General features: G+C 45.6%; 13 protein-coding genes and 6 non-coding genes across 39 annotated transcripts; 11 read left to right on the top strand and 8 right to left on the bottom strand.

Annotated features, from left to right (window-relative positions):
• The first annotated feature begins 9,515 nt into the window (after positions 1-9,515).
• On the top strand, positions 9,516-16,501 carry G6PC1 (glucose-6-phosphatase catalytic subunit 1). Its single transcript, XM_087826583.1, has 5 exons — positions 9,516-9,736; positions 11,830-11,939; positions 13,847-13,952; positions 14,498-14,613; positions 15,990-16,501. Exons 1-5 carry the CDS (start codon positions 9,519-9,521, stop codon positions 16,499-16,501), a joined length of 1,062 nt encoding a protein of 353 aa, XP_087682709.1. The 5' UTR covers positions 9,516-9,518.
• A 26,420-nt stretch (positions 16,502-42,921) lies between these two features.
• AARSD1 (alanyl-tRNA synthetase domain containing 1) lies at positions 42,922-51,908 on the bottom strand. The gene is made up of 12 exons (XM_016202150.2): positions 51,826-51,908; positions 51,574-51,705; positions 49,736-49,895; positions 48,214-48,271; positions 47,614-47,770; positions 47,401-47,517; positions 47,038-47,168; positions 46,774-46,840; positions 46,497-46,588; positions 45,967-46,021; positions 44,439-44,533; positions 42,922-43,241 (listed from the first exon to the last, which is right to left on the bottom strand). The coding sequence occupies exons 1-12, from the start codon at positions 51,862-51,864 to the stop codon at positions 43,106-43,108; spliced, it is 1,239 nt and encodes a 412-aa protein (XP_016057636.2). The 5' UTR covers positions 51,865-51,908; the 3' UTR covers positions 42,922-43,105.
• Positions 51,909-52,028: 120 nt separating this feature from the next.
• On the bottom strand, positions 52,029-58,584 carry PTGES3L (prostaglandin E synthase 3 like). The gene is made up of 8 exons (XM_016202151.2): positions 58,212-58,584; positions 57,733-57,846; positions 57,560-57,626; positions 57,359-57,457; positions 55,338-55,427; positions 54,612-54,665; positions 53,594-53,621; positions 52,029-53,408 (listed from the first exon to the last, which is right to left on the bottom strand). Exons 1-8 carry the CDS (start codon positions 58,217-58,219, stop codon positions 53,401-53,403), a joined length of 468 nt encoding a protein of 155 aa, XP_016057637.1. The 5' UTR covers positions 58,220-58,584; the 3' UTR covers positions 52,029-53,400.
• Positions 58,585-58,733: 149 nt separating this feature from the next.
• On the top strand, positions 58,734-67,779 carry RUNDC1 (RUN domain containing 1). The gene is made up of 5 exons (XM_016202147.2): positions 58,734-59,231; positions 63,043-63,201; positions 64,241-64,439; positions 65,117-65,236; positions 65,660-67,779. The coding sequence occupies exons 1-5, from the start codon at positions 58,734-58,736 to the stop codon at positions 66,523-66,525; spliced, it is 1,842 nt and encodes a 613-aa protein (XP_016057633.2). The 3' UTR covers positions 66,526-67,779.
• Positions 67,780-71,622: 3,843 nt separating this feature from the next.
• On the top strand, positions 71,623-74,297 carry RPL27 (ribosomal protein L27). The gene is made up of 5 exons (XM_016202148.2): positions 71,623-71,674; positions 71,915-71,997; positions 72,975-73,144; positions 73,996-74,106; positions 74,212-74,297. Exons 2-5 carry the CDS (start codon positions 71,917-71,919, stop codon positions 74,258-74,260), a joined length of 411 nt encoding a protein of 136 aa, XP_016057634.1. The 5' UTR covers positions 71,623-71,674; positions 71,915-71,916; the 3' UTR covers positions 74,261-74,297.
• A 1,508-nt stretch (positions 74,298-75,805) lies between these two features.
• On the top strand, positions 75,806-84,929 carry IFI35 (interferon induced protein 35). Its single transcript, XM_016202145.2, has 7 exons — positions 75,806-75,986; positions 83,058-83,174; positions 83,550-83,697; positions 83,770-83,876; positions 83,977-84,163; positions 84,259-84,365; positions 84,581-84,929. The coding sequence occupies exons 1-7, from the start codon at positions 75,966-75,968 to the stop codon at positions 84,770-84,772; spliced, it is 879 nt and encodes a 292-aa protein (XP_016057631.2). The 5' UTR covers positions 75,806-75,965; the 3' UTR covers positions 84,773-84,929.
• Positions 84,930-85,078: 149 nt separating this feature from the next.
• On the bottom strand, positions 85,079-91,891 carry VAT1 (vesicle amine transport 1). The gene is made up of 6 exons (XM_016202146.2): positions 91,422-91,891; positions 88,415-88,622; positions 87,846-88,016; positions 87,663-87,752; positions 86,814-87,055; positions 85,079-86,656 (listed from the first exon to the last, which is right to left on the bottom strand). The coding sequence occupies exons 1-6, from the start codon at positions 91,824-91,826 to the stop codon at positions 86,573-86,575; spliced, it is 1,200 nt and encodes a 399-aa protein (XP_016057632.2). The 5' UTR covers positions 91,827-91,891; the 3' UTR covers positions 85,079-86,572.
• A 1,747-nt stretch (positions 91,892-93,638) lies between these two features.
• Positions 93,639-98,121, top strand: RND2 (Rho family GTPase 2). The gene is made up of 5 exons (XM_016202035.2): positions 93,639-93,740; positions 94,233-94,320; positions 95,082-95,191; positions 95,875-96,009; positions 96,226-98,121. Exons 1-5 carry the CDS (start codon positions 93,639-93,641, stop codon positions 96,478-96,480), a joined length of 690 nt encoding a protein of 229 aa, XP_016057521.1. The 3' UTR covers positions 96,481-98,121.
• An 11,448-nt stretch (positions 98,122-109,569) lies between these two features.
• On the bottom strand, positions 109,570-158,456 carry BRCA1 (BRCA1 DNA repair associated). Of its 15 annotated transcripts, none has more exons than XM_016202130.2 (24): positions 158,100-158,456; positions 157,067-157,165; positions 152,405-152,458; positions 146,546-146,623; positions 144,837-144,925; positions 144,159-144,298; positions 142,821-142,923; positions 141,626-141,671; positions 139,671-139,706; positions 139,165-139,241; positions 135,198-138,575; positions 134,735-134,823; positions 131,416-131,587; positions 128,700-128,826; positions 126,882-127,072; positions 124,907-125,214; positions 122,082-122,169; positions 119,674-119,751; positions 119,131-119,171; positions 117,183-117,266; positions 113,566-113,620; positions 111,960-112,033; positions 111,513-111,573; positions 109,570-110,715 (listed from the first exon to the last, which is right to left on the bottom strand). In XM_016202130.2, exons 2-24 carry the CDS (start codon positions 157,144-157,146, stop codon positions 110,543-110,545), a joined length of 5,622 nt encoding a protein of 1,873 aa, XP_016057616.2. In that variant the 5' UTR covers positions 157,147-157,165; positions 158,100-158,456; the 3' UTR covers positions 109,570-110,542. The 15 variants fall into 15 exon arrangements, with proteins under 15 accessions (XP_016057616.2, XP_016057614.2, XP_016057615.2 ...); XM_016202128.2 differs by having other exon boundaries at positions 142,821-142,926; positions 158,100-158,451; XM_016202129.2 differs by having other exon boundaries at positions 142,821-142,926; positions 157,067-157,152; positions 158,100-158,451.
• Positions 158,457-158,534: 78 nt separating this feature from the next.
• On the top strand, positions 158,535-183,667 carry NBR1 (NBR1 autophagy cargo receptor). 6 transcript variants are annotated; one of them, XM_016202140.2, is made up of 21 exons: positions 158,535-158,913; positions 162,300-162,410; positions 164,434-164,496; positions 165,167-165,185; positions 166,179-166,201; positions 168,280-168,474; positions 168,815-168,889; positions 169,585-169,799; positions 170,305-170,472; positions 170,821-171,030; positions 171,852-172,011; positions 172,103-172,393; positions 173,034-173,183; positions 173,663-173,738; positions 174,248-174,358; positions 174,632-174,796; positions 176,398-176,821; positions 177,600-177,694; positions 178,580-178,637; positions 179,359-179,467; positions 181,766-183,667. In XM_016202140.2, the coding sequence occupies exons 2-21, from the start codon at positions 162,309-162,311 to the stop codon at positions 181,937-181,939; spliced, it is 2,883 nt and encodes a 960-aa protein (XP_016057626.2). In that variant the 5' UTR covers positions 158,535-158,913; positions 162,300-162,308; the 3' UTR covers positions 181,940-183,667. The 6 variants fall into 6 exon arrangements, with proteins under 6 accessions (XP_016057626.2, XP_016057625.2, XP_016057630.2 ...); XM_016202139.2 differs by lacking the exon at positions 158,535-158,913 and adding an exon at positions 159,195-159,287; XM_016202141.2 differs by lacking the exon at positions 158,535-158,913 and adding an exon at positions 159,460-159,556.
• Positions 183,668-184,762: 1,095 nt separating this feature from the next.
• Positions 184,763-189,207, top strand: TMEM106A (transmembrane protein 106A). 2 transcript variants are annotated; one of them, XM_016202034.2, is made up of 7 exons: positions 184,763-185,349; positions 185,866-185,929; positions 187,106-187,259; positions 187,730-187,870; positions 187,983-188,026; positions 188,547-188,600; positions 188,952-189,207. In XM_016202034.2, exons 1-7 carry the CDS (start codon positions 185,142-185,144, stop codon positions 189,070-189,072), a joined length of 786 nt encoding a protein of 261 aa, XP_016057520.2. In that variant the 5' UTR covers positions 184,763-185,141; the 3' UTR covers positions 189,073-189,207. The 2 variants fall into 2 exon arrangements, with proteins under 2 accessions (XP_016057520.2, XP_087682708.1); XM_087826582.1 differs by lacking the exon at positions 184,763-185,349 and having other exon boundaries at positions 185,509-185,929.
• Positions 189,208-192,828: 3,621 nt separating this feature from the next.
• Positions 192,829-194,982, bottom strand: CCDC200 (coiled-coil domain containing 200). The gene is made up of 3 exons (XM_087826495.1): positions 194,884-194,982; positions 193,074-193,275; positions 192,829-192,941 (listed from the first exon to the last, which is right to left on the bottom strand). The coding sequence occupies exons 1-3, from the start codon at positions 194,980-194,982 to the stop codon at positions 192,829-192,831; spliced, it is 414 nt and encodes a 137-aa protein (XP_087682621.1).
• Positions 194,983-201,014: 6,032 nt separating this feature from the next.
• LOC148091259 (U2 spliceosomal RNA) lies at positions 201,015-201,205 on the top strand. Its single transcript, XR_015715976.1, has one exon. It is a non-coding gene; the product is annotated as a U2 spliceosomal RNA (small nuclear RNA).
• A 3,037-nt stretch (positions 201,206-204,242) lies between these two features.
• On the top strand, positions 204,243-204,433 carry LOC148091258 (U2 spliceosomal RNA). Its single transcript, XR_015715974.1, has one exon. It is a non-coding gene; the product is annotated as a U2 spliceosomal RNA (small nuclear RNA).
• Positions 204,434-205,347: 914 nt separating this feature from the next.
• On the top strand, positions 205,348-205,538 carry LOC148091257 (U2 spliceosomal RNA). Its single transcript, XR_015715978.1, has one exon. It is a non-coding gene; the product is annotated as a U2 spliceosomal RNA (small nuclear RNA).
• A 3,674-nt stretch (positions 205,539-209,212) lies between these two features.
• On the bottom strand, positions 209,213-209,403 carry LOC148091256 (U2 spliceosomal RNA). Its single transcript, XR_015715979.1, has one exon. It is a non-coding gene; the product is annotated as a U2 spliceosomal RNA (small nuclear RNA).
• A 913-nt stretch (positions 209,404-210,316) lies between these two features.
• LOC148091255 (U2 spliceosomal RNA) lies at positions 210,317-210,507 on the bottom strand. Its single transcript, XR_015715973.1, has one exon. It is a non-coding gene; the product is annotated as a U2 spliceosomal RNA (small nuclear RNA).
• Positions 210,508-213,554: 3,047 nt separating this feature from the next.
• Positions 213,555-213,745, bottom strand: LOC148091254 (U2 spliceosomal RNA). The gene has a single exon (XR_015715975.1). It is a non-coding gene; the product is annotated as a U2 spliceosomal RNA (small nuclear RNA).
• Positions 213,746-224,074: 10,329 nt separating this feature from the next.
• Positions 224,075-225,139, top strand: ARL4D (ARF like GTPase 4D). The gene has a single exon (XM_016202033.2). It carries the CDS (start codon positions 224,157-224,159, stop codon positions 224,757-224,759), a length of 603 nt encoding a protein of 200 aa, XP_016057519.1. The 5' UTR covers positions 224,075-224,156; the 3' UTR covers positions 224,760-225,139.
• Positions 225,140-237,392: the final 12,253 nt, after the last annotated feature.

Below are 237,392 nucleotides of genomic sequence, written 5' to 3'. Positions count from 1 at the left end.
AAACCCTGGGAAAGCGGTTTAGTTTCAAATTGGCCAGAGGAGCCTAACCAGAGAGTATAAGACACATAAAGAATGTGCCTGTCAGAAGGCACAGAAAAGGAGCATTACAGAGCCTGCCCTGGCAGTGACAACCCGGCCATGTCTGGAGCAGAGGACCTGGCCCAAAGCCAGCACATAACTAGCCCTGGGGGCACATTGGCCTTGCAGATGGAGGCACCGGGACCTATCAAACCTATCTCATGACCAACTGCTGATTCTGATTCACAGCTCGATGGTCATGGGGAAAAAATGAGCCAGTCAGTTACATCTCTTGTGTAAATGTACTAGCTGGTATTCTGATAATAATTGCTTTTGCTTGACAGTTACTGTAAATGAGGATTGACCTTCAGTTGCTACTTTGGTAAATTTAGATCTTCCCTGAAAGACAATCTCCCCTGGCGAGCTGGTGAATCCGGTTTCTGACTTGGGCCTCTCCCTTGGACTGTGGTGAATGCGCCAAGAAACCTTTGTGGGGTGTCCTATAGACAGTCAGGCTCTCCTGACACAACCCACACCAGCCTCCCCGTGGACTTCACATCTACCTTCGAGAGCAGACTCATCGTGAGCGAATTCCCACCTCCATTCCCTCCCCCCAATTGTTTTTCCTTGGCCAGCTGCCCCTTATAAATCTTTAGAGCTTCCCACTCTGCAGGGCACAGTAGGTTGTTTACACCAGGTGTGCACGCCCTGCCATCCTGATCCCTGAGCTCCAGACTGTCATGACCCTGTGCCCTCCCTCAAACAGGCTGTCCCCAGCCACTCATGCCTCCGCCCATGCGCTTCCCTCCTTCTTTCCTCTGGTTCCTTCCTCTTTCCCCTTCCCCCCTCTTCCTCGGGTGATGCCTCATTCATCTTCTAAAACCCAACTCAGATGTCACCCCGCCCCCAGGTTCTCTGCTCATAGCTTTGCTCTCCCTGCTCCCTTAGTACTTTAGTACATGCGCTGCTGAAGTGCACACTCCCTGAGTACTTTTTTTTAAAAAATATATCTATTGGTTTCAGAGAGAGGAAAGGAAAGGGAGATAGAAACATCAATGATGAGAGTCATTGATCGGCTGCCTCCTGTACGCCCCCAACTGGGGATTGAACCCAAAACCCTGGCATTTGCCCTGACCAGGAATCGAACCCCGATCGCCTGGATCCTAGGTCGATGCTCAACCGCTGAGCCACGCCCGGCCAGGCCCTGAGTACTTTAAACAAAACTCTGCTGCGGAGGCTCCCACACTGAACTCTAGTCCATCATCTACACCTCAGTTCATTCCCCATCACAGAACCCGAGCTCCCTGGGACAAGAACTGTTGGCCTTGGCCTTAGAGGCCTGGTGCCCAGCATGGTGTCATGCCCGTTATGGGTGCTGAAATACATCTCCGTGGAAATCTGAAAAAACAGTAACAGTTATTATAGTCAAGTAAGTCTTAGCCTTGTAAAAACCATTTCATATACAGTCTCCCCTTTGACTACCTCAAAAAAGAAGATCGGCCCAGCCGGGCGTGGCTCAGCGGTTGAGCGTCGACCTAGGGTCCAGGCGATCAGGGTTCGATTCCCAGTGAGGGCACATGCCCGGGTTGTGGGCTGCAGCCGATTCATGACTCTCTCATCATTGATGTTTCTCTCTCTCTCTCTCCCTCTCCCTTCCTCTCTCTGAAATCAATAAAGATATGTTTAAAAAAAAAAAAAAAAAGATCAAAGAAAGTCCAAAGATCCTGAGTGAAAAATCACCCTGGCTGCACAGGGTAAGCCAGGACGCGGGGCCAAAGGGCAACACTGACAAGCTGAGCCCAGGCAGTTCCTCTCCAATGAAACCCGCGCGGCTGGAACCACCACCAGCCAAGGCTGTAGGATGAGGATGAGACAGACGGGTAATCAGGTCTGTAAATCAGTCCCCACGCTTGGCTTTCCCTGAGACAGGCAGGAGAGGCCCAGAGCCTGGGCAGACCCGAGAGGACAGGGTGTGGGAGGGCTACAAGCTCAGGCTGGGCATGGGACCCCAAAATGCTATAGAATTTGTCTTGTATATGGGGAAGGGTGTTTCAGAGGCAGAAAATCACTGAGTCAATGTTTTCCTCATTCTGCAACGTGGTATAGTGGTTTATAGTGTGGCTTCTGGAGCCAGATTCTGGGGTTTGGACCTGACAAGTGTGACTTTGGGCAACTTAATTTAACTTTTCTGGGTCTCACTTTCATCACCTATAAAATGGCGACAGTAATAAAAATCTGTATCAGAATTTTTATGAGGATTAGGTGAGTTAATCTGTGTAATTTTCCAAGGTTAGTTCTTGGAGTATAGTAGGTACTCAATGAATGCTAGGCTAGCTATTATTTAATATTCTGTTAACCAGCATCTACTGGGTGTTTCAATTACTACATAACAACCCCCCTGAAAACAGTGGCTTAAAACATCAAACCATTTTATTTGCTCATTTTTCTGTAGCTGGGCTCAGTTGGGCAGATCTTCTCCTGGAGCTGCCTAGAATCACTCTCTTGGCTGCAGATATCTGGCAGAGAGACGAGGGCTGGATGGTCTACGATGGACTCACTTGTCTGGCAGCTGGGGCTGGCTGTCAGACAGGCGACAGGCCATGTGCTACAGCAATGTGTCTGCAGCAGGCCGGCCTGGACCTCTCCTCTTTGTGGTCCAGGACCCCAGCGGTAGCCCAAAGAGGACAAGGCCTGCTGGACGAATGCTTTTCAAGCCTCTGCTTGTATCACGCCTGCTAATGTCCCATTTGCCAAGGCACAAGATCAGGCCCAGATTCAAAGGATGGAGATATAAGTTTCTCTTCTTGATGGGAAGAGAGGCAAAGTCACATTGCAAAGGGACCCTTGTCAGCAACGGGAGGAACCATCACAGCGTCCTAAACAATCTACCACACTGGCACAGAGCTCAGTTCTGGAAGCTGGAAGGGGTACTTTCTTGGCTCTCAGGGCTCAGGATAACACAACAAGGACTAAGTCAGATGCACGACAGCTGTACTGCGAGGTTTGAACTTGCTAAGTGCCCTAAGATAAGGATGATTAAGCGCTAGGGGAGCACAGAACAGAGTGATCCTTTTTCTTTTTCTTTTTTTTAGAATATATCTTTATTGATTTCAGAGAGAGGAAAGGAGAGGGAGAGAGAGAGATAGAAACATCAATGATGAGAGTCATTGATCGGCTGCAGCCCACAACCCGGGCATGTGCCCTGACCGGGAATCGAATCCTGATCGCCTGGATCCTAGGTCGATGCTCAACCGCTGAGCCACGCCCGGCCGGGCCAGAGTGATCCTTTATAGCTCACAGTGGGTAAGCCAGAGGTTGGGAAATCTTGATTAGCTTGGCTTTGTAGTATGTTTACAATCTGGACATGTGGAGATGGGGAAAATGACATTCCAGGTGGAAGAAAGAGCAAAGTTAGGCAAACCAAGACATGTTTGGGAAACCCACGCCCATTAGTATATCTGGAATGAGGGGCCCAGGAAGGGGAGGTGCAAGACATAAGGCTGGAATGATAACCTGGGGTTTGGCTGTGGGTAAGTTTGAGTTTGAACTTTATTCTGTACGCAATATCCACTGGATATTATTCAGGTGATACGTGAAAAAAACCTGTATTGTAAGCGGCTCCTTTGCCAATAGTCTGTAGGATGGCTTGTGTTGGGGAGTGAGAAGGGGAGTAGGAGATCATTAGGTAATGAAGGGACTAGCAGGTCAAGGCGTAGGGATTGACAAAGGGCAGTAAGAGCAGAAAATCAAACAAGAGTCCGAACCTGAGGAGGAGGCATCAAGGATGGCTCAGTGCCTGTGGGATGGCAGGGAAGGAGATGTGTTTACAAAGCAGAAGTCTGGAGGAAGTACAGGTCTGGAAGGAACTTGCAAACTTGGGCACTGTATGGACGCCTAGGTGGTATTCAAGTGCCATCTAACATCATGCTGACTGTGGGAGGGTGAAGAGAAGATGGAGAGTAGAGCTTGCTGGAGCAGAGCTGAACACAGAGAGCGCAAGTGTTTCAAGGCTGTTATCTGATAAATGTTGCAGATATGGCCAAAAGGTTAAGGAAAAAGAAGGATGAGAAAAGGTCAATCAGAAGTTTCGACAGTGAGATGGTCACAGTGACCTCCCAGGAGAGCAGAGGAGGCTGATGTTGCAGAGGGCTGAGGAGAGCAACAGGCGTCCTTCTCTCTGGAATTCAAGGTTGGAGAGATCCCCTGGACTTACCTGATTCCAGGCTGCCCTCTTCAAACCTACTAAAGGGAAGAAAATCTTTTAAATCTTAAGAATAAAGCAAACACTGACTCTCCTTTCTACCCCAAGGGAGGGAGGCATGCTAGACTCTCCTTGCCCGTCTCCCCTTCTCTCCTACTGGCTGGCTGGAGGTCAGGCACTGTCAGGACTCTCATCCTGGGAGACAAGCGTTGGCGGACAGACTGCTGTTTACTTCCTAGCAGAGCTCTGCTGTGTTTTCATAGCTCAGAATAGTTCCTTGGCCCTCTCCAGGCCTGCAGGGGGTGGGGGTGGGGTGGAGAAACCTCTGTTTGTTTTCATGACAATTCTGGGCCTCACCTCTTCCTCTTTCTCTGCATCATGGTCCTCATTTGGGAACTCTCAGAAGGGGTAAGTTGTGGGTTAAGAGGGTCCAAGGCTACTAATTTCCTAATTATGTCCCCCAACTGGGCTCCAGAAGAGGGAAGGACAATAACTGACTGTACAACATGGACATTTTGGTTGGGATAAAAATTCCACAGCTATTAAAGAAAGAGTTGATTAAAGGACTGCAGGGCAGGGCTGGGGGAGGGAAAAGGGGGGGAAGAGAGGGTGGAAAGGATGACCCTCTCCTCAGTCTGGATCTCAGCTGGATGCGAGGCTCTACATAGGGAGCTGACTTCTGACTGGGAATTGTGGGGGGCTACTCTGACTCTGGGTACACCTCAGGTCTCAGCTGGGTTCTGGCAGCACTAGTGTTTGGAAGGTGCCCAGAGGTGGGAGGGAGAACTAACTTCGCTGAATGCTCTTTTGAACCTTTTGAACTTTTTAAAACCATGTGAATACATTGCTTTTGAAAATATTTTAATTAAAAAAATATGAACACTGCCCGGCCGGGCGTGGCTCAGCGGTTGAGCATTGACCTGGGATCCAGGAGATTGCGGTTCGATTCCCAGTCAGGGCACGTGCCTGGGTTGCGGGCTCCATCCCCAGTCAGGGACATGCAGGAGGCAGCCGATCAATGACTCATCATTGATGTTTCTCTCTCTCTCTCTGAAATCAATAAAGATATATTTTTAAAATGTACATATATATATATATGAACATATCTTTTCCTTCTGGCAATAATGAATCATTTACTTCTGTTAGGTCACTAACAGTCAGGCACCACCTCATTGGAGCTACTTTCAGAGGAACACCCCAGAGTCAGAAAATGTTAGAACTGAAAGGAGGGTGAGAGTCACCAAGTCTCATTCTATGGTTGACAAAAGTAAAATCCAAAGAACTCTAGTGACTTGGCCAAGATCACACAGCTCTTTATCTTCCTATTTATTCTTTCTCTTTTTACCTTAAAATTTCTAGTGATGGCAGTGGGGGAGAAGTCTCATGGGCTGCCTGATGGAAGCTTGAGGATGTTTTCTGAGGGTCTTCTAAGGAAAAACATGCCCAGCTTTTACCCCCTCTCCCTCACCTCCAGTCCGCTCCTCGTTCCACACCCAACCAGGCTGATCTATGACTGAGCGATTGATGACATATTCCCACCCTTTTTTCTTTAGTTGGTCCCAATTCTTTCAAAGAATCTGTGAGATGAAGCAAGGGGGGACAGTGGGTTGGGGCTAGATTCTTAGCTCACACTTCCCATCCCTCCTCAGACAGCCCCTCTTTGTTTCTGGGGTACAGATCAAGGAGAAGCGGGAAGTCAGCTTTTTCCAAATAGTCTCAACCATCATTTCAGAGGCTGCTTCCTTTGACTTTGCCTCTGTTGTGCACCATCAACAAAGCTGAACTCCTGGCAGGAAGGGTTGAACTTGATGCAAGAAGGTTGCCTAGGTGCTGGGGTGGTTTGGCACCACCAAAGGATTGATTGCGAGTTGGAGAATTGTCATCATCTGGTCATGAGGGTACTGGTTGGCCATTTGGGGAAACAGGATATTCCTTGTGTTGGGGGGGCACAACAGCTTCTTTGTGGGGGGTGGAGGTGGCATTAAAGAAGATGGGGGAGGGGAAGAGGGTCAGTCTGTGTGTCCCATAAAGGTTCCAATGATTCACTTAGTTTTGGTAGAAAGCAGACACTGGGATGGCAGGGGAAAGTGAGCAGGGAGTTCTTAACTGTTTACAATGAAACAAATGTCCTCTGGTGTTTTTCTGTGGACAAAATGTGCAGCCCATCCTGAGACAGACAACATGCTCCCCCCACGTGGTCAGCAAGTGCACAGATCAAGGTTCTGAAGCTGAACTTTCTCACCACGCAAGAGATAAGTCAGCCATTTTCACTGCTGACAATGATTAACCCGTCTCTCCCTTCACCTGCTTTCCCCAACATAGTTTTGTAAAAAATGAACAGGGTCACTCACTCACTTAAAAAAGGTGACAGCAGTTGATCTAGCCAATTTCTCTTGTCTACCCCTAAATACCTCCCCCACTGATCAAATGTCGGGGGGGAGACACCAAAAAAGAAAATAAAAAACTGTACATCTTGCAGTTTGGGCTGTAACCCTTCGAAGAAATCTCCCCCACTGCTCAGATGAAGCCTTGGCTTGAAGCTGGGTTTTGCATCCTTGATGCAATGTGCAGACAAAACCCATTCTAATGATCGTAGCTGAGCAAAAAGGCAGCTCCTCTCTCAGTAGAACCCAGAGCCCCAGCCAGAATAGAGGATTTGGCTGCAGGGGAAGTCAGAATTTCTTTTTGGTAATAAAAGCAATTTTTGGATGAGGTGTGTGGTAAATTATGACTCCTTCCCCTCTTTGCTCCCCTGTTAGCAAATAAACTTGTCTGAGTGAATGAGTCAGCCTTGCTCTAGGAGGAGACGGTGCCAGGGCACAGGAACCAGCTGCACTTATTTAGCAGCAGACCAGACTGTACTTTCTGGCACCTTCCTTCATGTTCTTCCCAAACCAAGATCCCAAGCCTCTGGGTTTCTGTTTGTGGAGAAAATGCAGGAGGAGTGCCCAACTAGTGATTCTGTGGAGCCCATCTAACTTTCCATCTTCATTGCTTCCCAGACTCTGCTGGTCGTTTTCCCAGAGGCCGTCAGTAAGCCCTGAGTCATCTCCGCCTGGTACAAAATAATAGGGAGCTCACTGATATTTGTACATATGGGTTCAGTTTCCATCGAAGGATCCCCCGATTGACATAGTGAGTTGTGTGAATATCTAACCTCCCTGCCCCACTTGAGTGTCAAGGTCCCAGAGGACAACCAAGATTTAACTTTGAATTCCTCGTAGAGCCAGGCATGGGGCTTAGCTCAGGAAATGTTTGTTGAATTTAACTGGAGAACTTCTTGAAAGGGAAGATGACAGGAGTTAGAAGGAGATGATGGAATCCCTTCTATCGAAACCTCCAGCAATTCAAGTGCTTCATCCACATTATATCGAACATCTGCAAGTGCTTTGAGCATCTGAGGGCTCCACAGTTTCTCTCTTCATTCAGCTTTCTAGGAGGCTCAGGTCTTTTGGGGCCCCCTTTCTTTCTGCACATGATAAAAATTGTCTGGAGACAGCAGGAAGGGGCTAGGAGGTAGAAAGGTAGAGACTAGCAAATAGTCTCATGCTGATATCCAATTGCTCTGTCCAAGAGGGTCCCCCTGTCAGGCAGGCTGCCTGCCAGAGGGACTCCTCTGCCCTGTGCAGATATGAGCTCCACTGACTCCTTATCAACACAAGCATTCTCCCTGAGGCTCCTCCAGAAGATAGGGCTCTCCGCTGGGCCCCCATGTGCTGAGGGAACCCTGCCTGACTCAGAGATTCTGGCTCCTAGCAGCTCTGCGAAGAACCAGATAGTGGCCTTTGAATATTTTGTCAGAGGATCTGCCCTGTTTGCCCTCGACTCACCTCACCTCATAGAAACTTTAGTCCCCGGGGATCACAACAGTAGTTACTCAATACTTTCGAGGAAGGCTTATCTGGGTGGCGGGAAGAAACTATCTCTTCTAGGGGGGCCCACTAGCAATCATGTCAGTTCAGAGCACCCTTCCTCACAGCACTGCCAATACCTGCTTTATTTGCACCCACAGCCACCACCATTACCTCCCCGGGCTAGGCCTGGAGGGGTTGGGCTGCTTGGACCGGCAGCGACAATGTGGTCAAGGGCAGCTGGAGTCTGCTTGAGCTGGGCGGGAGCTCATGGGGTGGGGATGAGACGCCAGGCCATATTTCCTGGGTGATGCTTTAATCACTTTGCAGCATGGGATGCTGGGAAATTCAGGTGGATATTTTAAAGTTTTATTCCCACTAGCTCTTACCGTTGAAAAATACATCAGCTCACAGCCTGATTCGGCCTCTGCTTCCTTCAGAGCCCTTTGGTCTCTGCGCTGCCGCAGGTGATTTCTGCCTGTGTAGGTGAGGAGGCAGCCTTGCTTCTCATGCCTGGGCATTTGTTACTTTTATTTATTCCTTGGCTATATCCATGGCTATAATAAAAATGTATTGACTTCCTGATCAATATAAATATCTCCAAGTACAAATGAAAGACCAAACTTCAGAAGCCCTTTCCAGAGTCCCCAGGCACCAATTTGTTGGTATTTTTATTTAGAATTAGATAGTAATCATATTGTTTTTGCATGAACATACATTCATTTTATTGCTTAAACTTATGCGTTAAACTCTAAAGGTTCTAACTCTAAGGGCATTAAATTAATTAATTACTTAATCAGTGCATTCAAAGATGATTATTTTCTGGCCCTGAGCTACGGAGCCATATGGGAAGAGGGATCGAGCTCCCAAACCAGAGGCATTTCCCAGACCCTAATGCAGTTAAGAAAGGCCCAGCAAGGTGACAGTACCCAGTACAAGAGAATTTACTATCTTCTAAATTAATAACTTAAAACTTGAATCGCTAGGGCACCAAGACTTTTCTTTGTCCTCAAATACATGCAATTGCAGACTTAGGAAATCAGGCATCTTTGCAAGAACCGTGGCGATTTAGACTCTGTCCTGTGTCTGGCTGGGTTTCAGAGCCAGGAGGGCAGCCCCTGGCACTATCAAGCGGCATGCCAAAGTTAATAATTGGCCCTGCAGAGTCCATGGCCGATCAGGCTGTTTTTGTGTGCCTGGTTTTCTATTTTACGTAAATCACCCTGAACATGTTTGCATCAACCTACTGATGATGCACCTTTGATCAATAGATTTTAGACAAAAGTGGTTTCTGAGTCCAAAGATCAGGGCTGGGTTGACCTGCAGACTGGTTGCAGGGCGTATAAAACAGGCAAGACGCAAGCTGATAGCAGAGCTATCGCCACCAAGTCTGCAAGGGCTCGGCTGACGGCTCCCTGGGGGGCCAGGGAGGGGGCACAGAGGAAAGCATGGATGCCCTCCATGACTTCGGGATCCGGTCAACACGCTACCTCCAGGTGAATTACCAGGACGCCCAGGACTGGTTCCTCCTGGTCTCCGCGATCGCGGACCTCAGGAACGCCTACTATGTCCTGTTCCCCATCTGGTTCCACATTCGAGAAGCCGTGGGCATCCAGCTGCTCTGGGTAGCCGTGATTGGAGACTGGCTCAACCTCATCTTCAAGTGGTGAGTAAGAGCCAGACAGAGAGGAGACTGGCAAGGAAAGAGGCTGGCATTCTTCTGGAAATGTCTGTCCACTGGAAGTTGCCTTCTCCATGCTCTTCAGGAAGCCACTTGTTACTCCCCTCCTGACTTTCCATCAGCTACATAAAGAGAGAAGATGGAGAAAAACCTGGTCAGTGAGTGGAAGATACAGGAAAGGCTGTTTCGTATGGATGGAAGGCCAGCTGGATTTAGTGAAAATCTGGATGATAGGCTATAAGCCAAGAAACAGTTTTGCTACTTGGCAGCAGAATAGGGAACATAAAGGTAGATGTACGAAAGAAGAAAATGATGTATGAAAAAAGGAAACACATAAATAATTTTAAAACCTGTTGTGTGGGGTAGTGAGAAGGGATCCAGAGGACTGGGCTCCATCCAGGCTTTGTTCAGCCACCTACCAGCTGCATGTCCTTGGGCAAGTGATAGCAACTCTCTGAGTTTCTGTTTTATAATCTGTAAACTTAGGTTATCTCTGGGACCTTAATAATAATTCTAGTTAACAGTTATTGAACATTTAGTATGTCCCAGGCCATGTGCTAAGTGTTTTTCTGGAGGCAGTTACTGTATTACAGATGAAGAGACTGCATCTAGACCAGCGCGGGTAGTAAATGTCAGAGGCAGGATTTAAACTCAGGCAGGCTGGCTTCCCCTGCCTGGCTCTGAAGAACCATGTTATATCCAGTGCTGACAAACTGACTCTTGGGTGGGGTAGAGCGAGAACCCTGATTTTAACATTTGCCTATTTCTACTATTTACATATCCCCATTATGGCCACTTTCAAGCTACTGATGGGTTCAACTTGCAAAAATCCTGAATATTTTACAATTGTTAGCCAGTACCAGCTGACTTTAGCACATTACTGGTTTGACTTCAGTTTCCTAATCTGGAAAATGAAGAGTTGGACCAGCTGCCCTCTAAGAACTTTATCACCCCTAAAGCTATCTATGACTATTATCAGACGATTCTTACATCTTTTTCAGTTCTAATATCCTCTGACCATAAACAATAAAAGTCCTTTAGAACAGAAAAAAATTCTCGGACTCAGAAGCCCAAGACATATTGATGGGATTCTGAAATTCCTGTTGAAAAATCTACTAAGTTTTGTCTGTAACATCCCCTATTCAACAGCATGACCCTAAAAATGAAAAGATAAATGGTTATTCCAAACATCAGACCTCAATTAAAGAATGATGGCTTTTCTCTGAATTGATCAAGGTGAGAATTAGTGGCTGTCCCTGATTTTGGTGAATGATTAATCACTATTCCACCACCACAGTGAAAAGGAGGCATGCAGCCTGATCTCTGACACCTGTTTCCAGAATGAAAGACATATCTAGTCTTTTTAAAAGGGAAGTGGTTTGGCCCTGACTGGTGTAACTCAGGTGGTTGGAGTGTCATCCTGTGTACCAAAGGATCACCAGTTCGATCCCAGGTTGGGGTGCCTAAGTAAAGGAGGCAACCGATCGCTGTTTCTCTCTCTCTCAAATCTTTTGTTTTTTAAAGGGAGCATATCCTCAGGTAAGGATTAAGAAAAAAATAAACAAAATAAAAGGGAAGTAGTTTGTCCGAGATACCCTATTAAATGGTTTGTCTGAGATATCCTGTTTCACAGCAGAGAGGATACAGAGCAAGCACCTAAAGCTGTGTATGTCCTTATGGCAAGTTATTCTGAGGCCTAAAGAAAGAGAAGAGGGACCTGGTAGGATATGCAAATTCAAGTTGCAAACTGTAGCTCCACATGCATCTTTCCAGGGCAAATTCTTCTTGGGGTTTAAAAAAGTCACATAGCTGGCCATGAATTTGGATTTTTGGATCTTGGCTTTATTTATTTATGTTTGAATAAATAATACATTCAAGTAGTTCAAAATGCAAAAATTATATAAAGGATGTACCATAAAAGTCTCCTTCCCCCGCCTCTTCCCAGCCACCCAGTCCCCTTTCTTGGTGGTGGCCAATCTACTTGGATCTTCTGAAGCTACTCTCTCTTCTGAAAGGTGTGGGCTTCTGGCAAAAGGGTTCCTTCAGTAACTCCAGACCCCGGTCCCGCTTTTCCACAGGATTCTCTTTGGGCAGCGCCCATACTGGTGGGTCCTGGACACCGACTACTACAGCAATACCTCCGCGCCACTGATAAAGCAGTTCCCAGTCACCTGCGAGACTGGACCAGGTAAGAGTCCCACCCTCTGTAGAGACAGAAGCTGGGCGGACTGCTCGCTGTGGACGCCTATTAACATTCGTTGTGGGTGAAGCTGTCTTTGAGGGGACATGAAGAGAGCCATTCCTTCGCGCTCTTTCTCACGGTCTTCAATTTGATACAATTCTGTGTTAATTGACTTCAAGAAGGCCTCCCTGAATCTCATCTTGCTGCTACTTCATAAATCTGCCCAATGTCTCCAGAAATTTAATTGCTGATCCAGAGAGGCAAGCACCCTCACGGGCAAAGGGCTCATGAGAGTTTGTGTGCTATGGCCCTTTGTCCAGGGAAGGTTAAGCCCTAGAGGCCTGAGGCCCTCACTGTCCCCAGTGGCCTGGCCGTCCAAGCCCACACCCTGCCTGTATTTTGCTAGTTACAGCCATACTGGTATTGTTCAATCAAATGACAGGTTTTGTTTTTCAGTAGGTAATCGGAATATCCAACCCCTTCGCTCACCTTAGGTCTTGCTCACTCTTAGGAAGGGTGCTGGCATCCCTTCCTCAGGGACCCTATCCCTGACCCCCAAACTAGGGCATGGCTCATAGTTATTGGTTCTCACAACCCTTTGTTCACTTCAGACCACATTCATTCATTCAGGTGTTATTTACTGAGCACCTACTGTGTGCCAGACACTGTTCTAGGAACTTGGAATACCTTGGTGAGTAAAACAAAGACCTCTGCTCTCGTGGAGCTGATATTTTAATGGTGTGTGTGTGCGCATGCGCGCACATGCAATATACAAAATCCTAACGCACAAGTAAAATATGTAGAATATTAGAAGATGATCATTTAGAAGTGGAAGGGGGAGGAAGTGAAGGGTAGGAGGAGGAGAATAGACAAGGCTTTGCCTATGGGGTTTTGCTGGAAAGCACACTCAGAGGGAGATGAGCATGCAGGAGTTCAGCTACTGTCAGGAGCAACACTATGGAAGGAAGACAGAAGCCACCTGGGCAGAAGTGTAGTTGTGACTCAGCCTCAGCCAACTCCACAGGGAGCTCTGCAGCTGGGGATGGCCCTTCAGAGTTGCCTGAATTGGGTCAGGAGGACCAGGTCCTTATACTCCAATATAGACCAGTGATTGGGCACAGGCTACCCCCAGGGACAGGGTAACCCTGATCAAGATGGCTCTCTTCAGCCCAAGGCAATGCCCAGAGAAGGCTGAGAGCTAAGGCCCGTCTGTGACCACACTCTCAATAGCTGGACAAATAAGTCCCCTACCCAGAAGGGAATCTGGTTGGAGGTTGGCACATCTCAGGACCCTCTACGTCTTGGAGTAAAGGGATCAGGAATGGGAACCAGTTGCAGAATTAAGTAGTGTGGTCAGAGTAGGACTCAGAGAAGGTGAGATTTGAGCAAAAACTTGAAGGAGGCAAGGGAATTAGCCAATAAATTCTGGAGGAAGAGTTGTCTAACCAGAAAGACTAACAATGCCCAGTCCCTGAGGTGGGAGCATGTTTAAAGGAAAGCAATGAGGCTAACTTGAGTGGAGCAGACGGTGCAAGAAGAGAGTGAAAGAGAGGAAATGGAGAACAAATCAGTTTGTAATTATACATCCAGTGCTCTGATTCTTTGTGTAATCTCTAGACTGTATATAAGAGCTGGGTCTTCTCCGGTTTTGCTCACCACTGCACTCCCAGAGCCTAGCACAGTGCAGGGCATGTAATAGGAGCTCGATAGATACTTGTTAAATTGGTGACTAAATGGATAAGTGAGTGGATGGCAGGATGGGTGGATGAATGGAAGGATGGATGGATGGATGGATGGATGGATGGATGGATGGATGGACTGACAGACAGCTGGACAGATGGCACCCACTAGCATTATCCCAGATGGCGACTTCAACCTTTAGGTCATTCACTCATCTCTTCCCTGCCCTTTAGGGAGCCCCTCTGGCCATGCCATGGGTACAGCAGGTGTATACTATGTGATGGTCACGTCCGCCCTCTCTATCTTTCGGGGAAAGAAAAAGCCGACCTACAGCTTTCGGTAAGAACTCAGCGCTGGGGCGTGGGTAGCGGAGAGCAGGAGGTGGGTTTCTCTGTAGCTGACACGCCCCTTGCCCCCCTCGCATGCCCCGGCCCGTCCTACACTTTGGGTTCGCACTGATAAGCGTTGTGGCGTGTCTGCTGAGGGCGAAGATTAAAGTCACAGTGTTAGGGCTGGAAGAGACCCACAAGCGCACACCCTAGTTGTAGAGATAGGGAAACAAGCCCTAACATGGTAAAGGGGCTTCTCGGGATCACGTAGTTAGGTAGTGGCAAGATTTATATAAAGACCCATTTCTGTACCAACCGTAGAGTCATCCCATCCAGGTTAAAATAAACAGAGAAACATGACATTCCTACTACAGGGAATCCTAGGTATGCAGCTTCTGTGCAAATCAACTTCTCTGGGCATTGCCTTGGGCATTAATTTACAAACATTCCCTGGTGTCACCCAAGTTTGCCAGGCTTCAACCCTGCTGCTGAAGCAGCTCTCCCTGCTGAAGGACCTGTGTCTGGGCTCTGTTATGGCTGTCCCTTCTGTTGCAGGTGTCTGAACATCATTTTGTGGCTGGGATTCTGGGCTGTGCAGCTGAACGTCTGTTTGTCACGAATCTACCTTGCTGCCCATTTCCCCCATCAGGTTGTGGCTGGAGTCTTGTCAGGTATCAGCTGTTCTGGCTCCCTCCCTGCCTCCGTCCCCCGTGTGTCCCATTTCTCCCCATTTCTCCCTAATCAGGACACAATCCCGGCATGCCAGCCATGTTCTGTAGTTACCAATGCTGTTAGCATTTTAGTGGGTTGAAAGTCAAGCGTGGACAATTTGAAATGATTAATTTCTATGAGAGTGCCCAGATCTACACAATGAAGTGTGTTCCAGAAAAGTTGCATTACACCAAAGTACTTAACCAATAAATTAGCCTGAAATCTCTCAGCCTTTAACATTCTTTATTTCTTACTGATCTTCAATTGGGAGTGGCTTCTAGTTTAATTTTAAGGGAATCTACCAAATTTAACAAATTAACATAGTGTCCTAAGAAAGCTCTTTATTTAAATTCATTTGCAAACCTTAATAGATACCCACAGTTGGTCTTTTTTATAGGTTCAGAGTTTCGAATATTTGCATTTTCTTAGATCCAGTTAGTAAGGGGCAGAAAAGATTCAGGTTAAGTGTAGAAAGAACTTCTTGACTTTGTGGGAGGCAATAGAATATAAAATCTTAGGGAAATTGTGAATTTTCCCCCTGGAGATCTGTAAGAGCAGAAAACAGTGCTGAAACGAGAGAGAATGATTTCATGGCAGCTACAAAAGTGACACAGCACTCAGTACTGGGCTCCATGCTTGAGAAGGAGACTGGAAGCCATGTTACATGTAAGACTACCTTCAAATGTGTTAAAGAGGCTCTAGATTTACAACTTAACTCCTGCAGGAAGAACTGAGATCAACAGATGGCATTAGAGGGGGACAGACTTCATTTAGCTCAGCAAAAGAAAGGACGTTTTAATAATCTAACCCATTCATGCCCGGCTGGTGTGGCTCTGCAGTTGAGCATCGACTCTTGAACCAAGAGGTCACTGGTTCGATTCCTGGTCAGGGCACATGCCCGGGTTGCAGGCTTTGTCCCCAGCAGGGGGCGTGCAGGAGGCAGCCGATCCATGTTTCTATGTCTCTATTCTTCTCCATTCCTCTCTTTCTAAAATCAATTAAAAAAATTTTTTTTAAATAATCAAATCCATTCAAAGATGAAATGGGCTGCCCAAGTGGGAGTGAGCTCTCCACCTCTGAGGATATTCAACTAGAGACATGAGGACCCCCAACAGGAAACATGCAGGCGGTAGGAGGATGTATGTGACATGACTCTTGCATCTGAAAGAGTCTATGGCTGAGGAAAGGCTGGAATCACATACGGAAATAAACCAGGTGGCCCTCTAATCTAGCATCTGTGATTTAATGGGTGACAGATGACATGTCACCCAACCCACCTCTAGCTGAAGGCCTAGAGTCACTCCTGTTTCTCACCGTCATTCTTCCTTCCGCCCAGGCATTGCTGTTGCTGAAACTTTCCGCCACATCCAGGGCATCTACCACGCCAGTCTCAAGAAATATTTCTTCATTACTTTCTTCCTGTTCAGCTTTGCCATTGGATTCTACCTGCTGCTGAAGGCGCTAGGTGTAGACCTCTTGTGGACTCTGGAGAAAGCCAAGAGGTGGTGTGAGCGGCCAGAGTGGGTCCACATTGACACCACGCCCTTTGCCAGCCTCCTGAAGAACCTGGGGACCCTCTTCGGCCTGGGGCTGGCTCTCAACTCCAGCCTGTACAGGGAGGGCTGCAAGGGTCAGCTGAGCAAGCGGCTCCCGTTCCGCCTCAGCTGCATCGCGGCCTCCCTGGTCCTCCTGCACCTCTTTGACTCTTTGAAACCCCCCTCCCAGATCGAGCTGGCCTTCTACGCCCTGTCCTTCTGCAAGAGCGCGGCAGTGCCCCTGGCCTCTGTCAGTGTCATCCCTTACTGCCTCGCCCGGGGCCTGGGCCAGCAAGGCAAGAAGTCTTTGTAAGGAATGGGGAGCCTTCGGGATTTAAAGCCAATGACCGTGCCAAGGACTGAGGGCAACCGGCGTCTTCTGCCAGCCCGCTTTGAGGCCAGAAGTGCCAGAGTCAGCTTGGGTGACCCCTGTCCTCCTCTGCAGTTCCGACTGGATTGGGGGGTGTTTTCTGGAAAGCTAACACGGGTATTGGAGAAAGCCTTGTCTGTTAGAAGGTGGGTAGCTCTGGGTTTTGTCCTGAAGACTTACTTGTTCTGTCAGATGTACGAAAGGGAGACTTCGAGGTAGGGAACCCCACCTGAGAATGTTCTCCCCGTGCTCGTTCCTACCCAGAAGAGGAGATAGGGAAGTGGATTTGGCAGGGAAAGGAGGGTGGATTAAAAAGGATTTTTTAGTATCTTGACCATCACGCAAATTATGTCCAACAACACCTAACTGGCTTGGATTGTACTTACACCTTTAGGAAGGAGACTCTCAATAGCGGGGGGCCAGCCTAAGGTGTAATCAGCAGGTGGTTAGTGGGCCGATTCTGCATCTTGTGTTTTTCTATCATATATCCGTGGTCGTTGTATTTACTAGGATTTCTGCATGGCTGCAGCGACCTGGATTTGTACTAAGTCAGAGCATTCAGGCACAGTCAGCTTCTTCTCTGTCACCCTAGAGCTCCCTCCCTTATTAGCTCAGCTCTGCTTTCCCCAGAAATTTCCACTGGCTCCACACCGCCCTGCTGGATGCTCAGACGCTGAAAGGTGACTCTGTGCTGGTGCTTTTGTTATGTTTCAGTTAAGCTCTGGAATCTTGGGCAAAAAGAGGGCAAGGAGAGGCAAGGATTCCCCTCTCCAGAAGGTCACTCCAATGTTACTTTTGATTCCTGAGGGTGCATTAGCCAGTTGGGCTCAGTGGTTAGAGCGTTGGTCTTTGAACTGAAGGGTCTTGGGTTCGATTCCGGTCAAGGGTATGTACCTGGATTCCTGAGGGTAACCATGACTCCTTTCTCTATCCCAAGCCAACCAAGAGCACATTCTGGGAGGGAAAGCCTCTTTGCCTGTTCTCCAGTCTCAGCTGATTTGCAGAATATGTTCTAAAAAAAAAACATGCTGAAGCCTATTTATTTGAGAGACCTTGTTTTTGCTACTAATTATGTAGTTCACCATATATTATCATTCACACCAACCTTCCTGGTCATGACATCTTTGAAAAGAAAAGTATATATGTGCAGTATTTTATTAAAACAGCATTTTATTTAAGAATGAAGTCTTGTTGATTACTATATTTTAGATGCAATGAGATCTGAAGCTTCTAATTCTGGCTCAGCTAAATTTCTAGCTCTTTCTCTGTTTCCCTAAACAAATGCTTTAGTTTCTGTGTTTTCCCTTTGGAGAAAAAAGGTGCTTTATGTTGAGTTGATCAGGAGTCCCAGTTGAGTTGGGGAGACTTATAAAGTGTCCATGGGGCACAGGTAGAGTTGAGTGCAATATCTTTCGCCAAGATTGAACATTAGTTATCAGAACACAGGTCAGCCTGAGTTGCTCTAGGGGATCAAACTAACTTGGGGGCAGACAAGCAGGGTCATTACCAAACTAAACATTCAGGGAATGTAAGTTGTAGCAATAGAACGAGACTGGGCAGACTCTGGAATCCATAACCTGGCGTCAGCAAGATTTGGGGTTATAGTTAAAGAAAGTCTTCAGGACAGGTCATAGCTCCAAGGAGTGCTCAAGGGAGCTATTGCAAGTTTCCCTGCTGAATGATTTACTTCACCCTGGGTCCAAAGGCCTTGACTCACCAGCATAACCCTGGATCTACTGAGGGTGAGATCTTCTCACTGATCTCAGAACTTTGAAATGTATTTATTTAGGGAAAGTTGAGTCTCCCTACTGAATTTGTCTTTTTCAGGGGGAACCAGGCTTCAAGAGACTCTAATGGTCTCATCAAGGGAGAAGGGAAATGTCTTGTTCTATCTGAATTGAACCCTAGTGCTTAGGCAGGGACCCCCATCCTTAATGTTTATTTGCTCTCAGGGACCAAGTCCAGGCTCCTTGCAATGAGATTCTGGCACAAAGTAAATAGTGCCTCTGCCCCCGACAGTTGGTGAGATTGATAAGACCTCACAATAACAAATTAAATGTATTGAGTGCTTACTACATGCAGGCTCTGTTCTATGCATTTTATTTATTTATACAGTTAACTCACTTAATTCTCCTGACATCTCTGTGCGGTGGGTGCTATAGTTTACCCTCAGATTACATATGAACAGACTTAGAGGGGTTAGGTGCCTTGCCCAGAACTGTGAAGCCAGTTTAAAAACCAGTCACTCAGCCCTAGCCGGTTTGACTCAGTGGTTAGAGTGTCAGCCTGCAAACTAAAGGGTTCAATTCTGGCCAAGGGCACATGAGCTTCGGTTGCAGGCTCAATCCCTGGCCCTAGTTGGAGCTTGTGCAAGAGGCAGCCAAGAGATGTGTCTCTCTCACATCAATGTTTCTCTCTCTCTCTCTCTTTCTTTCTCTCTCTCTCTTTCACTCTCTCTCCCTTCCTCTCTCTCTGAAAAACAATGGAAAAAATACCCTCTGGTAAGAATTAAAAACAAAACAAAAAAAACAGATGGCCTGACTCCAGAGTCCACGCCCCACCATTTACCCTCCTCACCCCCAAACCCAGCATCTGTATCAAACTATCCTTCAGATACCAGATATGGTTCTTAATTCAAACCATGGAAATTTTGATTTCTTGTGGGCTAAGGACATTATAAAATTTAGAATAGTCCTCCCAGTGAGCCAGTACTCATTTCTAAGTATGAAGATACCATATTTCAAAGGTATTTCATAAAATAACCATTAGAACAGGCACAACCATGTTAAATAGCAGTGTCGAAAACAACTTTAGCTCTTTGTTTTCTTTCTTTCAAGAAAGAGATTAAAAGTCATGCTCAGACTATCTGGGTCAGACAGTAGGATAACTTACTTCTATTTCTAGAATCAAGATAAAGACAGAAGATAGAATTACCACAAAGAACTTTGGGTATAAATCCATACACAGACATAGAAAATAGAGACACTGTGGAAGCTTGTTTAGATCAGAGACCCCACAAATACACGATTGCTACCTTTTATTGGAATGGGCAAAGTCTAGAAATGGACAGCCCCAAAGGCTTAGAATTTGTAATGGGTAAAGCCTAGAAAGGGGGTGAGCCCACAATCAACTTGGAACATAGCCATTGTAATAGCACATTTTATCTGATGTCTCCCCAAGTTACAGAGGGGAAGTGACTGTGAATCCTCAGGAAGGAAATAAGTTTAAGTGGCCAATGACAGTTTTAAACCAAGGTCCATGGCATGTTATAATATAATTTACTAAATTGTTCTGGCAGCCGAGCAGTTTTGAGGAGGTGGGTTGGGGATCACACACACACACACACACACACACACACACACACACACTACAATTGTATTATTGCCCAGGGAAAACAGGCCCATTAAGAAAGTGCAACTTCTGCTCTCTGGGTTAATGCTGCTGCACCAAAGGCTTAAGGCTTTGGTTTTTGCTTTTGTACTTTAACAAAATATATATAGCTTTTAAAAAATTTATAACAACTTTTTTGAGATTTAATTTACATACCATACAATTTATCCATTTAAATTATACAATTCAATGGTTTTTAGCATATTCAGAGAATTGTATAACCATTAGCACAAGTCAATTTTAGAACATTTTTTGTCATTCCATAAAGAAACCCCATACCCATTAGAAGTCACCTCCACTTCACCCCAACCCATCCAGCCCTAGGCAACCACTAATCTACTTTTTGTCTCATAGATCTGCCAGTTCTAGACAGTTCATATGAATGGAATGGCTTTTTTCACTCAGCATGATGTTTTCAAGGATCATCCATGTTGTATGGCCAAACGATATTCCATTGTATGGATATACTAAATTTTGTTTATCTGTTCATCAGTTGATGGATATTTGGATTGTCTCCACTTTGGGGCTGTAATAAATAATACTGTTATGAACATTTGTGTACTAGTTTTTGCGAGGAACCATGATCTCATTTTCCTTGCGTATATATCCCTAGGAGTGGAATTGCTGAGTCATATGGTAACTCCGTTTAACCTTTTAAGGAGCTGTCAGCCTGTTTTCCCAAAGGCTTAGTAAGGAAGTTTTACAGTGGTTTTTGTTTTGCCATCTCTTTGGATTTCCTAGGATCATACGCTGTATAACTTAGTCTAATTCTTTGCCTTGGAAGAGTTTTAAAGCAAGATTGATCAGGTGATCAGATTTTTAAAAAAAAATATCTTTATTGATTTCAGAGAGAAGAAGGGAGAGGGAGAGAGAGGGATAGAAACATCAATGATGAGAAAGTCATTGATGGGGGGGTCTCCTGCACGCCCCAGACTGGAGATGGAGCCCACAACCCGGGCATGTGCCCTGACCGGGAATCGAACTGCCATCTCCTGGATCCTAGGGCGATGCTCAACCGCTGAGCCACACCCAGCCGGGCAGGTGATCAGATTTTAATGATGAAATGTCAATGGGCTCCTCCTACTTTTGTTGGCAATGGCTTTATTGTTCCAGTGTGCATCCCAAGAGCATTTCATTTGAAGACATGTCTGGATACCTGAAGTTCCAGCCCTAATCAATTGACTAGCTGTTTGTAACGTGTCAAAATTTGCTGACTTGTTTCCTTGAAAACCATTACTTTAGCTGCTGAATTATTAACACTTACTGATTTTGCTCTGTAGTAACTGCCAAACTAGGATACTTGCCTTTAAGGCCTGTATATGTAAATAAAACAGGAAAATATCATTTGTATCCAAGAGTTTTTCAAGAGCCTCTTGAGAATGGAAAACACTCTGGGCCAAATAGCCTTCTGATGATGTTGTTAAGGAAAGAATCAACTTGAAACAGTATAGAGAAACAGTCAACAAAAGCCACTTCCATTAGAGAACAAAAAAACCTAATGAATCTGGGAGAGAAACTAGAAATTGTCCAGTCCAGTGATGGGCAACCCAAAGCCCAAAATCTAATTTCAGAGTAAAATATTAAAGAGCTGCTGCTGTGTTGTTGCTTCTCAATAAAAAGAAAAAAGTCTATAAATAATTTTCTTTTTCCTGAATTGGCTCCTTTTTAAAAGTTGCTCACTATTAATTCTATTCAATTTATTTTTTCATTTCACAGATTCAGAAATTAAGGCCTAGAGAGATAAATTAGCTCCTCTAAGTCACATAAGTGATCTGTCCCCAGGTCTCCTGATTCTTAGCAGAGAGCAGTCTCCCCTTTGCCGTCTCCTGCACTGGCCTGGGCTGCTATGTCGACGCGAAGCTGTTGAAACAGAAGTGAAAGACATAAGTCAACAGTGAACTCGCTTATTTGAGCCAGATCCAGGGTTTGTTAACCAAATTAAAGCCACAGCTAGAATAACTGTATGCAAGGTGGCCTGTTCCTAATTATGTTATGTGCTCCTCTCTTCTTTTGCTTTCATAAATCTTTCCAGGGCAGAAATGTAACTACAACAAGAAACAACTTGGTGTTTTTATGGGGTTTTTTTTAGCATGAGGGTAGTTTTCCAGCCAGCAAATTTTCAATGCTTTCCTTTACGCCGCCTCTCTCCTTCTTCTTTGGTCCTCGTGTACCACAGTCCTTGCCTTCCACTCCTCACTCCAAGGTTTGAAGGCTGGAAGAACTCCATTCATTTTGCTCCATCCCAGAATCTGGGATCCAGTCCTTTATTAGGTGCATTACTTTCTATCCAGAGGAAAATGATGGAAATCTAATTCCTTTCTCCTCCACTGTGAATGGTTTGGGACCCCTTGGCCGAGGCCTGCCGTCACAATTTCATCTTTCAGTCGCCTTATTTCACTCTGGTCTCCTCCCTCAACACCAGCCCATTGGCCACATGCCGCTGATCCGTGCTTGATCACCCTAGTAATGAACTCAAGTGAGCCTTCTGAGAGATGTCATTAGGCTTAATTGATTTGATAAACCCAAGTGGCATAAATCAATTTCGTTTCGTCATGCCTTTAGGCTGCCAGTGTCCTCCTAACCAGCCCCCCCCATACAGTGACTGCAATGGGATGACAATGGCATCGTCTTTCCCTACAGGCTGTAATGAAACCACCACGGACACGCTGCACCAGAGTCTCCAAAAAGTTTCTTGGCTTTAGAAGACTTAGGGGAGGCCCTGGGTCCTGACAGGTATCAGGGTTGATTCAGGAAAAGCTGATTCAGCAGCCCCAGTCCCCAGTCTGATCCGGCTCTCCAAGCTTTGTCAGCAGGTTCCCTAGTTACAGTGGCTGCCAAACTTTTATCTCCAGACCTATGCCCTTCCTCGTTTTCTATCTACAGTGCTCTGCACAACTAAACAACATGCTTCTAAGAACTTCCAAAGGTCAAGTGACCCCAAACATAATGACTGGTGAGTTAATTCCTCAAGTTCGAAGGGTGGCTGAACTATTATGTCCACACAAAATACCTAATAATACAATGGTTCCCAACTGAAGGCAATTTTGCTTCTCAGGTGACATTTGGCAATATCTGGAGACATTTTTGGGTTGTCGTTACTGGAGGGGGTGCTACAGGTATCTCGAGGGGGAGACCATGCAGGCTGCTAAACATCCTGCAACGCACAGCTGCCCACAACATAGGATCATTCTGCCAGAAATATTAATAGTGCCAGGATTGAGAAACCCTGTAACAAACTAGAGGAGAATCATCACGATTTTCTTCCAGTGAATGTTTTTCAACTCAGCATCAGAGCACTGCTGTGCAAGTGGGTCATTCTGGTGTGCCAGAACCTTTCCCTCCAACGAGGTCAACTTGTTCACGTAACTGGAGTCCTTGCCTCTGGGCTCATGTGAGTAAAACCACCCTCACCTCTAGGCCTTTTGCAGAGATTCTGAAGCTGAATAAGTTACTAAGTATCCACAGATGTGGACCTCATTAAATCCAGGATAAAATGTGTAAACAATTGAGAATTTTAGGTGGAGTTAGGGTAAGAGGGGAGGGGTCTGGCAAAGAGCCACCTATTGTAAGAGTTTCATAGACAAACTGCCCTCCTCTCCCAAAAGGCTCTGGATATAGTTAATATTGTTGTTAAATCACCAGGGAGAGGGGTGAGTAAAACAAAACATATCCTTAGATGAATAAACAAAGAACGTAGTTAAGACACACTGCATAACACCAGTGCTGAATCCCACTGAGTTTGGACCTAAGAGATGAGTAACTTTCTTGATGTCTCCTTGCTACAAAACTCAGTCTTCAATTCAATTAAAACTCCTGTTTTAATTTCTGTTACTTGCCGAAGGGAAAAGCCTAATTTCATTGCGTCTTACTGCCCAAGTTAAGGTTGAGAAAGGAAAAAAACAAACAATCCCAGGCCAGATAGCCTTCTGATGATGATGATGTTAAGGTAAGAATTCACTAGAAAGCTGATTTTAAGTGCTGTGTAAACTTTAATAATAGTTTATTCCAGTGACTGTTTCCTTGCTTTCTAGTTGTTAAAGAGTAACCCATACCCAAGATACATTATTTTAAAAATATTCTATATATCCTGAACTTGCCACAAATATCCATCCATCTTTTTCCTGTTTCTCACATCGCCTTGATTTAATGTCCTCTTAGTTTCTGGATCTGGCCGTCCAGTTCCCTATTCTGAACTCTTTCCTTTCTAGTTTTTGTTGTTGTTTTAAAAGAAGTGAGTCAGGCTGTAGGTCTGACTCTGTAATAGTAACTGAAGAGCCGGTGTTACTTTTTTTGTAAATGTTTCTTTGGCATCTCTGATATATTCTGGCCTCTGAAATCTAATTATCTTCTCTTTGCCCATTTAAAAAGTAGGTCCCTGCCGCTGGGCTGGTTATTGGTAAGGCTTCAGCCGGGTCTGAGGATTGTCTGCCAGGGACAGTAGGCTGACCCCAAACAGGCTGTGATACGCAGCATGTCTTTTCTGCAGCTCTGGTCCTTTCTTGGTGTCTCTAGATTCTATAGCAAAAAGTTCTGATGCTAGAGCTCACACTTCCCCGTGCCTTGGCACGTAACTACGAAGACTTTTTGCTGCAAAACAAAACCTGCTGGTCTATTGTATAACCTCAAATAGCTGTTTTAAGCTCAAAATGGTCAGACCCTGGAGGGTATTGCAGCTCACAAGCAACTTTGCAGAAGGGGCATCGAACTCAACTCTAAACTATATTTTCCTTTCCTCAAAATTCATTTCCAATTTTTTTTGTGTGCAACACAAATTTTACATAGTTGTAAACTTCCCCTTCGGTGTATTTTGTCACTTAAAGAAATTTAATCTACACATTCCCAGCAGAGGCTCCATTCCTGTCATTGAAAATAGTTCACTGGTGTTTCCTTATGTCACTATAACATAATTTGCCGAGCCATTCCCTTATTTGGCATTTGGCTTATTTCCAATTCTTCCCTCCTATAAATAACAGCACATAAACATCTTTGCACAAATTACATTTTTTCCCTTTTGGGTTATTTCCTTAGGGTATATTCCCAAAACTGGCAGTAGTGGGTCAAAGGTTTGAAAAGTTTCATAGCTCTTGTTGCCCACTGCCAGAATATTCTGTAGGCAGGCTGTGGCATATTTGAGCATTTCAAATGTTTCACTGGGTTTCCCACGATATACAAGATTAACTTTCCTGCCCTAGCCAGTTTTGCTCAGTGGTTACAGCGTCAGCCCAAAGACTGAAGGATCCAGGGTTCGATTCCGGCCAAGGGCACGTACCTCGGCTGCAGGCTTGATCCCCACCCAGCCCTGGTTGGGACAAGTGCAGGAGGCAGCCAACCGATGTGTCTCTCTCACATCCATGTTCCTCTCTCTCTCCCCCCTCCACTCTCTCTGAAAGGCAATGGAATAAATATCCTCAGGTGAGGATTAAAAAAATACAAAAGATTAACTTTCCTCTTCTGCTCTTCTTGCATAATCATGCTACCCCACCAGGGCTGGGATGAAATATTCGTATTCCAGGCAGAATAGAAAATGACACCCAAGGTCTGTGAAGTTGTGCCAGCTGATGATATCTGAGACTGAGATGGTTTCAGGGACAATGCAAAGCTGGCAAGTGATGAATGATCGGGAAGATTCGGTAAAGGGGGTGGGAGAGAGGCAGAAAATGAAAAGAATGCGAACTCCGGTCATCACTGCCTTTGGGGTGATGGCACCAGCAGTGAGGGAAATAAACCGGTTCTGTGCCTTTGAGATTCAGATTACCCACCATCCCGAGGTGACTTCTAAGAACTTCCAACGCTTAAGGAACCTTAGTTTCTTGGTTTAAGAATCAAAACCAAACCAAACCAAACCAAAACAAAACAAAACAAAAATAACCCACTGAGTCATCCTTACCACCTAGTTCCTTGAGCTGATTATAGTGATGATGGTGACAGTGATGATGATGGTGATGGTGGTGATCACCATGTACTAAGTACTTACTGGGTGCCTGTCACTTTTTAAAAAATTGATTTGAGAGAGAAAGAGGAAGGGAGAGAGAGACATCAATTTGTCGTTCCATTCATTTATGCATCATTGGTTGCGTCTTGCATGGGCCCTGCCTGGGGATCGAACCCACCACCTTGGCGTATCAGGCTGGCACTCTAACCAACTGAGCTACCCGGCCAGGCTTCACACATATAACTCACTCATCCCCCAACAATCATTGTTATCCCCACTTTACAGACGAGGAAACAGAATCGGAAAGCCAAGAAACTTCCTCAAGGTCACAGAGCTAGTAAATGTTTGAGCCGGGTTCAAACCAAGTCAGTTGAGCACCAGACCTGTGCTCTGACCACTGCACACACATAGGGCCTCAGGTGCTACGATGGAAAATGGCTCACACATGGTTAAACGATGCTCTAGAATATCCAATTTTAGGTTCTTATAAAAACTTCTGAATGTTTAAAATTATTTGCTTTCTTTCTACTCATCTAAACTGGAAAAAATGGGTTATTCAAATGTGTCTTATTTAAGCTTAAACTATATACGTGTGTGTATAGCAAAAATGATTTTTAATTGCCTAAGAAAGAATGAAAGCCAATACACCAAAACGACACGGAATCATGGGTATTTTTTTTCTTTCCACATTTCTGTTTTTCTCAATTGTCACATAATAAGCATGTTACCATTTTTTTCCTACTCTTTATTTTGGAAAAAAATTTCAAGTTAAAAATAAAATGCAATGAACTTCTATATACCCTTCATCTAAAATATATCACCAGTGATTCACATTTTGCCATGTTTGCCTTAGCACTATCTCTCGCTGTATATATGTACATATTCTTTTTTTTTAAACACTTCTTTAAGAGTAATTAGCGAACATTATTACTCCTTTCCCCTTTTTTTTTTAAATCCTCACCCGAGGATATTTTTTTCCATTGCTTTTCAGGGAGAGTGAAAGGAAGAGAGAGAGAAACATCAATGTGAGAGAGACACACCGAATGGTTGCCCCCTGCTCGCACACGGACCAGGGCCCGGGATCAAGCCTGCAACCAAGGTATGTGCCCTTGGCCGTAATCGAACCCAGGACCCTTCAGTTCGCAGGCTGATGCTTTAACCACTGAGCCAAATTGCCTAAGGTTCTTTTACCTCCTACATACTTCATGTTATCTCCTAAGAACAAGGACATTCTCTTACGTAACCACAGTAGCGTGTTTCTTTTCTAATCCAAAAGAACCTCAGTTTTCCCGGCCAGGGTGGCTCAGCTGTTGAACATCAACCTAGGATCCAGGAGATTGAGGTTCGATTCCCGGTCAGGGCACATGCCCAGGTTGCGGGGTTGATCCCCAGTAGGGGGCGTGCAGGAGGCAGCCAATCAATGACTCTCTCATCATTGATGTTTCTGTCTCTCTCTCTCCCTCTCCTTTTCTCTCTCTGAAATCAATAAAAGAATATTAAAAAAAATAAACTAAAGCAAACATAATATTTTCTGTTTCAATACATTGCACTCTGGGCTAAATAACCTTTCCTTGCTCATTGAAGCTCACTTGCCCTGCCCAGTCTTTGTCCACATGCCTGGCTGTGGCCCCTCCCTCCTGGGGAACCTTCCAGAACACCCTTGATTCCTTGGCATCACTGCGCCTGTTTCCTGTTGTTAAGGGAAACCACAATGGGGTTTGGGGCTGCCTGTTGCTGTATCCAATTCAACTGGAGGCAGGGTGGACTGTATAAGGCGTTAATTGAGAGGGTTGGCCAACCAAGAAGACAGGGCACATACCAGCATCCAAAACCGGTCTTCAGGAGTGGCCTCAGGGATCAGGTCACATGGGGCAAACTGAGGCTGGGAACAGAACGCAGCTACGTGCAGGCCTGGAAGTCATTCTTTTGATCTTAGTCGCCTGGGGATGTCTGGATGATAAGGTGATATCTTAACCCATTGTTCACAGCTGTGTCACCTCCTGAATTGCTTCAGTCCCGGGTCAAGGTGAGTGCAGGGTGCAGAGGCCTAGGAGAAAGAAGCCTAAGAAAAAAAAAAATTAAATCCCTGCTCATATATGTCTTCTACAATTTTATAAGTAATATAATTATATTTCAGATTAATTCAGGTGCTCAATCTTTGGAAATTATAAGTGCCCTTTATCACTGTCAGTGTTCTGGGTGTCTGTGCCAATCTATGCTCCTTCCCTCTCTGAAAACCAACAAGCGGATTATTCAATAAGCATTTAGATTACTGTTGGTTCAAAGTCACTATCTTCTTTTTTCCCCCCCCGTATTGAAAAAATTTACAACCCTAAAAGTTTTTAATTCTTTTTCCTTTTTTTAAAAAAGAAAATCTCCTACAATTATTACTCAGGGGGCCATCTTTTAATTTAACTTAATAATTTCTTAGCTAGAATAATTTATTCATTTAACAAATATTTTATATATCAGACATTGCTGAAATGAAAATTGCTAGCACTTTTGAGCAATTACTATGTCCCAGGTACTTCACCTGGAATACCTGAGTTAATCCTCACAACTATTACCGTTTTAATATTCCAGAAAGGTAAATGGAGAAGTTAAGTCATTTGTCCAAGGTCCTGTGGCTAGCCAGAATTCAGGCCCAGCTGTCTGCCTCTGTCCCGAACCTGTGTCACAGGCACCAGGTAAACTGCTGGGGGTGCCTTAAGGGAGACTTATTTGAGGGGTCAGCCAGGGCACTATAATTTGTGAGATAGTGAGGATTCTTGCCTTAGATGGAATTGCTTGTGGTCAAGGGAGGGACCCAAAATGCAGTTGCATTTTCCCTGCTTCAGGGCTCTAGCAGATAAAAGTGATAAAAGCAAGAAAATTATGGGTCTGTGTGTGGGCCTGGAGCTGAAATACAACTGAGGTTTAGATGTTATCTCTAGAGAGGGAAGGTCAGGGGGTCTAAACTGCATGACCAGCAATATACTAGGGGAGGAAAGGTCACCCTGGGATTGAGGTCCCACCCTACAATTGTCCCTTGCTAGGCATCCTGGTGACCTTCTGTACCTGGCCCAGCGTCCTTGCACTGCTCATGTCTGTCTAACTGCCTACCACAGAAACAGATGGCATATTCCAACTGGATACTTCTAGAAGAGCTTAAGAAACATATTGTTTACGAGAGTACAGGTAAGGCTGAAGGGTGACTGGAAGCCAAAGAGAGCTGTGTGGAGAGGCGGGGCCCCACAGTAGCTGTGGACTTCTATAAGGGGCACCACCAAAGCTTAGTGACCCTTGTTAAAAACAAAACAAAACACAGGCCCCAAACAGCATCCCTCGTGCTAAAAGCCCGCGATACCAAAACTAAATTTAATACCCGATCAAACTGCAGTTGCAGCCTCTCCCAGAAACAAAATCTTAATCAATCAGTGTGGAATTTCCCGGTTAAGCAGCACTAAGGTAATGTTATGAGCCCTGCCCACTGAAGAAAGAAGAGGCCACCTGCATGATCAAAACCCTTCTTGTTCCCTTCCCCTAAAGAAAAGGTGTCTAGGCCCCAACTCTGGATATACTAAAAAGAAATGAATTGTATAGTTTACATGGATGAATTTTATGGTGTGTGAATTATATCTCCATTAAGCTCTTAACCCCACCCCCAGTATATTATTATAAGGCTTGATCTGGGCTCACCTGCCTTGCCTCCCCCACCTCGGTCCATGTGCCACACTTCAGCCTCCTCTGGGCTTCTGCACAGCCCTCCTCTCAGAACACTCTCCCCCCACTTCACACAGTAAATTCCTCCCCATTCAGTGTCACTTTCTGAGGGAAACCTCCTCGCCCACCCATCTTCAGTGTAGGCCAAGAGCCCTCGCTAGGCCTGCGCATAGCCCCCTTTACTCTTCCTCCAGCAAGTGTCAGTTGGTGGTTATTTGAGTGACGTCTGTCTTCCCCCCTGGGCTCTAAGCCCCGTGAGGGCAGCTCCAAGCCTGCTTTGATCACCACTGTACGTGATCTCAGGGCCTCATGAAAAAGGAGGCCTCCGTAAGTCTTTGTTTAATAATAAATGAAAAATATACAATTATTTGTGGCCAAGTTGGAAAACCAGCTAACAAATTATAGATTCAAGTAGTTTAGAATTCCACAAATGACTCGATAAAAAGACATCCTTAGGCACTCCCAATTCAAAATTACAAAGAGGCTGAAAACCCAAAGAACAGGGCAGGCTTTTATAGAAACATTGACCTTTTCCCAGGAGAAGTTTCTCCCTAGTACCCGGGAACAAACTGAGCAGCCAACTACTAGGAAGTCATGACTAAGATTTGTTGCCATTTTTCAAGATAGAGATGGTCTCTCAAAGGTTCTAGGGTAAGGGAGATAGTGTGAACCAAACCTTCAGCCCCATGGGTTTTCAGTGCAGGCCTTTTGCTTTTTGCTGGCAGTCACAGACCTATTGGTGGCTTAACAATAACCATATTGCCTCCGCCCCTGTGACACTCCAGCTCCTTGTCACCTTTCTGATGCTTCAAACATCATGTAAGCAGAGAAAACACAAAACACCCAGTGATAACAGAATTCATTATTACACACCTACACTTAGTTACGTAAGTATTAATACCATGGGTGTCAGTTTTCTTTTTTAATTTTTTGCTTTTCTTGATATTTAGAGAAAGAGAAAGGGAGAGAGAGAAAAACATCGATGTGAGAGGGAAACATCAATCAGCTGCATCCTACACACACCCCTACCAGGGATTGAGTCCAAAACCCTGGCATGTGCCCTGATGGAATCGAACTGACAACCTTTTGGTGCATGAGATGACACCCAACCAACTGAGCCACACCAGCCAGGGTGGGTGTCAGTTTTCATCATCATCTCTATACATTCTTCTTGCTTTCCTGGGTCATCTTTCCCAGGTTATTTGACACTCTCCTAGGTTCACAGAAATTTTTATTCCTATGTCTTTGTAAGCTACAGTAATATTCAGAAACTAGAGAAAAAAGAATAATAAATCTGACCTGCTAAGGTTCAGACTTTGCATTGTAAACCACTTGGCTGTGGACCAGGATATGGACCTGCTCATACTTTTCAACCCCAGTTCCCACTTTCTATTTAAACTTGACTTGATACATCAATAAGATTTTAAAAATTCATGCCTTGGAACCTGGTGTCTCTTACCAAAATAATGCATTCTACAGTCTTGCTCAGCCAAATCCCACTGCCTTATCATTGAGATATGCAGTATTGACTGAATCTGTTACAAGTATTAAAAATGTATGTGTGCCCTCTCATATCTCATTATGATTAATAGTGAGCTCTGAGGTTCCACCTTTCCTCTTTTAGAATATTTGGGTAAGCCCTGATTGGTGTGGCTCAGCGGTTAGAGCATCAGCCCGGGCACTGAAGGGACAGTACCAGAAAAACATGTTTCTGTTAAAAGACCTCATTTTACAATGATTTTTCCAATTCAATTTACATTTCCTTTTCTTTTTTACTTCTTGTATGCCTTGCCAACCACCATTATGCCGTCCCTTTGTTGACATGATGTCTATGGGGTTGGTCTCCTTGCTCCAGTTGACTTCGTTCATAAGCAGCAGGAAACACAACCCCCCAACACACACACACACACACACACACACACGCCCCAGAGCCAGCATTCTTCTGTGCATTGTTGGAGGCAGCCAGGCTCCTGACAGCCAGACATCCTTTTAAGACAATGACTCCTTCTGGAGTAAAATCATAACTCAAGAGTTTCAGGGCACTTTTGCTTCTGTTGTTTTATTGTTTTGCTGAGTTGACATTTGGGAAGCTGACATTTGTTCTCACAGGATATTTTCTTTTAATTTTTAAAAATTACAGTTCTTGCCTGGCCGGGCGTGGCTCAGCGGTTGAGCATCAACCTAGGATCCAGGTGATTGGGGTTCGATTCCCGGTCAGGGCACATGCCCGGGTTGCGGGCTCGATCAATGACTCTCTCATCATTGATGTTTCTATCTCTCTCTCCCTCTCCCTCTCCCTTCCTCTCTCTGAAATCAATAAAGATATATTTTTTAAAAATTATAGTTCTTGCTTTTTCTGATTAGAAAAGTATCACACAAAGAAATTATAAAGAAGACCATTTCCCTAAGAAGTGTTGGAAGCTACTGAAAAAGTATTAAGATGAAAATTGAAACAATTGAAAGGTGTTTTATTTTTAAAAATAAAAATCCTATCTTATCACCAAGAAATAACTTCTGCTAACCTTTTGAAGTAAAAAGTATTGAATGTCGCAAAAAAAGAAAAGAAATCAACATGAAGTTAAAAAGCTGCTGGTCAGACAAATATTTCATCAGACACATTAGAGATTTCTCTAAAAGGTAAAAAAAAAAAAAAAAAAGTAAAAAATATTAGGAGTCAGTTGGGCCACTGTGATTTTGTTTCTATATCCACCTTATACAATTGTAATGAAAGTCATCAAAATGGTATAGCTCTGATTTAAAAGTATGTATTTACAAGAAAACATGTCCTGAGTTAAAACATCCTTACAATCAAAATGGCAAAATAAAAACTGTGGTGACCAAAAGTGTCAGGCTTTCCCTAACTGTTTTCATTTTTGTTTACTATACTTTATTGTTGTCTTTGAATTAACTTGAGCAACATTTGTTTCTAGATGGCTAAACTTAGTCAATCCCATAAAGATCAGAAGACCTCTTTGATATGTAACTGGATAATCAAAAACCTATTTTTTAATTTAAAAAAAAAAGTTTAAGATCCAAGCCTACTTTCAAGTTAATTCTCCAAGAAAAAGGAATAGGGAAAAGCTGAGCTATAAGCACACTATCCAGGGCTGCTACCAGCCACTGAGCACCATTATAGACGCTGGCTGTGCAGAGCTCCCCAAGTGTCCCTGCTATACTGGCACCTCCCTTGGGGCCCTCACCCGCCATCACCTAGCAAGGGGCTCCCACGGCCTTGCTCCAGAGCCCCAGCCCTTCCTGACTGGCACCCTCCTTCGAGCCCAGGGGTCATCCTTTACTGCTCTCTCACACTCACTCCCACAACCAATCAGCCAGGAAGTCCCCGTGGCTCTACCTTCAAGTATACCCAGAACCCACCAGAACATGGATCTGAGCCACATGTTCAGCTCAATCACCTGGTTTACAGCGTTAGCCTGCAACAGACCCCCAAGTCCCCCCATGCCTCCTCCAGTCTTCTCTTGACAGAACAGCCACGCTGATTATTTTAAAATGAAAGTCAGGCATGGGAGGTCCTTGTACTTAAAATGCTTCAGTGGGTGGGATGACATTCAGAGTAAGAGCTACACTCCTGACAGGTCCACAAGACCCTTATCTCTCTGAGCTCCTCTCCTTCTAGTCCAGCCCAACCCCAGCCACTCTGGCTCCTTGCGGTCTGGGGAGCAGGCCAGGCGCATTCCAGCCTAAGGGCTTGGCACTCTGCCCCACGCTCTGCCCTCAGATACCCCCTCGCCTGGTGCCCTCCTCTCTGTCAAGCTGTCAAGTCTTTGCTGGATTCTCATCTTCTCAATGAGGCCTTCCTTGCCCAGCCGATTTCAAATTTCAACCCACTCAACGACTTTCCTCTCCCCCCTCCCAATTCTCCTTCCCTTCTACCTTTTTTGTTTTCCCGTATTGATCAGATTTATTGTTTACTGTGTGTCTCCATTACTAAAACATAAGCTCTACTGGGGCAGGAATTGTTCCGTTCACTGTTGGTATTCTAAGCACCTAGAATAGTGCCTGCCACATGGTAGGTGCTCAGTAAACACTTGTTGAAATTGGTCAGTGCTCATTTCATAGCAATTTAATAAATAATTTGAATACATCACCTAAAAATGTCCTATAAAACTATCCTATAAACAGCAGTCAATGGAAAAAGAAACAACTAAGTGCATCATGGGGAAACAATTGTGGTTAGCAACTATTAAAATCAAAATTATTGTACCCAAATTCAGAGTATCCGGCAGTCCCACCCCCACCCCAGATTACCTGACTAAAGGAGGCTTGGCCTTGTGGCTATAGAAAACAGTGCTCCTTCTGCTCCGTCAGTTCTCAAATTCATTTCAAAATTATGGCTTGCTTTATTTTCAGATGGTGACTTTCTTGACCAGTGTCTCTCTTTTTTTTTTAGAAGTTTCTAATTGTCTTTCCATTTTCTCTTTGGAAGATAAGACATATGCCTTCAGCTCCTCAAGGACTTTAACGCTCCTTGTTATATGACTCAGCTGCTCCATCGCGATTCCTTTACCTGCAGGCCTCAGTCAGTTTTGCTGTTGTTTAAATCCTGTTTTCCTCTTTCTTGAATACTTCTCTTGTTTTGCTGAAGTTCACCCAACAAATCAGAAAGGAAGCACAGGCGCTGATCTTTCCGAGTCTTTCTGCCGGGTATGCCCATTGCGTTCACGTCTAGAATCTTGTCAAGTTTCTATTCCAGGTGAGTGCTGATGCCGTCGGAGGCTGGTGTTGCGGCCACAGCTCTCTTCCTGCCCATGGTCCCTCTGCATGTCCCACTCACAGTGGCTCTGAAGCCACAGCAACAGCTAAAGGCAGCTCTCCAGGATAGATATGCTCTATGCTTGTAAGAAGCAGTGAACGAATTCTATGTGTGTCTATCAAGTAATATTATGTACTCATCAATGTGTCTTGCCATGAAGGCCTCCTGGGAAGGGTTTTATAAAAAGGAATTGCCCATTGATTTATCACTGGGGAACATCTACATTCTTATAAAGCACATTTGCTTAGAGCAAAGCATGCTGAAGGAGCCAGAAATATGGAACGTCATTGTTGCTTTCTATCAAACGCATCTAATTCTTTTAAAAGGGCTGTAGGAAGTCAGGAAGATGAAAAAAAAAAAAAAAAAAAATGAGTTAAAGATGCAGAATGTCAGGAAGGTAGAGAAAGACTGAGAGACAACCCGGAGGTAACAGTCAAGCCTCAGCTTTAAAAAAGATGAAAAAAAGAAAAAAAAAATGTTATCTTGTCATCCATGGATAGGATTAGAATTCAGAGGGAGCCTAGGAAAATGGGAATAATAAATGCTGTTTTCTGAAGTGAATTAGAACCCACCACTATTCAGAATCTCTGGTCTTGGTGGAGTTAAATGCGTAAAACATCAAGCATCAATTTAATCAGAGAAGGGTTAACATTCTCAAAAACGCAAATGACAAGATTACTTCCAGAAGGCCACACCTCAGCTCTTGATTCCCTGCTGGCATTTTGGGAAACGTCTGATTACTCCACAGCCCGCAGACAAGGTCTTCAAAAGCAGCCAGAGGACAAGACCATTAGGAGCCTTCTGGCGGGCTGGCCGGGCGTTCGCCGCGGCCCTTGCAGCTTTTCTCTTCCAGGCCGAGGCCTGGGCAACCACAGGCTCTCAGCACCCTCTGCTGTTACATTTCCAATGACGGCGCCCGGTGCTGGGGCTGAGACTGCTCAAGGATTCTGGTCTGGGGCAAGAGGCAAATTTTACAAGAGCTGAAGAAATTCAAAGTTTGTTTTCATGCAAACCTTCAGGATGAGTTAATGTTGCCGGTAACAGCAAAGACAAAGCAAAATAAAGAGGGCAGCTGAACTTGTCCAGCAAGGCGGCCTTTCAGCCTTTTCCAAGCAGAGTGGAAATCCCCCAGTCACCCACACCAAGGCTCCAGAACAGGAAAAAACACACTTTTTCTAGCACCATTTGTGAAACACATCTAATTCTGTCTCCATAGACATCGAGCCCAGAGAAACAGAAATGGGGAGGGAGATAGGATTCTAATTAAATGTAGGGAGTTAGGGGCTTCTCTTTTGGGCCCTAAAAGAATAAGCCCCTGGCTTTTTGGTTCCAGGATTACAATGTGTGTACCTGCCCTGCCAGAGGTAAAATTAGAGGCTGCATGGCAGCATTATAATGGAAGGTTTTCACCTTTATTTATAGCTTGCTTATTTGGTCATTTCCCCTCGCCAAAAGCACCAGAGGGCCTCAAGGTCCTTAAACGCCCTCGTCCTAAAATCACTTATTTCACCATGAGAGAGGCTAGTTTATAAAAGAAAAGATATTGGTCACAGATAGAATTTGTGTGCTCTTTTAAAGTATGTTAATGGGCATACCAAGAAGCCACGATCATCTGGCAGATGGACTTGAGAGCCAGGCTGCTGGTTCAAAGCCGTGCCCTGCCAGTTACTAGCTGAGTGACCTCAGGCAAGCTCCTGTGCCTCGGTGTACTCATCTGTAAAAGGGGATGAAACTGGATCCGTCTCCCGGGGTTTTAATGAAGATCAAATGAGTTGGTAATTATAAAGTACTTAGAACAGTGCCTGGTAGAACTGTGTAAGCGTTGGTTTAATACCAACTAATAATTAATACAATAAAAATTGTGCAGCGGACTAAAGTCTGCTTTTCATTCTTTGAAACTGCACCTGGCAGAGGCGTCTGTCAAGCATACCTTCCCTGTGCTCATGAGGTCTTTTTCGGACTGTTGTGTCTGTCACCTTCCTCCTCCGAGGTGTGACACAGGGTTTACCTCCTGCAAATGGGGAGGAAGGGGGGCCTCAGGGGTCAGAAGAGATGGCCTAGCGGAGGTGAGAGGGGCTCATCTGGGTGAAGAGCAGCACAGCTTCATGTTGGTTCTACTCTTTGCTTCCTTGTAATCGCCACATAAAAGGTCCCCAGGATACGTACAACCCACCGATGAATCCAGCAGCCTCCTCAAGATCCTGGTCACCTTCTGGGGCTGAAGACTATTCCCAGCTCCAGATTTTCTACAAAGAAGGGGCTTAGCAATGGCCATCCGCTTGTAAGAGAAACCATGAGGATTGTCTTAAAATAAACTGTTAGTTTTGTTTGCCTGTTAAGCACACGGCTTTATTTGAGATGGCCTGGATGCTGGAGATCAGGAGAGGACTAACCTCTCCCCGAGCCTCCCTTGTCACTGTCACCACCCTCCCCTGTTGCCCCCACCCCACTTTGCTTCACCCTGTTCTGTTCTTTGATTTAACAGATGTATAGTTTTACATCTATTCGCTTGGGTTTTTCCTGTCTTTTTTCTCCATGGCCATAAATGCCGAAAGAACAGTGACCACAACTGTATCGTTCATCGATGTGGCCAGGTCTTAAAACAGTGTCCGCGCACACGACTCTCAATAAGTATCTGTTGAATAAACGAACAGATGAATTCTGTGATTATTATATGCGCAGGAACAACAACAAACACGAGTAAGAGAATACAAAAGGAGAGGGACTGTCATTTACCCAGGAGAAACCGGTGACCACCCTTACTTCTGAAACACTTGGCCTTGAGATTGGTGCTTAGAGGTGAACAGGAGTATCTCCCAGCAAGCCTCTGCCGAAGGTTGCTTCTGCAGGGAGCTTATGAAAAGACTCAGCAAAAGAGAGAGCAGGGGGTCCCTAGGAGCGGCTCTTCTGCTCCGGACACAGGCCCAGGATGGTTAACTGAGACCCGCTCTTGTTCCTTAAAGTTGAGAGCCTGGCACGCTACCGGCAGTCGTCTGCACACAAGGTGCAGACCTGTCTGGAAAAAGAAAGAAACTTCTCCATCACTCTTTCCCAAGTAGCCCCGGTTGCCCTCCACCGAGGGCGCTTTAGTCATAGTTTGGACCCAACTCAGGAAAGGAATGGGAGACACAGAAGCTTTCTGCAAGAGAGTTTCTCAATAGGGTATGTTGAGCTGTCTGTGTTCCCAGAGGGGCCCTGGAGTTTATTTAAGTTCTTATTAAAGACCTGGCATTCGAGCACAGCTTGGCCGACTCGCTGGTTTCCACTCAGGACTGAAGGGTGGGGTGGGGTATAGGACATTTAGTCACAATAACTTCCTGAATTCACTCTGTCACTGCTCTTTGTCTGCTTCTCATACTAATATTTGACCTATTTGTGCACGTACAGTTACACAGGAAACCCTCGCTTTGGCACAAGCCACAGCGTCTATGTCTTTGGCGATTTATGGGAACTTAGGTCACAAGATTTCTTAGACAAAGTGACCCTTTTCACTATTTCTAAGCTGTAAAAGTGGGTTATAATAATGCTCCAGGATATATAATCTATTATATGTGTGTGTACATAAAACTCTATGACATTCTGTGCTAATAAAAAACCTATTATTCTGTCTGTGCTAATTTAATGTTACTCTAATAAAGGATTAAACTCGTTCTGCTTTGTTTCCTGGTGAACCTCATGAAAGACAATCCAGCTGTCCCCTGAATACAAACTGTTCCTCTCCCCCTGTCCCCTCTCCTTGGGGCATTGAAATAGGGCCCCTTTCACAGGCGCAAATGACATCACCAGTCCGAAAAACAGCTGCTTTATTTTCCCTTTCTTTATACAACTAATTACTGTTTTCACATAATTTGCTCAAGTGTTTATGTATTTTCCTAACTGAGTTATTTCAGAAAGTTCTTTCTTTCTTAGGATGCTGTCTTCACATCCCTTTATTGATTTATTTATTGATTTATTGATTTATTTAGAGAATAGTTTCTTGGTATTTTAGAGCAGGGGTGGGGAACATCCACCCGAGGGCCATATGCGGCCCCTCAAAATCATTTGGTCTGGCCCTGCCAAGGCAACCGCAGGCGGGACTCGAAATTCAATAAATCTAGAAGATTTTTTTCATAGCTGATTTTTAAGTTGATAATTTTATATTGCCCACAAATGATGTTATAAATATCCAAATGGCCCTTGGCAGAAAAAAGGCTCCCCAGTCCTGTTTTGGAGCGAGAGGGAGAAGACGGAAACATCGATGCGAGCAGGCTGCCTCCTGCGCGCCGCGGGGCTGAGCCTGCAGGCCGGCCGCGTGCCCTCCCAGGCCATCGGGGCGCGAACCGGCAACCTCTCGGTGCGCAGGACGGCCCCCAACCAGCTGAGCCACACGGGCCGGGGCTCACACCCCCACTGTTAGGTAAAGAGACTCAGGGGGAGTCTCCGTGGGGAGACCAGACACCTGGTGTGCCTGAGACCGTCCTGGTTTGTGACTGTGGGTCTGCTGTGATGCTGGAGCACCCCTTTCACTCTCAGATAATAACCAGAACCCACCTGAGTGACGGGCAGCAAGAGTGGCCTCCAGGCCACCGCTCTTTTTATTCTGCACTGATGAAGCAAAGACATAGAGGGACAGAGGGAGGTCACACGCACACACACGCGCACACACGCACGAGACAATGAATTCACGTGGGTCTCTGTTCAAGGGAATTCTGCCTGAGTCCTTCTGTAAGGAATCTTCTTTGAAGCAAATTACGCTTCCCCGTGTCCCAACAATGAGTCATTTCGCACTGCATGAATTTTATACTATGGCTCTGACTTAAAATATGGCACTCATTTAACTGAGAAAAGCAAAACCCAGAGGAGTGTACGGCATATACCAAAAGAGGGAAGATTTATGCACATCTATGAAAAAATACTCCCAGAGGATACTACTGAGAAAGCGATGACAGTTGCTGTCTCTGGCAAGGGAAATTGGGTGGCTCAGGGGCAGGGTTGGAGAAAGGCTTTAAAAAACTACATTTAAAAAAATCTCTTGATGATGCCTTTTGTACCCGTAGATATGCTTAAATTTTGCCTCAGAAACTCGAATTCCCCTTCCTTCTGGCCACCTCCCTGCAGCCCCAGGTCTCCCACTCGCTGCCTCCTGGCTCCAGATGAAATCCTCAGACTCCAGATCCCTGTCCCAGACAAGTAGGCTGCTTTGTGGCTTTCAATCTTACTGGACAAGGTGTTTCAGCTTCTTTCACTTTGGGAGAGGGCTCATTGGACCCTGTCATTCTCTCCTTAGGGGCTCTTGACACAAGAGGAAACATGATTGCCCGCCAGAGCTGTACCCACCCAGAGGCCCAGTCTATGCAACTTCAGTTCTCTCTCATTAAACCGTGTTTACAGCCAGACGCTCATTTAATGATGCTCCTCTCAGGGTTGGAAGAAGAATATGGAAACAGCTGCCCACAACCACAGCTTATCTCCCCTGGGTGTCAGTTTTCTTCTTATTTCTCGTCTGTTATTTCATCCTGGCTGTCTATGCCTTGACCATCTTTATGTGGCTAAAGTTATAGCTGGATCTGAGTGTCAGGCTGGTTTCAGTTTAAGATCCGAATTAGAAAGGTGAATAATTTTTGCCAACACCAATAGAGAGCTTTTCCCCCAAATGAGGGGCTAAATGTTTATCACTGTACATGGCAATGTCAGCTTTGGGCTCATCATGGATTCAGCTGTTTTAATTAGTCACATGTAATTGGAGTTGGTGCGTTATTTGTACGAGGTCACCTGGGCTATGAAACCTTGAGTTTTGAGGCAGTGCTCTGCAGTAGGAAGAGATGCCTCTGGGCAAGTCACTTAAGAGTTTATCTCCTTTAATGGTGAAAATGTTAAACTTTTGTTGTTTATTTTACCACATTAAAGAAGAAAAAAAAGAGTTTATTCCCTCATTTGCCAGATCAGATTGTCAATCTCTAAGGTTCCCTCCAAGTCTAGGATTCTGTTTTGATTCTGTGACCTTACTTAGGATAGTCCTGAAACCAATTTGGAAAATAGGGAATCAGTACTAGACAGCTTCTAAAATTGGCATTGTGTTTAAATAAGAGGTAACTTGGAAATAAATATCTCTTCCTTTTTATTTCAAAGACCGAAAGGATTATCAGTGGGATTTCCTAGTTTTGCAGGCTACATCCTTATGAATAGTACCCTGAACCTTCTACAGGCATGTCACGTGCACATGCAATCACACCACTTCACCAGGAGACTCAGGATTCAACTATAAGTTTGATTTGAAGGACCAGCACAACTCCAAACATCATAACTGACGTCCTGTGCGGAAAAAAACTCGGGCTGTTTGGGGGGATTTGTCTACGCTTTACATGGAATGGCATGCTGCCCTGGCCGGGTAGTTCAGTTGGATAGAGCATCATCCTGATACACCAAGGTTGTAGGTTCGATCCCCAGCCAGGGCACATACAAGAATCAACCAATGAATGCATAAATAAGTGGAATAATAAATCAATGTTTCTCTCTTCGCTCTCTCTGTCTCCCTTTCTCTCTCTCTAAAATCAATAAATAGCCCTGACCAATATGGCTCAGTTCGTTGTGTACCGAAAAGTTGCTGGTTCGATTCTCACTCAGGGCATATGCCCCAGGGTTGCTGGCTCCATCCCCAGTAGGGGGCATGCAGGAGGCAGCCCATCGATGTTTCGCTCTCGCATCAATGTTTCTCTCTCTCTTCCTCTCCCTTCCCCTCTCTCTAAAAATCAACAAAAATATTTAAAATAAATAAATATAAATTTTAAAATTTAAAAAGAATAAATGGAAGGGCACATTAAATATTACTTGTTAAATTTGAAGCTAATCTTTTCAAGTAACTACCTCAGGAGCTTATTGCACTATGGAACAATTACGTGTTCTTAGGTCAGCTTGGGGAATTGAGTGCTACATCTGAATGTTACCCCACGACACCCCAGACAACTAGGTACTTCCCTTACTGCCACGTTATCAGTGAGGAAACTGAAGGTTGAAAAGGCAAGATAACTTCCCAAGGCAAGTGAAAGAACCAGAGTGTTTTTCAGTGTATTCTTAAATTGTGAAATATAGCCTCATGGAATAAAGGATACATGTAAACGATAATGAATTTTATAAGCAAATACCTATGTAATTGCTACCCGAGTCAAACAATGGAATATTGTGGGCATCCCAGAAACCACCCTCACACTCCCATCTTGGGTCCCTTCTCCATCCTGCTTCACACTCCCTCCCCCAGAGGTAAATGCTGGCCTAACTTTTCAAAGTAATCACTTCCTTGTTTGTTTGTTTAACTAATTTTACCACCTAATGAATGCACAAAGCCAGGATTTCTACTCAGGTCTGTGAAACCCCAAAGTCTGTGCTCTTAACCTCAAGATAATACCTCCTCTTGTTCTATCAGTTGCTAAAAGATTAATTTAAATCTCCTATCAATTGTGGATTTGCTTCTCCTTTTAGATCTGCCAATGTCTGCATGATGTATTTTGAGGCTGTTGCTAGAGACATACCAATTTAGAACTATTTTATGTCCCTCTTGACTCTAACAATGATTCTTTTTAAAAAAAAAAATTTTTTTTTTTTTTAATTGATTTCAGAGAGAGGAAGGGAGAGATAGAAACACCAATGATGAGAGAATCATTGACTGGCTGCCTCCTGCATGTCACCTACTGGGGATCAGGCCGCCAATCCGGGCCTGTGCCATGACTGGGCATAGAACTTCGATCTCCTGGATCATAGATCGATGCTCAACCTCAGCCATGCCTGCCAGCCGGGCTCTTTTGTTTTTTGATTTTTAGAGAGAGGAAGGGAGAGGAAAAAGATACAATGAAACATCGATTTGTTGTTCCATTTATTCATGCACTCATTGGGGGTTTTTTTAAATGTTTTTATTGATTTTGAGAGAGAGAGGGAGAGGAACTGGGAGAGAAGCATCAATCCGCTGTCTCCTGCTCACCCCCTACTGGGGATTGAGCCCCAAACCCCAGCATGCGTTCTGACCAGGTATCGTGCCTGTGACCTTAGTGAATGGCGCAATGCTCAACCGAGTACACCAACCAGGACTAATTGGTTGCTTCTTGTATGTGCCCTGACCAAGGATCAAACCCACAACCTTGGCATATCGGGACAACGCTCTAACCAAGTGAGCTACCTGGCCAGGGCTCTAACAAGGATTCTTAAGGTCTTATAGTTTAGAGCCTTAAAGTCTCATTTGTCTGATTTTAATAATGCTACACCAGCTTCCTTTGGATTAGTGTTCATGGTATCTTTTTCCTTTTTTTTTCTGCCTCAATAAGACTTGGAGCATCTTTCTATATATTTTTGTGGCTTCTTGACCTATTTGCAAAGTCATCGGTACTTTCTAGTTCTGAAATACAAGACTAGAACAAGAAATAAGGAAAAAAGAAAACAAAAAGATGAGAATGAGTCTAAGCCTGAGGTCAAGCCCCCAGCCTGACTTGCACTGTCCTTTGGCAGCTATATTTCTATGTGAAGAAAGGTCGCAGCTGGGTTTCCATAAATTAGTGCACTTTGTCAACATAACACTCATTCACGTAGGTTATGTCTAGTGGGTCCAAATTAGTAAGCTGTTTATTCAGATACTTATTGCATAAGCACACTGGAGTATACTACATAAATTAGTTAAACGTGGTACCACAATCATTGCAAGTCAAAGAATTTTATTGTCCAAGAGACTCTTTCTGCTGACACAGGAGGCCTGTTCTCAAAGGCAGGAGCACCAGGAGGTGCCCAGTCCTCACTCCTCCGCACTCTGTGTGCTGATGTAGTCCTGGAGAAGCACCTGCGCCTCTGCCCGCCGGCTCATCTTGGTGGCCTTACCCTGAAAGCGGCCTTTCTTCCCCGCTCCTTTGCCTTCCAGCACCTCAGCCACCCTGGGAAGCAGAGATACAGTCAAGGGGGAAGGAAGTCTTCAAGAGAAAAGCCACAGAAAAACCCAGAGCAGCCCTGAGTCTTTCCCCGTGGGCTGGGGGTGAGGGAAAGGAAGAACAGATGGCTTCTAGAGATCCTTCTTAAAAACATTTGCACATGTGCACATAGGTAGTATAAGAGTGAATCACTGGAGACAACAGAAGTGACTAGAAATGGGCTAAATTATGGCATCTCCAGGGAGCAGGGTGAGTGTACACTAGGGGTAAGGAGCTACAGACATGCCTGTGGGGAGCAGCAGTGAGGCAAACTGGGGGTGGGCGAGAAAGGTGGGACTGTGGCAACCTGGACAAGCCTGTCGTGTCTGAAGAGGGCGGCCACTGCTCAGGTTCCTTGTAGCTACTACAGTGTGAGAATGTGAGCCTGGTGTTGCCTTTTCCCCCTCCTTTTTTGAGAAAAGCTAGAATGATGTATTTTTATGTAAAAATCTCCTGGTTTTAAAATGTAGCAACTAATTTTAAAAATATTAAATAGTATAAGGCCAAACCAGTTTACAGGCCAATTGTGGCTGCCTGTCAGGAACCTCTGCTCTAAAAGCTTGTGTTTTCCTACAATGCATTACAGCAAGGGCATATTCATTGAGGGTCACTCAGGACTTTGCAAACTCTGTTAGATAGGGGGCACTACACCACCATAACTAATTTAAAATAAAATATAAACAATAACATAAGGGGAAAGAAGCCCAACAAAGTTCTAATTGCTACTTAACAATTACATCAATGCCTTTTTAAATTTTGTTTCAAAATCCTAATTTTTCTCCCCAGAGTATGTGCCTCTAATTTGCTTGTGCCTTAAGCATCTGCCTCATTTGCCTACTGATAACCCGGCACCTGTATTCATGTATCACTTATGAATCTCAATTTCTAAAAGAAAAAACAAAGCACATGAGATTTGAAGCCAAAAGACCTGGGTTCAAGTCCCAGTTCTGCCACTTTGTGAGATCCCAGGCACCTGGTGTGCCATCCCTCACCTATAAAACTAGGAATGATAGTTGGTGATAATTATTTCAGCTCACCTTCCAGGCCTGTGATGTGAATCAAAATGAGACTGCAGATGTGGCAGCCTTTGTCATCAGTAAAGGGCTTTACTGGGTTGGGCTTACAGGCTCTCCCACCCATGCAAGGCAGTCCACGGAACATTACCTGGGTCCCAGGGTCTCTACCGCCTCATCTGGCCCTGCCAGTAAGAAGAGCCCAGCGCCTTTTTCATCGCCTACAGTTAAGAACAGGAGGGTCTCCTAGGAGGTAAGACAAGGAGATGAACCCTAATACTTAAGGATGTGGGCTCAACTCCCTAAATTGTGCACTCTCCTCTGCCTCCAGAACAGATTTATAAATCATATTGCAATTATAAATGTATCAAATCAACATGCTGTACACCTTAAATGACACAATGTCCTAATACAACTAAAAAAAAAAACAGGCTTTTTTCCCTAAACCACAAGTGATGTTCTGGATGAGTGATAATGCAGCCTCTCCATTCTGGCCCACAGAGCCAAGTAACTTTTTGAGAGTGATCACAAGAACTTAGGTTCAACACTAAGAAGATAAGCCCTGGCTGGTTTTTCTCAGTGGTTAGAGCACTGGCCTTGTAGACTAAAGGGTCCCGGGTTCAATTCCAGCCAAGGGCATGTACCTCGGTTGCAGGCTCAATCCCTGGCCCCAGTGCAGGCATGTGTGGGAGGCAACCAGTCAATGTGTCTCTCACTTCGATGTTTCTCTCCCTGCAGCCCCACCCCTTCCTCTCTCCATGAAAAGAAATGGAAAAAATATCCTCAGGTGAAGGTTAAAAATAAATGAAATATTTAAAAAAAACAAAACACCAAAAAAATAGAAGGCTGACAACCATGGCCAACATAAAACACCTTTCGTGATCTGACTCCCGCCAACCTTTACAGCCTGGCCACCACCAGTACCCCACATACCCTGTTTCCTAAACCTCCATGTGTCCCTCTGCCTGGCCACCTTTGCTCCATTGTCTATGACCACTAAGCAGTCTCCAAGACCTCCTCCCATCAAATAGGTAATGTGCTCCTCTGCCTCTAGTATTTACCATCCTAAATTATAAATGTCGACAGAGTTCTGAAAAGAGATATAAACACTGCTCGACCCACAATAGGTATTCCAAGTGATTTCTGGAATAAATGTTAAAGAGAGACCTGGAAGTTACTAAGCCCTGGACTGTCAGGATGGGGAAGGGCAGTGGAAGCCAGAGGAAAAGGGAAATGGAAGGGATGGCCTTCAAAGGGCCTAGCCGATCCTCCCATTTCTAAATAGGCCCAATCCTGGCCGGTGTGGCCCAGTAGTTAGAGCATCAGCCCACACACTGAAGGGTTATGGGTTCAATTCCCAGTAAGGGCACCTAGTTGGGTTGCAAGTTTGATCCCTGGCCCCAGTTGGGGTGCGTGGAAGAAGCAACCAATTGATGTCTCTCCCACATCAATGTTTCTCTCTCTCTCTCTCTCCCTCCTAACCTCCCTCCCACTCTCTCTAAAAAAACAAAAAATCAATGGAAAAAATATCGCGTGAGGATTAAAAAAAAAGAAAACAGTACCGAATAAATTTCCAGTCCTTGGTCTTCATGTGCTCATGTGGAGGGACTTCAGCTAAACTAACACCCCTCATTTAGGTCTCTACCCAGAATGCATAGAGAACCTCATGCGCCTCTTACCTCTGAGCCGATCTCATTGGCAATGATATTCATGAACTCAGAATCACCCTCCTTCCTACAACAAAAGGCACAGACATGAGATCCAAGCTGGAGAGGGAGCTAGGAAACCCCATGATGCCCAGCTCCTCGGGAGGTTGGCCTCCCTGCTGCCTGTTTGTGCGAAGTTGGGAGTCTGGCTTCCCTGACTGTTTGTGTGAGTCCCAGACTCCCTTAGCAAAGGGAAAAAGTGTGGGCTGGGGACCAGCAGGACATTCTTCTCAGCATCAGCAGTTCATAACAAGCTTTGCATTTATTTCTGTCTCCCTTTAATAGGATTCACCAAGGTAAGTGGAGATCTGTGAGATGGTGAAGGAGGTGAGGGAAGATGCTAATGAAAGAGAGATGTTTATATCAAACCCTAGAAATCTTGTAGGTAACACATTTCTTAGGGTCTCCCCAGCCTTGAGAATATCAGTGAGTGACCCACGACCCACTGCATACAGGGGAGAGGCTGAGCCCTAAAGCCTAACGGCCCCTGCCTTGTTTCTCACCTGTGTAATGTGACCACACCTCCCCAGTCTGGGCTGTTCCTGAGGCTGTGGGCAATGTGCACAGCTAGGTCTCTCAGCAGATTCAGGTTGTTCTGAAATGGATGTCAGATCTGAGTAGACAGGAAGAAAAGATAACAAGAGCACCACCTCCCTCCATTGCGTTCTCCCCTCACTCTCCCCTCTGACAAACTATACATCTGGTTAGGCGGAGGGGCCGAGTTCAGGGAGCCTATGCCAGGCAGAGCCCATGCCTCTCTACCCTCCATGGAATAACCACCTTCTGCAGGAGCTTGGTGGAGTTCTGCAGCTTCTTCACTGCCTCCACGTGATCCTCTGCTCCACACCTGCAAGTGAAAGGTCCGTGGAGATCTGCCCAGCTCCCCAATTGCTTTGGTGTTGGGCATACATCCACAGCACTTTATCACTTATGATCACATCTTAACCCCCCGATTTAGGTTATTCTGTCTGCCTTCCAGGCAAGAAAGCTGAGTCCCGGGGTGTCCAGGACCTGAGAAACAGGAAATAACAGAAGGAGATATACTTAAGCAGAGAGGTCAGTGCTTTTTCAGTTCCATAACTTCTTTCCATCCACTTCAGCACCCGGTTCCCAGCCAGAAATATCAGGTTGGTTTTGTTCTTTTTCCCCTTCTCAGTGCCCAGAAGTTTAATGACCTACATGAGGCAAGGGGGTAACACACACACACACACACACGCAGAAACCACAGTGGGTGCTGGACCCGAAGGTAGGAGACACCTAGATCTCCCCCTCAGCTGGGAAGCAATAAAGGAGTGATTTCGCTCAAGACTCCCCAATTGTCCCCCTCTATCATTCCCAACCCTGTCATGATCCCACACTCCCCTGGCACCTTCTCTCCTCACCATTCAAAAGCCCTTCCTCACCTACCTGAAGGTCACTGAGATTGCTCACATGGGTCCCACAGCACATGTTGGAATCAACACTCTTGATGGTAACAACTCGAATGGGCCCAGCATGGTCATCTGGCAAACCGCGGCCCCTCACCTAAAACACAGGGGAGGGAAAAGGGCTGTCTGAATTTTGATGAGGAGCCCTCAGAGGGCGATTCTACAGAAGCCACCCCACTGGCTCTCCCCTCACCTGTTCCACCTCAGGATCATCTAGGCTCAGTTCTCGCACACTCACGGGCAGCCGATCTCTGATTTTTTCATTGACCCTCTGCTCAATGGCAGCTACTTGCTCTGCAGTCACAGAGGGGCTGTCCAGCTCAATCACACTCCGGAGTCGCCCTAATTCCCTGTCAGAAGAAGTAGAGTAGCCACAGGATGCTGATGATGACAATAATAATAATATAAGAAAGTTTACAGTTTACAAAGACTGTCCACATAAATTACTTAACCCTCACAAAAATCCTGCAATGTAGGGATTGTCATTTCCATCTTACAGGTGAGGGGTAATATGAACATGATCAAGGTCACACAGCCAGGATTCACCCCACAGGTCTTTAGGCTCAAAATGCTATGTTCTTTCCTAAGCAAAAGCAGATATCTCTCCTCTCATCCTAGTGTTTCCCCCAAGAAACACAAAGTCATCCACCCCTGCCTTCAAGGGGATCAGGAGAACACAGCAGATTTTGAACACTGCTCCTTCTTTTAGCCTCCAACCCCCTGATCCATTACTGGGAAAAGAGCTGGTAGTCAGGGCCCATGCTCTACAGTTAGTCTTATGCCTCCTGCTCACCACGATGTTGTTTTCAGCCCAAACAGATGATCGGCAACCGCTGTGATGAGATGCTGCCCTGAGAAGAGAAAACAAGAGACAGAAGAGTGAGAAGCCCAGTCAGTCACATACTCCCACATCATCACAGAAATTTTCCTTGCTGAAGACCTGCCAGGCAATGGGTAATATTCTTGAGATACTTTATTGAATATCCTCATGAGAATTCTGCATGAGGCTTTATGATGCCATTTCACAAATGAGGAAACTGAGGTCTAGAGATGTCCAATAACTTGCCAAAGCAATGTAGTTTATCAGAGGCAGGATCTGAACTGAAGTTCTAATGTGCCACATTCATCCAACAAATATTTATCAAGTGCCTACCACATGCAGGGCTTGACATTAGAAATACAGCATTATCCTTGACTGATGACAGTGGGGAGGAGGAGGGGGAGGAGGAATTAACTGTGAAGGCAATGGGAATAATACAGCCAAAGGCCTTGAAGGAGGAAAGAAGCAAGATGTGTTCAAGGAATGGAGAAGAAGGTCAGTGTAGCCAGAATGCAATGCAGAGAGCAAGAGGGTAGGACGCCAGCTGAGGCTGGAGCTGCAGACAAATGCCAGCCCAGGCAGGGATTGGGGGCCATGGTAAGTTTAGCTTTATCATGAACAACAGGAAGCTCTTGAAAAGCTTTAAGCTGGAGAGTTCCATGATCAGATTTTAATTTTTAAAAGATTATTCTGGCTGCTTTGTGAAGAATGGACTGCAAGAAGCAAAATTGAATGTGGGAGACTAGCCAGGAGGCTATTACAAAGGTCTGGGGAAAGACAATGAGAGCTGGGGCCTAGATGATCACATTGACAGTGGGAGGAAATAGGGAAGTATTTAGAAAAACCGACAGGACTCAGTGATTGACTGGCTATCCCCAAAGAGGCATCTGGACTAACTTCCAGGATTTCAGCAACTGGGTGGATGCTGATGTCATGCACTAAACACAGAGAATGCTAATGGAAGACCAGGTCTGGGGGAATGGGTGACTTTTTTTTTAATATATTTTTATTGATTTTAGAGAGAGAAGAAAGCAGAGGGAGAGAGAGAGAAGTATCAATCGGTTGTCTCCTGCACACACCCTGACCAGTAATGGAGCCTGCAACCTGGGTGTGTACCCTGATCGGGAATCAAACCAGTGACCTTTCGGTGCAAGGAACAACACTCAACTGAGCCACACCAGCCAGGGCTGGAATGGGTGACTTTTAAATACCATTTTGGACATTTTGAGTTTAAGAAGTCTATGAGATATCCAGATAAAGATACCAAGTGGGAAGTTGGTAATACTCAAATCCAGCAGTTATTCTAATACTTTTAATTGCTATATTGTTTTTATAACATCTATCATAACCCGCCTCAGTTGGAGCTGATTCTGAATACGTCTGACTTTTCCAAAAGGCTAACTCCTAGAAAACCCAAACCATATCTCAATCATTGTGGTATCCCTAAACATAGCAGCTACTCCTCTGATAGATTCTCTTATCCTGCCCCACCCACCTGAGTGCTGCTGCATGTGGTCAAACCTCCGCTCCCAGTCCACCCGGACGTGAACCTCAGTCCCAGGGGTCAAGGGTGTCTGTGTGAAATGATCAGCCTCGGTCCCCCGGCGGGTCACTCTCAGCACAGAAATGTCATTGATTGTACCATGGTCATCAGGCTGGGGAAAAGAAGATAATCAGCAGTGGAAGGCAGGGCTCACCCTAACTCCTGGATACAAAGACCCTCTAGGGAAAGTGTGTGAGAAACACACTCAGAATTTGAGATTCCCTATGGAATGCCAAGTGAGGAGGTCCACTTTGTTCCATGAGGGAACTGTCTCTGTCCTCTTCACTCTGAACATTTATAAAACAAAGATTGCAACTACAGCAATGAAGATTTTAACAAAACCCAAAGAACCTTAATCCTTACTCTCATTCCCTTAGTTTAGATCCTTCTTTCAATAGCTTCTAAAATGATCTGACTTTTCTTCCCTCTCTCCAGTCCATCCTCTGCACTGCTACTAGAATTAGATTAAAAAATATTCACTCATTCATTTTTTGAAATATCAAGTGCCAACTGCTTATAAGACACTGTGCCAGCCTAAACACACAATGTAAACAAGATGTGATCCCTCGTGGAACTTTAGAGTCTGGAGAAAAATACAGACATGCAAACAAGTAATTGTAATATGATGTACATGTCATGAAAAACATGTCATGTGCAACATGAAAAAGTACACTGTTCTAGAGGAGCTCAAAGGAAAGAAACCTAACAGTCTTAGGGAATCAGGGAAGACTTCCTAAAGTAAGTGATGTATAAAATGAAACATCTGTGTTTGCCTGAGGTCAAAAATTTTCTTCAGTAGATCAGAAAACCTCCATGTTGGAAAAATCACTGTAATAATGACACTGATATGAAATTGGAACTATCTCACTATCAAGTTTACTGAACATGTCCTTTCACGTCATTTTTTTGCCTATGTACCTCCATGGCTTACCATAGATTCCTGAATGAAGTCCACACACCTTAACGCATCTTTGAAGGACCTCTGAAATGGCACCCACTTATCTTTCCAAAGTCACCTCCAGCCTGTCATCAACCAAGACACACCACAGACTCTGACTCTATCTGACTATTTGCAGTTGACTAGACTTGTTAGATTCTTTCAGGCTTCCCTGCCATTTTTTGCGCTACTATCTCTGCTGGAAAAGCCTCTCCCACAATGCCCACCTTTGGCATTATTATCCTCCTTTCCCATGTTCACACTGCACCTTGTTGCTACCCCATCACAGCACTGATAAGTCTGCCCTCTGTTGTGCTGGCTCAGAGGAATCATTTTTAGTTCCTGTCAAACACATAAGCGAATGCCTATCTCAGGGCCTATGCACTTGCTATTCCTGCTACCTGGAAAACTTCCCCCTCTCCCACCAGCACTAGACAATTGCAATGGCTTACCCCTCACTCCCCTTAGGTCTCTACTGAAATAACTTGCCCCCTACCTAGAACATCCCATTACTCTTTCCCTCAAGCTTTATTTATAGCACTTATCATACCTGGCATACTATTTACCAATTCCCAGTTTTGTCTGTCTTCTTCAATACATATTCCATGTATGTAGAGGAACTGTTTTGTTAACCCCTTACCCTTAAAGCCTGGAATTGTACCCAGAATGTGTTACGGCTATTTAAGTATCTGTTGATCAACATCTGTTGAATGGACAAATGAACTGAACTGAACTTCCATCTGATTTCACTACGGCAGGGACAGAGGAGGGGCAGGAGCACATTTTCCACCTGGGCAGAAAGGAGCTAGGGGCTTCGCGGGAGGGGGGAGGAGGGAAGGACGGCGCCGGGTACCTGTCCCCCGCCCTCCGGGAAAAGCAGCGTGTCTTCCAGCACCACTTGGAAGCCGCTCAGCACTTCCTTCTTGCCTTTGCTCCCTTCGGTCTGTAGCTCCGCCGGACGGCAGGAGACCACGGTGGTGGTGAACTGAACAGAGGAATGAAAGAATAAACTGAATCTCGCTCGGCTCCCCCTCCGCACGGCGCCCTCTTCCCGCCCCGCCCCGCCCGCTCCGCAGCATCAGGTCCCCCGCCGAGCCGCCCGCACCTCCCGGGCGTAGCTGTCCCGCTGACACCGGAACGCCATCGCCACGGTTCCCCGGGACGCGGGGATCCCAGCTCTGAGGCGCCTGGGGGCGGACGGAGGCCGGCGCGGGACAATCCTCCGTGCGGACGCGTCTCTGCGCAGAAGCGCGAGAACGAGGAACGGGGTGTGGTTGGGACAAATTTGTTGAAAACGCGACTTGCAGACGTTCCGGGCTGTTTAGCAACAGTTTTATGACTTGTAAAGGACCAGAGAACAAAACAAAACTGTGCCCTGAACTTGCCAAGGCACTTTTTAGCCCGTTGGGCTCCGGGGATGTGTGGTAGGTAGAGGTGGGGATGGTACCGGTTTGGATACTCGACAGCGTGCGCAACAGAAATAATGCAAGCCACGTTTGTCAATAACACATTTTACTTAAATCAGTATATCCAGAATTTTTCATCATGTAATAGGCACATAAAAATAAACTTTTTCCAGTATAAAATTTTCGAAACCTGGTCTATTTTACACTCACATCTCATTACAGATTAGCCACAATTCAAGCGCCACATGTGACGAGTGCTACCGAATTGGGACAGTGTAGACAGAGGTTAAGAGAAGTTAACAAACTGCAGTCAATGCCTTAAAACTTTGAACCGTTTCAAAGTTAAAGTTAATTTACTTTCTGCTCTTTCAAATTAACTAATAAATAGCCTGAAGACTCCAGATGTTTCAGAATTTAGGATTTTTCAGATTTTAGGAAGTAATGGAGAGCATACTCCATGTGTTACTTAACACACTCCATTTGGAACTCAGGAGCAATATCATGTAATCAAAATCATTAATATTTATGAGAAATAAATACACTAAATGGAATAAACAGACTATAAATAGCCTCACATCATTTTAGGTCATGTTTTGCTGTCAAATGAGTTTTGGTGTCAATTTTTGTTGTTGTTGGTTTTCAGGAATTTTCATATTTCAGAATTGTGGATAAGGGGACATGCTATACAAATTCAAGTTCCAACTTTGCCACTTATTGTAACCTGTTTGATTACCTATGAAGAAAAGACTAATCATTTTATAGGGTCCATAGGACATTCAAAAAATTTTAAAGAGAAAACAGTAAATTGTAAAACATAATACAAATATAACTTTGTATTAGCAGTATTTTTCTTAAAGAACTAATGCCACCTTTAAAAGTATAAAGAGATTCTGGAGTGTGCGGGAAGCTGAGGTGGGTTTCTGGCTGGTTCTAGGGGTGGCAGTATTAGCCACATAGGGAAAGGCTGGTTTCTCGAGCAATAAGGGCCAGGATCTCTGACATCTACTCCTGCCCCCTCCCTTAAAGAGAAACTATAGAGGGAGAAGAGGCTTGCCTCCAGGAGGAAGAAATACAAGCAGGAAAGAGACAGACCAGTTCCTAGAGATTTATTATAATCTATATGCTGCTTCTTTGGCTTTTGCTCTACCTCATACACACACATGCTCAAATACTCAAGGGAGCCCAAACACGGAGATGATAGCTAATTGGTAGGAAGTCAGCAGTCCCACCGGTCTACTTCTCTGCTATTTTGCCATTTGATGCTGCAGCCATAGTCAAGTACCTAGGGGGGAAAAATAAAGCATGAAGGAGGACCCTTAATTAAGAGCTTCAAGGAAAGATCTGAGATCCCAGAGGACCATGGTACACAGCCAAAGAGCTGGACAAAAGCCCAGGCTCTGGCTTGTCAGAATGACTGGAAGATAGCCACAGCTTCCTCCCCAGCTCTGCTTCGCAGAAGTTAATTACTTGTTGCATCGGCACTGTCAGAATCATCCTAGAAAAAAAAAGATGAAAGTACTTGTAGAGTATGGAAAGAGTGAACATTTCTGCTTTCCAAGTTTTCTTTTGTGATTTTCTGAGTCACACAACTTCTTGTGAGGCTACTATGGAAGGATTTAAACTTTGGAAAATAAAATAAACCACTAGTGTTCACTAAACAGCACTGTGTCATTTATCATTTAGTTTCAGGATATCAATTAATGCTGCTGCTCCTTACAACTGTAAAGATAGTCAACAGGGCCAGATCTGCTCTAGGATGGAGAAGCAGAGGGAGAGATGAAAATGAGGAGGGTCTTGCTAGGGTTTTCTTTTTCTTTCTTTTTTTTTATATGCAAAAGTTTATGTAGAAAGTAAGAGAGGTAGACGTGAGCCATAGAAGAAATGGGTTCAGGCCTGGCCAGTGTAGCTCAGTGGTTGAGCATCAACCCATGAAACTGGAGGTCACTGATTGCCGGTCAGGGCACATGGCAGGGGTTGCAGGCTATATCTCCAGCAGGGGGCATGCAGGAGGCAGTTGATCAAGTATTCTCTCTCATTATTGATATTTCCATCATCTCTCTCTCTCCCTTCCTCTCTCTGAAATCAATAAAAACATTTAAAAAATTAAATTAAAATAAAAAATAAAATAAAATAAAATAAATGGATTCAGGAAACAAGTTACAGAGGCAAAAGAAGGGCCCTTGGAGCTTAGGAGAAAGAGAGAAAGGTAAAAGTAGCATGCCTGAGGGGAAGAAGAGAGGAAAGTAAAGGCTCCGGTGTGCTCTCAAGAGGGAGAGCACTTGCTGGGGTGGTTTTTCCAAAGCCTGGAGAAGAACATTCTCCCTCCTGTATCAAATTCAAATTTGGCTAAAAGAAAAAATCAAATTTGGCCAACATGTACTGAGAACTGCTGTGTGCTAGGGACTGAGACAGGAGTTTTCTAGTATCTTATTTTTAAGAGCAAAAAGGAAACTGAATGAAGGGTTGAGGGGCAGGCCTTACTTACATCCAGATCGTCCATGGCAGGGGGAGGTCTCTTGGTGCTGACTTTCTGCAAAAGCTAAAGGGAAAAGCAGTCACAAGGGAGAAGAGCAACCCACATACTGATGGACCATAGGAGAACGGTCCCAGCCAGACAACTGCCCTCTCTTTAAAGGCCCTAACAGATCAGTGGAATGAGTTAGAGAAAAGTAAATGGATCCCTTTTTTAAAAATTTAAACACACACAGACCACCCTCCTTACTAATCCAGGTCAGGATCTGCTAGTGTTTTTGCAACTTGAATAACTAGTACTAAAATTCTGAAACCAAGTAATTTATTGGGAAATAGTAATCCTTTAATGTGAATTTTGTACTGCTTAGTTTGAGCTTCCCATGAAATTGTCTGGCTCAATACAAACACACACGTGGGAGCATGTACACACATGCACACACACACAAGAAAGAACAAAAACTACAGAAAAATAGGAAAAGGTTTTGCCAAACTTTTTTCAGAACACAGGCTCTACTCTATGAATAGTGAGTGAATCTATGTATACAATTTCACTAATAGAATATTCATTTTTCCCAACCCTGCTCCATAAACATTGCACAAAATATGTTAAGAATATCAGCACCAATGAGCAGTCAGTCTAAGGAGCTCATATATCTCTGCCCAGCCCTGATGACAATCCTGCAGAGAAATATGTGCAGGGATACACAGTATGATCAAGATGGGCAGGAAGTGGCATTACCTCTGCATAATGTTCCACCTGAGCCAGCTCCACCTCTTCATCCCCTTCCCAGTCTCTCCAGTTATCAAAGTCCACAGACAACCACACTGGCTGCAAGAGAAAGCACAAAGAGTGACAGGCCAGGAGGGTAGCAGAAGTGTGGTTCTGTGCACAGGAGCATGCTTGGGGAAGGTCAGTGGGAGTGGTCTTCCCAACAGCACCACTTTGAGTAACCCCACCTCCAGGCTGCCATGTCATCATCATCATCCATAAAGACTTACCAAGAGCCTACTAAACAAAATGCCAGGATTTGTAGGAGATGGAAAAGCATAGAAATTCTGCCCTCCAAGAGCAGATTGGCTAGGAAGATAACACATCCAGAAATATAACTGTGTCATAAAGTATCATAGAGTCAACAAAGCAAGACAGGGCCAAGCTTTCAAGATCCATGTTCCAAGTTCCCACACTTAGACAGAGAAAGAAGTTATTCACTAATTCATTTAAAAGATATTTATTGAACAGATACTATGGGTTAGACTCTGAGATTGGCACAGGGATTATAAAAATGTTTAATACATAGTCCCAGCCATCAAGAAGCAAATGGGGAAGGGAAATGTAAATAAACCATTATAATACAGTGTGAAAAGGATGGTAGGAGGTTATGTAGGGGATATCTTGGGAACCCAGGTTTCCTGGAGTCCTGGCCTTGAAGGATGAGCAGGGGTTAGGTAGGAGAAGGTGGTGGTGATGATCAAGGCTTCCAGGAAGAAGGCACAGCTTGAGTAAAGGTACAAAACTGAGAAACAGCCTGATGTGTGCAAAAGAGCTGCAAGCTGTTTGCTGTGGCTGGAATGTGAAGTTTGAGGGAGAGAGTAACGGGATATAAGGCTGCAGAGGGAGGAATAGCCAGGTCATCATCTTATATATCACGGTATGGTGCTTGGATTTCAACCTAAAGGGCAGAAGTTATGAGTTCAAATGCCTGAAAGAGTCATGAAGATAATGAAAAGGAGTAAACTGAGGTGGACCACATGTCCCATTTAAAGTTCCAACTCTAGGCAATTGGGAATTTTAGACCAGTGTGGCCAAAATCTCCATTTCTGGGGAGAAGCTAATAATCCGTATTTGTAGGTGAAATCTCCACATTTTTATATGTCAGCAACTAATCAAAACTTCAAAATAATTTTTATTTTAATCCTCACCCAAGGATATTTTTCCCATTGCTTTTCAGAGTGTATGGAAGGAAAGACAGAGAGAGAGAGAGAAAGACATCAATGTGAGAGAGACACATCTATTAGTTACCCTCGAGCACCCGCCACAACCTGGGCCAGGGATGGAGCCTGCAGCCAAGGTACATGCCCTTGGCTGGAATCGAACCTGGGACCCTTCAGTCTGTGGGCTGATGCTCTAATCACTGAGCAAAACCAGCTAGGGACCAATCAAAATAATCTTTAACACTGTGAAAACTGCGAAAATAAACTTGAGAGCCAGATCCACCCAGCAGATGGCCAACTTACAATCTCTAGGAGAAAAGAAGCCACTAGAGTGTCTTAAGTAGGGGAGTGACAGGGTCAAATGTGTGTTTTATTTTTTTTAATGTTTTTATTGATTTGAGAGAGAGAGGAAGGGAGAGGGGAAGAGAAACATCAACTGGTTTGCTTCCTTGCATGCCCCCTACTGGGGATGGAGTCTGCAACCTGGGCATGTGCCCTGACCTGGATCTAACCTGCAACCTTTTGGTGCATGGGACAATGCTCACACCCGCCAGGGCTTAAATGTGTGTTTTAGACAGATAATGGGAGTGATGCATTAGACAGATTGGGGGGTGGGGCTGAAAATATGCAACAAACCCAATGATGGATGAGGCCTGAATTAGGAAGAAATGAAGTAACAGATTCAATACTATCCAGGTAGTCAAACAGGCAGGACCTGGTGAATGATCAATGTTGGCAGAAAAGGAGGCAAGGGTGATTCCCAGACCTCACTTGGGTACCTGCGGACATGGATACAGAGAACAGGAGAAAGACCAGGTCACTCCTTACCTTGATATCCTCCTTGGTGAGCCGGGGCCAGGCCACTTTTTCCTTCCATTTCCTCACAAAGCAAGTAATGGAGCGGCCAGAGCGCTTATCCTGGGAGTCCTGCCACAGAGAGAGCCTCATTCTTAGAGTCTGTTTAAAAGAAATCTCCCATTTCCCATGCAGCCTTCCCATCCAAACCTTACTGTCCCACCCCATCCTTACTTTGGAGTTCACCTTGGCATAGAACTCAATCTCATTGTACAACTCCACTCCATCCGCATTCTTGCAGCTGAGGAGATAATGCAGCTGAGGAGATGTGGGAGGCTCAGTGCCGGGATATTAGGAGAAGGGAAAGGTTCCCAGGAAGCCAGGCTCTACAAAGGGGAAGCCATTACCTGAACACAATGCGGTGGTCTTCTAGGAGCACGTGGACATCGGTGCTGTCCTCAACACAAAACTCCATGAACACATACTTGGGCCTGTCATACCACAGGGTCCGGGCATGCTGCCTGAAGAGGAGTTGATGTGGGGCTTCACAGAGGTGGGAGAGGGAAGACTGAGAGCATTTGGGAAAGATGGAAGGAGGGGAAAATATAGGGATATTTTATGCTACAGCCCTGTCAAAATGAGACAGAAGGAGGTGGAATGGGAGTTATGGTAATGGGGGGGTGTGGTGAGGGTGAATCTGGAAAGAGTAAGTGTGAGAATGGAGAGGTAGGGAGTTATGGAGACCACTGAGTCACACTGCCCCTCACCACCCCAAAGTTACAGAGACCTGGGGTCTGGGGCTCCCATGGGACCTCACCGAACCTAGAGCGCCCAGAAAATGTGGGGCAAGGAATCTAAAGGGAAAAGGGCGGCCGGGACCACTCACCGTGCCATGGCGGCTCCCGCAGCCCGGTGCCGTTAGGAGTCCGAGGCGGGGGCCGCTATCTTTAGATCCTGGTGACGCCCCCAGCAGCTGCCTTTCCTTATATGGTTGGCGGAAGGTTTTAGAGGCAGGAGAAACTTGGCCCTACACCCGAGGGAGCCACGCTCCGGAGAGACTGTGGGAAAACAATCCCTGCAGCCCTTCACATCTCCGGTGCCCAGAAACGTACAGCTTTGGGAAGAGACGACCCGCCCTCTGGGACCAGGGCAAGGTACACACGGAATGACTTGTCCCCGGCTTCATACACCTGTTTCTCCAACGCTTAGTACATTCAGTGCCTGATTCACAATAGGCGCTCAATAAAAAAATTGTTGGCCCGAATTAAATCCCTGGGGAAGCCCGCCCTCCGTGACGAACTCGGTGACGTCTGAGCCCCGCCCACCCGCTCCTCGAGTTTCCCAGCCTGCCCGCCGTTGCCATGGCAGCAAGGGGGCGCAGCTGACGTGCGACGGCGTTTCCGGGAAGATGGCGGCTGTTGAAGTAGCTTCGGAGCCGGTAACGGTGGTGGCTGCCGTTGGACTGAAGGCGAAGGACGAAGAGGAGGAAGAAGAGGAGTCACTGTCACCGTGCGAGACAGTGCGCTGGGCCCCGGTGGGGGCGGTGGCGGAGGCCGGGCCTGGGGCGACTGCATTCTCGGAAGAGGTGGCTGCCGAGGAGCCCGGTGCGGCCCCGTGCTCCCCGCCAGACTCGCCTGGCCGGACGCTGCGGCGGCTGCGGGCCGAGCGGCGGCAGCTGGACTCAGCGCTGCTCGCGCTGTCCTCACACTTTGCGCAGGTGCAGTTCCGCTTGCGCCAGGTGGTGCGCGGGGCGCCGGCGGAGCAGCAGCGCCTCCTGCGCGAGCTCGAGGACTTCGCCTTCCGCGGCTGCCCTCACGTCCTGGGTTATGGGGAGCCCGAGGACCCCGCGAGCGACGAGAGCGACGGGCTTCCGGGGCACCGGCCACAGTTGCGGGGCGAGGACCAGGTAAGCAGCTGGGGCCAGGGCCCGAGGGATGTGGGAATAGGAGGGGCTGGGTGGGTGGCGATGCTGACGAGGATGGAGGTAGCAGTGGTGAGAAGCCCACCCGTGTAGGTGAGTACGCGCGTCCGAGACATGAAGATTGAGACGACAGGTGTGAGGGGTCCGCTGAAGGGCAAAAGGACTGAGGCCTGGGAACCTGTGCTGAGAGGTGTCCATCGAAGGTGTGATGACGTGAAGAGCAGAGGAGCTGTAAGCGAAGACAGTGTTCCGAGGGCAACAGAGCAATTAATCAAAGCCTTGCTGCTTCCGCTCACCTTGCCTTCACCTTATGAAATATCTGAAGTCCTGGCACATTTGCTGATAGAGTGCCCCGACCCTGGAGATTGGCAAAATTGGGTGGTGAAGAGCGAGTGAATTGGAGATCATGGAAAATTAGATCTACTCTGTCCGTGCTTTCCTGGAATCTAGAGAATCTTTAATGTTTAGACTCTTGTCTGAGTGAGGGCTTTGGTGAACAGCAGGGTATCTTAGCAATTAAAAGAAACACAAATGAACCCTGGCCGGTGATGTTCAGTGGCAGAGCGTGGGCTAGTTAAGGGCATGTACCTGGGTTCCAGGTTTGTTCCATGCCACCCGGTCAGGGCCCGTGTGGGAGGCAACCAATCGGTCATCGACGTTTCTCTCTCCTCTCTCTCTCACTCACCCTCTCCACCCCACACACTATCTCTAAAGATCAATGGAAAAAATATCCTGGGGTGAGGATTAACAAAAAACAACAACGAAACAAGTGATTGCATGAATTTTCTAATGCTGGTATTTTAAAACTTCTTCCCCATCCTGCTTAATAATTAGGTATTCTAAGTGAGGTTCCTCTAGTATCTGACAAGATTCTTTTAGTTAGCCTACCTCAAGAAGTTATGAGAGTCAGTGTATCACACCAGGGGAACGTTTTCTTACAGTCTTTGAATCTCTGGAAGTGCCCAGCTGTAGATAGATGTTAAAGAGACTCTGTATTTTCTCCACCTTTATATTGTTTAAAGTTACAATCCACATGTGGCTTTCTTCCCACTTAAATTGATTTTAACCAGAAGACTTATCAGTAACAGATACTGAATTATTCTGATCTGAAATAGTTCCAGTGCAGTGCAGTGTTTATTGTTCCACCCTTCTCTCCACATACGCACAGCTCCTTGCGCAAACAAGGAGCGGCCACCTCAAATTGCCGGACTCTTAAGGAAGAGAAAGGGTAGAAAGAATTACTGTGGCCAAGCCCTGCTCAGGTGTGAGGAGCACCAAAGGTTCTCTGTGGACTTGCTCTTTTGGTTGTCATTTTCACTTTCAGAAACAGAGTACAACTTTGGGGGGGGGGGGAGACTCAAAAATACCTAATAAGCAGCTGTAATTTTGTGTGCATATATTGACACATGAACAGGTAGCGCCCAAGTGGAGGATATGTGTAAACCAAATGATTTACTTCTTAGCAGTTCTTGACTTTTTTAAAACCAGTATTTTATCTCACTTCATACTGGAAATTATTTATTTCCTGTCTTGCAGCAGAGCTCATTGTTCTATCCTATTAAGCTTGTTTGCTCACATTCCAATAAATAGTACCATTATGGCAAGTGACAAAGTTCAGCGGACATCCTCATCAAAACGGAATCAGGATTTATAGCTGGTTTGTTTGTTTCTTGGTTTCATAAAGTTGGGCTACAATGAAAACACAAAGTTTACCCAGTTCTTGCTCCTTGAGCTGGTTAGACAACTTCCTCTAGTCAGAGTTCATTATAGTAGTCCCCGCTTATCCTAGGGGAATTCTTTCAAAGACCCCCAGTGGATGCCTGATGCCTTGGGTAGTACTGAATACATACTATGTTTTTTCCTATATATACATACCTATGATAAAGTTTAACTTATAAATTAAATTATAAATCTCTTGTGTGTACAATAAGAGATTAACAATAAGAAGAAAATAGAACAATTACAACAATATACTGTAATAAAAGTTATGTGAATGGCGTTGGGCCGTTAGTAAGTAAAATACAGGTTACCTGAACACAAGCACTGCAATACCGAAACAGTCAATATAGCCAGAACAACTACTAAGTGACTGATAGGTGGGTGGTGGCTACAGCGTGGATACCTGCATAGTCTGCATAAAGGGATGATTCAGGCTCAGGATTTCATAACACTACTCAGGACAGTGCACTGTTAAAAATTTTTGAATTGCTTATTTCTGGAATTTTCTATGTAATATTTTTGGACCTCGGTTGACTGCAGGTAACAAACCGCAGAAGGTGAAACTGCAGATAAGGGGGTACTATTGTGTTTGGAATGGGTTGTTCTGTACGTGATTCAGTAGCATAAAACAAATGTGTATTGAGAGCTTACGCTGTGCCAGACGCTGTGCTAGGCCTTGAGGGTGCAAAGCCAAGGCCCTTGCCTGTAAGGAGTTCATAGACTGGGGGAGACAGAATCCTAAACAAATAATTATAATGTGACTTGAGCTAGAGTAGAAGTGTGTACAAAATAGAGTGGAAGAAATGATCAATCAGTCCTGCTCGGGGAAATCAAGGAAACCTTTTAAAGGATAGCTAGGCCTGCACTAAGACAGAAAGAGGAACAGAAGAAAACACCACAACACTCAGAAAGGATTGGAGAGGGAGTATCCTGAAAAAAGGCTTGCTTTCTTGTTGACTAAGGGTAAAGTAAGAGCATTGCTTTTTAAATAACTTGAACAAAAAGTTAATTTGTTGTTTTCCATTTGTTCTCTCTCATACCTTACTTCTGGAGGGCTTGGTAAGTACCATTTTAAGGTTAAATTTAATATCCTGTAGAATTCTAGTTTAAAATGCAGCCTTATTCTTGCATGATTTGCTGGTTTGCTTTATTTTGATACTCAAGAAAGGCATGGAAGAAGCAATGTTTGAGTATATATTGGCCACCCTGAAGGGATTATAATAATTTAAATGCGGAAACTACCTCATTGTCAATAGTGGGAAAAGGAGTCACTGCTCAGGGAAACTTACCAGACATTTTTTTTAAAAAACACTGTTACCGCCCTGGCCGGTTTGGCTCAGTAGTTAGAGCGTCATCCTGCAGACCAAAGGGTCTCGGGTTCCATTCCAGCCAACGGCACGTACCTCATTTGCAGGCTACCAATCAATGTCTCTCTCTCTCTCTCCCTTTTCCCTTCCTCCACTCTCTCTGAAAAGCAATGGAAAAAATAACCTAGGGTGAGGATTAAGAAAAAAAATTAAAGTTAAAAAAAAAAGTATATTTAAAAAAATCAAAACACTGTTACCTTCCCACCCCCATTACTTAGCTTTGGATTTTATTTATTGCCCCAGGTATCTGCGTTTATTCTTTTGATTTTGAAGACATCTATAAAACATTGAGTGGGCTTTGAATCTTAAAAAAACTGGTTATGAGTTATAAAGCCTTTCTCTACACCCTTACCTCCACATTCTCTGCAGAAAATATTCAGGAGTTGTTCTGTGGTAATTGACTATAGAGGATGTCATGGGTAATTCTTGGGAAGCTGTCTTGGCTAAGATAAGTCGTCTCAATCTTAACTAGACCTTTGTGGGGGGAAAAGGCAATCTTAACAAAAGGCCCCATTGTAAAGAAAAAACATTTAATAAATTTCCCTGTATGAAATAATAATTCTTATTTTTTAGCCTACCTTATATATTCCATACTTCATCTGGATTATTTGGAAACATTTTATATTTTGTTAGTCATTATTGGCTTGAGAGGATTCTTCATGTATCCTGAAATTTCCTGTGAAATAAACCTAAGTATTTTCTCATCTTAGAGTGATCAGGAGAAACGGGAACGTCTGGAAATCCAAAGGGAGAAGCAGAAGGAACTGATACTGCAGCTCAAAACCCAGCTAGATGACCTGGAAACATTTGCCTATCAAGAGGGCAATTACGATTCCCTGCCACAGTCCATGGTCTTGGAAAGACAGCGGGTAAGTAGATAACACCACTGCCTAAGGTTAGTTTGTTCCTTCCAGCGTTTATTGACTTTAGAGAGGAAGAGAGAGGGAGAGCAAGATAAAAACATCAATGATGAGAGAGTCATTGATCGGCAGCCTCCTGCACATCACCTGCTGGGGATCGAACCTGCAACCTGAGCATGAGCCCTGACCGGGAATCCAACCCAGATCTCCTGGATTATAGGTTGATGCTCAACCGCTGAGCCATGCTGGCAGGGTGGGGGCCAGTCTTTATTCATACATGGAAACATGAGTTCCAAAGCTTCATATGATGATTGAGCTCTACCTTTTTATTGGTGGTTATGAATAGTAATAGTAATACAGAATAATAACAGTTATACTTTCTTTCATTTGATCATTAAAACATTTCTACTTGGGCATATCATACAATGTAAACTAGTTTTTTTCCCCCATAACCAGTTGATAAGTATGCCAGAAATCCAGACTGACTTTAATGCTGTATTTATTTAAGCAACATCTAGGTAGACGGGTAAATCTGCTGGTAGAAATAGAGCCTTCCTTACATGTTTGCCTCTCCCTGTGATGTGGCTATTTCTCTGCCTGGGCTGGAGTTACACGACCTAAATTTCATTGTTCCTAATATTGTCATTAGGATATTTTGGCTGTCGTGTACCTTGATGTTTTGTAAACATTTTTTTCTCTTGGAGACCCTGGGGAAAGCTAAGTATGAGACTTTTTGGGTTATCAGCCACTACGGATTGTTCACACTGTTGGTCGCCTGAGTGAAAGTTGCCTAGTCTGGTAGAACATTTGCAGTTAGAGAAACCACTTCTGTCAGACAGGAATCAAAGGTCCTTGTTACTTGCAGAGAAGTAAAGCGTCTGTCCTTGCCTTGATCAGCAGTTGCATCATTTCTCTCACAAATTTGATAGTTTTGTGTGTCTTTGATTTCTATATAAGAGTAGAAGGTATACCAGTAAAGATTCTCTTTCTTCCTAACCACCTCCCTGAAAATTCCAAAGGGTGTGCTCATTGCTTGTGGTGTTGATAGGTGGTCATAGATGAATTAATAAAGAAACTGGACATGAATCTGAATGAGGACATCAGTTCACTGTCCACTGAAGAGCTTCGGCAACGTGTGGACGCAGCTGTGGCTCAGATTGTAAATCCAGCCCGAGTGAAAGAACAGTTGGTTGAGCAGCTGAAAACTCAGATTCGAGACCTCGAGATGTTCATCAACTTCATCCAAGGTCAGAGGAGGGTGGACAGATGTTGTGATAATTATAAGTACTAAATACCTAAAGGTGCCAGTCTTGATGTACTGTTTAAGCAGTTTGATCACTTAGTAAGGGAGCCAGCATGCTCAAGTAGAAAGAACATGGATTTTAGAACCAAATAGCTAAAATCTCAACTCTGCCATTTACTGGCTTCATGTCCTTGGGCAGGTTCCTAACCTTTTTTTTTTTCTATAGATTTTTTAAAATGTTTTTATTTTTATTTTTTTATTTCAGTGAGAGGAAGGGAGAGGGAGAGAGACACAGAAACATCAATGATGAGAGAAAATCATTGATGAGCTGCCTCCTGCACACCCCTTGCTGGGGATCAAGCCCAAAACCTGGGCATGTGCCCTGACTAGGAATTGAACCACAATCTCCTGGATCGTAGGTCGATGCTCAACCACTGAGCCATGCCAGCTGGGTGGTTCCTAACCTCTTTAGTCCCACTCTCCTCACCCATAAAATGATTCATGTTTCCTTCATTCAGCAAATATTTATTGAGCCAACTACTATATGCCAGTCACTGTTTTACACAAATAAAATACATTGTAAGTCTTGTCATGTAGGAGACACTAATAAATATTCTTCCTTTAAAAATCTGCCATCATGGGGCTAAAGAAGTATCTTCTTTTTGTAACTTCTGATTACAGATGAAGTGGGAAGCCCATTGCAGACAGATAATGGACATTGTGAGTGCAAGGCCAGTGGGAAGACAGGAAATGGAGCCACCAGAACTGGTAGCAGCAGACTGCCTCCAGGAAACAGCAAACGTAAGTACAGCTCCCAGATTAGGCAAATCTGTAGAGACAGAAAGTAGATTAGTGGTTGCTGAGGGCTTGGGAGGTTGGGAAGAAGGGTAGTGGGAAATGCTAATGGTACAGGGTTTATTTTGGGGATGATGGATACACAACTCTGTGAATATACTAAAAACCACTGAATTGTACACTTTAAATAGCTGAATTATATGGTATGTGAATTATATTTCAATATAGCTGTTACTAACCAAAGAAAGGGAAGCCCAGTGATATCCTTACCTTAAAAGAGTAAGTCCAGTGATATCCTGGGTGGCTCTTGGCTTCATGTGAGACCCATATATAGCTCAAAAGCAAGACTTGATCTCAGCTTGTGACTTGTTGAATGTACCTCTGTGCCATTATGGCCCTAACTCATGAGTTACTGTGTTTTCTAAACAGCAAAGGCAGAAGATGTGAAGAAAGTCCGGGAGACGGGGCTGCACCTGATGCGGCGAGCACTGGCAGTGCTCCAGATCTTTGCTGTTAGCCAGTTTGGTTGTGCCACAGGCCACATCCCGCAAACCCTGTGGCCAAGGGGCCAGGCTGACAGGGACTACTCTCCCTTACTGAAGAGGTTGGAGGTGTCAGTAGACAGAGTGAAGCAGCTAGCCTTAAGGCACCAACCATACGACCACGTCATCACCTCTGCCAACCTCCAGGACCTCTCTCTGGGAGGCAAGGACGAGCTGACTACAGCTGTGCGAAAGGAGCTGACAGTGGCTGTGAGGGACCTTCTGGCCCATGGACTGTATGCCTCCTCACCAGGGATGAGCCTTGTCATGGCCCCCATTGCTTGTTTGCTGCCAGCCTTCTCCTCAGCCCCCGAGGCCATGCACCCCTGGGAGCTCTTTGTAAAGTACTACCATGCTAAGAATGGCCGCGCTTATGTGGAATCCCCAGCCCGAAAGCTCTCCCAGTCCTTTGCCCTGCCTGTTATGGGAGGCACTGCTATGACCCCCAAGCAGAGTCTACTGACAGCCATCCATATGGTACTGACGGAGCACGACCCTTTTAAGCGCAGCGCAGACTCAGAGTTGAAGGCCTTAGTGTGCATGGCACTGAATGAGCAGCGTCTCGTGTCCTGGGTGAACCTTATCTGCAAGTCAGTGTCGCTCATTGAGTGCCACTACCAGCCTTGGAGCTACATGGCACACACAGGATTTGAGAGTGCCCTCAACCTGCTCAGTCGCCTCAGCAGCCTCAAGTTCAACCTCCCTGTAGACCTGGCTGTGCGCCAGCTCAAGAACATCAAAGATGCCTTTTGATGAGAGTGCCCTGGCTCTACCCCAGCACCTTGTTCAGTAAAGACAGATGGTTAGTCTTCTAAGATAGGAACAGAGAGTAGGAGGAAGGGTTAAAGATGTTTTTCCCTTGCCAAATGACTGCAAAGTCTGTTTTATTTAAAGGTTCTTCCCTGGTGTGTAACCACAGTGTACATGTGGCACATATGTTTGAGCCTCTGTAAAAGAAATTAGTCATGGTACATAGTTAATGTACCAACTCCTCATGCTAGGTCTAAATTTTAGAAAATCCAGGTTTCTCTAACCATTCTCTTTATGATAATGAGTGACAATATGAGTGAGTCGTTGGTCCTGGAAGACATTTGACTTAAGGCTACTATTGGTTAAGTTGGGAGCCAAGGCCAGGGGAGGCTGTAAACTCCATAGCTGCTTCTAAAACTAGGAATGGGAATATTCTGAAACTAGCATTTCTAAGGGAGTTAACCACAAGTTAATTTTAATATGAGTCCTTTTTCATATAGAGTTAAGAACTGAAGTCTGTTCCTGACAAGGTGGTTCTCTTCTTACAGCACAGACAATGGCTTTTTTTTGTTTTGGAGAGGGTTGTTTGTAAGGAATGACAACCATTCTCCAGTACCATGTCCTCTGGCAAGTAACCTTTCCTCTGTGCACCTCCCAATGATACGCTGCCAGTCTTCTGAGAAGTAGATGTGTTAGAGGTATACCTCTCAAGAGAACCCTTGCCACTGAATCAAGTGTGGACAGGAAAACACATCAGTGAGCAGCAGCAACTTCTTCCTGGGCTGTGACTCCACTTGTCCTGGAGGCTGGATGATGGAGGAGGTCTGATCATGCAGTTGGTACTACAGTGTGGGTGAGAACTATGGGAGATCGCTATTGAACACTTCATTGTAAAACAGACTCTAGAACGGTCCACTTTGGTCCTCCGTATTTTAGCCTTTTTAGTTTGTATGTCATACTATTCCAGGACTGACCAAAGATGGGCAAATTGTATCACTTTCTAGAAAACCAAATGGGTTCCCTTCTACTGATTCAGCGTTATTTCATGTATTAAATTGGCAGCTGCACTTTATGTCTGCACTATTGCATAGTGCATCTTAACCTTATTTTTTCCAGCAACATGTTATTTAAGATGTATTGAGAATTCATTAGAATTAGTTCTCCTGTGTGAAGCAGAATAAATGTAAAATGTTGTGAGAAATGATTATCTGTGGTTGCTAATAAAATCTAGTATTTTGTGTAGATTCTCTGTAAAGACCTTAGAGCCCCTTGGCTTTGATTTATAAGTCCATCTGGGCATTATCAGCCCATCTGATCCAGATAATTTCTTTGAGCTATGTCTGGCTCCTGGCCTTTCTGCCTCTTCTCTGACCTCTGACCTGGATCAACTCAGCTTTGGTGGTAGTTTTTTTCTCCCTGAATAAATTCATTAAAAAGTGCCCTTGGCTTTATCATCCCACCTCACCCAGACCTGCAGTCCTATCCCCACAGCAGATGTCGCCACACCTGCCACTTTTGGAATTGGCACTTTTAAACCCATTTGCCTGGATATCATTTAGGGTGGGTAATAATTGCTATAGCCATATGGCATAGCCCTGAATCACCCCAGTATTATCTTTTTCTAATAAAAAACTAATTTGTATTAAGGCTTTGTGCTAGCATCATGGGAAGCATTTTTGTTGGTGTTATCCTAACTTAATTCTCATTATTTGTAAGGCAGGACAATATCCCCATTTTATAGCTAAGGAAACTAAACTGCAGAAAGGTTAAATATTTTGCCTAGGTTTACATGATGAGCTAGGATTTGAACTCGAGTTGCCTGAATCCATATCCTATGGTCTTTTTTTTTTTTTTTTAATATATCTTTATTGATTTCAGAGAGGAAAGGAGAGGGAGAGAGAGAGAAACATCAATGATAAGAGAATCATTGATCAGCTGCCTCCTGCACACCCCCGACTGGGGATTGAGCCCGCAACCCGGGCATGTGCCCTGACCGGGAATCGAACCCCGATCGCCTGGATCCTAGGTTGACGCTGAACTGCTGAGCCACGCCGGGCTGAGCCATATCCTATGGTCTTTATACTCTATGATGTAACCTCATTGTATCATGCTGCTTCTAGATCTTTTGTTCTCTCTTTTTTCCACCCCCTCACTCTACCGTCACTTCAGGGAAGAGAAGGTATTTTTTACATACCTGCCAGAAATTTCACCTGCCAAAGGACTAGGCTGCAGGGAGATGGGCAGACAGCCATTGCTCTGCTGAGTTCTTCATGAGACAAAAATGTGTAAACACAGAGACAATCCCATCAGCAGCCAGGTAATCTGCTACTCACTGATACCACCTGCATTATAACAGGACAGCTCTGCCTTGGCTTGGGGTGAGACTGACAGGACAACGGAGGAGAGGAGGAACAGGCAGCCCAGGTCTAAGGGTATGCAAGTGTAGATTGAAAAAGAGCCATGGATATGTATCCAGTGAAAGTGCAAGGTCTGTTGTAAAGATTTCTGAGGTGCATTTATTCATTATTGCATGCCTACCAGCTGCCTGGGCCAGGCTAGATACTGAGGAGATTAAAAACAAACAAACAAACATGCCCAGCCAGGCGTGGCTCATCGGTTGGGCACTGATCTAGGATCCAGGAGATCATGGTTCAATTCCTGGTCAGGGCACATGCCCGAGTTGTGAGCTCAGCCCCCAGTGGAGGATGTGCAGGAGGCAGCCAATCAGTGACTCTAATTATTGCTGTTTCTATCTCTCCCTTCCTCTCTCTGAAATCAATAAAGACATATTAGAAAGAAAAACTCCCTGCGTTCAGGGAACACATACCTAGCTAAGGAGACACCAAGCCAAATGAAGATTTGGGTAGCTCGTTAAATTGCTGGGTCCCATCCCCAGAATGTTTTATTCAGTAGCTCTGAAGTGGGGCCTGAGAATTTGCATTTCTAACAAGTCCCCAGGTTTTGTTGCTGCTACTGGTCTGGGGACCACACTTTGAGAAATGCTGATCCAAATCAACTAAGATATATTCTATAACAAAGATAAGTATGGACTGGATTGCTGAGGGAACATGGAAGAGATTAATTCTGCTTGGGAGAATTCTGAAGTGGCCTTGAAGGATGGATAGGATTTTGCCCGGCTGCAGTGAAGAATAAAGACATGTGGAACAGCCTGAGTAAAGACTCCAGGGCTCAGAAGAGGTTGAACTTTGAGTAGTTGAGCTGGATGGAACTCAAGGGGCAAAGGAAGGGTACGGAGGAGTCAGGAATTTATGCTGACCGAGAGGTGTGGGAGTTCAAACTTTAGTGGAGAGCCAACAAAGTGTTTCAAGCAGGTAAGTGGTGGACTTGAGAGTTGTGTTTAGGGACGTTCCTCAAGATCTACACATCATATGGGTCCACTCCAGACCTGAACTGGAATCTCTTGGGTTGGAGATACATCTTTAATAAGCACCCCAAGCAATTCTAACCCACACAAAAGTTTGAGGAGGGACTGGAGAAGAAAAAGAACTGAGGCTGGATCAGTTAGGGAGCAGGTGGAAAAGGACAGGAAAAAGGCTTCAAAGACGTGAGGCAAAATTCACAGGGTTTAGTTACTAATTTGATTCGGAGAGTGTTTGTGAGAAGAGTCCAGGCAACGATAAGATTTCAGGGTTTGGTTTCTATTTTCCAATGGAGCAACAGCAAAAAAGGCAGAAAAAGATAAAGAGGCTGAGAGAAGACCATGGAAGTAAAAATGGACAGCGTAGTGCATTATAGTGGGAAGAACACTGGGTTGGAAATGGGAAGACCTCATTTTTTGTCACCAATTCTGTGACTTTGCTGCCGTAGAACTGTCATCTTTTAGAGGCCAGGGTAGATCTCTGAGGTCCCGTCCAACTCTAAAATGTCATATTCCAAATTAAAGTAGAAAATATTTTAGTTGAATGTAGAAATATAAGTACATAATTAGGGTGATAAACCATTGAAATGAGGTCCTGAAGCCTGCAGGGAAAAATTGGTCCCTAGAGAACCTCAAGAAAAGAATTGATGAAACCCTGATTTGTCCCACATCTTGCCCAAGACCAACCCTACAGATTTTTCAACGTTTGGATGAGCAAAAGCTGCTTTCTTTTGATCTCGGAAGACACCTAAAGAACCACCTAAAAACACTTCCAGTGAGTGATGGAAAATTATTCAGTTTGAGAGCCAACTAGTTCAAACCTAAATTTGAATTCCATCTATGCTACTGATCAGGCTCAACCTGTGGTAACTTGCCCTCTCTGAATCTGTTTCCTCATGTCTCAATGGGAAGAAAATAGCCAAGATTCAAAGTTGTGAGAATTAAATAGGCTATCGACTTACCTACATTGGGTAGGTGCTCAGTATGGTGACAGGGTAAACAGGATAGGCTCAGCAGGGCTGCTTGAGTCTGTGTTCCAGCTCCACCACTTACTTACTAGCTGTGAACTTTGGGCAAATTACTTTCTCTAAGACACAGTTTCTTCAACTGGAGAATGGAGAGAATAGTACCTATCTCCTAGTGTTGTGATGAGGATCAAATGAGAGAATACACGTAAATAGATTACCGCGACTTGGTACAGGGTAAACAGCTGCTGTCGCCATCGTCCTTCACCTCCTTGTTCTAGTCTGTAATGTCTATAACATCAGGAAACTCTAAATGTTGGGGGCAAGTACCCTTGCTTGCTTGGTGTTCGTCTCTCCCTCCTTACGACTAACAACAGTTCACACAGTGGGCACTAAAAAAAATGTCCTATTTTGTTCCTGACTATTCCAAGGCAAAAAAGCAAATTTCAAACTGTATCCCCCTCCTAGCGCCACAGAAAGGAACTACAGAGGCAGCGGAGCAGCTGAACCACAAGGCCGCGAGCGTACAAGCCTTCCTTGCTCTTTCAGCCGTACGCGATGGACTGCTCTCCTCGGCTCTTTTCTACTGCTGGATCTGCTAATAAAGTTTGATTTGAATAAGTGAGCGGCCAGGACCTACCTTCCCCACAGTAGCTTCTTCCGCCAGCAACTCAGAGTCTGAGCGCCCGGCAACAGGCGGGCCGAGGCTTAAGGGGCGGTACCGGAAGTGAGGTCACCTCCCCGGGGTGAAAGGTTAGCGGAAGTGCGGTTCTTTCCTTTCTGCTCTAGGCCCGAGTGGCTACCTTCGGTGAGTAGAGATGCCTGGGGAGGGTCTTCCAATCCGCCGCCATCCGCGGCTTGGGGGTCGAGTTGTGGGGCGGTTTCGAGTCCGTTCCATTCCTCGGTCTCCGGCGGCTTCGTAGCCAGAGTCCTGTGAGCGGGGCCTGCGGGCGGCCTGGGCCAAGAGGATAGTAAGCGCAGCCTGAAGTTCCGAGCCCGCAGCCTGGGCTTGCGAATTTCTGAGTGGCCCCCTTGTTCCTCTCTGCAGAAATGGGCAAGTTTATGAAACCCGGGAAGGTGGTGCTGGTCCTGGCCGGACGCTACTCCGGACGCAAAGCGGTCATCGTGAAGGTACTATCCTCGCGAGCCTCTAACCCCGTGTTCCCCGCGATCGGCCGGTTTCGGAGGACGGCAAGCTTGGAATCCAAGAACTAGTTGAGCCATTGAACATTGCGTGTAGGGGTGGGGTGAATGCTTGATGGCTTTTGGAAGATGGAAAATAAAAACGAGTCGAATTGGGCACCTAACACAGAACGCGTCCTCTACCAAAGAGACTTTAAATAATAATATTGGCCAACATTTATTCAACGCTTGTTTGGTGCCTGGCACACGGCCTTACAGGTGTTTTCATGGCCAATCTTTGCAGTAACCATCGAGGATTCCTTTCTACTGCTGAGGTTTAGAGATGTTCACTTACCTGAAGTTAAACAGGTAGTAAGTGCTGCTGCTGGGATTCTGCAGAAAATGCAGAAGTTGTTTCTACTGAAAAATGGTCATTTAGCATATTTTAGCGCTTCACTATTTGCCTTTTACCTGCATCTTTTAGCCTGTTGAACTGTCCCTAAACTGTGACCACATAACAGCACTGCTTTTAGCTGTTTGGGGGACGCTGGTATTCCTGATTCCCCTTCCCTCTCCTACTTGAGACTGGTTTCTGGAGTTAGGCTGCCAGTTTTGGAATCCTGCCGCTACCCCTTACTAGCAGTGGAATCCTAGAGGAAGTTAAGACTTATAAAGTCTTAAGAACCAGTGCTTGGCAGTAGCAAGCACTTCATAAATGTTAACTGTTGTTATTTTAAAATCTCTGACCTCCCAGAAGCCTTTCCAGATTCTTCCTGGGCAGCATGAATACCACACCCTGACCCTTACTACTCTTTGGGCATCTAGCATAGCACTTAGTGTCTGTTTTGTGTGGTTTTTCTCTGTAAGATAGTAGGTCTCAGAGACCTGTGGGTGGGGGTAACCTTTCTGTACATGCCGTACCTACATCTAGCACGGGGCCTAAGTATGCCGTAGGTTGATAACAAATGTAATTCTTGCTCGTTTAGAACATTGACGATGGCACCTCAGATCGCCCCTACAGCCATGCTCTGGTGGCTGGAATTGACCGCTATCCCCGCAAAGTGACAGCTGCCATGGGCAAGAAGAAAATTGCCAAGAGGTCAAAGATCAAGTCTTTTGTGAAAGTTTATAACTACAATCACCTCATGCCAACGAGGTGAGCATTTCAAGAATGGGACTAAATGTGACAACCCCACCCCCATAAGGAGACAACTCTACAGCCATTCCATTGTGGGAGGAAATCTCTTCTGAGCTTGCTCTTCATCTTTCTAAGTGTTGAGTAAAGATTTGTTTCCATCCACAGTAAACACAGGCATGGAATCTAGCCTGCCTTCTTCCATTGTTCCATTCTCATGAATAGCTATTATAAGCTGTCAAAAGTGGTGAACAAATGAGAGCGAGTCTCCCTCAATTTCACTTGACTACCTGGCCCTTTAGTTCCTGGCCTTTCACAGTATTGTGTGGTGCATACACCATTCTGATGTAAGGGTTATAAAAGAATACAAGATTTGAAAGTCCTGAGCAATAATTGTCACGACTCAGCAGCATGTGCCTTAGTTTGCCAGCCTAAAATAGCAGAGCCATTTCTCAGGTGCTGGAAAGCTGCAAGATTGAAGTAGCTAGCCGCCCTGGCTTTTGCATTGTCATAATGGGACACCCTGCCTAGGCAGAACTTGAACAGTACTAAGTACAGTGGCTCCAAATAGAAAGTTAGCCACCCACTGGGATCAAAGTAAAGTTCTAATACAGTGATGGTTCTTAGCTAGAAAATGAGTAGTTGGGAAAATTAAGATTGAATTTTGAAGTTTTCCGGTGGCTTAGATCTATGTAAATGAGTCTGTTAACATTGGAGATTTCCAAAAACTATCATCAGGACTTTGGAACAGCGTTTATTAATTACTCCTATGGAGTCAGATCCTGGTATTCCAGTGTCCCAGGAGGACTTGGGTGACTTTGAAGGCCCTGGCAGCACACTGGCTGATCCTACCTCCCCACCATTGTCCCCAGGTACTCTGTGGATATCCCCTTGGACAAAACTGTTGTCAACAAGGATGTCTTCAGAGACCCTGCTCTGAAACGCAAGGCCCGACGGGAGGCCAAGGTCAAGTTCGAAGAGAGGTAAGTTGGGCTTTGATGGTGGATGTTGGGGTATGGTATTCCTAATTCCCATGAAGGGAATTTGTCACTGTGTTCCTCTTACTGGTGTCCTTTTTTCTCCTCTAGATACAAGACCGGCAAGAACAAATGGTTCTTCCAGAAGCTGCGGTTTTAGAGCTTTTTTGTTTCAGTCATTAAAAATTAAAAAAATACCCATGTCTGCCTGTTGCATGAATTGTTAATCTGGGAAAGGAGAACAGTCATAAGATGAAAGACTGGTGGATGAGGGACTGTGGAAAAATACAAAAATATAAAAGCTAATCTTCCTTTGTGAACAAACTAGTCCTCGGCTTGGTAATCTTTTAGTGATCTGGCTGCTCTCAGAGGGTAAAGTGACCTACTAAACTTCCCAGAAGGCCTACTGCTGACATTTTTAGATGCAGAGTTTTTGGGCATCCCTGGCTTCAGCTCATTCTGTACTTGAACCTGAGCCACTCACCACCAACTGTGACAACCAAGTGCCCCTCTGAGTGGGTGGGCACTGGCTACTTTGGACTGAGAGCTAACCTGAGGTTCTCAAACCTTAGCACTGGTGGTTTGTCAAACTAGAGTCCCACCCTATGATTTAGATTTAGATTTAGTTGGTAAGAATTTCTAGCAAGTTGTCTAGTGATACTGGTGCTCCTCTGATGAGACCACACTGGGTGGGGACAGAGGCCCAGAGCAGCCATTCCTAGTGGGTCCTGGGAGAGGTCCCCTAAAAGCCTGGCTAGCAGAGACTGGCAAGAAAGGGTGTGTTTCAAGGGGGCTTGGGATACTTGTGGCCCTGTTTTATGGATGCAATCGGCTCTCCAGGTCACTAGATGAAACTAGGATCCAGAGACCTATTTACCAAGCCTGAGGCACTTGGCATACTTCCACCTGGGGTGGGGGACTGAGAAAGGGGCTCAGTAAGTTATTCTTGGTATGAAAACCCTGGGCTAGGTGAAAATACTAGGGAACATAACTTTTATGTACTTTAATTTGGCTCCTCTCACCTTTAAGTATTGGGCATCTCAATTAAGACACTCCCTGTGAGTTTGTCTACTCAGTCACAAATGGAAATGAATTTAAACCCTGCTTTGACTAAAAATTCAAGTTCTCACTCTGCCTCAAAGCCCAAGTTCAAACACTGTCCAACCAGGTTTGGATACATGCTTCACTTCCTGTAATGTGACATTGGGCAAGTTTATATACCCCTGTACTTCAGAGGTTTAGTATCTCATCTGTAAAATCGGGAAACTAGAATTTAGAGGGGTTTGAAGATTGAGTTTATGCAAAGCAGAACCAGTATTGGGCACATACTGGTGCAGCTCTCAACAACTGCTGTTACGGCAGCTTTGTGAACTTGGTGGCAGGAGAGGGGGCGCTTTGTCCTTGTTGCACTTGTTACTCAGTTGTTTCATCAAAGACTGCGTGTGCTTATATTCTGGGCTCTAGGGAAATACCCTTTAACAAAGCAGACAAAAATCTACCTGCGGGCTTCTGGTGGGATTAACTGGCTCCAGGGCATGGTTGATGGGGGTCAGGATTCATTTGCATTCAGTAAAGTAGCTCCCCCTGAGGCCTCATAGCTGCAGGAAGTCAACTGGAGACCTGGAAGGCTCCTCCCAAGGGTGGGGGAAAAACAGTGGAGGGCACGTGAGCACAAATGGGCAGGGATTTAGCTGAAATGAAAGTGGAAGCAAAGAGCCCGCAGGCAGAACCTTCTGAAGTGCTTTTCAGGCTCTGCTGGGGGAGATCAAGTCTCAGAAGGTAGAATCAAGAGTTCAGTCGGGTGGATTCTGCCATTTTGTTTCCAGTTCTGAAGACTCGGCTCTTGCCTACCAGATCCCAGACCTATGTCAGTGACTCAAGATGCCGTAAGTGAGAAGGAGGGTGTTGGGGGTGGGGAGAAGCAGAGAAGCACTCTTCTTGGCAGTGTTGGGTGGTCAAGCCTCTCCCAGTCAATCTCAAGTGTGGCTGGGATTTCCTTTTCCCAGTGGAGTTAGTTCCCTAGCCCACTGCCTCAGAGACAAGTCTATATAACCTGCACCTCAGGAGCTAATGAATTCCTTGTGTGAATGCATTTTTCTGGAGAGAGAATCCGTAATTTTCATTAGATACTTAAAGGGTTCTGTGATCTAAAATTTTAAGAATTGCTCTCATGATGATTCTTAAACATTTAAGGCCCTGGCCAAGATAGTTCAGTTGGTTAGAGCATTGTCTAACTGGTTGAATCCCCAGTCAGGGTACATACAAGAATATTCTTTTTAAAAATTAAGAAATGCTGCCCAGCCAGGCGTGGCTCAGTGGTTAAGCATCGATCTAGGATGCAGGAGATTGCGGTTCGATTCCTGGTCAGGGTACGTGCCCCGGTTTTGAGTTCCGTCACCAGTTGGCGTGCGGGAGGCAGCTGATCAATGTAGACTCTCATCACTGATGTTTCTCTCCCTTCCTCTCTCTGAAATCAATAAAGATATATTTTAAAAAGAAAAGAAAAGAAAAAGATGCTCACATTCTTATTTCCTGAGATCTTCCCCAACAAATTCTCCTCCTCATACTTCTATCTCAACCTTGGGCCCTCTTCCAGGTCAGAGAAAGAAGTGCGCCTCCTCTGACCGTTAGCCTCCCACTGCCTGTTGTGGCCCATTTCCTGACCTGTGAACACCCACACTCCTGCCAGACTAAGCTCTGTGAGGACCGGCCCCCAGTCTAGCCTGTTCACACTTGATCCCAGTACCTAGCACTGTTCTTGGCGTTCAGTGGACACTCAGTAAACGGCTGTTGAATCAACGAATCTCATCCCTTCCCCAGTTTCTTCAGTCTTTTCTTCCTTGATTCTACCCCATTACAAATATGATGATCTCTCACTTAGAAATTTTTCATTTGCCCCTTAAGACCGCAGTCTCTGAAGCCAACCTAACTGGTTTTATTTTTTTTAATTCTCACCTGAGGATATTTTTTCAGAGAGAGTGGAAGGGAGAGAGAGAGAGAGAGAGAAATATCCATGTGAGAGAGACACTTTGGTTGCCTCCCACACCGGGGATCGAGCCTAAAACTGAGGTACGTGCCCTTGTCGGGAATCGAACCCAGGACCCTTCAGTCCATGGGCTGGCGCTCTAACCACTGAACCAAACCGGCTAGGGCCAACCTGCCTGATTTTAAACCTGGTTCCTACAATTGTGTGGCCCTGAGCAAATTAGCCATTTTAAAGTTGTCACCTAAGCCCCATTGCCTTATCTATAAAATGAGAATGATAGATAGCAAAGCTTCCTCATAAGAATACTTACCTGCAAGAATCAAACTAGATAATCCATAAATTAATATAGTAAAAACTTAGCACACTGCTTGGCATATGCTGAGTGCTCAGTACATGTTCATTATTGTTAATATTATCACCCACCTTTTCAGAACCCCAGTTCCCCAGGACCATCTTGACTCACCCCCACCTCATGCCTGCGTCTCTGCTAAACCTCCTTTAAAGGGCCTTTACATATTAAAAAGGAAAGAAGGAAGGTGGGTTCAGGAAACTTTTTAAAATCACACTAAATTCGTTATTGAGAGACAACCTTTATTAATAACATTTTGGTGTCTCTTCCCAGGGTTTTTAAATGCATTTTTATGCATTAATAAATATCCTTATGAATTAAAAGTTTTTAAATCAACAGAATAGGGATCCAACATTATGTATAGTTTCATATTTTGCTTTTTTGCCTTATTGTGAGCATTTTTCCATGTTGTTAAATGTTCTTCATTAATGTCTTTTAATTGCTACATGATATTTTATATTTATTTAGCTATTCATCTGTGGTTGGACATTTTCTTTTTTTTATTATAAACAATGCTGCAGCCTGGCCTGCGTGGCTCAGTGCCTGAGCGTCAACCTAGGATCCAGGAGATCGCGGTTCAATCCCCAGTCAGGGCACGTGCCCAGATTTTGGGCTCAGTTCTCAGTAGGGAGCGTGCAGGAGGCAGTCAATCAATGACTCTCTCATTATTGATGTTTCTATCTCTCTCTCTCCCTCTCTCTGAAATCAATAAAGATATATTTAGAAAATAAATAAAAAATAAACAAAGCTACAATAATAAGAATTCTTGAACATGAACTTTTGACCAGGACTTTTTTTTGTCGCTCAATCTCAGTGGTCATTTTCATTCCTCATCTTTTTAAAAAAAAATTTTAAATATGTTTTTATTGATTTTAGAGAGAGAGGAAGGGAGAGGGAGAGAGAAACATCGAAATGGGAGAGAAACATCCCCGCACGCACCCTGACAAGGAACCGAGCCCATAACTTGTGCCCTGACCAGGAATCGAACCATGATCTCCTGGGTCCTAGGTCGATGCTCAATCTCTGAGCCACACCTGGATGGGCAATAAAAACATATTTTTTAAAAAAATAAATAAGACTGTCCTTCAACATTCTATGTCCTCCCTTCTTTTTGTTTTTATCCATAACATTTATCACTGATATAATGTATATTTTACTTATTTTGCTTATTGCTTGGCTTGTCCCTAGAGTGTAAATTCCACAAGGAAGTTTTGTCTGTTTTGTTCGCTTCCATATCTCCAGAGCCTAGAACTGGGCCTGGCAATAAGCGGGGCCTGGCAGACGGTAGATGCTAATCGCTGAGAGTGAGCAGGCAAGTGAGCAGTGAGCGAGGGGCCTTCTGGTAGCCATTTCCTTGCAGCTCAGTTTCATCCCGCCTCCCCCTTTCTGTCTGACATTTCCCAATCCTGGTCCTGACCCTGCTTATCTCTGACCAGTCTTCTGTTTCTTCTCTGCATTGTCTCCTGATCCCTGACCAGATAGCCTCGAAGGTTACATTTTTAAGGCTCTTTTCCTCAGAAAGCTCTTCCATCCTCTTGGCTTCAACTATCTCCACATGCTGTTCTAACCCAGAGTCTTATCCACCAAGTCCTGTCTCTGACCTCATGTGCGTTCAATAGCCTTGGGTTTGACTTACTTTGGCCCATTAGTTAACCTGAATGAACCTCAGGTTCCTCATCTATAAAGTGGATTTTATTAAAATAGAAAACATGCAACAAAGCATTTATGTGCCAGGTACCACTTCCAAACAAAATTAAATACAGGTGCCTGGCCAGGTGGCTCAGTTGGTTGGAGCGGTGTCTTGTACACCAAAAGGTTGTGGGTTCAATTCCCAGTCAGGGCACATACCTAGGTTGTGGGTTCGATCCCCAGTCCAGGCAGGTACAAGAGGCAACCAATCGATGTTTCTCTCTCTCTTTCTCCCCCTTCCTCTCTCTCTAAAATCAATAAAAACTTATCCTAGGATGATTAAAAAAAGTAAAAACAGGTGGAAACTACTATTATGCCCATTTTACAGGTGAGGAAACCAGGGCACAGAGAGTTTAAAAACTTGCAGTAGTAAAAGGAGCTAATGTACAAACCCCAGAGGTTTGGCCGCAGAATTTGTGCTCTTAACTGTCATGCTAAACTGCCTCCTAATGCTCCCGAGATGAACATAGATAGCATGAGGTTTTATCATGAGGTTTTACAGGGTGGTGAGGTTCTAAACTCAGCAAGTAGGGCGGAAGAATGTATGTAGTCAAAATTAACTTTAAATCATGAACTTACCCCAAAAGTATCCAGAATTTACAGTCTCTCAATGAGCTCAATATAGATTAGATTGCAAGTTTTTTCAGTTGAGCACCAGATGGACAGTGAATTGCATTTATTTTTAGATATGTTTTTATTGATTTTAGAGAAGAAGAGAGAGAAAGCAAGAGAGAAACATCTGATGTGAGAGAGAGACATCCATCAGCTGCCTCCTGCACACCCCTATCGAGGATTGATCCCAAAACCAGGGCATGTGCCCTGACCGGGAATCAAACCAGCAATCTTTTGGTGCACAGGACGATGCTGAACCAACTGAGACACACTGGCCAGGGCATGGCTTACATTTAGAGACCATGTTGTTATCTTGTATAAATAAATAGCCTGTAGAGTTGAATTCAAGTTAAGTGACTACAATTGGCCTGTGTTACCCTTAAGAGAGTGCTGTAGAGACAAGTTCCAATTGGGAGTTGGAGACAGGGGACAGCTTTGTGATAGTTAAATGAGATAGAATCCAACTTTGCCTGGCATTTAGGCCTAGCTCTCTTTCCTTGCCCTCTAGATCAATGGCATTATACCAAACTCTGGGGCATCCAGGTCTGCAACCTGACATCATCTCTCCGCTTCACTCCCTCTGTCTCCTTAATACAAACATCCACAGAGTCTGGGAGCTTTTCCTCGTGAAATGTACTCAGCCGCATGTGCTCCTTTGTTGCCTCCTGCTAGAGGCCCAGGTCAGCTCCTGTCACATGGGTAGGAACTAGAGTCACAGAGCCTGGGTTTGTTTCCCCTCACGCTACAGTTCCTGCCCCAGCTCATCCTGGCAACATTGTCAGGATCTCTTTTAGACACCACATCCATCACCTCACTCCCCCTTTCAGAAATCTTCACTAGTTCCCCATTTCCTGCTGATATCACATCTAAACTCCCCTGCTTGAATTTTTCTTTAAACTACTCTATTTATAAAGCTTTTCTTTATTTTTATTAAGCTATTTTTATTTATTTATATATTTATATATATATATGTTTTTTTAATCCTCACCAGAAGATTTGTTTTTTTCCATTTCTTTTTCAAGGAGGGAGGAAGGGAGGGAGAGAGGGAGAGAGGGAGGGAGAGAGGGAGAGAGGGAGAGAGACAGACATCTATGTGAAAGAGACATGTCAATTGGTGGACTCCCACACATGCCCAGACTGGGGCCAAGCCTGCAACCGAGGTACGTGCCTTTGGCTAGAATTGAACCCGGAATCCTTCAGAGCACAGGCCAACACTCTAACCACTGAGCAAACCGGCTAGGGTCTAAGCTATTTATTAAATAGCATTGCCAATTACTAGATTCTCAATTATGTATAATTGGATCAAGATTTAAAGCAGAAGTAAAAAGCGGATGGACTGAATCCAGCCCACTAATGTATTTTATTTTTCATATATTTTTTACAACGAGCCATCTTTTTCAAATAAAAATCCAGATTTCTGATTTCCCTTAAAAATGGGGAGATACGGGATACTGGAACCACATTACCATGTGAAAAAACTTGGTTAGAGCTAAAAAGAGGTTGCCACTTTACTTTTTTTTAAATTTTTTTAAATATATCTTTATTGATTTCAGAGAGAGGAGGGGAGAGGGAGAGAGATAGAAACATCAATGATGAGAGTCATTGATCGGCTGCCTCCTGCACGTCCCCGACTGGGGATTGAGCCTGCAACCTGGGCATGTGCCCTGACCGGAATTGAACCTCGAACTCCTGGATTCTAGGTTGATGCTCAACTGCTGAGCCATGCCAGCCGGGCGAGGTTGCCACTTTAGAGGGGATATGCTCTCTCCAGTTTGTCAGAGCCCCCACCACTCCCCGTCATACTATACTGGCTCCCTTGACTCATTGATGTCATCTAACTGGCACTGAGTTTACAACCCCTTGTTTACAGAAATATAAACAATGAGGTACCTTTCTCACTTTTCATAAACCTGCATTATTCAAGCCCTGGTTTTCCTGCTTAAAATAAGAGTGAACTCACTGAATGTCTTTAATGCCCTCTGTAATATGCTTCCGTCCTATTATTCATTCACTTCATTCATTCATTCAACACATATTTGCCGAATGCCTGTTTTGTACCAGGAAATCTTCTGAGCATCGGAGATACAGAGAAGGCCAGGACAGAGTCCTGTCACCCCAAGTGAGCTTACACTTAGACTCTGGCTGACCTTATTTTCAGGCTTCCCAACCACAGGGTGAACTATGCCAGCTAACGTCTGCTCCAACCCACAAACAAAGGTGCATTTATTCATATCCCTGGTGTCATTCCCCTGCCTGGGTTGTCAGCCCTCTCTCTGGACCTGCTCCAAATTACACTCAGCCTGAAAGGCTGCTTGGAACAATGGAAAGAGTGGCAGTCAAGGGACAAGCTGGGAGATGTGGGGTAAATTACTCCCCAACTCTGGGCTTGATTTCTTCACTGTAAAGCAGAAATTAGCAGTGTGGAGTCAGACTGCCTAGGGCTGAATTACTTCAGGCAAGTCACTGACCTCTCTGAGCTTCAGGTTTCCTCATCTGTAAAATAAGGACATAAGGACAAGAGCGTTGCTGGAAGAACTGAGTGATATAATCTGTATAAATGGCTTAGCACAGGTGCCCTGCCTCTCAGGAGCACGCCTGTGCTTTCCCTTCCTCCTCGCCTTCCCTCTGGGCGAGTTACCTTCGCCTTTCTCTCTCCTAAGCTCCAGCGACCCTTCTTCTGCCTCTGTAACTTGTTTCCTGAGCCTATGCAGCCCCCTGGCTCACTTCTACTACCTCTGTAACTTTCTAAATAAACTTTCTCTTATCATTTGAAAAACTAAATGGCGTGGCACAATGCCTGACATGTTAATGCTTAATATGTGTGAGCTAATAGTATTATGACATTTTGCAATTCTCAGCACCCATTCCTCCTGGGGGGTCTCCCTAGCTGTGTTAACCTCTTTGCGACTGTCCCTCCTCCAAACTCCTGCTGTCCTTCACAGTCAGTCATGTGATTGTGCACAGTCTTGGGTTCTGTTTTGTAACAGGCCTGAGGGCTAAACCCTGGTCTTTCACTGCCTTGTGTCCGTACCCAGCACCTCACAGCAGGAGCTCAATCAGTGTTTGTTAAACTCTAGGTCTCAATAATAAACCAGCCATAGCTGCTGCAAAGGTTCCAGCCCTTCAGAGTGTCTGAGGCCACCAAATCTTGAGTAGAGGGGACCAGGACCAGCCCAAGGCCCAGTAAAGGGGTTGGGCTGTTATTGGGCTGAGCATCAATTCTGCTCCTGGATAGTCCAGAGTAGGAACCCCCTTCCCCTGGGATCATTCATTGTCTGGAAAGGCCAGTGGATATCTGGTTGTTCCCCTCTGCTCTAACAGGCACTCTTCAGAGGGAACCTATTCCACACCCTTCTGGAGGAGCAGGCTGTACTAAAGATGAGGCTGCAAGAACTGCAGCAGCTGAAAAGGGAGCTCAAGAACTCCCCCCAAGTAGAGGTAAGCTGGGAGAATGGGTGTGGCTTGGTAGAAAGAGCTGGAGAGTTCCTAGTTTCACTCCTGGCTCTGCCACTTCCTTGCTGTGTGACCTAGAGTATGTTACTTGAACTCTCTGAATCTGTTTTCTCATCTGTAAAGTAAAGCTACTTCTCTCACAGGCTTGTGTGAGGACAAACTAAGATCTTGTATGTAAAGTGCCAGAACAGGCTTGACCTGCTTTCATCCAATCATTTATTCAGCTCTTCTTCCAATAATAAATGTATTCATCCCTTGCATGCAGTGTCAACATGGAACTGGGGACATTTTCCTCCTAGGAGGGAGTGGGGAGCTCTCCCACCCTTGAAGGCTACATCAGCCTCCTCTCCCCATCTCCAGGTCCCATTTCCAGTGCCTGAAGTCCCTGTAGTGTTCCGAGGACACACTCAGCAGAGCATGGAAATGCCCAAGTCTTTGGTTTCCAACCTGCAGATCTGTTACCCTCTACCCGGAGGCTCTGCTCTAATCACCTTTGATGACCCCAAAGGTGAGCTCTCTGGGAAACCTTGGGAGGGAGGCTGGGAGGCTTCCCAGTACTGATCCTGCTCTCCCCACCCAGTGGCCAAGCAGGTGCTACAACAAAAGGAGCATGAGATTGACATGGAAGAGTGCCGGCTGCGGGTGCAGGTCCAACCCTTGGAGCTACCTGTAGTGACAACCATCCAGGTGATAGAATAGCAGCGTCTTTGGGACATGCAGGGGGTGCCATGCACCTGGGCACTAGGGAGTTGGACTGTGCCTGGAACCACTCCTTATCTACCCCTAGGTGTCCAGCCAAATGAGTAGCCACAGAGTGCTGGTCAGTGGGTTTCCTGCTGGGCTAAAGCTGAGTGAGGAGGAGCTGCTGGACAAGCTGGAGATCTTCTTTGGCAAGAGCAAGAACGGGGGTGGTGATGTGGAGACACGGGAGCTGCTGCATGGGGGTGTCATGCTGGGCTTTGCTAAGGATGAAGGTAAGGGCCCTATCAGGGAGATTAGGGCAGATACATCAGGCCCCGGAGGAGAAAAGCTCTTGATGCTAAAGGTCTACCCCTTCCTGTCCCTGCAGTGGCCCAGAACCTGTGCCGGATTGGCCAGTTCACAGTGCCATTGGGTGGACAGCAGTTCCCTCTGAAAGTCTCTCCCTATATGAGCGGAGAGATTCAGAAGGCAGAGGTAAGTAAAAAGGTGGAGAATGGGGGCTGGGCCAGGTAGCCTGCCTGCCTGCCAGAAGCTTGCCCAAGAAAGGATACAAACCCACAAATCCCAGTGACCTACCCACTACCAGCCTCTTGCCCCTCCCATACTCCCATGGGTACTACCTGCTCTAACCTCTGCCCCCAGCCCCTGACTCTCATGAGCCCTTGCTCATCTCTGGACTTCTTTTCCAGATCAAGTCCCAGCCAGTGCCCCAGTCAGTGCTGGTGCTCAATATTCCCGATGTCCTGGATGGCCCGGAGCTGCAGGATGTCCTGCAGATCCACTTCCAGAAGCCCACCCGTGGGGGAGGGGAGGTGGAGGCCCTGACAGTCGTGCCGCCAGGAAAGCGAGGCCTGGCGGTCTTCACCACCCAGTCGAGCTAGGAGCCTGTCTCATCACCCTCCACCTCTCTGCCAAGGTTCTCAAAGTGGGCTGGGGTTGGGTGCATGCGGATGAGCGACATCATGGTAGTCAACAGAGGGCAGGCCTCTGACTTGTGAAACACTGCCCCAGAACAGTAAAAGTGCCTGCATGGCGTGATCTTCTTCCTCATTTCATTTCATGAAAGGAAACTTGATTTGGGTCTTGAAGGAGGCCGGGGACAGGGCAGAAACCCTAACCTTCCACTATCAGCACTAGCCTTTCACCAGCTCACCTTCCCTCAGCTCTCAGAGGCAATATCCAGGACCCAGGGTTTGGCTTTTTATTGACACAAACACAAAGGCAGCTTCGGTAATGGGGTGGGGTACACAAAAGCAGAAGTCGCACTTCACACCGTTTAGGCCTCATTTGGACAATGAAGAGGCTGAGCCCCTCCCTGCCACCTCCCATTGGCAATGGCTGGGGCAATAACCCTTCCTAATTCCAGCTCAGAGAGCAGAGGGAGTTACACCCCTACCCCAGGAAGTCCCTACTTTGGTTCCAGAGGCCCAGGTCCTAACCCGCGCCACCCTCCCTGCCCCTTTTTACTCCCCTGCTCCATCTCCCCACCCATGTAAACAAAGTTTGGGGCTGAATTTGAAACGATGCCTCCCTGCTCTGAGAGGGCAGGGGGCAGGGGCCCTCCCATGACAGCACGGGGATGTGCTTTAATTTTTACTTTGGTCCCAGAATAAGGAATAAACAGCATTGCCTCCCGGAGTTCTGGCTGGTAAATGCCACACTTATCTGCAAGGCTGAGAAAACTTCCCCACCTCTTTTTCCTCAAGCACTGATAGAGAAATGGGAGCCCAGAGAGAGACAGGACATGGCACGGAACCCAGGAGGCTTGGGGCTGCCCCCACCCCCCACACTGGCACACACACAGATTTTTGGCAGTGTTGTGGGACTGGGGAGCAGCAAAATCCCAGCTCCACCAGAACAAGGAAGGCACTGGGGAGTACAGGGGTAGAAAAGGAGGTGCGAGACAGGGACCCCCACCCCCATACACAAGCACAGGTTTTCCATTGCTAAGGCACTGAGAACAGATCCAGAGAACTCAGTGAAGGAAAGGGGGTGCTCTGTGTCCCTCCCACAGGGTTGTGACCTAGGGGAGCAAGTGTGATTCCTGCCCTTGTTGTAAGAAGCAACCTTGGTTAAGAGTGGCAGAAAACCTGGAGGTGGACGAAGCCCAGTTGTGCTTAAGAAGTTGGGGACGAGAAGACAAGGCCATGCAACGAGGCAAAGAATTCAGAGGTGGGCGCTGGTCGGCCCAGGTTGAAGGGACACTAGGGCGAAACAGGGACATGCTGGACTCACACAGATTGGCCCCATATCCTGAGCTGACATTTCAATTCTTTGGGGAAGGTAGTGGGGCAGGGGCAGGAGGGGAGATGAGGCAGAGGCGGAAGCACGTAGAACAGAACGGGAAGGGATTGGCTAGCCTTGGCACAAAAGCAGCACAGCAGGCCCGGGGAAAGGGTGGGGGCAGGAAGCAGCCGGTCTCCCTCTGTCCCTCCCTGTCCCCTTGGCAGGGCCCAGACATCCAAGTGGTCACTTCCCAACCTCTTCAGAGGGCAGGAAGGAGGGAGGGGGCAGCCCTGGCTAAAGAGAAAGAACAGGGCATGGGGGAGGTCATCACCACAGACCTTTGGGGGAGAGAGGGCAGAGCATTACGACAAAGGATGAAATGCGAGGGTACGGGGCAGTCACGTGGCTTCCCAGCTTCTCTCTTCCCGGGTCCTGGGGGTCTCCCAGCCCCCGTCCTAGTTCTCCTTCTCTGGCCCAGGCACCAGGAGCACTTTGCCCACATTCTTCTTCTCCTGCATCTGCCTCATGGCATCCACCACCTGAAGAGGAAGGCAAGACTCTGCTCCCAGTGCCATCCAGCCCCTCCAGAGACTCAGCCTACAGGAGGCGGCTCCCCTCCTCCCAGGAATCCTACCCCCGTGACCCCAAGCTTCCAGGGTCCTACCCAGGCCCTCCCTGCAGAGCCAGCACACTCACCTTCTCGAAGGGCCACACAGAGTCAATGTGAGGTTTGATGTGGCCCTGATTGTACAGAGTCACGAGGTGGGTCACCACCCTATTGAGCAGCTCCACCTCACCATCCAGGTAGCCCAGGTGGTAGCCACACACAGCTCGGTTGGCCGACAGCAGCTGCAGAGCTGTCACGCTGAACTGATTCCACCATGTGCGTGCCATGGCCATCAGGCTCCGCTTGGGGCCTGTCACTAGGCTGGCCATTCCTGAGAGACAAGGAGACACAGCCTGTGAACCCAGGTGCCAGGCACATCCCTGGGTGTCTGGATCCATGTTCATCTGCCCACTGTGGGCCCCTTATAATTATCCACAGCAGTGCCAGGAAGTGACAGGGTAATCCCCCATCTGCAGGCCACCAGGTCCAAAAAGACTCCTTCTAACTCAAAAATTGTTCTAATCTTTATGTTTTATTTTTATCTGAAATGGTTTTTTAATTTTAATTTTTCAATTACAGTTTACATTCAATATTATTTTATATTAGTTTAAGGTATATAAAGTAGTTTTTAAAATGAAAATGCAGCTACCCCAAGAAGCCCAGGAAGGTAGGACAGAAGAAGGCAGACTGGTTGATTTTGCATCAGGAATAATCCCCAATCAGGAGCACAGAAAGAGCACAAAATTTACTATGATTCACATGAAAGGTTGTGAAAGAAAATGACAGTAGCTGCGCCCAGGAGGCAGCAATCTGAATGAACATTCTAATTCTGGCACTCTTCCTAGAGCACCTGGGTCCCTGCCTTCACTCAAAAGCCCTGGGCCCCTATATCCCACTCTGCTTCCCCTTTCCCTCTCCATTCCAGCCAACTGACTCACCATAAGTGATCACTTTGCCCATGGGTTTAAGGAGGTTGTAGCCCTTGGCAGTATCTGATCCACCCAGAGGGTCCATGACGATGTCCACGCCTGTCACAGAATGAGGGGAGCCAGGAACAGCGTTAGAATCACCAGTCTGGAGACCTGCCTCTCTGTCCCATGCCACCCCATACACTACCCTACCTTTGGGGGAGATCTTCTTGATCTCATCCACGTAGTCAGTCGTGTGGTAGTCAATGGGGTATGTGACCCCGTTCTCCTTCAGCACGTTGTGCTTACTGGCCGAGGCCGTTCCGAACACCGTCACATTCTCCACTGTGCGGCACAGCTGCAAGGCAGCTATACCCACACCCCCTGCAGCAAGACACCTTCATAAGGAGGGGATATAGAGTCACCCAGCCACCACTTCATTCTTGCCTCTCAAAGACCGATCCCATCACTTTCATTTTGCCTGGGCTCTTTTGGAGGCTTTCTGCCCCCCTCTCATGTCCAATTTCTGTGATTGAGAATTGTGCGAAGGGTGGCTGGCAAGGAAGGGGTGCTGGGAGAGGGCATGTTGCTATGGATAGCACACCAGGCTGGATCTGGTGCCTGAATGTTGCCACGGCAACAATACTACCAAGGCCTTGGGCGCCATAGGCCAAGGCAGCCTGGTGTTACCATGACAACAGTCCAGACGTGCTGCAGAGAAGGGGCCTAGGAGGGAATCTGGGTAAGGTAAGGAGGGAGGGTAAAGGAAAGGGGCCTGTCACCTGCAGCCATGTGTACCAAAACGCTGTTCCCAGGCCGTAGGTTGCCAAAATCAAAGAGGACCATGTATGCTGTGATGTAATTGACCAGCAAAGCAGCGGCTTCCTCAAAAGTCATGGCCTCAGGCATCAGGAAGGTCTGGGCTGAGGGCACAGTCACCTCCTCCTGCCACATGCCCGAACGGATCAATACCATCACCCGGTCCCCTACCTTGAAGAATGGAAGAAGAGTATGATTCAGTCATTCATTCATCCATTGGCAATTTATGACCTTCTGTTACGTACAAGGCTCTCTTCCTGGTAATGAAGTAGCAGCAGAAGGAGCAGCAGTAGTTATGGTAATAATAATAATAATAATGTCATAAAAAACAGTAACAACTTACCTTTATTGAGTACTTCCCAAGGTCCAGGACCTACTGTAAGTGCTTTATATGTAAACAATTAACCCTTAGGTCAGCTCTTTGAGGTAGATACTATCCTTATCTCCATTTTACAGATATTAGACTTCACTATTATTTAAGGTTCCTGATGCAAGAAGCTTACAGTTAGGGCAGCATAAAGTATTGTTGAACAGATCAAACTGCTTCTGTTAAACAAAACAAAACAGGCTCCACTGTTTACTGATGAGACATTGGGCAAACAGAAAATTACTTAACCTTTTTGAGCTCCAGTTTTCCTATCAGTAAAATAGGGCAGTTATGAGGATTAAGTGACAAAGTATTTAGTCATTTTTTTAGCCAAATGTTGGCCACCTAGTAGACACTTAGTACTGTTAGCGAATAATAATAATGACAATAACAGTAACTAGGAGGGGAGGTCACCATTCCAGTAACTGAAGGAAGAGGGAGTATGTGATAAGGTCCATACCACAGCACAGGTAAAGATCTCTGAGCAGTTAGGGCTGGGTGTGGTACCCTCAGGAAAAGTATCTGAGCCAGCACTGGGGGCCCAGAAGACACTTTCACCCAGAGATGGGGGGGGCGTGATGGGCAAGGAGAGCCACACAATCCCTCCCACCAGCAAAAGGCATTTTCCTCACTCTCAGTCACCTGTAGGAGAGCCTCCTTTCAGGAACGAAAGGGAGCAAACAAAACAGAACCCTTCTCTCCCGCTTAGGGCAGGGAAAAGGGGGCATTCTCAGGAGAAAGAAAGGCCTCTCCTCACTCTCTGAAGAGCGTGAAGAGGGAGGTGTGGGTGCTGCTCAGGGATAATCCGGGTCTGTCTTGGTCCCTGCCAGGAATGCTGGGAATGCTGTATATTAATGAGATTTGGAATCCATGGGGAAGGGGGATGGGACTCTGCCACACACCCTTTTCGTGTCAAGGCCCCACATTTCATCGCCAAGGAGGACTGAGGGCAGGCTAGGATCTTTCCCTGCAAGCACTGATCTGAGATGAAGTGTGGGGAATGAAAGCATTCCACCCCAGAACTCAGGATTGGCAGACTCGGCAATCACCCTGGAGGACTAAGAAAAGTGCAGTGGTCACTCTGGGTGGTGACCAGGCCCAGATCTGGCCTAGAACAAGGCTCATCACTTACCCACACTAATGCCTACCTCTCAGCCCATGACAGAGCAGGGTCAACCCTGATATCAGGAGGCAGGGAGGGCTCTCCCCACAGAATCCAGCCTCTTACAATCAGATTCTTGCCCTGGACAGGATATCCTGTATTTACCAAGTGGAAAGTGTTGGAAGGAGAGGTTAGGTGGGTGGCCTTCAGCAGCAACATGAACTACAACTCCCCCCACTTAAAAAAAAAGTAGATTTCTCAAGAGTGGGATTATTTAGAAGTCAGTGGAAAGGGTGGGGCCAGAGCTGAATCCAGGAAGAGGCCCTTTAAAGAGGATGTTTGCATGTACAAATAATCCAAGAATTCCAGCTCTGGGATGTAGGACTAGCAGGTCCAGCAAGAGAAAGGCTGCATCTAAGGAGCTTCTCTTGCAGGGGCTTGATTTGAAAAGAAACCCCAAAACAAATGACAGGCAAAGACTCACCCCAAGTCTCCCAAAAAGTTGGACATTTTGAACTCTCCGGTGTTCAGGGTTGTGGCCAAGATTAATGATAAATGTAAAGGAGAAACAGACCGGCAGAGCTGGGCCAACCTGCTCCCGGTGCCACACCCCCCACCCCAGTCCAAATAAGCACAGCCAGGGTTTCTGAGGGTCCTCCACAGGAAAGGCTTACGCACGTTCCGCCCGCTGGGACGTTCCCAAGGGCAGCCACGGGGGTCGTAACCCGTAACCCGTAACCCGTAACCCAATGGCTGAGTCACTGGAGGAGGAGATATTGCAGTCACGGGAGACAGAGTCCAAAACAAAGATCCAGAGACCCAATCTCAACCCTGTATCTGAACCTCCCCCTGGCCCCCACCAAAATCAGACTAGGGCCGGTGGTGGGGGTGGGGGGTGGCAGGCTCCCTCTCTTCCATAAGATGGGCGTGTCTCGTCTCTAGGCCCTGTTCTGGGAGGGGCCGCCTCACACCCCCACACACCACGGGGCTGCATGTGACCAGGGCTCTGGCACAGCCTTGTGCCGCCGCCCAACTCCGACTACATAGCTCCTCAAGCTCCCTTGAGGAACGAGGCACCAACCGTCATTTGGGGTCACAGACCGCAATTACCCGGGGAGTGTTTGATGGGCAGGGGTACAAGTGTGGTTTTACTGGGGATTGAGGGTCGGGGGAGCGCGGAGGAGGGGGGGGTACGGTCATTGCGCGCATGCGCATGGTTGCCTTATTGTTTCCCCCCACACACCCACCACCACCACCGCTGCTTCTGGGGGGCGGCCACAATTAAAAATGGTTGGGAAGGGGGCGATAACTCCGTCTTCGCCCCCGACTCCCAAATATAAATCCAGTTTTCCAGGAGCCTCAGAGCCCAGGCTCCTTTCCTACATCTTCCATGCCCGTCTACCCAGGTCGGTGCCAGTTTGCCCCACCCTGCCACACCCCCGGCGCCCGCCCACTACTGCCCCACTACCCTCACAGCCCTGCCCTGGGCTGGTCCGTTTACCTTGCGGTCGTTGACTCCCTCGCCCACCGCGGTCACGACTCCCGCGCCCTCCATGCCCGGAATGACGGGCAGCTGCGGCAGGCGGTCGTAAAGCCCCTGCCGGGCCATAACGTCCGCGAAGTTGAGCCCACTGGCCCGGACGCGCAGCGTCAGCTGCCCGGGGCCGGGGGCCGGGGGCGCGGCCGGCCGGCTCTGCAGCTTCACCTTGTCGTAGCCGCCAAAGCCAGTGAGCACCAGAGAGCGCAGCCGCGGCTGCGAGGCGGCGGCCCCCTCGGAGGCCGTGGGTGCGGGGGCGTCGCCCGCTGCTGCGGCATTCGGGGGCGGCGAAGAGGCTTCCTCTACTGCCCCTGCCTCGGCCGCCGCCACCAAGGTGGCCACCTCGGCTACCTCTCTCTCGGCGGACATGGCTGGGACTCGCGACGTGCGCACACAGCTGGACGAAGGGTGTACAGCTGCGAAGGGCGGAGCGCGAGTCCGGCTGAGCCGCGGCTGCGGACTCTGAGAAGGGGCGGGGCGCCTGCCCAGGGGCGGGCCCCTTAAAGAGCCAGGGCCACAGTGCGGGTGCTGCCGGGTTGTGAAAAGTGGGGACGAGGAATGTCTGCGTACAGACACACGCTAGGGCATTCTTGGAGTCATGCAGATCGCGATTTAATTTACATAATAAACCTTACGCAAGTTAAAAAATATGTTAAGGGGCAGTTTGAAGGACGATCCCCAAACCTGCGCTGACATTTGGAGAGCTAGCCACCTGTGGACCAGAACCCAACCAAGTTGTTCCTCAGGCTCTGATTCTATCCATAAGTGACCCGTTCCGCGTGGTCTATCAGTGGCTAACTTGGAGCAGGGAGATAGAGTCTTTAAAACTTTCCATTTGATTTTTGATGATTAAAACTCTGTGCCTCAATTTTCCCTTCTGTGAAATGGTGGAGATGTTGCTTGGTAAAGGGTAAAGATAAAATTAAATCGAGTGTCCCCGATGTAAAGAAGGGCTTTTAAAAAGTAAAAGATGACAGGCCGGCATGGCTCAGCGGTTGAGCATCCACCTAGGATCCAGGATGTCGCGGATGGATTCCTGGTCAGGGCACATGTTCGGGTTGCGGGCTTGATCCCCAGTGCCAGGCAGTGCAGGAGGCAGTTGATCAATGACTCTCTCATCCTTGATGTTTCTATCGCTCTCTCTCCCTTTCCCTTCCTCTCTCTGAAATCAATACAGATATATTTTTTAAATAATAATAAAGAAATAAAACAAAAGGTAAAAGATGTCATACAAATGCAAAACAGTAGCTCGATTAATTGTTAGATTTCGGATCAAGCCTGAAATGACTAGAGCTTGTCTCTGGCTCCAGCAGTGCTGTCACTCTGGGCAATTTGATCTGCCGCTTCTTCGCTCCCCCTGTCTCCCCGAGATATCCACCAGAGGACGCAGCTCCCCCAAAACTTTTCACCCTGTGCTTGGCTGGAGAGACTCATTCTTGCCTCCCTGTTAGTCCATGCGGGTCCTTAAGTCACCATAGCCCGAGACTGGGCCATCCGTTGCCATGGGGACGGAAAGCCATGACGTCACCATTTTCCTGGTTGGGGTGACGGAGTCTACACCGTCCTAATCCCAAGACTTCCTGCAGGGACCTGAGCATGGAGGAGGGAGACTGAACCCAAAAGACTCCCTCCTTCCCCTACCATCTCGGGCCTCTTCCTATTCAGGAAGTGGGTGGTTGCCGCCTCGCGTGTCCGCACTAGCACACCGGAGTGCACGCGTGGGCACGCAAAAGGCCCGAACCTTAAGAGTGCGCTGATCCCATCCTACCCCTCCGAACTTCGCCCAAGCTCCGCCCCCACCCTCCCCTCACCCCCACCCTCAAGGAAGTCAAATCAGTCAAATAGCCCAGCTCCGCCTGCCCCAAACCAGCAGGGGCCCCTTGGCTCCCACTAGCGCGCTGGAACCCTGCTCTCCCGCCTAGGTTTCCCGGGGTCCCGGCCAGCTCCCCTGGGCCCCGCCTCCAGGCTGCGCGACCGGGAGGCGGGGCCGGGGGCGCGGCCGCCGGGCTGGGGGCGGGGCAGAGGGGGGGCCGCGGCCCCGCGTGGGGGCTCGGCGCGGGCCCGCGAGATGCCGGTGTCGGCGGCCCGAGTGGCTGCAGCTGCAGCAGCGGGGGAGGCGGGGGAGGCGGCATCGGGGCCCGGGAGGGGGGCTGCGCGGGGGGCCGGCGCGTAGCCGGGACCATGGAGGGGCAGAGCGGCCGCTGCAAGATCGTGGTGGTGGGGGACGCGGAGTGCGGCAAGACGGCGCTGCTGCAGGTGTTCGCCAAGGACGCCTACCCTGGGGTGAGGGACCGGCGTCTTGGGAGGGGGAAGCTGAGGTCGCGGGGATGGGTGACTGGGGCCCGGGGGACGGACAGCAGTGGGTGCTGGGGTAACCAGGGACAAGAGATAGAGGCTTGGAGGACCGGGGCGGGGGGGCGGGGAGGGAGTGTTGGGGGCTCTGGAAGGACTGCAGAGGATTGGGGTGGGAGGAACTAGGGATCAGGGTGAGATGATTGGGGTTTGGAGGAAGCAGAGGATCCCAGAGGGGGTGCTAGGGGAATGTCGGGGGTCCTGGGCATCGGAGAGGGGACGAACTAGGGGCTGAAAGGGCCAGAAGGGGTTCTGGAAGCCTAGCAGAGATTCCCTGAGGCAGCCGCTCCCAGGATCTCCCCTTTGCCCAACATCAAACCAACTTGCGTTCAGGTGCTGGGCTGGACGGGGTGTGGGAATGAGTTGGGCATTTGTCTGGGGTGAGGACTGGAGGATCTCATCTTGACCCATCTCTGTCTGCAGAGTTATGTCCCCACCGTGTTTGAGAACTACACCGCAAGCTTTGAGATAGACAAGCGTCGCATTGAGCTCAACATGTGGGACACTTCAGGTAGCCAACTCCCTGGGGTCACCCTGACTTCCAAGGCCCTCCTCCCTGGCTAAACCTTTAGGCTTCAGGTCAGCTCAGCCCATCCATCTAATTCTAGGAGGAAGGAAAATCTATTTTCTGCTTAAAGCCAGGGAAACTAAGGCAGAGCTTGCTGACATACATAGAAACCAGTCCTGAAAGAGAAAAGCCCAGTATCCAATCCCCTCCGCTGGATTCTGCCTACCTGGGAAAGTTGAGAAGGAATGTTTTTTTATTTGGGAACATGTGTTTTAGGGGATTGGACTGGGTATAGGAAAGACATTTAGAATTTCTTTGGGTATGGGAACTACTTCTCTAGACTCAACTATAGAAATCTGAGATCAAGTCCCGAGAGAATGGGAGAGCTCTCTCCCTTCTCCAAAAAGGAGGAGGGTTTTTATTTTTACTCTGGTACCCTGGAGGTCATTAGAAGATGTCTGTCAGAGCCCAAAAAGCACATGCAGAATTTTGTGAGAATATCGATTGATTTCATGAGCTTCTCAGACTCAGAAAAGATGAAGAATAATTACTTTTAGAGAAACCCCTAGGGAAGTAGTGAACTGTTTTCTGCCATCTAACCTCCCCTCTGCCTGCCCCCGCCTTGGAGAAACATAGACTCTTTGATGGTTATTAATAACTGCTCTTTTCCATTCTCTGATCCTAGCATCAGGTCCCCCATTCCCTTCCAGGCCTTCCACACACTCAGGATCCTGGTCTGCCCTCTCCCCTCTGTCTTCTCTCAGGTTCCTCTTACTATGATAATGTCCGGCCCCTGGCCTATCCTGATTCAGACGCTGTGCTCATCTGCTTCGACATTAGCCGACCAGAAACACTGGACAGTGTCCTCAAGAAGGTGGGAGCCTAGGGAAGCAGGAAGCTATACTGAGGGAGACCAGAAACCATGGTCCTGACACAACATGAATCATCAGCTGGAGAGTGTGTGATGTTCTCATTCTCCCAACCCCCCTTTCCTGAAAATCAGTCCTCAGAGCTGGGTAGGGAATCTGGGGGTCATGGGGGAGAGCAGAGAGAGGTGCTCAAGAGATTCCTTAGCCACCCTCCCTATCTCCTTGGCCATGGAAGCCCCAGATGGACTGGATGAGAATGCTGCTCTGGGAGCTCAGGAAACCCCTGTGGTGTCCTCTCCAGGCCCCTATTTCCATGAGAAAAGCCTATGGTGAAAGGACAGAAGTCAGCTAAGGCAGCCCCAGTTCCCAGGTGGGGGAGGGGAGGGCTGGATTTGTCTGTTCCCAGGAGCAAACTTGGGAAAGGGGGTCAGAATGGGAAGGCTCCAGGCTGGCAGGCGCTTCATGGCCCCTGAATTAGAAGCAGAGTGCAGACCTTCCAGCCCTCCCCCAGCCCTCTCCGCCCTCCCCCTCTCCCACACCCCATCTCCGCTTTCAGCTCAAGCCCACCATCCCACCTGCTTGCTCACACGGGTCCAGAGGGGTGTTGGTTTCTGCATGCTCTGATAAAGGGTGGCCTCCTGGTGTGGAGCATGGTTCACCCTTAACTCTACTTTCTTTCCCCAAATAGTGGCAAGGGGAGACTCAGGAGTTTTGCCCCAATGCCAAGGTTGTGCTGGTTGGCTGTAAACTGGACATGCGGACTGACCTGGCCACACTGAGGGAGCTGTCCAAGCAGAGGCTTATCCCAGTTACACATGAACAGGTGGGACCCTTGACCTCTTCCCAGCCTAAATCTCCCACTTCTGACCCTCTGAGTCTCTGATTTGAAAACACCCTATTTTATTCATCCATTGTCTTGGCCTCTAACCTCTGATTTGATCCCTTGACCTCCTCCCTCCCGCAGCCCTCAGCCTCTCTGCGCCTTGCTGAAGCTGCAAGCTAGGCCTCATAACTTCCTTCATGCACTCCATCCTTCCAGGGCACTGTGCTGGCCAAGCAGGTGGGGGCCGTGTCCTACGTGGAGTGCTCCTCCAGGTCCTCCGAGCGCAGCGTCAGGGATGTCTTCCACGTGGCCACAGTGGCCTCCCTTGGCCGTGGCCATAGGCAGCTGCGCCGTACTGACTCACGCCGGGGACTGCAGCGATCCACTCAGCTGGCAGGAAGGCCAGACCGGGGGAGCGGGAATGAAGGCGAGATACACAAGGATCGAGCCAAGAGTTGCAACCTCATGTGAGGAGCCGGCGAGGGGCAGAGTGTCAAGAGGGGTGGTGAAGGGCACAGTTGTTCCCCTGCCTGCACCCTGGCTTCCTGACCTCCTGCCTCTGGCTGGAACTTCAGGGCAGGCTGAGTGAGCAATTCTCCTGGGCAAGGGACCCAGAGGCAGAGGGTGCCACCATTCCCAGCATCCTCACCCCCCTCCTCTCCACAGGAAGTTGAGGGAGCTAGCAGGGCAGGCATCTGGGCCAGGAGCTGGGATGGGGCAGGGGGCTTAGAGAAACTGCCATCGAGCAGTGACCTTGGTTGAGTCTCAGCATGTGAAGGGTGCCTTCCCTCCCCGCCTCCAGTTCCCATATCTTGATCCTGGCTTCCTTCCCTAAGGAAAGTGTCCATTCCACGACCTTTCCTTTTCTTCTCATCTCACTTCTACAGCTGTTCTCACTCATCCTAACCTCCAGGCAACATGCACTAAATTAAAAATCGAGTTGAGAAGCCCCTCCCCCCACATACCCACCAGTCCTAGCTTCTCCCTCTCTTCCCCCAACAGTCCCCAAATAAAGCCCGTGTCCATGGAAAACGGCTGTGGCTTTAGTTTTGTTGCTTTCTAAAAAACCAGTCTACCAATCTCTAGCAGCAGGAGGAAAAGTTAGACTTTAGGAAGAACTTTCCTGTCTATGCTCACAGAAGCAGCAGAGGAGGTCACGGTTTGGATCAGCAGTGTCCTTCTAGGAGCCAGAGGTGGGGAAGTGAGATATCTTGGGAATTTTCATATCAGTTAATGAGCCAGACGATCCTAAAGCCATCAGGGGGTTTTAAAGTGGACTGATGTGCAATTCATTACTCAGCCCAGCTGGGGCCCCCTGCTAGTGTGGGAAGGGTCCTGCTGAAGTGGTCCAGGCCCTTTGCTTACTACCTCCATACACCCTCGCCTTGGAGTCTGCTGGTGCCCTGGGAGTTGTGGGGGTGGGGACTGTATCAAAAACCCCCACGTCACAGAAGCTGACCCTCGGCTGAGGGAAGTTTCCCAAGGGGACAGAGGTTTGGTTCTGGGGTCTCCTCAGAGGGGGAGCAGGAGTTCTCACCCTCTTTCCATCCTGAGCTCTTTGATGATTTTGGAGGGAGATCAGCTGAGTTTAGGGCCACCCCCCCTCCCCAATCCCCTAGAGAAGGAAAGCTGGTGGAGGGGCTGGCTGGAGCACTTGTTGTCAGGAAAGACAGTGCTGGTCTGTTTTCTCCGGAGTCTGGTTTCACATTGTCCTGTATTCCCTCCCTGGCTCTGGTCCCACTGGCCTCTTTTCGGTGACATTCTCCCCCAGGAACCATCCCTGGCCCTCCCCTCCCCCAGCCCCAGACGGTTCTTCCAGACATACTCTGAGAGAGAACACAGACCTTACCCTCCCATCTGCTGGGATTCCTCCCCTAAATCACAGCCCATCCCTCCCTCATTCATTCAGCAAATATGTACTGAACACAAACTGTGTGCCAGACACCGGCTTGGGAGGCTGAAAGGACCAGTCTCTTTGCTCTGGGGGACCAGCCCATTAGAAAAAAGAGGTGCCCCAGGTATGACAGTGCCTTGGCTGTGGGAGTTCCTTACAGCCTTAGGAGCCAGTCCTCTGAGCCAGGTCCTGAGGGTTGAAGAGGAGTTCGCCAGGCAGGAAGGGGGTAGGAAGGGCACTCGGGACAGAGGGTAGAGGACGTGCGAACACATGGAGGTGAGAAACAACATGGCACTGTTGGGGCTGCCATGGCCAGGAGGGCAGAAGACAAGGCTGGGAAGGTACATTAAGGCCACTGCAGGGCCCACAAAGGAACCAGGACTTCCTTCTGAGGATGTGAGGAGGGATTTCAAGCAGAGAATGAAGTGGCCAGATTTGGGTTTTGGATAGATGGTTATCTGGATGAGGTGATGGGGGGTGGGGGACTTGATTCTGAGGTGTATCATTTAAAATAGCTTCTCCTTTCCCTATGCCTTGAGTGGAAGAGAAGTCCCCACACACTCCTGGCTCATCCGATACTCTTTTCCCTCCCTCTCCTCCTGGACACTGTCCTGGTCCATCTCAACCAATCTCCTCAAAGATTCTGGGACAGTTTCAAGGGCATGGGGCACCCCACCCTCTCAAACTGTGACCTGGTTAGAGGCTGACTCTGAGACCCTCCTCAAGGACCCTAAATCCTGGGTTGAGGGTTCCAGAAAGGGCTGGGGCTCCCAGGTCCATCTCTCAGTCTGATCCCAGAGGACTGACTCCCCCCCCCCCCCCCCCCCCCCAGGGAACTGCCATACCATCAACTTGGGATTTTGGGCCTTGTGGCTTCTCTTTTCCACTTTGGACTTGGTACAAAGCAGGCTCAAGCCTGTAGCTGCCAAAGTGCAGTGTTTGTGTCCCTTTCTTCTCCCAACCTCCCTCTCCTGCTGCGCTCGGGGAATGCAAACGCATTTCAATATCCGCCTAAAGCAAACATAATTAGGAAGATAAATCAGCTGGAGGAGCCCCCAAAGTTTAATACATTTCCAATACCACTGGCAACAGATTTTGGTCCCCTCTGCAGGTCTGGGTTGCCAGACGTTTTATTTCTAGGGAGGGGCTGTACCTCTGGGCTGAGGAGCCCAGTAGGTGGGAGGAGGGAATGAGGCAGTGCCTTGACCTTCAAAGCCTCTGCAGGCTGGAGGGAGGGAACCTACCCCCTACCCCAATTCCAAGAGTCAGACTCAGCTTCCTCCTCTGCAGCTGTTTCCCCCACAAATTAGACACCCGTTTGGGAAACAATGTAGTCTCGTTAATCATTTAATGAAATAAACAACTAATCACTCTGTGATGCTTCCAGTGTTTCTTAACCTCAGCAGTCAGCCTGCCCAGGAGGGAGGAGGGGGAAGAAAGGGCTGGGGTTGAGACTGGGGCAGGGGCAGGGGCAGGGACTTGGTCTAACCCCTGAAATGCTTCAGCTGACAGAGGGTCATCTCCTTGTGACTCCAGCCTTCCCAGCAGGCACAGTCATGTAAAGAGCTTAAGAATGGGAGGCAGGGATTGAGGGCCTGGGTCCCAGCTCTTCCCCTCCCTCCCTAGGGAGCCTTTGGCAAGTCCCTGCACCTGTCTGAACCCCAGTTTTCACACCTGGAAAAAGGGAGCTGGTCACCACATCTACCTTGTGTTGTTGAGGAAGATTCAGAGGAGAAAGGATGTAGAAAAACTGCTTGACCCTTTAAAGAGGGCTGAGCTGAAGTCAACCTTTATTCTTGACCACTTAGATATCCAGTGCTGCTGAGCTGGGCCTGAGGGAATCAGGAAGGGCTTCTTGGAGAGGGCTTCCTGTGCTAGGGATTCCAAGGCTGGAAGAAGGCAAAACACACGAAGGGCAGGTGGCTGTGTCTTGCTATCCTAAGGACTAGAGAGGGCTATAGTGACTCCAAAGACTGAGGTCCCCATTTCTCTAAACGCCCCCCATTACCTTTTCTGAAGTCTCTGGGTGAGGACTCCACGTTGCCATGGTGACCCCACCACAGACACCCTCAGCCTGAAGGCTGAGGGAGGTAGGAGGAAGGGGTCATGTCTGAGGTTGCCAGTGGGCACCATCAATCCTGGCACAGCTCTCTCCACCAACTCCACACTCTCTTCCCCAGGAAAGGGGTTCAGCTCTTCTAAAGTATCCCCACTTCCCTCTCTGCTAACAAAAGACTTTCTTCTACACACTGCAGCCCCTCTCCAGCCTTCGCCCTACTGAGTTCCCAGGCCTCCCTCCATCTCTCTAGTCGATCCCCTGTTCCCTCTCCTGAAGGTTTGGGGGTGAGAGTCAGAAAGGGGGAGGCTCCAGGTCCAGGCTGTGGGGTGATTCCCAAGCAGCTACCTCCCAGGAGCCAGAGAGACAAGAGGGACATGTACATAAGTGCTCCTCCCCCCAAGAAAATGCCTCTGCTGTTGACTCCTAAATAACAGATGTCTGTCTGCATATTAATGAGATTGGACGAATAATTGGTGAGTTTTTCATTCAGTGTCAGAATGAACCCGGAGGCCTTATGTTCATGCACATAGACACCCACTCACACCCCGGCTCTCCCCTTCCCCCAGAGCACAATGAGACAGACGCAGATGCTGGCAAGCTTGACCCACAGAGGGGAGGAGCAGACAGGAAACTGGGAGGGGGTGTCAGCAGGAGGGATACCTCTGAGGTCTGGGACTGGGTTTGTCTTGATTGCCATCTCCCCAGCCCCCCAGGGGCATAAGCTTGCATTTGTGAGATTTCACCAGTGAGCAGAAGGGGCCCAGAGGAAGGTGGGAACCTGAGGGTAAAGAGGGTTGGGGGGGCAGTGTGCGAGGCAGGAGCTGCCTAGGGGGAGCAACAAAGCAGTGGCCTCCTTCAGAGAGGTTGTGCCTCCCGCAAACCTGGAATCAGCAGGTCTCTTACCCTCTTTAGCTCTTGTGCCAGGGTGTGAGGTGGATCAGTAAGCTACCACTTAGCAGCTGGGTGCTCTAGTGCAAGTTACCCAACCTCTCTGAGCCTCCTTGTCTCTAAGAATACCTACCTACCTTGCAAAACTGTAAGAAAATGAGTGTCATGTGTCTGTCTTAGTGCTTGGTTTATAACAGGTCACAACACATATTTGTCTTCTCCCCACCTATCCCCCTAAACACACCAACACAGTTTCAAAATTGCTGCCTCTCCTGCCAGACCCACCCTTGTTAGGGCAGGGGTTAATTAGAAGTTTACTAATTATCCTGGCTGCCTGGAAACTGAGAGGAAATGATAGAGAGGGGCAGGAACAGAGAAAGAGGCCATTAGATGGCCACAGGAGAGAAAACTGAGGGAAACCAAGGTCTGGAATAGAAGGAAAGAAACCAGAGATAAAGAACGCTGAGCCAGCTGGAAATGGAGTAGGTATTGCAGGCAAGTGGAGTGAACCCTGGGATGAGTCTAGAATCTAGACTGTAGATTCTAGAAGCCCCAGTTCTGCCATGAACTCACTGTTAACCTTAGCAAGTCTCACCTCCTCATCTCAGTCTCCTTATCTGTAAAAGGATGAGGTTGGTGCACTCTGTAAGGCCCCTTCTCATTGTGTGAGAGTCCCAGTGGCCTGGGGGAGCACCAGGGAGGGAAGGCGGGCTTGCCACCTCCCCACTATGGCCCATCAGTCACTCTTGCTCTGTCTCTTCTTCCCCTTGGTAAATGGATCTGCTGCGCCAGCAAACAACTGTCCATTGTGTCCTAATGAGAGACGAGCCGGGAAAACCAATCACTTATGATGCAAATGAGCGGCGGCTGCAGCCTCTCGCTTTCACTGAGTGCCTCTCTTCTGTCCAGACCCCATCGCTGCCCCAGTTGGGCCTTTCTGCCCAGCCCCAGTTCCCATCTGGTCCTGGAGGAAGAGGGGGGAGGCCCTTCCCATTGTCACTCATTGCCACTCCCTGCAAGGAGCCTCAACCCTCACAGCCTTGAGAGGCCCAGCTTCTCTCTCAGGGCAGCTCAGTTTTTGTTTTCAATTGAGGTGAAATTAGCATAATATACAATTAGCCATTTTAAGGTGTACAGTTCTGTGACATTTCATGCATGGGCTCAGGTGTTCTCTGCCCACCTCCACACCCCACAGCCTCCAGTCAGTGGTGCAGGGAAGCTGCTGAGGCCTCAGCCAAAAGTCAAGGAATAATAGAGGCTGGTGTTGGGTAACAGCTGAGAAAAATCCAGAGCTGGCCTGGGGTGAAGGGGACAAGCCCTGCACTTTAGGATGGAGCCAGGGGAGAAGGCTTGGGCTTTGCTGGGAAGGGAAAGATCATTAGATTATCACTGCCTTCCCCATCACAGCCCTGGGGCCATATCTTTAGGAAATGGCCTTTTGAATTCCTATGTAGATTTTTTTTTTTTAAGTTTCTCTGGCATTTGGTTAGAAACCAGATCTTGGTTTCCATGACTTTCAGAGCATCTATGGGCTTGGGGATGATCCCACCTTGGCAGCTGTGGAGGGTCCTAGAACAGCCCTCACAGGCCACATGCCTCCAGGGGAGACTTTTCCTCACCAGGCCCCCAGGAACAGTCTTCACCAAGGGAAGATTTTCTACCTACTTGGCACTAGTCTATTCCAGAGTCCCAGAGCCTGACAGCTGGGAAGACCCACATAAGTTGTAGTCTGAGTTTCTCTTGCTGCTATACAATACCATTTGGTTTTGTGTCATTTTGAAGAGAAGATGGCAAACATCTGCTTACCTGTGTGTCTATTACCTTCAGATTCACCTTTTCCCCCCTTCTCTAATCTAGGACAGCTGGTAATGTTTAAAAAACCCAAAAAGCTCTTCTGGAATGAACCAGTGCCAACTGCTGCAGCATTGCAGAGAAGAAACTTAACAGGGTCACAAACTTTCTTTTCTTTTCTGCAGCCCCTGCTCCTACTCAAGTGGAGTCCACACTCCCACTCTGCGAGACAAAACAGCCTAGACAATGTAATGAGGGAATTTCCATCTGTGGCCTAATGAATAGGGTCACCTGGGCTGGTTAGCTCCAGGTCTGCTACCAAAATTCACTGGGTGACCTTTGGCAAGGCCCTGGCTTTAGTTTTATCATCTATAAAGTGGGATAACAATCTTTACCCTAGCCATTTCCCAGGGAACAAGTCAGGGGAGAGAAATAATGGTTGCGCCAGGGCTTTGAACTTGCACAGAGATTATCATGAACATCATAATCATTTCTGCAGTGATGGCGGCAGCAGTTTATCTGCTTTGAGTAACCAGCTTGGAGGTGGCCTTGCTGGAGGTCACATGGATAGGGGACGCTCATGTTCTCAGTCTGGCTGGGTGTTCTGTTTGTTTTTCTAAATTTTATTTATTGAATTGAAAGAGAGATTTGTTGTTCCACTTATTCATGCATTCATTGGTTGATTCTTTTATGTGCCCTGCAACCCTGGTGTAGGGTGAATGTTGTTGTTTTTTAAAAATATGTTTTTATTAATTTTTTTTTAGAGAGGCAGAGGGAGAGATAGAAACATTGATGAGAGAGAAACATCGATTGGCTGCCTCCTGCACGCCCCCTATGGGGATCGAGCCTGCAACCCAGGCATGTGCCCTAGACCTGGAATTGAACCTCTTGGTGCATGGGTGGATGCTCAATCCACCGAGCCACATTGGCCTGGCAGGTGGGTGTTGTTTTGATTAACAAAGGGGTAGGCTTCATGATAGGCAAGAGAGAATTGAGGAGGAAATCTGTAGATGTGGGCTGAGAGAGGAAGAGGGATTCTTGGGCATTTAGATCTCATATTGTTTTTGGAGTAAATTGGGGTCCTAGAAAAATGAGTGGGGGAGATTGAAGGGAATTAGCACTCCCAGTGGCAGAATGTGGATAGCTTATCAGGGACCAAAGTTCTTGAGGGTGGGGCCAGCAGTTGGATAAACCCTTCACTCAGTGAGACCATTCATTCATCCTTAACCAAAAAAAAAACAAAACAAAATTTTATATATATATATATATATATATATATATATATATATATATATATATATATATGTATTAGATTTCAGAGAGAGAACAGGAGAGGGAGAAATAGAAACATCAATGATGAGAGTCATTGATTGGCTGCTTCCTGCACGCCCCCTACTGGGGATCGAGCCCACAACCTGGGCATGTGCCCTGACCAGGAATCAAACCTCCATCTCCGAGATCATAGGTCAATGCTCACCTGCTGAGCCATGCCGGCCAGGCGCGTTTGTTCATCCTTGAACTTACTCATTTGGCAATTACTTGTTGGGTACCTAACAAGGAATGTGCCAGGCACACAGCTGGATTACAACAAAGATAAAATAATAATCTTGTCCATTAAGACCTTCTAGTCACAGAAATAACTTATTGAAGGGAGAAAGTATCCTAAATAAAGCAAAAATTCTGGGGTGTTCTGAGTGGGGAGATTCTGGCCTGGAAGACCTGGGAAGGCTCTATGGAGGAGGTTGGGCAGGGGCTGGGGGTGGGGTGTCAGGATTTGGGTCTACAGAGATGGCAGAGCAGAATTGGCTCAGCACAAGAGTGTGAGCAAAGTCTGTGGGTCCCCATATTTGTTGGTCAGGGTGCCTGAAAGGGAGCAGCAGGTGAAGCATGAAGAGGTTGGGTTTGGGCTTGGGATAGAAAGTCTGGGGAGACTGGGTGAGTGGCTCAGAGAAATGTATCCTTAGAAGACTGTTTTATATTTTTTCTTTCTGGATCAGGTGCTCCTTCCCCCAATTCTGCCAGGTGGGGTTCTTACCTGGGCCTTCTGGAATCTTCCTGGCTTCCTTTTTACCTGGCCAAATAATTCCCAAGTTCCACCCAGAAGTTCCCCCATAGCAGGCAGAGTCTGACCCCACCACACAGCCCCCAAAGGGCTTCTGAACCAGAAGGCACAATTCTGCAAAGGTTTTCTGTAGCTCTTCTTGCCTAACCCATTGAATGGCAAGCACTTTAAAGGCCAGGAATGGATCTTTTCTCCCTTCCACAACCCTAGTATGCACACACACACACACACACACACACACACACACACACACACACACACACAGAGGCTACCCCAGAACTGGGCACAGATCCTCCCCTCAATCATTTTTAAAAAAATATATCTTTATTGATTTCAGAGAGAGGGAGAGGGAGAGAGAGAAACATCAGTGATGAGAAGGGTCACCATTGATCTGCTGCCAACTGCACACCTCTGACTGGGGATGGAGCCTGAAACCCAGGCATGTGTCCTCACCGGGAATTGAACCGTGATCTCCTGGATCCTAGGTTGATGCTCAACCGCTGAGCCACACTGGCTGGCTGCCCTCAATCATTGACCTTATTGTTATTCACCTGCACCACCTCCTAGGGCTGGTTCTCAGCACAATTTAGCTTCATACAAATCTTTGAATCAAGGCTTTGCAACTCCTTTTATTGCGTGACCTCAGGCAAGCTGCTTAACCTCTTAAGGCATAATTTTCCTCCTTTATATGTTGGGAATAGTGCATGGCACTTAGGAGTGTGGCAAGTGACAGTCATTAATGATGATGATTATTATTATTGTTTTCCTGAGAGACAGCAAGATCAGATGGCTCTCAGAACACTGGGCTGGGTTTCCATTTTCCTTTCCTTTTAATTGAGTCGTCCCCTCCCATCTGCCTCCTGTTTTGTCCAATTTGGGTCTTTCCTGTCACCAGTCCACAGGTCTGCCTACCTTTCTCCCTCTAGGCTGCCTTTCTCTTCTCTCAGAAAGCCCACTGGTAGCTGACACTCACTGGGCAGGTTGTCTGTGCCTTGCTCTTCATCAGGCAATAAAAATAAATCACAAAATCATTTTTTATTTGTTCTTGGTACCTTGAGGGCTGCCTGCAATTCCTCTCTTTAGAAAGCTGTATTTGCATATCTCTGTGCTGGGGTCAAAGGCTGCAGCTGTGGTTTCACTGCAATTTAAATATTAATAAAACCTCCTAAACCTCTAGCTGTGTGTTTTGTTTTTTTTCCCAAGCAGTCTGGCCCTTCTGCTCCTAGGTTGCTAATATAATTTAATCTTTGTTCTTTGTATTTGTTTAAAGGGCCATTTTAGAGTCAACTGAAGCCAGCTGCTGCAACCTTGTAGATAACTAATCAGCTAATAAATCTCTTTTTTTCTTCCTTCCTTCCTTCCTTCCTTCCTTCCTTCCTTCCTTCCTTCCTTCCTTCCTTCCTTCCTTCCTTCCTTCCTTCCTTCCTTCCTTCCTTCCTTCCTTCCTTCTCTTTCTTTCTCTTTTTCTTTTCTTTCTTCTTTCTCTCTCTTTCTCTTTTTTCTTTCGATTGATTTTATTTTTAAATTTTATTTTTGTTTAAAATATTACAGATGTCCCTTTTCTCCCCAATGACCTGTTCCACCCCTCGACTGATTTTAAAGAGGGAAAGTGAGAGAGCTTTGCTGTCCCACTTACTGACGCATTCATTGGTTGATTCTTGTATGGGACCTGACCAGGGATGGACACGCTAACAAACAGCTACCTGGCCAGGGCAACCTTAGTTTTGTTTTTTCTGTTGTTTTTTTTTAACAACCCTAAGAGTCACCTCTTCCGGCGGTAAAAGATTAGACCGTAGGTAACACTTTATTACCAATTAGCAGCCCCTTTCACTGCACCAGTGGTCTTCAAACTTGAGCTTGCTTCAGAATCAGGTTGCTGGGGCCCACCCCGGTTCTAATTCAGCGGGTCTAGAGTGAGGCAACAGGATTTGCATATTTAACAAATTCCTAGATGATATTGTTACCTACCCCTCTTCCCCATCAGGGGACCACAGTTTGAGAATCACTTCATTAACGGGCAAAATTAAGCTGGTTTATCATTCCAGGCCCCTGAAGCTAGGAATCCAAAGTTCTTGTTCCCCGGGCCCTATAAAATGGGGGGAGTCTCTCCAGTTCTCCATCCCCTCAAACCATGACTTAGATTTTCCTGATCATTCAGACTCATTTCAGGATTAGTTCCCTCTGCACCTCCCTAGTCCCTGCTCTCCACAGGACCTGGCTGTCTCCAGTTCTCCTTAATTATCTATTTGCCCAGATTCATTTCTTTAATTTTCTCCTTATTAGGGTCAGATTTACAGGCTGTTTGAGGGAGCTAAACATCACTGAAGAACGGTACAGGGGCCTCTGGCTCAGCCATTTTACAGCCTTTGATAAGCAAGCTCCCAAGGTGCCTGGCTAGCAAGCCCCACTCTCCCTTGGGTTTCTGCAAGTAGATCTGCAGTTCCCTCCCTCACCCTGCCTTCTCTCTGCGCTGCCTGCCGCTGGGGCTGCCCTTATCTGCTCCTCGCAGCCTTCACAGGATACATTCTGGGCAGCTTGGCTCCTTCCGCTCCAACCACCCCAACACTGATTCCTTTCTTTTTCTCCTGCACATTTTTGAGCCCATACTTTGTTGGTGATTCTGGTTGCATTTTTCAGGAGAGAGATAATCTACCAGGCTCTTCTCTAGACCTCTCCCTGCGCCTGCAGGATAATCCCTCCTCTTCTTCCTTTCCGGTTCCTTTGAAGAAGTTCATTTTGTGAAATGAGATAAAGACAGTACAGGAACCAGTTCCCCCAAATGCTGCTTTGCCCAGAGAGGGCTAAAATTGTGGGATGGAAAACAGGGAGGGCATCTTTTTTTTTTTTTTTTTTTAAATGTCTTTATTGATTTCAGAGAGAGGAAGGGAGAGAGAGAATTATCAATGACCCCCACTGGGGACTGAGCCCACACCCCAGCATATGCCCTGACCAGGGACTTGAACCGAGATTTCCTGGATCATAGGTCGAAGCTCAACCGCTGAGCCACGCTGGCAGGGCTGGGAGGGCATCTTAAAGCCAGAGGTGAAAGGAACAAGTAGATTTACTCTGTCATCAGAAGACTCAAATCCAGCCAAAGATCATGAGGCTGGGCCAGAAGTTGACTTCCAGGAAAAGGTTACAGAGTTCAAAAAACAGATAGGGTGGACAATTGTTGGGAGACTTTGAGAAACAATCACAGGAAATGTCTTAATGTCTTTAGTAATCTCTGCTTTCACCTAGGATTCCTGGGAAGGCAAGCTGTTCTAGGTAGATGTTGCTTTTTCTACCAACCCATCAGTGATGGGGGCAGCAGGCTCAGAGCCCTGGCTCATCCCCAGGGTCCAGTAAGCTATGGCTTGTCATTGGAAATAAAACACTTTGACTAAAGACTGGGTGTGCAGCACTTGCTTCCTGCTTGCCTTTACTGAGACCCACGGACTCCCTGGCAGGTAGACAAGGAGCTGGCATGGGCCCTTGAGAGGTGGTGCTGTAGGTGAGGCTGAACTGCAAGGCTCTGACAACTGAAAGATAAGCAGTCATAAGCTGGGAGGCTGGGTGGGCGCAGAAATAGTAGTGGCCACGATCCAATCCTGTAAGTCCCTTTGCCTAGGGCTCCTTTCTCAGGCAGAGCTGCCATTTGGAGGCAGGAACCTTCTACTGCCTCCCACCATGACCCATAAAGGAAGCTAGAGTGCTAGATCCCCTCCCAACTCACTCCTCTCCCCAAATTTCCTTGAGGCTTGAAGCGGTGCCTTCTGACCTGGGGTCAGTGGCTGATGTAGATGGGAAGCTGAATGATGGGATAGAAAGGGCATGGGTTCAGATTTCTGAGTTGTCATTTACTAGCTGTACAAACTTTTGAGCAAAATTTTTATTTTCAGTTCCCATTCTTCAGATGAGGTGACAAATAACCCACTTCATAGACCTGTGATGAAGATGGAATGAGATAAAAATATAATAATGGCAGTCAGTTCCATTTTCTCTACTCTTCCCTCAACCTTCTTACAAATATGGCAGCACTGAATTGTGTGGATTTCATTTTTTGCCTCAAAGAGGATTCCAACCTATGACAGTATAAAGACCAAGAAATGATAGACTATTATCCGTGGATTAAGTATGTTAAACAGGAGTGGCTGTCAGAATTCTAAAGATGTCCTCCCTATATTTCTGTCCCCTGGTTGTTCAAATAGGAACCTAGGTACCATTGTGAGGGGTTTCACATTAAGGCTGTCTGGGCCATAAGACAGGGAGATCACGCTGGACTGCCTGGTGGGCACATTCTAATCACTTGAGCCCTTAAAAACAAGAATTCTTTGGCAGGGTTTAAGAGACATGAGGCAGAAGAGGAGGTCAGAGAGAGTCCAAATGTGAGACTTGACCAGCCATTGCTGGTTTCAAAGATGGAAGTAGGGGGTCAGAAGCCTAGGAGTGTGGGTGGCCTCTGGAACCTAAGGATGACCTCTGGCCAACAGCCAGCAAGGATTCTACAACTGCAAGGAACAATTTGGCCAACAACATGAAATGAGCTTGGAAGTGGATTCATCCCCCTACTAGAACCTCTAGTATAGCGAAAAGGCTCTGAGAAGTCTGCAGGTGTGAGCATAAAGAACAGTCATATGGCCCGGCCAGGTGTGGCTCAGTGGTTGAGCATCGACCTAGGATCCAAGAGATGGCAGTTGGATCCCCAGTCAGGGCACATGCCTGGGTTGCAGGTTCGATCCCCAGTTGGATGGTGTGTAGGAGGCAGCTGATCAATGACAATTCTCTCATTATTGATGTTTCTATCTCTCTCTCTCCCTCTCCCTTCCTTTCTCTGAAATCAATAAAAGATATATTTAAAAAAAAAAAGAACAGTCATACATGTGGAAGTGTTTGCTACCAAGTTTATTTGCAGGTGAATAGTGCATTTACAAGACATATTTTGTACAATCAAGTCTGCACTGCCCTCACACACTAGGGGCTAAGGAAGACATAGTCTTTCCAGCAGCTATAAACAGTCCCAGGTAATGAGTTTATGAAAAACACTTTCTCTTCCTCCAGCAAACAAAATTATTTATGAAGCTGTACAGTTCAACAACAGAGAGCAAAAGGAAAAAAATTACCTCAAGGAAAGCAACAGCTCCTTTCCTGGTGGGATCCGTCATTTTATAGACATGAAATATTCATATCAGAGATATTATATTTCAAGAGGAATGGGTTACATATCAGATCTACAACAATAAACATTTTATTTATTACTAACGGAATCAGAAGACTCTCTTTGGATACCAATTCTTGCCCAGACTTTTGGAGATCAGGGACAGCATGACACTCCTCTAATTAACCCTCAATTTTCAGATTTATATCTATTACCTGCCTCTGAATTCCCTTCCCAATGCTCCACTCCAACATTTGAGAGCTCTCCAAGGACTGTTCTGATTTTAAGTTGCATCATAGATCCCTAAGTACTCACCTTCCATTTAAGGGTTTGACTCTTGGCCTTTATGAACACAGGGTTTTAGAGAAACAAATTCAGGGAAATCATCTATTCTCCTGAGCCCAGCTACTCTGTGCCACCAGCTCTAAGCTGACAGCCCCAGTATAATAAATAGGGCTGATAAATAATGAATCAGTATCTTGCTCAACTGGTGGCATTTAAAATTCTTTTCAGGTGAAAAATTACCACAATTTTGTGCTCATGGCAGATTTCAAAGGGAGACTTGAAGCAAAAAATCTTTGAGGGACCCTTACACAACCAGAAGTAGTTTTCAGGCTGATGTACATAAAATATTTAGTAACCGGGATAGTGGAAGGACTAAAGAGGAGCTACCAGGACATGGAAAAAGGCCATTTTTTAAGCTTATTCTTGGGGTCCTGTGGAGACAGGCTCTACACATGGTTGGCAGGAATCAGCAGCAGCTCCGGGGATCTGGAGTACCAGGTAGGTGTCCAGCTCCTGGCACTGGTAGAGGGCTACGCTGTCCAATACCCACTCTCGGGTCACCACAGGCACCTCACACATCTGCCCAATCACTGAGGACAGAGAACACAAGTAGAGATTAGTGTCAATTCGCATTTTCCCAGTCCAGACGCCAGTCAATCTATTCCAGGGACGTGGCTGTACGAGTTCTTAGGGTTACTCAGGAAGGAGCAAAAGTGTTGATTGTAAGCAACGCTTTAGGACATAGGACCTTACTCAGACTTTATTAATAAACTTTATTAACATGAGCCCCAGTCTGTTAAAGGAAAAGTCATCAGAGAGCAAAGCAGCACTGCAATGTAATGATGGGAAAACATATTTGCAGTATCTTAAGTGAAAAAGCAAAACAGTATGAGCACAATCACACTGTGTAAAATACATGTACACACACACAACACATGCCTGGAAGAATTCCATGGTGATCATCTCCAAGTGGCAGGATTACTTCAGTTCTTTTATTGTTTGTGTTCCTTTTTATTTTATGTGATTAACATTCATATTTAACCCTCCCCCCCCAATGGAAATAGCTCATGCATGACTTTTATAATACAAAATAAATAATCAACAAAAAAGTTTTAAAAGGACATTTTAACCATTCATTCAACAAATATTTATTGAGCACCTTGAATGTGCTGAGAACTGTGTTAATTAAGCACTGGGTAACCTGTGGTGAACCGAACTCATCCAGGACTCCATATGACACAGGCACATGAAGTCCCACACAGGTTCACCATCCATTCCAGTTGATCTAAAAAGGACATTTAGACCTAAAATCACCACAGTAATCTGTACACTAAACCGGGCCCTCTATCCCACACTTCTCTGGATGAAGGCTTATAGCAAGACTTACCATGGAAGCCACTGTCATCTGTCCAGGCATCCGGCTGCATGACCACAATAGGGTGAGTACCCTGCATCCCCAGGAAGGAAACAACATTGAAGGTATCAGAATAGAACTTCGGGAACAGTCACATAACCATTTCTTGGAGGGGTATTGAAGCAGACTACTCTGGGGCAACCACACAAAGGGGGGGGGGCGCACAGCATAAAGGAAGGATTAGAGGTAAAGAGCCTTTCCTCAGTATATTAAATACCTATAGCTCTTAGGTCTTCACTCCTCCCTTACAGATGGAGTCTTCTGGCAGATACATGGTTGGAGAAGGCTTGGGGAGAAGAGGCTTCTCAGGCTACACTGGGGTGCGGAGGGGCGGTTCACAGGGACTGATAAGTGCCACCTCGCTCAATCACCAGATAGAATATTGTGTCCTTCCCCTCTGGAAGGGCACTAAATGCTTACCTTGCCGAGGGTGAATGATGAAGGTTCCTTTACCACAGAAGCCCCACAAAGCTGCACCATCCATTCTAGTTGATCTAAATAGGCATTCAGACAGAAAATCACCACAGTAATCCACACATTTAATCTGGGCCCCCTACTGCATACACCTTTGAATAAAGGCTTACAGCAAGATTCTCAGTGGGAGTCCCTGTCTCCTTACCTGAAAGGGACAGAAAGGCCTTAAGCTAGAGTGGTATGGATTCTGTTAATTTGCCACTGATATGCTACCTACTCTGGTTATCTATCAGTCCCAAGAAGGCCACTTGGTAGATAAGGTTTAATAGTCTCTCAAATAAAACACAAGAAAAAAAAAAGATCTGATTTCCATTAATTTGCTAAACTGCTGGCTAAGATACTGTTAAAAAACACCAACCTGTCTTCCCTCCCTCCTTGCCTAATTCTGTGTTGGTAATTGATAATCACAGCCACTGAGCATACTCAGTGGTAATTACTATAAATGTCAAGAGATAGGAAGATAATTAATTAAAAAACAAAAAAAACACACCCCAAAACACTTGTCATCCTGGACAGAGATTCAGCACATCAGCTGGGAAGGGCAACACGCTGAGCTGGTATCACACTCAGGGGAATAGAAATCAGAAGAGACTGTATGTGGACTGTACTTGTACCTGGAAAACTAGTGGAACTGACCAATGGGTGGCTTCTGGGCCCCTTTGGGCACTCTTTTCTATCAATCCATTTCTGGGGATTGCTAAGGTGTTCCTGTTTGAGTACATATTGAGGTCAACTGACTCACCTCCAAAATGATACCTGCTACAGCCCTGGTTTTCATTATATCAAAGTACAAAACCACTGAGAAATACACATGTGGCACGTTGAAATTTCATAAAAATTCAATCAATAACCAATAAAAAAAGACGTAAGCAAAATTACTTTGCCAGGCTCTCTTGCTGCCACTCATCTATCCCTGACCACATGCTAAGGCCATTGTCTGAGAAGTAAGAGGACCTGATCCCTGGGGCAGAAGTGGACATAGAGGTAACAGTAGGGAGCCTTCATTTAGAAAAGAATGAGCCAAATCCATACATACGCCAGGACCTCAGTACTGCACAAACCCAGAGTTGAGCCCCATAGCACTCTTAAACAGCACATCATATTCAGCATCAACTTTAATTAGAAAACGCTCAAGTCTTCCCCTGCTCTGGGCCTGTATGGGGGGTCCAGGTTTACAGGGCTTATGCAGCTGCTGTGCTTTCTTCACTATCAAATGAAGATGGTTTGGTAAGAACAGAACTCTCTCCCGAACTTATTTCTCCCCTTTTCTTAAACCAAAGGGCAATAAGGGCAGCTCTGCCCCATCTCAACACAGAACATACTGTGTCCTAGATGTTAATTCTTCACTGCCTTCTAGCTCTTGAGAAGGGGCACAGGGCTAGTTTTTTTGTCATAGGGTAACAATTAAGTACAGTTTTGTCTGACAGGTGGTAGAGAAACAGACTAACTTCTCATCAATCTGAGGAACCTCCATAAGATGACCCCTCCTATAACACTCCACTATGTAAGGGAAAGGCTGGTGCTGGACTTTGCAGTTCCACCAGTCTCTTACCTGTGGCCATATTGGTAAAGGGCCCATAGCAACAGATTTCCAGGCCCTTGAAGATCTGGGAGAAAAGAGGAACAGAGGGACAGAGAAAAAAGCAAAACCCTAGTTAAAGAGTATGAATTTTATTTAAAAAACAACATAAAGAGACTCTCACAAATTAAGAACTTTCTTTTTTCTTTACCACCTGATGATTTCTGCTGCTACTTCCCAGAGACAATCAGTCCAATGTCCAGAACACTGGTGGATTTTAGAAGACACTTCTGAAGCGTGTATGCAGTTGATCTACTCTACAGTCATACTTTGTCATCCCACCTTGCCCTACCAATCACGCCCAGGCTCCTCCCTGGATGACCTTTTCCAGGTGACTTCACTTCTTTTTTTTTTTTTAATCCTCACCTGAGGATATTTTTTCCATTGCTTTTCAGAGAGAGTGGAAGGGGAGAGAGAGAGAAACATCGATGTGAGAGAGACACATTGATTGGTTGCCTCCCACATGCAGCCCCGCTTGGGTCCGGAGGTCCAGCCTGCAAACGAGGTACGTGCAGAATCAAACCTGGGACCCTTCAGTCCACAGGCCAACGTTTAACCACTGAGCCAAACTGGCCAGGGCTCAGTCCTTGTTAGAGATGAGGGGGGAAAATCCTTCTTTTGTTTAATGGCAAGAAATTCAGCTATTTAGTTGATTTTTGATGTTTATCCAAACTTGGTACATCAGTACTAACCAAGACCCTAGTTGGCAGAGAGGTCTACGTTTATTTTATATGTACATGCTCCTTTCCTCCTTTCTTCTGGTCTCCAAGCATCTGCTCCTGCCCTCGCACTGCTCTGAGAATGCCCACTGTTCCTGCAGGAAATGAAGTGACGCATGGTGCTGCCTCTCCTCGCTGAGCCAAGCTGACCGCCCCGTTTCCAGGAGACACAGATCACACTGCCCCTCCTCAGGGCCTCTTTCACTTAGTGTTCGATAGCACTATACAGAAGAACTTTCTGTGATGATGGGAAATGTTCTATATTTGTATTAATAAGGAGCTACTGAGCCCCTAAAATGTGGTTGGGCTGAGGGAGAAACTAAACTTAGTATTTTATTTAATTTTAGTTATTTACAATTTAAGCAGCCCCATGTGGCTGGTGCTGTGCTAGAAAGGCAAATTCTTACACAAGCACTGGCACTGGTTCTTAGGGAAGGACTTGGGTATCATTTAAAAGAAGGAATTTAAGCTGTGCCATCCTGTCTTCTTCTCCCCTTTCCACTAAAAAGAAAACTGCCTAGGCCTAGAACTCACCTCATTTAAAATATAAGACTAGGGTAGAGAAAAATCAGGAAGCTAAAAGCACATGACTACCTTTTAGGAAATGCCCCTCCCCCGTTTTAACTACAACCAGAGAAATGAGAAAAGACAACAAGACAAATCTGTTTCTGTTTTAAGTGGCAATCTACATCTGTGCCATTCTCACTGTGTGCATAAACTGAATCCCCATCCTGTTCACAGGACCTAGATGCTCATAATGTTAAAAGTTTTCCCAGGGCAGCCAGCTGGAGCCAAATGTTGCTGTAAAAAGTACAAAAGATTAGAACTTTTTCCATCCAGGCTGGTACTCACTGAGGAGGATGTCTAGTTATGAGATAAGAAATCTGAAGTTTCACCTCTACAAATACATTTCTCTTCCACAGGAAATACTATGGTGATATTTTGTATCTTCAGAATGTCATTACTTTGACCGTCATTGCCACCCCAAATGCAGGGGGAAAAACCCAAAACACTGAAATTTCCTTTGAAAGAGGAAAAAATCTGGTGCTAGTTCTGCCTTGTATACAGTGGAATAAAAAAAAAAGGCTGGGGCCCTCCCTCTTGGGAGCATGCCCTCGCCTTTCCCTTACCCCTCTTCTTCCCTCCAGGTGAGTTACCTTTGCCTTTCTCTCTCCTAAGCTACAAGGGCCCTTGTTTTGCTTCAGTAACTTGTTTTCTTAGTCTACACAGCCCAGCTGGCTCACTTCTACTACCTCTGTAACTTTCTAAATAAACTTTCTCTTTTAATTTGGAAAAAAAAGAAGAAAAAAGGGATGGCTCACAGAGCTCCCCTGGGGTGAAGACAGAAACAGAAACAGGGTCAGAAGCTTTTCTTGGCATCTGGAAGTTACTTGATAGGTTAAGAAGGTGAGGGTGGGCTGACCCCAGGAATTCAGAGCTCCAGGGCTTGATTTGTGATCATCTCCCAAAGCAGTTTTCCTTGGAAAATCACCTCTATTGGTTCGCCCTCCAGTTCTGTAAAGGGACAGAAGGTGCTCCTTGTGGGGATGTTCCAAAATGCCTGGTGGTGCACACTTGAAAGAGGAAGAGATGAAGACTGGGAACATAAGCACTCAGTCAGGGACCTGAGAAAGCTGCTGGCTCAGGCCTGACAGGCAGGTATGGACTCCTTCCCGAGAGGACATGGTTTTTGGCTACATCATTTGCTACAGGATGATCTGGGGAATGTCACTGAGTGTTCCTGGGCGTCTAGTCCTTCATTTTCAAAGATGTTAGAGTAATCGATTTTTCTCCTCGGTGAAACCTGTAATTTTTTAAGAAACTATAATATTGTCATTAAGAGCTCAGATTCCAGGCTCTGGCCAGGTAGCTCAGTTGGTTAGAGCACTGTCCCAGTATGCTAAGGTTGCTGGTTCGATCCCCAGTCAGGGCACATACAAGAATCAATCAATGAATGCATAAATGAATGGAACAACAAATCGATGTTTCTCTCTCTCTCTTCATCTCTCTATAAAATCAATCAATCAATAAAAAAAAAGAGTTCAGATTCTGGAGCTAGACTACCTGGGTTCAACTTCTAGTTGTGGGTTCACCACTAGCTGTGTGAGTTTGAACAACTTACTTCACCTCATTGAGACTCAATTTTCTCATCTATAAAATAGACACAATTATTGTACATGTCTCATAGGGTTACTATAAAATTATTAATCAGTTAAAACATGATTGCATATTTATTTATTTAAAATATATCTTTATTGATTTCAGAGAGAGAGGAAAGGAGAGGGAGAGAGAGAGATAGAAACATCAATGATGAGAGAGTCATTGATCGGCTGCCTCCCACAGGCCCCCTGCTGGGGATCGAGCCCGAAACCTGGGCATGTGCCCTGACTGGGAATCGAACCCCGATCGCCTGGATCCTAGGTCGACGCTCAGCCACTGAGCCATGCCCGGCCGGGCGCATATTTAGAACTGGCATATAGTGAACATTGTATAGACGTTAGCTATTGATTATCAATCACTTTCTCTTCTATGCATCCACAGACAGCACTGCACACATCCCCTTTACAGCACTCAACACGCTGGTTTAGAGCAACACATTATGGTTAAGTGGAAAGAGCAAAGGCTTAGATTCATATGTTTCAAATCCCAGCTCTGCCACTTAGCAGCTGAGATTTGAATCCCAGGCTGTACCAAATAACACTGCTTCTCTAAACCTCTAAGTCCCCTCATTCTTTAAATGGATATAATACTTATTTACCTTGTTGGACTAGAACTAAAAAAATAACCATATATGGAAGCACCTTAAAAGTTGAACTAAGGGGACTGGAGTGCAGAGGGTGGTGGGGTTTTCATGGGGGAGGAGGGCTTTACCTTTCTGTCCTGGGATTCTCTTGCTCGCTTTGGACCTTGGTGGTTCCTTCCATTGATAACATCTCCTCTGACTTCAAAATCATGCTGAAAGAAACCAAAGGCAAACCACAGGGATCAGAGAAAGAGAAGAAGCCTCCCTCAATGGAAGCAGAGTAGATGCATCATATTTGAGGAACTGAGTATTGCCAGTCAATGTTTTGACCGCTCCCCTCAAATCATTCTTTTTGGTGGACTGGATGAAACAACCAGTATCTCAGCTGCTGAAATCAATTCCTTGAAGCAAATCTTTGTGGGCAGAAATTAACAATTGGCTTTTCACCTCACTGGGACTTAATGTATTTTAATTTTCAACATCTATCTCCTCTCAAAACATTCACTTAGCATTTAGATTAAACTGCTAATACTGTGCTGTTATAAAGATAACAGGAGAATTCCTGATCTCTTAAATCAATTGCGTATTACCATCTAAGGGCTTTTTAGGTTTTCACTGAGAGATTTAGTTAATAAAGCCAAATGATAAAATAGACACTTCATACACTGAAGAAAACAGTTTTTCATATCACTATTTTCAGTGGTTAAGGATGAGAGCAATGGGATTGGGGAGGTTAGGACTTTGGGGAGAAATTAGAGGAAGAATGCTTAGAAACAATTCTGACTAAAACTCAGATTATAGGGGAAGATCCTATCTATTCCCAAGAGTATTATAAAATAAAACAAAGTCATGATAGTATAACCACAGGCTAATATTAGGGGAAAGACCACTTAATACTTCCTTGTCGCTTGAATGAGAAGAGTCTAAGGATAAATGTCATCTATTTGGAAATGACTCTTAAATTTATAGGCCTGATTGTACCCCTGCTCCTACTTAACTTCTCTACCTGGATGTCTAGTATAAATCTCCAAATTTACACATCTAACCCCTTGTCTAACCTCTGCTCCCTACATATTACTCACCAGTTACTACCCTTCAGCTACACTAGTCTATTTTTCTTTAAAAAACAAGCTCATTCCTATCTCATGACCCTCATGCTTGCTGTTCTTCTGCCTATAAAACTTGTTACCTACATTTTCCAAGGCCAACTCTTTCTTGTGTTTTAGGTTTCAGTTCAAGCATTTCAGAAGCCATCCCCGGTCCCCTTAACTAAAGTAGTCAATCTCTGTCTCTGGTCAATTACTAACCTGCTGTTCATAGTATTTATTGGTATTTTAAATGATCTTTATTACTGTGTATTTTCCCTTAACAGAACAAGAATCTGACCAGAGCATGGACCTGTCAGTCTTGTTTACTGCTGTATTCCTGGTACCTAGCACATAGTAGGCTCCCAATAATATAAGCCACTGAATGAAAGTTAAAACCAACAAAAATATCACTTAATTATGAATATACTGAATAGTATATAATAGTTTAAAACGATTTTTGCTAGTTTTATTTTCCCTAATCTGTTTGTTGTCACCAGGAGCTCTTAGATGGCTCTGTTCTAAAATTATTTCTCCTCCTACACCCACCTTATTTACCTCTCACTGTTCTCAGTATCATAAAGAGTAACATCTCTTTGAAGGAATCTGATTTCTAAACAAATACATTTGCATATTAATATGAAGGATTTTTCTTCAACAGCAGTGAACAAACAGTTCTCTATCGAGCAAGGTCTATGTATATAGATTTAGGTGGGCTTATTTCTTTTGCTTATGAATCTTTTTTCTGCTTTACAAATTCCTTTTCCTTCTTCCAAGGAAAGGACTGTTTCTATTGAAATTTAGAACAAGTGAGTGAGGACACAGAATTTCTGGGTTTGCTCTGCATAACTCTTGATGATCCCCATCATCAAAGAAAAGTGATGCAAGGAAGTGAAAAGTGGTGCGAGGAAGGAAGCAGCTAAATTTGCAGTGATTATGTGACTAAATGGAATCAAGTCTTTCTGATTAATTTGTAACATCGAGTACCTACCTCATCTAGAATTTTTCTTTCTTTAATAGACTGGGTCACCCCTAAAGAGATTACAGAAAAGACAGGTCACAATGCAGAAGAACACGCTCTTTTCATGGACGCGGATAGTGAAGCAATTCATGTAAGAACCTGGGAGGAACAGCACTGAGCTGAAGTCCCCTCTCAATAAAGCCACAGTTCCTTAATAAGACTTGTAGTAGCGATTTCTTTCTGGAGACACAGTTGATGCGTAAACCAAACATTATAACAGTGCTTGCTGCACATGAACTTCTGCCTACTATTAAAGAAATCCCTAGTTCATGTGCTAACATTGCTAGAAGCAAATTAGGTCCTATTAGTTATAAAAAGTAATCCATTTTCCCAACATCACCAGCTTATCTGAACAAAGACATATGCATTAAAGATAAAGCTAGTTTAGCATTATCATTAAAGACCTTTTGGTAATCCAGATTCACCATCAGCAAAAAACCTTAGGTGCTAAGATGTTAGGTGTAAAAATGTAATTCTGAAGTGTTAAAGGGAGAGAGGGATAAATGCACTTACAGAAATAGCTAACTACCCATTTTCCTCCTGCAATTCCCAGAAAATACTTCAGTGTCCGTTCACATACAAACTCAGCATCTGCAGAATGAAAAATATCCGAAGGATTAGTAGAGGTTGAAAACAAAGTCAGGAAGTGCTGCTCTAACAAGCTAAAGAGCTCCAGCTCCATATGCTATTTGAACTCAATCTGGATCGATTATTCCAATACCCTGGTGATAGAATCAGAGGCTGGAAGCACCCCTAATTATAACCAGCATGGGTGGATCTTTGGAAGTTGGAAAAGGCTGACATGAAGTTAAAACCACAGGATATGCCTGCCCTTTCTTCTAGAAGCCAAGACTAGCTACAGACCTCCATCAGTATGTTCAGGGAATTATCTACACCAGTAGTACTGAAACATGTGGATGGGTAAGATCTGTTTTACTGAATGGCAATATGTGGAAGGAAAAGAAAACAGAATTGTTGAAATCCTATGTCTGAAATGTCAACGTAAGTGACAAATTTTCACCCCCCGACTTCTACCTGGGGAATCCTAACCTCCTAATTCCTAATTCCCCTGAGAAGGACAGAAAAATACAGAGTATTTTCAATGCTTTTCTCCCCTCTACATAAGTATTTCAGAAAGCAGTAGCTGAAGAATCGCTTCTGTTTATTTCCTAGTGTTTCAAAAACCTTTCTGAAGAACTAAGCAAACTGAGGAAATAAATGTATTTAACTAAATCATAAACACAGCAGTCCATTTGCCAATAGTAGCAACAGCCATTCTCTCTCACAGAATTCTTCACAAATTATTACAATCTTTTTTCTTTCATCACAGTTTTATAGCTTTTTGTTTAACTGCTATGAAAGCTGATTTAATAATATGCTTTAAACGCAGAAATGTTAGCTCATTTTTAGTTCAAAAGTTTTATTGCCTTTAAGTTTAAAGACTAATTACTTTAGATTTAATTTACATTTTAAAGTTTTATTTTCACCTTCCAGTAGCTTTGATCCAAACCTACAGTTTAAGATATATTAAACTTTAATGACCTCCAACTCTAAAATAGCACGTTTCGAGGTAACTTGTTCTGGCACCTGGTTCCTGTGAGTATTATCCTCTGACCCTGTTGTATGACATGTATACAGTATAAGTTAACATCTTAGAAATTCTAAGGCAATGTGCTTCTGCCAAGGAGTCTGGACCCTGTACTCAAGGACCTGCAGTGATATGAACAGAGTGGATCATTGTATTTCCTCAGAGTCAATTTTGTTAGAAAGGTTTTAAGAACTGCATGCACTGGTCTCTGCTTCCTATATCCAATGAGAACATCTAACTTCTCTTCCAGATAATAACTCTTCAAATATTTAAAGAGAGTGGTCTTGTTCTCTTAAGTCTTCTCATTCCTTTATCTGTTCTTCAGATGACGTTGTTCTGAATTCCTTTTTCTTCATCATCTACCTCGGGATAAACACTCTCTAACATGTTAGTGACCAGCTCAAAAAGCATAGTGCCCAAAACAGAGCCCATATCTTCCAGGCATTCCAGCAGAGAATGCTGTGGTGGTGGTGTTCGGGGGGTGTCAGGATTTTTTTTTTAAATCCTCATCTGAGGATATTTTTTCCCCATTGCTTTTTCAGAGAGAGTAGAAGGGAGGGAGAGAGAGAAACATTGACTGGTTGCCTCTTGCTCACAACCAGACTGGGGCGGAGTTACATGCCTTTGGCCAGAATCAAACCGGGACCCTTGGCTGTAAGCACGGAACCAAACCGGCCAGGGCAGGATTTTTACTTTACTTGTTCCAGACATTAGGTTTGCATTACTGAGGTCCAACTTCAAATGAGTCTGAAATATCTACTCAGATTTAGCTTACAGTCAACTAAAAGCCTCTGAAGTCTCTGTTATCTTGGGAGTCATAATTAAGATTTAAAAAGGGCAAGGTGTAGGACAAATGAATTTTCCCCTTCTGTTTTTCCTTTTTCATATGCTAGGCTATCTCAGAGCTGACATCAGACTTATATCCTGAAAAACGCTCAACACTACACTCAAACTAGTGTTTGTGTGGAGCAAGGACATGGAATGGAGTTAGGGTTTCCAACCACACAGATTTGGAATAAAGACTCACTTCCGTCCCATTCTCTTCTTTGCCCTACTTGCTCCTCCAGGATCTGAGCTCTGTCTTACCAGAAAGCCCTTCACACAGAGCAGTCAGGGCAGGGTGGACTAGTACAAGCGGCGCATCACTCTCCAAATCTTAACCCAAAACAAAACGGGGTTAGGAAGTAGCAAAGCTGTTAATTTTCTTTCACAAAACAATAGTTGATCACCTACTGGAAGACTTTCACCCATGCAATGCTTAACAAATACTCCCATTTCTTCATGTAGTTCTCTGCAACAGATGCAACACATTCTATAAAGGTTCTTGGTATACCTGTTTTCATAATGACATGAGTAGTCTCTTCAGTAATTAGATCAGTTAAAGTGATGTGGTATTTTCTGGCAAACTTGTGCACATGCATCTGAAATCAAATCATATATTATTATAAATTACCTCTAGTGCACAGCTTAGAGCATTAGTTATCCTAGCTCTGAATCTCCATCTTTCTCTTCACAGAAAAGGTACATTCTTTTTATTCTGACATGTCTGAAGTCTCAATTTAATACAAAATATGTATGAATCAGAGGAAGAAATTCTAAAGTAGTTCATGTTAGGAAACATGAACTATCATGAAACATGAACTATAACCAAGGATTCAAAATAATTATTTATTTTCCCTTTAATAGCAGATATCATTGAATTCCCTAAGACATCTAGTTCTTTGCAGAGTGCTACTCTACTGTACTATAATACAGATTTATCAGCCTACACTATATAAGCTGAGGGGTAATTAGCCTACACAGAAAGTTATGTTACAGATATGTGGCTTAAAAACAAGATGCACCTGGCTGGAGAGGCTCAGTTGGTTGAGTGACCTGTGCACCAAAAGATTGCTGGTTTGATTCCTGGTCAGGGCACATACCTGGGTTGTGGGTTCAATCCCAGGTTGGGGCATATACGGAAGGCAACCAATTGATGTTTCTCTCTCTCTCTCTCTAAGCATAATTTCAGGTGCAAACAAAAGTCAAACAAACAAGATGCAACATTCTGATAACTACAAAACATTCAAGAGTGCAAAAACCATCAATTCCTCTTAAGGAGAAGGACTGGAAGAGACTCATGTTATTCCCAAAAGAAATCTAGAGCCTTCTAGCTATTATCTAAAAATCAAATAAAAATCAATAGGCAGTAAAAGAAATTAACCAGATCCATTATGGACACAGTTGACATAATTAGTAGCTGTTTGGTAAATAACTCTGTTTACAAAGAGCCATCACTTATTAATCATCACTGCCCATGCCAATATTTATGTGCTGCACAATACTACAATGGAGATCAGGCCATCCTTCTTTCACGCTGCCTCATTCCATACTGCCACAGTGCACTAAAAAGGCAGGCTAGAGAAGCTAATGACATCCTCCCCCCCTTTGCCACTGCCCTCTGCCAGGATCATTAGCAATTCTGAACTGATTAATTGCTGAAATCCCAACCTTGAACACTGTTCAGTTAGAAGAGCAACTGCTGAAAAGATCATCTTAATATGGGCTTCAAAATTAATCATGTGTAATACAGTCAGGAGCTTTTATAATAAATTTACCACACTTCAAATCTGAATAGAGCTGAAAAGTTTTCCTCTTTGCTTATTTAAAGACAATATGTACCCAAGCCACTTATAGTCTAATCTATAGGTCAGAATTGCCCATGGCAAGAAAGATTAGATCATTTTAGCCTTCTCTGAAAAGCTGAACTTCAAAACATGAAATGCTAATTTTCTTTCTTTCTTTTAATCTTCACCTAAGAATATTTTTTCAGTTGCTTTTCAGAGAGTGGAAGGGAAAGGGAGAGAGAGAAACATCGACGTGAGAGAGGCATATCAATTGGTTGCCTCCTGCACGCACCCCAACTGGGGGTGGGGATCGAGCCTGCAACTGAGGTACATGTCCTTGGCCAGGATCAGACCTGGGAACCTTCAGTCCTCAGGCCGATGCTCTAACCACTGAGCCAAACCAGCCAGAGCAAGAAATGCTAATTTTCAATGAATGGATTTATTCATTGCATCTTCTAGGGCAGACATAGCTTACTTTGCCCTTTTAGTAGTGGGACACATCTGGCCACAGAGAATGTTATGCTGAGCTGCTACCCAGAGAGAACTTAGATGAGAAATGGTTCTTAATCTAGGAAGGGTATATTAAAAAAGACACTTAAGAAAGACTGGGTCATCTCTCAGTGTGTAATAAATTACACCCACTATTGAATCCATTTGATACTCTGGTGTGTTATCTTATCACGGTCTTTTAAGATATATTCACTCAATTATTATCTTATTATGAAATGATACCAATGGTGATTAATTACACATGAGGTAAATTTCCTAAGATGTCTGAAATCTACACTCAGCCTAAGCAGAAATGATGTTTCAGGGGTCTTAATATTTTAATGGGTATTTTTCCATAGTGTGAAACAATTCCTGTCTCTGGCATGAGGAGCCCAAGGAGATGTCAAAATCCTAATAGGGAGGAGGGCTGTTGTAGAGCAGAAATGATAGGGCAGGTTATTGAATAACTGTCACAAGCCAGGATAAAGGCAAATAAACACTGGATAAATGCCATTATCTGGCAGTGTGCTTGGAACCAATTTGAATTTAGTTAATTATGCTGGTGCATTCTCTGACGTGAACCAAGGTAGGGGAAAGATGCCTTCTGGGGAGTAGAGCTACACTTACTTGCTTAAATAAAATTAAAGTAAAATAAGATCTATATCATACCCAAAACCATAATCTCTCTAATAAAATTTTTTTTTTGAAAAAATTTTAAATTGATTTGAGAGAGAAAAACATTGATTTCATTGGTTGCTTCTTGCGTGTATCATGACCAGGGATCGAACCGACAACCTTGGCCTATCAGGACAACGCTCTAACCAGCTGAGCTACCCAACCAGGCTAAAAATTATTCTTAAGTAAATTTATACAAAATAATCCATGCTTTAGTTTTACCTAGGTCCAAAATTTCAGAAATTAGTAATGAAAATTAAATTACATAGAATTGTGCCGTTTCCTAGATTTCTTCCTATAAGTTATTTATCGCTAGTACCTATTTAAAACTATTATAGTATGTAAATGAAGTCTCAGTCTTTAGGGAGATACATATGGATACACTTACAAATTCTTTTGTGGTCAAGCCTGAGGCCACCATAGATATTCTTCTGTTGACTGTTTTTGTTGAAGATATCACTTCTGGCTTCATTCCGCTCACACTTTCTTCCCTCACATTATACCCAGCAGTAGTAGTCTGAGCAGCAGCTAGACTCTTGGCAGATTCTCCCACTTGAAATTGGGGTAATTTCAATGCAGAGGTTGAAGTTGGCATGCTGCAAACATGAGCTGGCTCTGGGGCTCTGTCTTCAGAGGGATCAGACTCTGGGTCGTCAGAGAAGAGGCTGACTCCAGATTCTAGGTAAGGGGTTCCCTCTGAAAAGAATGGGGGGAAAATTTAATCTACATGACAATGAACCTTGAATTACAATGTCTAGGCTCTGCTAAGAATTAAAAGGACAGACCAAGTTAGGTTAAAAGAAAAATGGGCGCGCTAATACAATGTTGGTTGGGGTGCAAAGTGGCTTTACTTTTCTAAAGGACAATTTGGCATTATATTCCAAAAACCATGTGTGTTTACACTTTCAGTCAATAATTCAAGTTTTAGAAATGTATCTTAAGGAAATAAAAAGCTGAATAGCTTTAAAAAAAGAAAATCCTGTCACACACCACAAACATGAATGAACTGAGGACATTATGCTAAGTCAGTGATTTTCAACTGGTGTGCCACAGTAATTTTTTTAAAGAATAGTTTATTGGTTTTTAGACAGAGAGGAAGGGAGAAGGGGAGAGAGAGAAACATTGATATCAGAACACAACATCAAGTGGCTGCCTCCTGCATGTCCCCTACTGGGGACTGAGTCCAAAACCCAGGCATGTGCCCTTGACTGGCAATCAAACCGGCAACCTCCTGGTGCACAGGTCAATGCTCCACCAACTGAGCCACACCAGCCAGGGCAACTGGCTGTCTGTGGGAGGCAAGTGATTTGGTGTGTCTCTCTAACATCGGTGTTTCTCTCTCTCTCTCTCTCTCTCTCCCTCCCTCCCTCCCTTCCCTTCCACTCTCTCTGAAAAGCAATGGAAAAAATAGCCTCGGGTGAGGATTAAAAAAGAATAATTTAAAAAATTAAAAAGATTCCATTGATTTTAAGATGGTATCCTATTTCAGAGTCCTAACATGAAAAAAATTTGCACCTTAGAATCCATGAAATGAAATATTATAAGGTCTGCTTTCTATAATTTCGATCATTTTATCTAGTTTAAATAACCTTTTTTAGTCACCATTTGGGAATGAACATATAATACTTTAATAAGGAAGGAAAAAAAAAATTGAAATATGAAAAATACTCAAACTTAAAATCATCAGATATCATTACCATATTAAAACTAGGAGAGAAAAAAACAAACAAACAGGAGAATATCCCTGAAACACTTCAGAAAATGTCACTCCATCAGGAAGTAAGCATAACTAAGTAGAATGTTTGAGATTCCTAAAATGATCCTAATTAAAATGGCCAAATACCTCATTTAGATGCCAAAGAGCACTTTTTATGATAACGTGTTTCTGAGGCTTAATTCATAATTTTCTTTACTAAATCAAACTTTGATTCACAAGTCAAAAAACACACTGGTCATTTAAAGTGATTTATAAAGTCTAAAATATAGTCATTTATATTCATTAATTCAGAAAATAAGAGCTTACTTTGGAGATTTGACTCATCTTTCAATCAAGGACAGGCCTAAACCTTTATTCTAGGGCCCTAGAACTTTTATCTAGCAGTTGAAATAAAACATGATTTAGAGCACACCAAGATTCTCTCATCTTCAAAAAGTGTTAAACCAATATAGACAGATTAACAACTGCAATAATTTTCAAGTAAACTTGGATTAACATTCAAGCTATTTTTAAAAAATGAATTTAAGTATAACAGATGCATTCATGATATAATACTACATCTGAAAGATGATTAACCAGAATACCTTTAGGTAAGATTCAGAGTAAAATAAAAGTGTTTTTTCCAACAGAGCAGATGAAATATTACCTAGATCTTGTCTTGGCAAATAAGACTGCTCCATTAAATCTTGGGTCTCAGACTTGGTCGGTTGTTGCTCCAATACATCAACACTCTCAATGAGCTCCTTTTGAGGTGGGCGGTTTCTGTTCTGAAGGCTCTGTGAGTGGCTCGGCACATACCACCTATCATCTAACAACTGGGATGTAGAAGGAGAAGATCTGGCAAAGATGAAAAGAGAAAGTTATCACCACAGCTCATGAAAGGATTTATCATACTTCCCAGGCAGCCAAAGCATAAGTGAAACAGCTCATTGTTGGAGAGACACCCAAGTGATGGACTAGAAGTCTGGATTCATGATGTCTGCCAACATGTCAGGGTTGACACAGAACATCTCCCCTTACGGTCTGGTCTGAGGCAGTAAGTGTGTCTCCTACCTGTTTAAAAGCATGCCAGCAAATTTCAGCAAATTATCTACTACCACTTACTCAAATTCTATAAAATAGAAAGTCTATTCCACTTGGGTCCCCATGGATGTGTTAGAATCACATCTTCTCATGAAAGAAAAAGTTAATGATTAATTTTGACATCGCTACACTCATTCTTTCTATATCCAATTTCAGTAAAATTCACAGATTCATCCTTATCTCCTGCCTTTTCAATGTCGAATCATTCTGAAAACAAAAGCCAGCTATAAAACACTGTTAGAAGAGTCTATGCACACAGTAATTCCTTTACTCTTTCAGGTTTTAGGACTTTGCTGGTTAAGATACTTAAAAGATTTAAAGGACGTCAGAGATCAGCTCAATTCAATTAATTCAAACAAATATTAGGTATTTACTAAGAGTCAGGCACTAAAACTAGGCGTTGTGGATTAAAGATGAGGGAGACCTAAACTGCTGCTCTCAAGTCGTCTAGCAGGAGGAAGTTCAATCAAATGTGTAGGTTCTTTGACAGAAGTCTCTTAGGGGGAGGGGGAGGAAGAGCAGAAATATTTGGTATGAATATTAAATGGGTGCTTAGCTCAACTAGTTAAAGCGTGGCAATGAAGTCATTACGTTTAAACATAGGTTTAGTGCCTTTGGAGGCCAGATCTTTTAATTCTGTCACAGCCTTAGTGCCAGTACCCCAGACTCAAAATATCCTCAGTCCAGTCCAAGAGGTTTGGAAAATATGGTGTGATTAGATTTTGAAAGGAGAAACTTGTCACTATTCCCAGAAAAAGAAGTAAAAATGTACATATACTCATCAGTAGGAGCTCAATAAATATAAATTCCTTTTCCTTCCTAGAGAAGTGAGATGTGTGACCCTAATGTCTCTGAGATTCTCCTGAATCATCAAATAGGAACAACAGTCCAGAACTTGTCCTTTTATCTTCACAGTGTTGTTGTAAAGATCAAATGAGCAAGTAGGTAAAGTATTTTTGAAAATATAAAGTACTATACAGTCTAATCTCAATAGTGATTTGAACAGACACCCCAAAGATACTGTGAATATTTCCTGGGGTAAATCAGTAAACTTTTTCCAGAAAGGCAAAACCTTCCCTTTAATTAGGGTAAGGGCTGCCTTGGAGAACTCTACCATTAGCCTCCATGTTTGTTAAGGTTTTAGTTCTAAGCTTTGTTCTGCCCTTCAGAAGGACAGATATACTGTGCATTTCTCATGTTGTAGCTCATGCCTTGTGTAGGTCCAAAAAGCCTATATATAATTACACAAAAGAAGTATCCTAGAGCAATGGGGTTGGAAATGTCTGCATACAAAAAACAAGTTTGGTGAAAAATATTTAAGAGTTCAATGTAAAGAAAGGTTTTACTTAGATACCACAATTTGACATTTATTACTTCTTACCTTTCCACTCCTGGCTCTTTATTTTTGTATCTGCTAGAACTATCCAGAGGCTCTTGAAACTTGTCTGCAGAAAGGCTTTCTGGATTCAGGCTTATAGGATATTCATTACTTTTCTCTGAAGTTAATACTGTTTTAAATGGAATGGGAAAACAAAGAAATTTACTGCTTTGTCCTGATGGTAATAATTCAGGTAAGTATATCAATTTTTTTCTTAATTTTTATTTATTGATTTTAGAGAGAGGAAGAGAGAGAGAGAGAGAGAGAGAAAGAAACATTGATTTGTCGTTCCACTTGTTTATGCATTCATTGGTTCATTCTTGTATGTGCCCTGACTGGGAATCAAACCCATAACCTTGGCATATCAGGACAAAGCGCTAACCAACTGGGCTATCCGGCCAGGGTGAGTATATTGATTTTCAAAAGCAGCAATCTGTGACAATCAAGTTGCTTTTTACGCAAGTATATCAGACAGAATTTTATAAATACAAATGATCCTGCACCAAATGGAACTAAAAAATAAATAAAAGGAACACTTTAAGACTGGGTAACTAAAGATACTCAACTGAGAAAGGGTTATAAAAAAAAAAAGTATAGGGAGGAAGCCTCAGACATACAGATATTAAAAAGTCATTCCATCACATTTGAACATTTAGCATACGAGTTCCTCTTTGCACTACAATGGGGTCAAGCTAGGAAGAAAATAAGCTAATCTCAGTTAGAATTCAAGTATTCAATAGTACCTAAAAACATAGGGCAAAATTTTTCTGTTCTTCTTTTCACTTAATCCATATTTCATAAATGCAGGGATCCAGAGCCCAAGTACTGGGAGAGTACCATAGTACCCCTTAAATAATTTCCTCATCTGGGGATCTTAACATGTTATATATTATATTTTTCATGGGTAGGGAATATGGGCCAGAGCTAATCTTTAATAAATTTACTGACTGCCTATTATGTGCAAAGTATTGGGAGAATCAAAGGAAAACACACTGGGAAGAAGGAAAGAGATATTAAGAAATGATCAACTATAAAGAACCCATAAGGAAATACAGCTTTAAAAAGCATATAACTCATCCACCCAGTTGATTCAGAATTTCTAGGAGAGGAGCATAGGAATTTTTAACAAGTGCTTCCAGGAATGAATATACTACAAGACAAAAAAAGCCCTGATGTATCTAAAAATCACTTCCACTGTAACAGACTATAGTCTTATAAATGCTAATATTTGCTTTCTGAATGACAGGTAATCCAGGAGAAAAAAATGACAAAGTGCCTGATATGAAATAACTTTACCAGCAGAGGGAGGTACACATAATTTATAATGGGTAGATACATGTGCACAAAAATATTACGCAGGCTTGGAACTGACACTTAGATAAACAGTAGGGCAGAACTATGCTGAGGGCAGGACATTTGATGCAAAGACCCTAGAACAATGAGTAAGTTTATTACAAAAGATGAAGTAAAACCTCCTAATAAAAATGCAAAAATGTTTTATATAGAGATTCATAAGAAATTTTCAAAAAGGTTTTCAAATCCATGCTAAAAATGTATACAAATATAACATTTATAAAATTAAAAAAAAAAAAAAGGCCACAAAGAAACATTTTGTCTACAGATCTTCAGGAAAAAATAAACACCCCTCCCCTAAAAATGAGATAAGATTTACACATATGATCAAAGCCAGACAATAACATTTTATAAGCTGTGCATAAAAATGAAAAGTCTAGTCTGTTTTTAGACCGAAGATGGGGAAAGCACCTCAAAGAGAATTGTGCTGGGGACTAGACTTTGGGCTTTATTGTCTGGGAGATGAAATAAATGAAGATACAGCTACAAAGAAAGCATTTAAGGAAATACATTCGAACCACTGCCATAGCAACAGAGTTCCTAACTTCTTATGTATAAGCTACTATTTCTCCTTGAACATAAAAATATAGCAAGGCACACTCCCTGACCAAGGCCACAATTCTGAATAATTAAGACCTGGTGCCTAACCTCTCATCTACTTGGCTACATATTTGCCCCTATTTAAAAACCTGCCCAATGTACTGTCTTTCATAATGCTTTTTTCAACTAAATACTCAAAATTTCATCTTACTATCCTTCATTTATGCCATGTTATCCCTCAGCTCAGAGATCACTTCTTACAGGAAGTCGGCTCTGATCAACTCCATCTACCTGGTCATTCCAAATGCCTTCTTAGAGATACATCTAGTCTTGTTGGTAACTATAATGTTGGGATAAAGCACCTGATTCTACCACATAATTGGGTTTTCTGTGGCTCAAGATGCAGTTCTTCAAGTAAAGTGCATCTCTACATATAAACCAGAAAGCACATTGGATAGGGCTTTGTGATCTGACACCTGGGGTATAAAGAATATGAGTGTTTTACAAGCTTTCTAAAATCATGGGGTTACTTATTTCCAGTCTCTCCCATTGCACTCAACTTCCTATGGGCTCCTCATAGCATCTCCTCATTGTAGGTATTCAGTCAGACAATGACACTTAATGGCTGTCTCGATCTCTCTGAATGGTAAATTAGTTGTAAGCAGGGACTAGAACCAAGGCTCTAAAATTATCCATGGAGTGACTCAGAAAATATATGCTGAGCAAAGATCATAATATGTTCACATTAGATCCACATTTTTCTGGAGATAAAGGCTTAGGGCGGGGAATAATTTTGCTTAAGAGGAATTTGGCCAGTATTACAAACCTTTTTCTGATGTGTTTTGTTCCAGATTTAGTAGATCCTCAGAAGCACAAGAATCAGCTATGAGGGAAGGGGACTTATCATAAGGCTGGCTCTCCTGCTGCTCTAACACAGCTTTCAGTTGGTCCATTTCCTGCTTGATCTTTATCAGGTTATCTTGCATGGTATCCCTCTGCTACAGACACAAAAGATGACACCAAGAAAGTTACACTTTCAGAAATTTGCCAGAACACAAGAATATGTCATACCAATTAATTTTAACATGGGAATTAAAATCACCTACTATGGAATTATAAGTTCTGGCCGAACACCTTTTAATCCAACCATATTAATGTAATTAATACCCATGAAATTATTTCAGACTGCTGTTAAAGGAGGAAAAAAATTCCTCACTCTCCCAAATGGACTTGCTTTATTGTGATGTCCTTTTGAAGTTGATTACTTTCTTTTAAAAGCTCAGGAATGAAAAAATAATTAAGGTGTTTAAACACTTTTTTTAAAAAAAAAATCTTTATTGATTTCAGAGAGACAAGGGGAGAGAGAAAGAGAGAGAGAGAGAGAAAAACGTCAACGATGAGGGTTGTCATTGATTGGCTGCTTCCTGCACTCCCCCGATTGGGGATTGAGCCTGCAAGCCTAGCATGTGCCCTGACCGGGAATCGAACCGTGATCTCCTGGATCCTAGGTCGATGCTCAGCCTCTGAGCCATGCTCAGTCGGGCAAGGTGCTTAAACACTTTTGGTATTTAAAATTAGCATGACTCAGTTAACATTTTACATAGCCTGTGTTTCAAAGGTTTAGTATTGTGGGACTCATAAGAGATTTGGGTTAGTCCATATAAAAATGTGATTTCTGGCTTGTGAGGACGCTTCTTTTTCTAAGATTCTTTGAACATTTAGTTTCTAACAGAAAGAAGAAAGAGCTAATTCATTAATTTATCTATTTGTTCATCCCATAACTATTTGTTGACCATCTATTATATGTCAGACACTGTCCTAGTGCTGGGGATATGGCCTGCATGGTGCTGCCATTCTAGATGGGGAGAGAACTTCAGAGAGAAGGATCTGTTAGAGAGAAGGAGCCAACAGAAACAGCCCTAGGAAAGCCTATAAGGACAGTTAATGTTTCCAACTTAAGACAAGAGGCTCTTCTTTGCTTATGGGGCTCATGTTTATTTCTCCATTTCAAAAAGAAATCTGTGCCCTGGCCGGGTAGCTCAGTTGGTTACAGCATCGTCCTGATACACCAAGGTTGTGGGTTCAATCCTGTGTCAGCGCACATATAAGAATCAACCAATGGATGCATAGAATAAGTGGAACAACAAACCGATGTTTCTCTCTCTCCCCCCTCCTCTCTCTAAAATCAATAAATTAAAAAAAACAAAACCTAAGGCTAAAATAAAAAAAATTAAAAGAAAAAGAAACCTGCTAAGTATAAAGGTTTTCTTTCTTTTTTGTTGTTCTCACGTTTTCTTCTTTCTTGAGTCTAAGATTTTTGATAAGCAAAGTATTTCATAATTAAGGAGATTTACAAAATATACCCTTCTTCATTACTTTTAAAAGGAACATCAATGGCTGCCAGCAAACCCTGGGGAAACAGATTGTTTCACCCTCTGTTTCTTCTTCTGATCCTTGAAAATGACTGCCCTCCACTAAAAACTAGCCATCTACTTTCTCCTGCTACACTGAGTTCTTAGTTTTCAGGTTTTTATGGCCATAAAATGTATTCCCAGCTTCACAAAGGCTTTCAATGCTATGCTGAGATTGTTTTGCTGCCAATGGCCGCAATAGCGCCATTGCCACCACGTGGTGCTTCTGAGTAGTTCCATTACTGATCAAGAAGGGCTTGCCTAAGTATATCTGGAAAGAAATCACAGATATCCGTAAGCTTCAGAAGCTGTTCTAGACACTGCTGTCACAACCATCACATTTCACCTCTATGTGGTAATTAAATCGGTTAGAAAATCAGGAAAAAACAGTAATGGAAGAATTAGATAACTTTCCTTTGTGTTTTCCCAAAGGAATGACTTTATAATTTGGACAATTCCCCCGTAGGCAATTGGCCAGATATATTTGGGAGACCAAAACCAAATTGGTTACCAAGTTTCCTTAATTGTAATTCTTAAGTGTTTCTTAAATTAGCTCTATTTCTTTTATTTTCCACTATGCTGCTCTGATCTTTACTTTTATTATTTTTTTGAATTGTCATAAGATTGTATTTGAGCCAAACTGACAACAGTTGCCAGGAAGCAAGATCTCAAATGCTTCCTGCTCTCTACATTTTTTTTTTTAATCCTAACTGGAGAATATTTTTTTCCATTGATTTTTTAGAGAGTATGGAAGGGAAGGAGGAGGAGGGGGAAGAGAGAGAGAAAAACATCAATGTGAGAGAGACACATCGATTGGTTGCCTCCCACACACACTTGGACCAAAGCCAGGGATTGAACCTGCAACCAAGGTATGTGCCCTTGACCAGGAACTGAACCTGCGATTCTTTGGTCCATGGGATGACGCTCTAACTACTGAGCAAAACTGGCCAGGGCCTGATCTCTACTTTTAATACAGACAGCTATATTACTGTGGAAGTTCCTTAAATGCATGTTTATCATGTCTTTTTCTTCCATAAGGACCTTGGTGGTATACCACTGCTCAGATAAGGTAATGCATTCTGAAAACTAAATAATTATTACTCATTATAGCCCTCAGGATAAAGTCCAAATTCCTAAGCAGAGCATTCAAAAGGCCCTTCATACCTTCTTATCTTTTATTTTCCCCCCAAACCACCATATGCCATTTTCTAGTCACACAGAACAACTTTGTGCTTCCTGGGCATTTTATGCCTTTGTGCCTTTGCCTGGATTGCTGCCTCCCTTCTCTTTCCACCTGGAAAAATTCTTCTCATCTTTCAAGGCCCAGTTTGAATGTATCCTTTGAAAGTCCCCAACTGATGATCCCTCACTATTTCATTTATACTGCTAATGCATTAGTATACCAAAGTGGAATGCATGACCCTCCTTTGATACAGTAGTGCTTTCACATATGTTTTTGCTATAGGGCAAGTGGGTTTCAAAGGTTTAGCTTATTCATTAACTTCGGTATCTAGTGTTCTGCAGTGAGCTCAGTGGTATGTATGTGAGTACATATGAAATAAAAGGTAGCATGACTTCAATCCAGGTGATTACAATCTAATTTGAGGAGACAAGATACCACACATGACTGTTATATCATTAACTCTAAGGGATGATAAAAGCAAATGTAAGAATGCGGGATGCATACTACTGAATGCACAAGACATCACACACACATCCACACATGCTTTTTACCTGAGTCGTTAAAATATCACTCTGAGAGGACAGCTCCGAACAGTCTTCAGAGAGGTTTGTTTCACTCTCATACTCAGATGCTGCTTCATCTTAAATGATAATAAAAATAGAGATTCAGATGTAAAAACAGACAGCAAATTCTGCAATTTGCTATCTGTTTCTTCCCATTGGCAGGACAAGTATCACTTTCATGTCACAGAAAATGATTACACGCCTTGTTTTGGGACACCTTGATTTCCTCTAGAAATCCTAACAATGAAAACCAGAAGCAAGTCCACTGACAATTAGTGCAATAAATCTCATTCAAATAGAGATGTTCTAGCTACGCGAAGGACTTTTAAGGAAAAGCACCTTAGGAGGAACATGCTTAAAGTTTAAGAAGCACTTACTTTAATTGTATTTGGAAACTCGTAAAATGTGCTCCCCCAAAGCCAAAAACATTTAGCTCATTTCTGTAAAATACCTAAGTTTGAATCGGCACTCTGCTCTTCTTGACTATTCTCTTCGAGGCCAGTTTCCCTTTCATCATCTGAAATCAATTCCTTGTCACTCAGAACTTCCTGGTTTTCAGGCTGACACTTCACTTGCTGGGAAGGAGGCTCAAACATCAAGAAAGGATCCTGGGTGTTTGTATTAGTAGTCAAGTCTTCTGATGCACTGTACTGTGAGGAAAATAAGCTCCTATAACATCTCGCTTCCTCACTAAGGTGATGTTTCTGGGATGCCTTTGCAGACATCACCTGGTTACTGCAGTTATTTAAGCTACTCTTTAATGATATTAGGTTCTCCTCTGTTTCCTTAGACAGACGTGTGGCAACAGCATTATGTCTGGTAGATGGAGAAGGTATATTGGTTACTTTACCAAATAGTAAGTGTTGGAAACAAGGAAGCTCTTCATCCTCACTAGACATGTCCTCTTCTGAGGACTCTAATTTTCTGGCCCTCCTTTGGCGACGTTGAGTCAAATGTGTATTGGCTAAGGGGCTAGGGCTCCTTCTGAATTCTTCTTTCTGGACACTTTTGCTAAAAACAGCAGATCTTTCCTTAACATCACTTTCAACAAAGCTGCTCTTCTCCTTTATTTCATCATCATTTAACAAGTCATCTGGTGTCTCAGAACAAACCTGAGAAACAGAATTACTTCCCATAGGTTGTTCTAGGTTATCTGAAATTTGACATGGAGAGAAATATGCACTAACAGCCTGAACTACTTCTTCATTTTCTCCTTGCGATTTTATTTCAGGATGTTTACAATTACTTATAGGAAGGCTTGGCTTATAGACTTCAGGCTGCATGAGACCTAGTCTGAGCATAGCATTTAATTTTGATCCTCTATTTCTATCTAGTTCTGCTTGAATATTTTCATCACTGGAACCTACTTCATTGATACTAGAGCCTACTTCATTAGTACTACTTGAGCTGCCATCTTTAAAAGCACTCTCTCTAATGTTATTTAGGCTAATTGGGCTCACTGTACTTTGAATGTCCTCATTTCCCATTGCTCTTTCAGGTGGGGACACTGAATGTTCCTCAAACTTTTCTTCTGACAGGTTTCTCTTACTTACAGTTTTAACAAATGACCTGATGGAAGAAATGGATGGTACATGATATGGGTTTTGTGAAATTCCGTGTTTATCTGCAAGAGTGAGTTCAGTTTCATTGCCTCTGAACTGAGATAACTGACAAAGCCTAGAGGTTCCTTTTATGCTATATTTGGCATACTCTCCTGGCTTTTTGTCTTTCTCACAAACCACAGGAAAGCCTGCAGTTGTGTGAACTGCCTGCACATGCTTGATTTTAGATTCTTCCTCTTCCTGATTTTCTTCTTTTTGTCCACAATCAAGAGTGACTTCTGGACTTTGTTTCCTTAAGGACCTGGAGTGGGCATAGTCTGCTGCACATTCCTTTTCCGGATTTGAAAACAGAGCAAATGACTGACGCTTTGAAACCTTGAATGTATTCTGTAAATATTGTGTATCAAGTTCACTCTCTTCCATTTCTATGCTTGTCTCCTGAGAGTGGTTAACTTCACATCTCAACAGATCCTTAAAGCCCTCTCTGTTATTTTTTGTATCTTTAGAACCATAGATAAGCTCATTGGGGTTTTTAATTGCTGTACACAGACCCGCACATTGATTTGGAGCTGCTTCTGCCTCCCCTGCAGTGTCAGGTTCCAGTAATGAGACACTATCCTGTGTGCCATAATCAGTTTCAGGTACCAATACAACATTGGTACTCTCCATAGATCCATCAGTTTGCAAACTTCTTCCCCCACTTAGCACCGAGTCTTTAGCACCATTAGGCATCTGAATTGTTCCCACATCCCCTTCTAGTTCTTCTCTTTGAGGGTCAGGGTTGACTGACTCTTGAAGTTTACTAGTACTCGAACCATTAGTGAAAAAACCAGGTATGTTTGTTAAATTCAGTTCTGGAAAAGCATCATTAGCAAGTTTTTTATTTATTTGTTCATTTGACTTGTTACTCTTCCTGGCTCCAGTTGCAGATTCTTTACCTTCCATGAGTTGGCACTTTTGGCTGTGTCTGACTGGTACTTGGTCAGAATTTTTTTCCTTCATCTCTTCACTGCTAGAACAACTATCAATTTGTAGTTCAGTATGACCAGGTGGGCTTAGATTTCTATTGACTACTAGTTCAAGTGCATAGATATGCCTGGTAGAGGACTTCCTCTTCAGCCTGTTCTTCCTAGGTGCTTTTGAGCTGTGGGTATTTAATTCTAGTTCCATACTGCTTACGCTGCTGCTTATAGGTTTGGCTTTAGTTGTGAAAGCAGATTCTTTTTCCACTGATTCTGTTGGGTTAGCATTTTTCTCTTTCTGAACATAATCACCTTTTGTTTCATTGTCAGGACGATTATTAGTAATATTCACCACATGACCACTCTGCTCTACTTGGTCTGTTCCTTCAATTATCTTTTCAGGAGTCTCTTCAACAACTGCTAAATCTACTTTCTTGATAAAATCCTCAGGATGAAGGCCTGATGTACTTCTCCTTTTACGCTTTAGTTTATTTGTGAGGGGACACTCTTGTGTTATCTGAGGCTCTATAGCAGATGCTCCAATAATTAGATTTTCAGTTATGTGGCTCAAGTTAGGGAGGCTTGCCTTCCTCCGATAGGTTTTCCCAAATATTTTATCTTCAATATTACTTTCTACTGGTTTGGAGTGGACTCTTTCACTTTCACAGATTAAAGCACCATGAGGATCACGGGCCATTAAGGTTATTTTCTCTGAAGAACCAAAATATCCATCTCCTTCATTTGGAACTTCTACTGCACCAGCTACTTCAACATTTGACTCAGATGTCCCATTATGTGAGCCATCAGAAGTTAATATTTCATCACGTCTGGAAAACCACTCATTAACTTTCTGTATGCTACTATTCCGTGTTATCCAAGGAAAATCTTGGGAATCTCTAGGATGGTCAGAGCATGGAGGTTCTTTTCTCTCATTCAGAGGATCAGCATTCAGAACTACCCTTTTCTCTGTGCTGGGATTCTGCCTATCATTACATGTTTCTTTACTTTCAGCCCATCTGCTCTGCTGGCTCCTTGCTAAGCCAAGCTGCTTGCTTTTATTACAGAATTCAGCCTTTTCTACATTCATTCTGTCTTTAGTGAGTAGTAAACTGCTGTTCTCATGCTGTAACAACGATCTGGCATGAGTATCTGTGCCGCATGGCTCCACATGCAAGTTTGAAACAGAAATACCCTGATACTTTTCTATATGCTTCTCAGTTGCATGCTTCTCCATGGTGGTCAAATCTTTATTACTAGATTGATGATGTTCAATATTTATTATGTCCTCAGAAAACTCACAAGCAGCTGAAAGTATACAAAAACAACAGGTAATTAACAACTGAAATTATCATGAAAAAATACTTAATACAACTTGGGGGTAGAAATGAAACAACTGGCTATTTTCAGAGAAACTATCCTTTAAACAGCCAAGTATACTGAAGATGTAGCCCATACCCTCTCATGTAATTCCTTTTACTGTATTCTCATTAGTTCTACTCAAGATAATTAAAATTTTAATTTCAGAATTCTCCTTCCTCATAAACCACACTTCCTATTTCCCTAACCTGTAATAGTGAATTAAAAGCAGACTTTGGGTATCAGACATACTCTGTTCCATCTTCAGACTCATACTCCCTATATTTAAATACCAATATGAAAAAGATGAAATATAAACACATAAATTTAAAGTAAAAGGGTACTGTTACATCAGTCTAGTGCCACTGAAATAGATCAGGCTGTACCATAACATCTGAGAAAGAATGATATTATAACTGTGCTAAGAGATGTTGTGAATTATAAATGTCCCAAATGTTCTTCAGAATAATTTAATTACAGTACTGTATCTACCCATTCTCTCTTCAGTGCCTGTTATGTTGGGAAGACTTGACATTACCCCTTTTTGCAGGATTCAAAGTGGCTTCAGTCCTGGCTTCTGGAGGGGTGATTTCTAACAATTCATGATCCCTCACACTATAGGGAAAAGACAGAAGCCTAATGAGAAACACTAGTTACATGTTCAAAGAGTTGTCAAATGAGCAAGATCAAGTATTTTAGTCCCTTTAGGTAAGGTGGCAGTAAGCTGATCAATTTGATTCACTTTTTGAAATCTGCTCTCTCCTTTAATAACTTCTAGTCAAAACTGACGGGTCAAAGACTGACATACAGTCACAAAAATCAGAGCAGGAGTGCAGGACATTGTTTTATGGACATGTAAATGAGAACCAAAATTTAAACGATAGCCCGTTTAAATACAAACAATAACCAAAAAAAAGTAAAGCAAAAAAACCCCACAAAACTTAAAAATATATTTTAATGCGCCCTGGCTGGTGTGGCTCAGTGGTGGAGTGTCGGGTGTGCACCAAAGGGTTGCAGGTTGAATTCCTGGTCAAGGGCACATACCTGGGTTGCAATTTGTTCTGGTCCCGGTCAGGGAACCTGTGGGAGACAATCAATGTGTCTCTCTCACATCAATGTTTCTCTCTCTCCCTCTCTGTCTGTCTCTCCTCTTTCCCTCCCTCCCTTCCACTCTCTCTAAAATAAAAATTAAAAATAAAAAAAAGGAAAAAATATCCTCAGGTAAAGATTAACAACAACAACAAAAGTATATCTTAATGAGAATGCAAGAACAAAGATATCTAAACAAAGGGAACACTGGGATGAAGCAGACATCCCAAAAGAATGCAGCATTCTGCCATTTAGCCTTCTTTGCTTTTTAAAAAATATATCTTTATTGATTTCAGAGAGAGGAAAGGAGAGGGAGAGAGATAGAAACATCAATGATGAGAGAGTCATTGATCGGCTGCCTCCTGCTCGCCCTCAACTGGGGATCGAGCCCAAAACCAGGGCATGTGCCCTGACCGGGAATTGAACCCCAATCACCTGGATCCTAGGTCGATACTCAACCGCTGAGCCACGCCCAGCCGGGCTCTATGCTTCTTTTAAACTTAAAACCACTTCCTCTCAATTGAGAGATTACGAAAAAGTCATTTACAAACAAAATTTGATTTCCAATGACACCATTATAGTTCAGACCAGACATCACAGATCTTAAGGTGAAGCAACTAATTCCTAAGGAAAGCAATTTGCCAGGTAACACAGTTGGGGGCTGCTTGTAGATTATTGTATAATTTACATAAAGTTTGTGGAGTAGATGAAATTAAGAAACAGAGGAAGGAAAGAAAAATGTAGTCCTCTAATATTTTCATCAGCCACAATTACCGCTGTGCCAATACTACTGTACAAGAGGAACTAAGCTCTAGCAGAGCAGAACCATCCACTGGACACAATTCTGTGCAGAACTGTTACCTTAAATTCTTTCGGACTCCTTACTAAAAAATCAAACAAATAAGGGGCCTGGCGAAGTAGCTCAGTTGGTTAGAACATTGTCTTGATGTGCCAAAGTTGCAGGTTTGATCTCCGGTCAGGGCACATACAAGAAGCAACCAATGAATAAATAAGTGGAACAACAAATGGATGTTCCCCTCCCTCCAATCAATCGATAATTTTTTTTTTAAACAAGAAGCTCTTAAAAAAAAAAAAAAAAAAAAAAATATATATATATATATATATATATATCTTTATTGATTTCAGAAAGAGGAAGAGAGAAAGAGATAGAAACATCAATGATGAGAGAGTCATTGATAGGCTGCCTCCTGCACGTCCCCCATTGGGGATCGAGCCCAAAACCCTGGCATTCCTGACCAGGAATCAAACCCCGATCTCCTGGATCCTAGGTCGATGCTCAACCGCTGAGCCACGCGCAGCCAGGCAAAAAAAGTAATATTTTTAAGAAAGGAGGGTGAGGAAGGACTGGGGCGGGATGGGAGCCAGGCAGAGGGGGGCAATGGGAGAAAAAATAGGGGGGAACATCTGTAATACTCTCAACAATAAAGATAATATAAATAAACAAAATTTTAAAAAATACCTTACTTATTAAAAAAATAAAAATAAAAAGGGTATTTTCTCAGCTATAAAACGAGATTAAAGTAGACAGTCTATTCCAATGTCATAATTCTACCCTAAAAAAATACCAGTTCTTGCTTGGCTGGCATCGCTCAGCAGTTGAGCATCGACCTATGATCCAGGAGATCGTGGTTCGATTCCTGGTCAAGGCACATGCCCGGGTTGCGGGCTCGATCCCTAGTGGGAGATGTGCAGAAGGCAACAGATCAATGACTCTCTCATCATTGATGTTTCTCTCTCTCTCTCTCTCTCTCTCTCTCTCTCTCTTCTCCTTTCCCTTCCTCTCTCTGAAATCAATAAAGGTATATATTTTTTATAATCCCAAAACAATTCTTAATATTAACTAAATATAAAAATGCCACCTTAATAGACGAAGGCTCCCTTGAACTTACCTGTAATAACTTGCCTTGTTAACTGCATCTTCAGAAGAATCAGATCCTAAAAAAATTCCCCAAATACCCCCAAATAACAAATCAATAAAAGAATTTTTATTGAAAGGGTTAAACTCAAAAAATGTACTTTTTGCAAAACAGATGCTCATTCAATAAATATTTACTAATGCCAGGCACGTGATACACATGTCAGGAAATACAGAGAAGCAGTTATAAGCACAGGCTCTGAAGCCTGAATTCCTAGGTTTGAATGACGGCTCTGCCACTTACTAGCGTCACTACTTTGGAAAAATTTAACCTCTCTGTGCCTTAACCTCCTCATCTGTAAAAGAAATATAATCCTAGGAACAACCTCAGGGCTTTGTCAGGCCTCTTAGATGAGTTTTACAAGTAAAGTACAACAGTGCCTGGACTACACACTAAGTGCTCTTAAATATTTACTACTATAATTACTTTATCTTTGTGATACAACACTGCTGTGTCACCAAATTAATCAAAATTTAAAAATCGTAAGTCTAGGAACTTATGATTTTAAAAGGAGAAAAGACATACAAGTAACTTCCAAGAGAATCTGGTAAACATATGGTGCTGCTTGAAAGCCCAAAGAAGGGCCCCTCTTTCCAATTATAAACATATTCTAAAGGACAAAACAATTAGAGAAAACTGTCTGAACTGAGCTCAGCTCTTCTTACGTCTGTCTAGTCTAGTACAGTTTATCTTGGATCCTTCCAAATGCTGTAGCCAGCCCATCATGTTCTTTCTTATTCCTACTTTCCAAAGTATAGTAAGCCCACACTTAATGTCGTCAATTGGTTCTACGACTTCAAGCAAAACGACATATAACAAAACCAATTTTACCACAGACTACTTGATATAAGAGTTACATTCCTTTGGCATCTCATCCACATTATAACAAAAGTTGAAAGAAACAACATTATTCAAGGACCTGCTACAAGTTTACACATACTTATAACCAGACATCTTTCTTTTGCTCTCTTTGTAAAGTAAGCTTCTTCAAGGTAAGAGCTGCATCTTTTACATTATTTCTAAACACATCATAAGGCTAATAGTATTATTTTATTTCTGCTTCCCAAAGCTCCCTGCCATTGTGTGAATTATGACCAAGGTTTCTGGTAAAGCTGTAAGATAAAAAATCTAGCAACTGTTCTAAACTTAAAAAATGTAAGACTCTTACCCAATTCAATGTAGACAGACTTTTTCTTAGATTGTACCTGCTGCTTTGTCTTCAGTGATCTCACAATTCCAAGGTTAGAGAGTTGGACACTAAGACTGGTTTCCTGCTAAGCAGTAAAGAATGATCAACTAATTATTGGCCAGTTCTTTGCTTTTTTCCTTGAAGAGAAACTTGAGGCCACAGACAAAAGAAACAGGCCATAATAAATAAGCTAAAATCTATGACACCTAGAAAAAATACTTGGCAAACCACACACCAAAATGTATGAGCTATGCTCTAATGGTCTGAATATTTTTTCTTCTGTTGTTTTAAATTTTTCTAAACAGAATATGTATTATCTGTGTAATTTTTTGAAGTATAGGAAAAGCATATTTTGAAGCTAATACTTTATATTATAGTGTAGTATAGAAAGGGAATAAGATTCATCTAGTACACATTTCCAAACACATCTCATAACAGAGTTGGCAACTAAGATAAAATAAATTTTAAAAAAAGATAAGTGAAAATAATAACAAACCTGCAAAATCCTTTTATCCCTAGCTGATTTTGCTCAGTGGTTACAGCATCAGCCCTCAGACTGAAGGGTCCCGGGTCTGATCCCAGCCCTGGTCAGGGTGCACGAGGGAGGCAACCAATCGATGTCTCTCTCTCTCACACTGATGTTTCTCTCTCTCACTCTCCCACTCTCTTGGAATAGCAATGGGAAAAATATCCTTGGGTGAGGATTTAAGAAAAATAATAATAATATTGAAAAACCCAACAGTATTCCAGTGAAGTTCTCCTTTTTGAGCCCTTCGACATCTACTGAAAAATGAATGCTGGTATCACAAGAACTATTATTTTTGAGACCTCCATTAGTCATTCACAAATGAGTAACAACAGAGCAAATCATGCCTTTTTTTTTTTTTTTTACAATTACATCTTTTAAGTTGAAGCAATTTTCAAATGTAAAAACTGATTTTTTTTTTCAGGCAACTTTTCAGAGCAAATAAAATAAACACACTTCCTCATGCCTGGAGAACTGCCATAAGATGGTTATTGTAAAAAGTAGTAGCTTAAAACCTTCCGTGACCTTGTGGCTATTTTAGACAAGCATCAGGATAGATAAAACGCTAATGTAGGGGAAGGGCCTGTAAGATCTCTCCTGACCACAATAGGTACACGGATCTTCTCTCAATTCCTCTAATTCTTGTTCATTAGAACATCTGTCCAACCACTTAATTTAGCATCTTACCTTGTTTACTGACTTTTTATATAAACCCATGAGCATCTAGCACATTCACTATTTCATAATACTCAGTAAAGAGATTTTACCAGAATAAATGAAAATGGCTTTACCAAGGTAGGATTTTCAGGTTCACTCTGTCGAAGTCTTAAGGCACGGTTTCGGAAGCCCAAACTCTGGATCATAGAAACTTCCTCCTTCATATGCTCAGGACTGTTATTTCCTTTTTTTGAAAAGTTATAACTGTTTGCAACTGTGAATTACAAAGGAAACATTATTTTTATAATTGTAATCAAAGAACCAAGAGAAATCCTGTGTATGCTCTTTGTTATATTAGGACAATGCATTAAAGGTTACCTATAATTTTTTTAAACCAAATTTGGAAATTCTACTCTTAGGAAACAAACACACAGACTGTCAAAGTTATTTCTACTCCTTTTTTTTCCACCCCAATACTAACAAATTTGCCTATTAATACTATAGTTCACTGAATCTAAGATACCAATGATGTAAGAAGCACCATTATTCTCTATACCACACAATTAAACAATGACACACCATTGATGGTAAATTGTCCCCGATTTATGTGAAAAACTTGCAACTTAGGATGGATAAAATAAGGTGTGAGAGGAGTGGGAATTATTTAACAAATAGATTACAGTTAAAGAGCTACAATTAACCTAGACCAAAAGGTCTTATCACCTATTCACAGAAAATAATTGCGTAAAACTCCTCCTGAGTTTTAACTACAGCCACTTGAGCACTGGCCCCTGGGGCTATACAACACTTACACTGCAATCCTGTGTCAAGCTCAAAAGCATGAATAATTTTCAATAGCTCTTCAACAAGTTGACTAAATCTTGTACTTTCTTGTAGGCTTCTGAAATTAAATTATTTGAGAGACACACTTAGCAAGTACTTATCAATTTTTTAAGGACACTAAAATAAGGAAAGACATATATACTAATAAAAAAAAGAGGCAGCAACAGTAGAAAAATGATATTCAAAGAACGGAAGTATTTAGTGATGTCACATAATCAAAACACCATTCCCTGGCCGGTGTTGCTCAGTGGTTAGAGCGCCAGCCCTCAAACCAAAGGGTCGGGGGTTCAATTCCTGGACAAGGGCTCAATTCTGGTCTAGGGTATGATCCCTGCCCCAGTTAGGGTGCATGCAGGAGGCAACCAATGGATGCTCTCCCCAAAATCAATGGAAAAAATATTCTCAGGTGAGGATGAACAAAAAACAAACAAAACACCATTGATATCAGTACTGATTATTCTTATAATATCTTTTTTGCCATTTAAACCTACCAAAAGAGCCCCGGCCAGATGTGGCTTAGCGGTTGAGCGTTGACCTAGGATCCAGGCGGTCGGGGTTCGATTCCAGGTCAGGGCACATGCCCGGGTTGCGGGCTCGATCCCCAGTTGGGGGTGGGCAGGAGGCAGCGGATCAATGACCCTCTCATGATTGATGTTTCTATCTCTCTCTCTCCCTCTCCTTTCCTCTCTCTGAAATCAATAAAGATATATTATAAAAATAAATAAATAAGCCTACCAAAAGATATAACCATCTAAAATAGTATTCTGAATCCATAGTAGATGTAAATCCACTGCACAGAGAACTTACTATTCTTTTTCTTTTTTTTAATATATCTTTATTGATTTCAGAGAGAGGAAGGGAGGGGGGAGAGAGAGATAGAAACTTCAGTGATGAGAGGGTCATTGATCTGCTGCCTCCTGCACAAACCCGCCTGGGGATCGAGTCCACAACCTGGGCATGTGCCCTGACTGGGAATCGAACCAAAATCTCCTGGATCATAGGTCAGTGCTCAATTGCTGAGCCATGCTGGCCAGGTGAGAACTTACTATTCTTAACATCTGAACCCCATCCATCCAACCTCCCACTTTTAGCTCTCAGGAATTTCTGTCAAATGATGGTTATATTATTTGGAAAGCACAAATAGATGAAAATGTCCAAAGAAAGATTCTGATACAGGAAAGTTTTAGGACAATATAATTTATTTGTTCCTTTAAATATCTGAGGGACTACTATGTACCAAGCACTGGAAAAACAGTGTAGACTGAAACAGACAAAGCCAGTGCCCTAATAGAACTTCAATCCTGGCCAGAGGGATGCACAATATATAAATACATTGTATGTGTGTGTAAATAATTAAGTAGAAATTAACTGTGCAAGGAAGCAAAATAAAAGGATCAGGAGACAATGGGGGCAGGTGGTACACTCCTACTTTAGATAAGACTACAAGTTCTGGCACCATTCAGAAGCATTAGAAAAAGGACACCAATTGCTAATACCTGTATAAGGTACCATAAAACTTTCAGGAAAATAATATAAGAAACAATTTATTCTGTCAGCTTAAAACCCTTTTATACATTTTTCTCCTGAGGAATGGTTTGACAGGAACAGCGATAGTAGTACAAATTTCTACTTTTTCCTGTTGTTGCTTCCAACTTCCCATCACTACCCAATTATATACCTTTTGGTTATATCATTCTTACACAAAGGACACTGTGAAGGCCCTTTCTTCTGGTTGAGAAGTTTCAGCATGCAAAATCTACAAATTATAAAGAATGAAAAGAACAATTCAAGTTACTTTTTTTTGTAGAGAGAATATTCAAAAGGCAAATAGCCATGAAAAAAATAATCTCACAACATTAAGAGCCATTTTAAAGGTAATAGCAGGTGAATTACAACCAATGGCTTTCTTTAATTGTTTTAAATGCTGCATAAGCAGAAAACCAAACTACGTAAGCAATGATCTATGAAAACCGAACTTACATGCATATGGTTTACTGTTATGGTCAAATAAAACTTATTAAAGAGTTAATATGGTATATTTAATGATAATTATTTCATGCTGCATAATCAGATATAAATGGAAATAGTTCAAGTAAAATTATTATAATTAGTTTAAAAACTCAGCAGCACCTCACTACAAAGCTACAGTAATCAAGACAGTGTGGTACTGGCATAGGGACAGACATACACATCAATGGAACAAGATTAAGAGTACAGAAATAAATCTATTCATATATGGTTAACTGATTTTCAACAATGGCACCAAGATAAGGAAATGGAGAAAGAAACAACAAACAGCGCTGGGACAACTAAATATCCACATACAAAAAGTGAAGATACACTTCTACCTCATACAATACAAAAAAATTAACTCAAAATGGATCACAGAACTAAATGTAAGAGCTAAAACTAAACCTTTGTGACCTTGGGTTAAACAATGATTTCTTAAACAAACAAACACCAAAAGCACAAGCAACCAAAGGAAAAACTAGATACACTGGACTACATTAAACTTAAAAACTTCTGTGCTACAATATCATGAAGAAAGTTAAAGGACAATCCACAGAATGGGAGAAAATTTTTGAAAATCATATGTATTCGATAAGGAACTTGTATCCAGAATATACGAAGAACTCTTACAACTCAATAATAAACAGAGAAATAAGTTAAAATATGGGTAAAGGATTTGAATAGACATTTTCTCCACAGGAGATATACAAGTAGTCAACAAGCACATGAAAAGATATTCAATACAGTCATTATGAAAATGCAAATTAAAGCCACAATGAGATACCACTTTACACCCTCTAGAATGGCCTGTACAAATAAAAAGAACAGATAAGAAGTATTAGAGAAGATGTGGAGAAACTGAAATCCTCATTCATTGCTAGTGAAAATATAAACCAATGTAACCACTTTGGAATACAGTCTGGCAGTTCCTCAAAATGTTAAACATAGAGTTGCCACATTACTCTGCAATTCTACTCTTAGATTTGCAGATTCTTCCCTGGAGAAATGAAAACATTAGTCCATATAAAACTTGTACACAAATGTTCATAGAAGCATTACTCATAATAGCCAAAAAGCAGAAACAATCCCGATGTCCATCAATCAATGAACAGAAAGACAAAATGTGTACAACCACACAACAAAATATAATTCAGCCATAGAAAATAAAGTACTGATATAAGCTACAATGCTGAATGAACCTTGAAAACATTACTTTAAGTGAAAAAAGCCAGACACAAAAGCCCATATACAGTATGATCCCATTTATATGAAGTGTCCAGAATAGACAAATCTGGAGACAGAAGGTAGATTTGTGGTTGTCTAAAAGGAGGTGGGAGGTGGGAGGTACGAATAGGGAGTAGCTGCTAATAGGGTTTCTTTTAGGGATGATGAAAATGTTCTAAACTTAGATTGTAGTGATGGTTGTACAACTCTAAATATACTAAAAAAACGGAATTGTACAATTTTTAGTGAATTTTATAGCATGTAAATTATATCTCAATAAAAATGTTTTTAAAAAACATTTTAAAAAGTCGAGGGAGAAAATATACTTGTTTTTACATTCACAATGCCTGACATAGTGTCTTATAAACCAAACTGCTCACTAGAAGCCTAAGGAATGAAGAAGGTTCCATCCTTCTGAGACACTGGGCTTTTAGAATGGCTCTGGATGTAGAATAGGTCTAAGGCTTGAAGAACAAAGGCAACACATTCTAATGATTTAGCTTCTTAAACAAAGGAAAACACTGCTTCCACTGGCTGGAGGTGTCTATAAAGATCAATGTTCCCTTAGGAAGAAGACAAAATAAGATTCGAGAAGAGAGGTAGGAAGGAAAAAAGAAACAAGAACAGTAGAGGTAGCCATGGTTATCATTAAAAGCAGTGATTCAGTCACCAATGTTTATTACATGTCCAATACTGTTATAGATGAAAGAGATTCAGCAGAAAAGCAAAATAAAATCCCTGCCATTATAAAGGACATAATATTTGGCTAGGGAGGTGACTAGGGAATGGAGTAGAGAGCAGATGCTGTCACTGAAAAGAACCAGGAGCCCGGCCGGGCGTGGCCCAGCGGCTGAGCGTCAACCTAGGATCCAGGCGATTGGGGTTCGATTCCCGGTCAGGGCACATGCCCGAGTTGCGGGCTAGGCAGCCGATCAATGACTCTCTCATCATTGATGTTTCTCTCTCTCTCTCTCTCTCTCTCTCTCTGAAATCAATAAAGATATATTTAAAATTTAAAAAAAAGAAAGAAAAAAAAAAAAAGAGCCAGGAAAGACAAGATTAAGGGCACTGAAAAAGCAGTGGGACTGGTGAGCCAGCCAGCAGACACTTAGTGCTTTTTTACTAGCCAGGTCCTTTAACATGCATTGCCCTCTCTTCATTCACGCAACAACCCTGGAGAATTATCTTCATGTTATAGTACAGACTTGTCCCAGGTCACACAGTAATCAAGCGGTGAAGGTGGTACTGGATCTAAAATTGAAGTGTAGCCCAGCCCATGTCTTTTTACCAGAGAAAGTGAATGTAGTTAGGTATGGTCAAGGAGACTCAGAGGACCTTCTTCACCTATACAGATGCTTTACCCGGCAACAACTCAATAGTTTAAGGAAAAGGGATATAAAAAACTACCTGTATTGTATGTAAATTCCCTTTCAAGAGCCACAGAATAGAGGCTACCACTCCTTGAGAAGATGCAAATTACTACGTGTAATCTACCATAATGGCTCTAGGAGGCATCAATGCATTACACTGGCAAATGGTACAATTCAACAATTCTGAGTGGAGTAGGGAGGGAATTCCCTGAACAGAGTACTGCAGAATATAGTAGCTCAGCTATAGAGTGTGGAAGCCTGTACAAGAATTACATAAATAATACAGGAGAACCAGGTATATGTAGAAATCAACCAACATATGGGTTCCAAGCTTTCTTTATGCTAGCAAAAGAACACAGACATAAAGGTTGTTAACCCAAAAGAGAAAATAACCTTGAATGTGACTTGGAAAGACTGAACTAAGGAAAATATTGACAGGTCAAGAGAACATTGGCATATCTTTCAGGGCTCAGAATTTATTAGATTCTGTTTATAGAGTCCTGGGGAATCTGTGACACACCAATAAAATAAAGACACATATGTAAGTTGACACGAAGTTCTTGTGAAGAGGTCAGAGACGAGTTTTGAGCTTCTTGGATTTCTTCTTTTTCTTTTTAAATATATCTTTATTGATTTCAGAGAGAGGAAGGGAGAGGGAGAGAGAGATAGAAACATCAATGATGAGAGAGTCATTGGTCGAGCCCGCAACCCGGGCATGTGCCCTGACCGGGAATCGAACCCCGATCACCTGGATCCCAGGTTGATGCTCAACCGCTGAGCCACGCCTGACCGGGCGAGCTTCTTGGATTTCTAATGCTTAAGGAAAGGCAATACTTTTTTAAAAAATATTTTTTTATTGATTTTTAGGTACAGAGGAAGAGGGAAAGACAGAAGCATCTGATCAGCTGCCTCCTGCACGCCTCCTACTGGGGAACAAGCCCGCAACCCAGGTACGTGGCCTGACTGGGAATTGAACCTCGATCTCCTAGATCATAGGTCTATGCTAAACCCGAGCCACACCAGCCAGACCACACTTTTAATTCTAATACAGCACTTAAAATATGGCTGTTTCTTCTGTTTACCATATTCTCCATATAAGGAGCTGCAAGCCTTTCTCACTCTCCTCCAGTTGCCAACTTTAACTCTTTCAATCTCAACTGATGTCTTCACCTCCAACTTCAGAGTTCAAGCTACCTCAACTCTCCCTGCTCTACTTCAAAATCTTTCTACCTCGAAAGTAGAATTTCTCTACTTTTCCTTCATTACTTATGAATAATAACTATTTCTTTTTCTTGCATTCATTTTCTATTTCCAACCCATCTACCTTCTCTTGCAAATGTCATCTCCTCTCTGAAGGAGTCCTTCCTCTTCTCACACAAATCCTATATACATGTGCAAAGTTAGTTTCTTTTTTCGGGACATAGTCTTTCTTCTCTTCTTACCTTTGCTCATATTATTTCCTCTGCCTTAAATTTCCTTCCACAAGCTCTCAAAGTAATGAATGTTTATACTATCTGTAACCTTTTAAATACTGGGACTTTTAAATTTTGTTTTACAAAAGTATCAATCTGTGAAGAAACTGGTCCTATACTACAGATAGTTTGAGAAGCTTCCCTCTAGAGGCCACAAAGAGATAAAGTTGTGCTGCCCTGGCACCTGAATGAGAAGGACCTAAGGAATCAGAAGGAAACTGTTGGGAACAGATCTAGGCCAGTGGGGTGACATGAGAAAAGGGTAAGAGACAATGGAAATGGGCTCTGGATCCTTGTTAGGACAGATGAATGGGAAGAATAATACAGAATGCAGGAGAAGGAAGGAGGCAGCCAGCTGGCAGACTAGTGCTTGGAGGATATCCCTCCAACATGAACAGGTTTCCCTCAGCTCTAGCCAGCTCTCATTATCCTTAATGGAGATGTTCTTCACATTTTTTAGGTTATGAAAACATGCTAAGAATCTGATGAAAATTACTGATTGTCTTCTGGGAAAATTGCACATGCCTGGCGTTTCTAATATAGTTGAACTTAAACTTGAATATAATTATAGGACATTCATGAAACCAACGAATCCCAGAATTAAAAACTCTTGAAATTTAAAAATTCCTCAGAAGATACATAAGAAAGTGATCACTGTCGTTTCTGGGGAGGGCAGAGGAAGGCAGGAATTTGGGGTTAGAAGGGAAACATGCTTTGCATCATATAACCTTTTGTGCTAATAAACTCATTACCATGGACATGCCTTGCTTTTTCAATTGAAAAAGAAAAAATACTTAAAAGAAGTTAGTTGGCCCTGGCGGGTTTGCTCAGTGGTTAGAGTGTCAGCCTGCGGACTGGAGGACCCTGGGTTCCACTCTGGCCAAGGGCACGTACCTTGGCTGCAGGCTCAATCCCTGGCCCCAGTGGGGCGGTTGGGACACATGCTGGAGGAAACCAATCCATGTGTCTTTCACATTGATGTTTCTATCTCTCTCTCTCTCTCTCTCTCTTCCCCTCTCCCCTCCTCTCTCTGAAATCAATAAAGATATATTAAAAAACAAAACAAAAACTCAAAACATTAAAATACATATATATATAACTGGAATCATTAGTATGAATGAATTTAAGCCTAAATAATAACCAACATCAGATCCTTTCCTAGCTTTACAAGGATTATGAAGCAGACAAATGCTGACCCTCAGAAGCGGGAAAAGTGGGACATGCAAAATGTACAGAAAAGAGAAATTGGCAAGGCTAAGACACAATTTGTTTATTGCATAATTGCTTACAATCTGCTTTCACCCATGGACACAAAAAACAAACAGCTGTTCAAAGTGAGTTGATACTCCACCAGATAAATATGCCAATATTTTACCAGAAACTTTGGTTACAACCAACTTATGGTGATGAAGGATAAGCACAAAAGCCAATAATGGAGCCACATAAAACACTCAAACTTACTTGCAAAATATGTGGTCACATTTTGTGGAAACAGGCTCTTTGATTAACTCCAGGCTAGAAGGGTGGGGGGAAAAAGAAAAAGAAATGCAGATCAATCATTCATTTAAAAATAAATAATTCTTAGTAAAGAAATTCAACTTTAAGTGACTATAACTAAGCCAAGGTAAGGTTTTAAGTTCATTCAATAAATATTTATTAAATGTCTGCTGTGTCAGGAGCCAAAAATACAGCAGAGAATATGATCCTTAGCCTCACTGAGCTTTCAGATATCAAAACAGAATGAATACATATCACTCTTTTCAATATTCTACATAATCTATAGCATTTAAAAGGTTAGCTGATATTCATATCAATTAGGTTTCACTGATATTCTTTTTTGAGCTATCAGTGGGTGCACATCCTATATCTAAACTAGACTTTAAGCTCCACAAAAACAAAAACTTCTTGTATTTCTTTTGGATTCCCTGACAGCACTTTTTTTTTTTTTAATTTTTGTGTGTGTGATTGCTTTTAATTTCTTCATATGGAAAATTTCAAGCATTTATACAAATAAAATAGTAAAACGAACTCCATGTATCACCCAGTTTCAACAGTTACCTACTCACAGCCAATGTTATATCGTCCATGGCTGACACTCACCCAAAGCCTAGATTATTTAAAAATAAATCCCAGCTATCATATCATTTCATCTTTAAATATTTCGGAACATATCTTCAAAAGAGAAAGACTTTTTTAGCATAACCATGAAACCATTATTAATCCTAAAAAATAATTTCCTTAATATCATCTAATATATAATTAATGTTCTAATTTTCCTCACTTTCTCATAAAAATTTAATAATTAAATCTACATAAAACAGTATACACACAAGATCCACACATTGCCTTCGGTTGATATGTCTTAAGTCTCTCTCTTTTTTAAAGTCTATTTTAAAGTCTTTAGCTTTCATTCTGAGAGCTTTAGAAACTGATTTTTGGTAAAGTTTAGGCAGGATATCAGACAACAGGTAACCTGTGTATGACAGGAATGTGGTTCTTTTCATTAAAAGTTTAACTTTTTAGAAAAGTATCGCAAGAAAAGCTGGGAGGGTGCTTGTGCCTTTCCTACTCCCCTCATCTTCCCCTGCAGGTGCCTTATCTTTGCCTTTCCCTCTCCTAAGCTCCAATGGCCCTTCTTTTGCTTCTGTAACTTGCTTCCTGAGCCTAGCAGCCCAGCTGGCTCACTCCTACTACCTCTGGAACTTTCTAAAGAAACTTCCTCAAAATTTGAGTTCTTGGGTCTGAAATCTTCCTTGAGGAATTCAAGAACCAAGGTCAAATTTCGCTGCCAACTCCTCAGTAACAGATCAGGACAAGCAAACAGAAGAAAGAAACTTATAGGAAGCAGCGATAATGCAGGAGACGGCAATCAATAAACATGAAACAAGAGCAGGACCCTTCTGGGGGGAAAAAAAGAAAATAGCCTTCAGAGAATGGTCCTGGATATTAAAAGTAAAAACAAAAAATGAGTAGAAGTTTTGAAAAATGAAGTAGAACGTGTCAAAACTGTCATTTGTACTCAAATTAGCCTGACTCCAAAGCCCATAAAAATAAAAGATTAAAAAGATAAAAAGCTGGGGGACAATAGCCCTGTTGTGAAGAGTTTGGTAACACAACTATTATAATCATGGGGTTTCTGACGCAGCACAGGGAAAGAAAAAGAAAAATACCACAGTAAGTCAGAAGGCTAGGTTTCTACTACCAGGTCTCCTTTTCATTAGCAGAGTGACCTTAGTGTAAACACTCTACCTGACTGAACCTCAGTTTCCGGTAAGGAAACTGTCACCCACTCCACCGGTCTCTTCAGGCTACTGTGAGAATAAAATTTTTTTTTTCTTTTTTCCCCCCGTTGAGAATAAAATTAAATGCTATTTGGGAAAATGTTCATAACCTGAGGTGACTTGTACTGTTAGTGGTATTATTGGAACTGAATGTAATTAAAAAAACACAAAACAAACAAACAAACAAAAACTGACAAAGAGAACTCTAATCTGTTACCAAATCACTACTCCTCGGATAAGCTAGATATCAAAGACATTCTCAGTAAAAGAGAAAGTGGATTTAGTTATACCAGATGGCTTTCATTCTCACCACTAACTCAATTCTGAAATAATTATATTTCAGTCTAGTAATTATAAGCCAAACTATACAAACACACTCTAAACAAACTGAACAGATGAAAACTCCATGTAAAAAGGTAATAAATGTTGAAGGAAAAGCTTGAAGAGGAAATGGGAATGAAAAGACAAAAGTTAAAATGTTCCTCTTCTAGGACCTGATGAGAGTAAATGTTTCCTATGAAAGTGACTCAAGCCCGGCCGGGTAGCCCAGTTGGTTGAGTGTCATCCTGTACACCAAAAAGGCTGTGGGTTCCACTACCGGTCAGGGCACATACCTAGATTTCAGGTTTGATCCCCAGTAGGGGGCGAGTACAGGAGGCAACCCAACTGATGATTTTCTCTCTCTCTCTCCCCCCCTCCCCCCTCCCTCCCTCTCTCTCCCCCCTCCCTCTCCCCCTCCCTCCCTCCCTCCCTCTCCCTCTCCCTCGGCCTCGGCCTCGGCCTCGGCCTCGGCCTCGGCCTCTCCCTCTCCCTCTCTCCTTCCTCCTAAAATCAATGAAAAAATATCTTCGGGTGAGGATTAAAAAAAAAAGTGACTTAAATATTTTAAACACTTTTTAAACCAGTCAATACTTTAGGCCTAACGACATGTCTACATTCTGAGCTCCCAAAATGGATGTGATTAGAAAAAGAAGCTAGATTAGGTAAAAAAATAACCATCCACCAGGATATACATTTAAAAAACTCTTTTGGAAGTAAAAAGTTTTATATAGTCATATGTAAAATGTTAGAAAGAACTACCAGTTATCAGAAATAAATGCCAGTAATGACTTAGAGGCCAACAGAAGGAATTTTAGCTCTCAAGACCTGAAAAAAGCTAGAAACCACCCGGCCAGGCATGGCTCAGCAGTTGAGCATCGACCTGTGATCCAGGAGATGGTGGTTTGATTCCTGGTCAGGGAACATGCCCAGGTTGCAGGCTCGATCCCCAATGTGGGGCATGCAGGAGGCAGTCGATCAATGACTCTCTCATTGATGTCTCTATCTCTCCCTCTCCCTTACTCTCTCTGAAATCAATAAAGATATATAAAAAAAAAGAAAGAAAAGCTAGAAACCTACTCTACAGCTACCAGAAGTAACACTGTTTCCAGTTACAATCAGAAACTATTTATTAAGACATAACAGCAAATTGTACTGTTCTGGGCTCTGTTAAAAAAAAAAAAGTGAAGTAGATATGATTCCCATCCTAGAACTTTCCATTTAAATGAGTTTAACAATGACTAGGATGCACAGTTTTAGTTTAAAAAACCTAAGTGTATTTCTAATAGAAAACAGATAGAAAATATAAGCTGTAAAATATACAGTATTTGACCAAAATGAAAATTTAGCATTAACTTTCACCTTGCATCTTTAATTTTTATGTATCTGAGTTTTTTAATTGCTGGTTTAATTTTCCGTGGAAATGTAAAATAAATGGACCCAAATGCCACACTATTGAGGACTTTTTAATCACTCTTTATAATTATTAGTTTTATGACTTTTCAAAAGCAATTTTTTCCTCAATTGCCATTTCCTGCTCCTCTGGCTTTGATGTTTCATAAATTAAGCTGCAAATCTCATTTAGCTCATTTTTGTTTGGCTGAAATGTTAAGGGCCGAGGGAGAGGTTTACTTATAAATCTTATATTTCTCTGAAAACACAACGTGTATTTTCTTTAGTTTTATTTTTTTTTACTCCAAATATGATAAACTTTCATGAAGCACAAAGGAAAATCTACTTAAATTTATTCTCCTTTGTTCAAGGTAAGGAGCAACAGGTGCAGCTTTCCAATTTATTTTTTGACTGTTATCCACCACTAACCATCACCATGTTAAAAACCAATGAACTATCAAAAAGCCAATTTCAACAAATGTTTACCGAGTGGCTACTATGTCCAAGGCACTGCTTTAACTCCTGAGGACACCAAAGTAAACAAATAAAAACCTCTGCCCTCATGGAGTTTATATTCTGTGGGGATAGAGAGAAAAATTAAATTATATATAATGTTGGACAGTAATAAGAGTTATAGAGAAAAATAAAACAGGAAAAGGGTATAAGGAGTGTATTGGGGGTAGAGGTGTTACAATTTTAAGTAGGGTTGTCTGAAAATTCCTCTTTGAAAAGCTGGTATTTCAGTCAAGATTTGCAAGTCATGCAGTTATCACAGGAAGAACATTTCAGAGGAAACATCAGTCACATCTTTCTCTCCCCCTTCCTTTCCTCTCTCTGAAATCAATAAAGATATGTGTTTTTTTAAAAAAAAGACAGTGTGTGGACTAGGAAGAACAGGAGGCTATGTGTGTTGAGGAGGTATAAAGGGAGGGGAGAGGAAGAGTGGAGAAAAAGGAGTAATTTTCTATATTCTTAAAGCTCTTCAGTTAAGAAAATCAGTAGCTTTAATAGCCTAATTTTAACAGACATTATAGTTTTTTCTCCTTACTATGTAAGGTCAATTCTGTTCATCTGCATAGAATGTAATCATCAAGGAAAAATCTCAAATTAATAAATTCTTCTGTTGACTTACCAGATTGGGCACTCTAAGATTTTCTGCATAGCATTAAGGACATTTTGTACTTCTTCAACGCGATCCACACATAAATTCATCTCTTCCTATTACAATGAACTTTAAAGGATAAATAAATCACCTTAAAAGGCTTAAAAAACAACAGCTTAGTTTCATTAAGTGTCATTTTTAAGTAAGAGAAATTTAAGATTGGAGTGCTTTAGAATTATACCAACCATAAAATAGCAAAAGCCTTATTTTTTTAAATTGTAAGTTTTTCATTGTAATTAAGACCACTTTAAATTCTCTATTTTTTCATATATAGCCTCCAATCACTTCCTTTTGGTCTTTTCCTTTCTGCAAGCAAGGGAAAGCCACAGTGGGGTGACTGGGTGAATTGGTGGTAGCCTAAGCTTTCTCCAATCATCCTAGCTGTTTTATTTTTCTTGCATAAAACTACAATCAACAAAAACAAAACCAACACCAACGAAGGCTCTCCACCCCTGTCCTTCCCCAGTGTTTTCCACCGGCTTGCACTCATCGCGGGAGCCTCAGGCACATTCATGGCAGCGGCATCTGTGACTAGTAATGCCCCTTCCTCTACTTTCCTCTTGTCTTTTCTCGGAAACCCATAAGAATCCAGTTCTTAAGGGCTCTCCCTCCCACAAAACCCTGTCTCCTCCTCTTCCCAGACACATTCCTGCTCCTATTCTTCCTCAGGGTTCCCGTCTCACGTATACCACCCCGTCTTTTTACATTATGCTGTCCCCTCAAAACACACTCCAGCTCCAACCATCAGGATTCCCCTTCAGACACACCCAGCCACCGTCCTTATCCTTGGTGCCTCCCCCTACACCGCAACCCACAAAATGCACACCTCCCCACGATTATCCCATACTCGATATCAGGTTCCACCCTCCCGCCTGCCCTAGCCATACGACACCCATCTTGCTATCCTTCAGACGTCCCTTCCCCCACTCCCTCCACACCAGTTTCTTGCCTGTCCGCCAGAGTACCTCTTGGGCCCCCTGAGCCTTCCCCAAAGCTCTCTCACCTTTACTCAGATCAGAGTCTGGGCTTTCCCGGCCTAGGGACTCAGTTATCTGAAAGGCCTCCCGGACAGTCCTGGGTCCGGAGAGCTCGGCCAGCTTACGCTGCGCAGTCGCAGTTTCAATTTATCTGAAATTCCCGCGCTTTTCCGTTGCCACGGAAACCGGCCGCTGAGGGTGAGCGAGAGCCTCTCAGAACGCGAGCTCGAAACACGTTACGGAAGGGCGGAGCAGAAAGAGCCAAAAGTCTTTCGGGGTTCGCAATTGGTCAGCCATTCTTTCCCTGTGTTACGTAATTAGTAAGAGACGGAAGAGAAGGAATTCTCTTGGAGTTTTCAATCAGGCGCCCACCATCTCACCTCCACGCTTCCAGTGGCGGCTTATTATTACGTCACAGTGATTGCCTTACTAGGGTTGGAATCGCTGAGACCCGAATTGAACGCAAGGTAGTGCCTACACACTCCTAAGAAGAGGTCTCGTTACCTTACGTTTCCGCCGCAATGGAAGTCTCCAGTTTAGGTAAATAAAAGGATTGTAGGCAAAAACCCCTACGATTTCCAGCATGCATTGCGGATCAGAAGACCTTCGCCACAGAGTTCCTTGGAAACTGTAGTCTTATGGAGAGGAGCTTCCGACACTGGAAGCGGGCACGATCCTCAGGGCAGCCCAGTTGATAGAGTGAAGACCTCCACACACTTAGGCACATCAACAGATATGGATTGGAATGTTGTGTTTTCGTATCTTAAGAGCGGAGAATAAGCTAAGGAACCTACAAGTCCTAGGAAAACTACAATTCCCATCCAGCCCCGCGAGTCTCGAGTAAGTAGTCATCTAAGGTCAGTGACCTAAGGGAACGCAGATGGGTGCCGAATTTACCTGGGAAGGGGACCTCGGTTCCAGCCCACGGCTGCGCACTCGTAGTTCCGCCCCTCAGCCCCAGTGTTTGTTATTGTTGTGCGGTTCAGGCAGCTCTTGCCCAGCCCCCGCAAACGCATCCTCGACCAATCAATAGGGTAGGAGTTTTGAGGGACAAGTAGTAAGAGCCAATCATCTTGTTGGAAACTCAGAAACTGGGGACTAGCCCCTGTGTCTATCCGCCATGTTAGATTCACCCCGCAGGGGTAGCAGCAACGCTGGCAGCGAACGGTCCCTGCACTGGTCTCTGGCAGGCGCCCCCCGGGGGCGGGAAGCTGGTAAGGAAGCCGCTGCGATTACCTAGGGATGGGGTCACGTCGCACTGAGAGGGCTTGGGGAAGTTCAGGGGAGGAGTCCTGCAAAGAAGAGGGGCGACTTTTTCCATATCTGGGGGCAGCCGTTCTTTTCACTGACCGGATGGGAGAGCTGTTCGTGTTCTGAGGGGCCGAGGGGGCGGATACCGCCGGTGGGATGGAGATTCGGTGGCTGAGAACTGCCGGCTTCTGCTGATGGAAGGCCGAGACTCACCGGCACAAAGAGGGCCTAGGTAAAGAAAATGAGATCCTTAGGGGGTGATGACACGGTCTTGGGGACATGGAATGCTAGGAGAGGATAACTGGAAGACTTAAGATGAAGTCTGCAAGAAAAAAAAAGATGACACCGTATAGCCCCCTCACCCCCGTCTCCTTTCATTTCAAGAACCTCATAAAGTAGTTTCCTTGCTCAGGGACCTCTGGTATTAGAAAGGTACCGTTTTTCTGTTTTGTCAAACACTCAGCTTTCCAGGTCACACATTTTAACGTCCGGGATATCTTGTACAGGCCTTTGGTGGAGACAGTAGTCAAAGCTCAGGTTCCCAGGCCTGTTTTATTAAAGAGATTTTTGGTATCCTGAAAAAAATCGACGTAGAGGAAAAGCTGACTGTGCTAAGCCAAGGTGAGTCAGTGGCATGAAGTTATAATAATGCCAGTTAATTAAAGTTGAAGGCCTAGGCCCCAGCTTCATGACTTTACTGACTTTAAACCCACAAGGACAGAAGGGTCGACCCATAGCTTTAGTGTTTCCACAAGTTCAAGACTAATGCTCTTGCTAAAAGAATTTTCAACATATAAGCCAAACGGAAACAGGCAGCAGGCAGCTCTTTACGAAGACTTGGACATGATCCAACTCAGCTAGCCTCCCCCACTTCCTGTTTTCTCTCCAGCAGCAGCCCAGCTGGATGAGCTCCAAAGTATCTAAACTAATTTCCAATTGTGAAATTTGAGAAAAAAAGGGGCAAGATTAGTTTCCTCTGGACTCTGAGAAGTGTTGAAGTGTGTTTCTTGGAAGTTGAAAAGTGAGACTCTTTCAGAGTCCCCCACTTTTGGGAGACTGAATCAGTCACTTCATTTCCCTGATTTTTCTTTCCCCCCCCTCAAGATTCTGGGGCACTGACAAGAATTCTTTGCAAGTTTTAAGGACCCCCCCAAATTGCATTCCATATGACTAGATGTCAGCAGGATTGCCAGAAACCGGTGTTATTTTGGTGGTGAACTTAACTCTAGGTGGAGACAAAGAATAAAAAGAAGGGGGTGGGGACGGACCGACAGTAATTGTTTTTGGATTTAAAAAAAAATCCTTGATCCTTAAACCTTCAAGGTCCTTTTTAATGACCTTGTATTGTTTCACAGGATAGTACATTATACTGTGGAAAACAGGACTATTTTAGGTTCTAAAGACTGATTTATCATCATTTTACATTTGAGTAACATTTTCAAAGAATTTGCACACACATTTTTATTTGATCCTTATGATGACATTGTGAGGTGTCAAAGCAGAGATATTAGAACTATTTTACAGATTCAGGAATTGAAGCTCAGAGGTTAAATGACTTGTTCAGTTGTATGGCCAGTAGTGTGCCAGAGTAATGTGTCTAGAACTCAATTCTTTTAACCCTTGTGCTCCCTCCCCTATTATGCTATAAACTTCTGGGACTTAATCTTGTTCATCTATCTCCTGTGCCTGGATCAGAATCTGGCTCTTTGTAGATGCTTATTAAAGATTTGCCAATGAATATGTTTAAAAGCTGACATTTTTCATTACAGCTTATGTTTAGATTTAAACAAACTTTTTTGTTTTTATAAAGTCATAAAAACAAATCTACCTAACAACTCATCAGTAAACAAAATCCTTAAGTAAAAACAGTCCCTGGCCCAATAGATAGCTCAGCAGGTTAGAGCGTCATCCAGATACACCAAGGTTGCTGCTTTGATCGAGTCAGAGCACATACAAGAATCAACCAATGAATGCATAAATAAGTAGAAAAACAAATCTCTATTTCTCTATCTCTCTCTCCCTCCCACTTTCTCCCTCCTCCTTCCTCTCCCCCTTTCCTCTCCTGAGTTGATGTTAATTATGGAAGATAGCTGTTGGGCTCATAGGGGTTCAGTGTATATTAATCTCTTTTTGTATGGATTTAAATTTTCCCATAATAATTTTTTTAAATTAGATTGCTATCGCTCCTTGGCCTTTATGCCAAGATCAAGTGTAAAAATTAAATTGCTGTAGTTTGGTTAAAACATTAGTTGACCACAGTCAATCCACATTGGGGGGATTGAGGATATGCAGGGATATAGTTGAAGTAAGGATAACCTTGAGTTGATCGTTGTTAGAAGTGTTCATTACTTTCCACTTTTATGTATGTATGAAATTCTCCATAAAAGAAAAAAGACTACAAATACAAATTCCCTTATGGTAGAGACCTAATCCAATTTATTTATCTTAATATCTTGCTATTAGCAGATAATAGGTATGTGTTTAGTTAACCAATCATTATGTTTTTATTGATTTTTTTTTTAGAGAGGAGGGGGGAGGGAGAGAGAAACATTGATCAGTTGCTTCCCGCAGCACCCCAGCTGGGGACCGGACCTGAAACCTGGGCTTGTGCCCTGACTGGGAATTGAACCGTGACCTCTGGGTCCACAGATGACGCTCAACCAAATGAGCCACAGCGGCCAGGGATTAACCAATCATTATGAAGTTCCAGAAAATCCTAAAGGATTTTACAAATATTAGATTATTTTTGTGGGCGTGGCCAACATTTACATTCAGCAAACATTTAACCTTGAGATTTGTTTTAAACTGCCCACTAGATTTTTAGTAGCAGAAGAGCAGACATTGTCTTTTCATTCACTACTGTGTCCTCCTCGCCTAGCCCAGCCTATATTAAATCCTCATATTTGTTGAGTATATGTTTATGCAGTTTACACTCTTTCTAATGTTTTTTCTCTCACTCGTCCTCTCAATTCTAGCCCCACAGCATGGAACCACAGGTTACTCTAAATGTGACTTTTAAAAATGAAACTCAAAGCTTTCTGGTTTCCGATCCAGAAAATACAACTTGGGCTGATGTCGAAGCTATGGTGAGCATTAACTTTTGTTTCTCCATCCTTTAAGCATAGATTTTTTTCCCCCAGAGGTAGCTATTTTTAGCAGTGTTGTTTCATAGCTGCAAAAAGTCTGTCATATTTACTATTTCTGAGCCTTTTGGAAAATTATTTTTGACAAGGACTCAGTATTCATATAGGAGATGTGTCCCAATAAGGGAACAAATAAATTTCTTTTGAAGAATTTAGAAAGGAAAGGTAAGGTTATGTTTTTAAGTGAGATAGGACTGAGAAAATCTATTAATTTTAGAAACAGCCTGAGGAATGAATTGGTGTGGGCCCCACCCTAATCAGGCTCCAGAGGAATGTTCTCTTGCCTGAGAGCAAATATATTACTGTGGCTTGTGAACCATTAAGGATATAACTTAACATTTTGCAAGAGCTGATTGATTGCTTTTATTGCTAAGTCAGAGATTATCTCAAAGTTGAGCAGAAAAAATGTATACAGGTGCTTAGACAGCAGCTCATGTATTCCTTTTTTATTCCTTTTTCTCTTTGTTTTTTTGTTAATGCTTTTCCTCCTCTTGGTTTGCCCTTTGTACTCTTGTTTGGTTTGCAGTAGTGAATGTTTTACTTCCTGTATAACTTTATCTAATAAACCCTTTGGTAAAAACCTACTTTTACCTGGTTAGTAAAAACCTCTTAATTGGTTATGTGTTATGGCAACTAAAAAGGAAATGAAATGGTGGAGAAACCACAAATTATGGTCTGATCTAGTCCTCTCTCTTCCATCAGGTAACTTCTTTATACTGTTTAGACATTATACAGATGGTTATCTGGAAAGTTGGATCTTGTTTGTCAAATTATCTGAAAATCAAGCACAGTTCATCTTTTATTCCTAGTAGTTTAATGGGCTGACAGCTTGCCTTTTTTCTTTATTGTAAATGTTAAGTCGTAAAAGTGCAATATGTGCCCATTATAAATAGAAGTAAAGCAAGCCAAACATATATAAAGAAAAAGTTAATATCTCTCCACCCACTGTTCCCATCTCTCTGGGGTAATTATAATTTAACCATCCCTTACTGAAAGATTGTGTATAGTTTTTTTAATTGAGATATGATTGGCATATTTTATTGGTTTCAGGTGTACAATATGCTTCTGTATACATACCACAACAAGTCTAGTTAACATCCATCACCACACATAGTTACAACTTTTTTAACTGGAAGTTTGTACCTTCACCCATTTCACCCACCTTCCACCCTGCCTCCGGCAACCACAGTGTGTTCTCTGTGTGTCTGAGTTCGTTTGTCTATTTTTAAGATTCCACTTGTAAGTGAAATCATAGTTATTTGTCTTTCTCTGTCTGGCTTATTTCACTTAGCATAATGCCCTCAAGGTCAACGGGTTTTTTGGGGGTTTTTTAACCACTATAAAATAAACTATAGGGAATAGCTCTTTGTATATAATTTATGTACTGTTCTTTAGGATAAAGTTTCCCAAAATGAAATTAATGGGTCATAAGACGTGTGATTTTAATTTTAATGAATACTGCGAGATGCTTTGCAAAACAATTATAGTACCTCAGAGAAATATATTACAGTGCACTAAATTTTTGAAAACATTGGATGCTATGGCTTTAATTTTTTTTTTGGCCATTCTGTTGAGATTATATCTCATTGCTTTAATTTACTTTGTTCTGACTACCATTAAAGTTTAACATCTCTTCATATATTTGTTAGGCATATCTGATTTCTTTTCCTGTGAAATTTCTGTACATTTTTGCCCACTTTTATCTGGATTGTTAATCTTGTGGTTAGCAGTTTTGCAGGTGCTCTTTGTGTATTGCAGATATTAACCCTTTGTTACGAGTTGCAAATATTTTTCCCAGTCTGTTGTTTGTCTTTTGACTTTGTTTATGGTGTGTTTTTTAACCATAGGAAATGTTCAGTTTTTATGTTGTGAAATATGCCCATCCTTTCGTTTATGAGGTCCAGGTTTCTGTTACAAACTACGTTTCTGATATCTTGATCATTTAGTGTGTACATTTCATTTGCAGGTAAAAGTTTCGTTTGATCTGAACACTATTCAGATAAAATACCTGGATGAGGAAAATGAAGAGGTAAAGTATAGTATGGTACCCATTGCCAAGTATCCAAAATAGAGATCTTATTACTCAAAACTGATGTGGGGCTCAAAGAGTTCAGAACGCTACTTATCACATTTGTGTAGGGGTTTAAATGTATTTGATAATTGCATGTTCTAAGCTGACTTGTGGCATTTGAGATGAAGTTGAGAAATGGGGAAACAACACTGAAGAAAATTTGAAAGAGAACTTTTAAAACTATGTAGTGATCTTAAGTTTAAATAAGTCACAAATTACCGTTTAGTTTATAATAATAAAAATGACACTGGCCAACCTTTATTGAGTGGTTACTGTGTGTCAGTCTAAAAGCAATACTATGTATTAGGTACTTCATTCACTCTTTACCCATGAGGAAACAGACTTGCCCAAAAGCACAGAAGCTGGGGAGTAGTAAAGGATCATTTCTTTATCCTCCGGCTCTAGAGCCCAGGCTCCTAGCCACTGTTGTGCTGCTGCTTAATGTACCTGAAGTAAAGGGGAACAAAGTAATTAAGCAATAATATTCCTTAATTAGTTACAACTAGTTCGTAGTGCTGGGGAAGCTGACCCCCAACCTGAGATTTAGCATCTGTCCTGTGAGGCTGGTCCTCGTAACCTTAGGTAATGAGAGGTTTATAATTCACGGTTGCATTTTTTTCTTTTACAGGTATCCATCAACAGTCAAGGTGAGTCAGAAGCCTTTATCTGTTCATGGGTGTATGCATTTCCATGTCCATGTAATCTTACTGCAATATTCATCTTCGAGTAGAATTTGGTATACAGTAAATTGACATTGCACTCACTTATCCATGGGCATTAGTTACATAGCAGATTTTTATTTTATAGCACTTTTTGTATATAGGTTGGTACCTTTGGAGCCTAAGGACAGTTGTTGTTTTTTAAATCCTCACCTGAGGATATGTTGTTTTTTTTATTGATTTTTGAGGGGGAGAGAAAAACATCATTTGGTTGCCTCCTATATGAGCCCCAACTGGGGATTGAACCCTCAACATAGGTATGTGCCGTGACCAGAAATTGAACCCACAACCTGTCAGTATACAGAATGACACTCCAATCAACTGAGCCACCCAGCCAAGGCAGCTTTAATGGGAGATTCTCTTATGTTTAAGATGCTCATCTTCTGATAATATGCCTCCCAGCTTAACACATACAGTTTGTTCTCCTGGTGTAGCATTTGTCTTTTACTTGGTATATATATGTTAATGTCAATTTATAAACAGGTGGTATTCTAGAAGCTATGTAAGATGGTAGTTCAGAGGTTAGAGTGCATTTTCCCACAGGAACAATGTTATATTTTAAGGCTAGGTTCCCAGGCTAGCCCCCAAAAGCTTATTTTAACCAGCTGAAATGATAGTATTAACACTATTCATGAACTCCTTCGAGTCTTGAGCATCACTAAGCCTCGTGTAAGGGAACTGAGTGGAGGTTTCGTAACTAGAAGACTTCAGTAGCAAAGAGAGAGACTTAAAGGGAAGAACTAACCTGCAAGTAGTTACTGTTTGCAATGTGATAAGAAGGGAGTTTGTCAGCAAAAAGATAGTAGCTCCTCATGTGTAAGGATTTTGAGCTAAAAATTCTTAACAGTAAGGATTGGCTGTTCTTAATAGAATGTTTTGGGCTGGTGAAGAAATATCACACTGTATTTTTTGTCCTTTTAGGAGAATATGAAGAAGCACTTAAGGTAATGGTTATTGCATCTTATTTTCAAGTAATTTTTAAAATGTTTACTGACTAAAAGTTGAACCTGAATTCCATTAGCCATGGGGAGAAATTAATGAATATACACAGAGCAAAACCTGTTTTTAGGGAAACTGATGAGTGGGACATACCACTCAGCAAAAGGCAGTTCCTAATATAAAGGTTTTTTTCAGTTACCATTCCATCTCTCTGCTGATCTCAGTACCACCGTGCTAGCATTTAAAAATACAAAGAACTCTCCGGAATGGTGCTTTCTTGTTGACACTTTTTATCTTCTTCCTTCACCTTGATCCCCCTATAGAATGTTGCAGTATAATGTGGGAGAATTTAAGGTACAAAGCATCTGGTTACAAACAATCCCTTGGTTGTCGATGAATTAGAGCATTCCTCAAGGTCTCTTCTTTAAAGTTTGACTATCTTTTATGAACTTCTAGTCCAAGACTAGCCTATTTTCTGTAATCACTTTTGGTCTAGAGAGAGAGAGGCAAGATTTTTTCATTGGAAGCTGAATTTGCCCTTTTTGGTTTCTGGTCAGAATTGCTGTTCTGGCCACTTGTTTCAGTAGTTCAGCCAATGTCTTCTTGGTTTTTACTCAGAAATCTTTTACCAGATAGTCTCTTGGTTTTGGATATTTAGGCCCTTCCCTGGATTCTCTTAGTTAAAATAACCCATCTCTGTTAATAATATTTCATGCTTCATAATTTCCCTCTGCCCCAATTTCATGTGGTCTTCCTATTTCCTCTCTGCTTTTAAGCTATTCCAGCATGCTGTCCCCCCATACCCTTCAGTCTTATCCAACTTTTCCTGGCTCTTTTCTTTCCCTATTCTCAGAAGCTATAGTAGTTTCTTCACTAAAAAAGTCTTCTAAGATCTTCAAAACTAATACCTTTCCCACAGTAACTATTATTTTACCTACTGAGTCAGAAATCTTGGACCTCAGTAGCCTACAGTTTATATAAGCCTATCTTGCTTCAGGAAGCAAGACTTTATATATATATATGTATGTGTATATTATGTGTGTGTGTATGCATATAAGTATATATATCTATATGCGTGTATATATATATGACAGTACTATTTAATACTTAAGATTCCATGTTTATATTTAGACACATTTCTTTGAGCAATTTTTTCTTCAGGCTCTACCCACATTTTACTAAAAGCTTCTTGATTTATGATCTAAAATAGGGATTGGCAAACTATACCTAGTAGGCTACATTTTTTTTAATAAAGTTTTATTGGAACACAGTCATGCCCATTCATTATATATTGTTGTGACTGTTTTTGTGCTACAATAGCAGAGTTGAGTTGTGATAGGAACTTTATGTCCTGTAAGCCTAAAATGTTTATTATGTGGCCCTTTAAAAAGCTTGCTGATCCCTGATTTAAATAATATCTTTCAGACTTATTGGCCATGGAATGATGTTTTAAAATGAAATCTTAGCAAGTCTAATGTATAAAATAAATAGAATAGTTTTTGTCACTGAGTGACAAGTTAGGGAAACTAAAACCCCATGGACTTAACTTCTAATCTCTTGGACACTGGAGTACCTTCATGGAACCTCAAATGGCCCTTGCAGTAGAATTGTCAAAATAGTAATTATAAGAAGATGTTCTTCAGAAAGAGGTTGACCACTTAAACATACTTTCCAAAATACTATTCTTAGTGGGAAAGTAAACAATTATGGGACATAGCTTTAAGTTTCTCAAGTTTTGGTAGTCATGGGTGGACTTTTTTGAAAAGTTGAGATTAAAATCCATAAATGAAGACCAGAATAAAAACCAACTAGACAGAAAAGTAGTAACCCAGTTAGTGAAAACATCTCATCTAATAAAGTGCTGCATTAAAAACCTACTTTTGTGTTTTTAATAACAAAACCATTCTTAGTTAACATTCTTTGGCAAAGAAACAGCAGGCTGGCGTAGTATATGCCATTTGACTTAATTAAGCAAACATATTTTCCAGCGTAATTCACCACAGCTCTTCTGAATGTCTTTGAGTTTTCCTTTGGGAAAGGAGAATCTCACAGTATGTTTTTATTTCATAACATGTGCGTTCAGATGGCTGTTAAGCAGGGAAACCAACTGCAGATGCAAGTCCATGAAGGCTACCGTGTGGTTGATGAAGCCCCACCCCCAGTCGTAGCAGAAAGACAGCCAGTTTCCAGGGCAGGGAGGAAGCCACTTGCACATTATTCTTCGCTGATGAGAGTCTTGGGAACCGACATGAGGACCCCAGAGGAACCCGCAGCACAGGTAGGAAGGGAATGGACTCCCTCCCTATACAGTTTTCTTACCTTACACTTCATTCTCTCTGGTGTGTAGGATTTTCTCTTCAGAAAAACTGGGAGTTGTGGTGGCCATGTCTGCCTGACCTTGAAACTGGTTAAGTGGTTCTTCTGGAGAGGGGGCAAGTAGGATGACACAGAGGCTTTTTCCTCTTATACTCCTTCATACTCTTGTCTCTGTTTTTAACCATGTATTTTGTTTGACAAAAAAAAAAAAAGCCCTTCAAAATAATACATTTCAGGAAAATTATTTTAAATAGAAATGAAAAGTAACCTCCAAAATCTTGGATTGTCTTTTCTTGCTGCAGTTTCCACTTGCTCCATCTGATGCAGACCAGCCTCTAGACAAGCCCCCAGACTGGTTTACAAGCTACCTGGAGACAGTGAGTGTCCTCTGTGACTTGGGTTGTAGCAGCAGTATGTGGAATTTGGGAGAAATAGAAAGCCGAACCCAGATGGCTGCTGCCTCTGGTAGCTAATAATTTTCAAACTAGAGTAGTTCCAGTAAAGAAAGCTCTCAACTTTTGCAATAATGTACCAGAAAAAGAGGGCATTTAATTCTAAGGATGTAAGAAAAAGGGACAAATCTCTCTGCTTGAGAAGGAAAAAGTTGGAAATTTACTCACCAAAAGGATTTCTTGGTATTTTTTTTTTTTTAATATATCTTTATTGATTTCAGAGAGAGGAAGGGAGAGAGATAGAAACATCAATGATGAGAGAGTCGTCATTGATCAGCTGCCTCCTGCACGCCCCACACTGGGGATGGAGCCCGCAACCCGGGCACATGCCCTGACCAGGAATCGAATCCTGACCGCCTGGATCCTAGGTTGATGCTCAACCGCTGAGCCACGCCTGGCCAGGCACTCTTGGTGTTTTGTTGTTGTTTTTTTAACTGTTTTAGCTGTAAGAGAAATAGACCTCCTTTTGCTATGTTTCTGTCCATTTGTTCAGTAGATATTAGCTGTTTATTATGTTCTTCTATTATACTGTAGATGGTGAGCTCTATTTGATATCTTCTTGCCTTTTCTCAATATTGGAACTGAGGGGTTCCCCCCCCATCTTCTGCTCTGTGTTACAGTTCAGAGAGCAAGTGGTTAAAGAAACTGTTGAGAAGCTTGAACAGAAATTACATGAGAAGCTTGTCCTCCAGAACCCATCCTTGGGTTCCTGTCCCTCAGAAGTCTCAATGCCTATTTCAGAGGAAACACTGTTTTTGCCAGAAAACCAGTTCAACTGGCATATTTCTTGCAGCAGCTGCCAAAGGAGGATCTTTGGTGTGCGCTACCAGTGCAGGTAAGCAGTAACTTGGGAATAAAAAGCTATTAGTAGACCGTAGAGCAGGCCTTTCTGGCATTCTGGATAGGTAACAGGACATTGGATGTACTCTATCTCTGAGTATCAGATATAGCAGCTCTGAACTGGAAACAAGCTACTCTTCACCCGCAAGAAAAAAATAACTATTTGAATAACTATTCAGATTGTTGTATTCAGATAGACATTTATTTGAATTAATGGAACCAGACAAAATTATGTTCCCTAAAACAAAATTAGATCACCAGAAATTTTCTCCCTGTTGTTCTAAATACTTTCATATCTTGCTTTTTCCCATAGATTGTTCTTTGAAATAGATGTAGGTTAAATGTTATTTTCCTCATTTTATTAATGAGGAAAATTGAGACATGGCTTGATTGGGAGGCATGCTCAGGTTACCACTTAGCTGATAATAGAACAAATATGGAAGTTTGGTCCCATATCTCCCTACCCCAGGTACTTCCCACTGTGCCTTTTCCCCCCATAGCCTATGCCCATCCTATAATATCTGTGAAGATTGTGAATCAGGGCCATATGTCCATGACTCCAACCATGTCCTGCTAAAGTTGCGGAGACCTGTCGTGGGTTCCTCTGAACCGTTCTCTCACTCAAGGTTCTCTACTCCTCGACTTCCTGCTGCTCTGGAACAAGCCAGGTAAACCGTTTATACATGGGACATGTTGTTCTCTGTTTGGCTTCTTGGTTCTGGTGATAGGCTGTGAATCACAAAACTACAAATAGTCTACTAATTTCCTGTTCATTTCTAGTTGATGTGCAGTTTATCCAATTTCTATAAAATGGAAATGAGAACTATAGAAAGAGGTTAAGAAACTAAACTATATACTTGAAGCCTATATACTTTCATTAACCAGTGTCACCCCAATAAATTCAGTTTTAAAAAAAGGAAACTAAACTAAAAGCTGACACTGATGGAAACTACAAGTGGCTCAAAATAGCTTCAAGATTTGTAAGGTTTTTAAGACTATCATTTGTTATCTCACAGGCTTCAGAAACAGGTTGACAAGAACTTTCTTAAAGCAGAAAAGCAAAGGTTGAGAGCTGAGAAGAAACAGCGTAAGGCAGAGGTCAAGGAACTTAAAAAGCAGCTTAAACTCCGCAGGAAGATTCATCTGTGGAATTCCATCCATGGACTCCAGAGCCCCAAGTCTCCTTTGGGCCGACCTGAGAGCCTACTGCAGTCTAACACCCTAATGTAAGCCCAGGGCCAGGGTGGGAGGCAAGACTTGAGGTCCAGCCAACTTCTGTCATAATTATTGGCAGCTCCTAACATATATATATAATATGTTTTTATTTATTTCAGGGAGAGGGAGAGAGAGAGAAACATCAGTGATGAGATGGAGTCATTAATCGGCTGCCTCCTGCACGCCCCCCCACCAGTAATTGAGCCATGACCTCCTGGTTCATAGGTCAGTGCTCAGCCACTGAGTCATGCCAGCCCGGCTGGTCCTAGCATTTTTAAAGAGGGACTGAGTGATTGTCGCTTTCTTCAGAAAGCTAGAAACCAGTCCGGCCGGGCTTGGCTCAGCGGTTGAGCGTCAACCTAGGATCCAGGCGATTGGGGTTTGATTCCCGGTCAGGGCACATGCCCGGTTGCGGGCTCGATCAATGAATGACTCTCTCATCATTGATGTTTCTATCTCTCTCTCTCCCTCTCCTTTCCTCTCTCTGAAATCAATAAAGATATGTTTAAAAAAAAAAGAAAGCTAGAAACCAGTAAGGCTCAGAACTGGTGGTGTGAACTTTGCTGGAGGCAGTCTGGATTTGAAGCAAAAGGAGCAAATATTTTGAGCCTGACTAGTAGTTTTGTTTGTAGACCATTTTAGTTACCCTTCTCGTAACTTTTTAATTCAGGGGTCAGACCTGTTTTCTGTTTGTTAAAAAATGTTATTAGTATTACTTACAAGGCAAATGCATTAATACATCCTCAAGAGCCAGAGTGTAAGCCTGCAGTGTTGGATATTCAGAAGCTATTGCACTCAGCAGCAGTGACTGAGGATCTGAATTTCTGTTCAGGCTCCCTTTGCAGCCCTGTGCCCCAGTTATGCCAACCCTCAGCGCAGCATTCGTGGATGAGAATTTGCCTGATGGGACTCACCTTCAGCCAGGAACCAAGTTTATCAAACACTGGAGGATGAAAAATACAGGAAACGTGAAGTGGAGTGCAGACACAAAGGTATCTCCCTCGGAAGTGCGGGGGTGACGCAACTTGAAGCGATAGAGTGCCCAGCTGACAAGCTCACTTTCTCTTGTCACTCTTATTTCAGCTCAAGTTCATGTGGGGAAACCTAACTATGGCTTCAACAGAAAAGAAGGATGTTTTGGTTCCCTGCCTGAAGGCCGGCCATGTGGGAATTGTGTCTGTGGAGTTCATTGCCCCAGCCTTGGAGGGAACATACACTTCCCACTGGCGTCTTTCTCACAAAGGCCAACAGTTTGGACCTCGGGTCTGGTGCAGTATCATAGTGGATCCTTTCTGCTCCACAGAGAGCTCTGATAACATTGAAAATGGCATGATCAACTCAAGCACAGCTGGTGGTCTCACCTGCCAGCAAGAGGTGAGCGTTGGAAGGGGTGACCGAAACTAAAAGAGCCCACTCACAGCTGGTCATTCTTTCAGAAATCTGGAAAGGCTAGCTTCTCTCCTTGCCTGCAAAACATGGATATGCTTATATTGGGCCTAGTACTTGGGGGCTTTGTTTGTATAGTCTTAGGCTCTGGTGCAGGCACCCCTCACTGCTTTTGTATCTCTTCGAAATGATGCGTTGCCGGCCTCTTTGCTGCACTAGGGAAAGTAGGGCTGTCTGGCTGGCCTGTGGAACTGCTGGACTGATAGCTTTCCTCCTTAACATTCATCCCTCCTTAGTGAGTGTCCCTTGTGTGTGTTCCCTAAATGTTAATGAAGTCTTGCCCTAGTTGTAACTTGGTGCAGTTATTTTAGGAAACTTCTCTGTATTAGTTAGGCACTTTTTTAGAGTGTTTACTGTTTAAATTCAGTTACCCAGTATTAATGTCCTGGTTTTGACTGTTGTTACTATGGTTAACCTATGTTGTCATTATGGGTAGCTAGATGAAGGGGGTAATAAGTGAACTCTGTACTATTTTTGCAACTTTCTATAAGTTAAAATGTGAGGTGCAGTGGTGTTTGCAGTAGTTTTTGAGTTCTGTTGAAGGGCCTAAAATGGTTTTTCTCTATAGGAAGCTTTTCTTCTGGCTAAAGAAGAAATTCAGCTCAGTGAAGCAGCTGAGCAAACAGAAGGAACAGGAACCTGCAGCCCACAGAAGACAAAAAATGTTGCGAGTGAGAGGGAGCTCTACATCCCATCTGTGGACCTTTTAACTGCCCAGGTGGGAGATTGAGCACTTTGAGGGGCAAGGGAGAGAAAGCACTAGGGAAAGAGTTCTTAACTTTTTGAAGAGAAGGTGGTATAGCCATAGATGGTGCCCAGAAAGTTAGAGATATGCCCAGTGATTCAGTTAAATGCATTGGCAAGGTCTATGGAAGCAAGCTTCTAAACTAAATGTTTGCTCTTTAAATTGAGAACTCAGTCTTGCTCTTCACCACAACTTCCCTTTAGTTGCCTCTTCATTTCTGCCTGTTGGTTCTTCTTCACCCCCACTGCATTTTCTCTCCTTCCTGCCATTTGGTTATTTGAACATCTAGTTCCCACTTAACTCTTCTTCCTTGTTTTCATTTGTTGGAGGTGAGGCATGAATTTGAACAGAGTTCAACCTGGGTAATGTGACAGTCAATAGCCTTGCAGGTCCCATGAAGACAAAACGTGGCCCCAATGTGCACTGCCTAACACTGCCTATTTTTTCCCCAGGATCTGCTGTCCTTTGAGCTGTTGGATATAAACATTGTCCAAGAGTTGGAGAGAGTGCCCCACAACACCCCTGTGGGTAAGAATGTCACTCAGTCCATCTTGTTTATTTTATTAACAGGCACAAGGGAACCACAGCCCAGACTCTGGCAGTATTTTATTCTGAATAAATAGATGGCAAGTATTTCTCCCACAGTGTGATATTAAAACTACACCTATGGGTCACTTTTCCTTGTATGTCAGGCAACAATACAAGTTTGTGTAAGGCCTCCCCACCATAAAGGGACCCACATCTCCATTTTTCTCTAGATGTGTGCCCCTTTGTTCCTTTACATCATGGTTCTGTCTTGGACATGGCCTTCCGGACCAGACAACTATTTATGTTCCATCCTGCGTTGATTCATCTGTGAGAGATACTTACATACCTAATAGTTTGGAGAGCTTCTTTCCAATAGGTCTTGAAGCATATGTGGGTTTATTTTAGCCCTATAGGAAGCAAGAAGCTTGTGAGCTGCTGCTTCTGGACACTGACTGTTGATGATGTTATGCTTTTTCTTGGTTGATGGTTCTCCTCTCTTCATTCTCCAGATATGACTCCCTGCATGTCTCCTCTGCCACATGACAGTCCTTTAATAGAGAAGCCAGGCTTGGGGCAGATACAGGAAGAGAGTGAAGGGGCGGGATTTAAAGCACTCTCTGGTAAGGGGTTAAATATTTGTAAAGTATTTGCATCCTCCCCTTTCATACCACACCCTGTTTTTACACATACCAACCCCCCTCCCAGCCCCTACTAACCCTACCTTAGCATGTAAATGGCTTTTCTGTAGCATCTCACATTTTTAAGTCTCTTCACCTTGACATGGCACAGATAGCAGCTATTCCTTGGCATAGTATCAGCATGGGTACATGATGACTGGAGAAAGGTTCTCAACACTTTAAACACCAAGTATAGAAAAGGCTCATGTCTTTCAGATTCCACAGTGTCAGTAAAGAGGAGGGCTGAGAATATTACTTCATTGGAGGAGGCAGAAGATGACCTGAGTGGGACCCAGTTCGTGTGTGAGACTGTAATCCGATCTCTTACCTTGGATGCCGCCCCAGATCACAACCCACCTTGCAGACAGAAGTCCCTGCACAGTGAGTGTCCTGATTCCCCCCCACAGCAGGGTGGTACCTGAATTGTGATTGTCAAACCTGAATAGGTAGGAGTGCTCTTCACAGAGAGTGGAAGCAGGGTGATCTTTGTTAGAATTTGTTTCTTTAAACTCTGCGTACTGTACCTGGCCATTTTAATTAGCTTCAGGAACAAAACAGCCACTATAACTCATTTCTGTACTTTCTCTGGGGCAGAATTACAGCTGCAGGCCACAGAGGAACAGCATTTAGTAGTGCTGCCTAGATTCTGCAGTAAGGAGTCTTCCTGTAAATTGACAGAGCTCCTTAGCAGAGACTCCCATTGGCAGCGGAATTTTCTCCTTTTTCCAAGGAGAGGAGTCAAGGAAATAGTGGGCAGAAGCAGAGGTAGTCAACTAAGTTTCTCAAGGTTAAATTCTGCTATAGTAAATTTCTTTGTAACAGAAATTTCTAAATACCAAATACCATGTAGAACCAATACCATGTATTTCAAGGACTATACAAACATTCAAATTCTAGTGCATCAAAATTATATGGGAAAATCTCATTTTTATTAAAGTGAATTTTGACCTATAACTTCAAATATTAGTAGTTTTACTTTTGTCTAAAATATATGCACACACACATATATTTTCCCACACACATTTGTGTATAAATGCATAACAAAAAAGTCTGGAATGACTTAACATCAAAATGTTCATAGTAGTACCTAGTGTGGTTCAGTTGGTTGGGCATCATTCTGTGCACTAAGAGGTTGCCAGTCTCATTCCTGGTCAAGGCACATGCCTGGGTTGCAGGCTCGAGCCCCAGTATGGGGTGTGCAGGAGGCAGCTGATCAATGTTTTGCTCATATATGGATGTTTCTTTCTCTCTCCCTTCTTCTCTAAAATAAGTTTTTTTTATAATTTTAAAAAAATATATCTTTATTGATTTCAGAGAGAGGAAGAAACATCAATGATGAGAGAGTCATCAATCGGCTGCCTCCTGCACACCCCCAACTGTGGATGGAGCCCTCAGCCCTGCATGTGCCCTGACCAGGAATCGAACCGCGATCTCCTGGGTCCTAGGTTGATGCTCAACCGCTGAGCCACAACCAGCCGGGCAAAACTTTTTTTTAAATGTTCACAGTAGTTATCTCTAGAATTGTAGGTACTTCCCCCCTCATCAATGTTTTATCAATTCCTGCCATGACTACTTACTGCTTTCTAAAGAAGAGGAGGAAAGTAGGCATATAGTCCTGCAATACTCGCCACCTCACATTTTCTTCTCCTGTGGCTGGCCTGCCCATTTTGCTTTGATCCCTATCTCAGTATATTAAACATTCTATGAAGAGGACAAGGGATGGGTCTTAGAGCTGCTCAGAGAAGCCTGGATGTTTCTGCTTATCTAGTTTTTATGAGTTTCAGTTCTGTACAGCTTTGCATAGGCTTCATACTTAGAATATGGCCGTGATATGGTTCTAGCAACAACCTTTCCCTCTGGGTCACCCCTCTCCTCTGGCTTTCATAATTGTAGCTCATGACCCACAAGGCTTTACCTGGTAAAGGTAGGTCCAGAGGCTGCTTTTAGCTTATGCCTTAAAATTGGTTGCTTTCATCCTTCAGTGAAATTTGCTTTGCCTGAAGAGGGACCTCTTGGAGACGAGAGAGAGGAGATGGTCCATATCTCTGAGGAAGAAGCTGTCCTGGAGGAGGAGGAGGAGGATGAGCTTAAAGATGAAGTTCAGAGTCAGTCCTCTGCTTCTTCAGAGGACTACATCATCATCCTGCCTGAGTGCTTCGACACCAGCCGCCCCCTGGGGGACTCCATGTACAGCTCTGCCCTCTCACAGCCAGGCCTGGAGCGAGGGGCTGAAAGCGAGCCTGGAATTGAGGCTGGGCAGGAACCAGCCGAGGCTGGGGAAAGATCCCCTGGAGGGGAGAACCAGCCACAGGGGTACAGCATCAATGACATCCTCATGACCTCACAAACTCTGGACACAGTGCCCCTAACCCCAGAGGTGGTGGGGCCTCCACCACGGCTGCCCAGGTACCATCCACACCCCCCTCAGCTGGGCTGTTCTTCAGAGGTGGAATAAAGAGAGAGGAACCAACTTCATCTCAAAACCTGTTTGTTTGTTTGTTTGTTTGTCAACAGGGGAAGAGACTATTTCCCATACATAGTAAAATCTGAATTTAGATGAATAAAAGTTGTACTTCCCAGTATTTGTGGATTCTGGATTCAAAGAAATATTTGTTTTAGTTTACCTTAACTATCTGGGTATCAGCTGTCTACTTATGTTTTGATCATTGAGAGTCAGTTTTTAAACACAAACATCCCTAGACCTTCCCTCCCTGTTCTATTGACTTGGGCAGACAGCAGAAACCCATTCTCATATTAACCCAACAAAGTATAATTAGGAAGTTTAATCTGTTACGGAAAGAGTATACTATGAAACCAGAGAGAAGTTATTTTAATTCTCTACTGGATTCTATCTGTGTCATTGCTCTCTCATAGGATGGAAAATGGAGCCTGGACTATAATTTAAACCATTTTCCCAGGAAGCTAGACATTTCCCTTTATCACCACCAGTTGATATAGGGGAAGTGACAAGACTGAAGCCAGTCTTTCTAGCTTGACTATGGCTGAAGAGGAAAACCAGAAGGAGAATGAGCCCTTCTCACCTGACCCCTAATTTCAGACATGTGACCTGGATCAGAAATGTGAAGCTTCTGTAGAGAATTTGGACTGCTGTGCTTTGTGTACTGTTTCCCACCATTACCACAGGTGCCTTTCAACTTACTTTCAATATTGTGTCTTTCTGAAGGAGCCCTCCTTGTGCACAGCATCATGGCTCCCCAGGAGTGGATTTACCAGTTACCATACCAGAAGTTTCTTCAGTCCCTGATCAGATCAGAGGAGGTAATGACCAGCCTGAGCTTTATCTCTTTTTCTATGCTCCTTTCTAATGGAAACCAGGTATAAAGAGACACACTGTGATTCTTGGCAGTTTTTAGAAACTTGCCCTTTCACTCTTTCTGTGCTCCTCCCTCATACTCTTTTCTATTCTCTAGCTTAATATTTATTAAATAAACCTCATAGAGGTTGGCATTGTGCTGTAGTAGAAACAACACAGGCTTTGGAGCCCGACCAGTTTAGGTTCCAGCCTCAGCTCCACGTTTCCTCTCTGTGTGACCTTTCAGTGGTTTGGCAGGTTTTTAACACCTGCAGGTCTGTTTCTGTACCTACGAAATAAGGGAAATGGCACCTTGAAGTTGGGAGTAGATCCTCAAAAGTCACTTCTTGCCCGGCCGGGCGTGGCTCAGCGGTTGAGCATCGACCCAGGATCCAGGCGATCAGGGTTCGATTCCCGGTCAGGGCACATGCCCGGGTTGCAGGCTCGATCCCCAGTCGGGGGCATGCAGGAGGCAGCCGATCAATGACTCTCATATCATTGATGTTTCTCTCTCTATCCCTCTCCTTTCCTCTCTATGAAATCAATAAAGATATATTTTTAAAAAACAACAGAAGTCACTTCTCCCTCTTCCTCAAAGTATGAAACCTAAAAGTACTTAAGAACTAATAAGCCAGTATGATAGGATTATAGAATTAATTTTTCTGCTTCAGTAAATAGTTACCTTGCATTGCATTCTGGACCGCTTCTCCTTATCCCCTAAACCACCTGGAAAGTTTCCCAAATATTGAAGAGAGAGGTGGCCACCTGCGTCTATAATAGCCTCGCTGTGCAGTAGGAAACACTAGGTGCTTATGGATGCTGCATCTAACCAACAGCTCTTTTGCTTTTAGAGCCCAGAGGCTCATCAGGACTTGTAAACAGCAGACAGAAGAGCTATGACCACTCAAGGTAACGGGACCTTGTGCAGCCTCTTCTTCAGAAGCAGGTGGATATCCTAGTGTTGCTTCTGCTTAAACAAGCCTGTCGGAGCATGTGCCAGTCCAGAGAGCAGAGAAAGAGAGCCATCATTCCTTCTTGTTCTTATTTCTAGAACTTGTGAGCAACACTGAACAGAGACCTAAGTTGATGTTCAAGAGTTTTCACATTCCACACTAGAAAGGAATGCCCTCAGATGCAACTCACCTTAGTACCAGAGGAGAAGGCAGGAAGGTCAAGCCCACTGTGCATTTTAGTAACTTTTTCTTAGACACACCTGCCTCTCTGCTCCCAATCTCAGAGCATTGTCAAGGTGGGCTCCTCCCTACAGTGTCCATAAAAATCACATTTCCTTTGGGAGGTGTCTCCTCTGTGGTGTTAATTGAGCAGACAGACTTCTAATACCCCAAGGTGCCCTTGACCACATTAATTTTAAGCTGGAACTCTACGCTGGCATGCTCACCAGAGTGGTGTTTTCTGCAGTTCCCATGTCTTGCAGCAGTAGAGCTGGGCCCTACAGCAAACCAAGATTTGTAGCTATAAAATTCATATGAAAACAGTTATATTCTTTTTTACGACTGATTTTTTTTCCTCAAGGAAATCTCATTTGCTTTTAAGGATTAGAGCTTAGATTATCTTGTAGAAAGATAATGGTTTGTGTTTTTTAGGGAGATAATTTAGTTTTCTTCCACAGGCACCACCACCATGGGAGCAGCATTGCTGGGGGACTGGTGAAGGGGGCTTTGTCAGTTGCTGCCTCTGCATACAAGGCCTTATTTGCTGGACCACCAGTCACTGCACAGGTCAGTGCATGTTTTATTTTCCTGAGTCAAATCCAAGTCATCAATGAAAACTGGCATCTGTCTGGGTTGGAGAGTAGCATGACATTGTAGGAAGCATAAGCTTTAGGTTTAGTCTTTGATTAACACACAGTTGCACCACTTTCTAGCTGTATAACTTTGGCCAAGTTTCTTAAGGGAAGAAGGGGAAAACACCTAATGTTTGTTGAGGAACTACTATGTGTGGGGAGCTCTTCCAAGTGCCAGTGCCACCAGGTGAATAAGACCCCAGTCCTGCCCATAGTGGGAAACAAGTGAGGTAAACAGAAATTTATAGTAGAGTGTAAGCTACTTTGTCAGTGTTCTTGACAGATGGAGCACCTCAGCCCAGTGTTGGCCCCTGGGTAGGGCACGGGAAGACTTCCTGGTCGGTGATGCCTGAACTAAGATCTAAAGGGCAGAATAAGTGCCAGGAAAGAAATAGGGAGGGCACTGTAGACAGAGTAGCCAGTAAAAAGATTTGGAAGTATGAGTCTGGAAGGCTGAGAAAAATAAAAGACCTTTGCTATGCAAGCAGGATGCTGTGTTAAGTGGTTTGGAGTTTAACACTAGTGGGAGGAGCTATTGGAGGGTTTTAGGGAAGTAATTAACATGATCAGATTTGTTCATAGTAAGATCACTCTAGTGTGGAAGCTGGTGGAGCTGGGAAATCCATTTGAGAATCCATGTGTAAGTGGTAAAGAAAGGTAGAAGAGAAATAGATAGAAATGGCAGAACTTGGCAACTGATTAAACAACTAGACGTCAAGGATAAATCCCAAGTTTCTGGCTTAAACAATCAATAGTACCATTCATTAAGAGACGATATGCAGGAAGAATATATTTGGGCAGGAGGAGAAGAAAATTGGGTCAGTTAGGGTAGTGCTGAACTCGAGGCACATCCAGGTAAAGTTATCCAGAGTGCAGTTGGGTATGGACATCTGGGTTATGGGAGAGATTTGGCCTGGAGGTAAAGTCATTTGTATACAGGTTATAGAAGGAGATATGATTGGATCAGATTTTTCGGGAAGAATGGGGAAAGCAAGAAGGAGCCTTTAAGGATCATGGAATGGAGGGCCCCTTCAAAGAAGACTGGGAAGTCAGAGGCAAATGCAAGAGTTCTGTACTGGAACTTAACAAAGGAGTTTTAATGAAGAGGACATGGCCAGCAGCATCAGATGCTGCAGAAAAATGTAAACAGGTGGAAAGGACTTCTACAGTACAAAAATGCCTCACTTTAAAAAGCTGTACTACAGAGGGGAAAAGAGACTGAAAGCTAGAATACATAAATCAGAGGGAAACATTTTTAAAGGCGGGCTAGCCAGTAGCAAAAGAGATTAACAGTCAAGATGAGAGAGGATAGTTCATAGAAAAAAGATTTCTGAGGTAATGTTAATGAGATACAAAGAAAAGTACACGTGAAAAGATTAACTTGGCCAGGAGGATGGATAATTTATCCTGAAATAAGAGGGAGGAAGGGAACAGTGGAGTTAGGTGTAGAGGGACATGGCAGAGACTGCGCTCAACATATTTACACACCTTCTCATCTTAATCTTCTCATCCCTACAAAATCGGAAGTATTCTTTAACTCCATTTTCATAAATGAGGGAATTGATACTCCACACAGTAAATAAATGGTAAGAGTCAGGGTATTCTAAGTGTTAGGAGGATTTAAGAAGGTTATGTCCACCACAGAATTTGGCTCAAAGAAGGAGTAAATGAATGTTAGCCCCCTCTTACCTGGATCACTTCTAGTCTTTAAAAAAAAGAAAAAAGGAACCCAGAAGGTCATCTAGGATGTAATTTTCCAAGCAATTTTTTTATCCAGCTCTTTTGCATATATCTGACTAAATTTCCCATACTAGTCATCTCTTGCTTATACTTGTCCCATCCTCAAGATTACCTTTATTTTCGTAGAGCTTTCAGAGTTTGCATCTTTTCCTTCATCTGGCCAAAGAATACTTCCTTCTGAAAGTCCCCTCTGAAGCATTCTCCTCCTAGTTCTAAGGACAATTCATTAGTTGCCAGATTTGGGGTACAAGCCATACCTAATCCCAAAAAGGGCCTTCCCCATTCTTCCCCCTCAGATGCCCTATTAGGATCAGGTGGATAGGAGTGCCATGCCCTTGCATCTACCTAATATTTTTAATAAATAGTATGACAAGATAAACCTGTAAATTATACAGGAAATGGTCTGCTTTTCCTAAACATTTTCTTTCTTTTTAATTTATCTTTATTGTTGAAAGTATTACAGATGTTGTTCTGATTTTTTGACTCTGCACAGCCAATAGTTTCTGAAGATCAGACAGCAGCCCTGATGGCCCATCTCTTTGAAATGGGATTCTGTGACAGGCAGCTGAACCTGAGGCTGCTGAAGAAACACAATTACAACATCCTGCAGGTTGTGACAGAACTTCTTCAGGTCAACAACAACGACTGGTACAGCCACCGCTATTGAGGAGTCACCATATATTAAATAACTTTGCCTGCTGCTCAGAGATGATTTTTACTGTCATTGGGGTGTGGGGCAGAAGCCCTTGCTTATTTTTTAATCTAATGAATATGTATAGAGCCCATCATTGAATTGTCAAGACAATACCAGTATTACAGTATTTTTTGGAGCAAATCAAAGACCAAAACGTAAATTTTTGCTTTAGACATTGACTGAATAGTAGTAAGAGAGCTTTTCAGTTGATTTGGATAAAACTCCTTTCTCCATTTTAGTGCGTTGAAGAGTATAACTTGAACTTCCTATACCATTTTTCTTTTTGCTTGTATTGAAGTTGAGTATTTTTGTTGGTTAATGTGGATGTTTTTATGGGGTTATATGTTAATTGTCAGTTCTTAAAAGAAACCCTGAAAGTTGTTTTCAAGAAGTACTCATAATTTCTCTACCCTACCCCAAGCCTCATAGCAATGTGGTATTAAAATAATACCCAGAGCATGATAGGAATGTTAGTTACTCTTCCTTTCTCAAGGAGAAAGTCATTTCCTGTGAGACTTAACAATTGGCACTGTTTAGCCCACTGATGAATTTAAGAATATCTACTTTCTGGGTCTCTGCACTTCAGTGAAAGGAGAGGGGAGCGTGCTAATTAAACCACCAGCACCTTTTGAGCAGTGTTTATAATAGTAATTTTGCATAGTTTTCTTTTATTTAAGGGGGAAAAAATTAGGTAGTGTAAAATATTTTGCTAATCCTATAGAGGAAGGAAAAAAATTCTTCTGTTAAAGGGAAGGTAAATTTAACAGTTACTTTTTTTCTTATGTCAGGGCAAATCTTATTTGCAGTAGAGTTGGGGTAGGGGATAGAACTGTAAAAAGTGAAAGGCAGGCTCCTGTGTTAATCTCGGCCAGGTTCAGTGGTGGGTAATGAGTGTGCATGAGGCATAGGAAATCCTGATGACTTCTTGGATGTTTGAAATCTATTCAAGGGTACCTAGCCCTAGAGAGTCTAGAACAGAAAGAAGAGTCTGGTTTGCAAAACTTGAATGGAGGCAAACACTGAAAAAGTTTTGGTTTAACTCCAGGATGAGTGGAGAAGAGCTTGCTTCCAGGGGTGCAGGTCCTCACTTTGTTTACAGAAATGGGTCTTGGATACAATTGTTACCAAAAAACACTAAAAGATATATTCATGAAAATGACTTCAAGAAGAATCTCACCCCAGCGCCAAGCTGGGGAAGGATAGTAAAATAGTATTATTTAACCTGGTTGGTGGTGTTTACAGAAGAGTCTTGGATACGATTGATGAAGAAAGACGTTACCAAAAACACTAAAAGATATATTCATGAAAATGATTTCAAGAAGAATCTCACCCCAGCCCAAAGGAAGGAAGGATAATAAAATAGTATTATTTAACCTGGTTGGTGTTTATAATAAATTACTTTAACATAATGATGATGTTTATTTACAGTATAACTGTCGGATGCTAATTAATAAGCCAGGAGTCAGATTGCAGGCCAACCAGGCTGTTCATTATTTAAAACGTTTTTGTCGGGGCTTCTGGGTAGAGGCTGAGCGGCAGAGTGTGTGTAACTAATTGGGTTGATGTGCGGGCGGCACCTGTCTTGATCATCTGAGTCGTATTTTAGGGGTCCAGGAGGGCTTTCGGGTCCGGTCGTCCGCCCATTGTACTTGTACATAACTGCTGAAGAAATGGTGAAATAAAGGTTCTTTGAAAGTCCTACCTGGATTTGCTGGTCCTTGTAGAAGCCGCGTCGTGGCCCCGAGTGACCCTTGACGAGCGGAGAGCGTCTCTGGCCGCCTTGGCGAGAGGGGCGGGCCCTGCTGGGGGCGGGGGCGGGCGGGGGCGGAGCTCCCCAAGGCCCCCAGTCAAAGCTTGAGGCGAGCCCCTAGCTCCCGCACTTTCGATTCCGCTTGCAGCCGTTTCTGTCGCTGTGTAGCCCGGGGGTAAGGCGCTCATGGGGCCCTTTCTCTGGGAGGTAAGGGCCACGGCACCTTCCGTGCCTCCCAGCCCAACACAGGCACACGCGGCTACCAGACTCGACTAACGGCCTCTCCGGGTGTCTGGTGGGACGTGAAATCCCCCTCAGTGGAATTCCAGCCTCTCCGTCTGCTCCTACCCGCCACCCTCCCCCTTACCCCAACCCAGGCCTACGGCCCGCCCCAGAGTAGTGCGGGAAGCAGCTTGCCCTCCGGGGAGGCCAGGGCCGTCGCTTCCCACTCCCTCCAACGCGGTGCACTGGGTCCCCCAGGTCTGTTGAGGGGGCCCGGTTGCCCTAGCGGGGCCCCAGCCGTGGCTCCTCGGACGGCCCCGCCCTGCAGGCCCTGTTCCTCACAGACGCAATCCCAAATCTGTTTTTGCAGCTCAGAGGAGCCCTGGATCCCAGACGTGAGCCAGGTGAGGCTCCCTTTACTTTAGCCCAGGAAGGTCTGAGTGCGGCTCACTTTACCCGCTCACTCTGCCACCACTCTTGAGGTTGGGGGGAAGACCCTGGGTTTAGCCTTGGCCTTTCCTAGTGAAGGACAGATGCTGACTTTGCTGCTGCCCGCCCCCAGGGATTCTTTCCTACCCCACCTCAGTAGTGCGGAGGAGGTTTATTCTTCCTTCCAGGATTGTTGTAGGTTCTTAGCCTCACCTGGGACCAGTCTAGCATCCTTTCTCTTGTTTCAGAGAATCCTTGCCTTCCTATTAAAGCCTGCGCCTGCCCAGGCTCAGGAATGGAAGTTTCCCTCCCACACCCAGGCTGGGTGACCTCAGGCATTTCTGCCAGGGTGCTCTGGAGACCTCTTCAGAGTCATCTTGCTGCATAGGAAGAAGGGACTCTACTGACTGCTGTCCCCTGCCCTATCCAACTTACTTCCCCTGAAGTGAATGACTGCTCAGCAACTTTCACAGGAAAAAATAAGTGCTCTGCTATTCACTTATGGAAGTCCCTTAAAGTGAAATAACTTCTGCTTTTCTTTTCCCTCCTGTAGGCAGATTGAGCTCATCTACAATAATGAAAGGAATTGAAATGCATTGAGATTTCTGACCCAAGTCCAGTGTAACTGCTCGATTTTCCATACCCTAGCTCGTTTAGGCTTGAACTGGCTGAAATTGTGGTGGGACTCCTTGCCAATCTTGAGAACCTAAAACCTGAAAACAAGCTAGCACTGAACCTGGTTATTTTCTCATTAGTGCAAACGCCCCGTGGACGATGGGTGAGACGTTCTCCCAGCTGGACTCTCAGAAGGGTGAAAACCAGCCCATCCTTCCCCATGACCCAGCCGTTGGCAGCAAGGCTGCCAGATACGCCAGCAACGGTAGCAGCACGTTTTTTTCTTCCCATGCGCCTTGTGAAAGGGCTGCTGGTGCCAGCTTTGTAACTTGTCCCACCTGCCAGGGCAGTGGGGAGATCCCTCGAGGTGAGTGGACCAAAGCTCTGGAAATAGCCTGAATTCAGGAAAAGCTCTTATTGGTCAGCTGGCCCCCGGCCAGGCGCCTCTGAGACTCCTTGAATGGGATTGGGTCTCCCAGCTCTTGGTCCCCCAGTTTAAGGCTGGCCAGGGAGATGCTAACCCCTCCTGTCCCGGTTGTACTCCCCAGCCTTGGGCATTTCCAGCCTCTCTGCTCCCTTAGCAACAGTGTGCCTTAGGATTCAGGAAGTTACAAATGATTTCTCCGAAGAAGCTAGGCTCTGATGAAGAAATGCCAGAGATTCTTCACATCTATTTATGAAAATCTCACTTTCATTCTAGAGATGGCAAAACTGAGCTGCCAACTTTGGCAGTGTAGCCCAGTGCCCCCAGTCCTGCTCTGGGACAGAGGCAGCATTCTCTTGACATTGCTCTGTCGGGTGGAGGGGTATTTCTGGCAGGCTGGCACAGGAAACATTTGTCATGGACACTTCTTGTTCCTCCCTCTCACTTCTTTCTCTACAGAGCTAGAGAAGCAGCTGGTGGCCCTCATCCCCTATGGGGACCAGAGGCTGAAGCCCAGGCACACGTAAGCTCCTCTTCCTACTCCTCAGCTCCACAGGCCATTTCCCCTGGGGGCTATTCCTCTTTGTCTCCCCCATTCTGCCTCCCCCCGATTTTTCTTCATTGAGTCTCCCCCAAAATGCCCAAGCCCCACTGGGCTTAGACGTACTAGCCCCATTTCCGAGGACTTTCCTGATTTAAGAAACCCAGGGCATAGCTACCTGAAGCCACTTGGTGCCCTCCTCAGCATCACTGCCCCCAAGAAGCATGGTTCCCTTGTGAAGACAGAGGGGACCTCTTGACTCTGAGAGTCCTTCCAGGAGGGAGGGAGGGGCCCTGGCTGCAACTGGTTTGGGGAAGTTATTTTTCCTAAGAGCTTCCCTTGCTGTAGCAGTTCAGACCTGCTTGTGCTCTTCCCAAGAGAGATAGAAAACCAGTTGCTCCCTGGTCTGAGACACTTCAGAACCTTAGAGGCAGCCCTGAGTTTCTCTGGGCTGGGGTTGGGGGTCATGACCCTATCACCTGGGTCCATTTGACATGGATCCCTACAACTTCCTCCCAAGGTCCTCAGCTTCAGTCTGGGAGCCAGCACCCAGCCTTCTCCACCACTACACCAGAATCTAAATCTAGCATTGCCCATCATGAGATACTTACAAGGTGCTGTCTCTTTAATGCACGTCTCAATTTTGAATTAGATGCACAGATGATGCCCTGTTCTGAATATTCAGAACTCTCAAAATTCGTGTGGACTGACTTTTTCCAGTGGTAATAGCCTTTTTTTTTTTTTTTTTTTAATAGCATTTGTTGAGCTTTAGCTATGTGCCAGGACCTTGGATTAGTGATTTTTTTTATGCATTAGCCTATATCAAATTCTATGAGATAGATACAATTATCTCCCATTTTATAGGCAAGAAAACTGAGGCTTAGGGTTGCTCCAGAGTTACTGGACCAGTGGGTACAGAAAGCTGGGAATGGAAGCCAAGTCTGCCACCCAGTCCTGTGCTCCTACCTGCTCTGGGCCACATCTAGGTGTATGTAGGCTGGTCCTTCACATCGGGGGGGGGGGGGGGCTGAATACATTTGGTGGGGCAGGGTGGAGAGGAGAGCCCTGTATACAGAGAGGAGTGTCTGAGTGCCCCCTGCCTGAGTTTCCGTGGTGTTCACACTTCACTCCTCTACCTTGGGCCCTGCTTTCCCACAGGAAGCTCTCTGTGTTCCTGGCAGTGTTCATCTGCCTGGTGACCTCCTCCCTCCTCATGTTTTTCCTGTTTCCGCGGTCCATCTCCGTGCAGCCTGCAGGCCTCAACTCCTCCACTGTGGCCTTCGACGAGGCTGATATCCACCTCAACATAACGGTGGGTGGGCGCCTGGGCCTCTGGACTCTGACCCCTACCTTCCCAGCAATACTTCTCCATAGCCCTCGTCCAGTGTTGTGACCCTGAGCACGCAAAGGGTGTTAGAAACCTGGGGAGAAGTAGGGGCAGCCCTGAGTCCCATAACAGGTGGTGTAGGATTGGAACTCCCCACAGTGAGGGGTCAGAATCCGGGCCCAAGAAATAAATCACAGGGTGTAATGGGGGTGGGGAGCTGTGCCTGAGACTCCCTGGGTGGGCAGGGTGAGGCTGGATCCTGAGCCAGCTTAATGGTTTTGTTAAAGTGACTCCTCACTATTAAGAGCCCCTGCAAGGGGCTCCTGGCTCTGATCCTCAGCAGCTGAGGCCCGTATTGGGGGTGGGGCTCAGGCAGGCTGGGGGTTTTAAAACTGTTTCACTTCTTTCCAAGGATGGCCACGCTTACCCCTCCCTTTCCTTGCCTTCATCCCCAGAACATCTTGAACATCTCCAATAGCAACTACTACCCCATCACTGTGACCCAGCTAACCATTGAGGTTCTGCACCTGTCCCTCGTGGTGGGGCAGGTCTCCAGCAGCCTCCTCCTACACATCGGCCCTTTGGCCAGCGAACAGGTGACTCCCACTCCCTGGCCAGCCCTGCCCACAAGTGTGTGGATGTCTGTGGTGGCGGGAAGAGGGCAGTGGCTGGAGTTGGGGCTCAATCCTGTGCCCATTTGGTCGACAGATGTTTTATGAAGTAGCCAACAGGATCTGGGATGAAAACACATAGTGAGTATCCCTTGATTTCTTCTCTCTCGGCCTCTTTTCCGGTTGGAAACCCGGCTTTAATTCCCACCAGGTTTCCTGATTGCTTAGCAAACCCTGCAGCTAGCATTTGGCCCGCTCTCATGGCTGAGGCTGCAGCTGTGTGAGGGTTCAGGGTCCCCAGCCTCTGCCTGTTTGGATCTAGGTTGGAATGAGAAACAGGCTAGAATGTGGTTAATCCTTACAATATGTGACCTTGGGCTCTTCAGCCTGAATTGCTGAGAAGGCTAAATGTAGTTTTCTGCTGAGGGAGGGGCCAGCATGTGCCTGGGCCAAGCCGGTGAGGATTGGAGAAGTGATATTGCAGCAACGGTGATATACTCACCTTAGACAGAGGGGGGTGAGGGGTAGAGTGGCATTTGGAGCCCCTGATGGAAAGGGGCCCAGGAGGTGACAAGGCTGGGATCTGCAGATCTTTAAGCCTTCTGATAGGCCCCTCAGTGTGAAACGTGGTCCAATGTGTTTCTCTCTCTCAATCTCTCAGCAAAATCTGTAGCTGGCTGAAAATCAAAGTCCACCATGTGCTTTTACATATCCAGTAAGTAGGGCTTGGAGCCCTGGTATCCCCTCTCCCTTCTGAATCCAGCCTCTCCTCAGCCCCGCCATGTGGGAGGAGAGCCATCCCAGCTGAGCCCATGAATGTTAGTTCTTGGGAAGGGCAGGCCCAGCCCCTCCTCTAGGTCCCACCTTGCTCCTAAGCTATTAGTGTGACAGCCACAGAGCTGTCTGCAACACAGGTGGGGCAGCAATCCCAGACACCTTAGCAAAGTGGGGAACAAAAAAGGGGGGCAGTATCTGAGGGAGCCAGTCACCATCCTCAGACAGCGGGGCAGGGCCAGAGCCCTCCTCTACCTCGCAGACCTAGCAACAAAGCCTGTTTCCTCTCCAGGGGCACCTTGACCTGCACCTACCTAAGCCATTCAGAGCAGCTGGTCTTCCAGAGCTATGAATATGTGGACTGCCGGGGAAACAAATCAGTGCCCCACGTGCTGGTCCCTCACCCGACGTGACCTGTCTGCTGTCCCCAAACTCCAGGCACCTGCCAGCCTGGTCTGTATGTCTCACAACTCCGTGGTGCCCAAGGAAGGACTATGGTGACTTTGCCAAAGGAAAAACACTGCTTTATCATACGTTCCCCCCCCCCCCCCCCCATACCCTAAGCGCAGGAAGCTCTCTGATTTGCACAGGTGCACAAGCCTGGTTCTTCTAGGGGCTGCCACCAGAGTTTCCCCTTGACCTGTCCTGAGGAAAATCTGGCCTGATGTTTCCTTGGACTCTAACCTTAGAGTCTGGAGTGGCCCCTGCCCTTTCTGTCCTGAGCACCTTAGTTGCCCAGCTCCTCAGGTCTGGCCTTCCTCCTGCCTGAAAGTGGAGAAAGCTTTAATCTTATCTGGCTTTAAAAATATGAATTCTTTTCCAGCTCTCCACCTAGTGATGGGTGGGGAAGTGACTTGGGGAACATTCAGTGCTGTCCCCAGGGTCTTTTATGGCACATAGTTGCTCTCCTGTGCCTTCCTGCTTTGGTCATGTGACAAAGTGATGGTCAGCTTGTCTCCTGGTAACTTGTCCCCGGCCAGTGTGACAGTTGAATTGGCCAAGGCCCTTCGGCTCTGCATCCTTCCTGGATAAAGACTGTCCTGGTTCCTAGGAAGACAGCAGTTCTCCAGCTCAAGCTTCTTCTCTCCATTAAAGTTATTATCTTCTTCACAGCAGGCACAAAGTAGTAGGGGAGGGGAGGGGAGAGAGGCACCTGGCACCCCTTGGGTCTACACAGGAAAAACAGACAAAGCCAGAGTCATTTTAAAAGGTATTTATTTATTGAAGGAGAGTTAGCCGCTGGTGAGCCCACAACCCTGAGCCCATGCAAGTCGACACAGGCAGGCCAAGCAGTGGGCCCAGCTGCTATCCCCTGAAAGCCTGCAGAGGTGAAGCTGTCAGTATGCAGCCAAGCTGCTGGGCTCTGCTGCATCAGGACCCACCCCCTGCTCCCAGAGGCCCTTGCTTTCCTTTGGGCATTGACAGTATGGAGCAGCGCATCAGTAGGGACTGGTCTAGCCCTCTTTGCTGTCGTTTAGATGAAGCTAAGCCCCAGGTCGTCCAGGTCAAACTGGGTTCCAAGTGGAGGAGGTTTCTGTTGTTTAGCTGAGCAGAAATGGTATTTGCTCACTAAAGGTGGCTAAGGTTTTTATCAGACGGGTGGAGAGAGGAGCTTAGGTGGTGGGAAAAACTGAACTTGAAGAGGTTGGGCGGAGAGGGGCAACTGGTGACAGAACCTGGTGACTGGCTGGCTGGGGGAACGAGAGGAAGGAGGTTGTGCTGTCTCCACGCTTTCATGGGTAAGAAGGGTCGAAGTGGTGCTGGCAACAGCACAGAAGGCCAGGAAGGCCAGGCTAGAGTTTCTGCTGTGTGTAGATCACCAAATGTAAAGACTTTATATTGTAGCCAATAAACTATACTTAACAATGTTTAAAAAAATGTCTTCTGTGAGTGGGAAGGGAGCTGGTTTCTCAGCCTGCTTCTTTTTTAAAACATTTTTTAAAAATATATGGTGTGTTTTGTTTCTTTAAAATTGATTTCAGAGAGAGGAAAGAAGAGGGAGAGAAACATCAATGATGAGAATCATCGGGCTGCCTCCTGCATGCCCCCTACTGGGGATCAAGCCTGCAACCCGGGCATGTACCCTGACCTCCTGGTTCATGAATCGACGCTCAACCACTGAGCCACACCGTCTCAGCCTATTTCTTGGGGTCCGAGTGGGTGTCAAGGTCTTTTCCCCAGGCCCTGAGCCCCTTGATAACATGTCCTACCTTTCTGGCTTCTGAGAGATGGTTTCTATGGAGCTTGCTCTCTCCCTTTCTCACTGAATATCTCTAAGATCCCTTCTAGCTGTAGTCCTGTTCTGTGTTCCCCCATGTGGCCCTTAGCCGCTCCCATCAGGAAACACTGCACTGAGGGACTCCTTTAGTCTGACTGAAGGAGTGTGACAAAGGTGATGCTGTGTGGGCCACAATAACAGGACCCAGGCATCCTCCTCTCTGATCCCAGGTGGAAGAGGGGTCCAGGCTGCAGGACCCTGATGTCAGCTTCAGGAAGTGGTGAGGCTCCTGGGCCTTTGGAGCCTCTTGGCTGTTTCTGTTCCTTGGAAGGGCTCAGACTCAGGAAGGAAGAGGCCTGTGGATTTTTGTGGACCAGTCCCCCTCCCCTTCCCAGAGTCAGGTGTCCTGTGCCTGAGGCTATAGCTTCCCTTTACTCTGAGCTCTCTCTCTCCACTCCTGCCTCCCATCATCCACTCAATAGCTGAGTGCCCACTGTGGGCTGGGCATTACACTGGACTGGGGGGGGCTGGGCATTACACTGGACTGGGGGGGCCCTCCCTCCCTGTCTGCCACCTCTTCCTACTGCTGCCCAGGCCTGCTCTGGTGGGAGGCAACCCCTCCTTCCCCAGCTGTGGCTCAGTAAGCATCGGCTAGGAGGAAGGGGTGACGGCGCCTGTGAGCCAGAACTGTCATTGCTAAAGAAAAGGGCCAGCAGCTGGAGACTTGGGAGTCTAAGGCCAGTTCTCCCACTGGCTTTGCCTGGAGACGCATGCAGTTGCCTTCCACTTTCTTCTCTTGCCCTCTCCACCCCCTTCATGGGTCTTCCTGCCCCCTTCCCTTCATCCCAGGGTCACAGAGCCGACTAGTCTCAGTTCTTTCCAGGAAGAAGTAACTTTATTCCCGGCTAGCCTGTTCTAGAGTGGCTCAGGAGGGAGTGGCTCTCGGAGCGGAGATGTTGCTGCCTGGTGAGAGGTGGGCTTGCTCATGTGTTTCTTACCGATGCCCAGGCGGGTCTTGGGCTCTTTCTCTGGATCACCACTGCTGTACGTAATTCGTTGACTGAGAAGAGGGAGAGACAGGAGGCAAAACAGGTTAATTAGCAGTTTCTTGGCCTGCTGGTTTCAGGACATTAAGCCTTTTGAGGCGAGAGGAATCAAAGTGAAATGTAATAGCCCAGTCCTCACCCTAAAAGGGCTAGGAATGAGCCAGGCTCCAGGCTAAGTGCTTTTGGTGCCTTCTTGTCATTGCCACATGCGGTCTTCATGAAACCTCTGTGAAGGAGGTACTATTATCGTTATTAATTTATGGAGGGGGCAGCTGAGGCCTGGAGATTAAGCCATGCTACTAGGGAGTGGTGATCCTGACTGAGACCAACAAACTGACTGCAGGTCTTGACTTCCCCCCTCTCCAGCTGCCTCCACCCCAATCGGCGCTTAAACAGCCCCCTTATTTTGCTTCTCTGGCACCTGTCCTATCTCTCCAAATAGATTGTCACCCTTCCACTTATGCTTAGTGCTGAGCAACAGCCCCTATTTAGACATTTTTAGGGGGTAAGCAGCAGGGTAACGATCCATCCAGAAGTGACTGAGGTAACTGCAGCCCTTCCCCGCTCCTGCCAGGGAAGCTCTCTGGACTCTACACCCACTCCTCCACTAGCACACTCAGACACGCAGCCAGTCTGCCTGCCTTTCACACTCTCACCGTGAATCGTGGGTACCCGGGTTGGTCTGATTTCCTGACACCTGATGATGAAACAAAGCATGTGTTACTCATCTGGCAATTTCCAAGACTAGAACATGGCAGAGCTGGACTCTTTATTATGTAACTGGGGACAGGTGGTGGACCCTACCTGGGGCAGGGCACAGACTGAGCTCACCCTAAAAGTTCTCAACTAGAAACTGGGACTCCCTCTTCCAGGCCTCACAGGGCTCTGTATATCTGTTGCTAAGCCTACAACTCATATTCTACCCTCTGACCACCCTCACCCCCGTCAGCCTCCCCTGGAGGAAGGTCTAACAACTTCTCAGCCACCCTCTGCAGAAGTTGGAAGCCTTCTTTGCACGCTAGGTTGGCACAAAACACTCAGAAGGAGTGGCCCCCCAAAAAAGCCCAGGGTGCAGGGGAGAGTCACAGAGAGTGGGGTAACAGATGTGGAGTCTGGACCATAGGGCGGGGGGGGGAGGCTTCCCACTTACCAGGGTCTTGAGGCATTTTCTGCCCTCCTTGGAATTTGTCCTTAAAGTAGTTGGGTTGCCCTCTAGTTTGAGGGGTCCCTCCTGAGCCAAGCTGGGGACCAGGCTTTTGGGGATCCTGGAGATCATGCTTGGAGGTGTAGTGAGTAAGAGGGTCTTGGGCATTCTGTTGCCTTGGCTGAGGCGGTGCCTGCGCCTGGGATGGCTGTGGTGCAGATGGTGACTGCGATTGCGCTGCTGCTGATGGCCTTGGCTGCTGCTGTGACTCCGGAGGTGGCTGGGCTTTTTTCTCAGATTGGTATTTCTTCTCTTGGAGTTTCTCCAGTCCCTGGCAAGAAGCCCCCAGCAAGTGACAGCCTCCTTCCTCCCACCCAGTCACCCATCTGCCAGACACCACGGGGGACAAGACAAGCAAATCCAGAGGGAGAGGTACCCCGAGGATCTCTGTTCCCTGGAGTGGGAGGCTGAGGCTAAGTCCCTTCACCTACCACAGCACCCAAAAGCTGCTTCTCTGGTGACAGTACCCCCTGGCACAGCCCCTCCGCAGGATAATGGGTCTCTGAGCATCTACCTCCTAGCTTGGGAGCTGTGCATTGAAGAACAGTTTGCAGTACAGGAGGAGAGAGAATAATTTCATGCAGACACTTTGAAACACCGCTGTCCCATAGAAACCTAACGTGCCCGTGGAATTTTAAATTTTCTACTAGCCACATAAAGAGTAAAAAGAAACACATTAAGCTAATTTTAATAATATACTTTATTTAACCCAATCCATCAAACTGGTAATCAATATGAAAATATTACATGATTTACATTTTCTGTTTTTGTATTAAGTCTTCAAAACCTAGCATGCATTTTACACTTAATAGCACATCTTATTTGGGACATGACATTTCAGCCAAAAGAATTTCGATTTAGATTTCATCAAATTTCCAGTTGAAAAAGTAGGTTCACATATCTAAGTTATTCCAAACATAAAGTTTTCTAATATGTAAACTGAGTATTTGTTTTAAATTTTATATTTAAATGAATTAAGCATGTATAACATTTTAAATTCAGTTTCTCAGTCTCATTGGCCACATCTCAAGGGCTCGATAGCACACAGGTTGGTGGCCACCTTATTGGGCAACACAGCTTTAAAACCTCCCAGGCCGCCTGGCTAGGCGTGGCTCAGCGGTTGAACATCGACCTAGGATCCAGGAGATCGGGGTTCCGTACCTGGTCAGGGCACATGCCCGGGTTGCGGGCTCCATCAATGACTCTCTCATCATTGATGTTTTTATCTCTCTCCCTCTCCTTTCCTCTCTCTGAAATCAATAAAGATATATTTTTTAAAAAGCAGCAAAAAAACCCTCCCAGGCTGCCTGGCCAGGCGTGGCTCAGCAGTTGAGCATCGCCCTAGGATCCAGGAGATCGCGGTTCGATTCCCGGTCAGGGCACATGCCCAGGTTGTGGGCTCGATCCCTAGTCGGGGGCGTGCAGGAGGCAGCCGATCAATGACTCTCTCATCATTGATATTTCTATATCTCTCTCCCTCCCCCTTCCTCTCTCTGAAATCAATAAAGATATTTACAAAACAAAACAAAACCTCCCAGGCTTGAGCTCCCTCAGTCCTCCAATACACACACACACACACACACACACACACACACACACACACACCCCCAAGAGAACACCAAAGGACCTTGCTTTCTTCCTATCCTCAGCTAAACAACGTTCACAGGACAATAGACAGCTCCCGAGGGTCTGTTTCCCCTCCCTATCGCTGTCCTAACCCTGGAAGGCCCCTGATGAACTGACCCCTCTCATGCACCTTCTCTTGCTGTTGCTGTTCTTGCTGGGTCATCAGCCACTTCCTCCGGTCCAAAGCCATCTGCAGACGGCGGGCCTCCCAGTGGTAAGCACTGCCCATGATGGTAGGGGCGCCAGGAGGCCCCAGGCAGGGGATGGGGCAGGCAGAGCCCAAGGTGTTGCCACTGCCCCCACCACCTCTGTTGCCTCTCTCACCCCAACCCCACTGCCTGTCACCAGAACCACCTCACAATGTGGCCATTACCAGGACAATTGGGCAGGACCCCCTGCCTTGGGGAGGAGGGAGGTGTTTTTCCCAAGCCTCCTCGGGAACATCTGTAATGTACCTGTCTTTCCAGGGCCCTGACCAGGTAGAAGACACCTTCCTCCATTAGCTGTGAGTCTCCAGCGGTCCCTGGGACAATCCTGAAGTCAGCTGGCTTTTCTCTCTGGTTTCTTTCTCCCAGCCTTGCTAAGATTCCAGCATCTTCATCTGGCCCTCTGCTGCCCGCCTTCCCCCAAGTGTTTCTGGAGTTATCTTTCCCTCAGTCTTCCTTCTCTTCCCCTGTGCTGAGTCAGGAGGAAAGAAAATACAAAATCCAGGTGACTCTCATGGACCTGAGCCCCATGAAGTGAAAGGTGGCTGACTGGAAAGTGCCCTAGTCATGGGATGTGTAATGCAGGGCACCAGCCTGGAGTCTAGCTCTTCCCCTCAGCCTGCAGACCCTCCCTACCCTCTCTGGGCTTGTTTCCTTGCCTGCAGAACCAGAAGGATATTACTTGTTACCTTCTTGGTAACAAACGGATTAACGGATGAGAAATGTCCAAGAGGAAGTACAGAGTTGAGCTACAGGTTGGTATTATTTATCATCCTACCTGACTTGTGTCCCCAGTAGGTGGAGTGGCCAGGGGAGGGGATCATTTCCTACTGCCCAGGAAGCTTCTGGGGACAGGGTCTGGGTAGACTATTGACCTACCTCCTGCCCGTACATGCCTTTACCTATAGACATAAATCTTTCTGGAAGCAGCAGAGCCTGAGTCTAACTTCAGGGCTGAGGGCAGGGTAAGGGTATAGGTTTAAAAAAAGGGACTTCACACCCAGCCCCAGCCTCACTGTGGTGGTGGAGGGAGGGTGCAGGGAGCAGCCACTGAACCAGAGAAGAGGTGCCCAGAGAGCCTGTCAATTCAGGCACCCGGCGTAGTGGGTCAGCTTGGGCTTTGACGTCAAAGACTCAGATTCAGGTTCAATCCTAGTCGTGTCACCTCCTAGCTGTGGGAATTTAGGTGGGTCACTCTGTGTTTGAGCCTTTCCTGTGCAGGTTGTTAGAAGGCCCCACGGTAGACACCAGGCTGTGGCCTGCTGGCAGCTCCCGGGCCTTGCTGGGTCTCTTTCCTCCTTTGCGTGTTCCTTCCCCTCCTCCTAGCACCCCGGGGTGTCATCTGTGACAGTAGATGACAAGGATTTCCAGATGCAGATGATATTGAGGCTTCTCACTCGACATTTATCGCCATATAAACTAATTCTAAAAACGTTTAGGTGGAAAAACGGTAGTAAGAGGAAGAGAGTGGCACTCAGCTTCCCTGTCATTAAATATGCAGAGGAAGTGGGCTCCTTTCCGTCTCTGCCTCTCCCTTTCCCTCTAATTCTCCTCCTACCCTAGAGGGACCAGGGCCCAGGGCCCAGTGGGGAAGCGCAGGGTGGGGGAGGTGGGCTGCGCTGAATTTAGGGAAATGTTCCCAGCCCTCTGAGCCGGTCCTCATGCCAGAGGAGGGGTTTTGTGAACATGCCAAGATTGTGCTCTCCCCTTTCTCGATCCTCACTGGAGGATGTTTAGCTCATGTGTTATAGGAGCCTTCCTTTTCTCTGTCTCTCACCACCAGAAGATTCTAGAAACTGCTTTGCAGACTCTGCAGGGATTTAGGAGGTAGGGGTGAGAAAAGAGTGGTGAGAAATTGGGTTTCATCTATTGGTAGTGGGAGTTGAGATCCTGAAAAATATATTTGCTGCTTCTCCCTCAGGCTCACTCCTTCCGTCATCAAGTCCTGTAGCAGAACACTTCTCAAACTTTAATATGCATGTACACTCTAGGGGAGTTTTGTTAAAAATCAGATTCTGGATCAGTAGGTCTGAGACCCATGGTTCTGTGTTTGTAAAATGCTCCTAGGTGATGCCAGTGCTGCTTGTCAATACCACACTTTAAGCAGCTGGGCTGTGGCAGAATGTCCCACCTTGAATCCTTTTAAAAACAGGGCACATGTAACCCTAACTTTGCTGGCTGTTGCTAGAAAAAAGTCTCCTCCCTACTGCAGTCACACAGACTGACCTAATTCTGTTGCTGGCCATAGAAGTGTAGACTTTTGAAGTGAATGCTTTTGTTTTGTAACCAGGGAAAAGGAGAGGGTGAGAGAGAGAACAACTGAGGAGGAAAGGGTCAGAGAGAAGGGAGAGAATTTCTAGAAAACAAAATGGTATCTCTCTCCAACAAGGTCTCTTCAATTAGTTGTGAAAATAGATGTGATGAAAAGAACCTGATGGAGCTGTCCAAGAGGACAGGGTGAAAACTGAGAAGGCAGGACTGCTGCAGGGTGAGGGAAACAGAGTGGGCCTAGACTTGAAGAGGCTGCCCTCCCCTGCTGGCAAAGCACCCAGCGGCCCTCTGATGCCCAAGAATGGAACACTTAGGAGCGCCTGGAGTTGGCAGCCTTGGCCAGGGCAGGCAGGCAGTCTCTGGTTGTGCACAGGCTTCCCCAGCAGCGTTGTGCGTAGTGGGTGTGGTTGAGTGGCAGTCGGAAGAGGAATGGAGAAGCATGGCAGATGTCCCTTGCTGACCACAGGGACAAGGTCATGTTCAGCTGTGTGATCCCAGGACCCACACAGTGGTGGGCACAGTGTATATGTGAAGAACAGGTTGAATCAAAAAATTTTTTAAAAGCCAGGCTGCCCAGCCGGGCGTGGCTCAGTGGTTGAACATCAACCTAGGATCCAGGAGATCGTGGTTCGATTCTGGGTCAGGGCACATGGCTGGGTTGTGGGCTCAATCCTCAGTTGGGGACGTGCAGGAGGCAGCTGATCAATGACTCTCATCATTGATGTTTCTATCTCTCTCTCTCCCTCCCCCTTCATCGTTCTGAAATCAATAAAGATATAAAAAAAGATAAAAGGCAGGCTATCAGATTTTTATATATATATAAAAAAAGCCCAGAAATAGGTCTAAATATACATATACATATTTAAATATAGAATTTTTACATGATAGAGGTGGCATCTGAAACTGATGGGCTATTCTATATATGATGCTGGGACAACTGGGCAGCCATCCAGAAAAAAAGCTCTATCCCTGAACTCATATACCAGGACACACAAAGTGGGACAGAGATAGAATGCAAAATGATCCACGATTCAAAGGACATCGGGCAAAAGACAGGAACACGCAATTCACAGCAAGAAAAGAGTAGTGGATCTTCAGCCTGTGAGAAGATGCACAAGCTTGCTCACACTAAGAGATACCATGGGATACCATCAAGTTTGACAGCACGATGGCTGGGTGAGACTGGGCAACAGACACTGGCTGAGAAGGCTAGTTGTGCTCAAGTCACAGCCCTTGGTTGATCATTCCCAACTCCCTGGCATTGACGGTAACCGGGTCCATAGTGAGACCATAGGACGCCTGGACAGGAGCTCACCAGGCAGCCAGGCTCTGGTGTTGCCCTAATGTTTGCAAGCACTTTGGTCTGTGCCCGTTGATGTGAGCTGGCTAAAGGGGCCTGACTCACATTCACCAAAGTCACAAGGAGCTGGTGCGAGAATCGGAACGTTCAATCATGACTTATAAAATGCACGTTCTAATTCAGTGGGTGTTATGGACTGAATGAGTGAGTGGGGGAAGGGAGGAAGGGATGGGAAATATTATATCTGTGTAGTTATTACTTAATTTCATATGTCAGCTGAAGATGGATTCGAGGCACCATTAGGTCTCCCATCTTCTCAGTTGGCGCCTTCTGGCTCAATTAACCTTTCCTTTCTCCCAACTCTGACGTTTTGAGTTTTGGCCTTTGGAAGTGTTAAGACTCTGGCTGGGGTGAGCGGGCCGAGGGGGTCTGGCTCACTCACCAAAGTCACGAGAAGCCGGTGCACAAATCAGAACGTTCAATCACGACTTTAGAGCAGGAGCTGCTCCTTTGCAACCACGGAGCCCGCATGTCTGCAACCGAAGGAAGGCACCTCCTCCCTCCAAGGATCAAAATACCTGAGAAACTGAATCAGCGAGCACGACAAGATGGCCCGATAAACGTGGCAGTGAGCAGAAAGGGAACCAACGAAACGCCGAGAAACGCAGAGGGTCGTCATCATTACCACCAGCCGGGAGGTGTGCTACTCGCTTTCCACACGCACAAATCGCATTACTTAATACTTATTTATTCATTAACCCAACAACACCCCCCCGAAAATAGTAAGCGTCTAGTAATATGCCAGGCCCTGATCTGAGCCCTGGAGGTATAAACGTGGACAAGAGAGAAAAAGGTCCCTGCTCCGGAGCTTACCGGCTATTAGGCTAAAAGGCAGCAGACAAGTAAGAGTACGCGATATTGGGTGCCACGGAGTACAATGTGCCAGGCAGCGGAGAACAGGGGCCCTGGGTGGCTGAGGGAAGGCTGAGCACAGGGCTGCACGCCAGCCGCTAAGGTTCCCGTTTTCCGGATCGAGACGAAGAGGCTAAGCTGCGGAGAGAGAAGTGACCTGCCTGAGCTCTTTTCCCTCGCGCTTGGTTCCTGCAGGCACAGGGTATGCCGGCCGTGTCTCGTTATTCCTAATAATGACGTCTATTAATTTCTCAAGTCATTCTCTCCGATTTACAGATGACCTGTCGCAGGCAGAGGGTGAAGCGAGGAGGCCGAGTCCAGTACCGGGCCACGGGGTTCCTGAGGTTCACGGGGGTCAGGGCCCAGGTCTTCCAAGTCTGCGCTCCTAGCGGCCGCCCAGACGGCGGCTTGGTTCCCGTCTCCGCAGGCACAGGGCTTGTGCGGCAGGCTCAGCAACACTTGTTCCTCCTAGTGAGCCGGACACACAAACAAGAACATTTTCTTTCTTTTGGTGCCTTTTTCTAGGCCCCGCGCTCTCGGCTTCATGGGCGGATTTGGCCTCTTCCCCTAACCATGTGTGTGGTTTGGGGCAAGTTGCTTGACCTCTCGGTCTCAGCTACCCCACCTGTTAGGTCACCTTTGCAAGTGTGACGCGAGGCAAGCACTTAGCACAAAGCCTGGCCCGACCGATAATTCTTTCCTATTTGCAACGCAATGCAATGCAACACGGGCTCATCCGTTTCAGTGCCACAGCCCACACTGAAACTTCCCCGGAACCTGGTCGGCACACTAGGATGCACACTGTAGACGACTAAACCAAGGTGGCCTCATGAGCTCCGTGTAGGCTCCCTCAATCCCCCAAGGTGGGCATTAAGGATCCCGCTTCTCCTATGGGGACACTAAGGCTGGGGAGGCGAAGGAGTTTGCTCAAGCCCCCCGCCGACAGGGTGGAGCGGGCTCCTGAGGCCCAGGGAGGGAGTCGGCCCTGGCGGGGCCGGACCTCCGCTACCAGCTTTTTTCTCTGCAGCCCCCGCCAGGCGACCCCGGACGGGCGCTTCCCGGCCGAGTCCTGGGCCTGGACCGAGCGAGTCCCGGGGCACCCCCTGTGTCTTCACAGCGACGACCCGAGGGCTTCCTTGGGAACTAGGACCCCCCTGTTCCAACTCCGGTCTACCGACCGCTCGGCTGGGAGGCGCCCAGATTCCCTCGGTTCCGTCATTTCGCGAGAACCGGCAGGCACGAGGAGCTCGTCCGCAGCCCAGTTTCCGCTCATGCGCGCAGAGGTCGTTCCAAGGGGGGGGGGGGGGTAACGGACCCGCGCTGGTAGGCCTGCCCGCGTGGGAAAGGCGGGGCATGCAAATTAGGGTCGGCCCGTTAGCCACCGTGCCAAGCGGATATAAAAATTCACTGAAAAACGTAGGGAATTGAAAAGAAATCCTCACGGGGTCTAATGTATTCTACACATGTGTCAAGATGCTGTGGCGATGAGGCTTCGCTTGATGGTGCCACTGCTCACCGTGACTTAAATATGGGTGGAAGGAGCAGGGTACCGGGTAGGCGCGAGCAGCGGGTATCGCTTCTCGGCCTTTTGGCTAAGATCAAGTGTAGTATCTGTTCTTATCAGTTTAATATCTGATACGTCCTCTATCCGAGGACATTATATTAAATGTATTTTTGGAGCAGGGAGATGGAATAGGAGCTTGCTCCGTCCACTCCGCGCATCGACCCGGTATTGCAGTACCTCCGGGAACGGTGCACCCCCCCGGGGGAAATAACTGTGGTTTGAAACGGAAGATAATCGTAGTTACTTCGGCTGTGTCTCTCACGGTCTACTTTGGGACCGAACCACCACTACACCCCTGCTAGTAGGTTGTGATGGTAAACGGCCTTCCTTAACTTTTACGCCCGAATGTTCCCGAAGAGCGGCTTTTCGTAACGTATCTCCAAGGACTACTTTCACGTTACAAGCCTAACTTGCTCTTCGCTTAGTTTTCTTTGCCTTGCCCTCGGCTGCCTGAAACTGGACTGGACGCCCCTCGTCCTCTGCTGGGGACTAGAGACGGCCGGGCACCCTTCCTGCCGCCACGCCGCGTCCAACCCGGGGCGCCTGACAACCAGGAGATGGGGGAACCAAAGCGGTGAGCAGAAGACCGTTTCATACACACAGGCCTGAACAGAGAGCATGGGACGGGAAGGCCTGAAAGGTCATGTCAGGTGCAGGCTACGTGATGATTATGGGCGTCCCTAAATGACTTGGCAGCTGGCAGAAAAATGAAGCCAGGTAAAGTGGGATGGGAAGCAGCAGTGCCCAGGATGGGAGGGGGAGTGCCTTCCCGACACTATAAAACGGGTGTTCTCTCTCTTTTACAGGTGAGGTGGAAGTGCCTTTCCATAGAGGGCGCTTGTAAAGAGATGCCTGCATATGCTTGGCGCTTCCACGAGGAAATGTAGCTTCCCGAGGACGCTAATTAGAGAGGTGTTACCATTATCCCCATTCTACAGTTTAAAAAGCCCGAGGCCCCGCGCGGTGAACAAACTGCCTAAATCCGGACTTTGCTTCACATTAGCTGTGTGACCTTAGGCAAATTGCTTAGCTTCTGTGAGCTTCGGTCTGTAACAGTGCTGTCCACTAGAAATGTGAGTCGCATATGTAATTCGTGATTTTCTAGTAGCCACATTAAAATATAAGATAAAGATAAATCGGTGAAATTAAGCCATTTTATTTAACTCGTATCTAAAATATTGCTTAAATATGTAATCAATATAAAATTTGAGATATTTTACATATCTTTTACCAAGTCTTCAAAATCCCACGTGTACTTTACACTTACGGCACATCTCGACACGGACTAATCACATTTCCAGTGCTCGGTGGCCCCATGTGGCTGTCGGCCGCGACAGCGCAGGCCAATAGAATGGGGATGGTGGTAACAAGGTGGGCATGAGGCACTTGCCTTGACGGGGGGGTGGAGGTGGGGGGGTGGGATTTAAAAAAAGGGAACACCAAAAAACCCTGGTCATCAAGATAAATATAGTATCATCAAGGTAAGGTGAATTGTATTAAAATAGTACTTATCTTGATTACGGAAGGATTTTTTGTGTGGACACTCCACTAAAGCCGCGGGCCCCCTCCCCGCCCCCCCCCCCCCCCCCGCCCCTCAAGGCGAGTGCTTCACTGGCCTCACCCTAGTCCTGGCCCTACAATAATGATTGATACTGATGATGATGATGATGATGATGATGATGGTGGTGGTGATTAGAAGAAGGAGACCACGACGATGACTCCCTCTTAGGGGTGTAGAGTGAATTAAATAAGGTAATACAGGTACAACGCTCGGCCCAGGGGGGCTGGCACTGGGAAGGGCTCAGACAACAGCTGCGATCAGGCCGCTCAGGGTGAAATGACCGATTGGGTTTCAGTCTCAAATCCGTGATACCTTCTAGCTTTTCTGAGGTCCAACGAAAGAACTAGAAACTCCCCAACTACACAGAAGTTCTGTTAGAGAGGAGGATGGGAAAGGTAAATGCTGACTGGGCAGCCGGCCGTCTCTGCCACAGAGGGAAAACTGGAGGAACTGGGTGGGGCGGGGGCTGAGGGGTCCGGCGGTCCGGGGGTCCGGGGCGGGCACTTACTTAACGTATTGACTGGCCTTGATGCCCAGAGCATCCCCGGCAGTCACCTCTCTCCTCCCTGGTGTCCTGCCACTCCTGGCCAGATCCCCCACCTTCCTCCCTGGTTGGGGCCAGTAGCCTCCTAATTGCTGCTGCTCTTTATCAGTCTGATCCGGGCACAGGTTAGTCACTGAAACGTTTACTGAGCACCTACTGTATGCCGGGCACTGGGCTAGCGCTGGGATCCAGAGATAAGCACTGATGAGGTCACCGCCCTCAATGATCTTCGATTTCAGTGGGGGAGGTAAAGGATTGCCCCAAAGGGTGGTGAGTGGTGTACCTGAAGTGAATTGCGGGGCGGGATGAAATACATAGGTGAGGAAGCGGGGAAGGGCAACGACGTCGCCGGCGGAGGGAGCTTGATGTGCGGGGCCCGGGATTTGCTTCATTCACAGAAGCACCGCGAGACGCGGGCGCTGGAGCTGGAGACGACCCCTCCAGCTGCCCTGCCCTGCCCTGCCCTGCCCTGCCCTGCCCTGCCCTGCCCTGCCCTGGGCTTCCCGTCCGGCACGCGCCTCCCCCCGTCCCACTGTCTGCCCCCAGCCTTCCGGGAAAGCCCCCCTCCAGACCTTGCGCTCCCGCGACTCAGGACGAGCCCCTCACGCGACGGGACAGGTTCGGAGCTCGTCTTTCCGCGGGGCGGACGACCGAGTTGCACACAACACAGACAGTCCGGGCGTTTCTAGCGACTGGTCTTTCTTCAGGAAGACGCTCTGCCAGCAGCCCCTTTCTACAGGCCTCTCTTGCCGCCCAGCCCTGACCCCCGCAGGTCCCGTCCTTTCTCTCCGGTTGTACGAACGAGGAGCTGGACCGCCCGGCCGCGGTTCAGAGGCTGCGCGAGGGAAGAGGCAGCCCGCCGGAGCCACGCCTCCCGGGCGCGGAAGGGCGGGCATACAAATTAGAAATGGCGTTTCCCCCGCGAAGGATGGTGCAACGAGAGACGTACAATTTCTCTTTTAAAATATAGAGAGTTTTAAAAATCGGCACGAGAGCCTTATCATCTGGTGGCTGGTACGGTTCTGCCAAGGAAGCAAAGGGAGCGAGACCTCGACTGCCGAAGACCTCGCTCACCATGAGTGTAATGTGGGTGGCAGGGGGAGGGCGGCGGCGAGGGGGCGGGCCGGCGGCATCGCTTCTCGGCCTTTTGGCTAAGATCAAGTGTAGTATCTGTTCTTATCAGTTTAATATCTGATACGTCCTCTATCCGAGGACAATATATTAAATGGATTTTTGGAGCTGGGAGATGGAATAGGAGCTTGCTCCGTCCACTCCGCGCATCGACCCGGTATTGCAGTACCTCCGGGAACGGTGCACCCCCTCGGGGGCCTACAACTGCTGGTTTGCAAGAGTAGAATTGCCTGGTCGTGGTGCTTTTTCGTGTCTCACGTGCAGAGTGGCCTCGTTCTCTCCGGCGTGGAAACTGGTGATCCTACGCGGGTGTCAAGGGGGGCGCGTGGGCAGGCCCCAGTGCCCAGCTTTGCGACCGAAAGGTGTTCCACTCCGGTTAACGCAGCCCGGGCGATCCCCTTCCCAGAACGCATGGCGCCCGGGACCAAGGCGGCCGGCCCAAACAACGCGGACTCGGACGCGAGCAGAGACGTCCTGATCCAGGAGGCGCGGGGCTAGGGATGCGGGTGGCTGACGGAGCCGTGGTCATCGCGACCGGTGGGGCGCTGGCTGAGCGGGTAGGAGGCACGGTCTCCTTCACTGAACGGTTGTTGAGCGTGTGCAGTACGAGCGGGACGGTGAGGGGACCGGAGCAGTGAGCAAAACCAAGTTCTTGCTTTCAGGGCCTCCAACCGTGAGAGCTGCCACCGCGTCAGCTCTTCCTTCGCAGTCAAGTCCCGGGCGGCCGCCCCTCCTCTACCATCTGGGCGCTGCCGGACCCCGCACGCCGCAACGTGGGGCCCCCCCAGCCGGGTTTGGGACCAGCGCGCGCGGAGGCGGCGGGGAGCCTGGAGTCGGCGCGAGAGGCCGCGGCTCCTGGGGTGGGGGTGGGGACAAAAGGCGGGGCATGCAGATCAGAAATGGCTGTTCTGCGCGGGAACAACCAGGGGTACAGGATTTCTGGGTTAAAATGTAGAGCACAAAAATCTGCCCGAGAGTCTGTTGATACCCACGCTACTGTGGGCGACGCAAAGAAATCAGATACGGAGTGAGGGTTAGGGTTCTCGCCGTGCCTTGAATGTGCGTGACACCAGGAGGGGGACGGCGAGGGGGGGAGGGCACCGGCATCGCTTCTCGGCCTTTTGGCTAAGATCAAGTGTAGTATCTGTTCTTATCAGTTTAATATCTGGTACGTCCTCTATCCGAGGACAACATATTAAACGGATTTTTGGAGCTGGGAGATGGAATAGGAGCTTGCTCCGTCCACTCCGCGCATCGACCCGGTATTGCAGTGTCTCCGGGAACGGTGCACCCCGTCGGGGGTAACCGGTCGCTGTTCAATGTCAGCTGCTACGCGGGAAGTTGCTCCTCTCTTTCTCCTCTGAACCGGCCAGGCGGGGCTTTACCTGGCTGGGTGGCTGGGTGGCTGGGTGGCTGGGTGGCTGGCTGGGTGGGTGGGTGGGTGGGTGGGCGGGCGGGTTTCTCTGGGCCAGAAAACACATGTTCGCCTTCCGGGAAAGGGTCTTTGGCTCTGGGGGCCTGTGCGCTTAGGCCTCACAGCTACTACTGGGGGGGTGGGACAAACACACACGGGCGCTCGTCAGTTTTATGGGGGTGACAACAGTTACTATGTACACATAGGTTTCAGGTGTGACTTTCTATGTTACAAGAGCTACGTATTGCTCTGTGCTCCCACCAGCCCATACACGGGCGTCCTGAAAAGGGGCAGTTAGTTCATCACACGCAGCTGCAGCTCAGTTTGGACCTTATTTCATAGGGAAAGCAGGCAAATGAACTGATCAGACCCGTGTGTCAGGAAAAAAGTTGTTCTAAAAGCATACAAATATGGGGCTCTTGGCCTTCCAGTTTACAAAACAAGTAGTATGAAGTCAAAAGTAAAACGGTACAAAAAAAAACCAAGCAAGGAATACCAAAAAGGAAGAAAGGACACTGAAAGTTGTGCAGTCTTTAAAAACGGAGTAATTAGCCCGGCCGGGCGTGGCTCAGCGGTTGAGCATCGACCTAGGATCCAAGTGATCAGGTTCGATTCTCGGTCAGGGCACATGCCCTGGTTGCGGGCTCGGTCCCCAGTCGGGGGCGTGCAGGAGGCCGCCGAGCAATGACTCTCTCTTATCATTGATGTTTCTCTCTCTCTCCCTTCCTCTCTCTGAAATCAATAAAGATATATTTTTAAAATAATAATAAAATAAAATAAAACGGAGTAATTAAAACAAGTTACAAAAAAGGTAAAAATAATACAAAATGCAGTGAGTATTCAGAAACTAGAGAAATCTTACATCACTGAGGGGAATTAGGAAAAATATTCCCTGAGATTGTCACTCTGGAACTGGACCTTTAATTATAAAGAGGTTTCAAGTATATAGAGTACTTTAAGGTGTAAGAACCCACAGGAGCAACGGGTATGAAGATGCATGGACTTGAAGGCTCAGAAGAGACGACAAGGAAATCCCATGTTCCAGGTAGTCTGAGCTTCATTTGATAGAGGCATTTCAGCCCTGGCCGGTGTGGTTCAGTTGGTTGAGCATAGTCCGGTGCACCAAAAGGTCACGGGAATCCTGGTCAGGGCGCATGCCCAGATTTCCGGTTTGGTCCCCTTTTGGGATACGTATGGGAGGCAGCTGATCAATGTTTCCTCCCTTCCTCTCTCAAATCAATAAAAACATAGAGATATTTCAGGATGGTGTCAATAGAGATGTGATTCAAGATGGGTAATATGTAAATAATGTCTAGCATGTATTGATACGGAATAAAATTAAAACCTTTTGCTTTGTTTATGAGAAGCACCTGGCTGCTGGCTTCTCTGTTCAAAGAGTGGAATGAGTTAAGACTGCATTCTTAAGAGGAGAAAAAAAAAGGGGAAAAAATACTGCATTCTTCCTTCCCCCTCCTTCCTCCTGTTCTCTTTCCGCTGGTTTCAAGGTGATTTAAGCTATGAATCCCTTTTGCCTCCTGTTGCTCCCTCTGCACCAACCCCCATCCTGTGTGCTCAGGCATGTTCAGCTGAGAGTATCCGAGTAGAGATAAGACTAGCCTGTTATGACTGAGTTTAGAAAGCCTCTTTGTTCTATTTTAAACTCTGAACCTTTATAAACTATAAACTAAACTCCCCTGCAGAAGGGGCTCAGACTTTGGAGTTGGACTCCTCTGGGCCCGCCCACGTAAAGTAAACCTCCTGAGCCCTCAGCCTCCGAGTGCCCCTTGGTCTTTCTGTAAAGTGAACGTCTCCGTTCCCCAACAGTATGATTGGGGAGAGAGCCAACACCAGTACTTCAGGCAAGAGATGAATTCCTGAGCCAGGACTGTGACAGTGTCACAGTAGAAAATAAATACATGAAATAGCATAGAGGAAGAATCAACAGAGCCTGGTCTCTCTGGGCGCTAGGAGACACTCTGAGGGAGTCAAAGATGAAGTGGAGATTTCCAACTCCTGACTCAAAGAATGGCAGTTTCTACAATAGAAATTGAGGAGGCATCCCCCCGATGTGGCTCAGCGGTTGAGCATCGACCTATGGTCCAGGAGATCATGGTTCAATTCTGGGTCAGGGCACATGCCCCGGTTGGGTGCTGGATCCCCAGGAGGCTGCAGGAGGCAGCCGATCAATGACTCTCATCATTGATGTTTCTGTCTCTCCCGTCCTCTCTCTGAAATCAATGACATATTTTAAAATAAATAAATAAATAGGGGAGGCATGAGGAAGAGCTCTTTGGAGAGAAAAGAATTTCTTAGAGCTTGGATATGATGATGACTTTACGATTCAGATAAAACACCTAGTTAGAAAGGCTGAGAAGACAGCTGGCAATGCTTGGACTAGAATTTTTGGAAACAGTATGGAGGGGAGTTTCTCACATAGATAACAAAGGTAGAATCAGAGGAGATTATCTTACCACAGGTGAAAGTATCTAGGGATCTACAAAATAAGGAAAATCTTTAGGAATAGTTGTATTTGAAGAATACAATTAGAAAATAAAAAAGCCACTAGTGATGGAACCAGAGGAGCCATAGTATCTATGAAAAACACATGGTATAAAGTTCAATGATAAAATACTATACAAAATTATATATACAGTATTAATCTAATTGTAGATGCACATAGGAGATTTTAAAATATATATCTTTATTGATTTCAGAGAGAGGAAGGGAGAGAGAGAGAAACATCAATGATAAGAGAGAGTCATTGCTCGGCGGCCTCCTGCACGCCCCCGACTGGGGACCGAGCCCGCAACCAGGGCATGTGCCCTGACCGAGAATCGAACCTGATCACTTGGATCCTAGGTCGATGCTCAACCGCTGAGCCACGCCCGGCCGGGCTAATTACTCCGTTTTTAAAGACTGCACAACTTTCAGTGTCCTTTCTTCCTTTTTGGTATTCCTTGCTTGGTTTTTTTTTGTACCGTTTTACTTTTGACTTCATACTACTTGTTTTGTAAACTGGAAGGCCAAGAGCCCCATATTTGTATGCTTTTAGAACAACTTTTTTCCTGACACACGGGTCTGATCAGTTCATTTGCCTGCTTTCCCTATGAAATAAGGTCCAAACTGAGCTGCAGCTGCGTGTGATGAACTAACTGCCCCTTTTCAGGACGCCCGTGTATGGGCTGGTGGGAGCACAGAGCAATACGTAGCTCTTGTAACATAGAAAGTCACACCTGAAACCTATGTGTACATAGTAACTGTTGTCACCCCCATAAAACTGACGAGCGCCCGTGTGTGTTTGTCCCACCCCCCCAGTAGTAGCTGTGAGGCCTAAGCGCACAGGCCCCCAGAGCCAAAGACCCTTTCCCGGAAGGCGAACATGTGTTTTCTGGCCCAGAGAAACCCGCCCGCCCACCCACCCACCCACCCACCCAGCCAGCCACCCAGCCACCCAGCCACCCAGCCAGGTAAAGCCCCGCCTGGCCGGTTCAGAGGAGAAAGAGAGGAGCAACTTCCCGCGTAGCAGCTGACATTGAACAGCGACCGGTTACCCCCGACGGGGTGCACCGTTCCCGGAGACACTGCAATACCGGGTCGATGCGCGGAGTGGACGGAGCAAGCTCCTATTCCATCTCCCAGCTCCAAAAATCCGTTTAATATGTTATCCTCGGATAGAGGACGTACCAGATATTAAACTGATAAGAACAGATACTACACTTGATCTTAGCCAAAAGGCCGAGAAGCGATGCCGGTGCCCTCCCCCCCTCGCCGTCCCCCTCCTGGTGTCACGCACATTCAAGGCACGGCGAGAACCCTAACCCTCACTCCGTATCTGATTTCTTTGCGTCGCCCACAGTAGCGTGGGTATCAACAGACTCTCGGGCAGATTTTTGTGCTCTACATTTTAACCCAGAAATCCTGTACCCCTGGTTGTTCCCGCGCAGAACAGCCATTTCTGATCTGCATGCCCCGCCTTTTGTCCCCACCCCCACCCCAGGAGCCGCGGCCTCTCGCGCCGACTCCAGGCTCCCCGCCGCCTCCGCGCGCGCTGGTCCCAAACCCGGCTGGGGGGCCCCACGTTGCGGCGTGCGGGGTCCGGCAGCGCCCAGATGGTAGAGGAGGGGCGGCCGCCCGGGACTTGACTGCGAAGGAAGAGCTGACGCGGTGGCAGCTCTCACGGTTGGAGGCCCTGAAAGCAAGAACTTGGTTTTGCTCACTGCTCCGGTCCCCTCACCGTCCCGCTCGTACTGCACACGCTCAACAACCGTTCAGTGAAGGAGACCGTGCCTCCTACCCGCTCAGCCAGCGCCCCACCGGTCGCGATGACCACGGCTCCGTCAGCCACCCGCATCCCTAGCCCCGCGCCTCCTGGATCAGGACGTCTCTGCTCGCGTCCGAGTCCGCGTTGTTTGGGCCGGCCGCCTTGGTCCCGGGCGCCATGCGTTCTGGGAAGGGGATCGCCCGGGCTGCGTTAACCGGAGTGGAACACCTTTCGGTCGCAAAGCTGGGCACTGGGGCCTGCCCACGCGCCCCCCTTGACACCCGCGTAGGATCACCAGTTTCCACGCCGGAGAGAACGAGGCCACTCTGCACGTGAGACACGAAAAAGCACCACGACCAGGCAATTCTACTCTTGCAAACCAGCAGTTGTAGGCCCCCGAGGGGGTGCACCGTTCCCGGAGGTACTGCAATACCGGGTCGATGCGCGGAGTGGACGGAGCAAGCTCCTATTCCATCTCCCAGCTCCAAAAATCCATTTAATATATTGTCCTCGGATAGAGGACGTATCAGATATTAAACTGATAAGAACAGATACTACACTTGATCTTAGCCAAAAGGCCGAGAAGCGATGCCGCCGGCCCGCCCCCTCGCCGCCGCCCTCCCCCTGCCACCCACATTACACTCATGGTGAGCGAGGTCTTCGGCAGTCGAGGTCTCGCTCCCTTTGCTTCCTTGGCAGAACCGTACCAGCCACCAGATGATAAGGCTCTCGTGCCGATTTTTAAAACTCTCTATATTTTAAAAGAGAAATTGTACGTCTCTCGTTGCACCATCCTTCGCGGGGGAAACGCCATTTCTAATTTGTATGCCCGCCCTTCCGCGCCCGGGAGGCGTGGCTCCGGCGGGCTGCCTCTTCCCTCGCGCAGCCTCTGAACCGCGGCCGGGCGGTCCAGCTCCTCGTTCGTACAACCGGAGAGAAAGGACGGGACCTGCGGGGGTCAGGGCTGGGCGGCAAGAGAGGCCTGTAGAAAGGGGCTGCTGGCAGAGCGTCTTCCTGAAGAAAGACCAGTCGCTAGAAACGCCCGGACTGTCTGTGTTGTGTGCAACTCGGTCGTCCGCCCCGCGGAAAGACGAGCTCCGAACCTGTCCCGTCGCGTGAGGGGCTCGTCCTGAGTCGCGGGAGCGCAAGGTCTGGAGGGGGGCTTTCCCGGAAGGCTGGGGGCAGACAGTGGGACGGGGGGAGGCGCGTGCCGGACGGGAAGCCCAGGGCAGGGCAGGGCAGGGCAGGGCAGGGCAGGGCAGGGCAGGGCAGGGCAGGGCAGGGCAGCTGGAGGGGTCGTCTCCAGCTCCAGCGCCCGCGTCTCGCGGTGCTTCTGTGAATGAAGCAAATCCCGGGCCCCGCACATCAAGCTCCCTCCGCCGGCGACGTCGTTGCCCTTCCCCGCTTCCTCACCTATGTATTTCATCCCGCCCCGCAATTCACTTCAGGTACACCACTCACCACCCTTTGGGGCAATCCTTTACCTCCCCCACTGAAATCGAAGATCATTGAGGGCGGTGACCTCATCAGTGCTTATCTCTGGATCCCAGCGCTAGCCCAGTGCCCGGCATACAGTAGGTGCTCAGTAAACGTTTCAGTGACTAACCTGTGCCCGGATCAGACTGATAAAGAGCAGCAGCAATTAGGAGGCTACTGGCCCCAACCAGGGAGGAAGGTGGGGGATCTGGCCAGGAGTGGCAGGACACCAGGGAGGAGAGAGGTGACTGCCGGGGATGCTCTGGGCATCAAGGCCAGTCAATACGTTAAGTAAGTGCCCGCCCCGGACCCCCGGACCGCCGGACCCCTCAGCCCCCGCCCCACCCAGTTCCTCCAGTTTTCCCTCTGTGGCAGAGACGGCCGGCTGCCCAGTCAGCATTTACCTTTCCCATCCTCCTCTCTAACAGAACTTCTGTGTAGTTGGGGAGTTTCTAGTTCTTTCGTTGGACCTCAGAAAAGCTAGAAGGTATCACGGATTTGAGACTGAAACCCAATCGGTCATTTCACCCTGAGCGGCCTGATCGCAGCTGTTGTCTGAGCCCTTCCCAGTGCCAGCCCCCCTGGGCCGAGCGTTGTACCTGTATTACCTTATTTAATTCACTCTACACCCCTAAGAGGGAGTCATCGTCGTGGTCTCCTTCTTCTAATCACCACCACCATCATCATCATCATCATCATCATCATCAGTATCAATCATTATTGTAGGGCCAGGACTAGGGTGAGGCCAGTGAAGCACTCGCCTTGAGGGGCCGGGGGGGGGGGGGGGGCGGGGAGGGGGCCCGCGGCTTTAGTGGAGTGTCCACACAAAAAATCCTTCCGTAATCAAGATAAGTACTATTTTAATACAATTCACCTTACCTTGATGATACTATATTTATCTTGATGACCAGGGTTTTTTGGTGTTCCCTTTTTTTAAATCCCACCCCCCCACCTCCACCCCCCCGTCAAGGCAAGTGCCTCATGCCCACCTTGTTACCACCATCCCCATTCTATTGGCCTGCGCTGTCGCGGCCGACAGCCACATGGGGCCACCGAGCACTGGAAATGTGATTAGTCCGTGTCGAGATGTGCCGTAAGTGTAAAGTACACGTGGGATTTTGAAGACTTGGTAAAAGATATGTAAAATATCTCAAATTTTATATTGATTACATATTTAAGCAATATTTTAGATACGAGTTAAATAAAATGGCTTAATTTCACCGATTTATCTTTATCTTATATTTTAATGTGGCTACTAGAAAATCACGAATTACATATGCGACTCACATTTCTAGTGGACAGCACTGTTACAGACCGAAGCTCACAGAAGCTAAGCAATTTGCCTAAGGTCACACAGCTAATGTGAAGCAAAGTCCGGATTTAGGCAGTTTGTTCACCGCGCGGGGCCTCGGGCTTTTTAAACTGTAGAATGGGGATAATGGTAACACCTCTCTAATTAGCGTCCTCGGGAAGCTACATTTCCTCGTGGAAGCGCCAAGCATATGCAGGCATCTCTTTACAAGCGCCCTCTATGGAAAGGCACTTCCACCTCACCTGTAAAAGAGAGAGAACACCCGTTTTATAGTGTCGGGAAGGCACTCCCCCTCCCATCCTGGGCACTGCTGCTTCCCATCCCACTTTACCTGGCTTCATTTTTCTGCCAGCTGCCAAGTCATTTAGGGACGCCCATAATCATCACGTAGCCTGCACCTGACATGACCTTTCAGGCCTTCCCGTCCCATGCTCTCTGTTCAGGCCTGTGTGTATGAAACGGTCTTCTGCTCACCGCTTTGGTTCCCCCATCTCCTGGTTGTCAGGCGCCCCGGGTTGGACGCGGCGTGGCGGCAGGAAGGGTGCCCGGCCGTCTCTAGTCCCCAGCAGAGGACGAGGGGCGTCCAGTCCAGTTTCAGGCAGCCGAGGGCAAGGCAAAGAAAACTAAGCGAAGAGCAAGTTAGGCTTGTAACGTGAAAGTAGTCCTTGGAGATACGTTACGAAAAGCCGCTCTTCGGGAACATTCGGGCGTAAAAGTTAAGGAAGGCCGTTTACCATCACAACCTACTAGCAGGGGTGTAGTGGTGGTTCGGTCCCAAAGTAGACCGTGAGAGACACAGCCGAAGTAACTACGATTATCTTCCGTTTCAAACCACAGTTATTTCCCCCGGGGGGGTGCACCGTTCCCGGAGGTACTGCAATACCGGGTCGATGCGCGGAGTGGACGGAGCAAGCTCCTATTCCATCTCCCTGCTCCAAAAATACATTTAATATAATGTCCTCGGATAGAGGACGTATCAGATATTAAACTGATAAGAACAGATACTACACTTGATCTTAGCCAAAAGGCCGAGAAGCGATACCCGCTGCTCGCGCCTACCCGGTACCCTGCTCCTTCCACCCATATTTAAGTCACGGTGAGCAGTGGCACCATCAAGCGAAGCCTCATCGCCACAGCATCTTGACACATGTGTAGAATACATTAGACCCCGTGAGGATTTCTTTTCAATTCCCTACGTTTTTCAGTGAATTTTTATATCCGCTTGGCACGGTGGCTAACGGGCCGACCCTAATTTGCATGCCCCGCCTTTCCCACGCGGGCAGGCCTACCAGCGCGGGTCCGTTACCCCCCCCCCCCCTTGGAACGACCTCTGCGCGCATGAGCGGAAACTGGGCTGCGGACGAGCTCCTCGTGCCTGCCGGTTCTCGCGAAATGACGGAACCGAGGGAATCTGGGCGCCTCCCAGCCGAGCGGTCGGTAGACCGGAGTTGGAACAGGGGGGTCCTAGTTCCCAAGGAAGCCCTCGGGTCGTCGCTGTGAAGACACAGGGGGTGCCCCGGGACTCGCTCGGTCCAGGCCCAGGACTCGGCCGGGAAGCGCCCGTCCGGGGTCGCCTGGCGGGGGCTGCAGAGAAAAAAGCTGGTAGCGGAGGTCCGGCCCCGCCAGGGCCGACTCCCTCCCTGGGCCTCAGGAGCCCGCTCCACCCTGTCGGCGGGGGGCTTGAGCAAACTCCTTCGCCTCCCCAGCCTTAGTGTCCCCATAGGAGAAGCGGGATCCTTAATGCCCACCTTGGGGGATTGAGGGAGCCTACACGGAGCTCATGAGGCCACCTTGGTTTAGTCGTCTACAGTGTGCATCCTAGTGTGCCGACCAGGTTCCGGGGAAGTTTCAGTGTGGGCTGTGGCACTGAAACGGATGAGCCCGTGTTGCATTGCATTGCGTTGCAAATAGGAAAGAATTATCGGTCGGGCCAGGCTTTGTGCTAAGTGCTTGCCTCGCGTCACACTTGCAAAGGTGACCTAACAGGTGGGGTAGCTGAGACCGAGAGGTCAAGCAACTTGCCCCAAACCACACACATGGTTAGGGGAAGAGGCCAAATCCGCCCATGAAGCCGAGAGCGCGGGGCCTAGAAAAAGGCACCAAAAGAAAGAAAATGTTCTTGTTTGTGTGTCCGGCTCACTAGGAGGAACAAGTGTTGCTGAGCCTGCCGCACAAGCCCTGTGCCTGCGGAGACGGGAACCAAGCCGCCGTCTGGGCGGCCGCTAGGAGCGCAGACTTGGAAGACCTGGGCCCTGACCCCCGTGAACCTCAGGAACCCCGTGGCCCGGTACTGGACTCGGCCTCCTCGCTTCACCCTCTGCCTGCGACAGGTCATCTGTAAATCGGAGAGAATGACTTGAGAAATTAATAGACGTCATTATTAGGAATAACGAGACACGGCCGGCATACCCTGTGCCTGCAGGAACCAAGCGCGAGGGAAAAGAGCTCAGGCAGGTCACTTCTCTCTCCGCAGCTTAGCCTCTTCGTCTCGATCCGGAAAACGGGAACCTTAGCGGCTGGCGTGCAGCCCTGTGCTCAGCCTTCCCTCAGCCACCCAGGGCCCCTGTTCTCCGCTGCCTGGCACATTGTACTCCGTGGCACCCAATATCGCGTACTCTTACTTGTCTGCTGCCTTTTAGCCTAATAGCCGGTAAGCTCCGGAGCAGGGACCTTTTTCTCTCTTGTCCACGTTTATACCTCCAGGGCTCAGATCAGGGCCTGGCATATTACTAGACGCTTACTATTTTCGGGGGGGTGTTGTTGGGTTAATGAATAAATAAGTATTAAGTAATGCGATTTGTGCGTGTGGAAAGCGAGTAGCACACCTCCCGGCTGGTGGTAATGATGACGACCCTCTGCGTTTCTCGGCGTTTCGTTGGTTCCCTTTCTGCTCACTGCCACGTTTATCGGGCCATCTTGTCGTGCTCGCTGATTCAGTTTCTCAGGTATTTTGATCCTTGGAGGGAGGAGGTGCCTTCCTTCGGTTGCAGACATGCGGGCTCCGTGGTTGCAAAGGAGCAGCTCCTGCTCTAAAGTCGTGATTGAACGTTCTGATTTGTGCACCGGCTTCTCGTGACTTTGGTGAGTGAGCCAGACCCCCTCGGCCCGCTCACCCCAGCCAGAGTCTTAACACTTCCAAAGGCCAAAACTCAAAACGTCGGAGTTGGGAGAAAGGAAAGGTTAATTGAGCCAGAAGGCGCCAACTGAGAAGATGGGAGACCTAATGGTGCCTCGAATCCATCTTCAGCTGACATATGAAATTAAGTAATAACTACACAGATATAATATTTCCCATCTCCCCCCTCACTCATTCTTGTCCTCTCAGCTGGGCTGGCTGCAGAACTTTGGTGGGACCCATTCAGTCCATAACACCCACTAAATTAGAATCTGCGTTTTATAAGGTCCACAGGGGGTTCATGAGCACATTAAAGATTGAGCAGCAATGCTTTGAGTCACATACATTGGAAAAGAAATGGCAGTGGATGGTCAACCTGTACTAGTCATTTTGTATGTTGTCTGATGAAGATATTCCACAACTGGCTTCCTCAGCCAGTGTTTTTTGTTTTGGTTGAAATACACTAATTTACTATCATCATAATAGCTACCAGGTGTAGAGGACTTGTATATGGCAAGCCCTTTGCTGAATACTTCACTTATTTTATTCTCATAATAACCCTGTGAGATAAGTATGATCATCTGACTTTACAGATGAAGATATTGAGGCTGGGAAAGATAAGTAATTTGCGCAAGTGCTCACTGGAAAATGTCAAAGTCACGGCTGGAACTCCTCTTCCCAGCCAGTAGTCCTCATAATGTGGTCTCGGGGCCAGCAGCATCAGTATCACCTGAGAACTTGTTAGAAATGCACATTCTCCACCTGTGACTGATTGGTTGACAGGTATTCTGGAAATGGGGCCCAGCAATCTGTGTTTTATCAAGCCCTCCAGATGATTCTGATGTACTCACAAATTTGGGAACCACTATTTGAAGCTACACACTCTCTCTCTCAATGCATGCAAGACAACGTTGGTGAGTTGGTAGAGAAATCTCAAATAATAAAGACTAAATCAGACTGTTAAGGTCACTGGGGATTAGCTCCTGTTGTGAATGCTCCAAGGAACCCATCAGCTTCCATAACTGGCCAGTCATCATGTTCCGTTCAGAGTGTGGTCATGGCTCTCCCCCTACCTCATGCCTCTGCTTCTCTCTAATTTGGTTGTCCCTTCTTCCCCGTCATTGCTCCCCAGGTGTTACCATCCTTTTGGGACTCCTTGTTGCGGTTCCTTGCTGATCACCCAAGTCCCCTTCTCCAGCCAGGGCCAACCCTGAGCACCAGGCTCCTATGCAAATGGATACTGGACACCGTTCCCCACCTGGATCTTTCCCCACAAACACTGCAACATGGAAGCAACTGAGTTCTTCATAACCTTCCTTCCCTGCAGCCTCCTCCTGCCTCAGCCTCCCCTGCCCCTATTTTTAGGCTCTCAGTAAAAGTAGGAGATGGGGGCTCAGGTGGGGTGGAGGGGATCAAGGGGGAAAAGGGAGCATGTAATACTTTGAACAATAAAGATAAGTTTTTAAAAAAGTATGAGAAATATAATTGAAATTAGATTTTATGCTCAAATAATGTTCATTCAAATATGATCTCACGTCCACAAAAAACTTGAAGAGGGTGGAATTGCCATTTCCAACCCTAAACTGTACGAAAGGTCCTGTCTGAAAGGACTCCAGAAGAGGCAAAGGAACCTGTACAACTTAACCTACTCCTCCACTTTGCTTCAGGAATCAAGCAGTGGCAAGCATATCCAGCAGGGGGCAGCATCTGCTGCTTTCCAGCCCTTGGCTGGGCACTGGGACTTGGTTTTGGAAGGACTGCCTTTGAAAGGGCCGTTGGTAGGGGAGAAGGGTACCCATGGGGCCCTTCCACATTCCCCGCCCACCTCCTCCCCTGCCCGTGCGCAGGCACACACACGCACACACACACACTCTCATTCCAGAGGTATGTTATGATTTTCCCCATTTTATTATTGAGGAAACAAAGCTGGGATTTGAAAAATGGGTCTTTGTGATTCCCAGGCTAACAGCTGCTCCTTGGAATCCACTACCCTACCCCACTGTCTCCTCCTTTCATTTGTGCACTCAGACAAGTACTTGTTTAGGATACTATGTTTCAGAGAAAATGATGTCCTCAGTGCCCTGGCCGGTGTGGCTCAGCTGGTTCAGCGTCGTCCCGTGCGCCGAAAGGTCACCAGTTCAATTCCTGGTCAGGGCACATGCCCAGGTTTGATTGGTTTCTTTCTTGCATTGACGTTTCTCTCAAAAATAAATAAATAAAAAATATTAAAGGATGTCCTTAGCCACTTCTCAGGGGGGCTCCATCCACTCACTTCCCTCCCCTACTCTAGAGCATGGACTGTCATGGGGAAGGCACCTGGAATCATGAAGCCCCTCATCACATGCTGAGGAAACTGAGGCTCCCAGGGGGAAAGTGGCTTTTCCAAGCCACTCTACTAGTGAGGGACAGAACTCATGATGACTCTCAGCCCAGGGTTTCAGCCTGCCAGGCTTTGAGGCTGGCCGCTCCGGTGTCATCCCTCCTCCTAGCCTGTTTTTCTCCTCCAAGAAGCCCTTCCTCCCCAGTAAAAGCCTGTGAGTTCAGTGCTACTCAGACCTTGTCAAGAATGCTCAACTCAGTATCAACAGGATCCCCAAGGGCTCAAGGACCCCAGACGAAGAAAGTCCCAGGCTAGGGGTGGATGTTTGGTTCCCATACTCGGGGAACCCCCTAGTACATTTAATCATTCCCTCATGCATACATGAATTCCTGCAAGATTTCCTGACTGCCTAGTGTGCCAGGCACGGTGCTAGGTACTACAGAGCTCTAGATGAAAAAACCCAGCTCTTGGGCTCAGGGCTTAGTCTTGGGGGGGAGACAGCTCTGAGGAAAAGCAGTGACACAGCAGCTGGAATCTGATCCAGGTGGGGGAGCCACTAGGGGGAAGCAGAAGGTCCCAGCTAGCCTGTCCTGTCTAGAATGCTCACTTGACTCATCACTTAAACCTTGGTTCTAATGCTACCAATTGGAGAGGGCTTCCTCAGTACCCCCTCAATCTAAAGTAGTTTCCTTCCCCCATCACTCTCCAGCACGTGTTTGCTTAATTTTCCTTGACTGCATGTATCACTATGTGAAATTAGCTTCTTTATCCACTGCCTGTCTCTCCTATTCCCCACCGTAATACACACTCCGCGGGCACAGATCCTTGTCCATCTCACTCGGGGCTGCATGCTCAGAACCTAGAGTGGAGCCTTGCATGCAGCAGACACTCCAAATATGAATGTTCAATGTACAAATGTTTGAATGTTTCCCACAGAGCAGCCCCTGACTCAGGCAAAAAAAAAAAAAATTGAATGTTTTCTGCAGTGAATCCCCCAGAACACTAGGTCCTGGGCTGTGATCTTGTGGAGAGAAATGGCTGTAGAGGTAAGAAGGCCAGGAAAGCAAATGATCATTAATGGAGGAGGTTTCCTGAGGCCAGAGCTAGGGGTGCGGACTGGAGTTCCCATCTAAAGGAGACATGATCGGGGTAGACCCACAACCTGGTGCTGCCCCGACAAGCTGGGTCCCTTCCTTCATCCCTCCCTTGCCCCACCTTCTCCTTCCTATTTGTTCATCAACACCTTCTGTGGCAAACACGAAAGGTGAAGGGTGGGGTGGGATTGCCAGTTTCACATCCTTTATCAGATAATCAAGTGACAATTTTCTTCTTGGGTGTGAGGCCCAGGAGATATAGGAGAAATGTTAAAGAAGTTTCAAAGATTGTTGAAGAAACACAAGACAATCTGTATGTTTTCAGTTCTCTGTTTCTGTGTGTTTTTTGGTTTCATAGCCACTGAAACATTTGTTCAAAGCCACGCTTGGACAATTTCTTGCTGGATAACCTTGGGTAAATTACCTAACCTTTCTGTGCTTTGGTTTCTTCCTTTTATTTTATTTATTTATTTTATTTTTTGTTGCTCCTCACTGGAGGATATTTTTTTCCATTGATTTTTAGAGAGAGTGGGAGGGGGAGGAAGAGAGAGAGAGAGAAACATTCATGTGTCACATCAATTGGTTGCTTCCTGCACTCACCCTGACTGGGGTCTGGGGTAGAACCTGTGATGACCCAAGTATACGTCATGCCCTTGACCAGGAATCGAACCTGCTTAGACAGATGCTCTAACCACCGAACAACACTGGCCAGCACTGATTTCTTCTTTTTAGAATAACCATACTTCTTGGGTTGTGTATTAAAAAAGGAAAAGTATTCCAAGCTCCTAGACCAGAGCCTGGCACGCAGTGGGCATTCACTGGGGTAGCAGTCACCTATCTCTTGGCTTGCTCTGTCTCCCCCTCTTCTAACTCACTGTGCTCAGCTCCACCTCTGTTCCTTTGCTCCTGCAACCATCTGCCACCCTCCAAAATGGGGGTGTAAAAAACTCATTTCCTAAGGTCTTAATCTCATCAGGGATTCAAGGAGCTTCCAGCATCTTGGAGGTAACCAAGTGGCTGACTTTGTGGCAGGGAGGGGTAGAAGGAGGTGTCAGGGCAGGCTGGTACTAAACAGATGGGGAGCTAGTGGCAGGAAGGGCTAGGCCTTCCTGTCTGACAAAAACTGACCCTCCCCTTTTTCCAATCCCCCTCAGATATAGCCTTGAAAAGATTGATGTTGAAGCACATAATAAACGCAAGAACCCAGCCACCTTGTAAAAATGGAGATAGTAGATTTAAAATTTTATTCTCTTTTGCTCCTCTCCTCCTTGTCATCACGGTCCTCCTTTTGCTGTGATCCTTTTGGTCACACTGCCCCTTTGTGACACGCCCTCTTTAGGGATGCCCAGATTGTATCAGCCTGCAATGGCTGGGGAGGTGCAGCCCAGTTCTGAGCCCCTCTTAATAATCCTACACAGGGCTAATGAACTCCTAGAAACCTTTCCAGAAGCTTTCATTTGACACTCTGCCTCCCTTCTCTGAAGTTCTACTAGTCACGGTTTACAAAAGCCCAATACATACACTGTCCTGTACTGTCACTGTGTTCCCTGTGATTGATGAAACATTCAAACCTGTAGAGAATTTTTATGAGTTTATTTGAGTCCTGGCCAGTGTGACTCGGTTGGGTGTCGTCCCGTGCACCAAATGGCTGCCAGTTCCATTCCCGGTCAGAGCACATGCCTGGTTTCCAGCTCAGTTCCTGGTGGGGGGTGTGAAGGAGCGTCAATGCTGTTGTTTTTTCTCTCTCTCCCTCTCCCTTTCTCTCTTTTTAAAAATCAATAGAAAATATTTTTTAAAAATCAGTAGAAATGTTTTTTAAAAAAGTTTGTAAGCCAAAACTGATGATAATTGCTGGGAAGCAAGATCTCAAATGCTCCAGAGAATGACAATTTCGAAGTTTCTTTTATGCATTTAAAATTAAGCAGGGCCCGGCTGGTGTGCTCAGTGGTGGAGCATTGACCCATGAACCAGGAGGCCATGGTTCGATTCCTGGTCAGGGCACATGCCTGGGTTTCAGGCTTGATCCCCAGTGGGGGGCATGCAGGAGGCAGCCCATCGATGATTCTCTCTCATCATTGATGTTTCTAACTCTCTCTCCCTCTCCCTTCCTCTCTCTGAAATCAATAAAAACATATTTAAAAAAATAGAATAAAATTAAGCAGGGAAACGTTGGCTGGTGTTGCTTCGTGGTTAGAGTCGCAAGCGAACTGAAGGGCCTCGGGTTTGACTCCTCATCAAGGGCACGTACCTGGGTTGCAGGTTCCATCCTGCCTTTGATGTTTCTCTCTTCCCCTCCCTTCCACTCTCTCTAAAAAAAATTCAATGGAAAAAATATCCTTGGTGAGAATTAACAACTACAATAAATAAGTAAGTAAGTAAATACAGTGGTGCCTCGGTTTTCGAATGTGATCCATTCCGGAAGACCATTCAAGTTAGGAAATGTTCGAAAACCGAGGGATCCACAGCCGACAGCCAGGCCTCAGGATCTTGTCCTCAGCAGAAGCCGTGTGGCATGATCCACTTTCCAGGGGTGTTTGAAAACCAAAGCATTTCCTTCTGGGTTTATAGCGTGAAATGTTTGTCAAGGGAGACGTTTGAAAACCGAGGTACCACTGTAAATAAATAAAATTAAGCAGGAAAGTAAGAAAGAGTACATGAGGGCAGGAGAAAGCAAGATGGGGATTGGATTATAGCAGCGATTTTCAACCAGTGTGCTGCGGCAGGCACTCTGGTGTGCCACAAGAATTTTTTAAAAAAATATATCTTTATTGATTTCAGAGATAGGAAGGAGGAGAGAGAGAGAGAGAGAGAGAAACATCAATGATGAAAGAGCCATCATTGATTGGCTGTCTCCTGCACACTCCCAACTGGGGATCAAGCCCACAACCCAAGCATGTGCCCTGACTGGGAATCAAAGCACGATCTCCTGGATCCTAAGCTGATGCTCAACCGCTGAGCCACGCCTGGCCAGGCACCTTTTTTTTTTTTTAGAATGACAAAAAATATATTTTTTGATGTGCTGCAGAATTTTAGTAATTAATTTATGTGTGCCATGAGATGAAGAAAGTTTAAAATAGCTGGGTTACAGGATAGCTAACAAGATTCTGTGCTTTCCTGAGGGTAGTTAAGCTTTTGTCAAAGGTGTATTAATCTAGATGCACAAACATTGGACAAGGCTTGCTTAAGGGAAAGACAAACATTTTACTAAAAAGTTATATACCTGGGGTGTGACTGCTCACCATGACCTGCCCAGTTAGGAACTGGACTTTATGGTCAGATCACCCTGTGAGGTTACTTTTGGTAGAACCCCCTTTCGTCCCCACCTGTCTGTCAGTGGTCAGTCTTGTCTCTCTCAGTAGTGTAAGCCCACTGAGGCCAGACCCTGTGGCCTGAACATCCTCTATATTCCCATGGTCTCTCTGGCTCATGCAGAGCACACAGTGTGAATGAGGTCAACAAATGTCCACCCTGTGAAAAAGAATCCTGTCTTTATCTATTTGAACAAGGGAGGCCCTTGAGGGGTCTGTGGCTGGCCCCAGGTTTTGTTTGCTGGGGATGTTTGACCCTACAGCCTCCTTGATGAGAGAAGATGGATAGTTCAGGGGTCAGGAGCCCAGACAATGGATTCAGACAGGTTCTTGCTCAGCCTCTTACTAGCTGTGTGTGACCTTGGACCAGTCATTGAACCCTTTTGAGCTTCACCTGCAAAATGCAGCAGCAGCACCAGTTTCTACCTCTAGGACTATTGCGAGAATCAGTAAGGGTGATGGATTTAGACTGTTTTATGGGGTTCCAGGTGACACAGTTCGAATATTGCATTAGGAAAGATAGAGGAGGAAGACTGGTCAGCAGCCCTGGAAAAGAGGCTGGTGGTGGGATTTTATACGTGGGTGGAAAACTCTGGGGGAGGGGGTGCAGCGGAATATTATTAAGTTCTTTACTTTTCACACGAGTTCAGCGCTGCCCCTCACACCATCTACCCTGCTCACTCCCGAGTTTAATACCAAATATTAGAATATGGTAGAAAAAAATCAATTAAAACGGTCACGGATGGAACAGACGCAGACCGCTCCGCGGTCCGGGCTGCGGGGCGCTTTTTCCACGCCCCCGCTCCGCCGCCGCGAGGCTGCTGATTGGCACGCGCGTCGTGACGTCACCCGCGGGTTTTAAGGCGAGTCCCGGCGCCGCAGCGCAGCGGCCGCTCGCGGGAGGCAGGCGCGGAGGTGGCGCGGCGTCGGGTGCCGGCCCGGAGCGTGGCCGGGAGAGGTAAAGGCGCTGTGCGGGCCCGGCCGCGGCCGCCCCGCTGCGGGGCCTGGGGAGCGGGAGTCGGCGATCAGAGGAAGGCTGGCTGGGGAGCGTCGCGAGGCGGCGGGGAAGGGGTCTCGGTGTAAGGACGGGGTCGCGGCGTAAGGAGGGCGTGTCAGCCGCCTGGGGACGGGGAGGGTGCGAGCGGGCCTCAGTCTCGCGTCTCAGCGCCCGCACCCTAACTCTTAATTTGGGGGCGCTGTTCGACCTGCCCCTTCCCGGGAGGATTATCGCCTGGGGAATAGGGGTCTCGGCGTCCGTTACTGCATCACAATCGGAAGAAGAGGCGCTGGATCCAGCCCCCCCCCCCAGGCGTCCCGGGACCTCGGGGTTTCTCTAGATCTCATCCCCCTTGTGAGGGCTCCAGGGAGAGGGGAACGCCTTTATTACACCTGCAGCTTCTTTAAAAGTAAAGGGAAGAGGGTGACAAGGAGGCTGGTTTAGGAAAGGATCAAGAAGTTGCACATTTCACGTTTGTTAAACCTCTTGTCCGGTTTTCTCTCATGACCTTTCCTTGTTCAGATAACCCAGCTGTGGTGCTCAGAGCCTGCAATTTCAAGGCCACCTTCCTGCCTCTACTGTGAGCCCCAAGACCAGCACCTTAGCTGGAGCTCACCATGGGGAACCACTTGACAGAGATGGCGCCCAGCACCCCCTTCTTGCCCCATTTCCAGGCCCTGCATGTCGTGGTCATAGGGCTGGACTCAGCTGGAAAGACCTCTCTCCTTTACCGACTCAAGTTCAAGGAGTTTGTCCAGAGCGTCCCCACCAAAGGCTTCAACACGGAGAAGATCCGGGTGCCCCTGGGTGGGTCTCGTGGCACCACTTTCCAAGTGTGGGATGTCGGTGGGCAGGAGAAGTTGCGACCCCTGTGGCGCTCCTACACCCGCCGGACAGACGGGCTGGTGTTTGTGGTGGATGCTGCCGAGGCTGAGCGGCTGGAGGAGGCTAAGGTGGAGCTGCACCGAATCAGCCGGGCCTCAGACAACCAGGGTGTGCCCGTGTTGGTGCTGGCCAACAAGCAGGACCAGCCTGGGGCCCTGAGCGCTGGTGAGGTGGAGAAGAGGCTGGCAGTGCGAGAGCTGGCCGCTGCAACTCTCACCCACGTGCAGGGCTGCAGCGCCGTGGACGGGGCGGGTCTGCAGCCAGGCCTTGAGCGCCTGTATGAGATGATCCTCAAGAGGAAGAAAGCTGCCCGGGGAAGCAAGAAGCGACGATGACTCCAGGCCACCCCCTCCTCACTAGTAGGGGTCTGTATACTTGGACAGCCAGGCCGAGCCTGTGGCCCCTCACTTGGCCCCAGGGTGCAGGACTTGCCCACCTAAATGAAGGACTGAGGAGCGCACTGGGTGTCCTGCTTTGGTGTGGCATTGGGGAGGGGGATGTGAGATGGGCTGTCTACTCACATCTCTCCCTCATCCTCACCTCTGGAGATGTGGGGGCTACAGAACTGAGGAGCCTTCAATATAAACTGCAAATCTACCTCGACCTTGTTTCTTGTTTTTCTTTGGCTTTTCAATTAGATGTATTTTGGGACAAAGGAAAGTTGCTTGGAGAATGCATTTGGTATGGAGAACTGTCTCTGCCCTCCCCCCCCCCCCCCCCCCGCAATCCCCCAGACTGCTTTTCTAGGGATGTCAGTCATAATAGTCTTTATTTTTGTGTCTGTGTGAAAGTGCCAAGAATCTCTCCCAACATTTGTAGATCCACTGCCATTTTATAAGCTATGTGTGTCCTCTGTATTAACTATTTTTTAGCATTTATCTGTAAGTTATTAAAGATTGATGACACTATATCTGACCTTGGTCTGGCATTTTCTTTTCTCCTTACCTAGCCCTAGGGACAGTGCAACATTTCTATATGGGTAGGGGTGGGGTTTAGGGGTGGGTGGTGAGAGCACCTTATCTTGAAGTTGAATTTGCCAAGCAAGCGCTCTTCTAAAAATTAGAGTTGAACTGCTCCCCCAAGCTATTGCCTAATCTCTGCAGGGGTTTTTTGTTTTTTTTTTGCTGGGGGTGGGGTGGAGTGGGTGAGTGTTTCTCCTTTCTCTTACTTTCCTCCTCTCCCCTTATCCTGTGGCTCTTACTTGTCCCTGATACCATCTGGTCTTGAAGATTCAACTTCAAGATTTGGTGGTCTGAGCTGTTCCCAGGTTTTTGCCCTTGGGGACACAGCCTTAGGTCTATATAGGTAAGTCCTCAAAGAGCCGTTCTGTCCTATGGTTGGTCTGTTTTTTTGTTTGTTTGTTTCCCCTTGGGGGGATCCTGTGAGAACAGAAAGTAATTCCTTTCTGGCCTAAAGCCACCTCAGGGTGCTCAGCCTGCTGACTGTGCTTACTGGCAGCAATGGCAGTGGCTGGTGCTGGGGAAGCCTGGGCTAGATCGAGCCAGCCTGGCTCTGTGACTAAGCCATTAGTCTCCTGGCTCTGGGGATGATAGCTATTCCCAGGAGAGGGGCAGTAGTAGCAGCTGTTAGTGCCTGGTGGGAGTGAGGACTGCCGGACATCCACCCCCAACCCTCCGGGAGAGGAAGGGGAGGGCCACTAACGTTAGCAGTGACAGTAAGACTAAAATGCTAACACTGAGAGCGCCTGAGTGCCCTTGCCCCCTCCTCACCAGCATCAGCGCCGGCTGTGTCTGAGATAACAGAACAGAGCCTCCTAATAGGTGAGAGTAGTGAGTAAACACCCAGAACAATTCTTTCCAGCCTCCAGCCCTCCAGTCACACTCCCAGCCTTTGTGCAAACATGGGATCTTCCTTGCCAGATAAAAGGACCTGGGAAGGGAGAGAAGGTGCTGGCAACACTATTGGGGGGGTGGGGGGGAGCCTTCCTAAGGCATTGCTTCTTCCTAGCTGGGCTGGCAGGAGCCAAGTTTTGCTGCTGAGTCTGGGCCCGTTTAGATTTGCTACCCCCCAGCCCCCACCCCCGTTGCTGGCAGGACAGGGGTGAGTGTGCATTGATCCGGAAGGGTGGCCAGCGTGCATCAGCGCTGGGGCCTGCTTGACAGAGCTGCTGGGCTGGTTCTGCTGGGGACTTGTGCTGCCTGGCTACCCTCTACACATGCTGTGACTCATGGCTCCCAGTCCTCACAACAGAGTCCTCTTCTGCAGTCCAGGAATAGGCTGGAGAGAACCTGGCTAGAAGATCTGTTCTGCTGGCAGATCTTTCTTCTCCACTCCACCCAAATTCTGCTCTTTTGCCTTGAAATCTCCAAGGCAAATGTTTTCTCCATTTCTGGTCACCTGGAGGACTGAGGTCTCTGGGTTTGGGAGAAGGATGTGGGCACAGAGGCCTCCAATGTGCCGGCTTTTGGTTCTGGCTCTGCCTCCCTCCCTATCTGGTTAGGACCGTCTTCTGCCCCAGGGCAGGCTCCAGACCTGGGGGCCATGGTCCACAGAAGACCAGTGAATGTCCCAGCTCTTCCCTCTCTGGCCTGACCAGCTTGGGGTGGTGGTGGTGGAGGACTGCATGTAGGGGTGGGGGGTGCAAGTGAGAATGAGAAGCCAGCTACTTTGAAGGGGTTGTGGGGAGAGGGGAGCACTGAGGAATTCTAATTAGAAAGCTACATTCTGGCTGGGTGTAGGTGGGGAGCTTTGGAATAATCTTGCCGTGGTCCATCCTGCCTAGGCATTCTGCATGTTGAGCTTTTAGGCCAACGTTTTGGAGTGGGAGTGGGATCAGGATTGGGGATGGGTTGTAGGTCCCTTGTTCCAGCTTTTTTATTAAATAGACTTCCTTTGAGACCCTGAGATGCTGAGGGAGAGGATCTCTGGTGGCCAGGAGTGACGGGCAGGGGTCGGCTGCCTGTGAGGTGAAGCTGAAGGAAACCAGTGGGCCCAGAGTTGGGGCCCCCTTCTGACCTGCCCCCCCTCCTCACACAAGTTGGACTGTAAAATCCAGATGGAAGGCACTTTCTTTGGGGGCCCTGCCCTTCCCCAAGCCCCTCCTCATGAGGGCCAAGAAAACAGTGGTCCCCTTCCCATGCCCTCTCTAGTCCTATGCTGCACTTGCTTAAGGAAGAGAAAAATCAGAGGAAGGAAAGAAGTCCTTAAGGCCCAGAGGGGGCAGTGACTTGCCCAAGGACACACAACTCCTTAGTGGTATATCCAGATCCTCCCTCCCAGGCTGGCTTTTGTACTCCTGGCGCAGACAACAGAAGCCAAGCGGCATCTCAGAGCTCTGACCTCCCCTTCCCTTCCTCCCTCCTCGCCTTAATTAGACTAAGGGCCAGCTTTCCGCTCCCCCACTCCCCTTCCTGAGGAGTGGGAGTTTTATCTCTGAAGCCCATTACAGCCCTGGCTTCAAATCTGTCCAGAAGTCCCCACCCTTCTTTCACACTGACCATGTGTCATTCCTTGAGATGGGCGCCTGCACTGGGGCCTGGGAAGCACTGAACTCCACTGAGGCAGCGAGGACGCACAGGACAGCCTGTTCTCCAGCACAGGCGGCTTTGGAGGGAGGCCAGTGGGGGGGCGGCTGAGCGCAGGCAGTGGGGGGGCCCGGCCAGCACCAGCACGGGGGTCAGGGGTGAGCAGTCTGTGACCACACACCATTTCCAAGGCCGTCCGCTGGACCACGGCTGGGGAGTCTGTGGGTGGGTGTGTGATATAGCCAGAGGAGGGTGTTTTCCTTCCTTCCTTTTTCAATTTTTTTTTTTTACTTTTCTCTGCCTCCCCCACTTGCTTACAAAAATAATTGATCTTTGTTGTGGAAGCAGTTTAGAAACTTTGAAAATGGAGAACCCCAGAATGTAAACTTCAGAGCTAGCTACACATTTGAACAGGTTTTTATATATCACTTTCCAGATATTTTTTCTTTGCATATACATAAAAGTTATGATACATAACACACATGGGATTATATAAGACATATTGTCATACAGTTTTGCATTTCTCTTCTTAAAAAATTTCCTTTAATTCTCACTCCAGGACATATTTGTTTATTTATCTATTATTGATTTTAGAGAGAGGAAGGAAGGTAGAGAGAGAGAGAAGAGAGAGAGAGAAACATCGGTGTGAGAGAAACATTGCCTCCCAAACGTATGTGCCCCGACTGGGGTCGAGCCTGCAAGCTGGGTATGTGCCCTGACTGGAATGGAACCCGCAACCCTTCTGGTATAAAGCACGGTGCGCCAACCAACCAAGCTATCTGGCCAGGGCTTTTTTTTTTTCCCCTTCAAACTATAAGAGAGAGTTTATTTAGAAAGTCACAGAGGTAGAAGAAGTGAGCTGGAGAAGAAATGGGCTCAGGAAACAAGTTACAGAGGCAGGAGAAGGGCCCTCGGAGCTTAGGAGAGAGAAAGGCGAAGGTAATGAGCCTGGGGGAAGGGGAGGGGCGGGAAGGCGGGTGTGCTCCCGAGAGCAGGGCCTGCTTTTCTCATTTATATCTTGGGCATTATTAAATGTCAGGGCAAATGGATTTTCCTCGTTCTTTTTGATGACTACATGAGATTCCATTGTGTGAGTGCATCATCGTTTATTAATTAAGTCCACAGTGTCCACAGTAATGAACTTCCTTGCACATATTTCTTTGTACACTTGGGGGAAGATACCCTTTAAGAGAAATTCCTGGAAGTGTAATGGTTGTCGAAGGGTGTGTGTGTATATATATATATAATTTCAAGTTTTCATAGATGGTGCAAAGTGTGTGTGTAGAGGGGATTTGGGTGTGGGGAGAAGTTTAACCCTCTGCATCCCCAGATTTTAAGGCCTCTTGGAACTGAGGGGCGTGTTAGTGTTATGTGGGGTAGACACTGTAGCACTCTTGCTTTTGTGGAGGTAAGAAATAAAACCAGCAGCAGCTTGGCAGAAGTCTTGCAGGCATGGGGAGCGAGCCTGGGCTGATTTACTGGGCTTGGGGATTGAGCCCCATGGGGCTTGCCCGGCTGATGGCGGAGGCGGGCAGGTGACGAGGACTCCCTCAGCACCACTTCTCACAGACGGCAGGCAGAGTGGGCGAAACAACTCCTAAAATAGATCCCCAGGACTTGGCTCAGGGAGGGAGCTGGGCTGAGACAGGAGTGCATGCTGTGAAGGGAACATGGGGAACAGACCTGGAACCTGAAGGGGGGAGGTAGGCAGCTCTGGACCTCCCCCAGGGAGGTCCCTGACTCCTCTAGTGGGGACCCCCACCAACTGCTATAGCTCACGGACTTCTGGAACAGAAAGCAGAAGCCTGAAGTGTCAGATATCTTAGCCACTCGGGGTGTTTGTGGCTCCACCTCTGATTAGTTCATTCAAGCTCCTGGCCTAATCTGGGGTCTAAGCCCCTTCAGATGGGGTGGTGGGAGGTGGGGAGGCAGGAGGGTTTCTCTCTTTCGCACCTCCCACCCCTCCCAGTAGATTTGGTGAAGAGATTGGTGGGGGAGGGTAGGAATGAGAGCTGGGTTTTAAAGATTGTTGAAAGTGAGGTTTTGTGCTTTTGATTGTATTTGCTTTTACAAGATTATCACTCCAGATGCTGACTCCTGTCCTTAGGGAGAGGGCGGGCAGAACTGCCTACTCACTCTCTGGATCTCTTCCAGTCTGATGGGGGAGGAGCAGAAGAGCCACCAGCCTGACCAGGCAGCACCTCAGAAAGTCAGCCACAAAGCCATTCCTAGTCTCCTGGCCTCAGTTTACCCTTCTGTAAAGTGAGGGGGTTGAGTAAACAGTATCCGGTCTCTTCTGCTTCACTTTTATTTATTTATTTGTTTATTCTGTTTTTGTTGTTTCTTTGTTTTCCCCTCTTCTTTCCTTTTTCTGTTTCACTTTCTATGATTCTCAGCACCAGGTGAGCGTGGGGAACTCCTTAATGATCTTTCTCCCTTCATCTTATCATTCTCTGAAATTATCTGGTTTGTTTTGTTTTTAAGTTTGTTTACTGTCTGCTTTCATCTCTAGGCTATGCTTTTTAGGAGATCAGCCCTCATCCATTTTGTTTGCCACTGCTCAACTCATATCTGTGGAATGTGGGATGTCCGCTCAAGAGTTGAAGGGTTGGGGTGTCATTTCAATAAAGAAGTGGTTTTAGTCTATAAATGTTGACAGCACTAGGGAAAGAAGCTATCAAGTAAGGTTGGAGAGTTTATCTGGGAAGGCTTCCTGGAGGAGGTGAGGAAAAGAAGCAGATTTAGAATGCTAATTAAGTATTCTGATTAACAAGGGACTCAAGGACCGTGAATTTAGGAGTACTTTATTCCCCTTACCTGCTACTCAGGAGGAAAGACCTTAGTCTAAGGTTTAATAGACACAGTTTCATTCCTCCCTCCTTAGTAATTAATTACCTGACCTGGGACGCTCCCTAGATTCTATTTACCACTACCCTCCCCCAGCTCCTCCCAAGGTTACCCCAGGATAGTCAAGCTGCATCTAGATTCCCATTCTCTGCCTCCCACCCCAGAGGAGCCCAGTGTGGGTCAGGTATTGGAAAGGGACTCCCAAGATTTAGACCTGTTCGGCCCTGTATGGCAGCCATCAGCCACATGTGGTGACTGAGCAGGGAACATGTGGCTGAACTGAACTGAGACACACTGTAAAATACACAACAGAGTTTGAAGACTTAGTACAAAAAAAAAAAAAAGTAAAACATCTCATTTATACTTTTTTCAAGTGTTGAAATGAAAAAAGTTTAATATATTGAGTTAAGTGAAAATACTTAAAAATGTGGCTACCAGAAATTCTGAAATGACATATGTGGTTCGCATCCTATTTCTATTGACAATGCAGTCCCAGATATCTGGAGGAAGGAGCATTATGGCTAAAAGAACGGGAGGTCCACCATTCTTCTTTTCTTCTGAAATCAGAAGAGAAACAGATCAAACTGCAGCAGCCTGGAAGGAGGGTAGGTGACTGGAAGGACTGAAAAACCTGACAGATCTTCGTACTCTCCTTCCTAAAGTTTTCTGAATAGCTGAAGACTTTGCATATCTTGAATTGTCTAAAAAGATCTTATCAAACTATGATTCTCAATGGTCCAATAGCAGACTATTTTCCTAGCTTCATTCAGGGTGTTTTCATTTTATAAACAGCAATTTAACTGTCTATTTGATGATCAGCCCAGATACCTGAATCCACAGAAAATTCCTAATGTGATATTACCCAATAGTTTCTGATCTTTCCCGACACTGCTGCGATTGTAGCAATAGTGTCAATAGACTGAGATTTCACCATCTGCCCTGCCCTGCTGCGTTCCTCTGCCCAAGCCACCCTGCACCCCACTGAAAGGTGCTGGAACAGAGAGAGGGCTCAGGCAGGTAATACTGAGCGGAAGGAGGCCAGCAGAGGGTCTGGATAATCCACAAACTGGATTATCTGCTCGTGAGTTTGCACCTACTTAACTAGGTGGCCTATATGCAGACAGGAAGTACTGGGATGAACCACTGGAAATCAGGTTAACTGAGGGGGGTTGGAGTTCCTGCAATAAAATCTTCCACCTACTTATCTCCCATTCAGTGCATTAATTCAATCGGTCTCTCATTTTTTTCCAATCAACCACATATAATATAATATTTAGCATTACTGTGCACTGACACACTGTCCTAGGCACTGGAGTTCAGGTGCAATCTGTACACAAAGGCCTAGATCTGGTTTCCTGAGCCAGGGATTCAGGGGCACATGATTTATTGAGGGCAAAATCTCCGAGAAGGGGAGCAGGATGGGCCAGGGGAGGAACAAGGGTGAGCTTTCACAGCTAGAGTCTAATTTTGGTGTGATCCTGTGGGGCAGCTCTGGATAGAGAAGGGAACCCAGAAAGGATCCCTCCGGAGAGGGGGAAGCTGGTCTTTTATATCCTCAGCAGCCAGCTAATTGGCTGCTGCTTATTCAAATCTCCAGAGAAGGGGCAGCCAAGAGCCCTTGGAAATACACTCACGGCTAGTCTAGGGGACCTGGGTGGGGCATGGAGGGCATCCTCTCAGGGTGCAGCCCTAGAAGACAAGAGCCAGCTGACCTGGGCAAGCCAGAGCCCTGACTGCTGCCTTTGGCAACCCGGCCCTCTCGCTACTCTCACTTTTGGCCTCAGCCTCAGCCCTTATCTGGCCTTGTCTCGCCTTGTTTCTCCTGCCACCCGTGTCTTTGTCCTTGGTTCCTGCATTTGATCTATCCCTCTCTTTTCTGCAGGTTTATCTGAAATTCAGGATGAAGTGCTGAGTTTCTTCCAGAGCCTCCAGGAAGCTGGGGCTACTGAGTCACCCCAGTTGACCTCTTCCCTTGCAATGGGGCAGTTGAGCCCCACTGCTCCCCCAGGCAGAAAGTTTTGGTGTCCCAGGGGACATTCGACTCAAACCCCTTCTCTTGTGCTCTCCCTTTACTGGATGTATCCATCCCCACCTCCTCTGCCGGAGAAAGGACAGTTTAGGAGAAATTCACTCTCAAGGCATGACTTAAGCATCACAGGATACATTCCCTGGAAGGGAAGGGTGGGATCTGGGCTGGTTTCCTTAAAAACGTCAGCATAGAAAAGATGCCTCCTTTCCCTGCCCCCTCCCAAATTCAAACACGGACTGGGGGAGAGGAAGAGATGACTGTTTCCACCCAAAGGCTGGGGGATGGATGAACTGCATCTAACCTTCCTTTTCTCTGGCATAGCTCTGTTGGTAGAGGTGCCAGAATTCTGAAGCAAAAAACAAGAGAGAGAGAAAAAGAGCGTTCTCCAATTGCACTTGGCTGCTCTTTCACACCCTAAATCACACCGAGGGCCCGGTGTCATGCCCTCCACATCTCCCTGTCTTTCATGTGTGGAGTTCTCATGGTATATCACACCACACCACACACACACACCCTCAAATTATTGAAACCAAGGCTGCTGGTGGCTCCAGGGAGGGGAGTGAGGTAGCAACTGTGGACAGGTGTGGGTGGCTACATACCTTTCCTTCTGGGAGGTGACACTTCCACTACACCTCCACAGGTTTCATCTGAACCTCACCCTCACCTTGGCCTGGTGGCCCCATGTGGTCAGGGTGGGCAGGAGGAGTTGAGCTGGCTCACTGCCAATGAGGAAAGCATTCTTTTTTTTTTAAATTGATTTTTAGAGAGGAAGAGAGAGAGAGAAACACTGATGTGAAACAGAAACAGATTGTTGCTTCCAGTATGCTCCTGACCAGGGATCAGACCTCAACCTAGGTATGTGTCCTGACCAGGAATATGGGAATTGAACCCGCCACCTTTTGGTATACGGGAAGACGCTCCAATCAAATGAGCTGCCAGGCCAGGGAAAGGAAAACATTCTTAACAGGCCCTTGAACTGTCAGAAAATCAATTCTCTCAAGGACCAAATCTGGGGGAAACACATCTTAGGGAACAGTGGCAGGAACTGGGTCTAGATTGCTGGGTGAACTTGAGTGATGGTTGAGAAGCACCCTGGAGAAGGTTGAGAAGCACGCATCCTCCCTGGTGTATTGGCTGAAGGCAGGGTGTGGGGCCAGGGTAAAGTTTGGGGTCTGGACCAGGGAAAGTGACCCTGGAGGCCCAAAGCACTTGGCACCTCTGAATCAGAGGAAGAGATTGCCTGACTGGACGTGTCACCCCCATTAGGCTGGGGCTGGGGCTGTAATTGCAGTAATTCGTTGATGAATGCAATTTGCAGCTGGCTTCTCTCCCTGTGACAGGCCTCAATTAGAGCTGCCAGAGGATCTAAAATGGGAGGGGGAGCTGAGCTGTTGTTTCCAACTGCCTCTCTCCGTCCCCTCTTGGCTATCTGCCCCACCCCAAACGAGGGAGTTTTTTAGACTAATTAATTGTCCATCCTTCCCCTGAACTTATCCCCAGAGATATAATTTCAGAACAAGTGGCACTGGAGTGGGGAGGGAGAAAGGTATAAAATGAAGGATGCCTTCCTGCGGACTGGTCTGGGATGCTATAGATTTTAAAACTCAACCACGTTTAATTTAATTTAGTATTTTTTCATTTATTAATTTTTTTTTAATCCTCACCTGAGGGTATTTTTCCCATTGATTTTTAGAGAGAGTGGAAGGGAGGGAGGCAGGAGGAAAGAGACAGAGAAACATCGATCTGAGCGAGACAGATCGACTGGTTGCCTCCCGCACACGCCTCAAATGGGCTGGGGATTGAACCTGCAACCCAGGTACGTGCCCTTGACCAGGAATCAAACCGGAGACCCTTTTGTGTGTGGGCTGATACTCTAACCATTGAGCAACACCAGCCATGGCTTTCTTAATTATTTTAGAACTTCTAGAAGTCCTATAGGAAGGAAGGCTTTTGAGCCCAACTACTTATTTATAACTTATAGTCTCCTCTTTATCTCATCAAAGGAAAAAATACGAGGCAGAATAATGGAAAAGAGAGAGAAAAAAATCTGCTTTTCATAGATATACACTAATTTTAATTTCAAAAGACTGTAGGGACACTACAAATCACTTAGTCCAATGGTTTTCAAACTCTTTATAAAAAAGCAATGGCTGGTGTGGCTCAGTTGGTCAGGGCACACGCCCAGGTTGCGGGGCTGGATCCCTGGTTAGGATGCGTGCAGGAGGCAGCTGATCAATGTTTCTCTCTCTCTCCCTCTCCCTCCCTCTTTCTCTAAAAGCAATTAAAAAATACATATTAAAAAAAGCAATGGAGCCCAGCCAGCGTGGCTCACTGGTTGAGCATCGACATAGAAGTTAAATGTGTAAAACAAGTCACGACTGATTCAGTTAAAATGAAAGTAGGGGCTTTGAGGCTCCTGGACTGTCCCCCCACTACCTCCTGCCTCCGTGGTGTCCCTATGATATCTGTAAGGTTCAGTTAGGGTGATCAACTCCTTCTAGTTTGTGTTATTTCAGCACTGCAACTCCTGAATCTCAAGAAATTACGAAAACTGGGCAAACCAGGACAGCTGAGTTGTTGCCCTACATCCAATGGAACGTAGAAAACCACTGATACAACCTCTTTGATCTACTGATGAAGATACTGAGGTCCAGAGTCCCATAGATAGAGTCCCCATGCCCAGGAGTAGCCTATACACTGGAGGTAAACTGTATCTCTCTGACCTGTATCCCTGTCTACTTCCAAATCTCTCTCCTGCTTCAAGGACCTTTCTTATGAACCTCCCCTTATTCCTCTAGAAAAAGTTATGCCCTCTCTCCAAATTCTTCTCTTAGAGCGTTTATAAGGTAGAATCATTTTTATCTTGACTTCTTCCAATTTGGACTGGAAGGTTCTTAGTTCGATGTCTAATTTACTTTCCTATTCCTCAGCACCCAGTGCAGTGTCTGGCATAGAACAGAAATTAAAAAGATATTTTTAGATAGATGGTGAATGGATGGACAGATGGATGAAGTTGGAGGATGGATGGATGGATGGACTGAAAGACAGATAGATGGAATGAATGTGTGGATAGAAAGATAGATAGATAGAAGGCTGAGTGCCATGTTGAAGGCCTTTGGGTGGAACAACTGGGCACTTTGTAGGCAAGTTCCTCTATCAGTTCTCCCTAATATGGCCATTTTGCTTGAACTTGATTTTTGGAATATCTAACACACCTATATTTAGAGGCAAGGACCAAAGCAGCTTCCCAGTCCAATTAGAAGTCATTTGAATTGAGCATTTTTGGATTATTTGTGGCATTGCTTTCCTGTATGCAGTTACACAGATACAATATTTGATGAAAATACCTCAAATAGGCAGCTGATGGCAGTGACGAAAACTGCCTGAAAATAAAACAGTTTAAAAATATCAGACAAGGGAGAGTGTAGGAGGCAAAGAGAGGGTGAGCAGTTGGTGAACGTAGTCAGCAAGGCGATCAGGACTCCGGGACTGGGAAGGCTGGAATCCTGATAGGATTCCAATGATCAGGATCAAGAGACAATAGGATAGAAAGTTTTGAAAGAAAGGGGGATATGGCGTCGATCATGTGGGAAAGTAAAACATTATCCTAAGTGACTAGTGATTCTTTCTTGACTTACTATTTACTCAACTACAATTTATTGAGAGTCCATTCTGACCCACGTGTCCCAACAAGCACTTTCACTTACAGTGTCTCAACCCTTCGTGCCTGGGGGCGAGAAGACAGAGTCTACACCTCTCTGATTTGCATGTTCTTCTTGGGTGATCTCATCCACACCCATGGCTTTAGCCACAGCAGCTATGCTGACTCCCAAGCCCAGACCTCTTGTTGAGTCCCACACCTTACCTCTACCCCACTGCTGAATACCTCCCCCTGGATGTCTGCAGACCGCACATTGAACTCATTTGTTTCCTGTCAAACTTTCTCCACCACCCAGATTCCTCATCTCTATTCATGGTACCTTTATCTGACCCACTCAACACCCAAGTCAAAGCCTGGGCATCATGCTCTTCCCCCCCCCCCCCATGCTGGTCACATCTCCATATCCAGTGATCGTACTCCCTAAATACCACACAGATCATGTGCCCTCCTTTTCCTCCCCATGGCAACCACCTTAAGTTCAGGCCCTCCCCGTTTGTCCCTGGGTTGCCTTCCTCAGTGGCCTCCTACTTTGTGTACCCATCTTGCATCCTGGGAATCTGTTCCTCAGGTAGTTGCCAGACTCATTTTTCCAAAATGCAAATCTGTTACCTCTTCCTCCTCTTAAAGCCTTTGATGAAAGCTCAAATGTCCTTAAAATAACATTCAAATTCCTTATCATCTGCTACAAAGACTTTCATAGTCTAATTGCCCCTCTGCTTCACCCCTCACTCAGCTGCACTGAATTCTGGCCCCTACTGGCCCTGCTCTCTGTCAGCCCCGTGCCTTTGCACAGGCCACTCCTGCTGCCTCGGAATGTCTCTCCTCCCCTTTTCATCCATGCAATTCCTCCTTGTTCTTCACAACTCAGCGTTTTGGGTGTCACCTCCTCCAGGCGGACTTTCTGCCTACACCTTCCCTTCTGAATCTGGGTGATGTGCACCCCCTT

Source organism: Miniopterus natalensis, chromosome 17, assembly GCF_054644295.1.
Source record: "Miniopterus natalensis isolate mMinNat1 chromosome 17, mMinNat1.hap1, whole genome shotgun sequence".
Lineage (NCBI taxonomy): Eukaryota > Metazoa > Chordata > Mammalia > Chiroptera > Miniopteridae > Miniopterus > Miniopterus natalensis.
Note: the sequence above shows the minus strand (reverse complement) of the source record. Positions and strands in the feature narration are given on the sequence as shown.

Coding starts and splice junctions, on each gene's coding strand:
- PTGES3L (XM_016202151.2), bottom strand. Junction 55,428..57,358: donor TCACCAAGGAGGATATCAAG/GTAAGGAGTGAC, acceptor TTTCTCTTGCAG/CCAGTGTGGTTGTCTGTGGA. Junction 53,622..54,611: donor CTGCCATGGACGATCTGGAT/GTAAGTAAGGCC, acceptor TTTTTTTTCTAG/GATGATTCTGACAGTGCCGA.
- RUNDC1 (XM_016202147.2), top strand. CDS start 58,734: ATGGCGGCTGTTGAAGTAGCTTCGGAGCCGGTAACGGTGGTGGCTGCC. Junction 63,202..64,240: donor TGGTCTTGGAAAGACAGCGG/GTAAGTAGATAA, acceptor TGGTGTTGATAG/GTGGTCATAGATGAATTAAT. Junction 65,237..65,659: donor GCCTCCAGGAAACAGCAAAC/GTAAGTACAGCT, acceptor TTTTCTAAACAG/CAAAGGCAGAAGATGTGAAG.
- IFI35 (XM_016202145.2), top strand. CDS start 75,966: ATGTCAGTGACTCAAGATGCC. Junction 83,877..83,976: donor CTGTAGTGACAACCATCCAG/GTGATAGAATAG, acceptor ATCTACCCCTAG/GTGTCCAGCCAAATGAGTAG. Junction 84,366..84,580: donor GAGAGATTCAGAAGGCAGAG/GTAAGTAAAAAG, acceptor CTTCTTTTCCAG/ATCAAGTCCCAGCCAGTGCC.
- G6PC1 (XM_087826583.1), top strand. CDS start 9,519: ATGGATGCCCTCCATGACTTCGGGATCCGGTCAACACGCTACCTCCAG. Junction 9,737..11,829: donor CTCAACCTCATCTTCAAGTG/GTGAGTAAGAGC, acceptor GCTTTTCCACAG/GATTCTCTTTGGGCAGCGCC. Junction 11,940..13,846: donor CACCTGCGAGACTGGACCAG/GTAAGAGTCCCA, acceptor CCTGCCCTTTAG/GGAGCCCCTCTGGCCATGCC.
- RND2 (XM_016202035.2), top strand. CDS start 93,639: ATGGAGGGGCAGAGCGGCCGCTGCAAGATCGTGGTGGTGGGGGACGCG. Junction 94,321..95,081: donor CAACATGTGGGACACTTCAG/GTAGCCAACTCC, acceptor GTCTTCTCTCAG/GTTCCTCTTACTATGATAAT. Junction 95,192..95,874: donor TGGACAGTGTCCTCAAGAAG/GTGGGAGCCTAG, acceptor TTCCCCAAATAG/TGGCAAGGGGAGACTCAGGA.
- BRCA1 (XM_016202128.2), bottom strand. CDS start 157,146: ATGAATTTATGTGTGGATCGCGTTGAAGAAGTACAAAATGTCCTTAAT. Junction 142,927..144,158: donor AACCTGAAAATCCTACCTTG/GTAAAGCCATTT, acceptor TTTACTGCTTAG/CAGGAAACCAGTCTTAGTGT. Junction 131,588..134,734: donor GTGATATTTTAACGACTCAG/GTAAAAAGCATG, acceptor TTGTGTCTGTAG/CAGAGGGATACCATGCAAGA.
- ARL4D (XM_016202033.2), top strand. CDS start 224,157: ATGGGGAACCACTTGACAGAGATGGCGCCCAGCACCCCCTTCTTGCCC.
- RPL27 (XM_016202148.2), top strand. CDS start 71,917: ATGGGCAAGTTTATGAAACCCGGGAAGGTGGTGCTGGTCCTGGCCGGA. Junction 73,145..73,995: donor AATCACCTCATGCCAACGAG/GTGAGCATTTCA, acceptor CATTGTCCCCAG/GTACTCTGTGGATATCCCCT. Junction 74,107..74,211: donor AAGGTCAAGTTCGAAGAGAG/GTAAGTTGGGCT, acceptor TTTCTCCTCTAG/ATACAAGACCGGCAAGAACA.
- AARSD1 (XM_016202150.2), bottom strand. CDS start 51,864: ATGGCGTTCCGGTGTCAGCGGGACAGCTACGCCCGGGAG. Junction 47,518..47,613: donor ATGATCCTGAGGTGGAACAG/GTGAGGGGAGAG, acceptor CCTGTGTTTTAG/GTGAGGGGCCGCGGTTTGCC. Junction 47,169..47,400: donor GCAATCTCAGTGACCTTCAG/GTAGGTGAGGAA, acceptor TGCCTCATGTAG/GTCATTAAACTTCTGGGCAC.
- VAT1 (XM_016202146.2), bottom strand. CDS start 91,826: ATGTCCGCCGAGAGAGAGGTAGCCGAGGTGGCCACCTTGGTGGCGGCG. Junction 88,623..91,421: donor AGGGAGTCAACGACCGCAAG/GTAAACGGACCA, acceptor CCATTCTTCAAG/GTAGGGGACCGGGTGATGGT. Junction 87,056..87,662: donor GGGCAAAGTGATCACTTATG/GTGAGTCAGTTG, acceptor CTTGTCTCTCAG/GAATGGCCAGCCTAGTGACA.
- TMEM106A (XM_087826582.1), top strand. CDS start 185,625: ATGAAGAAATGCCAGAGATTCTTCACATCTATTTATGAAAATCTCACT. Junction 185,930..187,105: donor AGGCTGAAGCCCAGGCACAC/GTAAGCTCCTCT, acceptor GCTTTCCCACAG/GAAGCTCTCTGTGTTCCTGG. Junction 188,601..188,951: donor CATGTGCTTTTACATATCCA/GTAAGTAGGGCT, acceptor TTTCCTCTCCAG/GGGCACCTTGACCTGCACCT.
- NBR1 (XM_016202140.2), top strand. CDS start 162,309: ATGGAACCACAGGTTACTCTAAATGTGACTTTTAAAAATGAAACTCAA. Junction 172,012..172,102: donor AGTGGAGTGCAGACACAAAG/GTATCTCCCTCG, acceptor CTCTTATTTCAG/CTCAAGTTCATGTGGGGAAA. Junction 173,184..173,662: donor TGGACCTTTTAACTGCCCAG/GTGGGAGATTGA, acceptor TTTTTTCCCCAG/GATCTGCTGTCCTTTGAGCT.
- CCDC200 (XM_087826495.1), bottom strand. CDS start 194,982: ATGGGCAGTGCTTACCACTGGGAGGCCCGCCGTCTGCAGATGGCTTTG. Junction 193,276..194,883: donor AACAGCAACAGCAAGAGAAG/GTGCATGAGAGG, acceptor TCTGCACCACAG/CCATCCCAGGCGCAGGCACC. Junction 192,942..193,073: donor GAAAATGCCTCAAGACCCTG/GTAAGTGGGAAG, acceptor GTGCCAACCTAG/CGTGCAAAGAAGGCTTCCAA.